General features: G+C 40.7%; 2 protein-coding genes and 1 long non-coding RNA gene across 8 annotated transcripts; 2 read left to right on the top strand and 1 right to left on the bottom strand.

The window, feature by feature from the left end:
• Window positions 1-66304: 66304 nt before the first annotated feature.
• On the top strand, window positions 66305-67570 carry dio3a (iodothyronine deiodinase 3a). Its single transcript, XM_069915232.1, has one exon. The coding sequence runs from the start codon at window positions 66368-66370 to the stop codon at window positions 67139-67141; it is 774 nt and encodes a 257-aa protein (XP_069771333.1). The 5' UTR covers window positions 66305-66367; the 3' UTR covers window positions 67142-67570.
• A 55432-nt stretch (window positions 67571-123002) lies between these two features.
• Window positions 123003-287054, top strand: ppp2r5ca (protein phosphatase 2, regulatory subunit B', gamma a). Of its 6 annotated transcripts, XM_069916427.1 has the most exons (19): window positions 123004-123121; window positions 123466-123525; window positions 146093-146255; window positions 201917-202116; window positions 208803-208913; window positions 223252-223344; window positions 224915-225045; window positions 230897-230956; window positions 233981-234031; window positions 247652-247760; window positions 252900-252953; window positions 256239-256409; window positions 256607-256734; window positions 257731-257832; window positions 259008-259080; window positions 260728-260793; window positions 277323-277439; window positions 282149-282189; window positions 284072-284159. In XM_069916427.1, the coding sequence occupies exons 1-18, from the start codon at window positions 123095-123097 to the stop codon at window positions 282152-282154; spliced, it is 1722 nt and encodes a 573-aa protein (XP_069772528.1). In that variant the 5' UTR covers window positions 123004-123094; the 3' UTR covers window positions 282155-282189; window positions 284072-284159. The 6 variants fall into 6 exon arrangements, with proteins under 6 accessions (XP_069772529.1, XP_069772528.1, XP_069772526.1 ...); XM_069916428.1 differs by lacking the exons at window positions 282149-282189; window positions 284072-284159 and adding an exon at window positions 272660-272794 and having other exon boundaries at window positions 123003-123121; window positions 277323-277410; XM_069916425.1 differs by lacking the exon at window positions 282149-282189 and having other exon boundaries at window positions 284072-287054.
• On the bottom strand, window positions 162784-169815 carry LOC138753435 (uncharacterized). The gene is made up of 2 exons (XR_011351172.1): window positions 169750-169815; window positions 162784-163779 (listed from the first exon to the last, which is right to left on the bottom strand). It is a non-coding gene; the product is annotated as an uncharacterized lncRNA (long non-coding RNA).
• Window positions 287055-288358: the final 1304 nt, after the last annotated feature.

The following is a 288358-nucleotide window of genomic DNA, read 5'->3' as shown; positions in this document are numbered from 1 at the left end:
AACGAGCCCATGTACAGCAGCTGATGGACTCCGGCACCCTTCACCTCCCAGGTGTTGCATCAGAACAGAGGCTCTAATTTACTAGTCCATTGTCTCACTCCAAATAATTCCTTCTTATTTACTCGGCCTATTAGAAAGCAAAGTTTCCACAAAATCAAATTTATTTTTGCCATCCAGTAATACAATCTTCATCGTTGCTGGATAATGTAACGTAAACTTGTATCCCTTTTCCCAAAGACTTCTCTTGACTTCATTAAACTAAACAGCTGTGTAGTAATATCTGGATAAAAGAAAACCTTCGAACCATGATATTCAAGTGGACTTTCCTTTTATTCTTACTTTTTTGTTGCTAAAGCTAAAATCTTTTCCTTGCCTCGATATTTTGAACACTTATTTACTATAGAGCGATGTTTCTCATTTGATTGTGGTCGTGGTATGAGGCCTCTATGTGTTTTTTCAATTTCAGTCAGACCTTCAAATTGATTTTCCCCTCAGAACCTTGGGGATCCATCCTTGGAGAAACTGAATCATGCTTTTCTTCTCCTTCCTCTAAGCCAACAATATTAATGTTGTTTCACCTATTTAAAATTTTCTATCTTTTATCAATTTTTTCTGAATTTATCTTCCTCTCAACAATTTCTTCCTTAACTTCAGACTCCAAATTTTTCAGATTCTCCTTTACATGTTTAACCTTTTAATAAACCTTCATAATATTCTGATTTTCCTCATCCCTTTGTTCTTATACTTGCATCATGTTTGTTGATAACTGCTTATATTTTTCATTCATATCATTAACCTCAGATCTTAATTTATTTCTTTCCACTTCATTTTGATATAATCCCACATTTCCCATACCATCTCTTGCAATTAATCATCAACGTTCTCTTTATCCTTTTGTATAGCCTTAGTTTTATATTTAACTTTTTTAACATCTTCATAGACTGAAGCAACCTCCCCAAATCTTGCCTGTCCTCGTTAACCATAACCATATAACCATTTACGGAGCGGAACAGGTTCCACAACACTTGCTAATTCACCATTTAAAATCAATCATCTCACTTGAACTTGACACTCTGACCTTGCTTAAAGAATCTGTTTTCTTTGGCCCAATGCCATCTTCACTAGCCAAGAGGTTGATCACACTTGCTGCTGCTCCCAGCAACTCAACTTTCTGATGGGCCTTGTTTATCACTCCAGATCCAGGATTTTTCTGCCTCAAGGGCCCCTCTTCACATCCAGGAACAGCACCTTCATCCACTCCAGCAACAACAATTCCTTTCTTCGAAGGCATTTTTAAAAAGTAAATGAACTATTCTTATAGTCTTCCTTCATATTTTACTCAGTTTATTTCAATTAAATAATCATTTTCTTCTATTTTCCCAGGAGTTTTAGAACCCCACGTCTTGCATCCCCCCCCACATCACATGACTTTTCCCCCTCCACCATCAATTGTGTTTTTAAACTAAAATCCTATAACCACAGGTTTGTGACCAAGATGGCGGCACCTGTACTCAGCAGTGGCCGCAATGTGATGCAGATTCTGGCGAGCAGCGGACCAGTGCAAGATACCAGAAATGGGGAGAACACCTCCATGAGAACGAGAAGCAGAGGAGACAACCTTACAGGATGGTGTGACCCTCAGGGCAATGACCATGGCAGCAGACCAGTGAGAGTTCATCAGCTGAAGGACCCTCACTGGCTGTGGGTAACTTATAGTCAGGGTGCTAGCATGGGCTGCGGTCTGTTGGGGACTGGCTCATGGTATCGGAGCCAGAATTCGAGAGGGTGCTGAAGGCACGGAAGGAGCAGAATCTGGAGCTTGGATTGCCAATGGATCGAACAGGGGTCTTTGTGGCTGCTGAGGCTGCAGGAGCGCTGGAGCTTAATCCACAGACATACAGTGACTCTTTTGCTTCTATTTCTCTTGTACTGTAAGGGACACTGGACAACATTGATTTTTTAATTTAGACATGCGGTAACGGGCCATTTTGGCCTACGAGTCCAAGTTGTGCTAACCACTATCCTTTTTCATTCTAATGGCAATTCTTTGTCTGCCTTATGACAGGCAGAAGGAAATTTTGTGTAACATGACAATAAAGGAATCCAATCTATAAAAATTTATGAGGGGTAGATTGCAGGAACCTTCATATCAGAGGCCAATAAAACTAGAGGACATAGGTTTAAGGTAAGAAATTAGTGTTCTTGTAATGGATTTAGATTTTCTAAATTTATGGGGTTGCTTTATTAATTATTTTCATAATTTATATGATCACTTAGATCTTGTTTTGTGAGTTTGTGGTTTCTTTTAATGGTAGTAAAATTATAAGTACTTACAGATAACTTCAGTAGGAGTATAATTTGTAGAATAGTATATTTACTTTTTAAAAATATTTTTAAATTAGCCATATGTTATAATTGTTTAAGCTTTTACAACTTTTTTCCTCTCTGTTTGACTTCTGATATTGTGTATAATGTATAGTTTTATTTTTCTTATATTATGGCTTTTTCATCTATTACCTTTGATTAATGGCTTTTATTTATGTAGTATTTCTGTAAAATCCAATAAAAATACTGAAAAAGAGATTAGTGATGAAGGGGACCATCTTCATCTGGAGAGTGAAAAGTTCCTGGAAAGCACTGCTTAAGAGAATAGTTGAAATTGAGTCACTAATAATATTTCACAAGTGTCTAGAAGGTCCACTTGAATCACTCCGGTAGAGATGGCTTGAGACGAGTGCTGGAAGATAGAGTTACTATGGTATAATAATAATTGGTTGGTTGGTGAGTTAGAATAAAGGGGCCTCATTCTATTGTGCACAACTAGAGGAGCTGATTTTCCAATTAGTGCTGAGTCCTAAGGATGGGGAGAAAGATGAATTTGAAGGCAATGCAATACAGGCCGATCAACTCAAGGACTGAGCCTACAAAAGCAGAATTTGTATTTATAAGGTAAACAAATTTATTAAGCTTATTATCAATCTTCAACATACAACATTAACACCTTTTCATTCAGACGCCTGTCTGCTTTTTCCTCATACCTTGATGAAAGGTTCAGGCCCAAAATGTTGGTTACCCTTTACTTCCTATAAATGCTGCATGACCAACTAAGCTTCTCAGTATTTTTGTGTATTGTACTACAATTATAGCATCTGCAGACTTTCCTAATTATTAATGTTAACGTGTATCTTTTCTGCCATCGCTTGTTCCAGCAATAAGATAAGATCAGTTCAACTTGTGTTGCAAATGTAATATTCACAAGTACCACTTTCAGAATGATCATGTGTCCATCTGCTCTATGTTGCCACATAATTCAGAGTGAAGTTTTCCAGGAAGTTTGTCTCTCTGGAATAAACTAGAGATCCTGTAATATACGTTATCTTGACACGAATCTTTTATTTAACACAGTGTCATTGTTGATAATTTGGCTTACTGTGATATTTAATATTACACATCACAAAAGCAGATGGTATTTCATCATCTTGGTTGGTTTAGAAATGCCTCCACCAGTCCCACATAACAAAGTCCTCTTGTCATATTTGTATTAGCCAAGGTTACTTATGGACATCCTGATGGCTGGATGGAGAGTGAACTAACATTCAAGAAGAGAACTTGTAGCCAGTCTGCCTCACATCACTGGTAGGGAAACTATTAGAAAATATCAGGTTTGGATTAGGATTTATGCACATTTGGAAAGTCATGGTCAGATTAAAAATATAGTTAGCATGGATTTGTGAGGAGCAGGTCACATCTTGCCTGTTTGATTAAGGTTATTTTTTTGAGGACATGACAAAGATGGCTGGTGAGAGTAGAGCAGTGTATGTTGCAAACATGAACATAAGGCATTTGATTAGGTCGCTTATGGTCGGCTGATTCAGAAGGTGCAGATGCATGAGTTTAATGGTGAGTTGATATTTTGGATACCAAATTGGCTGGCTCATAGAAGACATTGGGTAGTGGTGGAAGGCTATTATTTGGGCTGAAGGCCTGTGACCAGTGATGTTCTGCAGCGAACAGTGTTGGGACCCCTGTTGTTTGTGATATATATAAATGACATGGATAATAAAGAACGTGGGTGGGTTAGTAAGTGTGCATTTTGGTGAAGTTATCAAAGAATAACAACAGCATATAGATCAGTTACAGATATAATAGGCAGTGAAATGGTATTCTGGACAAGTTTTGGAGGTTAAATGCAAGAAAAATGGGCTCTTAAAAAAAATTATATTGATGTACAGAGGGATCTGGGGGTCCAGGTCCATAGTTCATGAAAAGTAGCCACACAATTAGACAGGGTCGTAAAGAAGATGTATGCTTGGTGTCATTGGGCAGAGCATAGAAGTAAGTAAGTCTTGCTGCAGTTCTGAAAAAAAAAACTTTGATTAGGTCACACTTGGAATATTGTGTGCAGTTCTGCCTATCCCATTATAGAAAGGATGTGGACATTTTGGAAAGGGTATAGAAAGGGTTTACCAGAATGTTGCATAATTTAGAGTGTATATGTTATGGGGAGAGGTTGGACATATTTGTTTTTCCCCTTAAGTGCAGGAGGCTGAGGGGAAACCTGATAGAGGTGTATAAAATTATGAGAGGCATTGATGGCTGGACATTAAGAATCTTTTCCTCAGGGCAAAAGCAACATGTGTTTAAGATGAAGGGAAGAAAACAAATATTTTCTACAAAGAGTGGTAGATAATTGGAATGGGCTGCCTGAAGTAGTAGTTGAAGCAGATACTATAGTAGCATTTAAGAGGTTTTCAGATAGATGCATTAATATTGAGGGATATCTATCTGACACAAGAAGACATCATGTTCGGCAAAGGCGGGGAGGGGCAAAGGGCTTGTTTCTGTGCTTTACTGTGTTATGTTCAATTAACAATTAAGTATAATCTGGATTCATAGAAAATAATTTAGAGATAGAAAACTAATGAAATAAAAATCTGGGATTTTTTTTTTAAATTTCTTCTAAAATTTGTATATGATTTCAGGGAAGTACTTCTGCATAAAATATAAGAGGATTTAAAGCCATATTATAAAACACATTGGCTGTTTGAAGAGAAATTACATTAAATAAGAACTATGAGGAATCAAAATTCTGGTACTCCCTAATAGCTCTCTGGAAATAGTTCAAGAAACTCACCACCACTTTTTCAAGAGCAAATGCTTTGATTCTCATTAATATCTATATCTCATGAGTAATGTTTTTGTAAAAATTCTATCCATAAAGAAACATCAGAATACGTAGTACTCATTTTCCTCTTGTCTCTTCTACTTTGCAATTGGAGCATGGGTGATGGATGATCCAACTCTGTCTATTTATGCTATATTTCCCTTTTAAATGGATTTGGTGCAGAAAAATGTCCAAAGCAATTCACAGAGGTGCAACCAGCAAAAAATGTCAAGCCAAAGAAAGTTTGGAGTAGAATTGAAAAGCTTGGGCAAATATGTTGGAAAGGTTGGGGGAAGGTATTCCATACCCTAGAACCAGAGAGATGAAGTTATAACTTCAGTGTTGTGTCTAGAAGTGTGATGAGGTCTGTGATGCATCCTTAAGCAGGGAACAAGGCGATGTCCTCCCTATCTAAGTTTATGTGTGTGTGTGTATGTATATATATTTTGATCAGCCTGTTTTTCAAACGTTATAATAGTTTTGCATATAGCAGTAAGATACTATTTATGTTATGCATTTTAAACTGTGTGTACATGTACCTACTGATGCATAACATAAATAGTATCAAGCGTCCTACATAAACCAAGACATTCTTAAAATATTGTAAGCCCAAATTGTAAGAATCTAGTATTAAGGAGCAATGTAGAATTATTTGCCATGTTAAATTTCATTTAGCCTGGGATTAAAATTTTGTAGAACTAGAAATATGTTTCATTAATTTTCAAGTTTCAGACATCATTTGTAAAGCCAGCATTTTTTTGGCTGATCCTTAAGTTCCCTTAATAAGATGGGTCCCAGCCATTCCTGCCTGTTTGTAGGCTTGTGGAGCAATCCATGCTACAAGCCTACACAGGCAAGATCCCTCCTTTCCTCTGGTACATAGATGATACATTGGGGCTTCCTCAAGTACCCATGATGAGCTTATCATCTTCATCCACTTTGCATCCAAACTCAAACTCACCTGGTCCACTCCAATAACCCTCTCCCCTTCCTGGATCTCTCTGTCTCCATCTTGGGAGACAAGCTTTCTACTGATGATATCACAAACTCTCCAAATCCCACAACTACCTGGACAACACTTCCTCACACCCTGTCCCCTGCAAAGAATCCATCCACTTCTCTCCATTTCCACCACATCTGTTGCCAAGATGAGGTATTCCAGTCCAGGGTTTCTGAAATGTCTGCCTTCTTCCACAAACATGGATTTCCCTCCACCATTATCAACTCAGCCCTCATCTGCATCTCCTCCATTTCCCCCTCATCTGCCCTGGCCCCCTCTGCCTTCAGATGCAACAAATATAAAATCCCCTCATCTTCTCCTACCACCCCATCAGCCGCTGCATCCAACACATCATCTGTCGGAATTTTCAGCACATATCACAGGATCTCACCACCAGACGCATTGTAACACAACTGATTGCACTCAGGGACTTGAGGAGCATAAACACTCTTTCAATAGCTAGCAATCAATGGTCAGTAGTACAATAATCCTCAGGTGGATCTGAGGTAAGGTGGGAAAACTAGAGTTTATATTGGGTTAGGTGAGGGTGGAGCCAAGGGAGGAGCCAGCCATTGTGAATTCCAGTTCACTGGATTCACCCCTTCAGAATAGAACCTGTGGGTGAAAAAGAGACCTTTTTTTTTTAAAATGAATAGTTTACAAATATTTACAAATTAAGTTTGTCAGGGGATCTAGTTATTCTGGTTGTGCACCTCAGTACTGGGGGACTTTGGGCTTCTTAAACTTTTGCACCCCCTGTGGTACAGGGTAACTGGGTCTTGATGGTGGAGTGGATACACCAACTTCCTGAGCAGAGTCATCCAGAACCCTGGGCAGGATACTTGGTGGTTCCTGGCTCATTTGAGGTGTCAGATCCTCAGTTCCAGTAGGTGCCAGGTCTCTGATTGAGACCGTGTGCTCTCTGCCATCAGGGTATGCCATGTTGGCATATGTTGGGTTAGTGTGCAGCAGGTGCACCTTCTCAATCAAGGGGTCTGTCTTACTCCTCCTCATGTGCTTTCTTAACCAAGCTGGGAGGGTGGTCCCGGATGTGGAATTCCTCTGGAACATGAACTCGTGAGGAGTTGCGTTGGTCACAGTGCAAAGAAGCAACCTTGTGGGTAGGACATCTTGCCAGCATGAGTCTGGAAGGCCTTTGGACTGGAGATGCAATTTCATGGCCTTCCATACCAACACATGTTCCTTTTCAACCTGCCCATTCCCTCGGGGGTTGTAGCTAGTCGTCTGCTTGACGCAATACCTCTTATGAGCAGATCCTGGCTTAGCTCTTTACTCATAAATGATAAGCCTTGGTCACTGTGGATATAGCTCGGATACCCGAACAGGGTAAAAATAGAGTGCAAAGCCCTGATGACCATGGTGGTGGTCATGTCTGGGCAGGGGATGATGAACAGAAAACATGAATACTCATTGAGTTATTCAATTGGTGAGGTATTGCCTGATTCAGGATGACCAATGCCAGTGCTTTAGAAACCATGTTGTTCCCCATGTCAATGTCGACTCTCTCCTCTTGACCTATGGGCATACAAGATGGCATCAACCACGAGGCACAGCAAGATGGCCGTGATCCGAAGGTGGCGTTGCCTACAAGGTGCTGCAAGATGCCCATCCTCCGTTTTTATCCGAAGGTGACGTTGGCCATGAGGTGTGGCAAGATTGCTGCTATTGCTTCCCATGATGCTTTACTTTCAGTGGCAGATCTCACCACAAGGAGCAGCAAGATGCTGACAGAGCAGCATGGAGAGGCTGGGGCGGGCACTTCGGGACTCTTGCATGGGTGAACACTGATTCGGGGGTCGCACATGCGGTTGCCCTCTTTGGGTTTCCCTTGGCCCTACAGTCTTTCACCCAGTACCCTCATTTACCGCATCCTGAGCACACAGCATCCTTCACGGGGCATCAGGCGTGGGGGTGCTGTGCCGGACAACAGAAGTAGCATCCCCAGTTGCGTGTGGCTGCAGCACTTGGTGCTGTGGCTGCCATGGTCACCAGTGCCCCACTGACCTGGTCTCTTAAAAGATGCCGCTTTCTCCCATGAGATTGTCAGCTCCTAGCTGGACCTGTTCAAGTGCTTTCGCCAGCTCCAGGGTGCTGGCCAAGACTTTCTTCCCCAACTCTAGCAATTGCTGCCTCATGTACCTCGACATCACTCCTGCCATGAGGGTGTCCCGGATTTGTTCCTCCCCTCTCACCCGGATCGTGACTCGCTCGTAGTGGCATTTCCTAGTCAAGGCCCACAGTTCAAGGACATAATCGTCCAATGACTCACCCAACATTGCCAATGTTGAGAGAGCCAGTGTCTCGCCAGCACGTCATTCTGAGGCCTCATGTAGTGGGCCTTCAAGCCTTCTATGACAGACTTATAAGTTGCACAGTCCCTGATCACAGTGACCCCTTTGGGGCAGACTAAAGAGAAGTGCAGATCTCCGAAGACTATCAGAGTTGAAGGCATCTTGTGTGGCCGTCAGGTAGGATTGGAAGTACTCCAATCAGTAGGTGAATTCCTCCGGGCCCTCTTGGGGACAGAGAGTTGACCTGGAGCATGCCTGGCTTCAACAAGGCTTCCATCCTGCTTCAAAGTTAAGCTATTAAAATTATAATATGACTGATTGCCCTCAGAGAATTGAGGAGTACAAATATGGTTTTAATAGCTTACAATCAATGGCCAGTAAATACAATAATCCTCAGATGAATCTGAGGTAAGGCGAGAAAACCAGGGTTTATATTGGGGTAGGTGAGGGTGGAGCCAAGGGAAGAGCCAGCTATCAGACCAATACACAAACAGTGAATTCTAGTTCACTGCACACATTTTTTTTCTCTCTTCCCTTCTCAGCCTTCCACAGGGACTGCTCCCTCCACGATTCTCTTATGCACTCATCCCTCCCCACCCATCGCACCCCCGGCACCTTCCTCTGTGCCCGCAGGAGGTGCAATACTTGTGCCCACACCATCTCCCTCATCATGGTCCAGGGCCCCAAATAGGCTCTTCACATGAAGCAACACTTCACTTGTGCATCCTGAGGACTACTACATCTGGTGCACCTTTTGTGGCATTCTCTACATCAGAGAGACCAGTTGCAGACTGGGAGATCACTTCATTCAGCACCTCCACTCCATTCAATTCACAACCACAGCAACCTCCCAGTGGCCAACCATTTCAATTCCGGTTCAGACTCCTGTGCTTGCATGTCAGTCCATGACTTTATGTACTGTCCCATCCTGACCATCCGCAGATTTGAGGAACAAGACCTCATTTTCCATCTGGGCACTCTCCAGCCACATGGCAAGAACATTAACTTTACTGCTTTTCATTAAACCTGCTTGTCTTTTCTTTCCCCACCCCACCCCTTTTCCTGTCTTTACAGTTCTTTCAGCCACCTATCCATCCCTCCTCTCCTTCATTGCTGCTGTCCCCTTCCTCCTTTCTCCTGCCTTTGCCAGGCCCTCCCCCCCCCCACCTCACCTATTCTTTTGTTCAGACACTTGCCAGCATTTTCTCATCTTTGATGAAGGGCTCAAGCCCAAAACGTCAGTTATGTATCTTTGCCTTTGCTACATACTGTTTGACCTGCTGAACTTCTCCAGCATTTTGTGTTTTTACTTAAGAAGATCATAGAACATAGAATTATTATAGCACGGTTTAGATCCTTTGGCCCACGATGTTGTGCCAACCAATAGAAACCTGCTCAACAAACTAAACCATCTCTACCTTACTCCCATAACCCTCTATTTTTCTTGTATCCATGTGCCTAAGAGTCTTTTAAACATTGTTATTGTACCAGCCTTCACCACCACCACCCCTGGTAATGCATTCCAAGATCCCACTACTCTGTGTACAAAACTTAACCCTAAACTTTCCTCCCCTCACCATATACAGACTTCCTCTGGTGTTTGCTATTTTGCCCCAGGAAAAGGGTGCTTGGTGTCCTCCCTATCTATGTCTCCCATAATCTTGTAGACCTCTTTTAAGTTACTATTCATCCTTCTTCACTCCAAAGAGTACCAGAGGATTCCTTGAAACAATCAAATTAAAGTGTGTATAGCTTAAAAGAAAATACATGAAGAAAAGTTTTCAAGCTAGTTTGTTTCTAAATCTTCAGCAAAAATTAAAATCCAAAATTAGACTCCAGACTTGTTCATTTCCAGACCCTGAAGACTTGGATGGCAGCAGTTACATTTTATATGCACCTGCCTTCATCAATGGGAGAAGTTCAAAACATTCAAGTTCATAGGAGTCTATATTTTAGAATAACTTTCCAGGAGCCAGAAAAATGAGGCAGCCTTGAGAGGACACACCAACACCATTGCTTTCTTAGGAGTCTGAGGAGATTGGCACATCACTGGATACTCTTATCACATTTCTACAGGTGCACTGTGGAAGGTATGCTGGCTGCTTTCATCCCAGCCTGGTCTGGGAATTCCAGTGCATAGGAATACAGAAGGCTGCAAAAGATGGCAAACATAGCCATGTCCATCACAGACCCTGACCTTCCATCCAGTACAGACTATGAAAAGTACTTTCTGAAGAAAGCTGCCAGCATCTTCCTGGTCACAAACTCTATTCACTGCTATCTTAGGACAAGCCTTACTGAAGCCTGAAAAAAAGCACATCAGAATTCAAGAGCAATTTCTTTCTTACGGCTAACGAACTCTTGAAGCTCCCTTTGGAACATGAATCATAGACTGCTCCGACAGCACAAAAGGACTGTCTGCACTACTACATCAATTTTTATTTGCACTAAAATTACTGTGAATATTTATTAACTATCTATCTTGAGTATTTATTGTCTTTTTTTAATTCAATTAAGTTTACTTTTGTAGGTTTTTTTTTTAAGAAAGTACCTTTAGTTAATTTAGGCATACAGCACCATAACAGGCCATTTTGGCCCATGAACCAGAGCCACGGGGAAAACCCACACAGACACAGGGAGAACATACAAACTCCTTACAGGCAGCGCGGGATTTTAACCCCGGTTCTGATTGCTGGCATTATAAAGGCATTGCACTAACCACTGCACCAAGCAAGACTTTGGTGCATATGAACATTATATAATGTGTATGACAATAAATTCATCAACATTATTGTGATACTTGATTAAATGAGTACTACAATAGAATGAATAGATTTAATATTCATTGGTGAGTTTACTTCACATCTATTGTGGGAGTACTTAAAATCAGTAGCAGTTTAAGTTCCTACTTTTCTCTACCCAACATTTAAAACATCCTTCTATTACCTGCTGAAATATTTTTTCTATTTTCTCCTTCTAGAAATTATTTTAGAAGTTTGGCAGATTTGATTCAAATGTTCGAAAGTCTAACAGATTTGATGTAGGATCTCCCCGGACCGGGTGTCTGAAACAAGGGACACAAAAGGCATTTAACAATGGAAAGAGCACAGGAATATGATGGTGAAATAGTTGATCTCCCATGATTATTTTGTATACTAGAACAGGCTTGAAGAGCTGAATAGCCGATTCCTATTTATTGTCTGTTTCTATTTGTCTTAATACAGTAAAACCCCCTGATATCCAGCACCTATGGGGATTGGTAGATGCTGGATAAGTGTATTTTCCAGTTGCTTGAGATTGTGTGGTTGCATGGATTGGCAAACTAGTGGGGAGGCGCACCAACTTCAAGCATGTATACTTTACCTATTTATTTTCCTCAATATTTTTTGCCATTTGCTTGAATTCAGGATTCCAGGGATTTTACTGTGCATGTTTAAAACATACTGTCTGAAGTTTTTTTTTCCAGCTTTATATCTTCACAAATAACTATCCCATTCAGCTTGGTATTGTTGACAACCTCCAAAAAATTCCATCTGTTCTCTCAACTAAACCTTTCATGTTTATTAGGAATTATTGAGGCCCAAACACTGACCTCTGTAGTATTCTACTCATTACCACCTAACACTCCAAAAAAAGACGCAGTCTGCATCATTGGACAATCAGTTTTGATGATGTAATAAACATATGAAAATGAATAGATAGAAGATTCTACAATGGCTCCAATTGTGAAAGTTTCCTGCTTTCCTCCTCTTTGGCTAACCTAGTTGAGGCCATTTGAAGTCACTGTGGCACTGAAATATGGAATCTGACAGAGGCAGAACTGTTCCTTCAGTTCTTTAATGCACAAACGTGCCTTTGGCTGCTCCTCTATATTCAATCATTTGAGCTACTCTATTGAGAATAAAATCCTTTTTTAACATGTAACTACTAATAGTTATTGCAGCACAAGTGTGTTGGTCATTTAGAGGATTTTCCAGCGAAAGAGTTTAGGAATTGTTGCAACTCCACACACCTACACTAAACTCTACCAAGGCCCCACCAGCACTGAGCAATCAATGAAAATGGAGAATGGCTGCCTGGATGATCAGGAGTTCCTTGTTTATTGGTGTATGGTAATTTTAACATTTGTTGGTATTTAAAGTAGAAAATTGCAATCGTTTCATGCAGAACTGCTGTAGTCTCCTTGTATAAATTTGACCTATAATATTGGAACATTAAAAAAATAAAGAAGATAAGTTGAAGAATGACCTATTAACCAATTTCTAGCATCTGTTTAAACAATTTGACCTATTATTGATTCTGCTATTGCATCTCTTATGGGAAGATTTGTAAAATTATTTCTGTATATCCCAACCCAAATTGTCAAAATGTGCATCTAACCCAGAATTTCTATTTTATTAAATTGTTTCCAATACAACTTCATAAATCATGGAGAATTAGGAAGAAAACAATGCGCGCGCACACACACACACACACACACACACACACACACACACACACACACACACACACACACACACACACACACACACACACACACACACACACACACACACACACACACACACATGGTTATTTACAATACATGACTGAGGACACTTTGACCCATCATAAAGTGACTTAATTTTTCAAAAGGTGTAGTATGGAAAGAAAGTTGAGTACAAAGGGGGCCAGGCCAGAAAAAATGAATAATTTCTCATCAAATTGTATACTCATATTTAACAAAACATTTTCTAGTTGATACAGTACCATAAATTTCAATTTAAGGAAACAAATATTTATCTAAAGAAAATTTGATTATATTGCAATGCCATCCACACATCATAAGGAATGAGAGAGCTTCAGATGCACTAGATTGCAGTTCCATTATTCTAACATAAAGAGCAAGAGAAATCTTTCCAACATAAAAATTGTAAATACTAATGGTTTTGTATTTTCCCTCTGTTTAAGAATACTGAAGTCATTACAAATAGAAAAAATAATTTAAACAATTACTTTGTGTGGTATATTGATTGCCTTCATTTTATGTGATCAATTTTCAGATATTTTTCCCAACCAAACTGAAATAGCTTTGATCACTTGCCATTTAGGTACAGTCATATAACCAGAGGCCATCAAACACCTAAGGAGACCATTCGCCATCTGAGCAACCCTTCAAGGTTACAACAAAGGTATGTGGGGGAACAAAAATATTGCCTCACTTCACTTCTGTGTTTTTTGCCTATCACCTTAATTAATTACACTGGATAATGAAGATTTTTCTTCCTGAACATTTTTGGGTGTATTCTATGGATTTTGAGCTGCTGATCACGAAAATCACCTTTAAAATTTCCTAACATGTACCGTTTTTTAGACATAATCTATTTTTGTGATTTCCTGTTATATTTTAGATCTTCTAGCACATTGCCCACAAAGCAAGCTGTTTTGGTCAGTCCAAGCATGCCTGGGAATGTACTTTGTGCAGATGCTACCCATATGTCTAAAGGGTGGGCATATGCTTCGTCAGGATAGATGCAAATTTTCTTGGCACTACAGAGCACCAAACTACATCCAGCTGATTGACAACCTGCTTCACACATACAAAACCACGAAGTGCAACATGTCATTGAAAACTTATTTTCTTCCTTAACACTTGGGAATTCCTCCCTGCTGATCTTGGTGTAGTCAGTGATGAACATGATGAAAGGTTTCACCAGGACATTGGAAAGTGGCTTTAGGGCAACTGGAAACCATCAATGCTGGCCAATTATTGTTGGATACTGACAGAGGATGCTGAGTTGAAATGAAAATCAGCAAAACATTTTTGGGTCCATTCAACTAACACAATGTCAGCATCATTATGCGATAAAAGTCAATTTACTGTTTCCCCCAACTTCCTACCTGATCTGAAATTATCTTTGTGTTCTGCTTGAAGTTGTCTGTCATAATCCCCAATTTTTTTTTCAGGAAGCAAACCTTTGAGAAAATTTGTTGAATAGTGTTATGTACAGCACAATTTCTTTAAATCCCTTTGGCAATTAAGGAGCCTACTCAGACCATCATGCTTTATAGAGCTGGCTAAGTAGCTGCAGAGTCCATTTCATAATACTGTACACATTTTTTAATTCCTGCTAACCTTTAACGAAGTTCAGAGGTTCAGAAATTATGCAAACTTTGCCAGATTTAAATAATTCCTTTCAAGTTTAATTAAATCATTCTGAATTCTAGATTTCAAAATAAATGCTAAATTTAAACCTGGGCATATATATTCACCATGCATCAGAAGAAGTGATCCAGATTATGTGGTCACCAGATCATTCCTAACTTCAAAGCTGCCCACAATAATTGAATGAACTCTGGAACAATGATATATGGCTTTTAATCTGGTCCCATCTATTAAATTGTGTGCTGTTGAGAAGCAGTAATGTTATCAGGTTGAATAAATCAAACTGGCGGCAAATAAGGAAGAATTTGAAATACATTTTATAGATGAACCTTTATTTTTTTTAAACTGTGAATTATTGTTATCATATTTATAAAATTGGATTTTAGGGGTTGTTCAGCAGTAATTATGATTTAGTTCATCATTACACTTCATTCAACAAAGCTTAATATTTCCATAAATTTTCCAAAGGCAAGTTGAAATTTAAGACAAGACAATATTCTGTACCTACAAGGACTGCAACAATAGTGGTGTATCTAACACCAACTTATATACTTTCATATTTAACTGCCCAAATTTGCCAAAAAGTCTTACGAATGAATGCAAAAATTATCCTAGACCACTAACATGGGACATTACTTATTCATTTCACAAAACAAATAAAAGAAGTTATAATTTTACAGCTATTAGTCAATTTTCAGCATCAAAACCCTGACCAAAATGAATATGAGAAACAGGTCATTGTGACAATTAAATTTCTTTCACCATTTTGTTAGCCTTAAGCAACTCTTTTTTAAAAAAAAAACATTTCCCCTTTTTTGATACCCTTGATGTATTTTTTCAAGAAACACCATATTGAATTTTTTACTGGGAAAGGAAGGAGTTCCAAATTAATGTTTTTCTATCATGGTCTTCTCACCTTTCTGAGTGTCCAGAATTGTGAATGTACATCCATGGCAGCAGGATACACCCTGTACTACCTCAAATTTGTTCTGGTGCTGCTCTTTGGAGATTAACATTTGTAATTCAGCAATTTCTTTTAAAGGACCATTAAAATCAGTTTTATTTCGGGAGCAAAACTGTTGTTCCCCTTCAGCTAATTTATTGGTACTTGCTGCAAAACAGATACAAATCCAAAAATAAGTCTATAACCTGAAAATTTTCTCTCTAAATACATTTACTTTGAAAAAGAAGACAATGGAGTAACCAGTTTTATTAAGTTTAATTGTCACAAAATATCTAGTATATATTGAGAAGTGTTCTTCAGTGAGCAGATTAACAGGTTATCTCTAACAAACACCATGTAAAAAAACACAACTACAGAGTAAAGGATTGCAGTGAAAAGAAAGACCAATTTGCTTCAAGTAATGGAAGCATGATAGAACTGTAATTGGATTCATTCTGGAGCCTGAATCCGTCTTTAAGCCTGTTTGTGTGAGCTTCACATTCTTAAGCCTTCTCCCCATTGGGAGGAGGATGAAGAGAGTGTGTCTGGGGTGTAATATGTTGGCTTTCTTGCTTGGCAGCAGGGAGTGTAGATGGAGTCCATGAAGAGGAGGCAAGTTTGTGTTATGTTCTGAGCTGCATTCACTACCTTCTGTAGTTTCTTCCGATCCTGAGCACAGCAACTCCCTTGTAACACAGATGTATCCAGTAAAAATGCTTTCAGTAGTACACCTGTAGAAGTTGATGATGCCAAACTTCCTTAGTGTTTTAAAAGCAGAGGCATTGTTGCACTTTCTTGACCATCATGTTAACAAGTTTTCCCCACGTCATTTCATTGGAGCTTTCTACTCTTTCAACATCAGCACCATTAATATGAACAGGGATGTGGACTCTGCCCCCTCTCATGAAGTCTACAATCATCACCTTCATCTTATTGACTGTAAAGGAGAGGTTGTTACTATGCCACCTAGACTTTCAATCTTTTGTGAATTCCATCTCGTCATTATTTGATACCTAACCTACTACTAAGGATGATTTTTTTTTAATTATTTTTTATTTTTCACATTGTGAACCAAATCAACCAAAGTATATACAAACATTTCTCATTAAATATACACAGTGGCATTTTCTCCCTTTTTTCCCCCCTACCCTCCCTCCCTTCTACCCATGCCCCTCCAAGACCAATAAATATTCAACATATACAATACAATAAAACCATAAAACAATGTCTTCACACAATGAAAAATAAACAAGAAAAATGCTTCATCTATTTGTTACACACTGAATCAAATCGTTTTGTCTTCTTATCATTTTAGGGGGTGGAGATCCGAGGCAAGCTCTCCCTGTTATGTTCCATGTATGGTTCCCAATTTCATTCAAATAATGTGATTTTATTTTTTAAATTATATGTTATTTTTTCCAATGGAAAACATTTATTCATTTCCATGTACCATTGCTGTATTCTCAGGCTCTCTTCCATTTTCCAAGTTAACATTATACACTTTTTTGCTACTGCTAAGGCTATCATAATGAATCTTTTTTGCGCTTTATCCATTTTGAGGCCTAATTCATTACTTCTTGCGTTACTTAAAAGAAAGATCTCTGGATTTTTTGGTATTTTATTTATTTGTGATTTTATTTAATACCTGATTTAGATCTTCCCAAAACGTATTCACTTTCATACATGCCCAAATTGCATGTATTGTTGTTCCCATTTCCTTCTTACAGCGAAAACATCTATCTGATAATGTTGGATCCCATTCTTTTAATTTTTGAAGAGTGTAACCAATTATACTGTATCATGCATAACCTTGTGTTTATTATATTCTTCATAGTTCCAGAATGTAACTTTTCCCATGCTTCATTTTTTATTTTTATGTTTAAATCCTTTTCCCACTTTTGTTTAGGTTTATAGCTTTTCCTTATCTTGCAGCTTAATGTACATGTTCATTATAAATCTTTTAATTATCATTCTGTCTGTAATCACATATTCAAAGCTGCTTCCTTCTGGTAATCTCAAACAGTTTCCCAATTTATCCCTTAAATAAGCTTTCAGTTGGTGATATGCAAACATTGTTACATGAGTTATTCCATATTTGTACTTCAACTGTTCAAATGTTAATAAATTATTTCCCAAAAAACAATTTTCTATTCTTTTGATTCCTTTTCTCTCCCATTCTCTAAAGGAAAGGTTATCTATTGTAAAAGAAGTTAATGGGTTTTGTGTCAATTACAATTTTGGTATTTGAATTCATTTTTTTGTACAAATGGCTTAAGTTATTATCTAACCTGGTCCCTAGGTATCGGATTACTTGTGCTTGGCATTTAGATGGTGATTCTTTTTAAAATTCTGTATAATCCGTGTTACTCATTGGCATCACTTCACTTTTATTTGCATTTATCTTATACCCCAATATTTATCCATATTCCTTCAATTTCTTATGTAATTCTTTTATTGATATTTCTGGTTCCATTAGGTATACTATGATGTCATCTGCAAATAAACTGATTTTATACTTCTTCTCCTTTATTTTTATCCCTTTTATTTTATTTTCTATTCTTATCAGTTCTGCCAATTGTTCTATTAGTAAGGCAAACAATGAGGGGGATAATGGACATCACTGTCTAGTTGACCTACTTAATTTAAATTGGCTTGATACATATCCATTTACTGTTACCTTTGCCAATGGTCCATTATACAATGCTTTAATCCAATTAATATATTTTTCTGGTAGATTGAACCTCTGTAATACTTTAAATAAATAGTTCCACTCTACTCTTTCAAAGGCTTTTTCTGCATCTAAAGCAACAGCCACTGTTGGTTTCTTATTTCCTTGAACTGCATGAATTAGATTAATAAATTTACAGACATTATCAGCTGTTTGTCTTTTCTTAATATTATCCAGTTTGATCTTGTTTTACTATTTTTGGTATACAATCGGCAAATCTGTTTGCTAATAATTTCGCTATTTTATAATCTGAGTTAAGTAGTGATTATTGGTCTATATGATGCTGGTGTTAATGGATCCTTCCCTGTCTTTGGTATTACTGTAATTATTGTTATCTTACATGAATCTGGCAAGTTTTGTGTTTCTTTTATCTGGTTCATTACTTCCAGGAGAGGAGGAATTAATAACTCTTTAAATGTTTTATAAAATCCTATTGGAAATCCATCCTCTCCTGGTGTTTTATTGTTCGGCAGCTTTCTTAATATATCCTATACTTCCTCTATTTCAAATGGTTTTATCAGTTTGTTTGTTCGTCTTCTTGCAATTTCAACAGTTCAATTTTAGCTAAAAACTCTTCTATTTTATCATCTTTCCCCTCGTTCTCAGTTTGGTATAATTGTTCATAAAATTCCTTAAAGTTTTCATTAATCTCTATTGGGTTATATGTAATTTGTTTGTCCTTTTTCCTTGATGCCAATACAATTCTTTTAGCTTGTTCTGTTTTAAGTTGCCAGGCTAATATTTTATGTGTTTTTTCTCCCAGTTCATAATACTTTTGCTTTGTTTTCATTATGTTCTTCTCCACCTTGTATGTTTGTAATGTTTCATATTTTTTTTGTCTGCCAATTCTCTCTTTTTTGTTATATCATCCCTTTTTACTAGTTCTTTTCTGTACTTACTATCTCCCTTTCCAACTACTCTATTTCCCGATTGTAGTCCTTTTTTACCTTAGTTACATAACTTATTATCTGCTCTCTATTGAAGGCTTTCATTGCGTACCATAATATAAATTTGTCTTTCACTGATTCTGTGTTTAATTCAAAATATGTTTTCATTTGGCTTTCAATAAACTCTCTAAATTCCCGCCTTTTAAGTAGCATGGAGTTTAACCTCCATCTATATGTTCTTGGTGGGATCTCGGCTGCACCATCTCGGCTGCGTATACAGAGCCGTTGTCATACCCACACTCCTGTTCGGCTCCGAATCATGGGTCCTCTACCGGCATCACCTACGGCTCCTAGAACGCTTCCACCAGCGTTGTCTCCGCTCCATCCTCAACATTCATTGGAGCGCTTTTATCCCTAACGTCGAAGTACTTGAGATGGCAGAGATCGACAGCATCGAGTCCACGCTGCTGAAGATCCAGCTGCGCTGGGTGGGTCACGTCTCCAGAATGGAGGACCATCGCCTTCCCAAGATCGTGTTATATGGCGAGCTCTACACTGGCCACCGTGACAGAGGTGCACCAAAGAAAAGGTACAAGGACTGCCTAAAGAAATCTCTTGGTGCCTGCCACATTGACCACCGCCAGTGGGCTGATATCGCCTAAAAACCGTGCATCTTGGCACCTCACAGTTTGGCGGGCAGCAACCTCCTTTGAAGAAGACCACAGAGCCCACCTCACTGACAAAAGGCAAAGGAGGAAAAACCCAACACCCTACCCCAACCAACCAATTTTCCCCTGCAACCGCTGCAACCGTGTCTGCCTGTCCCGCATCGGACTTGTCAGCCACAAACGAGCCTGCAGCTGACGTGGACATTTACCCCCTCTATAAATCTTCGTCCGCGAAGCCAAGCCAAAGAAAAAGAATATGTTCTTGGTGGGATGTCTTCCAGTTCTAGTACTAATAACAGGGGTGAATGAACAGATTCATAGAAGTCTAGCTTTATACTCAGTTTTTCTAACTCTCCCTTGAATATGGGCTGACAACAAAAACATATCAATCCTTGAGTATGTTTTATGCCTACTCGAATAATATGAATATTCCTTCTCTCTTGGGTGTTGCCTCCTCCATATATCCATAAGTTTAATTTCCTGCATTGATTTAACCATAAATTTGGCTACTTTATTCTTTTTGCTTGTCTTTTGTCCAGTTTTATCCAACATTGGATCCAAATTAAGGTTAAAATCCCCTCCTATCAATATATTTCCTTGTGTATCTGCAATTTTCAAAAAAATATCCTACATAAACTTTTGATCCTCCTCATTAGGTGCATATATAATGAGCAAATTCCAAGATTCTGAGTATATCTGACACTTTATCATTACATATCTCCCTGCTGGATCTATTATTTCCTCATCTATTTTGATTGGTACATTTTTGTTAACTAATATGGCTATACCTCTAGCTTTTGAATTATAAGATGCTGCTGTTATATGTCCTACCCAGTCTCTCTTTAATTTATGTTCCACTTCAGTTAGATGTGTTTCCTGCACAATTGCTATATTTATTTTTTTCTTTTTTTTCAGTAAATTTAATAGCCTCTTCCTTTTAATTTGGTTATGTATTCCATTAATGTTTATTGTCATATAATTCAATGTGGCCATCTTATATCTTGTTTACACCTCTTTTCTGCTTCCTCACCACCTCCATCCCCCTTTTTCCCATTTTCATCTCTCAGTTTTCCCTTTTTAAACTAAATATATGACAACACATTTAAAACATAAAATACTCCAACAATTCCCATACCCAATATTACCTTAACCCCAAATACCCCCCCCCCCTCACTGAGTAGCCCCTTATCCCTTGCTGGGCAACCACAACTCCCCTTTCCATTTGGATTGCAATCTTGCTTACAAGCGTCAACTGATTTCGCAGTGACAGTTATTTTCTCGCCCCACAACCCCCCCCAGGAAACACTTTTTTTACACATATAACAAAGCTCTCCATTTTTTCCCTCTTACTTCCTTCCTTCCCCTCTCTTTTCCCTCTTTAATTCTTTACATATACATTGTTTTTACATCTTTATATATACTTTATCATCATTCTTCATTCCTATTACATCTCTTCATCTCTCTTTCTATCCTGCAAACGCTCTGCAAATTCTTGTGCTTCCTCCAGATCTGAGAACAGTCTGTTTTGCTCCCCGGGTATAAATATTTTAAGCATGGCTGGATGTCTTAACATGAATTTATAACATTTTTTCCATAGAATCGATTTTGCTGTATTAAACTCTTTCCTCTTTTTTAAGAGTTCACAACATATGTCTGGGTAAAAGAATATTTTTTGACCTTTGTATCCCAATGGTTTACTATCTTCTCTAACTTTATTCCTTGCCCGTTCCAGTATATTTTCTCTTGTCGTATATCTCAAAAATTTTACTAAGATGGATCTTGGTTTTTGATGTGCCTGTGGTTTCGGAGCTAATGCTCTGTGTGCCCTTTCTATTTCCATTTCTTCCTGCATTTCTGTCATTCCCAGGACCTTCGGGATCCATCCTTTTATAAATTCTTTCTTGTCTGTGCCTTCTTCACCTTCCTTCAGGCCCACTATTTTTATGTTGTTTCGCCTACTTTAATTTTCCAACATATCAATTTTCTGAAATAACAACTCTTGTGTCTCTTTAATTTTTTTGTCACTTTCTTCCAATTTTCCTCTTAAGTCATTTACTTCCATTTCTACAGCTGTTTCTTATTCTTCCACATTTTCTACTCTTTTCCCTATTTCTGTCATGACCCATTCTAAACTTTGCATTTTATCTTCTGTTCTTTTCATTTTTCTTTTAATTGAACTAAATTCTAATGACAACCATTATTTTAATGCTCTCATTTGTTCTTCATAAAAGGCTTTATCTATATTCTGTCCATCTGTTTTACCTTCTATTTCTCTGTAAAGATCTTGGTCTTCTTCTTCCTCTACTTCTGTGTCTGTACCTATGTTTGTGTCTTCTTCTTCTCTTTGTATCTGTGTCTCTTCTGATTTTTCTGATGAGTTGCTTGTATCACTTTATCAGGCCTCTTCTTGCTGGACCTCTTGTTGTTGATCCTCCCCTCCTGGGCTGCTCATCTGACAGGCCTCCTGCTGCTGTTCCTCTTGCCGTTCACCCTGTCAACTTTCTTTCTCACCTGGTACCTCACTCCCTCTCCCACCGCCTTCCTCATCTTCCAGCTGAGAGCCCTCAGCTGAGCCCCCCTCCCATCGGTGTTTCCTTTTACCTTTGATTGTGCACTGCGCACTTTTGCTTGGCTCAGAGAGTCATTTTTGCAGTTCACTGGTGGAGGGGTCGCGACTCACCAACCTCAGAGATCAGACGCTCTTCGCCACCACAGCTCCCTGTTCCTTCAAGCAGGTAAGGCCTTCTTCTTTCTTTTCTGGTGACTTTTCTTCTTTTTTTCCCCTTTGTTTTTACTTTTTCCTTCTTGGGTACCAATTTCTTTCTCTTCTCTGCAACTTTATCTTCTATTTCTTATACTTTATATTTGTTAAGCTTTGTCTTTTCTTGACTTTTTTTTCTTTTTTCTGGAGAGGGCTGGTTTTACCCTACTGGCCACTACTCCATCACGTGACTCCTCGCACTAAGGATGATGTTGATGCAATATTTAGGTGTACAGTTGTTGGAATGCAGGATGCATAGCAGGGATTGAGTACACTTCCTTGACAAGTGCCAGTGTTGTATGTGATCATGGAGGATAAATTGTTATCCATCTTCACTAATTGTAGACTATTAGTCAAGAAGTCCAGGATACATTTTCAGAGTGGATCACTGAGGCCTTCATACTGAAGTTTAGTTATGAGTTTGTTAAGGACTATAGTATTGAAGGCACAGCTGTAATCTATGAACAATAGTCAAATGTGGGAGTCCTTGGCATCCAAGTGTTCCACGACCAAATGGAGAGTTGGGCAGGGTATCTGTTGTGGATCTGTTTAGCCAACAGGAATTTGAAATTGGTAAAGACTGGCTGGTAGGCTAGAGTTGGTGTGAGCCATAACCAGCTTCTCAGATCACTTCACAATGATGGATGTCAAAGTCATCAGTCAGTCAACATATAGGTCTGTTATTATGCTTTAGTACTGGTATGATGGTGGCCTTCTTGAAGAAAGTGCGATCGACATTCATCTGTATTGTTCTGCCTCATTTCCACTGTCAGCCGTCTATGGATTTTCACTGTATAATAAGTATTAAGTGAATGAATGTTAAATTATGTTGAATGTAGACCATTATAGCTGAATTTAAACCATGGTATATTTTATGCTTGATAGAATAAGGGTGTCAGAATTTATTTTATTGTACATTTTATGCAACAAATTGTTCATCCTTATTTTATTTTCGGGATCTAGATATTGCTGGCAAGGTCATTGCTTAATGTCCATAAATAACTGCCCTTGAGAATGTATTGGTGCCAGCTACTCACACACTGTTTTTGGGTAGGGATTTCCATAATTTATACCTAGCAATGATTTTAAAAAAACAGTGATTATAATTACAAATCATAGTGTGAGCATTTTATTTTTCTTTTACTTTGTTCCACATGGAGTCTAGGAGCAAAGCTCCATCTGAAGGAAATTCCCCAGCATTTATGCTGAGTGATCATCTCTCCGAATCAGACCTGCTACCCCACCAATACTGTTGGGTATTCTGTAGCAGTGAATCATAAAACAAAGTGAAATTCTCCCTTTCAATTAGTTTTGTTTAGTTCAAAATGTTTAATAATTTATTTCAGTTCCAGCAACCTGGTTTTGAATTTGCCGCTATCAGTAAGGAGTTTGTAAGTTCTCCCCATGTCTTCACGGGTTTACTTCAGGTGCTCCAGTTTCCTCCCAATTTCAAAATGTACAGGGGTTGTAGGTTAATTAGGTATTTGGGTGGAATGGACTCGTGGGCCAGAAGTCATATTTTTTAAAATATGAATTTTACTTGTTATTAGCTCATTTTAAATGTTAATCATTTTTGTTTTTTAAAATTATTATTAAACTGCTAACATAATTATTAATAGTTTAAATGCCTTTCTAATTCAGAGACATGCAGAGAACTTAAAACCCTCAAGGCATTTACATCTGGAACAATTGGAAATGATTTGTTTTGCCAACTTGCAAGGTGTTCAGGCTTCAAAGCACTGTTGATGAACCCTGATCCTGACACCACTCAGTACTGGCTACTGGTAATTAGGACACCTAGAGCCAGAATGATGGATCTTCCACATCCAGACCATCTAAGTGCAAATGTTTAGTAAGCACTGCATTGAGGATATCTACAAGAGGTGGTGTCTTGAGAAAGCAGCCTCTATCCTCAAAGACCCCTTCCACCCAGGCCATGCCCTCTTCACTCTGCTACCATTGGGGGGAAAAGTACAGGAGCACTCAGCAGCTCAGCGCACCTTCCCCTCTGCCATCAGATTTCTGAATTAATAATGAACATGGACACTTACCTTACTTTATCTTTTTCTTTATCTTGCACTATTTTTATTTATTTTTGTAATGTCTTCTTCTCTCCTTCTTTGGCTTGGCTTCACAGACGAAGATTTATGAAGGGGTAATGTCCACGTCAGCTGCAGGCTCGTTTGTGGCTGACAAGTCCGATGCGGGACAGGCAGACACGGATGCAGCGGTTGCAAGGGAAAATTGGTGGGTTGGGGTTGGATGTTGGGTTTTTCCTCCTTTGTCTTTTGTCAGTGAGGTGGGCTCAATATATTATTTATAAATGAATAAAACCTAGTGGTTATTTAAGGACAGCTAAACCCTATTAAACTTCTTTACGATAACAATTGATATTTCACTTTGAAAATGTTTACACTTCTAAGATGAACAATCAATATTCTGTTTGAAGCAAAATTTGTTTTCAAACTAGAACATGCAATTTTTAAATAATGTTTAATAGAGTTGCCGATAATGTTGTTTGAGCAACGGAGCTGCAATTAGGTTTACAAGTTAAAGATTAAAGAATATTTTTTCAGTCAGGTCAGTGGCATGTTAGCCTCGAGGTAAAAGAAGTACAATAATCAAAAAGTGTCTCCTTCAAAAGCATTGAAATGAGAGCTTGTTATGGAATATTCACTTAATGACTTTTTCCTATTACTTACAAGGAGGGAGGTTAGAGTCACACAAATAAATATCTTATCAGGAAATAAGTATTTCCATTTACAGTTTATAGTGCATTTTGCTCTCTACTAAAATATCCAGAGAATTAGGTTGGTTCATCATGTTATTTAAGTAAAAAGGAACATTCCTATTATCCCAGGTGAGGTAGGCTGAGTATTCCTTTACTTGGATTTCAGCTTTTGAATGTACTTGCACAACCAGTGTTGCTAAAAAAAATTCTAAAAGAATTGACTCACAATTTTGACACTCCTACCTAACTAACAACCACTCAGCAAAGCAATCATGATGTGAATATCCTATAAAAACTCTGGATGAATTATTGTTGTGAGTGAGGAAACAGGTTTGGTAGGTCTCAAAGGCAAGGACTCTGGACAGTTTTTGTAGTGAATGATTTTATTTACAGAAGGCAAATGTGGAAAATGGTAAGAAACAGCACGTGAGCGCGCATACACACACACGCGCAATTTATAGCAGCCATGGGAAAAAGATAGCAGCAGTGAAACAATGTGTACAGTTTCTTAGCAATCATGGTAAAAAAGTCAGGTTGGCACTGAACAACGCATATAGTTTATTAGCGATTATGGGAAAAAGCTGGTAAGTGACTGAACACATTGCAGACAACTAATAATGAATGTGGGAACAAATTGCATAAACTCACAAACAGCCAAGGGAAAAGTCAATACGATGCCTACCACCCCTTGGCTCTGTGCAGGTGCAGGGCTCTATGCTATTTAAGGACAATATCAATGCTCCCAACCCTATTTAGTGCACAGCTCACCAACAGTTTCTCCAGCGCTGTTCCACATTCCTCAACCTGGAGTAAAGCAGAGTGGTCCCTCGAAAATGGCAAAAGAGAGAGAACAAACATCACATGGCACCTTTATAGTGCTGGAGGGTCCAGCCCAGCTCATTCGCAGGGATAATGGCTCGGTGCCAGGATTAATCCAATTACAACAGCTAATGGCCCAAGTACAGGCAAACTGGAGAGTCTAGTACAGGTAATTTTACATGGGACAACAGCAAGATGTTCACTAATGGGTGGGGTGGAATCAAACCTTGATTGGCAACTGGTGTGTCTCTGACTAGGTAGGGGGAAGTCTGTCACATGACACCCATGGCCCTTCCCAATACAATTATTCAATTGCAGATGAATGCCTATACTGTAATGATTGTACCACACTCTTGGCTTCCTTTATTACTGTATTTCAAATGTACTTGCTTGGATGCAAAGGATTTTGGGATATTCTGTGGTCATGAAAGGTGCTATATAAATGCAAGTCTTTCCTCAAGACTTTGGGGGAGAAAAAAAAAATGATGTAAACTGCAATCCTAAAAAAAAAACAAATGCAGTCCATTTATCCCTTGACTTTTATGAGACTTAATAAGGTCATGATTGACCATGTACATTTCTCACTATTTTTGCATCATCCTCCCACCATCTGGTTCCCTTCATGGCCTAAAAATGTATCAATCTTAGCATTAAATATATTCAGTGAGAATGCATTCACAATTAAAATTGAGAAATCCATCTTTTGCATCAATTCCCCTCCTCTCAGTTCTCTAGGCACTTCCTGATCTTTTTATTGCTTAATTCAAGACCCTCCAGCTAGATGAACCAGATTATCAGAATTACCCACCAATCCCTCTCAGACTCTTTCACCTCTCTCATTCAACGTTTCGAAATTTGTCTTATTTTTAAATTTTGATCATGTTTCTGAGAAAGGAATGCTATCGACAACATCCAGGCAAAAACTTACTCCTTTTTGCAGCATTTATGTTTATCCAAATACTCATTGGCATCAGCATAATATTGATCCATCAAACAGCAATGTCTATAGTGCACCAGCCATTAAACTAGAAATCCATATAACCAGCATATTTCCCACTCTATCGTCTCTATTAACCCCTGATTCAATGAAGAGGGCAAGACGGAATACAAAAGCAGCAGCAGGAATACTGTAGAATGAAGAATCAACCTCGTAAAGTTACAGAACAAGACAACTCGAATGCTAAGCAATCCCACGGCCAACAGATCAGACCCAAGGTCTACATTTCTTACACATCCAATTGTGAATGGTGGTGAACAATTAATCAACTCACTGGAAGATCAGGCTCTACAAATATTCCCATTCTAAATAATGGGGAAGCCCACCACATAGTGCAAAAGAAAAAGCTGAATTATTTGAAAGAATCTTGAGTGAGCTGTGCCAAGTAGATAATCTATCTGTCTCCTTCAGTGATTTCCAACATGCCAGATGCCAGTCTTCAGCCAATTCAATTTACTCCACGTGATATCAAGAAATGGCTAAAGGTATTGGACACTGCAAAGAGCATAGGCTCTGAAAGCATTCCAGTAAATAGTACTGAAGACCTGTCTCCAGCACTTGCTACACCCTTGACCAAGTTGTTCCAGACCAGGTATAATACTGGCATCTACCCAACAATGCAGAAAATTGCCCAAGTATGTCCTGTCCACAAGAAGGAGGGAAAATCCAACCCAGAAGTTTATTGCTCTGTTAATCTACTCTTTAAAATAAGCAGTGATGGAAAAGATGATCAATGATGCTATCAAGGGGCACTTGCTTCAGCAACAACCTTCTCACAAAACCTCAGTTTAGGTTCTACAAAAGTTACTCAACTCTTAACCTCTTTACAGCCTTGGTCCAAACATATACAATAAAATTGAATTTTAGAGATGAGGTGAAAGTAACTGCATTGTAATTAAGGCAGAATTGATTGAGTGTAGCATTAAGGAGCCATGACTAAACTGGAGTCAATGGGAATCAGGGAAAAAGCAAATGATACTTAGCACACAGGAAGATGGATGGAAATCTGTCATATCAGCCACAAGACATCCCTGCAGAAGTTCCTTGGGATAATGACCTTCCTTCAATAGGAAGGTCAGAAGTAAGTTTGTTCACTGAAGATTTCACAATGTTCAGCATGACTCCCCACATAATGAAGTAATTCACAACCAAATACAAGTTGCTGGAGGAATTCAGCAGGTCAGACAATATCGATGTTTTGAGATGAGATGTTTTGGATCAGGAATCATGCTTTAAGACCTTGACAATATTCAGACCTGGGCTGATGAACAGAAAGCAACATTTGCACTACACAAGTGCCAAGCAATAAAGGTGCCAAACACAAAAAAATACAACTGTCATCCCCTGACTTTCAATGGTATTAACATCACTGAGTCCCCCACTATCAATATTCTGGGGTTTACCATTGACTAGAATCTGAACTGGAGTAGACATATACATAATGTGCCGACTAGAATAGATCAGAATCTAAGAATCCTACAGCATGTAACTCACCTCCTGGCTCCCCAAAGCCTGTCTACCATCGATACAGTTCAGGTCAGAAATCTAGTAGAATACTCTCCACTTGCCTGGATGAATACAACTATAACTAAGCTTAAGAAGCTCAACACCCTATATGGCATAGGATCAAGGTACTCGGCAACCTCTTGCAAGACTCGTTAGGCAACAGTTTCCAAACCAACAATCTCTACTTTCTAGACAGACAAGGGCAAACTCCACCACCTGGAAATTACCCTCTAAGCACACACCATCCTAACTTGGAAAGGGATCACTGTTTCTTCACTGCTGGTGGGTCAAAATCTTGGCACTCCCTCACTTACAGCATTGTTGATATACCCTCATCTCAAGGATCATCGAAGTTCAAAAAGGCAGCTCGCCACCACCTTCTCATGAGCAACTAAATGCTATTTTCAGCCAACAAAGCCCATATTCTTTGAATGAATAAATTAATATTGTTTGATTTTGTAGCATATTTTAAATTCAATTTTTTTTGTCCAAGATAAACTTTAGGACAAAGGAGATCTAAAATCCCTTGATTATATCAGAATTGGTGCTTGTTGACACCACTCAATTGACACTGGAAATAAGTACAGTATAGACCAGTGTCTAACCCAATGTCTAATTACAACTTTGAGCATTTAATACATTGAAAATTTTTGAAAAATCATAAAATGCATTCAATAGAATAAAAGATTTTTGAATTAAAAATACAATGTGATTCAATCCAGTTTCAATGACTTTTTTTGAAAAGGAAAGAAGAGTAGCCACAGGCTAGTTTTAAAGTACTATAGGATGGAGTCTCCACAATCCACAAGTATTTGCCACCAGACCAAAAAAATTGGGAGCACCATCAGCATCTCTCAATGTTTGAATAGCACAGTTTGTCTTCACTTAATTCCTGTGTAACTTTGGGTCAGATCATTTGGGCATTTAGGCGTTTCTTTGCTGCCGGTTTTTTTTTAAAGTTTCATGTCAATTTGGGCATCAGGTCAGGTCATGTTGTGCCCTTTTTATTGGGCTATTTTTAATTGATGACTTGCCAAAGATTCAAGGTAAGTACTTCATATTACAGTATTGATTTGCAACTTGATTATCCATCAATTTTCCTTACCCACATAGAGAAGGTGGGTTCTTCCATTATGGAGGATATGTGAGGTTCCATCACATCTTTGCAGATAATGTTTTTTTTAAATAAATATTGTTGAATTAGTTTTAATATCTGCATATTTGGCATTGTTGAAAACTGGCTACAATGCACCCATTTGTCAAGTTTCTTATTTACATAGCAATGTAGTTTCTAATGCTACATTGCATGACAGCCTTCCCTTATTTATTTTGGCCCTGAGCTGATGCACTAGGATTTGCATTTTGCTGTGAACTTTCAGGCAAATTACTTTTATATGAATTATTCATTGTTACATAACATGTGGAAAGATGTTTGTACTGTGCTTTATTTACACTGTCATTCTATAATGGCATTCTTTCCAAAAATGTAATATTAAAGATGAAACAATTATACATCCACGAAGATTTTAATGTAATTTGGTTCAACTTTTTAAACACTGTTTACAGTAAATATATTTCATATGGATTCTGGGGAAATGAATTTCATGAAAGGATATAGTCATTATTAGTCCCTATGACCAATAAAACCATATCAACTCATGAATGCCAACATGCACTCACACTGCTCTTCTACCTGGTCTATATTGTCATATCTTAAACTTCATTTGATACAAAGGAGTACTTTCATTCAAGGAAGCTCTTCAACACAGAGCAAAACAGCAAGCCTGACCCGACATGACCATGCCGACCAAATGCCCCAACCATACTAGTCCCACTTGCCTGCATTTGTCCCAAATTCCTCTCAATCTATTCTATCCATGCATCATCTAAATTAGTGGTTCTCAACCTTTTTTGGTCTAAAGCCCACCTGGTATCTGGCCTAATATGCCATGGCTCACTAGTGGCAATGACTGAGCAATATTTTCAAATTAAAGCCCTGGCCCTCTGGTCAAGAACCACTGGAAATGTTTCCTAAACAATGCAACAGTATCTGTCTCAACTACCTTCTCCAGCAGCTTGTTCAATCCATCCACCACCCTTTGTGTAATTAAAAGTTACCAGTTCCCCTCCACCACCACCCTCTTCCGGCTGGCAGAATATCCTCACCCTCAATAACTTCAACATCCCACTTTCTCCAGGTCAAAGGGATAGCTATGGATAACCACATAGGCCCCATCTCTGCCTGCCTTTTTGTTGCCTATGTCAAGGAATCCATGCTACAAGCCTACATAGGCAAGGCCCCTCAACTCTTCCTCCACTACATAGACAACTATTTTGGTGCTGCCTCATGCTCCTATGATGAGCTCATTGACCATCCACTTTGCTGCCAACTTCCACCCTGACCTCAAATTTATTTGGTCCATCTCTAGCCACCCCCTCCCTTTTCTCAATCTCTCTATCTCCATCTGGGAGACAAACTCTTGACAGGCATCTTCTACAAACCCACCAACTCCCACAGCTACATCAACCACATCTCTTAACACCATGTCTCTTGTAAGGATTCCTTTGAATTATTTTCTGAATTCCTCCATCTTCATCGCATCTACTCCCAGGATGAGGTCTTCCATGCCAGATCATCCAAGATGACCTCCTTCTTCAAGTAATGTGGCTTTCCTTCTATCATCATCAACTCGGCACTCTCCCGCATATCCTACATCACTCACACATCTGTCCAGGCCCCCTCCACCCCCACATACAACAAGGACAGGATTTCCCTTGTTCTCACCTACCATCCCACCAGCCTCCACATCCAACATATCCTCCTCCACCATTTCCACCACCAACTACATGATCCTACCACCAGACATATTTTCCCTTCTCCTCCTTCCACAAGGACTACTCCCTCCTCCCTTGTCCACTTCTCCCTCTCCACCAATCATCCACTTGGCACTTACCCGTGACCGCAGGAGATGCTCTGCACTTGCAACCACACCTCCTCCCTCACCATCATTCAGGGCCCCAAACAGTCCTTCCAAGTGAACCAATATTTGTGAATCTGCAGGGGCCATCTACTGAATCCAGTACTCCCATGTGGTCTCCTCTACATCAGAGAGGATGGGAGAAGATTTGGTGATTGCCTTGTTGAGCACTTCAGTTCTATCCGCTATGTGGATCTCCCAGTGGCCACCCATTTCAGATTTCAGATTTATTGTCAGAGTACATTCATAATATCACATACAATCCTGAGATTCCTATTTTCCTAGGGTGCAGCAGAATTATCATTTATTAGTAGTGCAAAAAATAAACTACACAACATAAACATGTAAATGAATGAAAGATCTGTAAACAGACAATGAATGTAAACAAACTGACTGTGCAATACAGAGAGAATGAAGAAAATAAATAAAGTGCACAAGTAAGAGTCATTAAATAAGTCTCTGATTGAGTTTGTTGTTGAGGAGTCTGATGGTGGAGGGATAGCAGCTGTTCCTGAACCTGAATGCACAAGTCTTGTGGCATCAAACCTCCTTCCAGCACCGAGAACAGAGCGTGTGCTGGGTGGTGTGGGTCTTTGATGTTTGCTGCTGCCCTCTGACAGCAGTATTCCCTGTAGATATACTCATTAGTGGGGATGGCCTGGGCTATGTCCATAACCTTTTGGAGGGCTTTATCTTCAGGGGTATTGGTGTTCCCATACCAGACAATGATGCAGCCTGTCAGCACACTTTTCACTGCACCTCTGTAGAAATCTGTAGGTTTTTAGTGTCATACCAAACCTCCACAAACTCCTGAGGAAGTAAAGGTGCTGACGTGCTTTCTTCACGATGCCAATAGTGCGATTGGTCCTGGAAAGATCTTCCAAGATAGTGACTCCCAAGAACTTAAATTTGCTCACCCTCTCCACCACTGATCCCCCAATGATCACTGGATTTTATACCTCTGACTTTTCATTTTTTAAGTCAATAATTAGCTCCTTAGTTTTAGTGACTTTGAGTGCAAGGTTGTGTAACTGCCCCATTCAGCCAAGTTTTTAATCTCTATCCTGTATCCTGACTCATCCTCTTCCTTTATACAACCCACTACCGTGGTATAATTTCAATTCCCTATCCCTTTCCCTTGCTGACATTTCTGTCCATGGTCTCATGAACTGCCAGACTGAATTGAAGGAACAACACCTCATCTTCTGTCTGGGCACACCCCAACCAGATAGCACTAACCTTGATTTTTCTGGTTTCCATTAACCTCCCAAACCTACTTCTTCCTCCTCTTGCCTTTCCCCCAGCTCCATCTGCTCTCTCTCTCTCTCTCTCTCTCTTTCTTTCCTTTTCTCTGTCTCCTTTCACAGAGCCAAAATCAATTCTCACCTCTCCTCTTATCACATCCAATTAACACCTTTTGTTAGTCTGGACTCCTCCCCCTCCCATTCTTCAGTCTTTATTCTGATACTTCCCTGTTCTTTGCTTATACCTTGAAGAAGGGCTTAGACCCAAAAGGTCGGTAATATATCTTTACCTCCTATGGATCCTGAAAAACTGGCTGAGTTCCTCCATCATTTCTGTATGTCTTTAAATAAAAGTTACCCCTCAGCTTCCTATTAAATATCTTCTCCCACTTTGAACCTTTGTCCTCTGATTCTCGATTCCTCTCTTCCGGGCAATAGACTTTGTGCATTCATCTGAGCTATTCCCCTCATGATTTTATACACCTCGATATGATCACTCTTCATTGTCCTCTGCTCTAAGGAATTAAACCCTAGTCAGCTCAACCTCTCCCTGCAGCTCAGACCTGTGTAACCTGGCAACATCCTTGTAAATCTCTGCACCCTCTACAGCTTGACATCTTTCTTTGTAGCATGATGACCAAAAATGAATACAATACTTCTAATGTGGCCTCACCAACATCTTATATAACTGCAATTTCTATACTCAATACTCTGAATGATGAAGATCAATATGCCAGAAGCCTTTTGGCCTCCTTATTTAGCTATGATGCCACTTTTAAGCTATGCTCCTAGATCCATCTGTACTACCTCACTCCCCAGATCACCGTGATTCACTGTGTATGTCCTACCCATGTTAGACTTCCCAAAATGCAACACCATACATTTATTGGCATTAAATTCCATCAACCATACTTCTGCCCACCTGCCCAACCGATCAAGAACCTGCTGCAATCTTTGGCAACCGTCTTCACTCTTTCCAACACCAGGCACTTTTGTGTCATCTGCAATTTTTTTTATCATACCATGTACATTTTCATCTGAATCATTAATGCATATGACAAACAAAAATAGGCCAAGCCCCATACACCGAGGCACACCACTGGTCACAGACCTTTAGTCCTTTCACCATCACCCTCTGTGTTCTTCTATGAGCCCATTTTCTATCCATTCAGATATCTCTCCTTGGATCCCAAGCAATCTAACCTCCCAGAGCAACTTATAGTGCAGCGCCTTATCGAATGCATCATTGAAATTCATGTACATATCTATGGCTCTGCCCTCTGCTCCAGGAAGCAGACACAATTTCGGTGTTAGGTGAACACAAGGGGAGATGGTTAGGTCAATAGGATTAATAGAAACTCACTGAACCATGACAAACAAGATGGAGCAATTGGGCAGAATGAGCTGTTTCCATAATGTATGTTTGATATGGTTCCATGATGGAATAAATTAAACAATGCCATTTGGTTACCCCTGAATAGCCTGCATTTAATTTCCTATTTATCTTTGAGAAGATGGTAAGCTACCTTTCACAGACTTGCATTCTGTGTGGTTAATGTACTTGGGTGTTGTTGAGTAGCGAAGTAATGATGAAGGAACAATGTTTCTAAATCGTGCTGGAGAGTGACATGGAAGGGATCCTGCAGATGGCAGTATTCCCCCGTTCCTAGTGCTTTCATCCTTAGAGGTGATGGTGGTCAGGGCCTTGGGAGATGTTATTAATAAAATATTTGCAAGGACTAAAGAACATTTTATTAATGACAATCATTGAAGCCATGGTGTGTCATGATTCAAAAGGCGAATAATATGCTGGAAGAAATGCAAATTAAATGGCCCACTTTGCATGGAAAGTTGAATTTCTTGACTATTGTTAGAATTTCATGTGTCGATTCCACCATACTTTTATATTAAGCCTTGTAAATGACTTTAAAGGTTTGGGGAGTGGTAAGGTGGGTCTTGTTTCCATAGTGTTTATGTGTCAGGTTCTATTGAGTTTCTAGTCAGTGATGACTAGATCCAGTATGTTGATCATAAAAGATTCAATAACGATTTTGTTGATTGTAAAGTTATTGTTACATTTCGGTTGTGGTCAATCCTTGGCACTTACATGGGACGAATGTTGCTTCCTAAAAGCTGGTTCAGGTCTTGCTGAATCCTGTCACAAACTAATTATCTGATGAGTTCCAAATGGCTTTGTCAACTGGACAATCATTAGTGAGCAAGCCCATTTTTAACAAGATTCAGGGAAGTTCATTGATGAATCAGTTAAAGTTAGATAGACCTAACAAATGAAATTTCAGAGCGTTATTCCCAGAGCTAAATTCATTGATTCCAATCACTACAATTACCTTGTTAACACTAGATATGAATCAACAAGTGGAGTTTCACCCTTGGATTCTGGTCTTACAGGGAACTATTGACTATCCTAATGTCACTGTCATTTTCAGCTCATTTGTACTTGTTAGCATCATTTGGCTTAATGGGGTATCCAAATTCAATGGACCTGCAACATTTAAAGAGTAGGATATTGGTGAGAATATTCAGGATAGCACCGCCAAAAGCAACAAAATAAACCTAATCTGAATGGCCCTGTCAATGCACTTCAGATTATTTAGGGTCCACAACAGATTAAAGTTGTCACAAGACCTCATAACATTTCAGTGAAGTCAACAAGACTTCAAGAGCACCATCCTTGAAACCACAAGGTAACATTTAGAAGGTACAAAGGTCTGTGCAGGTGTAACTTAGTGGGCTTTTATTGCTACTTTGAGATTATTAATATATTGATCTTGTGCCTTTTTGTTGACAATAAATTATCACTTTTGAAGATATGATAAACTGGATATACTGAGAAGTCTATTTCCAACCTATCTAGATTTTGCTTCAAGCACTCCTATCCTTTGCCTATTATATCTCTTGTTCTCAAATGTGATTTGTGATTTGAAATTGGTGTGAATTACTAAGGAGAAAAATACTTCATTCCGAAACAAAGCAAAAAATAGAGGCTGTCTCCTTGCTAAGTGAAGTAATGCGAGTTCAGAAACATAGGCAAGTTTTCTTTTGATGAAAATCAAAAGGATCTAGTGGTTCGGGAAGATCCAGAAACTCAATAGAAAAAGCCGCTCATTTGTTTAATTGTCTTTGGTCATTATCAAATCATTAAATTCCCTGGCTTTGCAAAGAGCACTTGGAATTTTCCAATGCCGGTATGAGATTTGAATTGAAAGACAATAACATTAACCCTATAATGAGTTAATGTTTTAAATTCTCTGGTCACCTTCTCTGTCATTGCAAATGATCGATCTCGAAACTGCTCTGTGAAACAGTAAATGCAGTTCCACCCCCCACCCCCCACCCCCCACCCCCGAGGTGCAGCCCCTAGCATAGCTCCAGACACTCAGAGAAAAATAATAAGCCTTTATTATGGTATCTGTAAGAATATTTGATCTTCAAAGGTATTGCTTTCTTTCAAGACTTCTTATTCAGCCACTTGATTCTTCCATCAAATCAACTCAAGATAATGGTATTTCCATGGAAACTCCATTATACTGCCTGCAAAGTTTTATGCCAATTCATCTTGGCTGATATTCTTTCCTAGGTGTTTGAGTTAAAGATTTTAGACAAAAGAGGAAAATAAATCTTCATAAGACGTAGTTCATTCCTATTGAAAAGTTGCTTTTTTGTCGCTGTAAAAATCTAAATGTCATTTATTAGAACAACGGAGTTTAGGTTGGAGCTGGTCTAATTTAGGATAGCTAACTTTATTCTCTCGTAATCCTTTATGTAGTTGTTTGCACTTCATTTTGGTGAGTCTCTTCAACTTTTTATACCGAGAAATTAGAATGTAATTTATTTGCATCAGAAATGCAGCAAATAATGCTGTTGTACATCGTCCAACTTCAGTTTATACCATCCCTCTTTCCGCATATAAATGTCACTTGCAGTGCATCCAAAAACATTAAGCAGAGTGCATGGTTCCCATTTGTGGATTACTGGCAGGGCTGGGACTACCATTAGGCCAGCTGCCTAGGGCACAGACCTCAGAGGGGCACTGTTGAAGAGAGATTCCAGTAGCTCTGGCACCCCTGCATCATGAATGACATAGTTCTGACTAATGCGCTATAACCACGTGCATTAGTCTGGTAAGGTGGAAGGAGGAAGTGGTACAGTGCACATTGAACGTCACATTGGGTATTCCACCCACCCTCAGCCTGGCCTAGGACCCAAAATAGTCTGGCACCTGCCCTGATTACTGGGATCTCCTTTGGGGAAGGTATTACCTGTACAAAAGAACAGATTGCAGTCCTTTTATCAATAAGATGAAAAACCAGCTTGGATTCAAATAGAAATGAATAAAATTGGTGAAATATTCCAGAATTAATTTTGTATAAATGGAATAGTGAGTCGTTTAAAGGAACTAAAGATTTTTCTGTATTGAAACATATTTTAAACATATGGAAATAGAATTTATATTGAGAGAGGAATTAAAAATTATCAATGACCAAACATGCTGTTAAAACAAAATCAACTTCTTCCTTTTATTTTGAGTAATTCTTTATTTGATCATTGGTAAAGTGAAGATTTACAGAGAATAAAAGATTGTTTCTTAGGATCTTTTTTCTTAACTTTTGATCAATTAAAAGATAAATACAATATACAAAATAATACAATTTTTGCATATTATCGATTAAAAATGTATTTGAAAAAGAGACTGGGAGCAGATTTGAGACTCCCTAAACAGAGTCAATTTGAAGATATAACAACAGATACATTTGTTGTTAAGAAATTTATTACTAATATGTATATAAAATTACAAGAGACTATAAAGAAAAAAGATTTATATAAATCAAAAATCCAATGTGAGAAAGATTTAAATATACAAATTCAGGAGGAGATTTGGTCAAAATTATGTTATGGAAGTGTTACAAATACAGTAAATGTTAGATATCAAATGGTTCAATATAATTTTCTTCATCAATACTCACATGTTAAATGGACTTAATCCTAATTATTCAATTAAGTGTTTTTGATGTGCTCCGCCCCCATCAACCCATATATAACCCAGGTTTCACGCCTCAACCCTGAGCCATACGGAAGACCATTGTAAGACCCTACCCTTTGTTATAACCTAATAAAAGCATGTGTTCTCCCTCCAGTTGTGAGAGTTTTTATTCATGCCACAATTTTATTAGATTATAACAAGAAGATGGAAGTGCTGTGACCCTGTCTCCAGATGCTGCTGAGGAGTTTGCTTACTGGCTGGACAACTTCCAGGCTACTTGAATGCGACTGAGGACATGTTCGACTCGGATGAATTCAAGAGGTCGGCCCTAGTTTCCAGGTTAGGAACTAAAGGGTATGCAGTCATTCGGGACTGTGCCATCTATGGTGCTGCCATTGAGACTTTGAAGGCTCAGTACCTGAAGTCACAAAATGAAGTCCTAGCAAGGCATCGACTCGTGCTATGTTGGCATCGGCCTGGATGGACCATTGACGACTATCTGACTGACCTGTGGACTCTTGCCAAGAAGTCCCAGTATGAAATGGCTACTGGCCATCTTCATGAGGAAAAGCAGATCCAGGACAATCTAGTCACAGGGGTCCACTTGAGATACATGAGGTAGCGACTACTCGAGTCAGGTAAGAAAGATTTGGCCAGCTACGCAGAATTGGCCAAGTCCCTTGAACAAGACCGACAACCTTGAAGTCAACGACAGCACTCTCCCCAGCGAACCTTTCCCAGGACCGCTCTTGGGAGTGCTTCTTCTGCGGAAGAAGCCAGCATCCTTGCTCTTGATGCCCAGCTAAGGACTCTGTCTGTTCCAGCTGCGGTAAGAGGGGGCACTGGGTGAGGGTCTGCTGTGCAAAGGTAACCCCTGGGAAATCCACAGCCTGCACAGCTTGTAGCGTGAATAAATGCTCTCATGACTGGAAGGAGAACATACACTTTTATTAGCTTATAACTGAGGGTAAAGTCTCACAGTGGCCTTCAGAAGGGCTCGGGGGGTTTTGGGTAGATGGGTGGAGAGACGGAGCCAGCCTTCAGAATAACACTCCACCAGGGAAACTCAGTTCACTGCATTCACCCCTTCCTGGAGAATTTAGGGTCTGTGGATGATTCAGAAAAAAAATTCAAAAAATATACAGTTATTTACAAATTTAAGCGGTCTCGGGGTCTGGAGATCCTGGAGGAGTGCCTAAGCACGGGAGGGCTTGAGCTCCTTGGGTCTCCAGGTCCCCTTCTGGGGGGGGAGTGGCATGTGGGGTCTCTGGCTCTAATAGTGCAGGGGGATGGACTTTCCTCCTGAACCGGATTCCCTGAGGCCTTAACTGGGAGTGGTGAGAATGAGCTCTGCAGCTCGTAGGGCAATTGAGGCAATGAACCCGCTGTTCCAGCAGGTGCCAGGTCCCTGATGGAGATGGTGTCCTCCCTGCCATCCGGATACTCCACATATGCATATGTGTGATTGGCATGGAGCAGTTTCACCCTTTCCACTGGGGGTCACGTACTTCTTGAGAATGTCCAGACCAGGAATGGTGAGCCAGGTTGGGAGTATAGTTCACGATGCTGACTTTCTCTCAAAATTGAATGGGAGCTCGTGAAGAGTAGCATTGATCACTGTACATAGTAGTGACCAGATGGAATGGAGTGTCATAGGAAGAACTTTCTGCCAGCATGAGTCTGGAAGGCCTCTTAACTTGAGGGCCAATTTGACAGCCTTCCAGACAGTGGCATTTTCCTTTTCAACCTGCCTATTTCCCCCTGGGAGTTGTAGCTAGCAGTTCTTCTGGATGTGATGCCCCTTGCCTGAAGGTACTGACGTAGCTCTTCGCTCATAAAAGATGAGCCCCGGTCGCTATATATATAGCCAGAATACCCAAACAGGGCAAAAATGGAATCTAGGGCCTTTATGACTAATAAAGTGAACGTGTCTGGACATGGAATGACGAACGGGAAGCAGAAGTACTCATCAATTATATAGAGGAAGAAAGTGTTCCTGTTCATGGAGGGGAGAGGTCCCTTAAAATCGACACCAAGCCGTTTGAAGGGCCCGCATGACTTGATCAGGTGCGCCTTTGCAGGGCGGTAGAAGTGTGGCTTTCACTCTGCGCAGATCTGGCAAGTCCTGGTCATTTCCCTAACATCTTCCATGGAGAAGGGCAGATTGCACACCTTGACAAAATGAGTCATGCAGGTAACCCCTGAATGGCAGCGACTGCAGTTGGCTGATGTGTGCAGAGGCACAGTTTCCTCTGGATAAGGCATCTGGAGGGTCATTAAGGGCTCTTAGCCGATAGGCAATATCATAATTGTAGGTGGAGAGCTTGATCCTCCACCTAGCAATTTTATCATTTTTTATTTTTTCCCCTCTTGTCATTATTAAACATAAATGCGACTGAATGATGGTCAGTGAGGAGCGTAAATTTCCTACCAGCCATGTAGTGCCTCCAGTGCCTTATGGCTTCTACAATGGCTTGAGCCTCCATTTCCACAGAGGGGTTTTGGAGCTCGTGGCCTTGCAACGTCCGAGGGGGGGAAAAATGCAACTGGCCTGCCCACCTATTTGAGGGTAGCGGCCAGGTCTGCATCCGAAGCATCGCTTTCCACCTGGAAAGGTACATTCTTGTCCACCGCGTGCATGGAGACTTTAGCAATGTGAGTTTGGAGGTAGTTAAAAGCATTTGGGCTTTGGCCGAGAGGGGGAACAAAGTGGCTTTTAATACCTTATCAGCGTATTGAGGGATCCACTGTGCATATTATGAGGAAAAACCCCAGGCACCTCCTCAAAGCCTTTGTGGTCCTGGGCACAGGGAGCTCTAACAGGGGGCACATCCTATCAGGGTCGTGACCACTGATCCCATTCTCCACTACATAGCCAAGGACAGCCAGACATTTAGTCCTGAACACACACTTGCTAGAGTTATAAGTGAGGTTCAGGGCTTTCGCTATGTGGAGAAAACTCTGAAGCTTGTCGCCATGGTCCTCCAGGGTATGGCTACAGAGGGTGACGTTATCAAGGTCAGTGAAGGTAGCCTTCAACCCATACTCATCAACCATTATGTCCATCTGCCTCTGGAAGATAGAAGCCTCGTTAGTAATACCGTAAGGGACCCTCCGGAATTGATAGGGATTGACCATTAGCCTCAAATGCTGTATATGGACAGTCCTCGGAATGGATTGGAAGCTGGTGATAAGCAGCTTTCAAGTCAGTAGTCGAATAGACCCGATACTGCGCAATATCATTCACCATGTCCACATTTCAAAGGAAGGATTATGTTGCAGGAGTGTGAAGCAATTGATAGTTTGGCTATAGTCAATTACTAGCCTGGACTGGTTTTCCCCTTTTACCACCACCACTTGGGCGCTCTCCACAGGCTGGTGCTAGGTTCGATAATAGTAGAGAGGAGGGGGGTCAATATTCGATGTGGAGAGTCTGCACGTGGGTTCTGATTTTAGGGGCCCTCTGTTCTGAATCGTTATGGGGGAGGGGACCAGAATACTCCAAGGTCACACTTTTAAGGTGACACGAAAGTCCAGACCCAACAGCACCAGAGCGCACAATTCACTAAGTACAAACAGGCAGATCTTCCCAAACAACAAATGTACTATACAATGTTCTTGAATACACGTAGAGTGCGAATGAGATGCAAGGAATATATGATAATTGGAAGGATACATCTTTAGGTTGTACAGTCCATGAGTCTACGAAGCTTTCAGTTGAGCCTGTGTTGATTAGGCATTTAATGAAGTGTCCATTTACCTTCGCAGTCACTACAGAGTTGCTGAGCTGGTGAGGTCTGTTCTGATCTAAAATCATCGAGGCTAAGACTCTGGAGACTCTATACTCCTCACTCGAGTGGCCCCCAACATCCTGGGTTGCCTGCTAGTAGGATGGCGTCAACCTCATAGTGCAGCAAGATGGCTGCCCTCCTTCCTCTGACAATGATGGCAGCGAGTTTGAATTTGAGTCGTGGCAAGATGGCTGCTGAGCTTTTTCACATAATTTCCTCACTGCTATCCTCCTTCAGCGTGTAGCACAGCAAATGGGTTCAGGCGAATTCAGGGCAGTTGGCTTGGGGCTGGAATCTGATCCAAGAGCACAGCAAATCCTCACCCAATGTCCTTTTTTGCCACAGCTGGAGCAATCTGAGTCTTTAGCTGGGCAACGAGATCAGGGGTGCTGGCTCTTGCCGCAGAAAAAGCACTCCCTAGCACGGGGAGCGGCAGCCGTTAGGGCTGGGGTAAGCAGGAGCAGTCGGCCCTTGTAAGGGGTCACCTGGGTGAGCGAGCTCGCTAGCTTCAAGGTCGTTGTTGTCGAGCTTGGCATGTTCCAATGACTTGGTCAATTCAACGTGGCTAGCCAAATCCTTCTTACCCGACTCGAGCAGTACTGTTTCATGTACCTCGAGTGGACCTCTCGAATACGCCCCATAGCTATTTCGTATCTGCACTCCTGGCAAGTGTCCACATATCCAGCAGTCAATCATCGATGGTCTTTTCTGGTTGTTGGCAACATAGTGTGTGTTGGTGCCTTGCTAGGACCTCATTTTATGTCTTCAGATTACCTAGCCTTCAATGCTTCGATGTAGTGCAGTCCCTGATGACTCCATACCCTTTCGTTCCTACTCTTGAAACGAGTGCGAACCTCCTCAGTTTATCAGTGTGGAAGATGACTCTGGTCACGATCAGGTAGGCCTAAAAGCAATCTAACAGTACGTGAACTCCTCAGCTGCGTTGAGGGTCAGAGGGCAAACCTGGCTTAAGTAGCACTTCCATCTTCTACGGAATAAGCAAATAAAATTGTAGCATGAATAAAAGCTTTCATGACTGGAAGGAGAACATATACTTTTATTAGCTTATAACTGAGGGTAGGATCTTACAGTGGTCTTCAGAAAAGCTCAGGTTTTAGGCAGGAAACTAGGTTATATATGGGTAGATGGGGCAGAGCCTGGTGTTGAAGCCAGCCATTAGTATAACACACCACCAGTGAATCTCAGTTCACTGCACAACTCCCGATTCCAACTCCAGCTCCAAGCAATCACCCTCAGCCCCGAACTTGCCAGAACCTACCTACCACACTACTTGCCGACGGAGAGTGGCACTTGGAAAATGGCGTGAAAAGTCTCGGTGGCCATCTTGCCGTGATTCAAATTTACCACCATCATTGTCAAAGGAGGATGAAGGGCCACAAGGTTGACATCATCTTGCCTGGGTTACTCAGGCAAAGAGGACTATGGAGTCTCTGGGGTCCTAGCATCGATGATTCTGGACCAAGAGAGACCACTGCAACTCTGGTGACTGTCAAGATAAATGGACACTGAACTAGATGCTTAATTGACACTGGCTCTACAGAAAGTTTCATAGACTCTCAGATTGTTTGGGAATACAAACTTAAACTGTATCCTACTAATTACTGTATATTTTTAGCACCTCATTTGCACTCTACTCTTATTCAAGAACATTGTACTGTACATTTGTCTTTTGAAGGGGGGGAATTTGGTAAACTTCGGTTGTATGTGCTTAATGATTTTTGTGCTCTTGTGCTGTTGGGTCTTGACTTCTTGTGTCACCTTAAAAGTGTGACCTTTGACTATTCTGGTCCCTTCCCTCCCATAACGGATAGGAACGGAGAGCCATTAAAACCGGAGCCCACATGCAACCTCTCCACACTTACATCGACCCCACCCCCGCCACCTCTCTTCCCAAATCTGTCTCCGGATTGCAAGCCGATTGCTACAAAGTGCAGGCGGAACAGAGCTGCTGATAGAGAGTTCATAAAATCAGAGACTCAACGCCTGCTCAACAAGAAAATCATTGAACCTAGTACTAGCCCATGGAGAGTGCCAGTGGTGGTAGTAAAAGGGGAAAATAAGTCCAGGGTAGTAATCAACTATAGCCAAACAATTAATTGTTTCACACTCCTGGATGCATACCCGCTTCCTCAAATTTCAGACATGCTGAATGATATTTCACAGTATTGGGTCTCTTTGACCATCAACCTGAAGGCTGCCTATCATCAACTGCCAATCCATTCCGAGGACCGTCCCTATACTGCATTTGAGACAAATGGCTGTCTCTATCAAATCCGAAGGGTCTCTTTCGGTATTACCAATGGGGTTTATATCTTCCAGAGGCAGATGGACAGAATGGTGGACAAGTACAGGTTGAAGGGTACCTTCCCTTATCTTGATAATGTGGCCATACCCTGGAGGATCATAATGCCAATCTTAAGAGCTTTCTCCACACAGCAAAAGCCCTGAACCTCACTTATAACCAGGAAGTGTGTGTTCAGGACTAAATGACTGGCTATCCTTGGCTACGTGGTGGAGAATGGTATTATTGGCCCCGACCCTGATAGGATGCACCCCCTGTTAGAGCTCCCTATTCCATGAAAGCTTTGAGGAGATGCCTGGGGTTTTTCACATATTACGCCCAGTGGATCCCTCAATAAGGTTCATCCCCCTCTTCAAATCCACTACTTTTCCCCTCTCGATTGAAGCTTTTACCTACATCTGAAGCCACATTGCTAAAGCCAGCATGCATGCAGTGGACGAGAATGTACCTTTCCAAATGGAAAGTAATGCTTCAGACGTGGCTCTGGCCACGACCCTTAACCAGGCGAGCAGGCCAGTTGCATTTTTCTCTCAAACCCTGCAAGGCCATGTGCTCTGGAATCCCTCTGTGGAGAAACAAGCTCAAGACATTGTAGAGACCATCAGGCACTGGAGGCGCTATCTGGCTGATAGGAAATTTACGCTCCTCACTGACCAGCGCTCTGTTGCATTCATGTTCAATAACATCAAGAGGAGCAAAATTTAAATTGACAAAATTGCTAGGTGGAGGATCGAACTTTCCACCTACAATTATGATATTTCCTTAATGAGCCTCCAGGTGCTTTATCCAGAGGAAGCTGTGCCTCAGTACACACCAGCCAACTCCAGTCTCTACATAATGAGCTCTGCCATTCAGGGGTTACCCTCATGGCTCACTTTGACAAGGCATGCAATTTGCCCTACTCAATGGAAGATATCAAGGAAATGACCCGGTCCTGCCAGGTCTGTGCGGAGTGCAAGCCACACTTCTACTACCCCACTAAGGCACACCTGATTAAGTTATCCCAGCCCTTTAAATGGCTCAGTGTCAATATTAAGGGATCTCTCCCCTCCACAAATGGGAATACATTTTTTCTCTCCATCATTGATGAGTACTTCCACTTCCCGTTCTCTATCCCATGTCCAGACACCTCCACCTAATCAGTAATCAAGGCCCTAGATTCTGTTTTCACCCTCTTCAGGTATCCCGGCTATATACATAGCGGCTAGGGCTCATCATTTATGAGCAAAGAGTTATGTCAGTGCCTGCTGGTAAGGGGCATCACATCCAGCAGGACTACTAGCTACAATCCCCGGGTGAACAGACAGGTCGAAAAAGAAAATGCCACAGTCCGGAAAGCTGTCAATTTGGCCATCAAGTCGAGAGGCCTCCCAGACTTGCACTAGCAGGATATCCTACCTATGGCACTCCACGCCATCCAGTCGCTACTCTGTACAGCCACCTTTGCAACTCCTCTTGAGCTTTTATTCAATTTTGAAAGAAGTTCGGCATCGGTTGGGAACTACACACCCAAGTCCAGTCATTCTAAGAAAGCACATGAGGAGAAGCAAGATGGATGCCCTGGTGGAGAGAGTGAGACTATTCCATGACTACTACGTGGAGTACCCTGATGGCAGGGAAGATACCTGGCACCTACTGGAACAGAGAGTCCATTGCCTCAGGTAACCCACAAGTTCCAAAACTCTTTTTCACCACCTCCAATCAGGGCCTCAGGAGATACGGTTCAGGAGGAAGAATCATCCCCCTCCATCATAGAACCAGTGAACCTACTGCCCACTGTACCTCCCCTAGGAGGGGACCAGGAGACCCAAGGAGCCCAAGGCCTACCAGTACTGAGGTGCTCCTCCAGGATCCCGAGCCTCCGGATTGTTCAAATCTGTAAATAACTGCATATATTTTGATTTCTTTTTCTTGCTGAATCTGTGTTCTCTGTCTTCATCCGCAGACCCTAATTCTGCAAGAAGGGGTGAATGCAGTGAACTGAAATTCATTGGTGATGGCTGACTCCTCCCCCCCCTTGTCTACTCATATATAACCTAAGTTTCCCGCCTAAACCCCGAGCCTTACTGAAGACCATTGTAAGACCCTACCCTTTGTTATAAGCTAATAAAAGCACGTGTTCTCCCTCCGTTGTGAGAGCTTTTATTCGTGCCACAGATGGATGACCACAAATTGAAGGCCACTTTTCCCTGTTTGGATAATGTCACCATCTGCAGTCGAATCCAGAAGGAGCATGATGCCAACCTCAATAGATTCCTCGCCACTTTTAAAGCACTGAATTTGACATTCAATCAGGAAAAGTGTGTCTTCAACACTACTAAATTGGCGATATTAGGGTATGAGGTGGAGGAGGGTGTCATTGCCCTGGACCCTGAATAGATGCGCCCACTACTGGAACTCCAGGTGCCACAGACCCTTAAGGCATTAAAGCGTTGTTTGGGATTTTTCTCATACTATGCACAGAGGGTACCCAATTACACAAACAAAGCCCAACCATTAGTAAAGGCAGTCACCTTCCCTACCTCCGCAGAGGCCCAGAGAGCATTTGAGCGCATCAAACGAGAGATTGCCAAGGCAACAATGCAGGCCATTGATGAATCTATTTCTTTCCAGGTGGAAAGTGATGCCTTGGATGTAGCACTGGTTGCCACACTAAACCAAGCAGGCAGGCCCGTGGCATTTTTCTTCCAGATGCTGCAAGGTCCAAAACTCCAAAATGTGTCCATAGTAAAGGAAGCCCAGGCCATAATGGAAGCTGTGTACCATTGGAGACACTATCTAGCTGGTAGATCCTTCACGCTGCTAACAAACCAATAATAAACAGCGGGGGAAGATCAAAAATGATAAGATCTTGAGGTGGCACATTGAATTGTCCACCTACAACTACCAGATCTCATACCGGCCCAGGAAGCTCAACGAGCCACCCGATGCCCTATCCTGGGGAACATGCACCAGTGTGCAAATGGACAGATTGCAGGCCTTTCGTGAGACCTTCTGCCACCCCAGGGTTACCAGGAAATACCATCTAGTGAAGGCCCTCATCCTTCCTTATACAGCTGAGGAGGTCAGGGAGCTGACTCGGAACTGCTCAGTCTGCGTGGAGTGCAAACCATACTTCTACTGGCCAGACAGGGTTCAACTGATTAAAACCACCCAACCCTTTGAACGTCTAAGTATGAACTTCAAGGGCACCCTACCATCCACGAATTGCAATGCCTACTTCCTGACAGTAGTGGATGAGTTCTCGCGATACCCTTTCACCATTCCGTGTCCAGACATGACCACACTCATGGTCAAAGCCCTATAGAACCTCTTCACCTTGTTTGGATACCCTACTTTCATTCACAGTCCCAGGGGCCCCTCCCACACTGTCTGTAAGGGGCTTGTATGTTCTCCCCATGTCTGTGTGGGTTTCTTCTGGGTGCTCTGGTTTCCTCCCACCCTTAAAAATGATTAAAAGAACCTAGAAGTGCTAGATTTCTATTGGATTCTGTATCTTCTTCCTGAAGGTTGCAGCGAAAAGAGGTTCTGACCAAGTTTAGGAGGTTCCTTTATTATGTTGGCTGCCTTCTTGACACATCACCTTACATAGATGTCTTCAATGAATTGAAGATCAGAGCCTGGCTATGTTCGCTTCCTTCTGCGGCCTTCTATGTCTGGGCCCTCAAACCAGGCCATGATGCAACCAAGGTAAAACATAAAAGTCTGAAGACACCATGGTTGAAGTAAAAGCACGAAGTTGGAGAAACTCAGTAGGTCAAACAGTTTGACCTGTTGATTTTCTCCAGCATTGTGTTTTTACATGATGCAACCAGTATACTTTCCACAGTGCACCTGTACAAGTTTGATAGAGTATTTGATAACATGCCAAATCTCTTCAGACTTCTTAGAAAATAAGGTACGAGTGTGTTTTCTTTGTGGTAGCCTCGATGTCATGCATCCAGAAGAGGTCCATCGATATGTGGACTCCCAGGAAGTTAAAGGAACTGTCCCTCTCTACCTCCATCTCATCAATGTGTGTGGTTACTCAGCCTCCCCTTCCTAAAATCCTTGGTCTTGTTGATGTTGAGAGCAAGATTGCTGTTCTGGTGAATTAATAAGTGGAAACAAAGTAATGGCAGAAATGCTAAATCAATATTTTGCATGAAAGAAACTGCTAATATTTGGGTGGCACGGTAAGGCATGCAATGCCTTTACAGCACCAGAGATCAGGACTAGACCAGGGTTTAAAACCTGCACTATCTGTGAGGGGTTTGTGCATTCTCCCCTTGTCTGCATGGGTTTTCTCCAGGGGCTCTGGTTTCCTCCCACCATTCAAAAAACACACTGGGCTCTAGGTTAATGGGGAATAATTTGAGTGCACAGACCTGTGGGCTGAAATAGTCTGTTACCATGCTGTATGTCTAAATTATTTTTTTTTAATCCCTAATGAAACGGATTAACTAATTTCAAATCATGGGAAATTGTCAGAAACCCAATAACGAGATAAAGTATAATATAAACTCATGGGGCTATAGGGAGCAAATTCTGAGTTACAACAGCCCGCATCAAAGGTTTGAAATGAGATAATGAACTCATTGTTTGAAATTTTTCAAAACTTGCTTACTTCCAGGAGGACAGCCAGTGTGACTCCCCTATTCTAAAAGGAAGACACAAGGTAGGGAACTTAAGACCTGTCGGTTTATATCTACTGCTGGTAAGATGCAATGGTCAACTCATTTAGAAAAACATTTGGTTGGCATAATCAAACCTCATCAACTTTGCTTTTATAAATCATATTTGAATTTGCTTGAATTTTTTTGAGGATGTGAGAAGGAAAGGTGATAGAGGGGAACCAGTAGATAAAGTTTATTTAGATTTTTAAAAAGCATTTTGACCAGATGACACAAAGGAGGCTGCTTTATAATTTAAGAATCCAAGATATTAGAGGAAGTATGCAGCATATTTACTTCATAAAAAACAAAATGTGGTCATTCACTTCACTTCAGTCAAAGTAATTAAAAGGATTGTTATCAGAATGGGGAGAGACTGCAAGTAAAGGAAGTTCAGATGGATCAACATCTTTGAGACTTCATTATCAATAGCGTTAATGAAACAACATATGCCACATGGTGGCAACTAAGCCTCAGGCAAAACAAGACCACATCCACAGATATCTTAAGAATATTCTTTCAGTGTTTCCAAACGTCTGTGCTGTTTTGCATATCACCTTACCACATCTTGATACAAATTCATAACAAGTAACTTAAGTAAATAAATTAAAACTTTAATATTAATTAAAATCATTTTATTTTAAATCAAACCACTTCCCTTCAGAGTCCAAGACAGTAAGGGGCAACAGCAAGAACAAAAATTAGTAGAGAAAGGGCTAAGAGGTAATAGGATACAGGACAGATGAAGGTGGAAGAAATGAAGTGAGGAGACAGGTAGAGGAGACAACTACTGTGGGTGAGGGGGTGGTGGGTGAAAAGTGAGTACTGGAATGGGCAAGGAAAATGGAAACAGGTAAAGGATAGATGGAAACTAACCAGATAAGGGTGGTGGTGACCTAAAAATTCTTTTTTAAATATTGTTCAGGCTATTGGGTTGTAGGCTATCCAAGTGGAATATGATACACTGTTCTTCATATGGGCATTTGGCCTCATCTGGCAGTGGATAAAAAGGTCAGAAGACACACAGGAGAATCAATGTGGGAATGGAAGGAGGAATTAAAGTGGCTCGCAAATGGGAGTTCCAGCATGCCTACTGATACACAAACTGCTGCTAGTTGGCAGTTCTCTATGGACCAATTGTCTAACTGTCACCATAATGCAGACAAGTTTTCTCTTTTACCAAACATTTCCTTGAGAAATTCCAGCAATTTGCTTCCAATTTTTATGATCGTGATGGTTTTTCTCATTCAATAGCGAAGCAGTGATATTTGGAGATAATTAATTTGTACCATAATTCTTCATTCTGAAATAATTGTGGCCATTTCAGTCTATCTAAGGCCTGTCACTTAACATTCAAGCATCTTCTTGGTTTCTTGTATCATTCCATATATGCAAGTGCTTAATAGGCACCTTAGGTGCCTTCTTCTTTGGTTCATTATTAAGTGTAAGCCTTACCAATTTTATCTTTTATTCTTATCTCATGATAAAAATATAGTAACAGAGAACAGGACAAGATCAGACAAGGATATTGTGAATTTATGAAAGGCAAATCATGCTTCAAAAATTCACTGAATTTTTTTAAAGTATGTAACTAGCAGAATAGATGAGGAGGAATCAGTAGATGTGGTGCATATGGACGCTCAGAAAACTTTTGCTAAGATCCTATATAAGAAAATTGAAGAACACAGGATATCGGTTCAAGTATTGACATTGATAAAGGACAGGCTGGTGAACAGGCCACAGCAGGAGCATTAGATGTAGTAAATGGCCCTTAAAGATTCACAGGTGAAGTGATGCTTCACTTGAAAGAATTATTGCCGCACAATGTCCCAGTCAGCTGGACTTTGCCACACCACCTATCCTTCATGGAAGTTTTTCTCGACAAGCCCCAGTGACCACAAGACCATCAGGCAGTGATCAGCATGGAATGTCCTGCAGAAACTGAGAGATGAGGACTCAATGGACTCGGTAGGGTGGTTCCCAAAGCAGATCGTCCAGGTGGTGGAATGCCTCATCACCAGTGCTCACAAACATCCACCAGGACTTGGGCCATCTGGCGATGAGAGGAGCCTTTCCAGTAAGATACTTACTCTACAAACAGAACATTACCCACAATGCACTTTGCCCCCAAGATGACTGTGGTGCAGTGGAAACCGTTGCTCATCCCTCTACAGAATGCAGATTCACTTAGAGTGTGTGAATAAAAATGCAAGAGTCTATGTCACAGTTTATCCCCTGAAGGAACGTGACAGAGGACTCTCTGATTTATGAGCTTCTGCCAGGGACACACACAGAGTTGGATTTCCAGAACTGCTGGAAGAACATCAACTCAGTGAACTTTGGACTGCCCAAAACCTGTTGGTCTTTCAGTACATGGAGATGTTGGTGCTGGAATACTGCCAATTGGCACATTCCAAACTGCAGATGAGTGACACACTGAGGTTTGGCGCAGCCAGCGCGAGGGAACTGTGGGAAAGGATCACAGTCTAGAGTCCTTCTATTACAAGGCACTGAGGAGCTTCCCCTCCATCTCAGCCCCTCAACAGAAGGGGAGTAATGACATGGTGCCATTGTGATGGTAATGGTGTAAATATAAATGAATGTAACAATGTACAATGATAGGAATGTATGGATACGAAACCAAGGTTGGAAGAGACTTTGAACAGTTTTATTTTTGTAAATAATTTATTGTGAATAAGGTTTGGGGCCATGAATAGTGATAGGTTGGGGAGTTTGGTTGCAGGTGTAGCATTTTTTTGGTCACAGGAGCAGGTGCCAGGGGACAATTAATTGGAAAGGATGAAAGGACAAGGGAATTGAGGAGAGTGTGATCGCAAAGGAAAGTTGAAAGGGGAAGATATGGCTGGTGATGGTATCCTGTTATAAGTGATGGAAATTGTTGAGCATATTTTAGAGGCGCTATGGTGGCACTACAACTCCCAGAATGCATCGAACCGGCCATGTGACGTTAGTGCACGATGATGTCAGTGTGTGTCAAGCGTGTGATTCTGCCTTTTAAAAGGTTGCGTGGGTTATTACGAGTAAATCTGTTTGATTCACTCTAAAAATGCCTTGTATGATTATTTCAACGTGTCCACTGTGATTCCAGTGGCCACAATATGATGTTGGATGAGGAGGCAAGTAGGTTGGTAGGTGAGGATGAGGGAAGGCCTCTCCCAGTTATATCAGATGGGGGTAGGAATGGACCAAATACAGATGTGCAGAAGATGGAAAGGATTCCAGATTCCCGAGAAGTCCACCTCTTTCAGTACACAGTCCCCTCTACTGCCATCAAAACAGTCCAATGCATCATTTCTTTAAGATAAGCCAAGTAATTAGAGGCTGGTGAGCATTACATCAGTGTTGAGAAATTATTGGAGGCCAGATATGTGAATTTTCTGGTTGTCTGAAACATACCCTTTTTTTATATTTTATTTAAAGTTTTCAACCATGCAATTATACAATTCATATAAACAATGCTTAAACAAATTTAAGATACAGTGATTACATGGTATTTAAACCCACCCCTCCTCCACTATATAGAATATATAGTATGGTAAATATATAATTAACTAAAAATATACACAAAAGGAAACCCAAAATAGAAAAATAGAGTATGGCTCTGGATTGCATAGAGAGTTAGCTTGCACGGTAGAATCTCACAGTGTTTATATGTATGTAACTTTAAGGAAAGAAGATTAATACAGGACTTAGGAGGCCGGAAATATATTTTTACATATTTATTCCTAACCTTTGCATATAGATGCTCCAAATCTGCACAAAAAGTGAATATTTATTTCTTAAATTATAAGTAATTTTCTCTGAGGGAATACAACTTTGTATCTACGAATAGGTTCATTCCATACCTAAATTCATATCTGATTTCCAAGTCACTGTGATATACTTTCTTGTCACTGCTAGAGCAATTTTAACAAATTTAACTTGATAAATTAGTAAATTTAATTTAGGTGTCGATCATTCAATAGATCTGAATTTTGTGGAAAAACAATACCACTAATTTGTCCCAAAAACTTTCCCAAATAATTCTATCCTTAGAACATGACCAGGTAAAGTGTTTAAAAAAAAAGTACCTATTTCATCACCACATCTAAAACATTGAACTGATAGATCCAGTTTCATTTTATTCAATTTTGAGGTGCTAAATACAATTGATGAAAGTAATTATATTGAACTAAACTATATCTAAAATTTATGATATTAGTCATATAATCATGGCAAAGTTCTGCCCTTCTTTTCTCATCTATCACAATATTCAAATCAACTTCCCATTTCTGATTTGATTTATGAATTCCCTTTTTATTGGTACCTGTTTGTCATAAGAGGTACATTACAGAAATAAATTTCTAACAGGCTGGTAAAAGCGTAGTTAAACCTAACTTTCCCCACAAATATCCTCTCAACTGTTAATAGCAGAAAAAGTGTATTTCGTGAAATTTCATACTTGTTTCTTAATTGTTGAAATGACATCAGTTGACCTTATTCAAAACAATCCTTTACGGTTTTAATTCTTTTATGAAACCAGGTATTCATAAATTGATTATCTTTAGTAAAAGGTATAAGATTGTTTTGAAATAAAGGAATTTTAGGTGAAATACTACCTTTTGGCCAAATTTCATTATTCAACTTGTTCTAAATATTAATCAAATGTTTAAGCAAAGGTGCTTCCCTCCCACCAGTTATTAATTTTGAGTCCCTTTTATAAATAAATTCTATTTTAACCCATGCCAGTTTTCTTGATTCCCTCAAAGAGAGAAGTAAGAAATCTCAATTGAGCCACCTGGTAATAATTCTTGAAATTGAGGAGTTGCAAACTTCCCAATTCATATTTATACATTAATTTTTCTATGGATACCCTTGACATCTTTCCAAATAAATTTTCTAATGTATTAATTCTTGAAAAAATTTGTGGTAACAATATTGGCAAAGTTTGAAAAAGATATTGTATCCACATAAAAATATTCAGCTTAATACAATTTACTCTGCCTCCTAATGTCATTTTTGGCAAGGTGACCCACTTTTTAAAAATCCTCTTCAACTTTTTTAAGCAAATAATTCAATTTGTACAAACTATTTAAATTATCATCTATCCATATTCCCAAATATTTAACTGTCTCTTTTGGCCATTTAAATTGAGTACTCCTTCGACAGAGTATAATCACCTTGAGAAAGAAGCATGACTTCACTTTTATCCCAATTAACCTTGTAACCTGAGATTTTGCCATATTCTTCCAAGTTTAAATGCAGTGCCTAACTAAATCACCTGCATTAAGAATAAACAGTTTAAAAGATAAAAGGCAGTGCAAATTGTAAAGTAATTTGGGAAAAAAATCAATATTGTAGTCTTTAATTATGTAAAGTTCACTTCAATCAGATAATTCCTTTAACTTACAAAATTTAAATTTAAATTCAAATCCTGGTCTCTGGTGCTGAAACATCATTGCACTAACCTGCCTGGCTAATTAACACCACCCCCCCCCCCCCCATCTCCAAGTTTACAGATAAAGCCTCACTAATAAAGGTAAAGACTCTTACAAGGCAGGGATAGGGAAACCCTTTGGTTGACTCACCCCAGCGCGAGTAAAATCAGCCGGCTCTTCAACCTGGGCACCACCATTTTATTCAAACATAACTTTATTACAACTTTTTCAAACAATTACTGCGAACAGGACACTCTGCTGACTGAGTGCTTGCTCCCATCTTCACCAAGGGGTTGTGTGTTGCTTCAGAGATCATTTACTTTTAAATTTTAAACTTTTATTTAAATTTTTATTTATTCTTATTTATTTCAATTTTTGCCGGTTGCTTGGGGTTGTTGGCTGCTTGAATCCTGATACAGAGGATTTTACTGTACCAGCAAAACTTATGACCAAAGTAAAGTGTCTGGCAGCCCATTTGTCCCTCAGCATCTGGAGCCTCTATTTCCTCATCAGTAGACCCTCATCAGTGCTTTAGTCCTTATGCTACTTCATGTGGACTCATGACTATGTACCAAGTTTGGCTCCAATACTACATACAAATTTTCTGATGACACCACCATTGTTGGCCAAATTACTGGAAATGATTATCAGAATGCAGAATGGAAATCGAGAATCTGGTGGGGTGGTGCCAGAACAACAGTCTTCTCATTGTCACCAAGACCAAGGAGCATGTTTTTGTTTTAGGCAGGGCAGACTAAGGGGCCACACAACTGTCTGCATTGATGGGACAGAGGTGGAGAGGGTTAGAATCCTATTTCAGAAGCATGCTCCTAGAGCCAGCACTTCAAAACGTCCATGAAGAAGGTACACCTACTTTCTCAGGAGTCTGAGTAGATTTGGTATATCATCCAATACTCTATCGGACTTCTGCAGATTCACTGTGGAAAGTATACTGACAGGTTGTATCACAGCCTGATTTGGGAATTTGAGTCCACAGGAATGCAAAAGGTACAGACCATAAGACATAGGAATAGAAATAGGCCAATCAGCCAGCCCACTGAGTCCACCCCACCATTTCATCATGGCTGATTTACTATCCTCTCCAAGCCCATTCTCTTGCCTTCTCCCCTTAATCCTTGATTCCCTTCCTAATCAAGAACCTTTTGTCTTAAATATACCCAATGACTTGTCCACAGCAGTCTGCAGCAAAAAATTCCGTAGATTAACCATCCATTTGGTAAAGAAATTCCTCTTCATCTCTGTTCTAACGAATGGTTTTTGTATTCTGAGGCTGTGCCCTCTGGTCCCAGACTCTCCCACCAGAGGAAACATCCTCTCAACATCCATTCTATCCAGGACTTTCAGTACTTGAAAGGTTTCAATTAAATTCCCCCTCATTCTTCTAAATTCCAGTGAGTATAGTCCCTGAGCTATCAAACACTCCTCATATGATAATCTCTTCATTCTGAGGATCATTTGCAAACCTACGCTGGATTCTCTTGAATGACAGCGTTCCTTCTTAGCCAAAACTGCTCACAATGCCCAAGTGCGATCTGACCAACATTATAAAGCCTCAACATTACATCCCTGCTTTTATATTCTATCTCTCTGGAAATAAATCCTAGCACTGCATTTGCCTTCTTTACCATTGACTTTACTTTCATGACAAATCCCAAATCCCTCTGCATCTCTAATTTCTGAATTTGTTGCTCATTTAGCAAATAGAAGACACCTTAATTCCTTCCTCCAAAGTGTATGATCAATCTCCAAACATAAAACCTTCTGTAGATTCGATGCTTCCTCAACACTACCTGCCCCTCCTCCTATTTTTGCATCATCCACAAACTTGACCACAAAGCCATCAATTTTATGATCCAAATCATTAACAAATATCATGATAAGAAACAGTTCCAGCACTGAGCCTGACGAACACAGCAGTCATTCAGAAAAGCCTCCTTTTATTCCCACTCTCTGCCTTCTGCCAGTTAGACAGTCTTCTATCCATGCTAATAACTTTCCTGTAATACAATGGACTCTTATCTTGCTTAACAACCTCAAGGAAACAAATATAGGATGTGATATGAGTGAAGTAAGAGGAGGCAGAACCTTCCAGATCAAACACAAAAAAGAGCTAGAAAAAACAATGAAAAAAAGTTAAACGTTTCCTAGGTGTGTGGGAAGACACTAGGAAGAAAAAAATTACTAAAAATAAACAAGGTAGCGACAAAAAATGGCAAAGATTCAATTCCAAAGTCAGGGGTCTGAATCGAGGTGCCTCATGAAGAAGAAAATGGTGGGCCCACCTTAAGGCCCATGGAAGAAGAGCCCATATGACCAATGGAGCCCACCCAGAAAGAGAGCCAAGATCTGGGTGAGATATCTGGCGGTAGGAGCACCAGGAAATAGCACAAAGAGAGGGAAAGCCTTGGAAGAGAGGCCAGGAAATACGGGGGGAAGATACACACCCAAAACGATCCAGCATCAGGTCCAGAGATGTGACGAGCAGTAGTGACAGCTGCGATGACAGTGAGCGGGAGGAAGACTTCGAAGGAGATGGAGATGGAGGTGGCAGCAGAAGTAATGGCGGATGCCATGAGGCCAGGGGACCCAATGATGAAGACTTGGAGTCCTCCCTGAGAGACGTGTTGGAGGCCCTAGGACATATGGAGGGCAGGTCATTTCAGGCTGTGGAGAGGAGAGCCCAGGACATGGCCCAGAAATTAAACACTATGCATGGGACTCTCTCAGGTTTAAGAGGGGGAATCACAGATGTGGAAGATAGAGTGGGGGCCGGTGAAGACAGATTAAGTGGGGAGGGGTGGTTAAGGGAAAGAGAGCAAGTCTGGAAAGCTAGATGCCCTGGAGAATTACAGTTGCAGGAACAATATTAAAGTTGTGGGGCTGAGGGAAGAAACTCAGTGGACTTTTTCCAGCATTGGATCCCCGAAGTACTAGGGAAGGATATACTGGGGAAAATGTAGAGGTGGAGAGGGCAAGTAGGACACCCCTCCCAAAGCCTGACCCTGGACAGAAATCCTGTTCAGTTTAAATAAAACTGGTACATTACTAAGATAGGGGGAAGATTTTAGGGACAGCAGCAACCAGAGTGAGAAAAAGAGGGGGGCCCATGGAAATGGGGAGGGGGGGGGCAAGATATTCTTCTACCCTGATATTAGTGTAATGCTTTTAAATGGAGAAAAAAAGTTTGAGCCAGTTAAAAAACTAGTAAAACAAAAAGGGTACGAGTGTGTCCTGAGGTACCCTGCCACCATGAAAATTGTATTACCGGGGTGGGGGTGGGGGGAAGAAATTTCTTATTAGAGCTAAGTAAGGCACAACAGTTTACTAGAGAACTGCCAGCACTTGAGGGAGATAAGAAAAGGAAAGATAGAAGCAAACCTGGGGACTAACCCAAGATATTGTAAATACTTATGGTAAACTGTTAAATATTTGGGTGCAAATGTAGTTTTTTTAATATAAAAGAATGATATGTGAAACAGGAATGGGAGAAGGGATCTGGGAGAACTCTGGGGTGAGGGAAGGGAGGAAAGTGGAAATTATAGTTGCAGATCACAGGGGATGAGTAATGGAGGGATATCGCTGTGGCAGAAAAGAAGTGGCCACTAGGCGGTGAAGCAGGAGGAGGGAAAGGATAAGGAAATGTGATGAGGAGTTGGGGATGGGGATAATGTTACAGGCTATTGTTGTTGTTTTTCCCTTTTTTTCTTTTCTGGTTGGATATTTTTTCTCTTATTTGTCTTTTTTGGTTCAGTTGCTTAATTTTTCCAGAGTTTGTCATGGGCCCGGTGAGCGGGAGCCATGGGCTGAAGAAACAAGGTGGATGGATGGTGAACTTGGGTCTGTGAGGGTACAGTGGGGACACTGATCTAGGAGTCCCAGGAGCAATGGCTAAGAGAATAAATGTGTTAGCTTCAGTGATAATGGTTTGAACAGAAAAGTTAAGAGGAAGAGAGTCTTGGCACGTTAGAAAAATGAGGATAGATCTGGCCTTTCTCAAAGAAACATTTTTGATGGAGTGGGAGCACCCAAAGCTAAAGAGGGGATGGGTGGGTCAAGTAGTAGCCTCCTCATTTGGCTCAAAGGCAAGGGGGGGTAGCAATTCTGATAGGGAAAAATGTTCCAGTGAGAGTGCAGCATGTGGCCACAGATAAAGCAGGGAGATTTGTAATGGAACACTGTCAGATATATTCAGAACCCTGGACCTTAGTGAATATTTACACCATCAACTTTGATGATGAAAAATTTATACAAGATACCTTCTTAAAATTGGCAGAGGGAAGGGAGAATATTTTGGCTTGGGGGGGACTTTAACTTTTGTCTGGACCCTATTTTCGATAAATCGACTAAGAAAATAACTAAAACAAAAGCAGCAACGGCTACCATTGGCTGTTTGAAGGAGCTGAATCTGATAGACATGTGGAGGCAAAAGCATCCTCAGAAGAGGGACTATTCCTTCTATTCAACAACATGATTCCTACTCTAGGAAAGATTTTTTTACTGGCTTCGGTCCATATAGAGGGTAGAATCATGGAGGCTGAATATACAGCGAGACTCCTCTCATTCCATTCACCCCTATTATTAACAACAGAAATGCCAGACAAGCACAATGTGGTTTACAGGTGGCATCTTAATGCATTGCTGTTAAAGAAGCTAGAGTTTTGTAGTTTTGTAACAGTGCAGATAGATATGTTCTACGAAATCAACTGTGCCTCTACTCCAGATAAATTTCTCTATAGGATATTCTCAAGGCCTACTTGAGAGGTCAGATAATTATGTACACTAAAATATGAGGGAAGTCGATGAATTAGAACAGGAAATTACTTACCAAGGAAAAAGACCCAAAAATCAGGTTCAGAAGACCATTACAGGGCTCTAACAAACAAACAATTAAGTACAAAATGTTAACATATGTAAAGTATGGAAAAGGCCATAATGTGGTTAAAACAAAAATACTATGAATTGGGGGAGATAGCCTATAACATCCTCTCTTGGCAGCTGAGGACAAAACAGGCCTCGAGGATGATCAATGCAATACAAACTAGGTGTGGCAGGATCTCATATAAACCAAAAGAGATTAACGAGATCTTCAAGGAATTTTTTGAAGGTCTATGTAAATCAGAACTTGCGGGCGGGTCTGATAAAACTAGTGAGTTCCTGTCTAAATTAGAGCTGCCAAGTTTAGACCCAGAAGAAAAACAAGTCTCCGGGAACAATGGGTTTCCACCTGAGTTCTATAAAGACTTTAAAGATTTACTGATGCCCTTTTACATGGAGGTGGTGGACCAGGCAATGGAGACTCAAACCTTCCCAGAATCTTTTTTGACAGCATTCATTACAACAGTACTTAAAAAAGACAAGAATCTGCTAATGCCATCTTCTAAGAGACCCATTTCTCTGTTAAACACAGATTACAAAATATTGGCCAAAGCCCTGGAAAAGCTAATAAATAAGGACCAAGCAGGCTTTGTGCAGAAGAGACAGCCAGCTGATAACATTGGTAGACTGTTGAGTGTCATGCATTTGGCACAAAATAGAGATGAGAGGGGCTTAGCTGTAGCCCTGGATGCAGAGAAGGCATTTGACAGGTTAAAGTGGGATCTTTTGTTTAAAGTGCTGGGAAAACTGGGACTAGGACCAACTTTTATAAATTTGATAAGGGTGCTTTATCATGCGCCCAAGGCTAAAATTGTGACCAATAGACAAATTTCCCCAACCTTCACACTGACAAGATCAAGTATCTCCAGCTCTGTTTGTACTAGCCATGGAGCCATTAGCCAAGGATCCAGACATTGAAGCTTTCAGAACAGGCCAGGAAGAGAATAAAATCAATTTGTTTCATGATGATGTTCTGATATATCTGACAGACCCGGAAAATTTGTTGCCCAAGCTGCGCTCCACTCTAGAGGACTATGAGGAGATCTCTGGGTATCAGATCAAATGGGTTAAATGAAAAATCATGCCACTTACGAAGGGGGAATTACAGTCAATGTCAAGAAAATAGTCAATTAAAGTAACTGCAAAATGGGATCAAATATCTCAGAGTTAGATAATAATGAGTAATTTACACAAGCTAAATTACACCCCCCCCCCCCAATCTTGCTTGGAAAAATTAAGGAGGAATTAAATAGATGGATGTCTCTGCCCATTACATTATTGGGCAGGGTTAAATATATTAAGATAGCTGTGTTTCCATTGCCCTGGGGATTCTTCAAAAATTTACTTTCAGGAGTGAGGAGATCCCTATAGAATGGAAAGGTAAGCCAGGGTCTCTATGGAAAAATTGACCTGGGATTATAGTCTGGGCAGATTAAAAAATATGATTGGGCCATCTAGACATGATACATCACCTCTCTCTTCAAGGGGGAAGGTTACCATCTTGGGCACAAATCGACCTGCACGAAATAGGTGAGCAGGTAGCAGAGAACTTTATTTATAAATTAGATGCTAAATTTCTATCAGAAAAGAAAGGCAGCCCCATATTAAAACAAATAATTCTTATTTGGAGCAAAATTAACCAATATGTAGGAACCAAAGTGGGGCTATCTCCAAAAACATCTGTCTCCAAATAGATTAATACCATTGACAATGGGTAACAAGATCCTGGACACCTGGCATCGTAATGGTGTCAGGTGCGTTAGAGGACTGTTACAAGCAGGGACGGCTAATGTCATTTGAACAACTTAGGAATAAGTACAATTTATCAAATAAGATGTTTTACTGCTACCTTCAGATAAGATCTTTTCTACAGGACAAATTGGGTCCATTATTGGCCCTACCAGCATGCAGTGACAATAGAGGCCAAGATTCAAAGGGGGAGCAAGCGGAAGTTCATTTTGGCAATGTAATTCTTGCTCCAAATGGAAGGCCCTAAACCAGGCCTGGAGAAGTCGAGGCAGAGATGGGAGTTGGACTTGGGAATAACGATTGGTGAACGGTGCTGGTCCAATCTATGTCGAATCAGCATGACAGCAGTCATCAATGCTCAGTACAGACTGGTGCAATACAATTTCTTGCACCAGCTGTACCTGATGCTGCAAAAATTGAACAGATCTAAACCTGAATTATCAAATCAATGTTTTAGATGTAGCATTGCAACAAGAACTTTTGTGCATGCAACCTGGACATGTGCCACGGTGAGACCTTTTTGGGTGAAACTGGGCCAAGCCCTGGAAAAAAATCGTAGGCAAAGAATTCCCACAGGACCCAGAGCTGTTCCTATTGAGAAACATAATGGATGTAAAACTTACAAAGAAGCTGTCCAAATTTCAAATTAAATTTGTCATGATTGCGTTGGCAATGGCCAGGAATTGCATAGCAGTTGCTTGGAAGTCCGACTCCTATTTGAATATTGAATGTGAGAACACAGAAGTGCAGAGCTGTGTTCCCCTGGAGAAAATTACCTAGAACCTAAGGAAACAATATGGTACTTTTTTGAAGGTCTGGCAGCCCTACTTGAACTACTGTGCCTCATTGCCCTATCCTGTCCTCCCATTTCACTCCTCCATTGGTGAGGGAGTGGAGGAGTTCCATCCTATTCTTGCCAGGGAAAGCTATGGAAAAAGGAAGGCAGCCTATGTGCTGGCTGCTGTGATGTGACAAACCCATTAATCCCCAAATAGAAGTTTCACACCTTTGTTGTGAGTGTTTTGGTCATTGTGTGTAGGTATAATTAGTTTGGTGTTAATGTTCAATGTCAGGGAGAAGATTTAAAAAAAAGAGACACTCATGCTTCATGAGAAACTGTAAGGAATTAACAAACATGAAATGTAATTAATGTGGCTATCGTTGATAAAGATATTGATGATATTGACAATTGTTGGAATTGATGTGGAAAAACCATAAATGAAATATTAAAAAAAGGTAACAAATATAGCAAGGTCCATCGCAGGCTGCAACCTCCCATCCACTGAATGCATCTATTTGAGGTGCTGCGTCAACAAGGCAGCCTGCATTATAGAATACACTCATCACCCTGGTCAGAACCTCTTCTTGTTTCTCCATTCAAGCAGAAGAGTTCCAACAGACAGCAAGCTCTTCAACCTTCCCTTGTTACACTAAGCAGGGGCTGCAGGGAAACCACAAAAGGACTGTCTGCACTATTGCTGATACTTCTTGCACTGTGAATATTTATTAACTATTTTTGAGTGCACAATTGTGTTTTTTTTGTTTGTAGTTTTTTTTAACAAAGTACCTAAGTACCTATTCATGTAAGAATGTAAGAATTTTGGTGGATATATGCAGGCATATATGTACAATGTATTTGATAATAAACTCATTGTCATTAGTGATCTTCAAATGACTACTGAAAAAACCACAGATGATGGAAATCTGAAATAAAAACAAAATGCTGAAAATACTCAGCAGGTCAGATTTCATCTGTTGGAAGAGAAATAGAGTTCATGTTTCAGGTCAGAACTGGTTTCTTTTCCCAGAGATGCAACCTGTATTTCCAGAATAGATGGCTATTGCTCTACTAAAATCATGATTTGCAGTATGCACATGGCCCTTAATCAATTTATAACTTTTCTTTAAAAATTTATTTTCATGAAAAGGTGACTCAGTTAGTGCAACAGTGTTACAACACCAGCGATTGGGACCGGGGTCAAAATGGCCTGTTACCGTGCTGTATGTCTGTGTATCTAGTTTGTATTTATAAAGGGAGGCAGTTAGTGTTGTGGTTAGCCCAAAACTATTATAGTACCAGGGACCCATATTCAAATCTGGTGCTTTCTGTAAGGAGTTTGTCTGTTCTTCCTGTGACCCTGTGGGTTTCCTCCAGGTGTTCAGGTTCCCTCCTACCCTCCAAAAATACACAGGATTTGTAGGTTAATTGGTGTATTTGGGTGGCACAGGTTTGTGGGCCTAAAAGGCCCATTACCATGCTGTATTTCTAAATTTTAAAAATTAAAATGATCATATTTGTTAATTTATTAATTTTACTTAATTACTAACTCTTTATATACCCAATATTTCATCTGGGCACCCCACTAAGGGAATCAGGTGAGGTGATTATTTCCCTCAAGTTATGAACTTGTTAGAAAGTATAAAAGGGAAAACTATTATTTGGATAGAAAGAAAATTCAAAATTTAGAGGTGCAAAGGGACTTCAGAGTCCTCGTGCAGGATACGCTAAAGGTTAACCTTCAGGTTGAGTCGGTAATGAAGAAGGCGAATCCAATATTGGCATTTATACAAGAGCAAGGATGTGATGTTAAAGCTTTGTAAGGCACTAGTGAGGCCTCATTTGGAGTACAAGGTACAGTTTTGGGCCCCATATTTAAGAAATTATGTACGTACTGGCATTGGTGAGGGTTCGGAAAAGATTCACAAGAATGATTCCTGGAATGAAGGGATTAACATATGAACGATGTTTGATATCTCTTGGAGTCCAGAAGAATGAGGAAGAACCTCACAGAAGCATTTTGAAAATTGAGTAGATGTGGCAAAGTTGTTTCTCATGGTAGGGGAATGTAGAACAAGAGGGCACAACATCAGGATTGAAGGTCACCCATTTAAAACAGAGATTTGGAGGAACTTCTTTAGCCAGAGAGTGATGAACCTCTGGAATTTGTTACCATAGATGTCTGTGGAGGCCAAGTCAATGGGTGTATTTAAGGCAAAGATTGATAGGTATCTGAATAGTCAGGATATCAAAGGTGATGGGGAGAAGGCAGGGGAGTGGGACTGAGAGGGAGAATAGATCAAAGTTCAAATTTATTGTCAGAGTACATAAATAACATTACATTCAACACTGAGAAACTTTATACTGCGGGTCAGGCAGAAATTTTTTTTTACTTATCAGCAATGGAAAAAAACTGTAGTCAAGAAAAGATACGTAAGCGAAAGAGAGAAACGTAAACAAAGAAAGAAATGTAAACAAGCTGTGCAGTACAGAAAAATAATAATCAGTCATGAATAATGTGCAAAGAGTCCTTAAAGGAGTCTGATTGATTTTGTTGTTTGAGAATCTGGTGGTGGAGGAATAGCAACTGGTGGTACAAGTCGGGCACCTATTCAATATTCCTTTATTGCCACATAATATTACACAAAATTGCATTGTCCCTGCTGTAAGGCAGACAAAGAATTGCTATTAGTGTAGTCCCTTACAGTAACAGCAAAAGAGAGTCCTTTCAGAGTCACTGAGTGCTGTGAATTCACCTCCAGCGAATAGTCTTATTTTCATCAAAAAGCACTTTAGTTAGATATTAACTTTTGTATTTAATACATTGATGAATCCATATTATGTATAGCTATTTTTTAAAATCTTCCTTATAGGTTAATTTTAACCACATCTCTTAAAGAGTCAACATTTATTGAAGACAAATTGTTCTGACAAAGCTTATAAATAGTTTCAGAGAATGTTAATGACCCTGGTTCCTCTAATCTGTGATATATACCACACTGACATCTATTGTACAGTGGTTGATGGGGTTGAGACCAATGTATTGGCATCATGAGAGATTAGACAAAAGGACATAAAAGAGAAAGTAAGCATAAATAGTTATTTCTCAGGTTGACAGATTTTACCAATTGGAAGGTGTTTCCGCTCCGTAAATGGTTATATGGATGCCACAAGCATCAGATCTGAGCCTTCTTTAACTACTATGATCTCAAATTAATGACTTAAATGTGAAAATAGGATGTGATGTGCCAAGTACGATGACAATGCAATCCCAGTTGGATAATAAACTGTCCAGAGCTTCTCACAGAGTTAACTCTTTGGGCAAGGAAGTATCAGGCAGAACATCATACAGGAATAGTAAGCAATCCAGAAGGTAAGTGACAGACTCACCTATTTAATGATGTCCAAAGTAAGGCTCTTTGCTCCACTACTGAATTTATTTGGATTAATACTTGGGAATAGTGTGATCTTTTAGCCTGCAGGTCTTAAAAAGAATATTAGCCTTGGAGGTGATGTGGTTAGATTGATTTCTGGGATAATTATATTGTCCACTCAGAAAAGATTGAGTATCAATGACTTTAACTCATGGGAACTTAGAAGAGGTAATCTCATTGTAGCATATAGGGTTGGATTATCCTAATGGAGCCCACCACCCAGTCTCCTTTTCTTGGTGCTGGGCTGTTCACCCCAATCTCCAATCCTCCAGATTAGAGGATTTCATTATCAGAGCATCTGAAGGCCATTTTTGTTGCAGGTTATGCTTTCTCGAAAGTCCTATTCCATATTTCATTTGGAATCCAGCGACAATATATAGCGATATAGTGCTGGTGTTACTTTATATGTAAAGAAATGTTCATTTGTTCGATACCAGCCAGCCAACAGCTCCCCCTAAAGTTGACTTAGTTCAGTACAGAAACCAAATATCAAATCGACTCAAGTTACCGAAACAGAATAACGAGTAACAATTCAATCTTCATGTACGTGTTATCATTTCGGGAATAACCTTGCGGGCAGGAGTATGAACTATTCACGTCTATTTCGCACGTTCGCTGTTCAATAATACGAACAGCTAAATGCAATTGCAAATATCCATGTGAATGCTCCAGTCCAAAATGTAAAATTATGAAAAAAAACCCACCGCAATTAAATCGCGATACATTTTAATTAATGTCAACATTGTTAAACAGCCACTAATTTTTAGTGTCTTGTTCGTGCCTCAATGTGGGGAACTTTGTTTTTAACGTTGAGCATTTAAGAGGACGACATCAAACGAACACCACAAGCATTTTATTCACTTATCTTTGTGTATGAACTATAACGTTGACTGAAGAGTTACACGGGATTTGTCGTTCAAAATATCGTTTCAGCTCAAACTTTGTAAACAGCCTCTACTTTTGAAATATTTGCATTCTCTGCGTTTGAAAGGCTGCGTGAGATCGAATATTAGTTTACTTGGTGGAACAGCCTTTCTTTGCAGCGTTATTAGATTTGCTTGCGTTTACGTCCAATTTCGTACCTATTTTAAGGGGCTTCCGGATCATTGTATGAATGTTTTTTGCTTTCTCCTTAACTGTCTAAGAAGAAGGGGGCAATTGCAGTTCCTCAAGTAGTTCTTGAAGCTGCCATTACCTCTTGGTCCTCTACTCTCTAGCCGTTCATCCTCCTCTTCTCCTTCCCTCCTCATCCCCGAGGTACTCGCTAGGTGCTGAGTAATCCCGGGGGGGGGGGGCGGACCCACATGGAGGCGGGGGCTGCCTTCATTCAACACGGGTGTTTTTAAAAGAGGGCGAGCCGCGGCTATTCAATCAGAGCTGCCAGGAAACACTGTTGGGAGAAAGCAAGGACTAGTCAAACCATGAACGTCCTGAAAGAGGTGGTGGCTGCCTTCATCCTCTTGCCCCGGTTTTGGGTGACCGCCCTCATGCTGTGGCTTCTCGATGTCCTGTGCATTCGAAGATGGCTATTATCCAGGGCACAGCGCGGAGGAAATGCTGACGACCCTCCTCTTTGCGTCTCGGACACCAACCGAATGTTTACTCGCGAATCCCTCAAAGCGATCTGGTACGGCCAGAAACTGGACTTCTTCAAATCCGCTCACGTGGGTTCGCCCGCGCCAAACCCCGAGGTGGTGGAACTCCGGGAGCAGAAGAGGGTTCGGCTGCTCGATTACAGTCGGGATGCGAGACCCCTCGTTCTCAACTTTGGGAGCTGCACCTGACCCCCCTTCATGGCGCGCCTCAGGGCGTTCCAACGGGTCGTCACCCAGCACGCAGACATTGCGGACTTTCTCCTGGTCTACATTGAGGAAGCCCACCCTACAGACGGCTGGGTCAGCACTGATGCCCCTTATGATGTCCCGAAGCACCGGTGCCTGGAAGACCGACTGAAGGCGGCAAGTCTGATTAAAGAGGAAAGTCCCGGCTGCCTCGTCGTGGCTGACAGCATGGACAATTCTGCCAATGCTGCCTACGGAGCTTACTTTGAAAGGCTCTATGTCCTCCTGAATCGCAAAGTTGTGTACCAGGGCGGGAGGGGGCCAGAGGGTTATAAGATCTCGGAACTTAAATTGTGGCTCGACCAGTACAGAAAACAGAGCTGTGGTTCTAGCACTGTCGCGATTGAAGTATAAGTAAATTAATACATTGAACTCTTACAAAGACTTAATATATTTTGAGCATGACTCGCCCTCTGTTCTGCATGCTGAAGGGTTTATTGCTGAGCAAACTCATGAAATCCACAGCGACTTGCAAAGTACGGTTAATGTGACTTAATGCTCCGATAACGTTTAATACGTGTGTGTAAATATAATTAAATACTGTATATTTTGTCGAGGTTTTTTTTACAGTTGTATGCCTTGCTTGAAAAGTGTCTCGAATTAAAATTGGAATCAGTAGATGTTCTTAGCACTTTTTTGTGAAAGCCGGTTTTGAAAGGCTTTTTGCTTGGAAACCGCGCCTGATGTGACAAGTGCTCGGGATATGGCGCGCAAAGTTTGAGACCACTCTACAATGCGGCTGTTGAGAGAAATGTGTTCTGTTAATAAATGATTTTTATTATATTTTGTAATAAATATTTTTTTCCTTACATGCGCCAATTTGACAAAGTGATTTAAGTTGATTGCATTGTTCTTTTTAGGTACTGACATCTGAAAGTAGTCGCACTTTTCCCAGGTCAGCTTGTTACTTCTTGAGTGTTTATATGGCCGAGGTAACGTTAGTGTATGCGCCAAACACAAGCCAAAGTAACAACTCACCCATTCAACCTGTTGCACAGCTCACACCTTGATGGTTAAATGCAGTGAGGAGAATATTTCAGAAGCTCAGAAATCGGGAAATTCACAAGATTGAAATGAATAGTGTGGCGGTCATTATCATAACGCGACTGCATGGTACCCCAATTTGTTCAGGAATTCCTTTCTTTTCATTTCCATCATTCACCTCAGACTTCAATTTATCAAAATAATAGTTTGAAATAATTAGAGATGTTGTTAGAATCTAAGCCGCAAGTGTGAAGTGAATCGGCAAATGAGAATTCGTTTTAGAAAATGGGGAGAATATAAAATGATTCACGATATTAACCTCACCTAACTGGAAGTTGCGTCTTTATCAGTCCATTAAGATCGAAGGCTTATATCCACTCTTGTGCTGTACCTTTAAACGATTATGAATTTCTGGTATTCTCTGCCAAAAGAACTGTGGAAATTATATCAATAGAAGTGTTCAGAATGGAGATCGATATTATTTTTGAAAGATTGGGCAATGAGGATTTCGCAGAGGTGGAGCTAGGTGAAAAAAAAATGTGATCATATTAAAAGATAGGTTTGAGGGAGTAAAATCGTCTACTCCTGCTTTGTTTTCTTGTTTCTGAGGTGGGCATTGTTGGAACAGTAGATTCTTCCACAGGTGAGGCAGGTTGGGTTAATAGGTGGCTGCATTGTGGTGCACTCCTTCAACTGCACTTAGAGAGCCTTTGTTCTCCCAATATTTGACTGAGATTCTTCACACTATCTTCAAGGTTCCTTCGCCACCGGAGCAGCTTAGGGTGGGGGTGGGGGTGGGGGAGGGAGGGGAACAGGAATGCAGATCACTGAGATGCTTCATTTTAGGGGAAAGAAGGCTTGAACATATCCTTGAACCAGTTTATCTCTTCCCATAACAGAACTCACACAGAATGTGTTTCAAAAGTCTGATGACAGCTATGTAGGTTATGTTCCCTACCCATTGCAGCCAAATGAATTTAACTAAGGTTTCATTATTGTTGCAAAATGAACTGAGAGAATCCACCAAAATTGGATTGGTTAACCATGCAGTGAATTAGAGGATTTGGCAGAGATTGTACTGATATTTTGTAAGTGCCTTGAGATGCCTGCTACAAATGGCCTTGTCTCAGAAACAGGGATCCTGGTGTAATCTGCCAGGTCTGGGGTCTTGCACTTCAAATACTCTTTTCAAACATCCAATGACCACATTGACTCATTGAAGCTGGAAGGGGAAATACTGGTAATCTGCATTTTTAGGGTCTCATTGTGAACTTTTATTGCAGAAGAATAGAGTGGTGCAGAAGAGGCAAACCAAAAGAGGACCTTGGTCATGTATGCCCATCCTCTTATATGTTTCGGTGAAAGAGGCAACATTGTCTTGGAGCTCAGCTTCTGAAGGTGCGCAGATAAAGCATAGGTTTGCATACTATATCTTGAAGATTGATTAATCATTGTTCTGAAGTGTGGTCAGCACAAACTGAACTATTATTTCCAATTCTATAGGAAGTTTGTTGGAGACAAGATGTGAATCACATAGACTTAGATGTGAGGACTTAGACTTAGAGCATTGCAGCACAGTACAGGCCCTTCGGTCCATGATGTTTTGCCAATCTCTAAACCTACTAAAAAATGAAACTTTCCCTACCCTTCCCTCATAATTTTCTTTCATTCATGTGCCTATCTGAAAATTTTTCAAATATCCCTATTGTACCAGTCTCTGCCACCATCACTGGCAATGCATTCCAAGCCCCCACTACAATCAGTGTAATAAACTTAACCTTAAACTTTCCTCACCTCATTTTGTACAGATGTCTTCTGCTGTTAGTTAGCCTCATCCTGGGGAAAAGGTGCTAGCTGTTCAGCCCATCTATGATTCTCATAATCTTGTGGACCTCCGTTAAGTTATCTCTCATCCTTCTTCATTCCAAAGAGAAAAGCCCCAGCTCTGCTAACCTTGCCACATAAGAAGACAATCCAGGCAACATCACGGTAAATCTCTGCACCTTCTCCAAAGCTTCCACATCCTTATTGTAATGAGGTGACCAGAATTGAACACAATATTCGAAGTGTGGTCTAACCAGGGTTTCCAACATTACCTCTCGACTCTTGACCTGACTGAATAATGAAGGCCAGTATACCGTAATACTTCTTAACTACTCTATCAACCTCATGCCAACCTTGAGAGAGCTATGGATTTGGACTCAAATTCCCTCTGTTATTCCACACTGTTAAGAATCCTGCCATTAACCATGTACTCTGCCTTCAAGTATGATTCTCCAAATTGCATCACTTCACACTTATCTGGATTCTATCTGCTGCTTTTTTGCCCAACTCTGCATCCTGCCTACATCTTGTTGTAACATGGAACAACCTTCTACACTTTCCATAAGACCTCCAACCTTCATGTCATCTGCATAATTACTGGCCCATCTTCATCTACATCCAGGTAATTTATAAAAATCACATAGAGCAGGAGTCCCAGAACAAATGCCTGCTGAACTCCACTAGTCACTGTCTTCCAAGCAGAATACATTCCATCCATTACTACTCTGCTTTCTGCAGGCATTTCAATTCTGAATCCAATGCTTCATGACCTTCTGAATGGGTATATTATGGGGGCCTTGTCAAATATCTTTCTAAAATCCATATGCACCACATCTAACACCCTACCTTCATCAACTTCTTTTGTTAGTTCCTCAAAAAAATTCAATAAGGTTCATGAGGCATGGCCTGCCTCTCACAAAGCCTTGCTGAGAAAACAAATTTGACGAAATGCTCTTAAATCCTGTCCCTAAGAATTCTCTCCAATTGTTTTCCCAAAATTGATATAAGACTCACTGGTCTTTAGAGCCATAGAACATTACAGCATAGAACTAAGTGCCTTTGGCCCTTCTAGTCTGTGCCAAACCATTTTTCTGCCTAGTCCCACTGACCTGCACCCAGTCTATAGCCCTCCATACCTCTCCCATCCACATACCTGTTGAAATTCTTCTTAAATGTTAAAATTGAACCCATAGAATATGCATGTCTAAAGTTAAATTGTCTCATTTTTATTCAGATATAAATTCTCTATGTGACAAATATAAAATGGGTGATGCCTCTTTGGTTCGCATGTTCTGGACTTGCCCTAGCTTAGAAAAATTTTGGAAAGATGTTTTTTAAACATTATCAGTGATACTCAAGTTCAAATTAGAACCTTGCCCTTTGATTGCTCTATTTGGATCATTTCAAGATGATGTTTTACTGACTTCAATTCAAAAACAAATTTTATCTTTTGCTTCATTGATAGCTAGACATACAATTTTACACAAACACAATGGTTAATGATATTATGTCTGAAATGCCATCAAAGATTCAAATAGTAACTTGCAAAAGACATGGGGCCTATTTATGGAGTATTATTGTAATCTTAAGAATTAGGATTGTTCTGAAACTTTGGTGCTGTGCTGTCCATTTCCAAGTTGTTGTCACTTGATTCTTTCATGTCAACTTTTAACCTTGCTTAGTGGTAGGAGTTCTGAATTTTTTTTAATTGTTATTTTTTTCTTTTGGGTTTTTTTGTGTTGTTAAATTTTATTTCTTTAATATGATTGTGCTCTGGATTTTTTTATCAAAAGAAAAGTTTTTTTTAATAATTCTTTTTTTCTTCTTTTGAATCTGTAATGGATTATAAATATTTGGGAGAATTTTGGTAAGATTAGTGGGTTACATTTAAAACAGGTTTTATTTGAAAGACTGAAGAATTCATATTCAATAACATTGCAGGTCATCTGGAGAATGCGATACACATTTCACAAGTAGGTGCTAATTGAACTGACGTCATAAAATGAAAGGCCATTGTTTTGGAGGAGACAAACTGGCTACAAGTACCTTTCTGCAAAGTGCTCACAGAAAGGTCACTCCTGGGTTTTGTTGATCTAAGACAACAGTTTGACCAAGGAGAAGAACTCCTGTTGTTTGCTGAGGAAGGTGGGGGTTTGCAAGTGAGAGAGTCACATGGGCTTTTTGGCAGTTGGCAGTTGAAGAGAGACAGAGAGAGACAAGTTAACAAGCTCTCCCAGCTAGTGTGGGTGACACTAAAGGAGCTGAACAGTGCAAGCCAGGAAGAGCTGGTTGGAACTGATGAAAAGTTCCAAAGCAGTGGATAGATGGAAGTGCTATCTGTCTGATGTTTTTCTTGGGATAAGAGGAATAGAAAGGAATTCTGTGGTAGCTTCAAGAAAGAAGTTACCATCTGGAAAACCCTGATGGGGCAAGTTTCATCAGCGAGTCATTGAGGTGACTAATGATGGTACCTCAGTTGTAGAAATCCTGAAACAACAAATCTCTCTCTGTAAACCCTACAAGAACCTTCCTGAGCAGTAAACATTTACCTTTCAAGCACCAAAGCCTGGTGAACTTTATACATGTTAAATTCTGTGCACAGTGTAAGAATTGCCTGCATCCAGAAAACTTGGAAGAAGAAGTGAGATTGAACTCTGAACCAAAGAACTTTTCTTAAATTTACACACACATTATATATATGTGCACTTACAATTAGAAGGGGGTTCATTTGAGTTAGTTAAGTAGAGATAAGTTAAAGTATGATTCTGTTTTCATGTTTAAAGCTGATTAAAAATAACTTTTGTTTTAAGAACCGCTTGTCTTGGTGAATGTCTATTGCTGCTGGGATTTGGGGTCCTTTGGGCTCATAACAAATCTTATAGCATTATACTGTTTAATTGTTTAGAAATGTAAACATCAATAAGAATTTTTTTTTCAAATTATTTATTGAAAAATTATTGGTAAACAGACAAAATACACTTCACAACAAAATTTATAAATATATATGAAAATAAAGAAAAAAATAAGGGAACCTCCCCCCACCCCTTCTGCCAACTCTCTTAAGGAGAGCCAATATATATGAAAAAACTTTAAAAAAAGAATAAAATAAATCAAAGTACCTCTAAATGCATATATTCCAAATATAATGACCACTTATTAACAAAAACAAATATTACCATGCAAAACATAAGTAATTTTATCTATAACAATACAAGCTTTCATTTCATTATGCCATTGCATTATACTAATCACTGTCTTATCCTTCCAGGTACTTACTATACATTTTCAAGCTATGGACAACGCTAAATATACAAATGCAATTTGAAATTTATCCAACCCAAATCCCTTTAAAGGAATCACATAACCCAGTAAAAAATGCAGATGGATCTAATGGTAACTTAATCTTTTTCCAGTTTTTCCAAAATTGACTTCATTTCTTCCCAAAATGGTTGTACATACATACAAGATCAAACAGCATGTCAAAAGTTCCAACACACGTACCACATCTAAAACAGGAATCTGAATTACTAAAGCAATATTTTTTCAATTTCTCAGGAGTTAAATATAACTGATGCAAAAAATTATAATTAACCATTCCATATCATGCATTTGTCAATCTAGGTAACACTATCATGACACGTATCCACCCAGTAATCTTCAGGAAAAACAAAAGTTAAATCATTTTCCCATTTAAACTTAGATTTCTCCCATTCCGACTTGTCCATATTATCTTGTAATACTTGATACATAACAGAAATATAACCCTTTTTAGGCATAGAAGAAATCAAAGTCTCAAACTCTGACAATCTCTTACCTTATAACCATATAACCATTTACGGAGCGGAAACAGGCCGTGTTGGCCTTTCGAGTCCGCACCAGTTAACTGATTTTGTGCGCCCTCTTCGGGCATTGGTCCCGGTAGATCTTCATTCAATAACGATGGACGAATTCAATGCAGGTGGAATCAGTCGTAGAAATCTTTGTGAAACGTGCAGTTCAATACTTCATAGCTACTCTTCTTATAACACCAGCTCTCCAGTCCTGGCAACATTTTTGTGAATTTTTCTGCACCCTCGCTAAGTTAATCACATCTTTCCTTTATAGTGACCAGAATTGCACCCAATATTTCCAGATAGTCATATCACTGCCTTGTAAAACAGGAGACTACAACTGATGGAATCTGAAGCCAATCTGTCCTGCCCCCTCCAACTGGAGGAACAACACTTCATCTTCCAACTGGGTACCCTCCAAACAGAATAGCATGAACAGTGACGTATCTGGCTTTCGTTAACCCTCCCTCACCCATCTCCCCCCCACCCACCTTCTTCCCGTGTCGCCCTCCCCCAATTAACACTTTTTATTGGCCTGGACTCCTTCCCCAGCAGAACTGTCTCCATACATTTTTGACCAGTGACCAAAGTTGATAATAAGCAAATAAAGAAGTTTCAGCAATATCAAAACACTCTTTCAATTGAGTAAAAGAAAGAAATTGACCTTCTACAAAACAATCCTACAATATTTTATACCCTTAAAATCCCAATTCTTTAAATGACTATTAAACAATGAAAAAGGAATAAGCTGATTATTATATAATGGTGTTAAAATAGATAATTTACCTTTTGATCCTATAGTCTTATTCTTTTTTTGTCCATAACATCAATAAATGTTTTCATATCAGCACATGATACTCCCGTAATAAATCTATATTCCACCAAAATATAAATTGATGTACTGCAGTTTCAGAAATACATGTCATCTCAACTTTAGCCCAACTTGGAGATTGATCCAAATCTATCAAACCACTAATAAATTTAAGTTGGGCTGCTTCATAATAATTCTGAAAATGAGGTAATTGCAATCTACCTAATGCGTACTTCCAAGTAAGCTTATTTACCTTTCCATAAAAATTCCCTAGTAACTTTATTTAAATCCTGGAAAAAGTTCCTTGTAAGAAACGGCATTGATTGAAACAAATATTGAATACATGGAAAAATATTCATTTTAATACAATTAACACGACAAATTAAAGTTAACAAAAGGTCTTTCCACTTAATTAAGTCTGCTTTGATCTTTTTCAACAATGCAACATAATTTAATTTATATAACAATTGATACTCGGTATACATAGTTATTCCTAAATATTTAATTTTATCTGTCCATTTCAAATTAATAACATTTTTATAAACTGAATAATCTCCTTCACCTACTGGTAAAATTTCATTTATATCCCAATTAACTTTATACCCAGATAATAATCCATACTGTAATAAACATTCCCGTAAATGCGGCAAAGATTGTTTCAGGTTTGTTAAGTATATCAGAACATCATCTGCAAATAAATTAATCTTATACTCTTCACCCAAAATTCTCATCCCTTGTATCTGCTCATTTTGCCATATTAATTGAGCTAACGGTTCAATGACCAACGCAAATAGGGCTGGTGACAATGGAAAACCCTGTTGAGTAGAACGCGTTAATTTAAATGACAACGAATCTGTCCATTTGTCACCACCCTAGCAGTCGGGTTTGTATATAAACCTTTAACCCAGCCAATAAAAAAAGGCCAAATTTAAACTTTTCCAAGACCTTAAATAAAAAATTCCATTCAACCCTATCAAAAGCTTTTTCCGCATCAAGTTGGGCTGCCAGCGGTATGCATTGGTCAAACTAATTAGTCAAAGAATATTATCTGAAGCATGTCTATTTTTAATAAAACCTGTTTGATCTACATGTATTAATTTAAGTAAATAGTTAGCAAGCTGATTTGCTAACAATTTAGCTATTATTTTATAGTCCACATTCAATAAAGAAATAGGTCTATACGAAGACACCTTTAATGGATCTCTATCTTTCTTTGGAATTACAGTAATTAAAGCACTAGAACAAGATTCTGGTAACTCATAATGTTCAGTCACTTGTTGTAATACCTCCCCAAACACCGAAGATAAATCTTCATAAAAAACTTTATAAAATTCCACCGAAAACCCGTCATCTCCTGGTGACTTATCATTAGGCATTTCCATCATAGCGGTCTTAATTTCTAGATCTGTTAATGGAGCTTCCAAATCTATAATATCCTCTTCATCTAATGCTGGTAATTTTAATGTAGATAAAAAAGAGTCAATAGATCCATTATCCTGTTTCCCCTCAGAAGTATATATTTTTTTATAAAATGAATAAAACTGTTCATTGATTTCCTGAGGTTTATAGGTAACTGTTGAATTCTTTTTTAACAGCATTAATAACCCTTGAAGTCTGCTCCTTCTTTAATTGCCATGCAAGTACTTTATGTGCCTTCTCACCCCACTCATAATATCGTTATTTGGTTTGATTAATTAAACATTCAAATCGATAAGTCGGTAACGTATTATATCACAATTTCAATCTAGTCAAAGCTATCTTCTGATCTTCTGTTACTCCCTTCTGAAATTCCTTCTCCAATTCATCAATCTGCTTTTCTAATTTAATACTTTCAGCCATATATCCTTTCTTAACTTTAGTAGTGTAACTAATTATTTGTCCTCTTAAATAAGCCTTTAATGCATTCCATACTACAAATCTACTTTGAACAGAGTTAACATTTCCCATTAAGAAAAAATCATTCTGTTTCTTATCAAAAGCAACAAACTCAGGTTTTTTCAACAACATTGTATTAAACCTCCATCTATAAGATGGATGTTACACTTCCGAACTTTCATAAGAAAAAAATAATAAAGAATGATCAGATATTATTCTACTTTTATAATCTGCCTGCAATACCTTTCCTTGTAAATGTGCCGATATTAAAAAATAATCTATTCTAGAAAAGGAATCATGCCTAGAAAAATAAAAGGAAAAATCTTCTTTATAAGATTCATCCTTCTCCAAATATCTACCAAATTTAAGTCTTTCATTAAAACCCCACTTTGTATCACCATCTTTGATTTTCTGATACATTTTGGGGATTTATCCTTTAATGGATCCGAAACACAATTAAAATCTCCCCAACTAAAATATTTTCATTAGCTTGACTTAATAACAAAAAAAGCATCTGAAATAAAACATTCCAGACTCCCACCACTCTGTATGAAGAAGTTCCCCCTTATATTCCCCTAAACAATTCCCCTTTCACTCTTAATCCATGTCCTCTGGTTTGTATCTCTCCTACCCTCAGAAGAAAAAGCCTACCTGTATTTAATCTGCCTGTCCCCCTCATAATTTTAAATCCATCTATCAAATCTCCCCTCATTCTTCTACAATCCAGGGAGTAAAGTCCTTACCTGTTTAACCTTTCCTTGTAATTCAATTCCTGCAGTCCAGGCAACATCCTGTTTTCTCTGCACTCTCTCTATCTTATTGATATCTTTCCTGTAATTAAGTGACCAAAACTGCACATAATACTCCAAATTTGGCCTCACCCAAGTCTTATACAACTTTACCATAACATCCCATCTACTTTGCTCAATACTTTGATTTATGAAGGCCAATATGCCAAAAATTCTCTTTCCAACCCTATCTACCTATGATGCCACTTTCAGGAAATTTTGTGCATCTGTTTTCCCAGATCAAACCCGGTTCTACTGCACTCCTCAGAACTCTACCATTTACAGTGTATTTCCTTTCTTGGTTGTCCTTCCAAAATGCAACATCTGCATTAAATTCCCATGATGCTCCCTATTATGTTCTTTAAACAAGTGGACCGCATATGCTATTCTCCAATCCTCTGGCACCTCCCCCTTCTAGCTCTCCTAAATCCTTTTTTAAGTTCCTTCCTGGTTATCTATAATTCTCATGAGCCCTTCCTGTCTTTTGCTTCCTGAACCTAATGTATGTTTTCTTCTTCCTCTTAACTAGGTGCCTTGCCAGTTTTGTCAACCATGGTTCCCTTATCCTCCCATTATTTCTTTATCTTAGTGGGACAAACCTATCCGGAACCCCGTGTAAGTGGCCCCTAAGCATCCTCCATCTTTCTTTTGAGCTTTTCTCTGAGAACATCTGTTCCCAATTTATTCTCCCACCGTAATTAGACTTTCCACAATTAAACACTTTACCATTTTGTCTGCTCCTGTCCTTGTCCATTGCTATGCTTAAGGTCAGGGAGTTGTGGTCACTTTTGCCAAAATGCTCCCCAACCAGGAGGTCTGTCACTTGATCAGGTTCATTGCCCGGTACTGGATCCAGTATGACCTCTCCTTGAGTCAGCTTGAGAATATACTGTCATGAATCCTTGGACACACCGGACAAATTCTGCACTGTCCAACCCTCTTGCAGTAAGGAGGTGCCAGTCAATATTTGGCAAATTGAAATCTCCCATAACAACAACCCTGTTATTTCTGCACCATTCCAAAATCTACAGTTATCTGCTTCTCAGTGTCCTGAGGGCTAGTTAAGAGCCTATAGAGTACTCCCAATATAGTGATCGCACCCTTCATGTTTCTGACATCCACCCACACTGACTCAGTAGACAATCATCATCATCTGATCCTCCAGTTGTGATATTATTCATGATTAGTATTCCACCCTCACTCTTTTACCTGCAATCCTTTCCCTTTTAAAACATCTATATCCTGGTGCATGCATAAGCTAATCATGTCCTTGTGTCAGCCAAGTCTCTAACAACCACAATATTCTACATGCTGATCTATGCTCTCAGCACATCTCCCTTATTTCTAATACCCCTTACATTTCTAATCCTTCAACTGACTACATTTATGCTCCTTCTGCTGCCTGTCCTTCCTTAGAAACTCACTACATATTGCATCAACCTTTACACCATCTACTCTATTCTCTGTCCTCTCCTTCTGGTTCCCATCCCCCTACCAAACTACTTTAAACCTTTCCCATCAACTCTAGCAAACACGCCTGCCAGGATTTTGGTTTCCCTTTCTGTTCAGGTTCAACCCGTCCATTTTGTACAGATCATACCCTCTCCAGAATAGATCCCAATGATCCATGAAACTGAACCCCTGCCTCCTGCACTGACTCTTCAGCCACGCACTCATTTGCCAATACTTCCTATTCCTGCCCTCACATGGTACACATGGCAGTCCAGAGATGACCACCTTTGAGGTTCTGCTTTTTAGTTTCCTTCCTAACTCCCTATATTCCCTCTTCAGCACCTCATTCCTTTTTCTGTATATGTCATTATCAATATGCACCCTCCCACTTCAGAATGCTGTGGACTCGATCTGAGATGTCCCTGACCCTGGCACCTGGGAGGCAACTTACAATCTGGGAGCCTCAATCTTGTTTACAGAACCCCCTAACTGTTCTTATATCAAATTCCCAATCGCTATAGATCTCCTTTTCTCCCGCCTTCCCTTCTGAGCCAAAAGGCTAGTTTCTGCCAGAGACATAACCACTACGACTTGCCCATGGTAGATTGTCCCCCTCTACAGAATCCAAAACAATATACTTATTGTTAAGTGGAATGGCAACAGCTGCCATCTCCACTACCTACTCTAGGCTACTATGAAAAGATCTTGCTTGACCTTACCTGTTCCTGAAGCTCCTCCTCAACCTCTGCTCACTGAAGCTTCTCATACCAAAGTCATAAACTCACCACTGGCCATTCTCACTCTGGCTACTCCAACAATGGCCAATCTACTTGAGCTTCCCTTCTTATTTGCTGCTGGTTCTCTCTGTATCACAGACTCAACCCATTCACAACGTTTTTGCTCGGCTTCAATTTAAACTCCTTTGAAACAAAGAAAATATGTTGGCCTTTTTCCACAGTAATCCACTGAGAATATTTCTCAGAGTTGGACATTTCTTTTTTAAAATATGTTGGTAATTATACCATTTCTCAGGCCCACTGGAATACACTCCCCTTCTAGATATGTGCAAAGAGGTTATGGATGTGATTGAAGCTGTTCACCTTGGTTCTTTAGGATTTCATTAGGTTTACAGTCTGCATTCAAGGTTTTGTTGATATGTTGGGCTTTAACTACTTGTTGGTCAGAAGTGGCAGCAAGGTTGGCTTAAAAAGCTGCCATGAGATGAAGTCAAGTGTACTCATACAAAGTACAGAATCAAAGTTGAGGAGTTCTTCAAGATGTTCCTCACAGTGGGCATTTCTATCTCTAATGAATTCAGCCCCATTCCTCAAGGTTGTGGCCTTGGGTTATTGGGGCCATAGATGAGTTTTACAATGTTGAAGAACTGACACATGTCAGTGGGTTGCTGAATTTTCTACGCTCTCCCAACCCAATAGGTCCATGATTTACTGCTTCTTCTACCTTCAAATGCCTATAACCAATTCACAGCACAAGCTATAGTCAAGGTAATAGTTAAACGTCTAAAGAGAGATTGTGATGACTGTCGCTGACTCTGAATAGTATATTTTCAACAACATTGTCAATTGCCATACGGAGATCATTGCAGGAACAACTCGATAAATGTGGTTATTTTTGACATTATTTCCTCATAATAGAAAGTACTTACAATGTTGAAGACCATAATAAATAGAGCGAACGAAAATGATGATAAAATTGACTGTTCTTGATAAAGAGTCCTGACCAAAATGCTTTCTGCACAGTTCACTCTATGGCTGCAGCCTAACTGCTGAGCCCCTCCAGCTTCTCATTAATAGCTCAAGATTCCAGTATCTGTAGTTTTTGTGTTTTCAAATTGATGGTTCTTATTGTCATGTCACAATTTTCAGACAGGTATTGATATTTTCATTGCACTGCACATTTCTTTTTCTTTATAAATTATTTTTATTGGTTTTAATAAAGAATTTATACAAACAAAACAGGTAAAATTCAATAAGATGGTACGGACAGTTACATAAACTAAATAAAATATTCTGTATATCACTAACATACATCAATTGTAAATCATATCCATAATTCATATTCTAAATAGCATATACTTTTTTGGAAAAAAACTAATAATATAAAAAAGAGGAAAGGAGAAAACCCCTTAGCTAACCACATTGCCGAAAGCTATATATTAAAATAAAAATGAAGGTTAATACAATGAAAGTTTATTGTCATATCCACAAATACAATGTACACATGTACCAAAGTTCTTACTTGCTGCAACCACAGAGATCATTGCAATTCATTGCTAACCTACCCCAGACATTATGCCCTCTACCTATGGCCCTAAATCCCCAATCTTACAAAAAAATGTTTTCTCTTTATAAACACCCTCCCATGACCAAGCCTCCACAACTTTATGACTCTATGATTTTATGATCGACAGGCTCACTGCCCTCTGCCAAAAGGAGGTCCCACACATATCAGTTTTAAAGGAATGCCTCCTAATCTTGTTGTTATGTCCACTTATTTGAGATTCTCTCAATAGTGAAAGCATTTTGATAAGTGCTCTGACATACCTTTTAAGGAATTTTTTTTAATGATGAGGTGAATCACATGAACTCTAATGTTCTTTATATATTTAATGATTTTCCCATGTTAACAAGGGATATTGAATGACATGGATGGACATAAATGTTTATAATGTTTCTGACAATGCTGGTTTTCTATTTCCTGCACTGGAGAAAGTGGACTTTGGTTACCTCCAATAGACTATGTCATGTGACAAACTGTTATGACTTGTTTTCTGCTGGAAAGTCAATTCAAGGCATGGTTGAACATGCACAATTTAGAATCAGTACAAACATGAGTCAGAATCACGCTTCAGACTATATCACTGGTATTTCATCTCATTTCTTCAGTAGCAGAAAATGGACATTAATGGACAGGATTATGTTCCTGCAGTTCAAAGTTAATTTAGTTTCTTATTTATTGTCAGGACTTCCAAGTTACAATGAAAAACCTATTTTTGCATGCTATTTAGGCAAACAAGAAAATCCTGAATTCTTACATTACAGCACAGAAAGCAGGCTCTTTGGCCCTTCTAGTCTGTGTCAAACTATTATTATGCCTGGTCTGACTGACCTCCCCCAGTCCATAGCCTTCCATAACCCTCTCATCCATGTACCTGTCCACATTTTTCTTAAATATAATTCACCACTTCAGTTGGCAGCTCACTCTCACTACTCTCTTGTGAAGAACTTCCTCACAATGTTCCTTTTAAACTTTTCCCCTTTTACCCTTAACCCATGCCCTCCGATTTGTACCTCATCTCAGTGGAAAAAGCCTAATTGCATTGACTCTATCTACACCCTCACAGTTTTACATATCTCTATCAAATCTCCCCTCATTCTTTTATGTTCTAGGAATAGTCCTAACCTATTTAAACTTTCCCTGTAACTCATTTCCTGAAGTCCTGGCAACATTCTAGTAAAGCATCTCTGCATTCTTTCAATCTTATTGATATCTTTCCTGCTCAGGAGAGAATATGAACTTTTGTGTTTGATTTGAGTGGAGGAAATTGCTTACCTCTAATCATTGGTCTCCAATTTGACAATAATGGGAAAATATTGCAATCAACTGGGCTGTGAAATTGTAATGGAATACAGTCCTGTTCCTTCTGGTGATTTATGATGGCTCCATGATTGACAGTTTAGAGCTCTAAAAACCTTCTAAATCTATCCCATGGTAGTGGCAAATAAACTGACAATGGGTATCCTCTATATCAGGGGTGTCAAACTCAAATTCACGGAGGGCCAAAATTAAAAACTTGGACTAAGTCGAGGGCCGAACTAAATATTTATTGAAAATTTTCAACAACATCTGCATGTTTTCTCTTCTTTCAACATATGTAATGTTAAACTTTTTCTTATTAAAAGAAATGTTTAATAATAGTTTTGGATAAACTCTTTCCAGAAGCATTAACAAATGAGAAATAAAATATTCAATAAATAATATTTCTCTATAGAGGATTTGCCAAATGTTGCTAGTGTGCTGTCGAATAGTAAAATCTGAGGGCTATTGAGAATGTGGGAGAATAACATGATTCCTGAAACAATCAAATGGGTGACTGATTGTGGGCATGAACTCTAGCAGGGTTATTTGCCATGCCCTTTTTCCATTGGTACAGATATCCTTTGATTTACACACTTTTCAAGTTTTATGCCTAATGAGCTTGTATCCAGGTGCAGGACCATTTTTAACCAGGAATATATTTATCACTGTGACATGAAACTATTGGAAGATCGTTTTATCCTGAGATTAAAGTTCATAATCCTTACTCAGGCCTGTGTGCGGGAGGGTGGTGTTTGCGGGCGATCGGGTTGGACAACGACAGTGCGAGGGCATCGGCTCTCACTGCAGGGCGGCATCTCGGCGGATCAGCGGCCCCGTCACCGTGAGTCGCAGGTCGGCCTGCGGCAGGGAGGGGGAGTGGGCAACGGTCCTGGCGAGGTCAGGCCCGAGGCCTCCGGTTCCGGGCACTGGAAAGTCGCCTTGGCTTCCCCTGACACCGGCCAGGCCCCAAAACCAGAGTCCACGGTGAGACCCTGCAACGTAAACAGAGGAGGTGGGGGCGATTAGCGGGCTGACGCCAATGCATTCTGGGATTTGTTGTATTACTGTGCATGCGCTATATTGGCGCGGCGGCCAGCGGGCCACCTCTAATACATTTTTGAAATGATCTTGCGGGCCAAATATAATTATATCGCGGGCCAAATTTGGCCCGCGGGCCAGAGTTTGACATGTGAGCCCTATATCATCGGAACTCTGTAATTAGTAAGGGATTGCTTAAGGTGGGATGTGAGTGGGAAGGAAAGGGTGAGAATCACTGCTCTAGACCCAATTGTTACTGAAATATTTTGCTTGAGAAAAATTGTCATTGGCCCATTTCCTTTAGCGTTCTGAAACCATGCACAAGACGAGTCAATGAGGGATGATTAAAGCAGTGGTCTTCAAACTTTTTCTTCCCACCCACAGACCACCTTAAGCAATCCCTTACTAATCACAGAGCACCAATGGCACAGGGACGCGAGTGGAAAGAAAAAGGTTGAGAACTGTTGTATTGTGGTAACTCCACATCTGATTAGGTTAATTGTTAGGCAAGTGGTCAGAGAAGGACCCCCCCACCCAAGAAAGGCTTAAATCACAGGAACAAAATAAGCTTCCGTCTCACTGCTCCCAATCTTACACACAGTCCTGATGTGGAATGTGGGGTCGCAGCTCCACGTTCACCCGAGTTCAGGTGCTGTCTGTGTGGAGTTTGTACGCTCTCCCCTTGTCTTGGACCAACAGGTCGGTCGCCTGACGAAGGCACCCGAACCCCCCGTTGAAACGCCAGCGTCCGGGGCGGTGGAGGAATTGGCTGAGAAGAGCGCGTTGCTCCCACCACCCTCCCATGGTTGGAGAGGGATTAAACTGCGATCTCACGGCGCCGGGCTCGTCTCCAACAAAAGGAGCGGGAGGCAGGGTCCGCCGCGCACGGAGCGAGGGGAAAAGCATCGCCAACGAGACGTTCGGTCCGGCGTCGCCGCTGAAGCGCAGACCCAGCGAGGATGGTCCCCAACTCCAGCCGCGTCTGTGTGTCCGGGAGCCGGGCGGGCTGAGTGCGGCGCTCCGATCCCCGGGATTCGGGACTCTGAGATCCCTCCACACCTCCGGCGTCTTCATTTTCACCTTCAATGTGCATGTGTTCTACTGGCGCGGCGGCCAGCGGGCCAACTCTAATATATATTTAATATGATCTTGCGGGCCAAATATAATTATATCCCGTGGGCCAGAGTATATGAAGCCAGGTGTTCAAGGACTATATAGTGATCATTCATACATTCTTCATTCATTGACAGAACATCTGCAACAGGATGAGGTCAAGGGAGTTTATCCTTTGCATTGGTTTTCTCAACACCTGCCAAAGATCTGGGCTGGCAGCTTAGATATAGAAATAGAATCATGAAATTATAGAAAATGCACAACACAGTAGAAGCCTATTCAATTGATCACATCTGTAGTGGTCAGCAAGAAAGGCCTTCAAAGCTGGTAGCAGGATCTGGACCAGCTGGAAAAATGGGTTGCGAAATGGCAGATGGAATTTAATATGGACCAAGTGTGAGGTGATGAAGTTTGGGAAGATTAACAATGGTAGGACTTTCATGGTAAACAGCACAGTACTGAGAAGTGCAGGAGAACAAAGAGATCTGAGAATACAGATACATAAATCCGTAAAAGCCACGTCACAGATAAATAGGATCATAAAGAAAGCTTTTGGCATAAAACAAAGTAATGAGTATACGAGATAGGATGTTATAGTGACATTGGTGAGGCCAAATTTGGAGAATTGTATGCAGTTTTGGTCACCTAACACAGGAAAGATATCAATAAAATAAAAAGTGGGCAGAGAAGATTTACTAGGATGTTGCTGGGACTTGAGGAACTGAGTTACAGACAAAAATTAAACAGGTTAGGACTTTATTCCCTGGAGTGTAAAAGAATGAAGGGAAATTTGATAGAGGTATATAAAATTATGAGAGGTATAGATAGAGTAAATGCAAGCAGCTTTTTTCCACTGAGGTTAGGTGAGATAGAACTAGAAGGCATGGGTTAAGAGTAAAAAGTACATTTAGGGAGAATTTCTTCACATAGAGTAGTGAGAGTGTGGAATGAGTTGTCAGCTGGTCAATATGGACTCAATTTCAACATTTAAGAAAAATTTGGAAAGGTACATGGATGGGAGGGGTATGGAGGGCTATGGTCCAGGTGCAAGCAATGGGACGTGGCTGAATAATAGTTTTCCACATAGGGCTGAATGGCCTATTTCTGTGCTGTAGTGTTCTATGGTTCTATGTCAATCAAAGAGCAGATGCCCATCCTATTCCAACTATCAGCACTAGGTCCATAGCCTTGTAGATCACAGTTTTTCAAGTAAACTTCCTGGCACTGTTTAAATATTATGAGAGCTTCTATACCTTGAACTCTTTCAACAAGTGAATTCTAGACTGCTTCCATCACCTGGGTGAAAAAAAAGTTTCCTCAACTTCCCACCAATCCTGTCAATTATTTCAAATTTTACCCTGTAGTTTTTGGCTCTTTTGCCAAAGGAAATAGGTTTTTCCTATTTACTCTATTTTGTCTTCCATAATTTTGTACTATCAAGTCTCCCCTCATCCTCCTATGTTTCAAAGAAAATAATCCTAACTTATCCAATATGTCCTCACAGCTATAATTTTCTTGTACTGTCAGTATGTTCATGGGTCTTCTCTGTAACTTCAATGCAATCATACCTTTCTTGCTTAATGAAGTGTCCAGAACTCAAGATGTGGCCTGATAACTCGTCTTCTATATAATTCAACACAACCTCCCTGTCTTGTATTAAAGAAAACCACCCTCTGTGGTTTCTTAATCACTCTTTTGAGCTGTCTTAATATTTTTAAGTGTCAAAGGATAGCACTCCAATGGCTTTATGTTCCTCCATAGCATATGATATCCCCGCACTTACTGTGTATTATTTAAAAAATCATATTGAACCATTGCAGTTGTGATTCATTGAACAAGGCTGTGTGATATCTCTGCTTTGCAGTAGATTAAGGCTACTATAATCATAGTAAAAAATGTCAAGGCTATAGTTTGAAAAACTTCCTTAATAAAGCATTAGATTTAAATAAAATATTCAAAAAAAATAAGGCATTAGATATCATGTTATTCATCTAATTTTAGAACAACCTTTGTTCAGAACCTTCAGTAGATGCTCTGTTAGTCCATAAGATCTCGAAAAGCTGTGACAAGGATTATAGAGAGAGTGTAACATGTGACAGAGCCAGAATACTTTGTGATGACTGGACAAGCCATTCAGTTGGAGCTTATGAACTATGAAAGATAAAGTGTTGTTATCAAAGTGGATAAGCAGTAGGAGACAATTATTGTTATGACTGAATGCAAAGTTTTGATTGTAATTTGCCTTTCAGGTGGATTGTTATCCACTCTGTCAATAATAAATACTCTATCAGTATTTATTGCATTCAGCAGATCTTCAAAAATTGCTCCATGCCAGTGTTTTTCGCAATCAGCATTCTTATGTAAATAAAGCTGAAAGATGAATACGCATTTTCCAGAAGTTAAATAATAAACAAAGCTACTAACTTATTGCACCAAATAAAACATACTGAGAAGACAATTAATATCTAAAAAGAAACACAAAATTAGAAGCCTTTTTTTGTCAGTTACGAGCTACAGTTCAAACAGTCAATGCAAAATAATGTTCATGAGTAATTCCGTTCAAGTAATATAGTTCAATAATATCGATAACAGAGTGTTAATTATATTATTAAATTATGAGACAAGTTGTTATAATTGAAATAAATAAATCTGAATATTGAGCAGGGTGCATCAGCTACTAAAAAGCTAAGATTCTCAAACTGCCAACAGGAACAGCTGATGCCACTAAACCTAGAAGTTGTCCTTCCTCCTGACGACATTCACTCTTGAATAGTGTATGCTAAATTTCTCAGAAAGACATATAACCTGCTTGTCTGCATTTCTATTACAGTCCTGTGAACTTGTGAAACTGGAATTAAATCCACGGAAATGATGTTCAGCAATTTTGCTCTTATTTTTAAGGGTAACATGTGACTCAGTCATTTTCAAATTGAAAATAATATAGATGTATTCAATATTTGAAGGGGAATTAGCCATTAATTCTTTGGGGGCTGGCTGATCTTTGGTCCTTGTATCTAATTGGCTGCCTACATACATTTTGTTATACCTTGATGAAGAGCTCAAGCCCAAATTGTTGGTTATGTATCTTTATCCATGTTGTAGAAAGTACACTGTTTGACCTGCTGAGTTTCTCCAGCGTTGTGTTTTTACTTCAGCTGTGTTGTCTGCAGAATTTCGTGTTTTACTTCCAACTTTTACAACACCCTTCTAACCACAGTCCCCTCTCCACTAGCTCAAAATACCACTGAAAAAAAATGAATAGTGAAAGGCAATAAAAAATGTCATTCTAAAGTATTTTACACCCAATGAAGCACTTTGAATTATAATCACTCGAGGAAACCCCACCTGAGAGAGTTTCAAATGTTTCATTTTAACATCTCAATCTAAAGACATTGCATCTCATGATTTTCCCCACTCAATGCTGCATTGGAAAATTAGATGTTTTTTTTTAACTCAAATGTCTGGACTGATACTTGAACTCCAAACAGAGTAAAACAAAGAAGAATTGAGCTGATCCACTCATCACTGTGAAATAGAATTCGCCATCCTTGTATCATTTGGACAATTGGCATCATTATTGCCTTCACAGCTACATCTGCATCATATTCCTATAATTTGGTTGCATAACATATACAGTAGTCTGCTTATAGTTACCAGCAACTTTTGCTATTTTTCCTCTCTGTGTCACTAACCTATCCTGCAGACCATTTGAGGTAGATTAGACTCACTGCACATATTCAGAGTGCTTTAATGAATCTATGCACTAAAAGCTACATATCCTTCTGAGTAAAGACGACACCTAAAGTAAATGGGAGAACTTCTATCCTGGGCCTAAGTTGAGTGGGCAAACAGAGGGCTCCTTCAGAACAATAGGTATGATGGGGAAAGGTTGAAGCAGGAAGGAGTTTTTTCCTGTTTCCTTTTTTTTTTGGTTCTTTTTATCTGTCCTCAAGGTGGAACTCCACAGGGTTTAGAAGACTGCTGTTTCCTTGTCATCTCAGATGAGTAAAAATTGTTGATTGTTCCTTTCTTCTACTTGCATTTCCTGCTGTAGCAACAACTGCTCTGAAGTTGAAAACAATCAAGGAGACATTGCTTTCAACACTGTCATGTGCTTCCTTTTCAACAAGCTCACTCCCTTGGGTAGAATGAGGGCCTGGGAAGTGTTTTTCAGACTATGACATGCATATTATCTGAGTAGCAAGTGGAACATTGGAAAGGACCGCAGAGAACATAGGTGGCCAGAAGACAAACTCAATGCATGCTTTGGATGAGAATAGAGAGTAAGATTAGAGTCCGTCCCATGAAGGCAAGAATGCTGAAAGTGGACTGTTTTGGTTTGAAACAAGTTAAAGCCTCAACTTTGAACTTTTACTTCTACTTCCACTTCTGAAATGTATTGTTCTACAAACTAAATATAAGAAAAGATATAAAATTTACATGGTTTATGTTGATTTAACAAACTATATCAAGGATACTGGGCATGTAAGAGCCAAATTGTGTGTACTCATCTTGTCCTATAGTCCATAGGCTGGGTGCAGCCATCTTGATTCCTAAGCACATGCACGAGTCTTTGGTTGGCGCATGCACGGTGGGTTCGCGTATTGGAGTTCGGTTAGCACATGTGTGAGAGTTAAGGGCACAAATTCAATATTGTTAGGGTGCTTATTCTCATGCATACACCAACTGAACTCCAATATGCGAACCCACCGAGCATGTCATTACCAAACACTCACACATGTGCATAGGAACCAAGATGGCTGTGCCTAGCTTGCGGACCCTGGGATGCTGACTAACAAGATAAGTCCGTAATTCTGACATACATCCGGTCATCCAGAACAGAACTCGGACAAATGACAGGGAATAGTTTATGGTTAGGATTAGGGTAGTATGAGGTTCAAGACCCTGCTGGGTGTTGGTTGAAAATCATTCAGCCTTCAGCAGTGAGAAGAAATTGTGAGCAGGGTGATGGGGATCTTTTATGATGTTGTTTGTCTTCTTGAGGTAGCAACAATCATTAATGTCTTCGATGGACAGAAGTTCAATAGAGTGTTTGCTGGCATGCCAAATCTTCTCAGACTTTTTAGAAAGAAAGGGTATTGGGGTGTCTTCTTCACGGTTATCTGATTTAATGACTGCTGAATAGGCTCTTTGATATCTAGACATCAGGAACTTGAAGGTACTAATCCTCTCTACCACCATCCTATCAATAAAGACAGATGCATGGTTACTCGGCCCCTTCTTTGTAAGGTCCATAATTAACTCCTTGGTCTTGCTGGCATTCAAAGCAAGATTGTTGCTGTGGCACCACACAATTAGCTTCTCAATGTCCATCCAATATTCTATGCTACAACATAATTAGAATGAAAATTTATTGTCATAAACAAGTCGCAAAATTCGTTGTTTTGTGACAGCATCATAGTGCAAACATTCATATAAACCACCTTATAAAAATAAATAAAAATAGTGCACGATAAGTCAAAGTAAGGCAGTGTCTTTGGTTCATTGATCATTCTGGCAGTGGGGAAAAAGCTGTCCTTGAGCTGCTGAGTGCTCGTCTTTAGGCTCCTGTACCTTTTTTCCAGATGATAGTGAAATGAAGGCAGCATGGCCTGGGTGGAGGGGGTCCTTTAGGATGGAGGCTGCTTTTTTAAGACACCGCCTCTTGTAGATGTCCATGATGGAGTGAAGTCTGGTGCCTGTAATGTCACAGACTGACTTAACAACCCTCTGGACTTTTTTCTTGTCCAGAGCGTTGGCACCTCCATACCAAACAGTGATGCAACCAGCCAGAATGCTCTCCATGGTACACCTGTAGAAGTTTTCAAGAGTCTTCAGTGACATACCGAATCTCCTCAAACACCTCACAAAGTATAGCCATTGGCGATCTTTCTTCGTGATTGCATTAATATGGAGGCTCCAGGACAGATCCTCAGAGGTGTTGACACCCAGAAATTTTAAATTCTTGACTTTCTCCACTACTGAGTTCTCAATGAGGACTGGATCGTGATCTCCTGACTTCCTCCTGAAGTCTATAATTATCTTGGTTTTGCTAACATTGAGTACAAGGTTGTTGGTGTGATACCACTCAACAAGCTGATCTAAAATGGAAAATGTCACTATATATATAAATTTATGTATGTAAAGCATATAGTTTTGAATTATTGTGACTTAAAAAAAAAACAAGCTGATCTATCTCCCTCTTGTATGCTTCCTCATTGCCATTTGTGATTCTACCGATAGCTGTGGTGTCATTGGCAAACTTGTAGATAGCATTGGAATTGTGCCTGGCCACACAGTCATGGATGTATAGTGAGTAAAGCAGGGGGATGAGCACTCATTCTTAAGGTGCACCTATGTTAATAGTAAATGAGGAGACATTGTTTCCAATTCATACTGCCAGTCGTCTTCCACTGAGGAAGTCAAGAATCCAGTTGCAGAGGAGGGTGTAGAGTCCCAGGGTTTGGAGCTTCTTGACCAGCACTGAGGGAATAATGTTGAAGCCCGAAGTGTAGTCGATGAAGAACAGCCATATGAGTTGCTGTTTTCAAGGTGATCCAGACCTGAGTGGAGAGCCAGTGATATTGCCTCTTCTGTGGGCCAATTGTGACGATAAGCGAATTGTAGAGAGTCCTAGTTTTGCTTAGGTACGTGTTAATTCTGGCCATGAACAATCTGAAAGCATTTCATCACAGTAAATGTTAGTGCTTCTGGATGATCGTTGTTGAGGCAGCTCACACTACTCTTCTTAGGCACAGGGATCATTGATGCAGCAATGTGAGTTTGTGAGGTTGAAAATGTCAGTGAACACTCCGGAAAGTTGGTTGGCACAGATTTTCAGTTCTCTGCCAGGTACGTCGTCAGGACCTGATGACGTTCACCCTTTTGAATGATGTTCTGACATTGGCCTCAGACACAGATATCACAGGGTCCTCAGCCTTTGAGGGATTCTCATAGATATTGTTGAGTTCTCCTTCTCAAAGTGGGCATAGAAGGCATTCAGCTTATTGGGTTAGTGAAGCATCACAGCCATCTGTTTTTCAGTATTTTAAAAGTGCCCTCACTATGTATGCAGTAATGGTCTGCACTCCCTGCCATAGCTGACATGTATCAGAGGTGTTGTCAGCAAATTTATAAATTGTTTTAGAGCCAACTTGGTTATGCAATTGTCACCGTGGAGAGGGAGGAAGAAGGGGGATAAGCATGCAGCTTTGAGGTGCCCCTCTATTGATGGTCAGTGAGGAGGAGGTGATGTTGCTAATCCACACTTTTTGGGGCCTGCTGATAAGAAAATCGAGAATTCAGTTGCAAAGGAATGAACAGTTTCCCAGATTTCTGAGTTTTTTTAGTTTGCCGGAACGATGGTACATAAATGCCGAGCTGTAATCATTGAACAACAGCCTGTCATCGGCATTCTTGTGGTCCAGGTGAATAATTCAGAGTTGAGGACTAGCAAAATCCTGCCTGCTGTTGACTTGTGATGAATTGAAGTGAGGTCCAGGTCCTTCCTGAGTCACAAGTTGATTAACTCCTTAAACAACATGTCAAAGAACTTGTACCACCAGCTGAGAGTCATTGAGACAGGTCACTTTGCTCCCTGCATTGAAGCAGGTCACCTTGAGGAAATAGATTTATTTATGGATATAGATACCAAAACCAACAACATAGCAAATTATGCTGTTTATCAGCCTATCTAAAAGAGCATAATCATAGTTATTAGAAATATAAATTAAATATTCTTTCTTTCTTCATTGTAACTCTAATATATTACCAGAGGAAATTTCCTCACAGTAGAACCTAAATGTAGATTATATCTGTTTGCACAATTGTGGGTGTCTAACTGCAGAGTGGGAGTGTAAAAGGCAGGGAAGTGATTCCCTGTTCAAGCTCTATATCAGTGTGCTATCGAAGGACATCAACTAAAATCAGTATTTAATAGGGTAGGAGAAATAAATATGTATTTTTGATAAATAGCAGATTCATTTTCTAATTTCTCAGACAAGGAACTTACTAAGAAAATGTGACATTTATGAGTAATGTGATTCTCTTCCCCTTTTACATGAAAATATTCACTGATTATGTTTTTCAGTATTTTAAAAGTGCCTATGAATAATATCTCCACCTACTGCTGCTCGAGACTCATTATAACTGACTCATTCTTTTTCTCCATTTTTATTTAATTATTCTCTCTCAAATTTTTCCATTTTCAATTTACAAAGTCTTAGAGAAATATAAGTGTAAATGTTAAATAAAGAAAATTAAGGGTTGTTCAAATGTCATTAATTATCCTTGTTCACAACAACCCTCGATACACTTGATCCCTTGACAGTGCCAAGTGTCCAGGATTTTATTTCCTAATGTCATAGGTATTAACTAATTTAAATATACAAGGGTGTTTTTGAAGATAACCCTACTTTTTGACCTATTCATTTATTAATTTGTTGCCATATCTAAATTATGTGTTTCAGAATGGAGTTATCTTCTCACCCTCCCTCAAAAAATGATGCTATAAATTTTGATTGGGCAGCCAAATAATATTTTTTTAAATTGGTTCATTGTAGTCCACCCAATATAAACATATAACCATTTACAGCACAGAAACAGGCCAGTTCACCCTTTCTAGTCCATGCTGAACAATTTCTCCCACCTAGAACCCACTGGCTTGCATTCAGCCCATAACTCTCCATACCTCTCCCATCCATATACCTATCCAACTTTTCCTTGAATATTAACATTGATCTCACTTCTACCACCTCTGCCGGAAGTTCATTCCACAACCCACCATCCTCTGCTTGAAGAAATTCCCCCTCATGTTTCCCCTAAACTTTTCCCCTTTTACTCTCAATCCATGACCCCTTATTTGAATTTCCCCCACTCTCAATGGAAAAAGCCTATCCACATTGACCCTATCTGTCCCTCTTATAATTTTGAACACCTCTATCAAATCACCCCTCAATTGTCTACGCTCAAGGGAATAAAGTCTCAGCCTGCTCAACCTTTCCCTGTAACTCAAACCCCGGCAACATTCTCATAAACCTTCTCTGCATTCTGTATTCTGATTATATCCTATTTGTAATTCGGCGACCAAAACTGCACACAGTATTCCAAATTTGGCCTCACCAATGCCTTATACAACTTCAACATAACATCCCAACTCTTGTATTCAATACTCTGATTTATGAAAGCCAACATAGCAAATACCTTCTTCACCACCCTATGGGTGGTGCTTCAACTTTCAGGGAATTATGTACCATGATTCCTAAATCCATTTGTTCCATTGCATTCTTCACTTGTCTACCATTTAATGCATATGACCTATTTTGATTAGTCCTACCAAAATGTAACCCCTCACATTTATCAGTATTAAACTCCATCTGCCATCTTCCAGCCCACTCTTCTAACTGTCCTATATTACCCTGTAAGCTTTCATAATTTTCTTCACTGTCCACAACACTGCCAGGTTTTGTATCATCTGCAAATTTACTAATCCAATTTGCCACCCTATCATCTAGATTGTTAATATATATGACAAACAGCAGTGTACTCAGTGCCGATCCCTGAGGCACTCACTGACCTCCAATTCGACAAATAATTTTCTAGCACTACTCTCTGGCATCTCCCATCCACCATTGTTGAGTCCATTTCACTACTTCATCATTAATACCTAAGGCTTCCACCTTCCGTACCAAGCTGTTATGGGGAACCTTGTCAAAAGCATTACTAAAGTCCCAATAGACAGCATCCATAGTCTTCCCTTCATCAACGTTTTTAGTAACCTCCTCGAAAAACTAAGATTTGTTAAACATGATCTGTCCTGTACAAAACCGTGCTGACTACTGCAAATCAATTCCTTTCCTTACAAATACAAATAGTTGTATACACTATCTTTAAGAACATCGAAGTACTCGAGATGGCAGAGGTCGACAGCATCGAATCCACGCTGCTGAAGCTCCAACTGCACTGGGTAGGTCACGTCTCCAGAATGGAGGACCATCGCCTTCCCAAGATCGTGTTATATGGCGAGCTCTCCACTGACCACCGTGACAGAGGTGCACCAAAGAAGAGGTACAAGGACTGCCTAAAGAAATCTCTTGGTGCCTGCCACATTGACCACTGCCAGTGGGCTGATATCACCTCAAACCATGCATCTTGGCACCTCACAGTTTGGCGGGCAGCAACCTCCTTTGAAGAAGACCGCAGAGCCCATCTCACTGACAAAAGACAAAGGAGGAAAAACCCAACACCCAACCCCAACCATCCAATTTTCCCTTGCAACCGCTGCAACCGTGTCTGCCTGTCCCGCATCGGACTTGTCAGTCACAAACGAGCCTGCAGCTGACGTGGACATTACCCCTCCAAATCTTCGTCTGAGAAGCCAAGCCAAAGAAGGAAAGAATTAATTTACCCACCACTGACATCAGACTTACAGGCTTATAATTACCAGGTTTACTTTTAGATCCTTTTTTGAACAGCGGAACAACATTAGCCACCCTCCAGTCCTCTGGCACTTACCCCATGGACAGTGACATTTTAAATATTTCTGTCAATGCTCCCACTATTTGTACACTAACCTCCCTCAGGGTCCTAAGAAATATTTTGTCAGAACCTGGAGATCTATCCACCTTGACTATTTTTTAATATAGCCAACATTACCTCTTCATTAATCCTTATATTATCCATGTCCTCCCTACCATATTTCTTCATTTCATCTGGCTCAATATTCTTTTTCTTAGTGAATACTGAAGACAGAAAAATCATTTAAAATTTCTCGCATCTCCTCTGACTTCTCACGGAGCCCACCCCCTTGATCTACAAGGGACCTAATTTTATCCCTCACTATTCTTTTACTTTTAATGTACCTATAAAATCCCTTTGGATTTACTTTTACTTTGCCTGCCAAATAAGCTTCATATTTCCTTTTAACCTTTCTAATTTCTTTCTTAAGATTTTTTTATGCTCCTTATATTCCTCAAGCAATTGACCTTATCCAACTTCAACATAACATCCCAACTCTTGTATTCAATACTCTGATTTATGAAAGCCAGGTTCCTGGCTGTTATATAAACCTGCTGTTATATAATATACCTATTGTATACATCCCTCTTCCTTTGAACCAAGTTCCCAATATCTTTTGAAAACCAAGGCTCCCTATAGTTTCTAGCCTTTCCTTTAATCCTCACAGGACATACAAACTTTATGTTCTCAAAATTTCTCCTTTGAATATCTTCCATTTATCTGCTACATCCTTCCCTGAAAATATCTTATCCCAATCCACACCCTCCAAATCTTTTCTCATCCCTTTGAAATTTGCTTTCTTCCAATCAAGAATTTCAACCTTTGGCCCATCTCTTTTCTTTTCCATTACTAAACTAAGCTAGTAGTATTGTGATCACTAGACCCAAAGTGTTCCGCAACACAAACCTCTGTCACCTGACCTATCTCATTCCCTAATAGGAGATCCAATACTGCCCCCTCTCAAGTCAGTTCTTCTACATACTGATTAAGAAAACTTTCCTGAACACATTTAACAAACTCTAACCCATCCAGCCCTCTTACTGTATGGGCGTACCAGTTAATGTGCAGGAACTTGAAATCTCTCATAACTACCACCTGTGTTTAATACACAATGAATAATTCCAAGTAAGTTTTTCCATGGAGACTCTTGGCATCTTAGAATTCCATATAAATTGCCTGACATACTTGTTAAATGCTTTAAAAAAAACTTGTTGGTATCAGAATGGGCAAGGATTAAAAGAAATATCGCAGTCTTGGCATCACTTTCATCTTAATACAACTGATTCTGCTCATCTATGTAAATCTTCCTCAATCTTTCCAAGCAAGGGGAGTTAATTCAATTTGTATAAATTCCACAGGTTATTTTCTACCATTATCCCTAAATATGTAATACACTCTCGTAGCCAATTAAATTTACAGTACAACTCTGATTGCCTAAAATCGGATTTTGGAGAATTTATTTTGGAGCTGAACTGACCGGGGACCTCGGGCTCCAGGCAGCAGCAGCAGTGGACCTCGGGCTCCCAGGCAGGAGCGAGATCCTCAGACTCCTGGCACGAGCAGGGCCTCAGTGGGGAGGTGTTGATGATTGGTGGCGGCCAGCAGTTTTTATTTTGTTGAGAATTAAACATTATTTTAATGCTTAAAATACCTTACCTTGTTGTTTGTTGTTGTTACAAGTTACAAGTGATTTGCTATTGCTACTGGGCTGTTTTTTAAAAAAATGACTGGCTCTCCGAAAAAGCCATTTATCCAAAATGGGCCCGGTCCCAACCATTTTGTATAATCGGAGTTGTATTTTACTTCCTTGTTACAGTTGTCTACAATCTCCTTTCTTTAGGAGCATAATTTGGCTTTTATCAAAATTTAATTTATACCCAGAAACCTTACCATAATTTTCCAAGGTATCTTGCATCTTAGCCAGAGATTCGATTGGATTTGTCAAATATATTTATATATTGTCAGCAAATAAATTTATCTATGTTCTTTTCTGTTCTCTCTGAACCCTCTTATGTTTGGATTCCATCAAACAAATTCTGCTCGTGGTTCTATTGCTAAAATAAATAGAGCTGGAGATAATGGACGGCCTTGACTACTTGACTTACTGAGAGGGAAAACTTGAGACATTTGATCATTGGTGACAATCTTAGTTTGAAGTTTACAATAAAGTGTTTCATTTGACATTTGAACAGTTAAAAATAGATATGATTGGTCAAACAGAACCTTCTTCTGCTATCTTCAATTACGATTTTTGTAAGAGATAGTTGAGTATAGTCAAGGCCTTGCCCAATGTGTAGTGACGTGGAGGCTCTTCTTCGCAAGTGGATCACAAGTAAATTTTTATCCCAGATGTATCTGCTAATGCACAGCAACAGCCTGAAACTGGGCTTTCATAAATTGAGGGATAGATGGGAGATGGTCTTAGGGAAAAGGATTCAAGAACAATATTGGTCAAAATTGTGCTCTGATAACATGACATCATTTATTAATGTCAGATATAAATTGGTACAATGCAATTTTATGTACCAATTATACCTTACACCACAAAAGTTACACAGTTTAAAATCTGAAGTTCTGGACTGTGCTTTAGGGGTGATATAAAGGTTGGAACATTTATACATTCAACCTGGTTAAGCTTAAAAGTAAGAACTTTTTGGTATGACTTGGTAGAAATGTTGACAAAAATTATAGAAGTGGATTTTCCATTGGAACCAGAACTGTATATATTGAGCAATCTTACAGATATTGACACAAAACTATCAAAATATTAAATACAGTTGGCACTAGTGGTAGCCAGGAGACGTCTAGCTGTTAGATGGAAGTCCGACTCCCCCCTTCTTATTACTCGCTGGAATATGGAAATGCAAAGTTCTGCCCCCCCGGAAAAGATAACGTAACCTTAGAAAGAAATATGATGTGTTTGTTAAAATATGGCAACCTTATTTGAACCATACTGGCTTAAGGATATAATTAACTTCCCCATTAATATAGTTTGGTTAATAGCATTGAATTCCTGAAGATCAAGATATGGACAATTGTCTTTTGGGTTTTTTTATGTTAGAAGAGGAAGGGTGAGATTCTGGCAATCAAGGTTTAAGGTTCAAGGTTTGAGTTACAGGGAAAGGTTGTGCAGACTAGGGCTTTTTTCTCTGGAGCATAGAAGATTGAGGGGGGACTTGATAGAGGAGTTTAAGATTTTAAAAGGGACAGACAGAGTAAATGTGGATAGGCTTTTTCAATTAAGAGTGGGGGAGATTCAAACTAGAGGGCATGGTTTAAGATTGAAGGGGGAAAATTATAAGGGGATCATGAGGGGAAATTTCTTTACGCAAAGGGTGGTAGGGATGTGGAATGAGTTTCCGGCAGACGTGGTTGAGGCGGGATCATTGGTTACATTTAAGGATAGACTGGATAGTTACATGGAGAGGAGAGGACTGGAGGGGTATGGACTGGGTGCTGGTCAGTGGGACTAGGAGGGTGGGAATTTGTTACGGCATGGACTAGTAGGGCCGAACTGGCCTGTTCTGTGCTGTAAGTGGTTATATGGTTATATAGACTTCAAATCGGCATATCACCAAACTCTGATTCACCCAGAAGACCAGCCATACTTGGCATTTGAGATTAACAGCCGACTCTATCACTTCCTATAGGTCCCATTCGGCCTCATGAATGGGGTGTCGGTGTTCCAAAGGGAGATGGATTTAAAATACTATTTTATATGATGTATATAATAATGTTCTATATGAGTCTTGGAAAAATTAAAATAAAATATTCAAAAAAAAAGAAAATTAATGGATTTGAGAGAAAACATTCAAGTTCAAGTTTTTTGTCACATTATAGCTGACACTGTGAGGGGTTATATTGCAAGCAAGTGAATTTTAACATACAGTTAAATAGGGAAATCTGCAGATGCTGGGTTTGCAGTGCAATACACAAAGGTGCTGGCAAAACTCAGCTGGTCACACAGCAACAATAGAAAGTAAAGGGTAACTAACATATCATCCCTGAGCTCTTCATCAAGGTATGGCCAAAAAGCAGACAGGCACCCGAATAAAAAGATGAGGAGAGAGGGGAGAAGAGGAAGGAGGAAGGGACAGGGGGAAGAGCACAGGCTAATAGATAAGAGGTCACAGGTGGAAACAGGTGAAAAATTGTTGAGGTGATGGGAAGGGGATAGCTGTCTGAATGGAGAGGGGAGGAGTTTGGGAGCTGGAGGGAAGGAGAATGATAGGGAAAAAGAGTGACTTGGGAGAGGGGTTTAATGGAAACAGGAAAAATTTCCATTAATGCCTTCTGGTTGGAATGCCTTAATGGAATATTAGGTATTGTTTGTCCAATTTTACAGGTAGCTTCAATTTGGCAGTTTTTGAGGCTGTGGAGAAACATGTCAGTGTGGGAATGGTGTGCAGAATTAAAATGGTTGGCCATTTGTTCTCCACTGCAATGGTTATTACATCAGAGAGCGAAGATGATCAACAAAACAAAGTCTTGATCCAGTCTCTCTGATGAAGAGGAGGTGACAATGGGAGCACTGGATATCTGCAGAGAATCTGCAAGTCATTTACTGCATCTAGTATTCCTCTGAAATACAATTACTTGTTTTCTTACCATCTTATAATTATGCAATCTTACATTTTTCACCTCTCTGCATCTTCTCTGTGCTATTCATAAGTTTATTATTTGTAGTTTGTTTCTTCCTATTACTTCAAATAATGAGTGTATCCCACATCCTTTACTCTCTCATCTTCTTTTAATAATTGGGACTTTCAATCTAGCTTTATGCAATTCCTTTTTCCTGATATTTATTTTTTCTTTTATTTTAGTGTAAGGCACTCATCTTTTCGTCTTTCTTTTCTTAATTTTAAAATATCTTTTTTTTTCTCATTAAGGTTAACACTCTATATAAAGTGTTAGTCAACCTCTTCTGAATTCAGTACAAAAATGGACACTCTTTCAAGTATAACTATATTTACAGATATTAAAATATCTTACTACAAACACTATCAATCTAATATAGTGATAAATATAATCAACATGAATGTTATATTTAATTCATCAAAAATATATTTATTTTTAATCAATTATGTGAACATTAGTGTTCAACAAAAGGAGTCAATAAATGCAATACACAATCTATCCACTAAATGGCACTGCTTATGCAGTAAAACATATCCAAACCCAAACTTTCTTGTCAGTGAGATCTTTAGCTTCACTCACTTAAAAACTTCCAGTAAACTTTTGGAGAGCACACAGTTTTTTCCAGGTTTTCTCAAATTCAAGAGAAAAATTTAAATTGCTGCTTTTGGGAAGGAAACAGGTTTGGTGAATTTTATATTTATTTCTCAAACTTCAGTTTAAGTCTCGCTGAATCTGATTGTCTTTCTTTAGTCTATAATCATGGAGCTGTAAAACATGAAGGTAAGCTGTACAATTCTTCTGGCAATCTTTTATCCTTACCTTCCTCAAATCCTCTTGCTATTTTCTAATTTCTCTCAACAGCTGATCATGTAACAGAACACAAAGGACAGTGCTTTCATATTTTTCCTATATCAGGAAAGAGAGCAAGATATGTCCAATGAACCATTTCCTGTTTAATAGACAGTGGGAATAGCAGCGAGGGCAGGGACATGCTCTGCTAGCAGAATGTGGATAGGGAAGCCAACAGTGTCCCTGATGACTTTGTCTGTGAGAGGTGCATCAAACTGCAGCTCCTTACTGTGATGGAATTGTGTTATTAATCTTTAGTTATTATATATATCTCTTAGTAAAGGGATTTTGTAGGTGGACAGGGACACAGACATCACTGATCCTTACACACAGAAATCATTTTGAAAGTCAAAATGACTGCTATTCCATTGTTGGCTAAAGCTGTGTAAACAGCCATAAAAACTGAAGTGATTCTTCATTGTCATCTGTTCAAACCAGCAAATTCTTGATTCAATGATCTATGCAGACAGGCCAAAGTCCTTTGCTTGTGATTCATACTTTTGAAATGGATTGAAGAAACTTCAAAGACAGCAGTGAGGTCATGTCATGTGATCTTGACACTCCAGAAAAGGTGCATTTTAATCTTTTTTTTTCTTTGGCTTGGCTTCGCGGACGAAGATTTATGGAGGGGGTAAAAAGTCCACGTCAGCTGCAGGCTCGTTTGTGGCTGACCAGTCCGATGCGGGACAGGCAGACACGATTGCAGCGGTTGCAAGGGAAAATTGGTTGGTTGGGGTTGGGTGTTGGGTTTTTCCTCCTTTGCCTTTTGTCAGTGAGGTGGGCTCTGCGGTCTTCTTCAAAGGAGGCTGCTGCCCGCCAAACTGTGAGGCGCCAAGATGCACGGTTTGAGGCGTTATCAGCCCACTGGCGGTGGTCAATGTGGCAGGCACCAAGAGATTTCTTTAGGCAGTCCTTGTACCTTTTCTTTGGTGCACCTCTGTCACAGTGGCCAGTGGAGAGCTCGCCATATAATACGATCTTGGGAAGGCGATGGTCCTCCATTCTGGAGACGTGACCCATCCAGCGCAGCTGGATCTTCAGCAGCGTGGACTCGATGCTGTCGACCTCTGCCATCTCGAGTACCTCGACGTTAGGGGTGTGAGCGCTCCAATGGATGTTGAGGATGGAGCGGAGACAACGCTGGTGGAAGCGTTCTAGGAGCCGTAGGTGGTGCCGGTAGAGGACCCATGATTCGGAGCCGAACAGGAGTGTGGGTATGACAACGGCTCTGTATACGCTTATCTTTGTGAGGTTTTTCAGTTGGTTGTTTTTCCAGACTCTTTTGTGTAGTCTTCCAAAGGCGCTATTTGCCTTGGCGAGTCTGTTGTCTATCTCATTGTCGATCCTTGCATCTGATGAAATGGTGCAGCCGAGATAGGTAAACTGGTTGACCGTTTTGAGTTTTGTGTGCCCGATGGAGATGTGGGGGGGCTGGTAGTCATGAAAACTGAGGTCCTCCATCAGCCAGCTCCCCACCATGCATTTTAATATTGCACCAAGAAACATCAGAGGTCAGAAATGCAGTAGCCTCCAGTCAGAGAGGAACTGTTCATGTTGTATTCTCTTAATCAAGAGTGATACACAAAATCAGTGGTAAGGAAAGGTCGCTCACTTCAGTTGTCCCTTTGAAAAAAGGACAATTTCAGTGTGACCATTTTCACATGGCCACTTCATGTAACCCTTGCTGGGGTTTGTAAAATCATCATGGAAGAAAATATAAGTTCTTAAACCTCCATGCAAGAGAGGTAAATCATTCATATGAAGAAACAATTCTCTGAAAACAACTCTATAAGAATTTTGTGAATTTTGAGAAATCTGAGGCCTCGCACCTACTCCATAATTACTTTTGAACAACAATTTAAAGAATCAGAGTTTCAACACAAAATTGGCTGAAATTTAAAAATTGATTATTTTTACAATCGTACCTACGTTGTTATGGTTTTGGGACCTGCCACACACACACACACATATATACATTTGCACATAGTGGGGTTAAGTTTAGAGTTAAGTAAGATTTTATATTATTAATAATTATTAATAAAAAATATTGCTTTGAAGATACCATTGTCTTGTTGAATTAATATTGCTGCTGGTCTAGGTTGTAACACTTACAAACAATGTTAAGGAAATGGAGATGGAGTTGGATGAACCCCAGTTCATTCAAGACACTGAGAGAGTGATAGGCAGGAGTTATAGAGGTGCTATCACACCTAGCAGGCAGGAGGAAGGTAGCTGGATAACAGGTAGGTGAGGGAAAGGGAACAGACAAGAAGTGGAGGGTATCCCTCTGGCTATTCCCCTCAGTGACAAGTAAACCCCTTTGGACATTGCCAAGGGGGATGACCTATCTGGGCAAGGCAGCAGCCAGACCATTAGCTCTGTGATTGTTTCTGACCCTCAGTAGGGTGTTGTCAGGTAGAGCAGAGGGAACTCAGTAGTCAAGGAAACAGATATGAGATTTTGCAGCCACAAGAGACTCCAAGATAGAGTGCAGCCTCCCAGGGTTCTTTGGTCCGGGATGTTTCTGAGCAGGTGTAGAAAATTCTTAAAGGAATGGGTGAGCACCCAGTGGTACATATTGATAACAATGGGAATGGCAGAGGTGGGATCGAGGCTCCTGCAAAGTAAGTGTAGGGAGTTAGTGTGGTGATATGTAATTACACCACAAGGTCACCAGGGGTCATCCTGGTGACCTTGTATATAAAGCAGTCCAGAGCTACAGTCAGTCTAGCCTTCCAGGTTTGTCTTGCAGAGAGACAAGACCTCTTAGTGTACATATTAGTTTATTAAAGCTGTCTTATACTCTCACTGCTGTTGTGGTAATTGTCAGTACAGTTAGGACAAAGGCTGAAGAGCAGGACCTCCAAAGTGATAATTTCTGGATTACTCCCGATATGAGCAAGGGAATGTCAGAACAGAAAGTACAGACGAATGAGTGGCTGAAGAGATGGTGCAGAGGACAGGATTTCTTGGATCATTGGATCCTTTTTCTGAGGAAGGGATGACCTGTGCAGGTAGGACAGGTTGGAAGTGGAGTGGAACCAATAGCCTGGCAGGAAAGTTTGCTAATACTGTGGGGGGGAGGGGGGGGTGATAGTACAGATTCTATCACCAATGTATATATGTACAGATTGTAGTGTAGGATGACTGTGATTGGCTGAGAGCACAGCCACACCTACTGGCAGGTCTTAAAGGATTGCTCCTAGCCAGACCAGGTCATTCTGGACTGGTCAACCTACATGTGATATGCTCCAGTCTTTTAGTTAATAAAAGCCTTGGTTTGGATCAAGAAGTCTTTGGTTCTTTCGACGCGCTCTACAATTTTGTTAACTAAAAAGGTTTTGAAGGTATTGAGCGTATGCTACAGCTGGAACGCCTCGACATCGACCCATAGTCAGCTACAGCCTCGAATGACTTTAAGCACTGGCTAAGATGCTTCGAAACATACTTACAGCTCTCTGACCTGCTGTGATAGAGGACAGCCGTCGACTACTAATATTGATGACTATGGTGTCCCCGAGAGTCTACTAGAGCATCCAGGACGCGACCACTTACACCGCAGCCATGAAGGTGCAGAAAGGGCTCTACGAACATCCAGTGAACAGGGTCTATGCTCGGTACAAACTTGCAACAAGGAGGCAACAGCCCGGTGAGTCCTGTAGAGCTTATATTCAGGCACTAAGGGCAATGGCCAGGGACTGTGCCTGCACAGACAGAACTGCTGCAGAGACCACAGACGATCTCATTCAGGATGCCTATGTGGCCGGGCTTCAATCGAATGAGGTGAGGCAGTGCCTGCTAGAGCACAGGGGAGAAAACCTAGAGGACGTGATCCGGATCGCAGAGACAATGGAGGCTGCGGTCTTAAATATGGACGTGAACTCTCGGGGCTGGACCCCACACTCTAATGTGAGTAGGATGCCCTCCCTCTACCCTACTACCCCCCCGGCACACCAACGGCCTGTCGGCTGCTGCTACGCCATCCGATGCATCCCCAAAGTGTTATTTCTGTGGGAGGAACAAGAACAGCAGGTCCCAGTGCCCGACGAGAAAAGCCAGGTGTCAGAAGTGCCTTAAAAACGGCCACTTTGCTGTAGTCTGTCACTCCAAAATGGCCACCATCAAACACAGTGCCTCGTGTGAAGCCCAATTGCCACCCTCCCATTCAAATATTTCTTCCTCTGAGATCTCGTCCAATGAGAGCGAGGGCTCTGCCGCGCAGCAGCACCTGACATCACAGGACAAGACGCTGAGCGCAGAAGGTACAATCCACCCTCGCCGCAATGACATTCACCCTCCCTCACAAAGCAACGTCTGACCAGGCCCCAGCCCCGACCTCAATGGCCACCGCCACTGTCGCTGCCAACCGAGGACCCGCTGCTGCCATCACCGCTAAGCCCGACACCGCCACCACCACCACCGCTGCCGACCAGGGACCCGCCGCCGCTGCCAACCAGGGACATGCCACACCCACCGCCACTACCGACTGGGGACCCACCACCACCAACGCAGCAGACCAGGTTCCCGCAGCTGCGACAGCCACTACCGACCCGGTAGTCACCAACGCTGCCGAGCGGGGACACACTGCCGCTACCGAACCGGTAACCACCGCCAACGTCCACCCGACTGACCGCCCCACCACTGACAACAAGCAGCGACCCCCAACACTTAACGTTCGCTGGCCGACACCCCCAGCAGGCTGCAGGCAGCAACACCAACTCCTCGACGCTGTCTCTTCAGGCCCAACTGTTTGTGTGACGTCATCATGCACACATTGCGTGATGTCAACACACAGGTCTCCTCTGTCCCCATTACAAGTCTCTCCATCAGTAACCCTAGACCAGGACTTTCCCCATCCCCTCACAAAAGCAATGGAACTGATTAAAGTGCATGGACACTATACCAATTGCTTATTTGACTCGGGGTCAACTGACAGTTTTATCTGCCCAGACCTTGCCCACCGTTGCAGACTGGCTATTCTCCCCACTGCCCAGAGGATTTCATTGGCGACCAGATTGCACTCAGCTGGGGTAAAGGTGTATTGTGTGGCGACCCTGAAAGTCCAGGGCATCTCGTTCACAGACTTCAAACTATTAGTCCTTCCCCAATTGTGCGCCCCTGCTCTGCTGGGACTGAATTTTCAGTGCCAGTTTCAAACTGTTTCCCTGCACTTTGGGGGGGCTTCACACTCCACTCTCTATCTATAACCACTCCACCCCAGAAACCTCCTGCCAGCGGCAGCCCGAGCCACCCGCCCCCGCATCCCGGGGCCTCACCTGTAGCCTCTCCACCCTCCGAGTTGCTCCGCCAGCGCTCATCGCAAACCTCACCCCTGGCTGGAAGCCTGTGGCCACCAAAAGCCGGCAATATAGTTATGAACACAGGAAATTTATCACAAGCGAGGTGCGCAGACTGCTGGATGAGGGCATTATCGAACCTAGCTCGAGTCCATGGAGGGCCCAGGTGGTGGTTGTTAAAAATGGGGAGAAGCCGCGGATGGTAGTTGACTACAGCCAGACAATCAACCGCTTTACGTTTCTGGATGCGTACCCACTTCCACCGATCACGGATGTGGTGAATCAGATCACCCAATACTGCATATTTTCCACCATTGACTTAAGTTCGGCCTATCATCAGCTCCTGATCTGCCGAGAAGACCGACCTTTCACGGCCTTCGAAGCAAATGGGCGGCTGTATCAATTCCTCAGGGTACCCTTTGGGGTCACAAATGGTGTCGCGGTCTTCCAGCGGGAAATGGACCGGATGGTGGACCAGAACGGGCTGACTGCTACTTTCCCATATCTGGACAATGTCACCATCTGTGGCCATGACACGGAGGATCATGATGCCAACCTTGAGAAATTTTTTCAGACTGCAATTCGGCTGCACTTGACCTACAATTTCGACAAGTGTGTCTTCCGGACCACTCGGCTCGCAATTCTAGGCATGGTGGTGGAGTATGGGGTGGTCATGCCAGACCCTGACTGCATGCGTCCCCTCATGGACTTGCCCTCCCCCCCCCCCCCCCCCCCACACCCAGAAGGCACTCAAATGCTGCCTGGGCTTTTTCTCCTACTTATGCCCAATGGGTTCCACACTATGCCGAAAAAGCACGGCCACTCATCAAGACCACCTCCTTACCTCTGTCAACCGAAGCCAGAGTGGCCTTCGACCGCATCAAATCGGACATCGCTGCTGCAACGCTGCACACCATCGACGAGTCCATCCCGTTCCAAGTCGAGAGCGATGCATCTGACTTTGCACTGGCAGCCACTTTGAACCAGGCCAGCCGGCCGGTGGTCTTATTCTCCAGAACCCTCCAGGGTCCTGAGAGCTGACACTCCTCTGTCGAGAAGGAGGCCCAGGCCATAATCGAAGCAGTATGTCGTTGGAGACACTACCTCACTGGCAGGCGCTTTACACTGCTGACCAACCAACGCGTGGTCTCCTTCATGTTTAGCAATACCCAGCGAGGTAAGATCAGAATGACAAAATCGCCAGGTGGAGAATCGAGCTCTCCATCTTTAATTATGACATACTGCATCAGCCTGATGCGGTCTCCAGGGGGACTTGTGCCAACATACAAATGGACAGGCTGCAGAGACTCCACGAGGAGCTCTGTCATCCAGGGGTCACTAGGTTCGCGCACTTTGTCAAGTCTCGCAACCTGCCCTACACGGTCGAGGAGATTCGCTCCGACCCAAGCCTGCCCAGTGTGCGCTGAATGCAAGCCCCACTTCTTCCATCTGGAGAACACCCAGATCATCAAAGCCACCCGCCCCTTTGAGCATCTCAGCGTGGACTTCAAGGGGCCCCTACCATCGACCAACCATAATACCTACATCCTTATGGCCATCGACGAGTACTCCTGCTTCCCGTTTGCTGTACCCTGCTTGGACATGACTGCCTCCTCAGTCATAGAGACCCTGCACAGCATCTTCGCCATCTTCGGGTACCCTAGTTACATGGACAGTGACAGGGGGTCCTCGTTTATGAGCGCAGAGCTGCAGCAGTACCTTCTGGAGCATGGTATCGCTTCAAGCAGGACCACCAGCTATAACCCACACAGTTATGGGCAAGTTGAAAGAGAGAATGCCACCGTCTGGAAAGCGGTTACGCTTGCCCTCCGGTCCAAAGGTCTCCCCACCTCTCAGTGGCAGGACGTGCTCACTGGTGCCCTACACTCCATCCGCTCCCTCCTATGCACCGCGACCAAAACCACCCCCCATGAAAGGATGTTCTCTTTTCCGAGGAAATCCGAATCAGAAACAACCACACTGGCATGGCTCACAGTTCCCGGGCCGGTCCACCTACAACGCCACGTCCAGTACTCAAAGAATGACCCCCTTGGTTGACCGAGTGACTCTACTCCATGCGAACCCACATTATGCCTACATTGAGTACCCAGACGGGTGGGAGGACATAGTCTCGGAAAGGGACCTAGCCCAAGCCGGATCAGGTGCAGCAGTACCTACCTTTAACCCAACCTCCCCCATTTTCCTTCTCTCCCAGATCATGTACTTGAACAGAGGGACCAGTACCACCCCACCAGCTCAGGCCAGACTGTCAACAACGCCATTGGGGAATTGAGCGAAGCAGTGGCCGCACCTTACGAGCCTGCCGGCAACACGACTCCAGCGACCACAATCCCGGCACCACGGCAGTCACGCCAGATGGTCAGGCCTCCTGACCGGTACAGCCCCTAACCTCCACTGGGCCCTTTCTCTCTTTTCTATTCTTTTTTTTTACAGCCCTCCATCCACCCCGGGGTTAGTTCTCAAAGGGGTGAATGTGATAGTAAGATTCTATCACTATTGTGTATATGTACAGATTATAGTGTAGGATGACTGTGATTGGCTGAGAGCATAGCCACACCTTCTGGCAGATCTTAAAGGATTGCTCCTAGCCAGACCAGGTCATTCTGGACTGGTCAACCTACATGTGATATGCTCCAGTCTTTTAGTTAATAAACGCCTTGGTTTGGATTAACAAGTCTTTGGTTCTTTCAATGCGCTCTACAGGGGGACGACCAAAGTGAAGAGGCAGAGGAGGAGACTGTTGACACACAATCAGAGACAGATGGTAGGGAGTTTATGTGGAAGGACAGGGAGATAGGGCAAAATTGCAACAATTGGGATGCATTGCAAAGCAACAGGGGCAGAGTCATAAAAGGTAACAAATACAGGACTAAAGGTTTTGTATTTAAATGCATGCAGCATAAGAAATAAAATGGATGAGCTTGTGATATGTCCAAGAAAACACAGTGTATCAAAACACTAGGCAGGTAAGCATAGGGGGGTGGCCTGTCTCTGTTGGTAAGGAATAACATTAAATCATTAGAAAGAGGTGACATGGGTTCAGAAGATATAGAATCATTGTGGGTTAGGTTATGAAATGACAAGGGTAAAAAGACTCTTTTGGCAGTTATATACAGATTTCCAACAATAGCCGGGATGTGGACAAGAAATTACAACAGCAAATAGAAAAGGTGTGTCAGAAGGGCAATGTTATGGTAGTCATGAGGGATTTTAACATGCAAATAGATTGGGAAAACTAGGTTGGGACTGGACTCAAGAGAGAGAATTTGTAGAATGCCTATAAGATGGCTTTTTACAGCATCATGTTGATGGGCCAATTGGGAGATTGGATGTACTAGATTGGATGTAATGTACCAGAGGTGATTAGAGTGCTTTGAGTAACGAACTATTAGGGAACAGTGATCACAATGTGATTAAGTTCAATTTGAGATTGGAGAAACTAAAGTAAGAAGTGTTGGTATTTCAGAGGAGTAAAGGGAATTACAGTGGCATGAGAGAGTAACTGGCCAAAGTGGGTTGGAAAAGGGCTCTAGTAGGGAAGACATCAGAACAGCAAGAAATGAAGAAGGTGCAGTATAAATATGTGGTGGTACACCACCAGCCTACTGCAGGGGGAAACATCGGTACCTGCAGGAGTGTAAGGGGACAGGACAACACCTGGCCGGCTGTCAATCAGTTGGCCTGAATGGATCAAGCCCCACCCAGTCGGGTATCAATCACCCTCCAGGATATAAGCCTGCGCTAGACTCCCGAAGCCTCACTCAGAGTTTCTGCAGCTACAGCCAGCCTAGCTCTGTGGAAGTCTTTGTGGATTAAAGTCTTTACCTTGTTTGTGTCTGATTCTGGCTAACAGTGCACCACAAAATACCTACTGAAAAATGAGGAAATACATGGAAAAATATCACAATCGTGGCTGACAAGGGAAATCAAAGCCAACGTAAAAGCAAAAATGAGGGCATACAAGGAAGCCAAAATTAGTGGGAAGATGGAGGATTGGGAAGTTTTTAAAAACACAGAAGGTAACTAAAGTATTTTCTACAAGGAGGGAAAAGATGAAGGCTAGCAACTTTGTATGATATACACTATTGGGAAAAAATATATTGTTTATACAAAAAGCTTCTTTAAGTGATGCGAGAGTACATTTCAGCAGAACTGGAGAAGAGATTTGTAAAGGAAATTTACTTTTTTAAAACTTGTATCCAGACATATTGGAAAATGGCATCAAAACAATCTGTTTTGTACCACATATTTGTGAACGTCAGGAAAATATAAAATTTGAATGGCTTTTGTACATCTAGAAATATATTGGTAATCCAAACTACACTGCAGGTGTTCTAATATCAGAGTTGGTCATTCTACTGTAAAATCCTTTCAAATTCAGTGCTTTTTTGTGCACATTAAGTCATTAGATTATCAAATTTTACCTGGAGTCGATTGAAATCTATTTTAACATTTAAGAAGAATTTGGACAGGTACATGAATAGGAGAGGTATGGAAGACTATGGTCTGGGTGCAAGTCAGTGGGACTAGGCAAAAAAAAATGGTTTGGCACAGGCTAGAAGGGCCGAAGTGGCCTGTTTCTATGCTGTAAGGTTTTCTGGTTCTATATAAAGAGTAAAAGAGAGATGAAAGTAGATATAGAACTACTAAAAAATGGAGCTAAAGAAATAACAGTGGGAGATAAGGAGATGGCAGAGAAACTAAATGAGTATTTTGGATCATTCTTCACTGTGGAAAACATTAGCAGATGGTGAAAGGTATCAGGGAAGGGAAGTGAGTGCTATTACTATTTCAAAGGAGAAGGTGCCCAGAAAGCTGAATGGTCTAAGGGTGAATAAGTTTCCTGGACCTGATGGATTTCACTCTTGGGTTCTGAAAGTAGTTGTATAGATTGTGGAGGTATTGATATTGATCTTTCAGGAATCAATAGATTCTGGTATGGGCCTGGAGGACTGAAAAATCACATATGTCATCCCACTCTTCAAGAAGGGAGGGAGGCAGTAGAAAGGAAATTGTCAATGGTTGGGAAGATATTGGAGTTGATTCTCAAGGATGATGTTACGGAGTGCACATGGCAAGATAGGCCAAAGCCCAGCATGGTTTCCTTAGGGCAAAATCTTGCTTGACAAACCTATTGGAATTCTTTGGAGAAGCAACAAGTAAGCTAGATAAATGAGATGCAGTGTATTTGGATTTTCAGAAGGCCTTTGACAAGGGGCTGCACATGAAGCTACTTTACAAGAAAAATACTAGCGTGATAGAGCTTTGGCTGATTGGTGAGAAGCAGAGAGTTAGAATACTGGGATCACATCTGGTTGGCTGCCCGTTGCTGGTGGCGTTGGGGTCAGTGTTGGGCCCACCTCTTTTTGTGTTGAATATTAATAATTTAGATTACATAGAAACATAGAAACATAGAAGATAGGAGCAGGAGTAGGTCTTTCAACCCTTCGAGCCTGCTCCGCCATTCAACGAGATCATGGCTGATCTTAAAGTTCAGTACCCCGTCCCCGCCTTCTCTCCGTAACCTTTAATACCCTTATACTGAAGAAATATATCTAATTCCCTCTTAAATATATTTAATGAACCTGCCTCTACTGCCCTCTGTGGCAATGAATTCCACAGATTCACCACCCTCTGGGTAAAGAAATTCCTCCTCATCTCGGTCCTAAACGGTTTGCCTATTATCCTCAAACCATGGCCCCGGGTTCTGGATTTTCCCATCATTGGAAACATCCCATCTGCATCCATTCTGTCCAGTCCTGCCAGAATTTTATATGTCCCTATGAGATCCCCTCTCAATCTTCTAAAATTCAGGGAGTACAATCCCAATTTGCGCAATCTTTCCTCGTAAGTCATTCCTGCCATTCCAGGTCTCAGCCTGGTGAATCGCCTCTGCACTCCCTCCATTGCAAGAACATCCTTCCTTAAATAAGGTGACCAAAACTGCACACAATACTCCAGGTGGGGTCTCACCAAGGCCCTGTACAGCTGCAGTAAGGTATCCTTATTCCTATACTCAAACCCTCTTGATATGAAGGCCAACATACCATTTGCCTATTTAACCGCCTGCTGTACCTGCATGCTCGCCTTCAAAAACTGATGTACAAGTACCCCTAGGTCTCTCTGCACTTCCCCATCTCTTAATCTATTGCCATTCAAATAGTAATCTGCCCTCCGGTTTTTATTACCAAAGTGGATAACCTCACATTTATCCACATTGTAGTGCATTTGCCATGTATCTACCCAGTCCTTCAATTTATCCAAATCACACTGGAGCTTCCTGACCCCCTCTTCTGTGCACACATCCCCTCCTAGCTTAGTGTCATCTGCAAATTTGGAGATATTACATCCAATCCCCTCATCCAGATCATTAATGTAAATTGTGAACAGCTGGGGTCCCAGTACAGATCCCTGTGGTACCCCACTGGTCACCGCCTGCCACTCAGAAAACGAGCCATTTATCCCAACTCTCTGTCTTCTACCTGCCAGCCAGTTCTCAATCCACATCAATACTTTGCCCCCAATCCCATGAGCCTTGATTTTGGAAGCCAGTCATTTATGCGGGACTTTATCGAAGGCCTTTTGGAAGTCCAGGTACACCACATCCACTGGCTCTCCCCCATCTATTTTACCTGTCACCATCTCAAAGAATTCCAATAGATTTGTCAAGCACGATTTACCTTTTGTAAATCCATGTTGACTCTGTCCGATCCCTTTTCTGCTAGTCATATGCTCCGCTATTACATCCTTAATAATGGATTCCATCATTTTGCCCACTACTGATGTAAGGCTCACTGGCTGATAATTCCCCACTCTTTCTCTACCCACCTTTTTAAATAGTGGGGTAACATTAGCTACCCTCCAATCCATGGGTACTGATCCTGAGTCTATCGAGTTCTGGAAAATAATTCTTAAAGCTTCTGCTATCTGAATGGCCACTTCTTTGAGTACCCTAGGATGTAGATTATCAGGCCCTTGGGATTTATCTGCCTTCAATCCCATCAATTTCCCCAAGACCATGTCCTTAGAGATACTGATTTCTTTCAGTTCCTCCCTTGCATTAGTCTCTATGTTTCCCAACATCCTTGGGAGGTAATTTGTATCCTCTCTTGTAATGGATGTCTTTGTTACCAATGGGCTTTGTTACCAAGTTTGCAAATGACATACAGGTATATGGAGGAGCAGGTAGTGTTGTGGAAACAGTAAGGCTGCAGAAGGACAGATTAAGAGAATGGACAGAGAAGTGTCATACAATGTCAGAAAGTGTATGATCATGCACTTTCGTAGAAAAATGTAAATGGACAGACTCATTTCTAAATAAGGAGAAAATTGAAAATACCCAAATTCAAAGGGACCTCGGAGTCCTCATGCAGGATTGTTGAATTGGTGGAGAAAAAGACAAATGCAATTCTGACATTCATTTCAAGAGGAAAAGAATACAAGAGCAAGGATGTGATGTTGAGGCTTTATAAGGCTCTGGTGAGACTTCACGGAGTATTGTGAGTAGTTTTGGTCTCCTCATTTTAGAAAGGATGTGCTGAAGTTAGAGAGGGTTCAGTGGAGATCCACAAGGATGATTCCAGGAATGAAAAGATTTTCATATGAGCTCTTGGCCTGTGCTTTTTAGAATTTTGAAGAACATGGGAAGATCTCATTGAAACATTTTGAATGTTGAAAGGCATAGACAGAGTAGATGTAGAAAGATTGTTTCCAATGATGGGAGAATCTTAGATGAGGGTACAACTTAAGTATTGAAATGCATTGCTTAGAACAGAGATCCAGAGGAATTTCTTTAGCTAGAGGGTGGTAAATCTGTGGAATTTGTTGCCACAGGTGCTAGTGGAGGCCAGGTGATTGGGTGTATGTAAGGCAGAGATTGATAGGTTCTTGATTAGCTGGGGCATCAAAGGTTATTAGAAGGCTGGGCAGTGGGGCTGAGTGGGAAAATGGATTAGCACATGATTAAATGGCAGGCCAGACTCAATGGGCTGAATAGCCTTTTTCTGCTGCTCCTGTATGTCTTAAGGCAAATATCCTCACAATCCAGCCACCTGTTATCTAAAGCTTTTTTTTTATTTCCAAATCTCTCTGATTCTTTTGTAAACAACTTAAGTGTGAGCCCTTTCAATACTTTCTCACCAGCCACAACAAAACAATTTAACTAAATAAACCTTGATAATCTAGTCATAGAGTTTTACAGCATGGAAATAGCCCCATAGTCCCAGCTGATCCATACCAAACAAAGTGCCCTGCTTCTTAATTTTAAAAAAATTTAGAATAAAGCACAAGCCACTTTGGCTCACAAGTCCGTGCAACCCAATTTACACCCAATTAATCTACACCAGGTACATTTTTTGGATGTTGTTTTCTTCATATATCAACTATCTTCATATCATGCATTGAGTTCAATGTAAATTTAGCTGCTTTATTTTTCATAATAGTCTTCCCAGTTTTATCTATTCATGGGTCAAGGTTAAAATTAAAATCGCCCCCTAATAAAATGTATCCCTGTTATCTGCTATCTTTAAAAAAATGTCCTCCATAAATTCCTGGTCATCTTCATTAGGTGCATAAATGTTCAACAAATTCCAAGATTCTGAATAAATCTGATACATCATCATAATGTATCTACCTACCGGGTCTGTTATTACTTTCTTTATCTTAATTGGCAGATTCTTATTAACTAATATAGCAACTCTCCTGGCTTTTGAATTGTACGATGATGCCACTACATGACCTACTCAGTCTCTTCAGTTTGCGATGTTCTAACTCAGTTAAATGTGTTTCTTGTACAAATGCTATGACTATTTTCTCCTTTTTAAGTAGTCAGTGACTTTTTTCTCTTAATTTGATTGTTGTGAATTCAATTAATATTAATTAGCCATATTGTTCAATGTATTCATCTTACCCATCCATTTTCACCTCTCTCCCACATCTTCAACCTTTCCATCTCCCTTCTTCCAAAATCACTCTTTAGATTGTTCTCACTCTTTACGTGATGACACAACTAGTAAGAAAATAACAAAAACCATAAGAAAACCAAAGAATACTATTAAAGAAAACAACATAAAATCTTCCTTTACTGAGTTGCCCTTGCCACCTCGCAAGACAACTATGTGGGTTGCAATGTATACTGCAATGTCAACAGATTTTGCAGTATAAAAATCCTCCCCTCCTCCCCAGCCCCCCCCCCAGAGAATCACTATATTTTATTCTTAAAAATATAACAAAACATTTTTTTAAACTTTTTTTTCTTAAATGTCTGTAATCAAACTTAACATTCCAACTTATTTATATACATTATCTTAACAGTCCTTTTATTATTTTCTTTACTCCTCTTCTTGTTGCTTATTTGGTAATTGGTCTGCAAAGTGATGAGCTTCTTCTGGATCTGAAAACAGTTTTTTTGCCCACTAGGGATGAATATCTTCAGCACTGTTGGATGTCGTAACACAAAGTTATAACCTTTTTTCCATAGAACAGTTTTTGTTAAACTCCTTTCACTTCTTATATCTGGATTTTAAAATTTTTTTCCCATTGTGCTCAAAATGGTTCCTTATTTTCTTTCACTCTTTTCATTGCCAGTTCCAATATTTTCTCTCTTGTTGTATATCGTAGTAGTTTTATTGGTATGGATCACGGTTTCTGATGTGGCTGCGGATTTGGCATCAATGCTCTGTGGGCTCTGTCAATTTCTATTTCTTCTTGGCGTTCTTCCACTCCCAAGATCTGTGGGATCCATCTTTTTATAAATCCTTTTATATCTGCCCCTTCTTCACTTCTTTCAGGCCCACTATTTTTATATTATTATGTCTGCTGAAATTCTCTAAAATGTCCATTTTTGGGGATAATAAGTCATGTGTCTTCTTAATCTCCTTATTGCTATCGTCCAATTTTTCTCCTAACTCATTCACCTCCATTTCCAAGATTATCTCTCTGTCTTCCACTTTATCACTTCGCTTTCTCATTTCTGCAATAGGATTTTCTCCATTCTTTGCAAGCTCATACCAAGACACAAGAGCAACTTGTCCGTGAACTACTCTTTGCAGACAATGCCGCTTTAGTTGCCCATTCAGAGCCAGCTCTTCAGCGCTTGACGTCCTGTTTTGCGGAAACTGCCAAAATGTTTGGCCTGGAAGTCAGCCTGAAGAAAACTGAGGTCCTCCATCAGCCAGCTCCCCACCATGACTACCAGCCCCCCCATATCTCCATCGGGCACACAAAACTCAAAACAGTCAACCAGTTTACCTATCTCGGCTGCACCATTTCATCGGATGCAAGGATCGACAACGAGATAGACAACAGACTCACCAAGGCAAATAGCGTCTTTGGAAGATTACACAAAAGAGTCTGGAAAAACAACCAACTGAAAAACTTCACAAAGATTAGCGTATACAGAGCCGTTGTCATACCCACACTCCTGTTCGGCTCCGAATCATGGGTCCTCTACCGGCATCACCTACGGCTCCTAGAATGCTTCCACCAGTGTTGTCTCCACTCCATCCTCAACATTCATTGGAGCGACTTCATCACCAACATCGAAGTACTCGAGCTGGCAGAAGACGACAGCATCGAATCCATGCTGCTGAAGACCAACTGCGCTGGGTGGGTCACGTTCCAGAATGGAGGACCATCGCTTTCCCAAAATAGTGTTCTATGGTGAGCTCTCCACTGGCCACCGAGACAGAGGTGCTCCAAAGAAGAGGTACAAGGACTGCTTAAAGAAATCTCTTGGTGCCTGCCACATTGACCACCACCAGTGGGCTGATATCGCCTCCAACCATGCATCTTGGCGCCTCACAGTTTGGCGGGCAGCAACCTCCTTTGAAGAAGACCGCAGAGCCCACCTCACTGACAAAAGACAAAGGAGGAAAAACCCAACACCCAACCCCAACCAACCAATTTTCCCTTGCAACCACTGCAATCGTGCCTGCCTGTCCCACATCGGACTTGTCAGCTACAAACGAGCCTGCAGCTGACGTGGACATTACCCCTCCATAAATCTTCGTCCGTGAAGCCAAGCCAAAGAAAGAAGAAAAGAAAGAAACTCAGCCATTATTGTTTCTATTAGAATCTTTATTTGACTATCAAAGTATTCCTTATCTACCATCTGTGTCTGTTTTTTGCCTTGTATTTTTTCTTGTATGTCTTTATCTTCCTCGATCTTCTTTCTCTTGCTCCAATTCTTGCTGTCGGCATCCGTTCCCTTTGGTGTCTCCTCGTGCATGCGCGCTGGCATTTATATTTCCAGCTCCGCAAGCCAACATTCCAGACCTCCCCAGGGGACGTTGCCACAGAGTTGCCCACTTACCAGCTTCACAGCTCAGGCCATCCTCTTTAGGAGAGAGCTCCTTGCTCACAGACTCTGGTAAGGCCTTCCTCTTTTTTTCCCGGTAATTTCTTCATCTCTTCTTTGGTTGTAGTTGTTATCTTTGGAGTCATCCTCAAGTTCTTCTTATACTTTTTATCTTGGAACATTTTTATGTTTTACTTCTCTGCCTTGTTTATCTCCCTTTTTTTCATCTTTCTCTGTGGAGGACTACTCCATCACGTGACCACCTCCGTCAACAAGTGTATTCCATTAGAAAAAAATTACCTACAATCTAAAAGACAAATATGCTTTATTTGAACAAGTTTGGGAACCATGCATAGAGTATATTAGAAACTGCCAATTTCAGACCTCCATCTCTTGAAGTGATAAGATACAAGTACGAAAATAATTAAAGATGAAATATTGGATGACACAATTTCTATTTCTTCTCTTTTGTGTTCTTCTATCATTTATTTATTTCTTCTCCCTTATTTCTTTCATTTCTTGCTTTAAGTTATAGGGGGTGGAGAGTGTGGGGGGAAGTGGGGGAAAATGAAAATGTCACTGTATATTTTAATGCTGAATATTAGTATATATTGTTACTAACATGGTTCTTGGTGAAGTACTAAATAAAAAATTATATAAAAAACTTATATCTTACCCCATAAAAATTAAATAGATTGGTCGGATCTTTCAGAACAATGTTTTAGATGTAGCCAAGAGATTGTTACTTTTTTTTTACATTCTTCATGGTCATGTCCAAAATTGAGACCCTTTTGGATAGAGTTAGGAACTTTATGGGAACAAGGTACAGGAGTTAAAAACACCATAGTCTCCAGATGCCGTCCACAAGCTGCTCTAGCACTCCCCTAATTGTCGGTGCTTGATGCATCGACAGTTAGGGCAGTTGGGACATCTGTTCTTGGGTGTACGAGCATGGTGGCATTGGCTAGACCCTCCTTAGGCTGTTGGAAAGCTCTGTGGCTTCATCGCTCCATGCAAGTCTTTCTTCATTGCTGCCATCATGGTGAATAATAGGCACATAATGCTAGCGGCCGCTGGGATGAAAGGGTTGCAAAATTCAACCATCCCCATAAATTCCTGCAGACCTTTAACCGTGGTAGGCCTGAACTGGCTGATGGCCTCCACTTTCTTTGGTAGGGGTGTTGCACTGTCCTTGGTGATCCTATGGCCCAGGAAGTCGATGGCCTCCAACCTGAACTGGCAATTGGCAGTTGATGGTGAGGCTGAACTTGCTGAGGAGGGTGTATAGCTGGAGTAAGTGGGAAATGTGCTCCTGGCAATCTCTGCTTGTGATGAAGATGTCATTCAGATAGATGAACAGGAATTCCATGTCCCTGCTGACTGCATCCATGAGGCGCTGGAATGTTTGTGCTGCATTCTTAAGGTCAAACAGCATCCGCAGGAATTCAAAGAGGCCAAAAGGGGTACTTAGGGCTATCTTCTGGATGTCATTGGGGTGTATGGTGATCGGGTGGTATCCACGCACCAGGTGACCTTGGAGAAGATGAGAGGTCCATGTAGGTGGGTGGCAAAATCCTGGATGTGGGGAACAGGGTAGTGGTCTGGCATCACTCAGGCATCTGTAGTCCTCACATGGTCTCCAGCCACTGGTGGCCTTTGAGACCATGTGTAATGGTGAGGTCTAGGGGCTATTGGATCTGTGTACGATGCCCATTTCCTCCATGCAAAAAAAATTCTTTTTTTGCCAGTTGCAGTTTATCTGGTGACAGCCATCAGGCACGTCCATGGAGGGGTGGTCCTTGGGGGTTACGCTCCCATACTTCGGCATGGTAAAGGTGAATTGTGGCCCGAGGATGGACAGGAACCCAGCCAGAATGCGGCTGTATTCATTGGTGGAAGACACAATCGAGGCAAGTTGAGGGCCTGGCATTCCAGCCTCTCCGAGTGGGAATGTTTGGAAAATCTTGGCATGAGGTCAACCAGCAGGCTATGTGCCCTCAAGAAATCTGCCCCCAGGAGTGGTTTTCTCACTAAGGCGAGTGTGAAAACATAGTTGAATGTCTTGCTTCTTAATTGAACCATTACCTGTCGCTTTCCAAAAGTTCTTATAGAGCTGTTGTTGGCAGCTTGCAGGGTGGGGCTGATATGTCTTGTACGGGTTTCAAGTGCCATTGGCAGAATGACACTGATTTCTGTGCCTGTGTCAACGAGAAATCTGTGGCCAGGGATTTCATCACAAGTAGGCTATCTGGTTGGCCAGCCACCGAAGCCATCAGTGGCGGCAGGCCGTGGCATTTCCTGGAAACGAGCAGGGTTGTTGACATTTGCAGGCATCTGCTCCCCACCTTTGATGGTAGTGACACCATTTACTGTCTGTTCCCTCAGGGTGGCTGAAATCTGCATCAGCCAGCAGCAGCTGAATGTCACCGGGCAGCTGCTCTAGAAAAGCCTATTCTAACATGAGGTAGGTTTGTGTCCTTCTGCCAGCATGAGCATCTAGTCCATGAGGGAAGATGGCATTCTCTCCCCCAGGCCATCCAGGTGCATGAGCTTGGCTGCTCTCTCATGTCTAGAGAGCCCATACGTGCTGATGAGTAACGCTTTCAGTGTATTGTATTTACCTTCCTTTGGTGGGGCCTGGATGAGGTCGTCTACCCTGGTTGCAGTCTCCGGGTCCAAGGAGTTGACCATGTGGTAATACTTGGAAGTGTCAGAAGTGATTTGTTTAATCTGGAACTGTGCCTCCACTTGTCCAAACCATGTGCAGGGTTGTAGTGTCCAGAAGGTGGGCTGTTTCAACACAACGATGCTTACTACTGTAGCTTCCATGTTGAGTAGTCCAAAAAAAAATGTTTGGACTTGTCAGGGTCACCATTGCACCAATGTAGCGAGTGTGTTAACCGAGTGAAAGAACGAGGCCAGCAGTCGGTGGGCTCATTGAAACCCATGAGATTTATTTTGACTAGGGTGCTGCCACTTTGAAGGCATCCAAAGCTCTCCCCTTCCTGCTGGAAACTACATCATCGTGACGTAAGCGAGGTATCTGTGTGTATGCGGGCCCCGAGCTTCTACTGGAAAAGAAGGCCGTGTGATGCCATCTTTGATGTGGCTGCTCCGATGGTGCGCATGTAACACATGGAGCTGGTTCGTCTGGCTATAAAATATGCGCGTCGCCACAGGGTAACCTTTTGGGACAGGTTATCATGACAAATAATCTAAATGTGAAACATTGACTGATCATTTCTATCCATGGGCATGGGCTATCCCACTGAGTTTCTCCAACATCTCATTGCTTGTGCTAGAATCTGTCCTCCAGCTCATCTGACATCCACACTTTCAATACGCACTCACTGTGATCTGCTGAATAGAGAGAATTTAAAAAGACAACGTTGAGCATGACGTGGCTTATGGACGAGTAAGTTCTTACAGTATGGCAGTCTGGTAGTCCGCAAATCAACTTAAAACATGTTAAAGTGAGAGAGAAGCAAGACCCCCTGTGTCCCCTTGAAACAAAAGTATAAAATCCTGACAACACTCAACAGGTCAGGTGGCATCTGTGGAAAGAGAAATAAAATAAAAAATTCAGGTAAAAGACCTTTTGTCAGAATTGGACAGAGAAAGAAAATTAGATTTGTTTCACAGGGGGTGGGAGAAAGTTATAGATAGGTGAAAATGGATGGATGGAAAAGGGAATATCTGTGTTATGGTGATGGTTTGGGAATAAGTTGCAGAGATCCTTCAGTCAAATGAGTTTATGGGACAATTAAAAGGCAAAAGGTAGTTACAAACAAAGAAGTGTAATGTGTGCCATTTTGGCAAGACATCACAGAAAAATTAACCAGAATAACAGGAGTGGCCTTCACGGGCAACCTGGGGCTATATCTACTTAGTAATTTAATGGAAATAAACAACAAATTGAATGAATATCAAATCTCATTTATAAAATAGCACTGGCAGTAGTAAAAAAAATGTATTGTGATTATTTGGAATGATTCCTCTCTACTTATAGTATGATGGACTGAGGATATGAACACCTATGGAAAAAAAAATCACATACAACTTAAAGAATAAATATGACAATTTTGTAAAGATATGACAGCCATATGGGGGCCCAAATACAGTAATAAAAAAGACTATAAATATTACTATTATACATATCCAAATGTGATTTCCCCAATTGTATTCCACATATTTAAAAAATGTGAGCTATGACAGTGTGCAGATCTGTATGTATGGAAAGGGGGAGGAAGGGACTGTTTTGTTTTTGTTGTTTATTGTTGATTGTAAGAAAAAGTTTAATATATTGTGATATTGAAGATATAGTCCATCATACTATAAGTAGAGAGGAATCATTCCAAATGTATATTTTTGAAAAAAAATCAAAAATAAAATATTCCAAAAAAAGTGTAATGTGTTGCAAATAGCTTGTCAGACTGTGCTAATTGAGAGATAAGAATTAAGCTTGTGTCACATATGGATGCAGCAGAAATGACCAATGCTGTAGCATTGTAAGTCACCTGAATATTAAAAAAAAAACAGAGGATACTGGAAACCTGATATATGTTACCATAAATTGGAATAGTTGATATTCAGCCTGAAGGCTTCAGTATGCATAGATGGAAGAAATTGGCTCTCCCACTTCCCTCATTCAAGTTTATTGTCACAAGATACAATGATTGAGGTTGTTTTGAGAACTGACCATTCAACATCTCATGCATAGTACAAGTAAGGCACAGAACAAAAGTGCAGAGATACAGAGAGAGGTTAATTGGTCAGGAACAAAGGCAACATAACTACTATTTGGGGTTTCAATCAGAAGTCAGATAATGACAGGAAAGAAACTGCTTGAACCTGCTGGTCTTCTTCTTATACATGTGAATGTTCTTTCAGACAGGAGGGGGATGGGGAAAGTGAGGCAGGGTCTAAAATATAACATATAACAATTACAGCACGGAAACAGGCCATTAGGCCCTTCTAGACCGCACCGAACCAAACACCCCTTTCTAGTCCCACCTCCCTGCACAATGCCCATAACCCTCCATCTTCTTCTCATCCATAGACCTGTCCAACCAAGTTAAATCCCTAATCTTATGCTTCCAATTTTTCCCTATTGACTGTTCATCCTTCCTCACAATCTTGCTACACAGTGTGTCTTCTGGCCTATTCGCTATCCTCTCATTATGGTTCCTCACCCCCTAATTTGAACTATCCCCAACACATCTAACAAACCTGTCCACAGCATATTGGTCCCCTTCCCGTTCAGGTGCAGCCTGACCTTTTTGTGGGAGTTATAGATCGAGCCAATGGAGGGGAGCTGTGCAAGTGTGGTTTTGAGCCAAATTTTTCACATCCCTCTGCAGTTGCTTGCAGCCTTGGCAGAACAGTTCTATTCCCACCAGGTGATGCACGCTGATGGGATGCTTTCAATGAACCTGTAGCTGTTAAGGGATGCTAGTGACGTGCCAAATTTCCTGAGCCTTTTGAAGAAGGGAAGGCGCGAGAGCGCTTTCTTGGCCAATGTATCAGCGTGGGTGGACCAGGATGAGTCATTGAAGATGTAGACCCCTTGCTACTTCAAGCTGACGACTATCTCCACCTCAGCACTGTTGATGCTCGTCGAGGAGTGAGCCCCCCCCCTCCCCCTCTACTGTAAGTGGTATGCAATCCCATACGGTAATCAAGCCCCACTTGATTGTGGGATCACCGCAGCTCATTTCGGTTCTGTTTGAGAATCCTGGACCTGGACCATTGCAAGACTTTCTGACCCTGCCCGCACCCCCCCCCCCAAGAAATTCGGTCACCTTATCGGAAATATTCTCTCCATTCCTTCCCAACGCAATCTCTGCAGCTTAAAAGAACTCGTGGGTGTTTCTCTCTCTCTCTGACACAAGGTCTGAGACCAGAAACATCATTCACATCCAGCAGACCATTTTCTATTTGGGTTTAGGTTTTCATTTTTAAGTCTCCTGGCATGTGCAGCTTGAAATGTTTCGATCGTCCCAAGTCGCGCTCTTGATCGCCCGTGTCCATCAGGAGAGGAATGGCTCGGAATCTCGGCTCCTCAGGATATTCTTCCACAGTCGACAATGTTTTCATTTGATTGGATTTTCGGAAACGAACGGATTTTCCGTGATTTCGGCAACACGGTGCAGTTGGGTTTTGTTATTTAAAGAAACAAGCTCACATACTTTCTTAAAACAGAAACTGCACCGAATGAGGGAACCCGGCTCCAGATCGGGGGTGGGGGGGGCGTGGCGTTGGATCACGTGCAGTGGAGCAGCCAATGGGTCACGAGCTGGCGCCGCCGTGCGAACGGCCGGGAGTCGGAAGCTACGGCTTCCGATCGAGCGCGAGGTGGCGGCGGTCCCCGCTCGAGATGCCGAATAAAACCAAGAAGGAGAAGGTTAGGAGAGGCGAGTGGGAGTTGGGGGTCGGACGGACGGCACTTGGGGCGGAGGAGCGGAGTCCGTTTGACCGTGGCTTTGGCTGGACAGCGAGGGACGGGCTGGGGTGGCGGCGGCTGCGCCCTCCCGCCCCGGGACGCTGTGCCGACGGGCCTCAGCCTGGGCCGCTGGATGTGGATGTGACAGGCTCCCGGAGGGGCTGCGGGATGTGTGGTGGAATCTGGGGGGGTGGAGGGGGGGGGGTCAAGGGCCGGTAACCTGATCCGTCGGCCGCGGTGTGATTGCTCGGCCTCGTCGTCCCTGAACTCCGGGTTCATTGGGTTCCTTTCTGAATCTTTCACAGGAACCGACTAAAAGCGGGAAAAGTGGCACAAAGGACGGCCTGGAAAATGCCGAACATGAGGTAAGGGTGAAATGCCAACAAGCGGCGGACCTCGCACCTCTGGAGCGGCGGCGGGCGAGTGTGGCTTGGGCTTTCAAGGAAAATCCTGGAGGAATTCGGCCGGTCTGTGGGAATACCGGCCCGCAGGGCTTTAAGGGGAGCTCAGCCTTGCACGGCTGCGGGGCTTGCGCTCCCGAGTTGGCTCCTTGCTGTAATCCCAATGTTGTTACCTTAATCCTCCGTTTACAGTTTCATTTGGGCCAGTAACGCACTCTAGAAGAACATTTGAAACGGTGTAGAAGTAGAATTTTCTTCTCCTCGTCAGTTGTAGGTATTATCTTCATTGGAATGGCAATGACTTGGAATCTGATCCGCTGAAAGCCGTTTGACACGCGTCCTCCGTGTCAGTGAGCAGGCAACCACACAACAGCCTTCTGTTTGCAAGTTCCTTTGCTATTCCATTAATTGTTTGTGTTGGTCTGTGACTTAAAGAGAGCCCCCAGGATCTTTAATGTTGGTGGACTTGCACAAATGATGTCCCGTCCCCCGCCCCTCATTGAAGTCGGTCTTGGCTTAGTCACGGGAGAGGATTCTGAGGGACAGGGTCTACTTCCCATTTGGGAAGATCCAAGATTTTTTTTATTGGCCTGTCATAAAACAAAATGTAATGTTACACAGAATTTCTGTTTGTTTGCCTTGGGGCAGACGAATCACCATTAGTGAGGCAGAGATAGTCCAATTGGCTCCATGAGTGAAAAAAATGTCTCATAAATTTGATTGAGTTTTTTAGTGACTAAGAAGGTTGTTGAGGAAGGGTAGTAGATGTTGTCTATATGGACTTTAGCAAGACCTTTGACAACCTTCTGCATGGTAGGCTGGTCTGGAAGGTCAGTTCACATGGGATCCAGTGTGAGCTGGCTAATTGGATACAAAATTAGCTTGATGATTGGAAACAGGGTGATAGTGGAGGATTGTTATTTAAACTGGAGGCTTGTGACCAGTGATGTGCCAGAGGGATCAGTGCTGTGTCCACTGTTTGTCATCTATATTCAACATAAGAGAATATAGTTAGTAAGTTTGAGTGGTATCAAAATTGATATAATGGTCAGTGAGGAAGATCATTTTGGATTACAACAGGAACAAGGTGAACTGGGAGAGTGGGCCATGGAATACAGATGGAATTTAATTCTGGCAAGAATGAGTTGTTACACTTCAGTAGGTTAAATTAGGACAGGACCAACGTGATGAATGATAGGGCCCCGGTGGGTGTTGTCGAACAAAGATTTGGGGGTATAGCTACAAAGTTTCATGAAATTGTCTATGTAGGTACACAAGGTATTTGACATGTTTGCCTTCATTGGTCAGGGCATTGAGTGCAAGAGTATGGATGTTATGTTACAACTGTACAGGACGTGGATGAGACGGGATTGGTAGTGTGAGTTCTGGCACCCAGGTACAGGAAAGGCATCATTAAGCTCAAAGGGTGCAGAAAAGATTCAGGAGCACACTGATGGAGCTGATAAGCTTGATATATAAGGCAAGGATGTATAGGCTAGGACTTTCTCCCTGGATAGTGGAATTTAAAGCTAGAGGCCATATATTTAAGGTGAGAGGGAAAAGATTTAAAGGGGACATGAGGAAGACTTCCTTCACACAGGGTAGTTGGTATGCAGAACAAGCTGGCAGAAGCAGGGACAATTACAACATTCAAAAGACATTTTGATAGGTACTTGGATAAGAAAGGTATAATGATGTGGGCTGAATGCGGGCAAAGAGGACTAGTTAGGTTGGCGTGGATGAGTTTGGCTGAAGTGTCTGATTTTATAAACACTCCATTTCAAAACTTATTTCTAAAGAGTAGAGGAATAAATCTGGAAATGCTTAATGGATCAAGGTGCAACAGGAAAATAGTGATTTGACAGAGAAACAGTTGTAACATTTTGGACTGATGCCCTTCTACTAGAATTTTGAAAATGATTTAAATACTGTCTGAATATTTCGTCTTCCTTTCCTTTACCTTAATGAGAGAAAATGAGATCACTGATTTTGACCTATGTAATTATTAAATGCATATAGATTATTCTAATCTTTCCAGAATATAAGAGGTAACCAGTTTAGGATGTACTATTTAAGGAAGAGGAAAGCATGCAGAAGAAGAATGTTTTTACTGTCCAAGACATTTTAGAGCTCAAGTTCTGATGGAACTCAATTATTATAGCAAGTGGACAGCATTGCATTGCACATTGTGGGTGGAGCAAAATCACTGGTCTCACAATACCCTGCTTTCTTTCTTTGGCTTGGCTTCGCGGACGAAGATTTATGGAGGTGTATGTCCACGTCTGCTGCAGGCTCGTTGGTGACTGGCAAGTCCGATGGGGGACAGGCAGGCGCGGTTGCAAGAGAAAATTGGTTGGTTGGGGTTGGGTGTTGGGTTTTTCATCTTTTGTCAGTGAGGTGAGCTCTGCGGTCTTCTTCAAAGGAGGTTGCTGCCCGCCGAACTGTGAGGCGCCAAGATGCATGGTTGGAGGCGATATCAGCCCACTGGCAGTGGTCAATGTGGCAGGCACCAAGAGATTTCTTTAAGCAGTACTTGAACCTCTTCTTTGGTCACCTCTGTCTCGGTGGCCAGTGGAGAGCTCACCATAGAACACGATTTTGGGAAGGCGATGGTCCTCCATTCTGGAACGTGACCCACCCAGCACAGTTGGATTCGATGCTGTCAGCTTCTGCCAGCTCGAGTACTTCAATGTTGGTGATGAAGTCATTCCAATGAATGTTGAGGATGGAGCGGAGACCGTGCAGATGGAAGCGTTCTAGGAGCCGTAGGTGATGCCGGTAGAGGACCCATTATTCGGATCTGAACAGGAGCGTGGATATGACAACGGCTCTGTACACGCTGATCTTTGTGTGTTTCTTCAGGTGGTTGTTTTTCCAGACTCTTGTGTAGTCTTCCAAAGGCGCTATTTGACTTGCCGAGTCTGTTGTTGATCCTTGCATCAGATGAAATGGTGCAGCCGAGGTAGGTAAACTGGTTGATCGTTTTGAGTTCTGTGTGCCCGATGGAGATGTGGGGGGGCTGGCTGATGGAGGACCTCAGGCTGACTTCCAGGCCAAACATTTTGGCAGTTTCCGCAAAGCAGGACGTCATGCGCTGGAGAGCTGGCTCTGAATGGGCAACTAAAGCGGCATCGTCTGCAAAGAGTAGTTCACGGACAAGTTGCTCGTGTGTCTTGGTGTGAGCTTGCAGGCGCCTCAGATTGAAGAGACTGCCATCCGTGCGGTACCGGATGTAAACAGCGTCTTCATTGTTGAGGTCTTTCATGGCTTGTTTCAGCATCATGCTGAAGAAGATAGTAAAGATGGTTGGTGTGAGGACGCAGCCTTGCTTCACGCCGTTATCAATGGAGAAGGGCTCGGAGAGCTCATTGCTGTATCTGACCCGACCTTGTTGGTTTTCGTGCAGTTGGATAACCATGTTGAGGAACTTGGGGGGAGGGGGGATCCGAGGCGCTCTAGTATTTGCCAAAGCCCTTTCCTGCTAATGGTGTCAAAGGCTTTGGTGAGGTCAACAAAGGTGATGGAGAGTCCTTTGTTTTGTTCTCTGCACTTTTCTTGGAGCTGTCTGAGGGCAAAGACCATGTCAGTAGTTCCTCTGTTTGCGCGAAAGCCGCACTGTGATTCTGGGAGAACATTTTCGGCGACACTAGGTATTCTATTTAGGAGAATCCTAGCGAAGATTTTGCTTGCATTGGAGAGCAGCGTGATTCCCCTGTAGATTGAGCAGTCTGATTTCTCGCCTTTGATTTTGTACAGGGTGATGATGATGGCATCACGAAGGTCCTGAGGCAGCTTTCCTTGGTCCCAGCAGAGCATGAAAAACTTGCAATTTGGTATGCAGAGCTTTGCCGCCAGCCTTCCAGACCTCTGGGTGGGATTCCATCCATACCTGCTGTTTTGCCATTTTTCAGTTGTTCAATTGCCTTATGTCTCTTCCCAGGTAAAGACCTCATCCAGCTCTAGACTCAAGGGTTGTTGAGGGAGCTGGAGCAGGGTGGATTCTTGGACTGAGCGGTTGGCACTGAAAAGGGATTGGAAGTGTTCTGACCATCAATTGAGGATGGATATCTTGTCGCTGAGGAGGACTTCGCCATCTGAGCTGCACAGAGGGCTTTGGACTTGGGGTGAGGGGCTGTACAACGCCTTTAGTGTCTCATAAAAACCCCTGAAGTCGCCAATGTCGGCGCTAAGCTGGGTTCGTTTGGTGAGGCTGGTCCACCACTCATTTTGAATCTCCCGGAGTTTGCGCTGAAGATGGTTGCATGCGAGACGGAAGGCTCGTTCTTTCTCTGGCCAGGAAGGCTTTGCAAGTTGCTTCTTTGCCAGCAGCTCCTGGATTTCCTGGTTGTTTTCGTCAAACCAGTCCTTGTTTTTCCTGGAGGAGAAGCCCAGTACCTCTTCAGTGGATTGCAGTATGGCTGTTTTCAGCTGATCCCAGAGGGTTTCAGGAGACGTGTCCCTGAGGCAGTTTGCATCCTCGAGCTTTGCTTGGATGTTTGCTTGCAAGTTTCCTCTCACTACGTCTGATTGCAAGTTTCCAACATTGAACCTCTTTCTGGGGGCTCCACTATTCTTGAACTTTGGCTTGAAGTGAAGGTTGAGCTTGCAGTGAACAAGCCGGTGGTCAGTATGGTATTCCGCGCTGGGCATGACCCTGGTGTGGAGCTCATCTCGTTTGTCTCTTCCTCACACCAGAACATAGTCCAGGAGGTGCCAGTGTTTGGATCAGGGATGCATCCAAGTAGTCTTCAGGCTGTCTCTCTGCTGGAAAAGGGTGTTAGTAATGACAAGCTGCTGTTCTGCGCAGAGTTCCAACAGGAGGCGCCCGTTGTCATTGCACTTGCCGTGCTTGCCAAGGATTCCTGGCCAGGTTTCTGAGTCTTTGCTGACGCGGATGTTGAAGTCGCCAAGGATGACAACCTTGTCAGCTGTAGGGGTGCGTTGGATGAGATTGCGCAGATCAGTGTAGAACTTGTCCTTTTCTGCTGGTTCTGCCTGAAGGGTTGGAGCATAGACACTGATGAGAGTGATGTATCACTTGTTTTGAAGGAGGAGTCGCATGGACATGATCCAGTCAGAGTGGCCTGTCGGGAGGTTTTAGAGTTTGGAGGCAATGGAGTTCTTGACCATGAAGCCAACACCAGATAGGTGTCGTTCAGCCTGAGGCTTGCCAGACCAGTAGAGTGTGTAGCCCCCACCGTGTTCTTGGAGGCTGCCTCCATCTGCAAGGTGGACTTCGCTGAGAGCGGCTATGTCGAGTCTGAGGAGTTCATGTGCAATGAGGGCAGACTGACGTTCAGGTCGGTGGCTGTCAGCCTTGTCTAGCATGGTTCTGATGTTCCAGCATGCTAGCTTGAGTTTGTGTGCATCTTTTGAGGGGGAGGACGTGGACCTGTCCTCGGGCCTGCGCAAAGGAGCTTTTTGGTGGAGTGCAGTGTGCGTAGTACTGGCCGCACCCTTTACACCCATGGTTCGTGTGCCATGGCCAAGCAAGCTGGGACGTGGTAGCGAGGTCCTTGGATCGTAGGTTTTATATCGGAGTGACCTTCTCCTATGCAGGTTGCTTGACCAGGCTGAAGAGGTCTGCTTTAACCTACTGTAAATACCAGGATTACCTGTGTGGCACCCAGTTATGTTTCTGTTAGTAATGATTTTGATACTGATCTTCCAGGAATTGATGATGGAGGAATAGGTAAAATTGTTGAACAGTGGGTAGATTCACCATGTGGAGGGTCATTGGGTGTTTCTATTTATTGTTTTATTTATGTATTGATGTCATTTGCAGCTCCACCATAAATTGCTCATCTTTATTCCTTTGGATAAGTCCTACCTGGTTTTAATTTGCCCAAATGAAGCATCTCACACTTCTCAGAGTTGAACTGCATTTGTCATTCCTGAGCCCAGTTCTTTACTTGATCTAGATCACATTGCAAATTTAGGTAACCTTCACTGCCCAATGTAGCACAAACTTTTGAGGCATCAGCAAACTTGATCATCTTGGCACAAACATCCTTGTCCACATCATTTGTGCATATTAACTAGGTCAGTTTGGAGGGAGATAAGGACATGGGAAGGGGGGCACAGAAGTACTGCATGACTGCTTTGAAGCCATGGATTGGACTTGTTTCAGGTGGCCACCAACAACGGTCATGTAAATGTAGAGGAGTACGTGAGCTCAGTGACTGGCTACATAAGCAAGTGTATGGAAGATGTCACTGAGGTTGCTTCACAACCAGGCTAACCAGGAACCATCATTGGATGCAAAAGTCTGGTCTCTTCTCAGAGCTTGTGATGCTGCCTTCAGGACAGGGTGTTGGACAGCACTAAGATCAACTAGGGCTAAACTCTACCATGTAATCCGGAGGGCAAAGTGGGTGTGGGGTGGGTAAGCACAGAAAATCCCATGACAGCTGTGGGACACCAGTGACACGAGGTGCATGTTGCAAGGGATCAAGACTGTAATGGATCATAAGTCAACCTTGCGAGTTAAGGACAATGATGCTTCAATTCTGGGCACACTGAACATCTGTGCACAGTTTGATGAGAACTACAGGATGATACTAAAGAACAGGTCCCCTAAATAGCTGTGACTGAGGAGAACCCTATCCAAGGTGAACTCACAAGGCTGCAGGACCAGACAACCTACCTGGTCAGGTATTGAAGGACTGTGCAAACCAATTGATGGAGGTCTCCACGGACATCTTCCAACACCTCACTGCAGCAATCCATTGTTCCCACAGGGTTCAAGACAGTCACCGTCATCCTGGTAGCCAAGAGGGTGACAATAACAGGGCTCAATGACATCTGCCCTTTGGCACTGACCTGCCCCCACTATGAAATGCTTTGAGCATCTGTTGATGGAACACATCAAAGCACACTTCACAGAGGAGATGGACGCATTTCAGTTCACCTATAAATGAAACTTCCGCAGACGATGTCACTTCACTCTGTCCTGACCCACCTGGAGAACAATGCCCTATATGCTAGGAAGCTGTTCATCAACCAGCTCAGCATTTAAAACTATCATTCTCCAGAGGCTGGTGGAGAAGCTGTCCTTTCTAGGACTCAACACCCCTCTGAAACTGAATCCTGGACTTCCTAAAACAGACCTTAGTTTGTTTGGGTTGGTATAGGAGAATGTAGAGTACCATCACACGGAGCAATGGCACACCTCAGGGCTGTGTGCTCAGCCTGCTCCTGTTCATGCTATTGACCCATAACTGCATTGCTAGATTCAGTTCCAACACTCATCAAGTTTGTAGATGATACAACAGTAGTTGGCGTCATCACCAACAATGATGAGTCGCACTACAGAGAAGAGGTAAAAAATCTTGTGAAATGGTGCGAGAGTAACAAACTGAGTCTCAATGTGGACAAGATGATCATGAACTTCAGGACAAGGAACGACCACCCTCCACTACACATCAACAATTCTGTATTAGAGAGAGTGGAGAGCACAAAGTTTCTTGAAATGCATTTAACTAGTGACCTATCATGGACACCTAACATTTTCTCACTGGTCAGGAAGCCACAACAGCTACTGTACTTCCTGAGAAGACTGTTGAGGGCAAGGCAAAAGGCCACCATTATGCTAATCTGGTATAGGAATTCTATCCTTTTTTTGGTTTATTTTGGTATGTTGAATTGGATTTTAACAATTTTTCTCTTTTTTGAATGTTCCAAATTGTGGATAAAGGGATAATATTGTTCAGTATGTTATAATGTTGTATTATGTATTGCAATATATGGCTGTTTCTGTTTTTATTATTCAATTCTGTCTTCTGTTCTCCTCTTGTATTGTTTATTTATAAAAAGAAAGAAACGAGTTCTCTCCAGAGTGTCCTAGCTGGCTGCATCACAGTGTGATACAGTTGCTGCAGAGAAATGGATCTGAGGTCAATCCACAGGACCTTAAGAGTGCCAGAGAGGATCACTGGAGCCTCCCTCTCTTTCCCATCCCATTGACATGATCTACTGGGATTGTTGTCTGGAGAGGGCGCGCAAAATCATTGAGGGCTCCTTCAGCTGCTCCTGTTGGGAAAGAGATACAGGGTATCAGTCAGCACCACCAGACTGAGGAACAGCTTCTTCCCATGGACAGTGGGAATAGTGAATGACCAAAGGAACTGCTCACACTAACTATCTGAGACTTTTGTTCATGAAGTATTGATGAAATATTTGTATTGTTTGTCTGTATGTGAGTTATGTCTGGTTGCATGTCTCAGTTGTGTACCAAGGGCCAGAGTACCCTGTTTTGTCAGGTTGTACTTGTACAATGAGATGACAATAAACTTTTTTGAATACTTAAAATTTTCAATTACAATATAAATACCCCCTTCCCCCCCCCCCACCCTCCTTCCCCCTATAGACCCCAAAGTAGGAAAAAAATGGAGATTAAAACCATTAAACAAAATTATACATCAAGTTACTATGGATCGAATCCCACCATCACAGCAGGCACCAGGGAATTCAACATTTTAACCCCATATAATCCAAATAAGGGCTCCACATTTTAGAAAAATAGACAATTGTCTTGTCAACTATAAGTTATTTACAAGGACTGCCTAAAGAAATCTCTTGGTGCCTGCCACATTGACCACCGCTGATATCGCCTCAAACCGTACATCTTGGCACCTCACAGTTCGGCGGGTAGCAACCTCCTTTGAAGAAGACCGCAGAACCCACCTCACTGACAAAAGACAAAGGAGGAAAAACCCAACACCCAATCCCAACCAACCAATTTTCCCCTGCAACCTCTGCAACCGTGTCTGCCTGTCCCGCATCGGACTTGTCAGCCACAAACGAGCCTGCAGCTGACGTGGACATTTACCCCCTCCATAAATCTTTGTCCGCGAAGCCAAGCCAAAGAAGACATGACCAAGCCATCTCTGTAATCCTAAGTCAATCTAATCTTTCCAAGTAATGGCTCTACGTTTCCGTGCTACAGCCATTGCTAATCTTAAAAACTCAATCTGATACTTAGTCAACCTCAAAACTAAACTCAACTTTTTAACATTACCGAATGAAAACAATGCAAGATCGATAGTTATTTGAATCTTTAACACCTCTAAAAATTCCTTAAGTCGTTTCCAGAAAACATTAACTTTATCACAAAACCAAGTCAAATTTATAAACATGCCTAAATCTTTAGAACATCAAAAACATAAATCTGAAGAAATCAAATTGAATCTCTTTAACTTCTGAGGAGTTAAATATAATTGATGTTTTATTTTTAAAAAATGATAATAAACTTGATATTACAAAATGCAAGGGTCCTAGTACAAACTCCTGAGGCAATTTTCCAGGTCACAGTCCTCAATTTAAAAAAAAAATAATCTTCTACGATCACTTGCTGACTCCTGTCACTAAGCCAATGCTTTTTATCCAATTGGCTTGCTTGCTTCCCATCCCATTTGCCCTAACCTTCCATACTAAACTACCATGTGGGTCCTTATTAAATGTTGTAATAAATCTACATAAAATATATCAATGGCCTTAGCCTCATCTACTCTTTATCATCTCTTTAAAAATTATATTAAGTTCATGAGATTCAATTTCCCTTGCACAAATCCGTGCATGCTCTCCTTTAGCTTTTCCCTGGGCATCCGAATGTCTTTTCAAACTTTGTCCTTTTCTCAGTGTAGTGCAAATAAAAGCTCTCACAGCTGGAGAACAAAAGCTTTTATTAGCTTATAACTATGGGTAAGTTTTACAGTAGTCTTTGGAAGGGTTCTGCGTTTAGGCAGGAAACTAGGGTTATATGTGAGCAGATAGGGGTGGAGGCAGCCATCAGCACAACACATTACGAGTGAATCCCAGTTCACTATATTCACCTCTTCCTGTAGAATTTAGGGTTTGTGAATGAAGACCGAGAACATGGGTTCAGAATAAAAGTTTAAAAATATAGTTATTTACAGATTTAAGTGGTCCGGGGGGGTCTGGTGGATTGCCTTAGCACCTGGAGGCCTTGGGTCTCCTGGTCCCCTTGTGAGGGAGGTGAGATGGGCTGGGTCTCCTGCTCAATGGTGGAGAGGGGATGCAATTTCCTCCTGAACCGGATCCTCTCGAGGCGCTGACTGGGGTTGGCGAGAATGAGCACCATGGCTCGCAGGGCACTTGAGGCAACAGACCCTCTTCCAGCAAGTGCCCCTGACAGGTCCTTGCCATCTGAGAACACCACATAGGCGTACGTGGGATTGGTGTGGAGCAATTTCACCCTTTCCACCAGCGGGCTGGTCTTGCTTCTCACATGCTTCCTGAGAAGGACTGGACCAAGAGTGATGAGCTAGGTTGGGAGTGTAGTTCCAGATGCCGACTTTTTTTCGAAATTGAGTAGGAGCTCGTAAGGAGTAGTGCTGATCATGGTATATATGGTATATAGTAGCGAACAGATGAAATGGAGTGTCATAGGGAGGACTTCCTGCCAGTATGAGTCTGGAAGGCCTTTTAACTTCAGGGCCAGTTTGACAGCCTTCCAGACCATGGGATTTTCCTGTTCAACCTGCCTGTTCCCTTGGAATTTGTAACTTGTAGTCCTGCTGGATGCGATGCCCCTACCCAACAGGCACTGACGTAGCTTGTCACTCATAAAGACTGAGTCCCGGTCACTATGAATATAGCTGAGAAACTCAAACAGGGCAAAAATGGAATCTTTATGACTAATGAAGTGGACTTGTCTGGACATGGAATGGTGAATGGGAAGTGGGAGTACTCATCAATGATAGAGAGGAAGAAAGTGTTCCCGTTTGTGGAGGGACGAGGTCCCTGAAAATTGACACTGAGCCATTCGAAGGGCCTGGATGACTTGATTAGGTGCACCTTTGCGGGGCGGTAGAAGTGTGGCTTTCACTTTGCACAGACTTGGCAAGATCTGGTCATTTCCCTGACATCTTCCATGAAGTAGGCCATGCGGGTAACCCATGGATGGCAGACCTCATTATGCAGATATCGCAGTTGGTCGGTGTGTGCAGAGGCATAGCATCCGCTGGATAAGGCATCTGGAGGGTAATTAAGAGCTCCTGGCCAATAGGCAATGTCATAATTGTAGGTGAAGAGCTCAATCCTCCACCGAGCAAACTTGTCACTTTTGATTTTGCCCCTCTTGACATTATTAAACATGAATGCGACTGAGCGTTGGTCAGTGAGGAGTGTAAATTTTCTATGAGCCAGGTAGTGTCTCCAGAGCCTCATGGCTTCTGCAATGGCTCGAGCCTTCTTTTCCACCGATGGATTCCGGAGCCTGTGGCCTTGTAATGTCCAAGAAAAAAATACAACTGGCCTGCCCAGCTGGTTAAGGGTAGCAGCCAGGGCTATATCCGAAGCGCTTTCCACTTGAAAAGATACATTCTCTTCCACCGCATGGACGGTGGCTTTCGCAATGTGATTCCAGAGGTAGTTAAAAGCCATTTGGGCTTCAGCTGAGAGGGGGAAATTAGTGGCTTTTAAGAGAGGGTGAACCTTATCAGCTTATTGAGGGATGCACTGAGCGTAATATGAGAAAAACCCCAGGCATCTCCTCAAAGCCTTTGTGGTCCTGGGAACAGGGACCTCTAACAGGGGGTGCATCCTATTCTTCACCATGTAGCTAAGGATAGCCAGACGTTTAGTCTTGAACACCCACTTGTCAGTTATAAGTGAGGTTTAAGCCTTTCACCACCTAGAGAACACTCTGGAGGTTAGTGTCATGTCTTCCAAGGTGTAGTCACAGATTGTGACATTATTAAGGTAGCCTTCAACCCATACTCATCCACCATTCTGGCCATCTGCCTCTGGAAGATACAAACCCATTAGTGATACCAAAAGGGACCCTCTGGAATTGATAGAGATGACCGTTAGCCTCAAATGCCGTATGTGGACGGTCCTCTGAATGGATTGGCAACTGGTGATGAGCAGCTTTTAGGTCGATGATCAAATAGACCAGATACTGCGCAATATCATTCACCATGTCTGAAATTTGAGGGAGGGGGTATGCATCCAGGAGTGTGTACTGATTAATAGTTTGGCTATAGTCAATTACTAGCCTGGACTTGTTTTCCCCTTTTACCACTATCACTTGTGCTCTCCATGGGCTGGTGCTAGGTTAGATGATACCTTCGTCAATCAGACGTTGTGTCTCAGACTTTATGAAATCTTGGTAGCAATAGGTTTGCAGTCTGAGGAAGATTCGGGAAGAGAGGTGGGGGGGGGTCGATATTCAGTGTAGAGAGGGTGCATGTGGATTCTGATTTTAGGGGCCCTCCGTTCCAAACCATTATGGGGGGAGGGGACCAGAATACTCCAAGGTCACGCTTTTAAGGTGACACAGGAAGTCCAGGCCCAACAACACCAGAGCACACAATTCATCAAGTATATATAGGCGAAATTTACAAAATTCCCCCCTTCAAATGACAGATGTACTTTACAATGTTGTTAAATACGTGTAGAATGAGAATGGGACGCAAGGAATATGCGGTAATAGGAAGGATATATCTTTAAGTTGTATCCTTCCACAGTCTGTGAGTTATGAAGCTTTCAGTTGAGCCTGTGTCGATGAAGAATTTAGTGGAATGTCCATTTACCTTCACAGTCACTATGGAGTGGCTGAGCTGGAGAGGTCCGTACTGATCTAGGACTATCGAGTTTAGGACCCTGCAGACTCCATACTCCTCACTCGAGTTGTCCTCACCTTCCAGGGTTGACTTGTGTAGATAAGATGGGGTCGACCTCGTGGTGCAGCAAGATGGCCACCTTCCTTTCTCCTCTGAAGATGGTGCCAAGTTTGAATTTGGGTCATGGCAAGATGGCGCCATTTTCTCACTGCCACCCTCTGTCGGCATGTAGCGCAGCAAGTGGACTTTGGTGAATTCAGGGCAGACGACTTGGGACTAGAATTGGATCTGGGAGCAGTGCAGACCGCAGACTTCCCCTCACATGGCAAACCCTTGCTCAATGTCCTTCCTTGCCACAGCTGGAACAGACTGAAGACGGGCAGCAAGATCGGGTATGCAGGCTCTTGCCCCAGAAAAAGCACCCCCTCGCATGGGAAGCAGCAGCCGTTAGGGTGGGGGAGGCAGGAGCAGCTGGTCCTTAGAAGGAGTCACCTGGGTGAGTGAGCTCGCTGGCTTCGAGGCTGTCCTCGACCTTGGCCTGTTCCAACTATTCGGCCAGTTTAACATGGCTAGCCAGGTCCTTCTTTCCCAACTCTAGCAGTTGCTGCCTCATGTACCTTAAGCAGACCCCGTGACTAGAGCGTCCTCATGAATGCAGCCTGTAGCTGCTTCGTACCTGCACTTCTTGGCAAGTGTCCACAGATCCAGCAGGTAGTTATCGATGGTCTCTCCTTGCTGTTGGCAACGTAGAGTGAGTTGGTGCCTCACTAGGACCTCGTTTTGCAACTTCAGGTATCTAACCTTCAACACCTCAATAGCAGCATCATATGTAGTGCAGTCCCTGATGACTGCATACCCTTTTGTTCCTACCCTCGAAACGTGTGTGGATGCCCTGAGTTCATTGATGTGGAGGATGTCTCTGGTTGCATTCAGGTAGGCCTGGAAGCAGTCCAGCCAGTATGTGAACTCAGCCACATTGGGGGACAGAGGGTCTATTAGCAGCATACCAGGCTTGAGTAGTGCTCCTATTGTTTTGGGATTGTTAATAAAATAGTAGTGCGAACAAAAGCTCTCACAACTATAGGGAGAACAAGCACTTTTATTAGCTTATAACTATGGGTAGAGTATTACAGTCGTCTTTGGAAGGGTTCTGGGTTTAGGCAGGAAACCAGAATTATATGTGAGCAGATGGGGGCGGAGCCAGGCATCAGCAGTATACACTATCAGTGAATCCCAGTTCACTGCTCTCAGTTACTATTCAATATAACTGTACAAGTTAAAAGGCTTAATTTTCAAGTGCAAAAGGAGATTTCTAATAGTAAGACTATTAAAGGTAATATTTGATTCTAAATCAAAGTGTCACTGGTACCATTCTCCCCACATTTGGGTGATCATTAGTTTATGCTTCTATCTAAGACAGTTCATATTTATTGTCAGAGTACTTGCATGACATCACATACAACTCTGAGCTTTTTTCTTGTGGGCCAGGCAGAATTTCTACATGTCGGTCGTGCAAAAAACTGTACTCCAGAAAAGATGCATGTACAAATGAGAGAAATGTAAACAAATAACGTAAGCAAACTGCAATACAAGGGGAAAAAAATCAGTGATTATTAAATGTGCAAAGTAAGAGCCATTGACTGAGTCTGAGTTTATTACTTAGGTGTATGGTAGTAGAGGGGTAGCAACTGTTCCTGCACCTCTACCTCTTTCTTGATGGGAGCAGCGAAAACTGAGTGTGTTCTCAGTGGTGTAGGTGCTTGATGATTGTTGCTGCTTTTCAATGGCAGGGTACCATGTAGATTTTCTTGATGGTGGGGGGAGAGTTGCCTGTGTCCACTAGCTTTTGCAGGGGTTTCACCTCAGAGGTATTGGTGCCCTGATACTGGACTATGATGCAGCCGGTCAGCACACTTTCCACTGCACACCTGTAGAAGATTGCTAAGGTTTTTGAAGTCATACCAAACCTCCACAAACTCCTGAGAAAGAGGAGGTGCTCATGTGCTTTCTTCGTGATGACATTCATGTGTTGGGTCCAGAAATCCCTCTGAGATTTTGACTCCCAGGAATTTAAATTTTCTCAGTCTCTCCACTTCTAATCCTCCAATGATCACTGAATTTTACATCTCTGGTTTTCCATTCCTAAAGTCCACAATCAGCCCCTTGGTTTTGGTGACATTAATTGCAAGCTTCTTGTTGGTGCTCCATTCAGCCATGTTTTCAATCTCCCTCCTGTATCTGACTGTTTGCTCCTTTTTATACAATCCACTATCATGGTATTGTCAGCAAATAAGTGAGTAGAACAGGGGCTAAGAATGCAGCTTGTCTGGTACTGATGGAGATTGTGGAGGAGTTGGTACCAATTCTCACTGATTGTGATCTGGAGGTAAATAAATCCAGGATCCAATTACACAGCGGGGTATTGAGACCCAGATCTTGGAGTTTGCTGATCAATTTTGAGGGGATGATGGTGTTCAACAATGAACTGTCATTGAGAAAGAGAACCCTCATGTGTGCCTTTTTGCTATCCAGGTGTTCCAGGGCTTTGTGTAGAGGTAGTTAGATCGCATCTGCTATAGACCTGTTGCTGTGGTAGGCAAATTGGAACATATCCATGTTGCTGCTCAGACAGGAGCTGATGTTCTTCAACATCAGCCTCTCAAAACACTTCATCACTGTGGATGTGAATACACTGTTCGATAGTCATTTAGGCAGATTACCACACTCTTCTTGGGCACCAGTACGATTGAGGCCTGTGAAACAGGTGGGAACCACGCCCTTTTGGAGTGAGATGTTGAAGATATCCGTGAATATATTGGCAAGGTCGTCAGCACAGGTTTACAGTACTCAGCCAGTACTCCATCTGGACTTGATGCTTTCCTTGGATTCGCTCTCCTGAAGGCAGCCTGCATAACATCCTTGGTTACTGATTGTAGACGCTCATCAGGGAACGTGAGAGTGCACAGTGGTTCTTCCTTGTCAAATTGAGTGTAGAAGGCATTGAGTTCATCTGGGAGTGATGCTTTGCTGTCTCCTACTGCACTGGATTTGGTTCTGTGGCAGATTCTGTCATTTAGGCCTTGCTACAGCTGTTAGGTATCCTTCGTTATTTCCATTCTCAATATTTACTTGGAGATAAAGCAGACTACTTTAATTGAACAGCAGTTCAGGCAGAATCTATGGATAGGAAAACAATATTTCAATAAGAGCAAAATAAGTTTAATAGTAAATGGATGTAAGATGCTGGGTGTGGTAATAAAATAAAATCACTTTGGATAAGATTACCTTCTGCCATCATTTTAAAGGAGCGGGTTCTTGTGCTGTTGTAAATACAAGTACTGCCATTACATTATCTATCCATTTATCCTATTCACTTTGTGCAGATTGGCGGCCTTGTTTACTCTATCATCAATCCTATAGGTTTACTTATTTGTTGGTGACCTGAGGACAAACACTTGACAAGAATTGCAAATAGTTTTAGATGAAACTTTGTTAATAGAAGTACTGAGTAATTTTCTAATGGCTTTATATTAATCTGTCTATTTTATTTTGTGGCTTAAACAGATCAGCAACATAGCATAACTTCTAAGTAGAGTAACAATTTGAGAATTATTTTGCCCATTGAAGGTAAATTCCTCAATTGCATCACATGTAGCTAACACATTTAAGATCATGCATTTGGCAATAGTTCAGCTTGAGTTTTGCATGTGTTTATGGTTCCTTCTGCATAAAAACAGTTTTTGGAAATCATTTCGAAGCACAGAAAATTCTGGAAGCCAAATCACTTTTCTGCATGTTTCCTCAGTGTTAAATTGTATTGCTTGAGATTAATAGATTCCAGGAAGGTGGAAGGGGTGGGGGCAGGGAGAAGTGGATGGAGACAGGAAAAAGACTAGTAGTTATGGTGTTGAGTTGTAAATATTTGAAGATACAGTATCAATAAATCTATCTTTGAAACTGAAGGCTTTATTTTTAAACCTTTCAGTTGAAGCTGGTAATTGGAACAGGAACTGTGTCAGATATTTTGTCTTCGCTCCAAGTACATCTATTTGACAGCTCAAATTTTTTAAATCAAGACCCTTTTGGTGATAATTTACTTTAATCCAGGCAACCTATATGCATTCACACAAGCTGTCCACAGTTGGTGCTTGTCACAATTGTAACTGATGGATTTTCTGGGTTTTTTTTCAAATGTGTACCCCTTTAAGGACTAAGAACGCAAATGGTATTTTGACATATGGGACTTGGTTGCTTAAATACTATGCTTATCCAAGAAATTGCAAACAAATTTAATTTGCGGATCTAATTAGAAATTTTTGTTGCAGTTTAGAATATTGAGCATATGATTTTATATTTATCAGAAGCATGGTCATGTTGCAAGTTATTGATGTTGAATCATTAACAGATGGTGTCATCATCATCTTGATACTGGAACTTTTTTTCTGGTTGAATTTGACAATTTCAAAAGTACCAATTTTATTTTTGAGTACACTAATAGTATATTCTATAACTGATATTATTGCACTGGATCTCACCTGCCACCCTTCCAGGTCTGTGTGGCCCAGATGCAAAGGATTGATTTCAAATCTTATGGTGAAGTCTCAGTGCCAACTTGACTTTTTGCACAAAACTAAAGTATTTGGGGGTGCTGAAAATCTGAAATTAACATAAATGTTGGCAATTTAATCTGATGTGCATATATTTGTATTTTGAATATCAATTATCAAAATTATTCTGATGAAAGTTCATCAACTTGAAATGTTAGTACTCTTCTCACCATTGATGATGGTCCTGTTTTGAATGTTTTTTTTTCGTCTTGGTTGAATTCTTATCTTGGACAATCACAACTCTAAAGGCTTTAGGATATAATCTGGGTAGGTCTCTTAATACGTTGGAAGAGTGAAATGTTGTCGTGAGGTACTATCTTTTCATTGATTCTTAGAGCTCCATCTTGCCCCGCTTGGTAATTTAAAAGACCCCATACATTACTCAAAGAGATGCAAGGAAATCCTGGTGTTATGAACAGCTTTTATCCTTTAACTAATACTTTGAACAAATGCCTTGGGCTTTTTGGAATTTTGTGTGCAAATTGCCTTTCAATATAGCAGTTGCAACACACCTGTAGACTGAAGTAATGCTTTATAAATGCAAGTTACTTTTCTCTTTGCACTATTTTTATTTTTAATTGGCCAACATAGGTAGTTGGTGTTGCATTGTGTTTTATGACCCATTTCTCTGTTTACTGCTAGAAAATAAGAACGTCACCATACAGTATTAGGGATGGGCTTTTTGTTTTGTAGTTGAAAACCTGGAGGATGATGATAGCTATTATTTGGGTTGAGATCAGTGGAAGATGATCATGAAATTAAATACTGAAAGATTTGTGCAAGGCTAATGATATACAGCTGAGCAAGTCTGCAAAATTCTTCCGCTCTCACCAATTATGCCAGGCAGCTGCAAACAGTGTCATCCTTAATCTTGATTCTTGTGGTGAAGTCTCAGTGGCAACATAGCCTTTTGCTCCAATGCATATTGTCATTGTCATGTCAGGTCTTGATAGGAGGATAAAGAATTTTGTGGTCTAAATGATAAATTATTCTTTAATATTTCTGACATTTTAAAAAATGAAACTGTGAGGATTGTTTAAAGTTTTAAATTACATTAATATATTTTGAAATATTCACCTAAAATAGTCTAAAAATTACATTGCTATTTTGCAGACCAATAGACTCCATTGAAATGAATGGGTTATTTGATCCTGTGCTATCCAATGATCAGAGAGGTGATTCTGTTCTTTGTTTTATTTCTCCTAAATAAAATACAGCGACAGTATATTGTGACATATGCAGCAGGAGCTGTCAGAAAGTCTTCCACATGCAGCAGTCCATGCAAGTTCAGGATCTATTTCAAAATGAATGCCAGAGGTTCCAAAGACCATAGTCAGGAAGGTCTGTTACATTCTGCTTTCCAACGTGGACACCAATGGCACTAGTTATTTTCTCGAGTAATGTCTTTTTGGAGTCTTTCGTTGGACTTTTTAAAGTTTGCTCATGCTTTTTCTTGGTTTAAGATCCAGATTTTGCATGCATGTTTGTAAAATTTTTCCGTGTGGGTATAAAACAAATCTGATATTTGGCCCATTTCAATAGTTGCTTGCTATTTTTCATGATACTCTCTTTATGTTTTGAAGGTATTGCTCTTTTATATAAAAAAATGCTTTTCTCTTGTGTATCATTCATTATTGCTCACCAAAAAAAACTTTATCTTTGCTATATAAAGTACATGGATGACCTACTGAGTTCTCCAACATTGTGTTTTTACAAAATTTCATACTGAATTTCACTTACTTGTGCAATGCAAGCAGTTCTTGTTGATTATTAACTTGTTTCCTGTGTCAAAACCATGTCTCAATCTATTGATGTTTCACAAGGAGAGAATTTTCACTTAAGAGTATTTTCGTAATCTTGGAACTCAAAATCCTAACAGCTTCTGCATTGTGTTTTGTAGCAAAATTATTGTTTTGGTCCATTTGAACATGATCAAAATCCACAAACTGCAATGAGATAATGATCAAAAATTCAGTTTATTTCATTGTAGCAATAAATATCTTGCAGCACAAAGCACTTGTTTTTACATTCGCAGTAGTTGGAATTGTTGCATATGTCACAATATACTGTTGCTGTATTTTATAAAACAGAGAACTTAAACCAAGAAAATAAACAGGAAATGCTATAAAATATGCAGATAATTGGCATTTAAAACATTGTAATGATGGAACTTGACCAACATGATCTACTCAATTTTCTTTAAAAACATTTCAATTAACTTGAATTTTTGAAGTTGACAAAAAAATCTTCACTTGTTTTATTTCACAACATATAACCTGATAAAACTTTTGAACTCTTAATTTGGTTTTTCACACTAATTTGCCTTTCATATATTGCTTGGAGGCATGCGAAATGTCTAGAAAGTGTTTTGTTATTTTTATAGAAATGGGCTGTAATGTTTACGCACATTGCCAAACTTGGAACCCCCTGAAGCTTCTATTTTCCCACATCACTGAAGATGGCATGACTCAACTTATTTGTTGAAATTGCATTGGCAGTGGCAGGAAATGTATTGCAGTTATCTGGAAGTCTGATTCTCTCTTGGAAATAGCCCAATGGAATACTGCAATACATAGTTGTGTTCCCTGGAGAAAATTACTCACAACTTAAGGAATAAATATAACATTTTTGCAGGTATGGAAACCCTACTTACAAAATGTCAGGTTGAATACTTAAATAAGATATAAAACTTATTCTATTTATTTTTCTTTCCTCTATTTTTCTTCCTTTTATTGAAATTTAGATAAAAATAACTGGGCCTTTTCTTTGTTGAATTGGATTTCAGATCTAGATTGCTCCTTCTTTTTTTCTTTTTCTCATCTTTTTTCTTCCCTTTTTCTTGTTTCCTTTTTTTACTTTTTTACTTTTTTCTTCATTAGGGGTTTTGTTTGGGGAGGGGGATCGGAGTCATATTTGGAACGTGTATTAATGATTCAATTTAATTACTTATCTGTGATAATTTGGTATTGTTTGTTGATAAAATCAAAAATAAAATATTCAAAGAAAAGACTCAACTTGTGTGAATGATTACTGTTGTCATGGAGAAACAACATTTCATGTCCTTTGATGGGGAAAAACCATACATTTTAGATTAAATATTTCTAAAACTAAATAAAATTAGGATTGATCAAAACATGCTTCAAACAAAACTAACAAACTACAGTGACTTTATTATCTGTTCTATTTTGTATTGAAACATTTGATAAATTGTGTCCACTCTTTGTATTCCTCTACCTGAGTCCTCGTGGCTTTCTACAAAATTATGAAACAATTTGTCCTCTGGCCCTCTTCTTTCCCGCATCCTACAGCTAGTTTAACAGGAGTGGGAATTTCATCTTGTATATTTCAGATTGACCCCGGTGTTTCTGACATCAGCCACACACCCCACTCACCATATAGATCACACTGTGCACTAATAAATGAACTAAATGCTGAACTATTGTGATTTCATCACAATTAGAATCACATAAAAGTTTTACTGTATTAATGCGCTTCAGTTTATCTACACAGAAGACTGTCATTTGGCTCAGTTTCTTCATCTCCTTGTCAAGGAAATGCAATTTACACAAATATGCAGGATATCCAAGTTTGTTGTTGGTAGTAAATTGAGTGGAAAAGAAAATTGTACAGACTGCAGAGAAATATAGATAGGGTAATTGAGTGGGCAAGGATCTGGCAGATAGAGTACATTTGCTTCTGAAAGAAAATTAGTAGTTTGGACTACTAAATGGTAAAGAATTGTGGCATGCTGTTGTGCAGAGAGACCTGGGCGTGCTTGTACATGAATCACACAAAAGTTAGTTTGTGGGCACAGCAGGTAGTCAAGACACAAATGGGATTTTGGCTTTTATTGTTAGAGATACAGTGAAACCTCGTTAGAACACAATTCGTTAATCCGTGGAATCTCTTTTAGTGCGGGTGTCTGTGGACCCCAAACATAGATTTTAGGATGCCAGACTTAACACTGGCTAACAGCCACAAACTCAAAAATGGACTCATATGCCACATTTACAAGACGTGTATGTTAATAAGTGGAGTTTAAAGGTTGTATTATAGGGTTTGAGTCACAGTATTCTGTTTTACTTGCTTTCTGAATCATGACATATATGCATCTGTTCCGCGACTCAGCGGTAATCCGGTATGAAATCTTGGACCCCAACTACCGCATTCTAATGAGGTTTTATTGTATTTAATTTAAGAGCAGGGAGGTTCTACTGTTAGGTTTGCTGGTGAGAGTGCACATGGAGTATTTGTGCTGTTCTGGTCTTACCTGAGAACTGATATAGTGGCTTTGTGCACTCGGAAATGAAGGGGTTAGCTTGTGAGGAAAGATTGAATAGGCTGGGAATTAATTCACTGGAGTTCAGAAGAATGAAAGGGGGTCGTGTCAACCCAAAACTATGAAAGGAGTTGATAAGATGGAAACAGGGAGGTTATTTCCACTGGCAGGTGAGACTAGAATCAGGTGAAATAGCCTCGAGATTTGGAAACAGATAAGAAGGAACGACTTCTCCCAGTGTTTAAAGTATCTATGGAATTCTCTGCTCTAGGAAGTACAAGAGGCTACCTCATTGAATGAAAGGCATAGAGGGATTTTTGAAGAACAGGAGGTAGAGACATCCTGGAGGTGTTGTATCCTGATGAGGGATAAAACCTAATAATCCAGGGATTATGGCAGATGGAATTAGATGGGGAGGTGGTGGGAAGCAGAAGGAAATAGAAAGGTACTCAGGAAGTGTGGATTATCTGAAATTGGAAAAAATAATGTTTCATACCATTGGGTTCAGTTCTCATTTGGCTTCACACTGGGAGTGGAGGAGGACTGCAAGGTCAGCGTGGGAATGGGAAGAAGAGTTGAAATAGCATATATTGAGAGGTGCAGACAGCGAAGAGTTCTGCAAAATGGTTCCCTTGTCCATGCTTGGTTTTGTTAATGTAGAGAAGGCAACATTGAGTACATCAAATGAGATTTGAGGAGGAGCATGTGAGTCTTTGTCTGACCTGGATATGCTGTTTAGACCCTTGGATGGTGGGGAGGGAGGATGTGTAGGAACAAGTGTTGCACAAAAACCCAATGGAACTATGATATTGTAATAAAAATAATAAATGCTGGAAATACTCAGGTTAGGCAGTATCCAAGGAAAGAGAAACAATTTGTCTTTGATTGATCAATTCTTGAGTATTTCCAGCATTTTCTGTTTTTTATTTCAGATTTCCATGTTATTTTTCCTGCTTTTTAATTGCTATTATATTTTGGTGACAATGAATTGGTCTGTAAAATGTAGAAGTGTGTGCAGACTTTGTGTAATTGAAAATTTCTATTTTTTTTTGTTGCAGAGCTCAAACAAGAGATCCAACAACAGTACTCCTCCTACAACCCAATTAACAAAGATGAAGCTTCCTAGTTCCACAGCAGTAGTGAAAAAAGAAAAGCGACAGAGTTCTTCTAGATTCAATATCAGTAACAACAGGGAACTACAAAAACTATCATCTTTGAAAGGTAATGTTTGTTCAATATTGTTATTCTGCTTAGACAATTTTTAAAAATAAATTGGTGAATCCATTATAACATAAGCATTGTGAAGTCTCGAGAAATGTGTTGCTACGCAAAACTAAAGTATTATGGGTGCTGAAAATCTGAAGTCAACATAAATAATGGCAATTTCATGTCATGTGCATATATGTTAATATTTGTATTTTAAATACCAATTATCAAAATTATACTGATGAAAGTTCATCAACTTGAAATGTTAGTACTCTTTTCACCACTGATGCTGCTCCTGTTTAGAATGTTTTTTTTTTCTGTCTTGGTTGCATTCTCATCTTGGACAATCATAACTCTCAAGGCTTTAGGATATAATCTGGGTAGGTCTCTCAATACATTGGGAGAGTGAAATGTTGTCTTGAGGTAGTATCTTTTCATTGATTCTTAGAGCTCCATCTTGCCTCACCAGCAAATTTAAAAGACCCCATACATTATTCAAAGAGAAGCAAGGAAATCCTGGTGACATGAACAGCTTTTATCCTTCAACTAATACTTTGAACAAATGCGTTGGGCACATTTTTTTGCTGTTTGGAATTTTGTGTGCAAATTTGCCTTTCAATATTGCAACACTGAAGTAATGCTTTATAAATGCAAGTTATTTTTCTCTTTGCATTATTTTTAATTGGCCAACATAGGTAGTTGGTGTTGTATTGTGTTTTGAGAATCTGTTAGCTCTGTTTACTGCTAGAAAATGAGAACATCACCGTACTAGAGATGGGCTTTTTGTTTTGTAGTTGAAGTCCTATATTATTTGGGTGGGTTGAGATCTGTGAAAGATGATCATGAGGTTAAATACTGAGAGATTTGTGCAAGGCAAAGGCTAATGACATGTAGCTGAGCAAGTCTGCAAAATTCTTCCGCTCTCACCAGTTTTGCCAGGCAGCTGCATATGAGTCCAACATACCTAACATTCTGCAGAATAACTTGACCAAAACAAATTTTGGCAAAGAACTAGAATTTTTTAAAAATTATTGCTATTAATTGTTTCTGTGTGCTTTAAAAATGAGTTTGTCATGAGGCTGATGAGTTGGGCTCAGTTATAAATGATGCGACTGGAATAGGTTGCAAATGAAGGTGAGGCAAGGGAGCAAGAATAACTTAAAAAATCAAGATTAATTGCAGTTCTCAATGTGGCACAGAGTTTGGGCCTTGTGGGATGAACCAACTTGCCCGTCGACAGGAAATATTGGTGTACTGAAAGTATTCATTTAAGCACATTCTTCCTACCATATGTTACACATTTTTCTTCTTGCTAATTCTTATTATGCAATTTTCTGTTCTTTTTAATCCAAAAGATTTCTATACTTGTAGAGTTCATTACAAGTCCTGTTAGTTAGCATAAGCTTTCTTCAATGCAAAGTGCCCTAAACAAGAGTTCATCATAAATTTTACTTCAAGGATTTTAACAACTTTATTTCTAAAATTAATTGAATTAGATTGTTATTGGAACTAAAGTCAAATATTAAATTTTTCATGTGTTAAACATTCTTGGAAACAGGACAGACTGCATGCATAAACTTCAAAATCTGAATGAACTTCGTCACCAATCTGAAAAAGCGTATTGTTAAAAATCAGATTGTTAACATTGCAGTTTTTAAATTGAGGATGTAATTTGATAATGCTCTTGAAAATGGGGTTTCATTTACATTATCTTCTGTGCATTTTACGGTGCTTAAGCAATCTCCCCTGAGTCTATCCAGGTCGCCATTTTATGCCCTTCTCTCCATTTGATTTGAACATAAAATATTAGTACTAAGAATTTGTAGATCTTTTTCTTGGTGACTAGAATTTTTTTCTGCCTGCCACTTTTCAGTGTGAAACATTTTGGGTGTAGAAGTTAGATTTTTTTTTCTCTCTCTTCCCCCATCTCTAGTTTTTGACATGTAACTTGCTATTTACTTGGTCACCCTTCGTAATTTTAGCTAAACATTACTAAATAGGCTTGGATTATAAGGATATTGACAATTGCAAAACATAAACATCCCATTATCTGCCATTCATTTGCTGCACCTCAGCATCATTCATTGGGTAATAACCACTAGTCATAATTGGATTATATCATTGCCTTGGGAACCCAGAGTCATGGGCTAATTGCAGCCTAAACACACAGAGTAGGGATATAAAACATTCTTCATAATCTATGATTTATCTAACTATTCCTTGGGTAAATGTATTAGAGAAACTCTTTTCATTCGTCCATTGGCTGGACACATCGATTTATTTAGGAGAACAACAGAATTAATTTTTGTGATTTCCTATCATATTTTGTTTACTAGTATATTGCCCACAAAACAAGCTGTTTTGGTCAGTGCCTGGGTGTGCACTCAGGGCAGATGCTATACAAATGCTGTCAGGCCTGGGCCTGCATAGGATAGAGGCAGACAGACTATAGAAGCAGCTCACATATACAGATGCTGTGCGTTTCATTGATTATACATTGAATGCATGTTGATGCCCATGTTCTTCAGGCAGTAGCTTAATGAATTGTCTTCGGGAAGATTCCATACAGCAGAAATGTCTTGGTAATGTCGCAACAGTTGTGATACATTCTGTTTGTGGTGAGTATACACTTAAGGCACAAAGACACAGCAGGACTACACTTATTAAGAAAGTCAGTGAGCTCTACTTTGGTTGTAAAACTGGTTACCGTGACAAACCCTGCGCTAACATTTGTTGTGCAACATGTGTAGTCAACTTGAGAGCTTGGCTCAGCATCAAATGCTAAATTCAATAAAAGTTTCTAAATTCCTATGTGATGCAGCAAATCTGAAATTATCTTTGTGTTCAGCTTGAAGTTGTCATAATCCCCTTTTTTTTTCAGGAAGCAAACCTTTTGGAAAAAAATTGTTGTTCAGTGTTCATATGTTAAGAAATAGTAAATAATATTCACAGTTGGTCGGCCAATAGTGCAAAAAAGGTGTTTAGTCACTAATGCAGAACATATCTTTAGTGATCTTGCACTGTTATGGTTCACATGATACAGGGAGGTTGAAGAGCTGTTGGAAAGAAACTGTTCTTGAATTTAGAGTGCTGCACTTCAGGCTTCTCTACCTTATTCCTGAAGATATCAGAGAGAAGAAATCATGGGCAAGGTGATTGGGGGGGGGGGGGGGGGGTCCTTTTATGACATTAGTTACTTTCTTGAAGCAGTGCTTTTTATATGTATTTGATGAATGAGGGGTTTGCGCCTGTGGTGCACTTTGCTGTGTCTGCCTCTTTCTGTAGCCTTCTGTTCTTGGGCATTTATGTTTCCAAACCAGTCGGTGATGCAACCAACCAGTATAGTTTCTAAAATATACCTGCAGAAGTTTGATAGAATATTCAATGACCTGCCGAATCTCCTCAAAATCTTGAAAGTTGAGGTTTTGGTTTGGCTTCTTCAAGGTTGCCTCAATGTGCTGGCATCAGGAGAGGTCCTCAGATGTTTAGACATCCAGGAGCTTAAAGGTGCTAACTCACTCCTCTACCTTCCTACCGTGGAGAGCATTCTGGCTGGCTGCAACACTGCCTGGATTGGAGGTGTCAACTCTCAGGACAAGAATAAACTCTAGAGCACACATGTCAAACTCTGGCCCGCGGGCCAAATTTGGCCCGCGATATAATTATATTTGGCCCGCAAGATCATTTCAAAAATGTATTAGAGGTGGCCCACCCTGCAGCGAGAGCCGATGCTATTTTTTGGTCATGTCACCCCCACCATCCTCCCCCTTCATTGCACATCCTTCCCCATTGTAACACGAGAAATTGTAACACGAGAAGTCTGTCGATGTCATCAGCCGGCAAGCCAGTTGGAAGGCTCCCCGCACAACCAGTCACTTCTCCCACCTGTCGAGCGGTGTGGCGGATGGGCGAGTGCCTGTGATTTCCTGTTGGCGCGACGGGCATGGCAGGCTGCGCACAGCCCCCGGGCCGCGCGAGCCCCGCGCGACTGGCACCGGACGGCCCTTCCACAGCGCGAGCGCACTTCTCCCGGTTGCCACGGCCTTCAGCGCTTGCACCCGCGCGGACCCCAGGGATGGTTGGTTCGGCCCTGCACGTGAAGAGAGAGATGGTGGCTGTCCGCAAAGGCTGATCGGCAGCGCGCAGGGCCTGAGTGGGTGGGTAAGCAGGGGTGGGCAGAGGGTGTAGGTGAGGAGTAATGGGCAGGGGAAGTTATGGTGGTGTGAGGGGCAATTAGAGGGAGGGATGAGTAGAAGGAGGGGTGGATAGGGAAGAGGTAAAAGGGGAGGGGCAGGACAAGTAGGGGAGGGGTGATTAGAGGGTGAGAGACGGGTAGAGGGAGGAACAGGTTGAGGGGAGAGGCAGTAGAGGGGCGTGAGGGGTGAATAGAGGTTGGGTAAAGGACTGGTCAGGTAGAGGGATGGTGGGTCGAGGGTGAATAGAGGCCTAGAGCCTGAGGAGTGAGCAGGAAATGCTGAGTCCTGATGCAGGCCAAAATAGACACAGCCTGTGAATGCTGACTACATCTCCACAGGGACCAAATAGGTTTCCCTCAGGTCAAGCAAAGGGTGAACTTGAGCTACCTATTCCTGACCTGAAACATTATCCTCCTAAAGTTATATCCTAAAATTTAACATTACATATGTTGAAAGAAGAGAAAACATGCAGATGTTGTTGAAAATTTTCAATAAATATTTAGTTTGGCCCTCGACTTAGTCCAAGTTTTTAATTTTGGCCCTCCGTGAATTTGAGTTTGACACCCCTGCTCTAGAGGGTTGTTAACTCAGCCTGCGACATCACAGGCACCAGACTTCACTATATGAGGCAGTGTCTTAAAAAAGCAGCTTCTTTCAATGACCCCCACTACCCAGACCTCATTCTGCTACCATCAGGGAAAAGGTACAGGAACCTAAAGATGAGCACTCAGCGGCATAAGGATCTTCCCTGCTACCATCACATTCCTGAATAATCAATGAGCTAAAGAGACTCTTATTTTTTTGTGCACTATTATTGTTGTTATTATTTTATTTTAATTTTTTTACCCATGTTGTAAGATGATTATAATATGTATGTTTGCACTGTGATGCTGCTACATTCTGATTCTGAAGACGTGTAGTCCCTTGGCTTGTCTTTCCTTAAGTACCCAATCAGCACTTTGGTCTTGCAGATATTGAGAGCAAAATTTTTGTTCTTTCACCATACTGTTCATATTCTCAATGTCCATTCTTCAGTCTGACTCATTGTTGCCCATTATTCGACCAGCAACAATGGTGTCCCCAGCAAATTTCTACATGATATTGGAGAAAACTTGGCGATGCAGTCATGAGTATAGAGGGAATAGAACAGAGGACTAAGTATGCAACCTTGCTTGAGCTGTTCTCATGTTGATGGTCAGCGAGGAGGTGGTGATATTGCCAATCCACACTGATTGGACTCCAACAAGATTCTCAACCTTAGGGAACTTCAGCATAGGGAACAGGAGAATTCAAAATCCTTGAGTTCGCTTTTATCAGTTTTGAAGGTATGATAATGTTAAATGCCAAGCTGTGGTTAATGAACAATAGCCTGATGTTGGTATTGTTGTGGTCCATGTAGTCCAAGGCAAAGTTGAGGGCCAGTAAGATGACATCTACTGTTGACTTGTTATGGTGGTGAGCAAAGTAGTGTTTCCAGGTCCATCCTCGGCAGGAGCTGATTTGCTTCATAATTCACCTCTCAAAGCACTTTATCAAGATGGATATAAGGGTTTTTAGCCGATAGTCATTGAGTCCATTCACTTGTGGTCAGTATGATGGATGTCTTTTTGATGTAAATTGGGACCTCAGTCCCTGGGAATGAAAGATTGAAAACGTCTGCAACAATTCCAGCCAGTTGAACCATGTAGGTTTTAAGAACTCTATGAGGTACTGGTCTGACTGAGTACTTTCTGAGGGTTTACCCTTTTGAAGGTTCTTCTTATGTCAGCCTTGGTGATTGGGACCACAGACTTATGATGACAATACATTGTTGTTTCCAAGGGTGCAGTGCTAATTTTTTAGGTGCTGGAGCTCACTAAAAACGGTGACAAGGAGGTACCCCCTGGGGTGCTGGAGCAGTGCTCTGGCAACACTGCACCCCTGGTTGTTTCCTTTCAAAGACAAAGGGGTTGAGTTTGTTCAGAAGTAATGTGTCACAGTCTCTGAGGCTACCTGTCCATTGTCCATCTGAGACTCCAACTTAGGTCGCATGTAGATGATTGCCTTCCAGAGGTTAAGTTAGACTTTTTGTATGACCGAATCTCCCAATTTGCTTGCCTGTAAACTAGTCTAAGCAGTCTGCAGGTCTTTAGCTCATCCACAGCTTCTAGTAAGGATGCATTTGTATAGTCTTGGTAGGGACACACAACAAACATTTTCTGATGATGTCAATAGCAACTGTAGCATATTCATACAAGTCCACTGCTGAGTCCTTGAGCATGGCACAATCAACTAACTCCAGACATTCACAAAGCTGTTCTTCTGCTACCTCAGACTGGACCTGTATTCTTTTCTCTACCAATGCAGTGCTCTTCAGTTTCTTCTATATGCTAGGAGGAGGAGTACAGCTGTGTGATTTGAATTTTTTTTACAAAATTGCAGGCTAGGGATGAAGTAATAGGTCTTATTGATGGTAATACAGCACTGATTAAGAGTTTATGATCCCCTGCTACAAGAAACCTGCTGGAGGTAGTTTGGCAGTACCTTTTTAAGATTGCTTAATCAAGTCTCTCCTATGATGACTGAGAGGGCATTAGGGTATGCTGTATGGTGTTGTTGATCATTGAGTATAGTTCCTCAAGTGATATCTTAATGCTTCCCTGTGGAGGGATATAGACTTCAGGAAGATGGGGGTTGTTTCCCTTGGGAGGTAGAATAGTTGGCATTTCAGTGCTTGATGTTCCAATTGAGGGGAGCAGCAATGTTTCTTTTAATATGTTTGAACAATTGATTCAACTATGGTAATCTAAATATTTTTGTATTCAATTTGTTCATACTCAGACCATGACTCTTCAATATTTTATTTATTTTGAAATGTAGTTTATTGAAATATTTCTGTTCTCATGCTGCTGCAGAACAATGAATTTTGTAACATGTTCACGATAATAAATTATAATTCTAATAAATAATGCACCTCTCTCCATATGGGATTACACCATTGAGTCATGTCCATAATGCATTTCACCTAGTGATTTTGATTCATTAAATTTCACTCAACAATAGTGTCTAGGATTTCATACCTTGTGTAAACCAAGCAACACATGGAATGGTGCATTGTAGGAAAGATGGCTGTCAATTTGTGCACAACCATTTTTTAAAGGAAATGGTAATATTAGTAAATAAGGCTCCAGATGTTTACTGATACTATTGAAAGAAATGAATTTGTAATGGATAAATATTGGGAGAAATTTTGGTAAGATTAGTGGGTTACATACATACACACATTTTAAAACCGATCTTATTTGAAAGACTGAAGAATTCTTATTCAGTGACATTGCAGAAAGAATGGAGAATGCTAAGCACATTCACAAGTAGGTGTTAATTGAAATGATGTAATGAAATGAATGGACTGGAGACGCTGGCTGTTGGAAGCTCTTTTCAAGGGTTTTGACAGAGTGCATGGAAAGGTCACTCCTGGGTTTTGTTTACTTAAGGCAACAGCTTGACCAAGAAACTAACTCTTATTGTTTGCTGGAGAAGGTGGAGGTTTTGTTGCAAGTGAGAGAGTCACATGGGCTTCCTGGCAGTTGGAAGTTGGAGAGAGAGAGTGACAAGTTAACAAGCTCTCCCAGCTAGTGTGTGTGACACTGAAAAGCAGCTGAACGGTCACAGCTGAAACAAGCCGGGAAGAGCTGGTTGGAAACAAAGTTCCAAAGCTGTAGATGGTTGGAAGTGCTATCTGTCTGATGTTTCCCTTGGAATAGGAGGAACAGAGGGGAACTCTGTGGTAGCCTGAAGAATGAGGTTACCACCTGGAAAACCCTGATGGGGCAAATTTCATCAGTGAGATATTGAGGTGACTAATGGTGGTACCTCAGTTGTGGAAATCCTGGAACAACACATCTCTCTCTGCAATCCCTACGAGAACCTTCCTGAGTGGTAAACATTTACCTTTCGAGCACCAAAGCCTGGTGAACTTTATACATGTTAAATTCTGTGCACAGTATAAGAATTGCCTGCATCCAGAGAATTTGGAAGAAGGAGAAGTGAGATTGAACTATGAACCAAAGAACTTTACTTAAATTTACACGCACATCATGCACGTGCGCTTAGAATTAGAAGGGGGTTAATTTGGGTTAGTTAGAGATAAGTTAAAGTTTGATTCTGTTTTCATGTTTAAAGTTGATTAAAAATAACTTTTAAAAACCACTTGTCTTGGTGAATGTCTATTGCTGCTGGGTTTTGGGATCCTTTGGGCTCTTAAGTTACACTATGCATGGATGATTTTTAAGGTAGCGTGGACTGTAAATAATAGCATACCATATTCTAAGAATAAATGATAAAACTGCCTCTTAAAATAGGCCATGTCCTTGCAGTTGGTGCAATTGTATTTATCGGTTTTCCTTTCCACCCTATTCAGCAAGCAAGTCTGGCAAGGTTTTTTAGTTTTGTTAAGAATGCATCCAAAAAACACATTCTGCTCATTGCTTTTTATGCCATTTTCTGCTTTAGAAACAGTAATAGATTAAACATATAAAATACTCACTTGATTAACATAATTCCTGTTTTTACCATTCTGCTCTTTAAGAATATTAAGATGATAACATTTGATAGTGTTAAAACTTCAATAAAATGAGTACAGAGGAAAAAAAACTAAGCAACCTAATATATTTTTACTTGGGTTCAGCAAGACAAATTTAGTACACCAGCAAAAGTATAGTTACACACACTACTGTAGTCATCTGGTTGAGTGCTGCTTCAACAACTAAGAAGTGAGATGCCATGGAGGACATAGCAGTCTAGTTGATAGGCATGCTATCCACAACCTTTCACTCACTCTGCTGCTATAGAAGCAACTTGTGCCATCTGCAGGGTGCATTGTAGCAACTCACCAAGACTCCTGACACATTTTCCAAACTTCCAACCTCTACCAACTAGAAGAAAAAAGGGCAGAAAAAGTATGGGAATTGCCCTCCATGCCACACACCATCTTGATCTGGACATACATTGGCATTCTTTCACCGTTGCTGTGAGGAAGATACTGGAACTTCCTTCCTAATAGCATTGTGGGTATACCTGTTTGATAGGATTGTAGCAGTTCAAGAAGGCAGCTCACCAACACCACCTCAAAGACCATGCTGATCCAACCTGTGAAGCACATAGCCCTTGAAATATTTTTAAAGCCTAATTTTGTTACTGTTTCATTATTTGAATATACTTAAAATTCCTATGGAAAAAAAGTGAATCACTTGGACACATTGTATTTTAAATGTTTGATATTTGAGCCACATCTCAAATTCAACATGGAAGAAAACTTCATTGGCTCATTAACTCATTGATTATTTTATTCCAGTATAGTCCAATTGGTTCTACTGTACCTATATCCTGTTATTTGGCGATGTGACTTAAAGTAGGATGCTTTTTTGCTGCCACAGATGGAAAACAGTATTTTAGTCAATCAAAGGATAGATAGCACACTGATGGTTAATTAATATTACCAAATGAATGTTATAGTTTATCACCATATGTATGCTGAAAGTGCAGGGGTTAAATTGCAAACTAATAATTCAGATAAATAAATCAAAGACCAGAGTTCAAAATCCATCATGACAGATCAGAATTTTAAATTTGTTTAATAATCTGGAGTTCAGAGGGGAATGAACAAACTTTTCTAACTATGATCATTTTTTTTTTAAAGTCATCTGGATCTCATTTTGTGATTGGTGAGAGTGCATATCAGGTGTCTAAATTGGGAGAGCGATCGCATGGACTAGTTAAACAGCCTAATTATAGTCATATTCACAGAATCACACATTACAGATAAGGTGCCAGATTCCTCCACAATTCCTTGGTGTAACTTGCCTCTGCCACAGAACAGATGCAACAAAGGTGGTGACACAGTCGTATGGCAGGAGCAAGTCTGTATCCACTTCAAAACCCTTGAATTCTCATGGTATCCAGTTAGATATGAGCAATGAAATCTCCACTATTATAATCTACCATCCTCTCTCAGATAATGAATTAGTACTCTATTGTGTTGAATAACTCTTGGAAGACCATTGAATGTAGCAAGAGTATATAAGGTACTTGGAGTGGGGAGAAAAACAGGGGCTCCAGCACAGACCAGCAGTGAGATCATCAGACTGGGTGAGGTAAATCTAATTGACCTTATCCTTGCCAGTCTACAAATGGCAGATGCATCTGTCTAGGATAGTATTGATAGAAATGCATACTGCATCATCCTTGTGGAGATAGTCATAATTTCCTCTAACTTGTGTGGCGCTACAAACTTGCTAAATGGGATAGTCTTGGTACAAGCCAAAATTGGGCATCCATGAGGTGCTGTGAACCATTAGCAATAGCAGAAATATAGAATCCCATTATTTCTAACTTCAAGGCTCACCATATTTCATACTCGATCACCTGGCTTGATAGAAATGATAAACCCTGGCTCAATAAATGCAGAAGAGCTTTCTAGGAGCAGAAAAGTGCATTCTGATAAGTCATGAGGTGGCACCCTAATGAAATTCCAGTGATGCCCAGATTAGATTTGTCTAGGACCTCAAAAACTCTTCACACCCCTTGATCAATCTGACTTTCCCATAAAGGCATCATTTGATCAGTCAAGTTTATTATCATCTGCACAAGTACAATCTGACGAAACAGCATTCTCTGGTCCTCAGTGCAAAACAAGTAGACACACAACAAGGCATAACGCATACAGACAAACATTAGCGTGCAATATTTATATACACAGATTAATTAATATTGGTTTGTAAATATGAGAGTCTTGTATGATTAGTGTGAGCAGTTCCTTTGGTCATTCAGCTCATTGCCTGTTGAAAGAAGCTTTTCCTCAGATTGGTGGTGCTGGCTCTGGACCTGTGTGTCTTCCCTGACAGGAGCAGCTATATGTAGGGTGGAAAGGTCCTCAATTGTTTTGCTTGCCCTCTTTAGGCATCTATCCCAGTAGATCATGTTGATGGGGTGGGGGGAAGACTCCAGTGATCCTTTCTGCCGCTCATGTGGTGCTGTAGAATTACCTCTGATCCATTTCTCTGCAGCAAATGTAGAAGGTTGACAATAATGGTGGTCAGTAGTCTTGTCCACTTCTCAGGAAATGCTGGTACTGTTGCGCCTTTCTGACAAGTGAGAAAATGTGTGTCCACAATAGGTCACTAGTTAAGGAACTTGGTGTTCTCTACACTCTCCACTACAGAGGGTGCTCGTTCCTGGTCTTCCTGAAGTCCTCGATCATTTTCACTTGTCCACATTGAGACTCTGGTTGTTATTGTCCCTCCATATCACAAGATTTTCCACCTCTTCTCTGTAGTGTGACTCATCTTTGTTTCTGATGAGACCAACTACTATTGTATCACCTGCAAATTTGATTACTATGTTAGAGCTAGATCTGGCAATGCAGTCATGGATCAGTAACGTGAACAAGAGCAGGCAGAACACATAGCCCTGAGGTACACCAATGTTCCACGTGATGGTGCTCAATGTGGTCTTTCCATGAGGGTCCAAAATTCCATTGCAGAGAAAGGTGTTGAGTCTCAACGAGGACAGCTTCTCCACTACCCTCTGGTGAATTATTGTATTAAACTTCGAGCTGGTCGATTAACAGCAACCTGGCATAGAGGCGTCAGTCTCCAGGTGGGCTAGGATGGAGTGAAGCAACAAGGCAATAGCATAATCTGTGGAACGGTTTCTTCTATAGGCGATGTGAAATGGATCCAACATCTCTGGGTGGTGTGCTTTGATGCCTTTCATCATCAAATGCTTGAAGCATTTCATAATGGTGGAGGTCATTGCCACAGGGCAGTAATCACTGTCACCTGTTATTGTTGCCCTCCTGGGTACTGGGATGATGGTGGCTGTCTTGAACTCTGCAAGAACAATGGACTGCAACATTGTGTTGTTGAAGATGTCTATTAAGACCTCTGTCAATTGGTGTACACAGTCCTTCAATTCCTGACCAGGTATGTGGTCTGGTCCTGCTGACTTGTGTGGATTCACCTCACCTTGGCCAAGGATGTGCAGGGGACCCGTTCATCAGGGGACCTGGAGCTTTCCTTGTTGTCATTGAGTACTTTTCATTATACCATGTATAGATGTTCAGTATGTCCAGAAGGAAGGGATTGTTGACTTTATCTTGCAACGTTGACTTGTGATCTGTTATAGTCTTGAACCCTTGCCATATGCACCTTGATTCGCCAGTGTTGCACAGCTGTGTGTGGATATTCTGTGTGTACTCATGTTTTGCTTTCCATATTGCACAGGAGAGTTCAGCCCTGGCTAATCTTAGTGCCCTTCTATCTCCTGTCCTGAAGGTAGCATCATGAGCTCTGAAGGGCCCAGACCTCCACTTCCAATTGTGCTTCAGGTTAGCCCTGGTTGTGAAGCATTTGATCTCAGTGACGTCCTTAATGCAGTTGCTGATATAGGCAGTCACTAAGTTCCTGTACTCCTAGATGTTTACATGACTGTTGTAGGTGACTGCCTCCCTGAAACAGCTCCAGCCCGTGGTCTCAGCAGTCTTGGAGAGCTGCTGTGCCACTGCCCCCCACCCTCAACCATCCACGTCCTGATATGCATGTGAACTGACCTAGTTTTCACCTTATCTATTTATCAGAAAACAATGTAACAGCCAGTGTCATTACTGTTCACAAAAGAAAGGTTAGAGTTAGAGTTGACCATGGTGGTAGTTGAAGATCAATCATCCTAACTTCTGTCCTTTGCTGCAAGGGTTCTTTTGGGTACTATCCTGGGTCCAAATATTGTCAGCTGCTTCATCGGTGACCTTCCTTCCTTCAAAAGGTCAAATGGGAATATTTGCTGATGATCATGCAATTATTCAATTCCATTAACACCACCTCAAAAAGTGAAGAAATGCATGCTTGCATGCAATGAAACACCCTGGAATGGTCTAAAAAGTAGCATGTAACATTTGCACCACAAAATGCTACTTCCTACATGAGAAAATCCATTGCAATCAGTGGATATAACTTGTCTCACCAGCACAGATAGTGATGTTGTGATGCACAGAAGGAGGGAGTTGCTCTTAAAATGTTAAACATCCATAGAACACTCAGGCATTGGATGATAAGTGGCAAGTACTGTTTGTCCCACAAAATGCAATCTCTGACATGAAACAGTCCAATATCATTGGTACCAGTGATGTTTTCTTATCACCGAGTCCCCCACCATCAATACCAAGGGAGTCTTTATTGTCCAGAAACTCAACTCCACAACCCACAAATAATGTGGCTACAAGAGCAGATCAAAGGCTGGATGTTCTCTCGTCTTGCCTGGATAAGTGTAGTGGCAGTAGCTCAAAAAAACTTCATACCATCCAAGGCAAAGTATTCCTAGTTGATTGGAGCCACATCAACCATACTAAATCCTCCTATGCCAGGCTTTTCTAACAGCACCTCCCAAACCTACAGTTTTGCCACTAAGAGCAAAAGGACAGAAGGATATATGATTACACAAAATGTAGCTTTCCTCCAAGATGCACTCTACTTTGACTTGGAAATGTGTTTGATAATTATTCTTAATTCATATTTCCACGTTAATCTTTCTATAGAAACTCTTGGCATTTTACTTTTTCTTACATATTTATTTAATTCTAGAAAAAACATTTGAGGTAATAATATAGATAAGGTTTGAAAAAGGTATTTTATTCTTGAGAATATATTCATCTTAACAGTTAACTTTCCGACTAATTTTATAGGTAAAATCATGTTTTTTTCAAATCTTTTTGAGTAATGGAAAATAATTAAATTTAAATAATTTAAAAAAATTTATTATCTACATGAATCCATAGACATTTAATCCCATCTTTTGGCCATTTAAATTGAGTACTGCTTTGAGAATAAGTATAATCTCCATTCATAAGGGGCATAATTTCACTTTTGTTCCAATTTATCTTGTAACCAGAAATCTTACCATATTCTTCCAAATTAAAATGTAAATTTTGCAAGGAAGTCTCAGATTTGGTCAAATATATTAGAACATTATCTGCATATAGACTAATTTTATACCCTTCTTGACTAACCCTAAATCCCTTAATTTCCAAATCACTCCTAATTGTCTCTGCTAGTGGTTCTATAGCTAATATAAACAAAGATGTCACTAAGGGACATCAATGTCTACTGGATCTCATCAATTGAAATGGAGCGGATATTTCTCCTTTAGTCACTATTTTCACTTTGGGATCTTTATATAATGCCTTAATCCAATTTATATTTTGACCAAATCCAAATTTATCCTTGAACAAAAAGTTCCACTCCAATTTATCGAACACTTTTTCTACATCTAAAGCCACTGGAATAATTAAATCTTTTCTTCTTTTGTGTTAAGTGTATAATACTAATTAATCTAGCCACATTGTCAGCCAATTGTCTCTTTTTTTACAAAACCTGTTTGATCCATATTTATTAATTTAGATAATTATTTATTCATCCTTTTTGCCAAAATTTTGACAAAAATCTTGTTAATCTGGGTTAATAATGAAATAAGATGAAGGTTTTAAAGGGTCTCTGTCTTTTTATGGTATCACAGTAACTATTGCTGTTGAAAAATATTCTGGGAAATATTCTGGGAGATTGAGTTGTTGATACTTGGTCTAACATTTCCATAAAAATATGAATCAATAAATCTTTAAATTCTTTATAAAATTCAGACGGAAAACCATCTTTTCCCAGAGATTTATTATTTTGTAATTAACTTATTGCCTCTTTCACCTCTATCTGTGTAAAATGGGCATTCAATTCTGTTTGTTCTTCCATACTCATTCTAGGTAAATTTATCTGAGATAAATATCTCCATTTATTTTTCATCTTTTAAAGACTGACCAATATAATTTAGAATAAAAACTCTTAAAAGATACATTTTTTCTTAAGGTTTATAACTAACAAAATTCAAACCATTTTTAATTACATTAATCAGTCTTGAAACTTGTTCCGCTTTTAATTGCCATACAAGTACAAATGTGATCTTTCGCCTAATTTGTAATACTTGTTTAGTTCTTGTAATCGCTATTTTGTTTTGTTTGTAATGTATTAAAGTTTTTTATTAAATAATTGTCTACGTTTATCTTCAGAACTTCTCCTTTTTAACCGAATATTTCTTTTTCTAATTGATCTATCTTTTTCATATATTCCTTCTTAATTTTAGAAATAAAATTTGTAATTTTCCCTCTCAAATATGCTTTTAAAGCATCCCATTACAAACTTATCATTCATAGAGTTCAATTTTTATCACAAAAATTCCCAATGGATCTAATGCTATTTTTACTGGAAGATGTTAGAGGGATTAAACCTAAATTAAAATTGTAAGTAAAATTTGTTCAAATGGTTTTGGTAATAGCTAGAAAGTGTATTGCTATAACTTGGAACTCTGATATTGATTTGGGAATGGATAGATGGCATCCAGAAGTTAGTTGTATTCCACGAGAAAATTACTTATAATTTAAGAGATAAATACTATATATTTTGGAAAATATGGTGCCCATATTTACAAAATTTGGGTATTAGTATTTAATGAATCTCGAACATTCCCTTTCTCTTCTAGTTCTTCATAAGATATCGAAGTGAAATACTCCTGATGAGGTTCTCTTGTCCTGTACTTTTTCTTTTTCTCTTGTGTTTGTAGGGGGTTGGAGGGAGGAAGGGGGGGGGGGAAGGGGTAGTAGGAGGTTTCCTCTATCTTACTTTATTTTCACACACACACACACACACACACACGTGCGTAATGGGATTGAATTTGAAAAATTGTACATTTTTTTGTAGTTTTAAATTTCAAATAAAGTATATAAAAAAGTTTTTGTCACAAAATAACTGAATTTGTCTCCTAATAAAATAACAAAAATCTGTTCTTTTTAATAATGAATTCAATCTCTATCTATAAATTGATTCTCACTATCTGGGATTGTAATTATCATTAATAAAGGAAAATAATCAGACGAAATTCTTTATATTCTGCTTCTAAAATCCTACCTTGTATTTATGCTGAAATTTTAAAAAAATCAATTCTAGAATAAGAATCGTGTCTATTTGAATGAAAAGATTAATCCCTTTCTCTAGGATGAATTCTCTTCCACACATCTCTTAAGTTCAAATCTCTCATTTATATCAATGTAGTCTTGCTACTTTAGCTTGCGTCATTTTTCTAGTAGATCTAGGAATGGATCTAAACAAAATTAAAATCTCCAATTAATTAAAATGTTCTCATGTTCTTCTGCTAAGTTAAGAAATGTTTCTTGTATAAATTTCTCATCATCCATATTTGGTACATACATATTCAGAAGAGTCCATAATTCCGAATATATTTGACAAAGTACCATCACATATCTCCTTGCAGAGTCTGTTACTACATTTTGGATTTTAATTGGGAGATTTTTTTTCATTACAGTTGTATTCCTCTTGCCCTAGAATTAAAAAAAGAGGCTGCTACATACCCAACACAGTCTCTTTTAAATTTCAAATGTTCTCTTTCAATTAAATGAGTTTCTTGCAAAAAAGCTGTCAGCTCCCTTTTTCTTAATATGTTAATACTCTCTTCCTCTTCACTGATCCGTTTAACCCATTAACATTAAAATTTACAAATTTCAGTGTATTACTCATCTTAATAAACCATTACTTCCTCCACCTTGACCTGAGAACCCTCCTCCCTCAACTCCATTATTCAATATCCAATATTCAATATCCAATTCCCCTGGAAATCAGATAGAAAAAATGAAAAACAGATTTATAATTAAAAAAATACATGTTCCCACACTTAAAACTATATTCTTCTTTTCTTTGGCTTGGCTTCGCGGACAAAGATTTATGGAGGGGGTAAATGTCCACGTCAGCTGCAGGCTCGTTTGTGGCTGACAAGTCCGATGCGAGACAGGCAGAGGCGGTTGCAGCGGTTGCAGGGGAAAATTGGTTGGTTGGGGTTGGGTGTTGGGTTTTTCCTCCTTTGCCTTTTGTCAGTGAGGTGGGCTCTGCGGTCTTCTTCAAAGGAGGTTCCTGCCCGCCGAACTGTGAGGCGCCAAGATGCACGGTTTGAGGCGATATCAGCCCACTGGCGGTGGTCAATGTGGCAGGCACCAAGAGATTTCTTTAGGCAGTCCTTGTACCTTTTCTTTGGTGCACCTCTGTCACGGTGGCCAGTGGAGAGCTCGCCATATAACACGATCTTGGGAAGGCGATGGTCCTCCATTCTGGAGACGTGACCCACCCAGCACAGCTGGATCTTCAGCAGCGTGGACTCGATGCTGTTGACCTCTGCCATCTCGAGTACTTGGACGTTAGGGATGAAAGCGCTCCAGTGAATGTTGAGGATGGAGTGGAGACAACGCTGGTGGATGCGTTCTAGGAGCACACACACACACACACAATAAGTGTTGTTTAAATAATACACATTACCTCCCTCTATTTTATGGGCTGTGACCAAGGTCACAAATGCCCATATGAACTAATAGAATTTAGAACCTCAACTCCCCTCCCTATCCCCTTGGTACATTTATCATTTAATCTTTAATCATTTCATTCATACATAAAGAATTTTCAAAAAACAAACAAAAGTAAGTAGGCATTATTTTGAATTGTTCAGTCCTACACAAATACATTTAGTCTATCTAGGACACAGTGGCAACAGCTGATTGTCTAATTCTTCAGTCCACCTGAACTTTTGGAAGATCTTACATAAACTTCTGCTTGTACAAAACTCAAGAATAACATTGTCATCTCCAGGCAAGAAAATCTTCAAGGTTGCAGGGTGATGCAGTACAAATCGATATCCTTTTTCCAAAAGAATATTCTTAACAGGGTTAAATTCTCTTTTTAATAAATCTGCACTTATTAGGGTAAAATAAAATTTTACCCCCTTCATACTCAAATGGGCCTTTCCTTACTCTTGCCCCTTCCACCACCAAGGTCAAAATCTTCTCTCTATCTTGATATTGAAAAAACTTAATTATCATAGAGCGTGGCTTCTGATTTGGAAGTGGTTTTCCTCAATAGGCTCTGTATGCTCTTTCAGTCCCAAAAATTCTTACCTACCAATACTTCCAGGAATCCATTTCCTAAAAAAGCCAATTGGGTCTTTCTCCTCCATTCCTTTAAGACCAACTGTTTTAATATTATTTCTTTTACTGAAAATTTCTTGTGTTTGTAGAGGGTTGGAGGGAGGAAGGGGGGAAGGGGTAGTAGGAGGTTTCTTCTATCTTACTTTATTTTCACACACACACACACACACACACACACACACACACACACACACACACACACACACACACACACACACAAATACTTTCTGCTGGAGCTTTTGATTTTCCTTATTTAAAAAAGTAGTGGTGTCTTCTACTCTTGTCATTCTATCATCAACATTTTGCAATTCTTCCTATATTTTCTTAATTTTCCTATCTAATTTTCACTTCATTTTATTGCATCCAAGACCATTAATTTCCCCTTTCACTTCCCTTTTTATTCCATAAAATTCTCTTAATAGTAAATCAATATTGATTATCTTCTACTTTGTTTGCTTTTACTTTTAAAAGTCTTAGCCTCTTTCAGTATCTCCTCTTTTTGCTGCTGGTCTTCCTCTGCTTCCTCTTTGTTGCTAATCCCTTAAAAGCCTGACTCCTCTTCTTCTGACACAGTCACTGAAGGCCCTGGCTTTTTGCGCATGTGCAGTTCACTTGTGGGTTCTTCCCCCACACCATCTCCTTGTCGCTGCAGGAGAGCAACATTGGCAGATGATCCTTCCACAATCACTCACCCAGAGAGCAGCTCAAACCCTACCTCCCTGCTTCAAACTTGCTGTAGGCCTCCGATCTCTTCTGGTCTTCTCTTTACGTCGGGCACCAGGTAGGGCTGCAGCAGTTTTTTTTCTTAGGAATCATTTTTAAACTGTTGCTTCAGTGTTTAAATGTACTTCAAAAAGTTTAATTAGTTTAAAACATTACTTATTTAGTACTTTGTTATTAGTTTACCCAGAGTATCAGGTTCCTATGTCCTAACACTACAGCATCACGTGATGCCCCCTCCCCACTGAATGTACAAACTTCAGATTGATAGCGCAGGATTCGAACCCTGGTCCCGAATGCTGGTGCTGTAACAGTGTTGCGCTATCTGCGCCGCTAAAAATAATTGATCTCTTTGACTAAAACGTACAGCTTCAAATGCTTTTTATCAAATCTCACCATGGTCCACTATTTTCTAAAGGTTAATACCTTAGCTTTCTGCCTCTAGATCTACAATTACCATAGAACAATTACAGCATGGAAACAGGCCACCTCAGGCCCTCTAGTCTGTGCTGAACCACATTTTCTTGCTTAGTCCCACTGACCTGCACTCAGTCCATAGCCCTCCATACCTTTCCCATCCATGTCCAAATTTCCCTTAAATGTTAAAATCGAGCCCACATGTACCACTTCAGCTGGAAAATTGTTCCACACGCCCACCACTCTGAGTGAAGAAGTTCCACCTCGTGTTCCCCCTAAACTTTTCTCCTTTCACTCTTAACCCATGTCCTCTTGTTTCAATCTCACCGACCCTCAATGGAAAAAGCCTATCTACATTTACTCTGTCTATTCCCTTCATCATTTTAAATATCTATCAAATCACCCCTCATTCTTCTACACTCCAGGGAATAAAGTCCTAACCTGTTTAACTTTTCCCTGAAGTCTGAGCAACATCTTAGTAAATCTTCTCTGCACTCTCTGTCTTATTAATATCCTTCCAGTAGTTAGGTGACCAACACAATTCTCCAAATTTGCCCTCACCAATGTCTTGTACAATTTTAACATAACATCACAACTCCTGTACTCATTGCTTTGATTTATGAAAGCCAATGTGCCAACAGCCCTATCCACCTGTGATTACCACTTTCAGGAAATTATGTGCATCTGTATTCCCAGATCCCTCTGTTCTACCTCACTCCTCAGTGAGGTACGTCTTTTCTTGGTTTGTCCTTCCAAAATGCAACACCTCACACTTGTCTGCATTAAATTCCATGTGCAATTTTTCAACCAGTGCAGATCCCTCTGCAAGCTTTGAAAATCTTCTTCATTGTCCACACCTCCAATCTTAGTGTCATCTGCAAATTTACTAATCGAATTTACTGCATTATCTTCCAGATCATTGATATAGATGACAAACAACAATAGTCCCAGTACCAATCCCTGAAGGCATACCACTAGTCACAGACCTCCAATTTGATATTCAATCAGCCACCACTACTCTCTGGCTTCTCCCGTCCAGCCATTGTCGAATCCCGTTCACTACTCCACTATAAATAGCTTGCGTCTGAACCTTCTTGACTAACCTGGCGTAAGGGACCTTGTCAAAGGTCTTGCTAAAGTCCATGTAGACAACATCCACAGCCTTTCCTTCGTCAACTTTCTTTGTAATCTTGAAAAACTCTAAGATTGGTTAAACACAATTTACCACGCCTAAAGCCACGTTAACTATCCCTAATCAGTCCCTGGCTATCCAAATAATTGTATATCTGATCTCTTGGAATACTGTAGAGCTCGTCGAAAGAACCAAAGACTTGTTGATCCAAACCAAGGCTTTTATTAGCAAAAGACCGGAGCTCTTCACAGGTGGCCGACCAGTCCGGAATGATCCGACCTGGCTTGGGACACAACCCTTTAAGGCCCAGACAATAGGTGTGGCTTAGCTCTCAACCAATCGCTGTAAGCACAGTCTAGATACAGTAACTATATACACTATGTACATTGGTGATAGATCTGTACTATCACAAATACCATCCAATAATTTACCTACTACTGACGGCAGGCTCACCAGCCTATAATTTCCCAGGTTACTTTTGGAGCCTTTTTTTAAACAATGGAACATGAGCTGCCCTCCAATCCTCTAGCACCATAGCCATGGCTAAGGAAATTTTAAATATTTGTGACTAAACCCCTGCGATTTCTACACGAGCCTCCCTCGAGGTCCGAGGGAATATCTTGTCAGGCCCTTGGGATTTATCCACCCTTATTTGCTTTAAGACAGCAAGCACTTCCTGCTCTTTAATCTGTATAGGTTCCATGAATTCGCTGCTTGTTTTCCTTGCTTCACATGACTCTATGCCTGTTTCCTGAGTGAATACTGAGGGGGGAAAAAAACATTTAAGAGCTCCTCCATCTCTTTTGGCTCCAAACAAAGTCAACCACTTTTGCTCTGAATATACTTGTAGAAGCTCAGGATTTTTCTTCACATTGTCTGCCAAAGCAACCTCATGTCTTCTTTTAGCCTTCCTGATTTCATTCTTGAGATTTTTCTTGTATTTTATTCCTCTTCAAGTATCTCATTTTCTCCATGCTACCTATACCTGTTATACACCTCTCTCTTTTTCTGAACCAGGTCCCCAATATCCCTGAAAACCAAGGTTCTATATACCCTCTAACCTTGTCTTTGATCCTAACAGAAACATACAGACTTCGTACTCTCAAAATTTCACCTTTGAAGGTCCTCTACGAAAATATCTTATCCCAATGCATGCATTCTAGATCCTTTCTCATTTCTTCCAATTTAACCCTTCTCCAATTTAGAATCTCCATCCGAGGCCCAGACCTATCCTTCTCCATAATTGACTTGAAACTAATGGCATTATGATCACTGAACTCAAAATGTTCCCCAACATATATTTCTGTCACCATTTCTGTCTCATTCCCTAATAGGAGATCTATGATCTCTATGGTATTACAAGTTAGAATAATCTTTTAAAACATATTTGAATTTGCAATGGGAACAGTGACTCTGAGGGGACTTTCTTGCTTCTCTTTCTCTAACTGTAAGGGGCAGCAAGCAATGCTCATCGCGAATCTTTGTCTGCCTTATAGCAGATTCAAGGCAATTTCGTGTAATACTACATTTCTGCTTAATTACATAACAATAATCTGAGCTAAAGCTGTTTCTAATTTGATCCTGTAGCTTTAAGATAGAGGATAGAAATATTTTTCCGTAGTTTTTGTTTAAATAATTACTACTTAATAACTGTCCAGATCAGTTGCATTATTGTTTATGAGACTAATTCTCCCTTTAACATTCTCAGGCTCGTTCACACTAAATTAGAATCTATTAAATGGTACAAAATACGGAAACTACAGGCAAGTCGAGCACGATCTGTGAAAGAAAAAACAATGACCAGTGACGTAGGCCTGAATTGTTGGTTTCTCTCCGCAGATGTTGCCTGACCTGGTGTTCTAGCATTTTTTTGGTCTGATTTATGTATTAGATTACCAACTTTCACAGTATTTGTCTATGATGTGCTATGTGGTCCATGACGTTAAGAAATGTGGAAAATCTATCTGTTATCATTTAAATCCAATAAAATAAAATTGTGTTTATTAACCATATTAGGTCTTAATTTCACATTTCTGCCAATATTGTTTTAAAAATAAACATAATGACGAAAATTACCCATTGGCGGGGAAGAAAGAAATGAAGAGAATCAATTGTAAATATAGCATTGAAATTCGGAGTGGTCATGATGGTGTCTTTCTCGAAGATGTTGCGATCTGGGGGTCAGACTTCCAATGAAGTTCGCATGTATCTAACAACGCGTTCTAACAACGCGATAGATTTCGGTCAGTTAGCAGGTCATAAAATGCATTTATGTAAGCACTTCGAATGAAAAGGTTGTTTTCTTGTTGATCTTTCGTATTTTCAACGCCAGGTTAAGATTGGGTTTATATTTTTACTTTGGATAAGGTGGGAATTAAAGTAAAAATTGAAAAGCATCTCTTGAAAGCTTTTGCTAACTTTAAACTGTGAAACGTAGAGTTGAACAGTAATCTGATCAATGGACAAATTTAATCGATGGCCAATCAGAAATTCTTTTCTATTTGCAGTTTGCTTGTCATTTTATGTAGTCATTATTACCCAATCAGCTTTCTGCTAGGAGGTGACATCATCAACTAGCCCCCTTCCCTTCGTTGGGTCGCTTCATTTTCCAATTGTGCTAAAATGGAGGTTGCTTTCTAATCCTCAGTAACAGCTTGTTCTGCTGGTATAGGCTAGATGTTGACATGTAACAGAGCTGGGAGCAGGATGGTGGTGGATGCAGCCGGTTCAAATGGGCCTTTCCAGCCCACGGGCCTTCTACACTTTCGAGGTGGGTTGAAATGTGTGCAACAGTGGAATCCTGCGCTTGCTTATCTGTTTTGTGAGGTGAGATCTGTCCACAGAATTCAATGTTTTACTTCTCTTGTTGAGGAGGTTGATTCAAGCTTCTGCCCCGTGAGCGTTTTTGTCGCGTAAAATGAATACATAGCATAAAAGGGCTGCATATGTGCGATCAGTAAAAAGGATTCGGTCCATTCTTCATACCTATCTGCAACCTGAGTTTGTTGCTTCCCACTGTCGCTGTCACGATCCTTGTACCACCACCACCCCCCCCCCCCCCCCCACGCCGGAAAGAACACTGATGTCAAAGGAAGTGAGGTCATTGGCTTTCAAGAGAGATTGAGGGCTGGGTATTAGCCGCGACCTCCTTCTTCGGCGAGGTACTGCAGTTGCTTTGCTTGTGCGTCTCCTGTAGATCTACCTCGATTATTACTTCAAATAAAGTGTGCACGTACTGGAGAACTCGACATGTACTAAATTGATTTGCGTCTTGCTGGATTTTCTTCTTGTTTAAGATGGTATCTATGGGAAGAGTGAAATCTTTCACAAATATTTGGAAGTTAGTTTTAGTATTTATATTCCTTAGCAAAGTTTTAAAGTTTCCTACCTCTTGATTTGGTTTTATTGAAACAAACTTCAAACGTTTCATTGCAGTTGTAAGAACTGTGATGTTTGCTTGATCTAATTTGATGGGTGGGAAAATAGAGACCTAGAGTAAAATATTCTGCTTGCTGGCCTGGATTTAATGTATGGATTTAATTGATTAGCACAAATGACCAACAATTTAACCTAAACAAAAAAAATCAAACAGTGTGTGCAGTTAAACTTCAAATTATAGGAAGGACATGGGTAAAGTGGAGAGGGTGCAGAGAAGATTTACAAGGATGTTGCCTAGCTTAAAATATCTAGAGTACAGAGAAAGATTGAGAGGTTAGGACTTTATTCATTTGAACATATACGGGTGAGAGAGGATTTGATTGAGGTGTTTAAAATTATGAAGGGAATAGATAGACTAGACACAAGTTGACTCTTCCCCCTGAGAGCAGGGGGGGGGGGTTGAAACAAGAGGACACAAGTTGAGGGTAAGGGGGCAAAATTTTAGGAGAAACATTAAAGGATGCTTCTTCACTCAGTGGTGGCTGAATGGAATAATCTTCCGGAGGAAATAGTTGAGGCAGAATCATTTATTTCATTTAAAAGGAGACTGGATATATACATGGATAGGAGGGGGTTGGAGGGTTATGAGCAGAGAATAGGGGGGGGGGGGAGATCTAGAGGAGTTGTTTAAGTGAACTGGCGTGCACTTGAAGGGCCAAGTTGGCCTGTTTCCATGCCATAAACTGTTATATGGATGTTATATTTCTGCAAAAATTAATAAAACTAGAAATTATTTTTCAAATAACAGCATCCTGTGGTTTGATTCTTAACAGCTTGGCACATAGCTTTGCAGAATTTATCACTGTCAAGGATACTTTGAATTAGAGTGTTCATCTATGCAGCAACTATGCTTAGGATGCAACCCTAACATGTCTTTGGAGCAAGTGTTTTGGTATAGTATTGTGTTCAGCTGCAAGTACAAGTTATTTCTCCAGAGTTTTGAGTAATTGAATAGATGGTGGAATAATTTGTAATTCCAGAATACTGCTGATTTGTTGTGTTTTGGAGATGATGAAAATACTGGATTTGTGTTGCCCATTACGTCATTATCTGTTTCTTTGTTCAATGTGGTTTGAATTAAAACAATTGTATAATGACATTTTAACTTGATTAGAGATAAATATTTAAATTATGTTGCAGTTAATAAAAAGAAACTACAATAAATACAAAATCTTGAAAATACTCAGATTAATTTTCATCTGTTGAGACAAGCAGTTAATTTCTCAAGTTCATCAGAATTATAATGACACTCATCTATTCGATAACTTGGTAATTAAACATTCTAAATTTTTATAATAACAATGTTTTATTAATGTTTTAATGTAATGATTCTTCATATTTTAACAGATGAATCCGCTGCAACAATGCAAAAATATTTATAATTCTAATTTACAATCTAATTATTGCTCAGTATTTCAAAGTGTCAATTGAGATGGAGGCAAACAAGCATAATTTTGCTGTTTATTTGATTTTCCATTTTTAAAATTTATTAGGATAGTGAATTAAATACAAAATTGTGAATTTTTTTTAATTTAAAGTTTTTTTTGTGAATATGTTTGTAACTACACCTTAATTTAACATTCCTTCAACTGTGTTTTTTTTTCTTTATTTGGCCAAGCACATTATGGAAAACAATTTTTTTTTAAATTTAGTCATACAACACAGTAACAGGCCATTTTGACCCACAAGTCATGCCTCCCAATTTACACACTATTAATCAAATTCATTAGGAAAGGAAGACATTTGTGATAACTTTTCTTACTGTTAAGCAAATTAGATCATCGAGGATACTACAACAGATTGAGGTCCATCCTCAACAGATTGATGGAAACATGCAATTCCTCTTTTATAGATCATTTAGTTTGAAGCTTTTGCTATATTGTCATTATACAGAATACATATTACAGAATAAGTCATTTGCCACATTCAACCCATCTGGCATTGATGTTCTACTCTTGTCCTTCTTTATCATTTTCTCATCAAACTTTATGAATGAGCTTACTTCACTTTCTGCCTCCTTCCTCATGCTTATTCAGCCATGATATTCTTCACTACAACCAATTCCTGGACACTCAAATTTTAAAAATTTCTTAAATGGACAGTCTCTGGGGTTTTGAGTTTTTGCCTTACCTAAAGTTAGAAATGGCAGTCTATCCCAATCAAACATACTTCCATACTTTAAAGTCCTTTTATTGGTCCTCATATTAGATAAAAGTGCAGAAGATGGAAAGGGTGAGATAGGAAAATAAACAAATCTCCAATGTGAGGCATGTGTTGATCAAAATTACTCCACAGTTTTATGAAGGCAGTTGGAAAAAAAGGTTTGTGTACTTGTATGTCTGGAGTAAAAACAGAAATGCTGGAGGTACTCACCAGATCTCATGGTGTTCATGGTTAAGAAATATTACTGATGTTTTAGCCCTTCCTCAAGGGTAGATTTTTTTTAAAAAATGGGTGTCTGTATTAAAAAGGCTGGTGAAAATGGAAGAATGTGGAAGGAGTAGAAACCAACAGACAAAAGGTATTAATTGAATATGATAAGAGGACAGGAAAGGTGAGAATTGATTGGGGGAGGGGAGTGTTTTTGTCTCTGAAAGGACACAGGGAGGAGAGAGAAAGGAAAGGAGACATAAGGAAAGATGGGGTGGGGTGCTAATGAACAGGAGAAGTTAATACCATCCGGTTGGAGGTGCCCATGCAGTATATGAGGTGTGTTATGTCGCAGACCATCAGCAATAGAAATTCACCAAGAGACTGTTACTGTTTTTCTCTTATATTTTTCTCTTATAAACAATATTTATTAATAACTATTAATAATGTAGCAACTTGTATCAGTATATTAGTTGTGGTTAAGTTAAGCCGTTACAGCTTAGGAACAATTCTGGAAAGTTAATCCAAATTTCAGTCTTAGAATTCCATAGTTGAAATGCAGACTTTTAAACTGATGTACAGAAATAATCACAAAGAAGGTGGGAGAGACTGAGTGAGAATTCTTGTCGTGTTGCTTCCGGAGAAATGTCCTTTCATATGAATAGTTGTTACAACTCCCTTTTCCTTGCATAGGGGAAACAAAACGTGACTTCCATGATATTTCCAAAACCCATGCACTGGTCAATCCTTCAAAATGACCATCATAATGGTCATGATCCAATGCAGGAATTCTCCTGATTCCTTTATCCAGATATGGGTCAATCAAAATGACCATTACAATGGTCACAGTGGTTCAATAATTCCCCTGACAAGGAGAATCAGCCGAATTGTCCATTTCACAGTCACTCCACTTCTGTGGTCATCAGATGGCTGGTGGTGACTAATGAAAAATCTGTTTCTTGGTAGATGATGAGGCCAGAAAGAGAAAAAAAAAGTTCTGATACACAGTGACAAATTAGTTATGAGATTGTTGAATTCTGTATGTCATTGCAAAAGTTGCAATTTTCCTTTGTGGAAATGGGATGTTTGCTGCTCCTCATTGGAATGATGCAGGAGGTAAGACACAGACATCAGGTGTTTTTATGCAGTGCTTTCGCTTCGAGGCCAGCTTCAAACGCAGAAAAATAATGAAGCTTACCTGTTTATCTTTCTTTGGCTTGGCTTCGCGGACGAAGATTTATGGAGGGGGTAAAAGTCCACGTCAGCTGCAGGCTCGTTTGTGGCTGACAAGTCCGATGCGGGACAGGCAGACACGGTTGCAGCGGCTGCAGGGGAAAATTGGTTGGTTGGGGTTGGGTGTTGGGTTTTTCCTCCTTTGCCTTTTGTCAGTGAGGTGGGCTCTGCGGTCTTCTTCAAAGGAGGTTGCTGCCCGCCAAACTGTGAGGCGCCAAGATGCACGGTTTGAGGCGATATCAGCCCACTGGCGGTGGTCAATGTGGCAGGCACCAAGAGATTTCTTTAGGCAGTCCTTGTACCTTTTCTTTGGTGCACCTCTGTCACGGTGGCCAGTGGAGAGCTCGCCATATAACACGATCTTGGGAAGGCGATGGTCCTCCATTCTGGAGACGTGACCCATCCAGCGCAGCTGGATCTTCAGCAGCGTGGACTCGATGCTGTCGACCTCTGCCATCTCGAGTATTTCGACGTTAGGGATGAAAGCGCTCCAATGGATGTTGAGGATGGAGCGGAGACAACGCTGGTGGAAGCGTTCTAGGAGCCGTAGGTGATGCCGGTAGAGGACCCATGATTCGGAGCCGAACAGGAGTGTGGGTATGACAACGGCTCTGTATACGCTTATCTTTGTGAGGTTTTTCAGTTGGTTGTTTTTCCAGACTCTTTTGTGTAGTCTTCCAAAGGCGCTATTTGCCTTGGTGAGTCTGTTGTCTATCTCATTGTCGATCCTTGCATCTGATGAAATGGTGCAGCCGAGATAGGTAAACTGGTTGACCGTTTTGAGTTTTGTGTGCCCGATGGAGATGTGGGGGGGCTGGTAGTCATGGTGGGGAGCTGGCTGATGGAGGACCTCAGTTTTCTTCAGGCTGACTTCCAGGCCAAACATTTTGGCAGTTTCCGCAAAGCAGGACGTCAAGCGCTGAAGAGCTAGCTCTGAATGGGCAACTAAAGCGGCATCGTCTGCAAAGAGTAGTTCACGGACAAGTTTCTCTTGTGTCTTGGTGTGAGCTTGCAGGCGCCTCAGATTGAAGAGACTGCCATCCGTGCGGTACCGGATGTAAACAGCGTCTTCATTGTTTGGGTCTTTCATGGCTTGGTTCAGCATCATGCTGAAGAAGATTGAAAAGAGGGTTGGTGCGAGAACACAGCCTTGCTTCACGCCATTGTTAATGGAGAAGGGTTCAGAGAGCTCATTGCTGTATCTGACCCGACCTTGTTGGTTTTCGTGCAGTTGGATAATCATGTTGAGGAACTTTGGGGGACATCCGATGCGCTCTAGTATTTGCCAAAGCCCTTTCCTGCTCACGGTGTCGAAGGCTTTGGTGAGGTCAACAAAGGTGATGTAGAGTCCTTTGTTTTGTTCTCTGCACTTTTCTTGGAGCTGTCTGAGGGCAAAGACCATGTCAGTAGTTCCTCTGTTTGCGCGAAAGCCGCACTGTGATTCTGGGAGAATATTCTGTTTTTATGCAGAGCGGTGCCTCGGTGCATTGTCCAGAGCTGCTGTAGGTGGGGCGACTGTGGTGCCGCCCATCATAAATACATGGCAGAGCAATGGCAGTCTTCCCTACCCATAATCCCTCACACAGCTGGAACAGCTCTGCATTTCCCAGAACAGTTCCAGCTGTATGGTGGATTATAGGTAGGAAAGACAGCCATTGCTCTGCCATGTATCGAGCTGCTGGTGCTAATGAGTGGCCCAGTGAGGTGCCGGAGGCCTGTGTGGCCGACGGGACTGTCACAGCCTGCTCACTGACGGTTCTGCCAACCCGGCTGCCCCGCCAACCCGGCTGCCCCCTGATTGCCCCTGCCCTGAGGGCGTCACGGAGGGAGAGGAGTGTGTGAGAGGGAGAGAGAAGTGAGATGGGTCACGGGCTGACGGTGTCATCTTGCAGCTGTTCACAGATCATTTAAGTTAAGTTTTCCAATGTGAGGGCGGAGAATCTGTGCTTTTACGTTTGGAATTTTTGCTTTGTTTGAGGGCCTTTCAATCAGAGTGCCTGGTGAGATGAAGGATTCAAGTGATTGGCCAAATGTTCTTCAGTAGTGCTGATGTGATCCAATAAAAATGTAAATTTGTCTATTGCTTTGGGAAACATTAGAAATTTTGTGGCAACATTTTAAGAAGTTGAAATAGATATTATGAAATTTTGTTTTTTTTTTAAAGATGGTATCTGAGATGATGAAAATCTCTTTCTGCCAGAGCTTTCAAAATAGCTACAAGAAAGAGATGTTGTCATACCAAATTAACTATTGTGGAATTCAGTTATCCATAACATAGGTTAATATGACAATTACACATATTAAAGTTCTATATTTAACAAATTAAATGATCATTTTGAATTTTAACTTAATTGATTATGAGAATGATCTACTTTTACCATCCACGCTACCCTTATGTGGTGGGTTAGTGACCATATTGAGAAGACAAAAAGCAATTTTTGTTCAGACTGCAGCAATTTATTTGAGCCGATTATTATGACAACTCTGCATTTAGACGCCTTTCTAAATTTATTTTAATTTGGAATTAACAAAGCAGTCCCTGGAATTTATTATTTATCTGGGATAACATTTACTTAGAAATGCTTTGGAATCTTAATTTTGCTACTTTTTAAAGTTTAACTATAATTAGATGTTAGTCAGTATTGGTATACTGCCTCTGAGGCATAGTTGTGTTTTTTCCAATTCAAGATGCACTATTAGGTGAGTGCTTCAGATAAGCAGGAAAGATGCAAATATAATGTTAAACGCCACTGACCAAATATTTAACTGGATTGTCCATACACCGTGGCTATGGAAATAAAGTGGGGATAAGTGCATATTCAGCATCATCCACAGCAATATAGCATTGGCAGTCATCTACAATTCAACCTTTAGGTTTCTCCACTAGCACAATGTAGGTGCTGTGTTGCCAACTGCATGGTGAGTAGCAGTTTTTTAATAACATCTCCAAAACATGATCTCAGCTTTACAAAATGGACAAAGATAGGAAATCTTGTGCATGGTTTACTGATTTGTGTTTGAATCTGTTTTATGATCCTCTTATAGTGTACTCCATGCTATATGAAATGACTGCACCAAACCATTGACTAGCCTGAATCCATTCTAGGTCTGGTTCACTGATGGGTTCAGTACACTACTTCAAGGATAGGAGATCTAGGGAACTCAACCTACAAGTTCTACTTTAGGCTTGATAATGTATCATTATTCTCCTGATGTTCTTAAATCAGAATTTTGGGCCTCCCTGAACAACAGTTCTTTCATTCCACTGTTGCTGTTTGAGAAAGTGGCTTATTGTACAAATAGTAAAAATAGAAATGGGATATAAATGCTGACTTTGCTGTCCATACTGCATCTGAACTGGATTTTTAAAGAAGTGTGACTTGAAGTTAGCTCATGTTGCAAGCATATTTGTCGCAGAGGTTATTCAATTTTTCAGGGTGTTTCTCCTGTTAGCTGACAGATGATGAATGCTCTGTCTTAAAATGGAGAGTAATTATGAGTGTAGATTGGATGCTGCATAATGGATTTGATAATTTTCTTTGCAGCGTAGTCATCAACTGAAGCAAATAGCCAACAGGCATGTCAATTAATCAGGTTCATGTTCAGGCATGTAGAAAGGGAATTAGGTATTAGATGGAAGAGGGCTTTTAATGTAATATTTGAAGACTCTTGAAAGCAGTTGAGAGCTTATCCAAAGATAGCAAGAAAATTTGGAGAGTGTGCAAAAAAAATCACTTTTCACAAACAAGTTCTTGTCAAATGATGTCTTCATTAGTGCATGATATGATAGGGATGTAAAGAAGGAAGGTTTACTGTGTAGAGACAAAAGGCCCTTTCAGGCAAAGAAAAAGCCCAACTATAAAGGCAGAGGTTCTCCACCCTTACATTGGGAGACTTACCATTTTTTTTTTTAATTTTTTTAAATTTTTCACACTATGAACCATACTGACCAAAATGCACACAAACATTTCCCTCTTGTGGAGACTTACCTTCTTGAATGCGCTGCAGCCAGCTCCAAGGCACTGATTGCAATCCCCCTTGGGCAAGAATAATCGGCAGAGCACTGCAGCCTCACACGAATATACAGACACTGCAAATGGCTAGTTGGGGCAGGCTTATGCTGCCTTCAGCCTGCAACCTATCTCCCCATTCATCCCTCTCCCTTCATGACCTCTCAGGGCAGTAGGAGTCGTCAGGCCGAGGGGGCTGTCATGGGAGGGGGTCACCGATGTGGGCTGTGACAACCCCGCTGGCTGTTTCAGCCTTCAGGTCCGTTCTCTACAGCTCAAAATGCAGCAGAGCAATGGCCTCTTCCCTACGCATAATCCCCCACGCAGCTGAAACTGTTCTGGGAAACACAGAGCAGTTCCAGGTACATGTATTTATGATGGGTGGCGCTATGGCACCAGTCGTCCTGCCTCCATCGGCTCAGGAAAGTGCTACGAGGCACCGCTCAACGTGAGTGAGTCTTTTAGGGCTGCTCCATGAAAGGCAAGTTTTATGTTTTCCATCCGTGCTTGTAGCCAGCCTCCTGGTGGAGGCCTGGTATAAAAGGGCATAAAATGATAGGCACACAGATTATCTGAATAAACCCTGGGGGCAGTATTTGTTTCTTGAGTACAGGGAGAGAGGGAAGATAAGTCACCAACAGAATAAGTGGGGACAAGAGTCGACCATGAGTTTGCACATAAGGCTACTTAACAACAGGAAACATACTAGCATGGGTAGAGCATTGGTTGATTGGCAGGAAGCAGAGAATTGGAATACAGGGATCATATTCTGGTTGGCTGCCAGTTGCTTATATGTTCACGGGCCGATGACAGAGGGGTTAACTGCCATGGGGCAGAGGGGTCGGCACATGATTGATGTTGGGGGGGGACTTACAGCTGGTGAGGGATGGGACAGGGGAGATTTACCACAGATAGTTTGCAAGGGCGGGGATCCCCCTTAAATCACTTGTTTGGCAATTTAACCCCCTGCAGTTTAAAAGATGCTGGAAGCACCTTCGCCCCAGTAATTGCACCTGGGTCCCAGGAGGGCTACCCAGGTGCTGCAGCTTAAAAGAGCCTGTTGAAGCGTTTTGAATATTGAAAGACGTGGACAGAGTAGATGTAGAAAGGTTGCTTCCCATGGTGGAAGAGTTGAGGACAAGAGGGCTCAACTTCAGAATTGAAAGGCTTCTGCTTAGAACAGAGATGAGGAGGAATTACTTTAGCCAGAGGGTGGTAATCTGTTGTCACAGGCACTGTGGAGGCCAGGTCATTGGGTGTATTTCAGGCAGAGATTGATAGGTTCTTGATTAGCAAGATCATCAAAGTTTATGGGGAAAAGGCCAGGCAGTGGGGCTGAGAGGGATAATGGATCAACTCATAATTATATCATTGGACATATTCAATGGGCTGAATAGCCTATTTCTTTGTCTTATTGTCTTGCCTGCTCCACCAGGAACATGGCCAAATTAATCCTGTCCTTGATTCCATTTACTTTCTGATCCCTATATACCATTTATTTTGTCTGATGTCCAATAACCTATTTCAGCTTTAAATATACTCAATGATTTTGCATCCATTGGTCTCTGGTTTTCAAATTCTAAAGATTCAGGGCTCTATATCTCTTTTGATCCTAACTGATTGTTTACTTGACCTATGCTTTTAGTGCCTGATTGTGGCACCAAGCATGAAAACTAGCCTGTCAAGCTGCCCCTATTTTGTTTGTCTCCACACTCTTGTATATCTTGTACTTACTCTTTTAATTCAAATACGATCTCCACAATGTTATCAGAGAAGCCAAATGACAGTACCGTGCCATGTTTGAGTCCCTAGGACCATCATGGACATGTATACTGTCACCAAGTGCAAAGTAAGCCTGAGCAGCACATAACAACACAATCCTTAATGAGTCTAACATGTTCTAGGCTTACTTCGAACAAGGAACGAATGAGTAAGGAGGTGACATCCACATCAACTACATAATGTCATCCCCATGGTCATTGCTGGTCAAGCAGGTGAACCCACCGAATACATATGGTCCAGAGTCCCAGGACATGTACTGAGAGCCTCTGCAGAACAACTGGTGGATGTATTCAGAGACATCTTTAATATCTCCTTATGACTGGCCACAGTCTTCACTCTCAAGAAGGCCACCATATGAGTACCTGAAAAAGAATAATAATGGGCCTAAATGGTGGCATTCATCAGGATGAAGTGCTTTGAGAAGCCAGTCATGACCAACTGCTCACATTACCCCATGTAGTATATAATAGATGGAAGAAGGGCAAAATTGATTAGAAGGTTATAGTAATTGAATGCAACTGTCATTATACTTGAAAATATAAAATGTTTATTCAAAATTATCAAAGGAACTTGGAAACAATACTGAAAACCTGAATTTTTTTAATATAAATTAGAAATACTAAGTTGAATCCAGAAGGACACAATGTTTTTCCGAAGATGACATTAAGTTCATAACATTTCTATTGATCTCTATTTAGTATAGGAGTTAAAGGATGGTAAAAGAGAAATATCGTGCATGAAACTAGAACTTGGGATCACGTGCACAGATGGAATACAGGGAATCCACAAAGTTGCAATGCAGCTGCACTTGGTCTCCCTTTTGTTAAAGAGGCTGAATTTGTAGTTCTCCAAATAAATATATATATATATATATATATATACAGTATCAGGTTTTTACTCTCTTCCTGGCATATCCTACATTTTTTTGCATGGCCAGAGTCCAGAGAATTTTGGTAAGTGACTACCAACGCATTGACTATAACTCCTGCCATTTCCTTCAGTACCCTGGGATGCATCCCATCAGGACCAGAAGATTTGTCCACTTTCAGTCCCATAAGTTTGTTCACCGCTATCTATTTTGCAACAATTATTTTATCAAGGCCCTCACCTCTCTTCACATTCCCTATCTCCACTCTTTGGCATGCTGGACATGTCTTCCACCATGAAGACTGACACAAGATATCTGTTCAGGGCCTAAGCAATTTCCTCATTACTCAATATCAATTTTCCTTTCTCATTTTCCACCCTTAACCACCCTCTTTTTAATATATTTATAAAATTGTTTGCTATCTGTTTTTATATTCTGTGCTCATTGACCTTCATAATCCTTCTTCCCTTTCCTTATTTCCCCTTTAGTTCTCCTTTGCTGCCTTTTAAAGTTTTCCCAATCCTTCAGTTTCCCTCTACTCTTGGCTAATATGTACACATGAGCTTTTAATTTTATACTGTCCTTTATTTCCTTAATTAACCAAGTCTGACTCTTCCCTCTCTTACTACCCTTATTTTTAACAAGAATATATTTTTGTTGTATACTGTGAAAAATCTCTTTGAACATCTTTCACTGTTCCTCAACTGTTCTGTAACTAGCCTGTGCTCCCAATCCACACTGACCAATTCTTCCCTCATTCTGTTGTAGTTTCCCGTTCAAGCAAAGTACACTAATTTAAGATCTAACTTTTGCACTCTCCATCTGTCTGACAAATTCAATGATACTATGATGGCTTTTTCCAAGAGGGTCCCCACTAGATCATTAATTTTGCCTATCCAATTGCACAATACTTGATCCCCTCGCCCGCCCAGCTGGCACTGCCGGTCTCCCCTCGCCTGCCCAGCTGGCACTGCCGGTCTCCCCTCGCCCGCCCAGCTGGCACTGCCGGTCTCCCCTCGCCCGCCCAGCTGGCACTGCCGGTCTCCCCTCGCCCGCCCAGCTGGCACTGCCGGTCTCCCCTCGCCCGCTCAGCTGGCACTGCCGGTCTCCCCTCGCCCGCCCAGCTGGCACTGCCGGTCTCCCCTCGCCCGCCCAGCTGGCACTGCCGGTCTCCCCTCGCCCGCCCAGCTGGCACTGCCGGTCTCCCCTCGCCCGCCCAGCTGGCACTGCCGGTCTCCCCTCCCCCCGCCCTCGCCCGCCCAGCTGGCACTGCCGGTCTCCCCTCCCCCCGCCCTCGCCCGCCCAGCTGGCACTGCCGGTCTCCCCTCCCCCCGCCCTCGCCCGCCCAGCTGGCACTGCCGGTCTCCCCTCGCCCGCCCAGCTGGTACTGCCGGTCTCCCCTCCCCCCGCCCTCGCCCGCCCAGCTGGCACTGCCGGTCTCCCCTTCCCCGCCCAGCTGGCACTGCCGGTCTCCCCTCCCCCGCCCTCGCCCTCCCAGCTGGTACTGCCTATTCTCCCCCCGCCCTCGCCCGCCCAGCTGGCACTGCCGGTCTCCCCCCGCCGTCACCCACCCAGCTGGAACTGCCGGTCTCCACCCGCCCTCGCCCGCACAGCTGGCACTGCTGGTCTCCCCTCGCCCGCCCAGCTGGCACTGCTGGTCTCCCCTCGCCCGCCCAGCTGGCACTGCCGGTCTCCCCCCGCCCTCGCCCACCCAGCTGGAACTGCCGGTCTCCACCCGCCCTCGCCCGCACAGCTGGCACTGCTGGTCTCCCCCCGCCATCGCCCGCCCAGCTGGCACTGCTGGTCTCCCTCGCCCGCCCAGCTGGCACTGCTGGTCTCCCCTCGCCCGCCCAGCTGGCACTGCTGGTCTCCCCTCGCCCGCCCAGCTGGCACTGCCGGTCTCCCCCCGCCCTCGCCCGCCCAGCTTTCACTGCCAGTCTCCCCTTCCCCCGCCCTCGCCCGCCCAGCTGGCACTGCCGGTCTCCCCTCCCCCTGCCCTCGCCCGCCCAGCTGGCACTGCCGGTCTCCCCTTCCCCGCCCAGCTGGCACTGCCAGTCTCCCCTCCCCCGCCCTCGCCCTCCCAGCTGGTACTGCCTATTCTCCCCCCGCCGTCGCCCACCCAGCTGGCACTGCCGGTCTCCTCCCGCCCTCGCCCGCACAGCTGGCACTGCTGGTCTCCCCCCGCCCTCGCCCGCCCAGCTGGCACTGCTGGTCTCCCCCGCCCTCGCCCGCCCAGCTGGCACTGCTGGTCTCCCCTCCCCTCGCCCGCCCAGCTGGCACTGCTGGTCTCCCCTCGCCCGCCCAGCTGGCACTGCCGGTCTCCCCCCGCCCTCGCCCGCCCAGCTTTCACTGCCAGTCTCCCCTTCCCCCGCCCTCGCCCGCCCAGCTGGCACTGCCGGTCTCCCCTCCCCCGCCCTCGCCCTCCCAGCTGGCACTGCCGGTCTCCCCTCGCCCTCCCAGCTGGCACTGCCGGTCTCCCCTCGCACGCCCAGCTGGCACTGCCGCTCCCCTCGCCCGCCCAGCTGGCACTGCCGCTCCCCTCTCCCGCCCAGCTGGCACTGCCGGTCTCCCCTCTCCCGCCCTCGCCCGCCCAGCTGGCACTGCCGGTCTCCCCTCCCCCCGCCCTCGCCCGCCCAGCTGGCACTGCCGGTCTCCCCTCCCCCCGCCCTCGCCCGCCCAGCTGGCACTGCCGGTCTCCCCTCCCCCCGCCCTCGCCCGCCCAGCTGGCACTGCCGGTCTCCCCTCCCCCCGCCCTCGCCCGCCCAGCTGGCACTGCCGGTCTCCCCTCCCCCCGCCCTCGCCCGCCCAGCTGGCACTGCCGGTCTCCCCTCCCCCCGCCCAGCTGGCACTGCCGGTCTCCCCTCCCCCCGCCCTCGCCCGCCCTGCTGGCACTGCCGGACTCCCCTCCCCCCGCCCTCGCCCGCCCAGCTGGCACTGCCGGACTCCTCTCCCCCCGCCCTCGCCCGCCCAGCTGGCACTGCCGGTCTCCCCTCCCCCGCCCTCGCCCGCCCAGCTGGCACTGCCGGTCTCCCCTCCCCCTGCCCTCGCCCGCCCAGCTGGCACTGCCGGTCTCCCCTTCCCCGCCAAGCTGGCACTGCCGGTCTCCCCTCCCCCTGCCCTCGCCCGCCCAGCTGGCACTGCCGGTCTCCCCTTCCCCGCCCAGCTGGCACTGCCGGTCTCCCCTCCCCCGCCCTCGCCCGCCCAGCTGGTACTGCCTATTCTCCCCCCGCCCTCGCCCGCCCAGCTGGCACTGCCGGTCTCCCCCCGCCGTCGCCCACCCAGCTGGCACTGCCGGTCTCCCCCCGCCCTCGCCCGCACAGCTGGCACTGCCGGTCTCCCCCCGCCCTCGCCCACCCAGCTGGCACTTCCGGTCTCCCCCCGCCCTCGCCCGCACAGCTGGCACTGCCGGTCTCCCCCCGCCCTCGCCCGCCCAGCTGGCACTGCTGGTCTCCCCCGCCCTCGCCCGCCCAGCTGGCACTGCTGGTCTCCCCTCCCCTCGCCCGCCCAGCTGGCACTGCTGGTCTCCCCTCCCCTCGCCCGCCCAGCTGGCACTGCTGGTCTCCCCTCGCCCGCCCAGCTTTCACTGCCAGTCTCCCCTTCCCCCGCCCTCGCCCGCCCAGCTGGCACTGCCGGACTCCTCTCCCCCCGCCCTCGCCCGCCCAGCTGGCACTGCCAGTCTCCCCTCCCCCCGCCCTCGCCCGCCCAGCAGTCACTGCCGGTCTCCCCTCACCCGCCTAGCTGTCACTGCCGGTCTCCCCTCCCCTCCGCCCTCGCCCGCCCAGCTGGCACTGCCGGTCTCCCCTCCCCCCACCCTTGCCCGCCCAGCTGGCACTGCCGGACTCCCCTCCCCCCGCCCTCGCCCGCCCGGCTGGCACTGCCGGTCTCCTCTCCCCCGCCCTCGCCCGCCCAGCTGGCACTGCTGGTCTCCCCTCGCCCGCCCAGCTGGCACTTCCGGTCGCCCCTCCCCCGCCCTCGCCCGCCCAGCTGGCACTGCCGGTCTCCCCGCCCTCGCCCGCCCAGCTTGCACTGCCGGTCTCCCCTCCCCCCGCCCTCGCCCGCCCAGCTGGCACTGCCTATTCTCCCCTCCCCCGCCCTCGCCCGCCCAGCTGGCACTGCTGGTCTCCCCTCCCCTCGCCCCCCAGCTGGCACTGCCGGTCTCCCCTCCCCCTGCCCTCGCCCGCCCAGCTGGCACTGCCAGTCTCCCCTCCCCCCGCCATCGCCCGCCCAGCTGGCACTGCCTGTCTCCCCTCCCCCCGCCCTCGCCCGCCCAGCTGTCACTGCCGATCTTTCCTCCCCCTGCCCTCGCCCGCCCAGCAGTCACTGCCGGTCTCCCCTCCCCAGGCCCTTTCCCGCCTGACTCCCATTGTTTTACCACGGCTTCACCCTTGTCATATACACACAACAGTAAATACAGTTTGGATGTACAAAACGAAACAGTTCGGCATCAACCTTATGCATTGCTCTTTTTGCAACTTACTGACAACTAAATCAATTTGTTTGATTGAGAAGTGTTCATGTTCTGTTACTAAAGTCACTGACGTTCACTCCAATCCGAGTTCATATAGAAAGCAACAATACTATCTCTTATTTTTGAGTTAAAAGTAGATGTGATTAGGATCATATTGTAACCGTGTCCTCGATGTTACTGTTTTCAACTTCATTGTGAAAATTTAAAAATCGCTCAATTAAATGGCTTTTAATTCTGGACTGATAGTAAAATTATTCGTGCACATGTGACTCTCTTCTGAATTTCAGCGAGACACGATCCCTTTCAAGGACTTCACATGGCTCAGTGTCCAGGGACGTCTGAACATCGCAGCAGGAGTCGGGCTGGCAGGGGGTGGGGAAGACTGGCAGTGGGAGTTGGGCGGGCAAGGGGTGGGGAGGAAGACTGGCAGCGGCAGCGGGAGAGGGTGCAAAAAAATATTGAGGAGTCTGGCTTCCTTGTCTCAGCAGTTGATGGCTGACGACGTCACCGCGACGTCAGCAGCCCGCCCCCTGGCAGCCTGGGCCACTTTCAGCTGCCACAATCGATAATCCGAGCAGGATAGTTATACCTCTTGGAGAAGGGTTAGAAAGTAACCGTCCTGGCTGGCTTTTCCGGTTTCAGGTGGCCACCCGACAACCGCACAGGAGTATTCTGTGCGGCTTTACAGTCGGGCTTGGCGGCCGCCTGAAAGGGGCTTTAGATTTTGACCTGTCTCTCATTATTGCCTTGATCTCATCCCTAATTAAGAGCACCACCCCACCACCTTTGTTTTCCTGTCTATCTTTTTGTATTACCTGATATCCTTGAATATTTAATTCCCATTCTTGCCCACCATGTTTCTGTGATGGCCACTAAATCATACACCTGGGTACTGATTTGCTCCTCAAATTCACTAACCTTGTTTCTAATATTGCGGGCATTCAGATAAAGTGTCCTTATGCTCATTGTCCTTTTAGAATCTAGTGACCTCTGCATCTTTTGCTTTTGACTTTCCTTTTTCTCTTTCCTAACTCTTGCTTTGATCTCTGTACCACCTTCCTCATTCTTTCTTTGTAGGTTCTCATCCCCCTGCCCCATTAGTTTAAACCTTCCCAAGAGCACTATCAAACAATCTCCCTAGGATATTGATCTTGGCCCTGCCCAGATGTAGACTGTCCAGTTTGTACTCGTCCCATCTGCCCGAGAACTGGTTCCAATGCCCCATAAAACTGAAACCCTCCCTCCTGCACCACTGTTCAAGCCACATTCATTCTAACCATCCTGCTATTTCTACTCTGGCTAGCTCGTGGCAGTGGTAATAATCCAGAGATTATTACTTTTGAGATCCTACTCAATTTATCTCTTAGCTCCCTAGGAGATAAATCTGGATGTGTATGCATGTTTTTGCACCAATGACTGGAGAACACTATTTCATCGGATTATTCTTTTACAATCAGATGATAATGAAATTAATACAACCCTGAGTTTCTTTTTCCTTCGGGCCAGGAAAAGTTTTAACTTATGGGTAGTGTAAACTCTACTCAAGAAAAAGATGCCTATACAAAAGAGAAATGTAAATGAATGGTGGAATACTAATAAATGATGTGCAAATTAAGAGTCCTTAAATAGTTTCTGAGTCTTGATTAGCAGTCTGACAGTGGAGGGGTGGCACCTGTTCCTGAAACTGGTGAAATGAGTTTGGTGGCACCAATGCCTCTTTCCTGATGGCAGTAGCAAGACAGCATGTCCTGGGTGGTGTAGACCAGCAGCAATCCATGTAGATTTTCTTGATGGTGGGAAGAGTTTTGCCTGTAATGTTCTGGGCTGTGTCCACTACCTTTTGCAGTGTTTTCTACTCAGCTATTGGTGCAGCTGGTCATTTTCCACTATACACATCTGTAAAAGTCTGATGTCATACAGAACCTCTGCAGTCTGCTGAGGAAGTAGAGGCACTGATGTGCTTTCTTCGCAATGAGATGGTGACTTCCGGGAATTTAAATTTGCTTACCCTCTCCACTTTTGATTTCCCCCAATGACTACTGAATCATACATTTCCAGTTTTCCCTTCCTAAAGTCTACAACCAGCTCCTTGATTTTGGTGACACTGAGTGAGAGGTTGTTATATATACCTTTCAGCCATTTTCAATCACCCTTTTGTCTGCTGACAGATCGTTCTATTTTCTACAGCCCACTGCAGTGGTATCATCATTAATGGAGTTGTTGTCGTACCAAGCCATTCAGTCATAGGTGTAAAGCAAGTAGACCAAGGGGATAAGTACTCAGCCCTGTAGTAATCTGGCGCTAATGGAGATTGTGGAGGAGATGTTCTTGCCAATCTGCACCGATTCAGAATCAGAATTTATTGTCATGAACACGTCACAAAATTTGTGTTTTGCGGCAGCATTGCAGTGCAAATCTTGCTGTAAATTACATTTCAAAAATAACGTGTATGAAAATAGGAGAAAGTGAGGATGTCTCTGTGGTTTATTGTCCATTCAGAATTCTGATGGCAGAGGGGAAGAGGCTGTCCTTGTGCCACAGGGTGCTCATCTTCATGCTCCTGTATTTCCTTTCTAATGGGAGCTGTGTTGAGAGGATTGTTGAGGATAGAGGCTACTTTCTTAAGACACCACCTCTTGTAGATGTCCTTGACGCAGTGAAGACTGGTGCGCATGATGTTGTTGGCTGAGTTAACAACTCTCTGATGTTTTTATCCTGTCCTGTGCATTGATGCCACCATACCAGACAGAATGCTCTCCACGGTACACCAATAGAGTGTACTTACAAAAGTCTGGTGACATACAAAATCTCCTCAAAATCCTCACTAAGTATAGCCGCTGGTGAATCTTTTTCGTGATTGCATCAAGATGGACGGTCAAGGACAGATCTTCAGAGATGTTGACACCCAGGAATTTGAAGTCCTTGACCCTCTTCACTGTTAACCCTTTGATGGGGACTGATTTGTATTCTGATTTCCTCCTGGTCCACATCAGCTCCTTGTTGTTGTTAATGTTGTTAATGTTAATGCAAAGTTGTGTTTGCAACACCACTCAAATGGCTGATCTCTCTCATTCCTATATGCTTCCTCATTGCCATCTGTGATTCTGCCGACGACTATGTTGTCTTCGACAAATTTGTAGATGGCATTTGAATTGTGCCTCGCGATATTGCCACGAGTGTAGAATAGTGTCTGGAGGTGAGGAAATCAAGGATCCAATTACCCAGTAGGGTATTGAGGCCAAGGTCTTGGAGTTTGCTGACCAATTTTGAGGGGATGACGTTGAATGCCAAACTCTTATCAATAAAGAGCATTTTGATGTATGCACCTTTGCTGTCCAGGTGATCAGGATTTTGTGTAGAGCCAGTGAGATGGCATCTGCTGTAGACCTGTTGTGGTAGGAATATTGGAGGAGATCCATGTTACTGCTCAGACAGGAGCTGCTGTGATTGAGGCCTGTTTGAAACTAGTGGGTACCATGCCCTGCCAGAGTGAGATGTTGAAGATATCCATAAATATATTGGCAAGTTGTTCAGCTCAGGTTTTCATTACTTGGCTGGTGTTCCATCCAGACCGGATGCTTTAATTGGATTCACTTTCCTGAAGATAGCCTGTGTGTCACCTTTGGATCCACTGATGGGAGGCAGACCTGCAGCTGTTCTTCAGGCTCACATGTCCACTTTCTGGCTGTCCTGATCTCTGGAGCCTCTCTTTTTTTGAATATTTTTGATTTTCCAAGTCTCACTAAATCCAAAAATGGTATATTACATTCAGAACCCTCCCTTCCCCCACCCCTCTCCCTTCCCTCCCCTAACCTAATATCACAAGAAAAATATTATTTAAATTAAGCAAACATTAAAAAAAAACAAAAATCTATAGTCACAAACCCTTAAAGGAACCAAATATAAACCAAAAGTACAAAGTAAAATGAAAAAGACACAAAACGAGCACTTTATCTGTGCCATTACCCCTTCATTTATTTCACTATTAGCATGGATTTTTACCTTTCTTCTATTTAGAAGGGGTGTAGCTATATCTGCATACCTATATGTTGTAGATAAGACTGCCATATCCCAATGAATGTGTCATATTTCCTCCTTGAATTGTATGTGATTTTCTCCAGAGGACTACAACTCTGCATTTCTGTATTCTGTCATGTAATATTTAGTTGGGAGTCGGATTTCCATGTGATTGCTATACATTTCTTGGTTACCACCAAGGCAACTTTCACAAACTGAATTTGGTACTTAGACAGTTTAAAACTCACATCCATAATGTTTCCCAAAAGGTACAATTCTGGATCCGTGGAAAATCCACCTTTTTAATTTTTTTCAATTCCTCCCAAAAGGATCTCACCTTTATACCCATCGCATCTGTCCTTGTCTCTTTTTTGGTATGCAAGCAGGGGCACTTAGATGATCTGACTTCCCAAATTGTGGTCTTAAGAAAGAATGATAGACCATCCTTATCTTAGTGTAGCAGTTATCAAATGTACCTCTGGTACAGCTAGTTATGTGCTAGTGATAATTGGACAGGATTTTCTTGAGACAGGCCTGGTTAAAGTCAGTTCATCAGGGTGGGCAATCTCTTGTCTACTGACCAACATCATGTAGCTCCGCAAGTGCCTGTTTATAATCTGCATCAGGAGGAATGTATACTTGGGTGAGAATCACTGATGAAGCTTGAGGTAGATAGAAGGGTCTGCATTTGATAAATATTTGCTCTTGGGCAGTGGAGCAGGAAGTTGCTAAAACCCCAATGTCTGTGTACCAGCCATGCACCAGTTTTTCCCCACTCCCCCTTTTACTGACTTTCCTTTTATGCACAAAATCCTGATGCAGAGTTTCAACCTGAAATGTTAACTAATCCTTTGCTTCCACTGTCGCCTGACCTGCTAAATTACTCTAGCAAGTGGTTTTGCTCTAGATTGCTGCATCGGCAGTCTCTTATTTCTATAGATATTAGTTTTACATGTGAAGTTTGAGTAGTGTAAATATTGAGCATTTTTTGGAAGAGTGATGGTGATTATTGTAGTTAGGGGAGAACTGGTGGTCACATTGTTTAAGTACTTTCAACATATAATAGGTAACACAATAGACACTGGAATCTTCAATGATCAGGAACTCGGCGGGTCAGGCAGCATCCATGGGCAGAAGTGATCAGTCAACATTGGTACCCTTATCAAGACACCAGATAAATGAGTAAAGTTTTCTAAATATTGAATTTTAATATATCCAAGAAATTGTTTTCTCTTATTCTTTATTGCATCGTGAGGTTGAATAGATACCATGCCCTATTTACCCATCGCATCTGTCCTTGTCAACCTACACTGACTGTTAGCTAAGCAATGCAATTTTGATATATCTCTGGTCTGCTCGTCATCTAAATCTCTAGTCCTTGCGATACCTGCGTTACTTCAATTCTGGCTTCTTGATTAATCCAAATTTAATTGCTTTGCCATTGGCATAACTGTATTTGCCTGACAAAGATTTTAAGCTCTTTAATTCCTCCGTGGGACTGACGTGCCAGACAAAGGGAGAAAAAGGCAATAAAAGAGAAACTGATTAGATGGAGGAAGCTGAGTGCTATAGGGTCAGTCTTCTGCCTCAGTCTATCATGTCTCAACCCTGTTTGGTTTGCCAACCCCGTGTGCACCTCCAGTCTCACCCTTCCCATCCTATCCTCTTTACACTGCTTCTTTGCCAATTTTCCTTGGTTCTGATGAAGAGTTTCATCTCAAAATGTTGCCGATTCCTTTTCTCCCATTGATGGTGCTTGACCCACTAAATTCCTCCAGCAGATTGTTTTTGAATGCAGAATGGTTACCTGACAGTAGATACCTTGTTTCCCAGAGCTGAATTTTGTAGTTGTATTGGGAAAGACTGTTCTGTTCAAAAGGAACTTTATTGATGAAAATATATTTTTGTTAACTTTATTGGCTATGTTCAAATTATCCAAATTAGTCTGGAACTATCTTGGAGTGGGGTTTTTTTTTTCCTTTTTTTAAAATTGCAAACAACGTTGATGTAAATTTGAGGAATGGAAACCAATAAATTCTATTCTGCTTTTCAAACTAAAATGATCTACATTAACAATTTGCTAAGATAAAGAAAATTGATATTTTTTCCAATCCTTCTCTCATCCTCTTTTCCCAGTATCACCTCACCATTATCACTTGTGAAGCTGCACTGCAAATTTTCCAAAATACTTAGAAAAACTGTGAAGTTGGGCATTAATCCAAGTGGTCTATGAGCATAAAAAGTTCTGAAAGATAAAAAAAAATCCTCCAGTAAATTGCAGATATAAATTTATTCCTAAGTGTGAAAGTACACCTCACTGCTTCCAAAGGTGATGCTATGAAACAATTTCTGACAGTTTTTATCAAGTTCAAGTTTATTTATCATCATATTGTACAAGTGCAGCCTGATGAAATAGTGTTCTCCAGTCCTCGGTGCAACCCATTGCAAACAAACACACAGTACTTACATACAAATATTCAAATAAATATTGTAAAGTAAATAGTTGAGCATGAAGAATTTGTATGAGCAGTTCATCAGTCATTCAGCAGTCTCACTGCCCATGGGAAGAAGCTGTTTCTTAGTCTGGTTGTTCTGGCTCTGGTACTCCTGTGTCTCTTTCCTGACGGGAGTAGCTGAAAGATGCTGTATGTGGGCTGGTAGCAGACCTCACTGATTTTGCAAGCCCTCTTTAGATCACAATCATGGTAAATCCTATCATTGGGGGAAAGGGAGACCCCAGTGATCCTCTCTGCTGCTCTTATGGCCCTGTGGATTGACCTCCGATCTGATGCAATATAATAACCCTGTCACATTGTAATGCAGCTGATCAGAACTCTCTCGATGAAATTTTTGTAGAAAGTTGATGGGATGGTTGTTGGTACCCTTGCCAGCCTCAGCCTTCTCAGGAAGTGCAGTCATTGTTGGGCCATTCTTATAAGTGAGAAGATGTGTCATGGATATGTCACTTCTTAAATGGACTTCAAGGAACTTGGTGCATTCTATTCTCTCCATGACTGAGCTAGGAATGTGTAGTGGAGGGTGGTTGGCCCTGGTCCTCCTGATTGTGCAATCATTTCATTCGTCTTGTCCACATTGAGACTCAAGTTTTTATTCTCACACTATTTTATATGCTTTTCCACCTCTTCTCGTTGTTGATGAGGTCATCTACACTTGTGTCACCAGCAAATGATGACTGTTGGAGTTGGAGCTGGATCTGGCATTGCATTCATGGGTCAGTACATGAGTGGACGGAGCACACAGACTTCAGGTGCGCCAGTGCTCAATGTGATGGTGCTTGACGTTACGAGCCCAGAGGACCCCAAAACCCAGCAGCAATAGATATTCACCAAGACAAATGGTTACTTAAACAAAAGTTGCTTTTAATTATCTTTAAACATGAAAACAGAAACACACTTGACTAACCTAAGCTCCTTCTAATTCTAAGTGCACGTGTATGTAATGTGTGTGTAAGTTCAGAAAATTTATTTGATTCACAGCCAATCTCACTTATCACTCCTCCAAATTCACTGGTTGTAGGCAATTCTTATACTGTGCACAGAATTTAACATTTATAAAGTTCACCGGGCTTTGGTGCTTGAAAGGTAAATTGTTACCGCTCAGGAAGGTACTTGTCGGTTTTCAGAGAGAGAGATTTGTTGTTCGCTGGACACCCACAACTGATTACTTTTTTAATCAGCCACTTCAGTGTCTTGCCAAAGAAATTTGCCCCCTCAGGTCCTCCAGATAATAACCTATTTTTTTCAGGTCACCACAGAGTTCCTTTTATTTCAAATGAAACATGAGACAGCCAGTCCTCTCCTCTTGCATGAACCACAAGGGCTTTAACCAGGCTGAACTAAGCACTCACAACCCATCTTACAAATGGGGTTTTCCACAAGCTTGCCAGCTTGTCCTGTTTCAGTCCCAGCTCCTGATGCTGACTGCAGAACTCAATTCCCCCCCTCCTCTGAGAAAGAGCCTGTTTTACACTCTTTGCTTGCAAAACCACATGACCCTCCAGACAGTCTGCAGCTCTGACAAGTTTTTTCATCTGTTACCTTTGTGTAAACAATCCATTAGTGAAGTCTCTTGGGCCCTCTCCCAAAGCTTTTGCAAAGGCTCAGCGCCGATATGTCTCGCATTAGCAGAGTTCCAGTATTTTAAATAAGATGTTTTAAAGTGTTTGTATGTGACCTACATTAAAAAGCCTGCCCCAATTTATCTCCCAAAAACATATCTATACACAATACAAACACAACATAATGTGTCACAGTGTTCTGCTGCCTTCCTGGACAGTCCGTGAATCTTTCTGTTAGGAAGTCTAGAATCTAGTTACAGAGAGTTGAGTTGAGTCCAGCTAGGACAGCTTCTCCACAAGCCTCTGGGGTATTATCTGGGGACTCACATACTGTAAAATGGCTGGATGGCTTGGAGTTTGTCAAATGAATTTTGGAAAGTTTTCCAAGTCAACGAGAGAGGATGCAATATTTGATCTATTAGGTAACCAGACAGGTCAGGTGACAGAAGTATATGTGGGCAAACATTTTGGGCCAGTTGACCATAATGTCATTAGTTTCAAGTTAATTTTGGATAAGGGTTGGTCTGGTCCTCAAGTTGAGATTCTAAATTGGTAAAATGCCAATTTTGGGAAATGAGAAAGGATCTTAGAAGAATGGATTGGGATAAGTTGTTTTCTAGCAAGGATGTATTCAATATGTGGAAGGCCTTCGAAGGTGAAATTTTTGAGAGAGCAGAGTTTGCATGTTCCTGTCAGGATTAAAGGCAAAGTTAACAGGCATAGTTAACAGGCTTGGTTTTCAAGGGATATTGGTGATCTGGTTCGGAAGAAGAATGGTGTATAGCAGGTGTAGGCAACAAGGAACAAATGAGGTACTAGAAGGGTATAGCAAATGTTAGAAAATACTGTAGTTACAGACTGTTCTAATACAACTTTGTGCATCAGCTCTACCTCACACCACAAAAAAAAATCCACAAGGCAAAACCAGAGGTGCCAGAAATGTGCTTTGGTTGTGGAGTGATCAACATTTGATCATGCAACATGGTCCTATGCAAAGGTAGCCCCATTGTGGCAAGATTTGGCCGACATAGTAACAAATAATGAAGGTTGTTTTCCTGCCAGTCCCAACGTTGTATCCACTAGGGAATCTCATGGACATAAGCTACAAATTATCCAAATTCAATTCATAGTTATATCTTTGGCCATAACAAAAAAATGCACACTGGAATTCTGATTCCCCTCTTCATATCAGCAAGTGGATTACTGAGATGCATAGCTGTATTCCCATGGAAAAAATTACATATAATCTTAGGAAGCGATGCAGCACCTCTGAAGTACATGGGAGCACGATTGTAGCCACACCATGACAAAAAGACTTCTAGAGATTCACCAATAGATGGATCAAGAAAAGTAGCTATACACGGGGGTGGCTTTACAGCTTCTATGGATACACACTGGAAGCGCCGACACCACATCTAGTCTCCTTTCTTTTCTCCTTATTTTCTTCTTTCTTTCTTGCTATCTCCACTTCTTTCTGGGGGATGGAAATGGGAGGGGGAGAAGCATCATGTATGTGTAGATTGCAGGTAGATATTGATATGCTCTGTAACAGTCTCTCCTGGTCTAATGAAAATCAAAAAGAAAATATTTTAAAAAGAAAATACTTAAAAGAGGAAATCAGGAAGGCAAAAAGACATAAGGTTACTTTGGCAGATAATGTGAAGGTAAAACCGAATGGTTTCTACCAGTACTGTATATTAAGAGTAAAAGGATAGTAAGGGACAAAATTGGTTCCCTAGAAGATCAGAGTGGTCGTATGTATGGCCTAACGAGATGGGGGGAGATCTTAATTTTTTGGCATCACTATTTACTCAGGAAATTGGGATAGTGTATAAGGAAGGAAGGAAAACGAGCAGTAGTGTCATGGAACATATAGAGATTTACAGCAAATAAAGGTAGATAAATCCCTGGGCCTTGCATGATATTCCCTTGGACCTTGAGGGGAGACTAGTGTAGAAATTGCAGGGGCCCTGATACTTGAAATATCCTTAGCCACAGGTGAGGTACCAGAGCATTGAAGGGTAGCTCATGTTGTTCTTTTGTTTAAAAAAAGGCTCCAAAAGTAAACCAGGAAATTACTGGCCAGTGAGCATGACTTCTGTAGTAGGTAAATTATTGGAGTGTGTTCTGAGAGATGGGATATACAAGTATTTGGTCAGCCAAGGGGTGATTAAGGGTGTTCAGCATGGCTTTGTGCGTAGTAGGTCGTATTTAATGAATCTTGTAGAGTTTTTCAAGGAGGTTACCAAGAAAGTAGATGTTGGATATTGATAACATGGACTTTAGTAAGGTCTTTGACAAAGGCAGCATGGTTGGTGTAGCAGTTAGCACAACACCTTTATAGTGTCAGCAATCAGGACAGGACCTTGGTTTGAATCCCGTGTCTGTAAGGAGTTTGCATGTTCTCCATGGATCTGCATGAGTTTTCTCTTGTGGGGGGTGGGGGGGGGAGATCTGGTTTCCTCCTACTCTTCAAAAATGTACCAGGGTGTAGGTTAATGAGGTGTAATTTGGGTCAAATTGGCCTGTTGCAGTGTGTTTGTATAATTTTTTAAAAAGTCCAACAAGGGAGGTTAGTTCACAAGGTATCCATGAAGAGGTTGTAAATTGGATTCAAAATTGACTTAAAGGGAGAAGACAGAGAGTGGTAGTGGATGGTTGCTTCTCAGACTGGATGTCTGTGATTAGTGGTGTGCCTCAGGGATTAGTGTTGGGACCATTATTGTTTGTTGTCAACAGTATGTCAATGATGTGGATTAGGAGAGATAAATATGAGAGGACATGGCTTAAGGGGGAAAGGGAAAAGGTTCAGGGGGAACATTACTTGGAACTTGTTCACTTAGAGTGGTGGGAGTGTGGAATGAGCTGCCATTTGAGGTAAATGCAGACTCATTCTTAACTGTTGAGAATAAATTTGATAGATACATGGATGGGAGAAGTCTATAGGGTTACGGATTAGATGCATGTCAATAGGACTAGTGTAATAATATTTTGGCACAGACTAGAAAAGGCTTGTTTTCTGTGCTGTAGTGTTCTATGGTCATATTGAATGCTGAGCTGAAGGCAATGAAGTGTCATTCTCCAGGTGTGACAGGGTGGAGTGGAGGGACAAGGCTATAGCATCTTCAATAGAATGGTTTTGTCTTTTTGAGCATCTTGCATTCTGTCTTATGAGCTTCCCATGAACATTCCAATGTTGAATGAGCACCTAGGATAATTATGTATCTCATGGTTTTCTAGTTTTTCAGCTTGATTTATAATGTCTATGTAATTATTTTGAAAATTTGAGGAATAATATGTCTGACACATGATGCAAGGTTTTTCCACCATCGTCTAACATGGCTTTTAAAACTTTTCCTTTGATAATTTTGTACATTAATAGTTATAAAGACTGTTATTGAAAAGAGCAATAATTGAATTTTAACATACTTCTGAATTTCAATTTACGTCAGCATCTTTTTATGACATAAATCACAAAATAACTTTCAAAGGAATTTTAGAAAACATTAAAATAAATTATATAGTTGCTTAGAATTTACAATTCATTTGCTGTTAGCTACTTAAAATGGTACATTTTGTATGTATATTTTGTACCCAAGAATATAGTGTTTTGTGACTGTCTTCCATTTCTAATAAATGCATGACATTATGATTTAAGCCTGGACCCAAGGCTGTGTTTGACAACTCAACTTTGTCCTTGAGTAAGACAAACCTTCATCCGGCCATAATAATATTAATAATACACTGTATTCTGCATCTCTCTTTTGAAAGAATATTATTTTTTTATTCTTGTGATTATAGAAGGAACCTATTCCCTCTATTGAGTATACATCAGCTGTCAGGACGATCTCATTTCCCCCCATTTATTTCTTAGGTTTTTTTTGTGGAGGAGTTACTATTATCACCTTTCTCAGTTTCTAACCAGCCTTCTCTGCTATGGTATTCAATTAATCAAACAAATAATTGAAGTTGTAGATATTGTATAAACAGGTAGTGCAAGATGTTGTAAACGACAGAAATTATAGGTTAAATTAGTAGTATTGTGAGCAAGGGAATTTTAGCGTGAAGATGTGAGATCATACACCTAAGAAAGACAAATATTTTGGGAACTCCAAAGAAATATGGATTTCATTACAGAATCTTGCCTTTTATTTGTAACAATGTGAAGTGGTACATCAGTTTTGCTGAGTCTTGGTCCAGCTCCATCTTGAGTAGTTGTTTATGCTCCAGATAGGAAATCTGCTCTATTCTCTGTAGGATTGAGTTTTCAAGCATGTTCTTGGCTTTCGTTCCTCGTTTAGAAAATTGAAAAATTTTCATATCTCAATGTTTAAAATAAAATTTGAGGTGGAGAAAATTGTAGGCATATCAAAAGAGATGCATTGTCAAATTCAGGAGTAAAAACAATTAATTTTTATTAAGTATGAAACAATTGGTTAAATGAGACTTAAATGCAAATAAGCCATGACTTGAATGGTGGAACAAGACCAAAGCTAAATGACCTTTGCCTGTTTTGTGTTCTCAAAATTTTGTGTTAAAAGTTTTTGAAGGAGAAGTTAATTACTCATACTTGCCTATCAGGTTAGATTGCAGATTAAATTAATTTGTAAAATAAATTAACTTGGTAACATGACCTGTAGAAGATTATAATTTCTGACCATTACAAATTTCCTGTTTTATTTTTATTAATAGAAGCATGATTCATTTTCTTGTGTCAACAGGGAATTATTGAATTAAAAGTAAACTTGTTTTTGATGTTTGACCCAGTTTGTGCCTGTATCTTTGAGGGGGAAATGTTTTTGTGGTTATTTCAAATTGCTGTGGTGCTCTGTGCAGCTGAAGAAAGCACAGCCACCACGTTGAGGGTCGTTAACGACTGTTTATTTGAATTTAGCGCGCGCCCCTTTAAGGGTAGCGTTGGCTCGGTCACCACATGCATGGTGACGTCATAATCGCTGCCCGAGGCGCACACTGAGAGGGAGGTTTGAGTCAGGAAGAACCCCTGACAGCGCCATCTTCCCATGGCTGCCCCACCACGTAGCGTTACACGTTGTGCCGGTTCTCCACGAGAGAGTGTGCCGCCACATTGCGTTCATTTCCATTTTCTTCATATTGGGCTGTTCCTAAGGTTTGACGATGATTTGTTTTCACTACAATTCAGAGGCTTGTGTGAGAATCGCAGATGCTACAAGAGGTGGGGCAGGAGGAATCTGACCATGTAGATAGGTGGATAGATTGCGGGTTGCTTCAACTTTTGTTGGGCTTCAACGTGTTCTTAATGAAAACAATAGGCAGCCAGTTTTCTTTTGAATGCAATCCTATATTTTGATTAATCATGGTCCAGGATTTCCACCTACTAGAAGGATTTCTGGAACCCAGTTGGTCATGTATTTCACCAATTGTACTTAGCTGAGCGTTTTACTAATTTTGATGGGTGAATAAAAAAGCTGCATATAAAAAAAAATCTGCTGAGTTTAGAAAATTGTTCCTTATCTCTCGTCTTTGGAGTATGATTTTTTTTAATCATCTAAGGAGTTAAAGTTATAGCGAATGTTGTTAATGAAGAGTAACCTCCTTTTATGTGCAAAAACTCAGTCATTTCAAAGTTTTACTTCTGATATTTAATACTTTAAAATGTTGGTTTTCATTCCAAAGTGTTTTTAACAATACTTAAGAAAATAGTAACAAAAGCAGTTATGCAGCACTAGGTTGCTGGATGTGTTCAAGGTCTGAAAAATATTTACTTTTGCGTGAACATTTTCCATCAGACTAGTTTCTATTTTCTATACTAGTGCAAATGGATAGCTGCAGCTTTTGCTCGTCCTGATTCTTTACAAAATACCTACCTGTGATGAGCATTTATCACCTGCTGGTTACTGTAATTGAGTTTTCTATTCAAAGTAGATCAGTGGTTCCTGTTTTTTTAAAAACATTACTCCTCCATTTCCATTCCCCTTTCCACTGCAAGTTCTCAAATGTGCCACGTTCCACCCCACACCCCCTCCAAACCTGTGCAAGTCTTTACTAGGGTTCCACATTTGAAATCCTTCACACTTTTTTTGTCCACAGTCACAAAATTAATGTAATCTTCATCAAAGTCACAGAAAGCATTATGGCCATGATAAACACTTCTTCCATGTCCTCTCCACTTATATGCAGCTTTTGTCATACTGGTCATATCATGCTCTTGAATAATGCTTCTCCATCCAACTCAGCAAGGTTACACATAACTGTTTGTTCTCTATTCAGACGTAGCTAAAAGATCACTTGCAATGTTTGTACCTTTTTTGTTGCATTGCCTTTTGTTTTCCTCTAATGGTTTATCCTGGCTTGTTATTCATACAAATTTGCCTTTATTATCCTTAAATATATTTGCTTTACTACAGAGAGACCTTCAGTTCTATTTAGCCTCCAGCTCTCTTAAAATGCCTTTTCATATTGGCAACCGCTTAACTGAAATACTGGTAGGGCTGTTCACACTGGAACAAGAAAATCTGGTTCTGTGCGCCCTTTCCCATTACCAACCCTGTATCGTGCAGCTAAGGGGTTAAGGTGGTTTGAGTAGAAAGAAAAAGTTTGAAATGCACTTCTATGGATCAATACTTGCAGCATATTTTCCAACACTTTTATACATTGTGCATGTATGTCCTGTTAAATTGTCTACTTTTCCATGCTCCTTTATACATAGTGCATGTTTTTCCCACACTCTTTTAAACATTGTGCATGTATGTGTTTTATTCCCACTATGATTTTCTCACGCTCTTCTATTGTTGTCATTAATAAAAGTAACGTTTGGACCTGATATTTTCTCAACACAACAATGACCAGTGGGGGGACCGACAGTGTTACAGTCAGCGTTACTCACCATTATCACCCTGATTTCAATCTGGCATACAAGACTGGGGGAATATTTTTAAGCCATTTTTTGGGGGGGGGGGTGCGGGGAATTGGGTCTAATGTACCATCAATTATGGCTTGCTGTGTAAAAAGACTCACTGACCTGGAAAAATGCTGGCTTAGTTTCAGTGTGATCGACCAATGCCGGCATATCGGAGGCTCTTCATAATGGAAAAATCACACAAATGCAGTTTATTTTTTTAAAAAAACACATATTTTGCTCTTTCCATTCCCTGCCTCTTATAAGAACCTCCCACACACCCAAGAACATCATCAGCACTTCACTAATGGGACCTGGTTTCCTGTTCACATTGAGCAACTTGGTGTGCCGATTCAAAATGGATTGGCTTTGATATTTCCTCCCTAGGCAGTAATTCCCAGTAAATTGCTGGTTAATTCCCACTTTCAGGTGCTAGTGTGAAAGGAGTTTTTAGCTTCATCTTTGTCTCCATTATCGTGCTGCTTTTCTATCTACTAGTACATCAGGAGCTGACCTTTTGTCTACCCAACCCATTATTTCTGACTCCACCATCAACTGCTCATTCCTTAGCCACTAACTTCATCCCTTTCCCTGACTGTTGGGAACCATACATTTTGATCTGAGATGAACTTCTGACCATATATTCTGCTATTCTCCTTTTCTTCCCTTCTGCCATCAGATTTCTGAATGGACAATGAACCTATGGGCATTACCTCAATTTTTCTCTTTCTTTGCACTATTTATTTTTAAAATTATAATTACAGTCATTTTTGCACCCTATTCTGCACAATTCTTCTGTTCCAAAACAACAAATTTCATGACACATGTTTATGACAATAATTCTGATTCTCTTACTATAGTCCTTTTCACACTGGTACCTTTTCCGAGTAATTGATGGCTAATCTACCAGTTAAAGGTTCAGTGTGAAAGCTCTGTAATCAGCACGCAAGCATCAAACCTCGGTAGGTTGTGTCATCCCTGGCATCAACTTACGCTTGCATGCCAATTATCACAGTGTGAAAGAGACATGGACTATCCAGGGACAAAGTAATGACATGTTTGTGTTTTTTTTAAAGTAATGACATGTTGATGACGTTTTTGCGTGAGTTCAGGAACATGAAGGTAACAAAAGATTAAAAAGTTAGAAACTTTGCCAAGCTATATAAACCTTGTGATGAGTGTGAAAGGACACAGAGAACTGATTAACATTGGTCCATTGTGAAAGGCAAAAAAGGCTTCCTTAACTGGAAATTCTGCACCTGTAATGCTCAATATTGCTGCCATAAAGCAACAAATTTTGTAAAACTTATTCTTGACAAATTTTGATAAATGAAATGTATTGTAAATGCATTTTATTTTCCCAGGCGAAGCAGCGTTGTTTTGGTTTTGCTGTTGGTAATGTTAAGCATTTTCGAAATCTCATGTTGTCTAAATAATAATCCATTAAATCCACAGACTGGGTTATTTTGCAAAAATTGGACTTTGTGGATGAATTGTCTAACATAATTTTGCTTCGAAAATAACAGCGGCTATATTCCCAAACCTGAGTTCAGAATTTCATCAAAAAATGCCAGAGAAACTCATCAAGTCACGCAGAGTTCTTTATGTAGTAAAGATAAAAATACATAACTAATGTTTTGGGCCAGAGCCCTTCATCAAGGTATGACCAGAAAGCAGACAGACTCTTCGTACCTTGATAAAGGACTGAAATGTTGGTTATGTATCTTTATCTTTGCCACATAATGAATGCTGCATGACTTCCTGAGTTTCTCCAGCATTTTTGTGTAAACTAAAATCACAATGCCTGCAGACTTTCTTGTTTAACTTGAGAATTTCAAATCCCAATTCCCTTGTGAAATCTTAACAGTTGGTTGGAACCATTTTAAGGGCTTGGTGCATTAGCTCTATATTAAGCATTCAGCAAGCATGTTGAAGTGATTGAGATGAAGAAAATTGTATATGGTCGTTTACTTTCCTTAAAGGAACAAATTTGATTTTTTTTTATATATAGATGTCCCTGCAGCTGAACAAGAAAAGCTTTTTATTCAAAAACTCCGTCAGTGCTGTGTCCTTTTTGACTTTATTGCTGATCCACTTAGTGACTTAAAATGGAAGGAGGTGAAACGCGCTGCTTTAAGCGAAATGGTTGAATATATCACACACAACCGCAACGTTATCACAGAGCCTATTTATCCAGAAGTAGTCCATGTGGTAAGTAATCTAGCCATTTCTTTAAGTTATAGATCAAGGATAAATCTGTGATATTGACAGGAACATTGGAGAAGTATTTTGTCTTATGTTCCTGTAAAAAATATATTTTTGGTTTGGCTGGTTAAAGCTAGTTGATCCGTGCTGAATCACGATCAGTTGGATATTTGTAGAAACATGACCCAGGCCAACACTGTAAATATCCACAAATTAATAATGTATTGTGCCAGTTCTTCAATTAAGATTAATCAACCAAATATGAGAGGTTTTACTTGAGAGGAGCTGTTTCCAGAAGTCTTAGCCTTATACTAAATAATGAAAATGGTAAATGAGGAATGATCCTCCAAATATAACAATGTTTATGGTAAGTTACAAGAATAATCTAGTATGTAATCATTTTAAGAACTGGGGACCAATAGTATATTTATTGTACATTCTTCCAGATTAAAGTTAATCTCATTAGCAGATTTAAAAAGGGTGAAATGATAAGCAACTGAAGAAGAATTTGTCAAATAAAGGAGCAAAGGAGGGAGTGAGAACGGATGGTCTGTTTCATGTGGAAGTAAAATATCTTATTACAGGCTTTCAATTTTCTTCTGTTCTAATCCAAGTAAAAAGCCAAATGGCTCCATTTTCTGTGCTATCAGATAGTTTGTACCCATGCCACTGTTATGGAAAACAGATAAAGTTTAAAGTAAGTGTTCAGTCAGACGAAGTGAGAGGAAACTTCCAGGCAAACCTCAAAGCAAAGCTCGACGATGCAACCCGCCTCACGGACCCGTCCCCTGAAACCCTCTGGGATCAGTTGAAGACTACCATACTGCAATCCACTGAAGAGGTACTGGGCTTCTCCTCCAGGAAAAACAAGGACTGGTTTGACGAAAACAGCCAGGAAATCCAGGAGCTGCTGGCAAAGAAGCGAGCTGCCCACCAGGCTCACCTTACAAAGCCGTCCTGTCCAGAGAAGAAACAAGCCTTCCGTCGCGCATGCAGCCATCTTCAGCGCAAACTCCGGGAGATCCAAAATGAGTGGTGGACTAGCCTCGCCAAACGAACCCAGCTCAGCGCGGACATTGGCGACTTCAGGGGTTTCTACGAGGCTCTAAAGGCTGTGTACAGCCCCTCACCCCAAGTCCAAAGCCCACTGCGCAGCTCAGACGGCAAAGTCCTCCTCAGCGACAAGATCTCCATCCTCAACTGATGGTCAGAACACTTCCAATCTCTTTTTAGTGCCAACCGCTCAGTCCAAGATTCCGCCCTGCTCCAGCTCCCTCAACAGCCCCTAAGGCTAGAGCTGGATGAGGTCCTCACCCAGGATGAGACATATAAGGCAATCGAACAACTGAAAAGTGGCAAAGCAGCAGGTATGGATGGAATCCCCCCAGAGGTCTGGAAGGCTGGCGGCAAAACTCTCCATGCCAAACTGCATGAGTTTTTCAAGCTTTGTTGGGACCAAGGAAAACTGCCTCAGGACCTTCGTGATGCCACCATCATCACCCTGTACAAAAACAAAGGCGAGAAATCAGACTGCTCAAACTACAGGGGAATCACGCTGCTCTCCATTGCAGGCAAAATCTTCGCTAGGATTCTACTAAATAGAATAATACCTAGTGTCGCCGAGAATATTCTCCCAGAATCACAGTGCGGCTTTCGCGCAAACAGAGGAACTACTGACATGGTCTTTGCCCTCAGACAGCTCCAAGAAAAGTGCAGAGAACAAAACAAAGGACTCTACATCACCTTTGTTGACCTCACCAAAGCCTTCGACACCGTGAACAGGAAAGGGCTTTGGCAAATACTAGAGCGCATCGGATGTCCCCCAAAGTTCCCCAACATGATTATCCAACTGCACGAAAACCAACAAGGTCGGGTCAGATACAGCAATGAGCTCTCTGAACCCTTCTCCATTAACAATGGCGTGAAGCAAGGCTGTGTTCTCGCACCAACCCTCTTTTCAATCTTCTTCAGCATGATGCTGAACCAAGCCATGAAAGACCCCAACAATGAAGACGCTGTTTACATCCGGTACCGCACGGATGGCAGTCTCTTCAATCTGAGGCGCCTGCAAGCTCACACCAAGACACAAGAGAAACTTGTCCGTGAACTACTCTTTGCAGACGATGCCGCTTTAGTTGCCCATTCAGAGCCAGCTCTTCAGCGCTTGACGTCCTGCTTTGCAGAAACTGCCAAAATGTTTGGCCTGGAAGTCAGCCTGAAGAAAACTGAGGTCCTCCATCAGCCAGCTCCCCACCATGACTACCAGCCCCCCCACATCTCCATCGGGCACACAAAACTCAAAAGGGTCAACCAGTTTACCTATCTCGGCTGCACCATTTCATCAGATGCAAGGATCGACAATGAGATAGACAACAGACTCGCCAAGGCAAATAGCGCCTTTGGAAGACTACACAAAAGAGTCTGGAAAAACAACCAACTGAAAAACCTCACAAAGATAAGCGTATACAGAGCCGTTGTCATACCCACACTCCTGTTCGGCTCCGAATCATGGGTCCTCTACCGGCATCACCTACGGCTCCTAGAACGCTTCCACCAGCGTTGTCTCCGCTCCATCCTCAACATCCACTGGAGCGCTTTCATCCCTAACGTCGAAGTACTCGAGATGGCAGAGGTCGACAGCATCGAGTCCACGCTGCTGAAGATCCAGCTGCGCTGGGTGGGTTACGTCTCCAGAATGGAGGACCATCGCCTTCCCAAGATCGTGTTATATGGCGAGCTCTCCACTGGCCACCGTGACAGAGGTGCACCAAAGAAAAGGTACAAGGACTGCCTAAAGAAATCTCTTGGTGCCTGCCGCATTGACCACCGCCAGTGCATCTTGGCGCCTCACAGTTTGGCGGGCAGCAACCTCCTTTGAAGAAGACCGCAGAGCCCACCTCACTGACAAAAGGCAAAGGAGGAAAAACCCAACCCCAACCAACCAATTTTCCCCTGCAGCCGCTGCAACCGTGTCTGCCTGTCCCGCCTCGGACTTGTCAGCCACAAACGAACCTGCAGCTGACGTGGACTTTTACCCCCTCCATAAATCTTCGTCCGCGAAGCCAAGCCAATGAAAAAGAAGAAGAATCCAAGTAAAAAGCTAAATGGCTCCATTTTCTATGCTATCAGATAGTTTGTACCCATGCCACTGTTATGGAAAACAGATAAAGTTTAAAGTAAGTGATCATTCAGATATTTTTGAATTGTGCTAAATTTCATTGTAAGGTGTAAAAGATGGGAAATTGAAATAAGTGATAACCTTGAGTGATCCATCCAGGCAAATAATCACTTAACCTGAACAGTGAACATTATTCAGTTGGAGGACCTTCGTGTACAACGTGTTTTGCCTCTAGAGATGGTTGAAAGGGAAATAACTAAAACAAGTTGTTTAATTTTCGACTGAAATCTCATGAAAATGTACTGGCCAAAGGATTAATGCCACCCAGGTTGTGAAAGGGCAAAGAAAGCATTCTGGTTCCCCATCAGAAACTTGTAAAACACTCCTGATGGTAGAATCCTGTTGTGAGTGTGAAATGTGACCTTGAGGGTGAAGACTTGTGAAGTGGATGATGAAGGCAATTGGGGTTTCCTATTCAATCCCACAAGGAATGGAATAAGAGAAGAAATTAGGGAAGTGAAATTAATTTAGCATTTTAACAGGCAGGTAATAAAACAAATGACAAATGTTGCCGTGAATGATTAAGAGCTACGCAAGAATGCACCTTTTGGGTTAATTCCAGTATATGAGATTCTGTTTCAAATGGACGCTAAATTATTCTACAGGAAAAATAACAACACACTTAATATTTATTATGCAATTTAGATAATTTTCTATCTATCAAAATGACTTTGAAGTTATTGGTTTCATCTAAAACTTCAAAGAATAATGTTTGATACAATTATTAATAATGCAAAATTATTTTGTTCCCAAACTGCATTAAGAGAGGAAATAAATAGCAATAGTGGACAATCTTTAAACAGCGTGGGAAAGTTGGTAGTGCTATAGCGCACAATTTTGTAAAAGACCGTGGGGTGGAGCAATGGCACACCTGCCTTCGCAGAATGCTGTGCGGCAGAGAAACCTCTCCATGAATGCTTTGTGCATGCAGCTGTGCATACAGCCCTTTTTCAGCTGCACGGCATTCTGGGAGGGAAGATCTGCCATCACTTTTTCCCCATGGTATTTATAAATTGTGTGCGATAGCACTACCAACTTTCCCACGCTGTCCAAATTGCACGCACTAGCATTACCAACTTTCCCATGCTGTATAAATTGTGAACAATTGTGCTACCAAGTTTCCCATGATATCTAAATTGCACACAATAGTGCTACAAATGTTCTCGCGCCGTATAAATTATGCACTATAGAGCTACCAACTTTCCCATGGTCCCTTATAAAGGTTTATAGAGGTCAGCACATCAATAGGGGTTGAAGGGCTCATACTGTGCTGTACGTAAAGTTTAATTATGTTATAATTAGGCATGATTAATTTTGCTCAAATATAAGATCAATGCATTGATCAGGATTTAGGGCATGTCCACCATCACTCGATGTGTCATGATGTCACTGGTAGAAGGTAGAACAGTCTAACCCCAGGGATGGCTCCTTGCAAGTGTGAGAGTGTTTAGTGTCCCAGTTAGGAGTGGTCAAATATGAAAAGTCAAACCCCCCCCCCCATTCCTATCCTAGGATGCTGAACAGCCAATTTAGTGGGATCCAAGTGTGAAAGGATCTGTTCTCTCAAATTCATATGTTATTTTGGATTGCTGAACCAGTAGATCATTTAGATTTTGTCCTGTAAACTTTGTGTATGGCTGTATTGTTTTGAAAAACAATCTATTCAGAATTAAACAAGTTTTTTTTAACTTATTAATTGCTATGCTTATGAAAAATTCTGGTCTTGAGGTATTATAATTTCTATGGGAATTCTTCAGTGTCAGTTCTACTTTAGGAGAGCCCTATGAGTTGTAGCACAACACACTTTCAACAGTCTCCAAGTGAAATTGCAGCTAATATTGTTGTAACTACACAGGTAATCAAGCCCCTTCAGACTCTTACAGACGCACTAAAGATTATAAAGGAATAGTGATAAATCCCAAGAGAGCCGTCAAGTTCAGATCATGTGCCCTTCAGCATTCCTGAGCAATTTATTTCAATTAAAATGATGCCCTTTGCCAGTATGAGATAAGGCCCTTGTGATTCCTTGCCTTACTCTTGGGCAGCAATCAACCAGGCAATTAAACCAAAATCACCTGTTCTCAGAGATGTTTAAATGTGGATATAAATTATGATAAAAAGGACTTGGAGAGGGAAGGAATACACATTTTGGGAGATTGTTAAATATTAATTGCCATCACTACTGATTCCTTTCACACAAAACTCTTGTCATTTGTGACACCAATCTCTTGCTCCTCCATATTGCCAAATCATTGAATTCATTGTGAGATTTTGGCTGGGACTTGGGGAAAGTGACAGGGTGGGGTGAATTGCAAATTTTCTTTAGTGTGCAATTTTGGTTCTAATTTTAAAGCAAAAGGAGATTATAACTTTACTATTTAGTCGTGTCAGTACAGGGTCTCAATACATGGGTCTGAAATAAGAGTTGAATCCAGTTCACGAGGTCCATTTCTGATCAGTCTTCCAACAATTGCTGGTTTGGACGGGGTAGTAAAGAGACCTAGTGTGGGAAGTTTTTAAATGGGAGGCATTAAAAAGAAATTAATGAGTAGAAAACAAAAATAATTCTATAATTCATTTTAATCCAGTTTTAATGATAATTTACTAAAGAATATTAATTTGATCTGAAAATTTTGCTTGTTTTCATAAATGATGAAATGTCCATTGAAATTGATCTTTCAAAGCTTGGATGTTAGTGGACCATGTTAAGAAAATTCTGCACTGCTGTTATTTATTCCAGAAATCTTTTGAATACTCATATACAGTACCTAAAAATTAGTTGATGAACAAATTTATTGGAAAACAGAGTAAAATTTACCAATGTTACCAAACTTGAGGGTATTGTGGACATTTAAGATGATAACGGCTGATCCAGCAGAGCAGAGAGAGGTCAGCAAATAGGGCAGAATAGTAGTTCCTAATATAGTAAGCAGTACGTATTCCAGTGGAAATGGAGAGAAACCATGTAGAATTAGTGATAACACAAGCTGTAATCTGGGGCAAATAATTGTACATACCAGGAAGCAAAGAAGTTAAGATGAATCTTTATCAGGTCACAATTAGAATATTACAGCCAGTTTTGGACAGGCTTCTTGAGAGGTTGCTGAGGAGATTTACCATAAGATTAAAATGGAAATTCGGGAGAAATTTCAGAGGCTTTGGTAGACAAGAAAGAACACTTCTCGTGAGTGAATCTGACAAGGGTAAGAAAGCATTTTGGAGGAGTGAAGGCATGTGAGGAAGACAAGTTTTCTTAGTGAAGTGCAAGACCTGGAACGTGTGTGGAAGTGGAAACAATGATTTCAAAAGGAAATTGATGGTATTTAAAGGAAATGTGCTTCAGGAATACAAGAATAAAGCAGAATAATGGGATTATCATCTTGCCTTTATTTGAGAATAATTTGCAATTGTACAAAAGATATTTTAAACGGTTGTGCATAAAAAATTGAATACAAATTATTAATTTGCATACTTCTAGTGAATGCATATGACTAACTTCATAAATATTTTTCAGTTTGCAGTGAACATGTTTCGAACGTTGCCACCATCATCAAACCCCACAGGGGCAGAGTTTGATCCTGAAGAGGATGAACCAACATTGGAGGCTGCATGGCCTCATCTTCAGGTATTGCATAGTTTTGATATTCTAATAGAGCAGTTTTGTTTTTATTCTGTTTTCTTTTTTATCCTTTTTCTATTTTATTTTTAAATCATTGTATTTTCCATTTAGCATTTCCATTACTTTAAACATTAAGAAAATCTTTACTGTCTTAAAAATTGCATAAATGTCATCGATCAATCATTTTTAAAAATACCATTTTTTTTCTTTTTAAAAAAAAGTTTCTAAATGTTAGATGTGTTTCCTGTTCATTTTGGTGCCAAACATAATAGTATTATGTTCTTGATCCAGGAAATGATGAAATAGCATTGACATTTTGAAAATGTTTCTACTCCTCTTGGTCTTAAATGGCTTAGATTTTTGTGCACCAGCAAAATCCTACTGTCTGTCAACATTTATTAGATTTAACATTTTTTTTTATTTAAATTTCTGGTTTTCTTCTAGCCAAAGCAAAAAATCTCATATCCTTCAATGCTCCATTTGATTCTTTCTCACCACACAACTGCTATGTTCTTTTCGGACTCTTAATGATAAAATTGCTTGGCAACTTGTTGATGCATCATGAGGGAGCATCAATGTAGTTGTCAATGTAGCAGAGGAAAGGTTGAGGAGCCTTGCCTGTGTAGGGTTGTAGCATGGATTGCTCCACAAAACCAACAAAAAGACAGGCATAGCTGGGACACGCAAATACCCATGGCTGCCCCTTTGACTTGGAGAAAGTGGGATGAATCAAAAGGAGAAGTTATTGAGGGTGAAAACAAGTTAGGTAGGCGAGAGTGGTGTTGGGGGAGGAGGTTGAATCTGTTGAGAAAGAAATGAAGGGCTTTCAGATCTTCAGTATGGGGAGGGAGGTTTATAGACTTTGGACATTCATAGTGAAAATGGGGTGGTTGAGTTCAGAGAATTGGAAGTTATTGAAGTGTTGTAGGGTATGTGAGGTATCACAGATGTAAGTAGGGAGGGACTGGATAATGGAGGAAAAAATGGAGTTGAGGTAAGATTATACCAGTTCAGTGGGGCAGGAGCACGTGGAAACAATGGGTCTACTGACACAATTGGGTTTGTGGACCTTGGTAACAATAATTTTTTTTTAAAAAACAGCTTTTTTTTTCTTGTGCTCTCCCTCACATAGCCACCTATGGCCTTTTAACCTGTGCTCCACCCCTTCCTCCACCCCCAACCACACCATTTTATTCGGGTGCTTGATTTTTGCTCCTTGATGAAGAACTGAGGCCCAATTGTGTATCTATCTTTGCTACATAAAGAATGCTGCATGACTTACTGAGTTTTTCCAGCAATTTTTGGGTAAACTACAATCACAGCGTCTGCAGGCTTTTTTGTTTAACATGAACTGAGTGGTGTTGAGTCTTCAGGTGGTGAATTATATAAAAATTATATTTAAAATTTTTGATTTTTCAGTTTTTGTCTCATGCTATTATAGAATTTAAATTTACTGATTTTTTTCTCAATCCTTAAATCCTATTTTTAGAGATTTGCGAGAATCCCAGATGCAGTGTTATTTTCATCACAGCATTATCCTTGAATTGTTTATTACTGAAATGTCCTGAGATTTGCTTCATTTTGTGTGCTATCTAGGCATGTCAAGCCCTATATTTAAGTCCAACAAAATAAAACAAAAGTATGAAATACATTACAGAGAAAAGAGCAGTTAAAATCATGCCACAATGGAGTAGATTAGGTGAGATCAAAAGATCACAATATCTGTCTTCAAGTCAAGGCAAAAAATGTTTAAACGCTCACAAATATGTTCAACTGATCACTGGTTCATTCACCTGGGCTTAGTATTACAATTACCTTTCGTAAGCATGTTTATTTTTTCAAGGTTTATTACCCAATTTATAGACGGTAAAATTATTTAAAGATCAAATTGGATCAATCTTTATTCTTTCTTCTTCTTTCTTTGGCTTGGCTTCGCGGACGAAGATTTATGGAGGGGGTAAATGTCCACGTCAGCTGCAGGCTCGTTTGTGGCTGACAAGTCCGATGCGGGACAGGCAGACACGGTTGCAGCGGTTGCAGAGCAAAATTGGTTGGTTGGGGTTAGGTTTTTCCTCCTTTGCCTTTTGTCAGTGAGGTGAGCTCTGCGGTCTTCTTCAAAGGAGGTTGCTGCCCGCCAAACTGTGAGGCGCCAAGATGCACGGTTTGAGGCGATATCAGCCCACTGGCGGTGGTCAATGTGGCAGGCACCAAGAGATTTCTTTAGGCAGTCCTTGTACCTTTTCTTTGGTGCACTTCTGTCACGGTGGCCAGTGGAGAGCTTGCCATATAACACGATCTTGGGAAGGCGATGGTCCTCCATTCTGCAGACGTGACCCACCCAGTGCAGCTGGATCTTCAGCAGCGTGGACTCGATGCTGTCGACCTCTGCCATCTCGAGTACTTCGACATTAGGGATGAAAGCGCTCCAGTGAATGTTGAGGATGGAGCGGAGACAACGCTGGTGGAAGCGTTCTAGGAGCCGTAGGTGATGCCGGTAGAGGACCCATGATTCGGAGCCGAACAGGAGTGTGAGTATGACAACGGCTCTGTATACGCTTATCTTTGTGAGGTTTTTCAGTTGGTTGTTTTTCCAGACTCTTTTGTGTAGTCTTCCAAAGGCGCTATTTGCCTTGGCGAGTCTGTTGTCTATCTCGTTGTCGATCCTTGCATCTGATGAAATGGTGCAGCCGAGATAGGTAAACTGGTTGACCTTTATTGGATACAATGATATAATGACAAGTAAAGGGGCCAGTCAGCCCCTTAAGCTTGCTCAGCTAAAGATTCTGGCTGATAAACTCTTAGAAATAGTGTTTGAAACAACACATGGAGTGTTTTTGCCCCACTTTTTTTCCTATACCTCTTGAATCCTTGAATGCTTCATCTTGAATATATTTAATGACTCCACCTTCACTGCTTATTGGGTCACAAAACTCCAGAGTCATAACCCACAACATAGAGACTATTTAGGGGAGGATGGGTTCCCATTGAGTTTTATAGACAGTTTAAGGATCTGTTGATGCATCTTATAATAGATGTGCAGTGGAGACTCAAACTCTCCTGGACACTTTTTCAACAGCTATTATTACAGTATTGCTGACAAAAATAGGGACCCATTAAAAACTTCATCATATAGACCTATCTTGTCTTTGAAAGCTGATTATAAGATATTGGCAAAGGCGATAGCCAATAGACTGGGACAATGTTTACATAAATTGATACATACAGATTAGGTGGGATTTGTTAAAGGAAGACACTCTACAAATAGTCTGGGTAAGCTATTTAATACATATGGCTAAATCAAAATTGAATTCCAGTATAACAGACCCCCTTGATGCGGAAAAGGCATCTGACTGCTTAGAATGCCCTTTTTTATTTAAAACATTGGTGAAATTTGAAATAGGTTGAATATTCATAAATTGGATAAAAACTCTATCATAAATTACAAGCCAAAATTATAATTAATTGTCAAATGTCAACGGTTTTCCCTCTGAATAGATTGAGTAGACAGGGGTATCCCCTGTCCCCAGCACTTTTTATCCTTGCAATTGAACTACTGGTGGAGACTATAAAGAGAGATCTGGTTTTTAAAGGCTTAGGAATAATGACTAACAATAACCTACAGAATTTGTACAAATTAAATTATACTTCCCTGTTAGGGAAAATACAGAAGGATTTGCAGAAATGGAAAGTCTTGGCAATTACTTTGGTGGGAAGGGTTAACTGTGTTAAGTGTTGCCAAGATTACAATATCCTTTCTAATTGCTGTCTATTTCTTTGCCGAAAAATTTTAAATCATTAAATAATTGTATTAGGTGCCGAGAATTTCGCTGGAAATTAAGATGGGATCATAAACTAGGAGGACTTAGAAAGTATTATTTGTCAGCACAAGCCAGATTTCTTTTATTTTGTTTAGGAAGGTACCTGCCCCTCCCCATTCAAATAGGATTATACTCAATGAAAGAGGGGACAGCGAAAGATTATATTTATGTGGAGAGTTGTCAATAACAAAAAAAGACAGATAATCCTACATTAATACACACGATTAGAGTATGACAAGAAAATAGTGAGTGTATTGGGGAAAAATAGGGATATCATTAAGAGCACCATTATTAAGAATGTTTTGTTCCCTATGAATATAGGTATTAGAAAAGTAAACTCCTGGTATGACAAAAGAATAAGATGCATTGAAGACTGCTATGCAGTGGGGATTCTTATATCTTTTGATCAACTAAAACTGAAATATGGAGTAGCTAATGGGTCTTCAGTTTTCTCCAGCTAAGATCTTTCCTGAGAGAAAGATAGGGACTACTGTTAGTCCCACCTGAAATTAGTAAAATGGAAGGAACAGTCTGGCTGGGGAATACACCTAAATTCATAACAAAAATGTACTACGCTCTCCAGAGTGAATGTGCAAAACCAGGTTCACAGAGGTCATGGGAGAGATGGGAGTTGGACTTGGGTGTTGTAATACCAGAAAGTTGCTGGTCTGATTGGTGTTTGGATAGTATGACATTAATTATCAGTACAAGATATGGACTGGTTCAGTATAACTTCCTACACCATAGAACCTACATAGATCAAAATCTGAACTATTGGAGATGTGTTTTAGATGTGGGATTGAAATAGGAACATTTTTACATGCGATGTGGTTGTGTATGAAGGTGAGTCCTATTTGGTAGGATATTGCTGAAATATTAACAAGGATAATATTTAAATTTATTTTGTCAAATACCCTTAGCAGTAGCAAAAAAAAATGTATTGCAATTATTTGGAAGTCCAACTCTCCCTTGTTCATAGCACAATGAACTGCGGAGATGAATAGTTGTTTACCTATGGAAAAAAAATTATATACATCTTAAAGAACTAATATGACATAATTATCAAGATATGGCAGCCATATTTGGACCATGTAGGGGCCCAATTACAATAAAAAAAATATAAACAAGGATAATAACAGATGTGGCTATAGTATAAACAAGTGATTTCCCCATATAGATTTTTTTTATGGTTAATATAGGTGTGAGCTCTGGTGTCTGGCTTTATATTTGTGGAATGGGGGAGGGGTTCTATGTATTTTGATTGAAAAGTTTAATATTATTGTAATATTGAAGATTTTATTATGCATATTTATGAAAAATAAAAATAAAATTTTCATAAACTATCACTTTTCCCCTTTTATGTGGTTCTTTTGTGTCCTGACAGTTTGTCATATCTGTAACATTAGCAAATTTGACTATATGGGGGCCTAACCTTTTATCCAGGATCATCAGGACCAGACCCTTGCCTTGTTCGAATCATTTTTGTCCCTTTAAGCAAATGCCTTGCTCCTAGCCCCTTTCATCTGTCTATCAGCCCCCTCCTCACCCCTAGGCTGGCTGAGCGCTTGTTGGGGTGGGAGTGCGGGCTGAGTGGTGGTTCAACGTGCGTTATACAGGACGCTCTCAGCCAGCGCATCAATCAGGTGGAGGTTGGAGGCGATGGGATGGCCCAGGAGCTCGGCAAAAAAGCTGGCCAGCATCAGCTGCTCGAAGCCGGTGGCCAAGCAGTGTGGAAGGCCTGTCATGAGCAGGTCATTATGCCGGTGGAGCCGAGCGCCAGCAGCTTTCAGGCTCTCCACCAGCCTGTTAGGCACATCCTGTCAGTTTTTTTCCCCCACCCCACCTAACTCCCAACGCAGTAGTAAGGGTGCAGTGCTGTCGAGCCCAGAGTTTATGGAGCGCTGCATCGAATCTCGGCAATGGCTCAATGTGGAAGCAATGGCTGTCTTCGTTACCCATAATCCCTCATGCAGCTGGATCCACTTTGCTAGCACCATGTGTAAGGAAGACAGCCATTGCACCTGCATTGAACAAGCAACCTCTTGCTTCTACCACCGGGTGCTGGGGTCGAGAGTCTCCGTTCCACCAAAGGAAAGAAAAGGTGTCCATAGGGATGGGGATGATGGACTGGTGGGGGGGTGTCTCCCTCTGAAAATTGAGAATTTATTACAGGAAATTAAAGTTACTCACCATGAATATTTGAATATAATGTGGAAAACTTTGTACCGAAATTTGAGCTCAAACTGCGTGGTGGTGGGGGGGGTGGGGGGGTCACATTATACATGAGGTTATAATTTTAAAAACATTTTCTGCCAGGTTTAATTATAAGTAAGGTTATCAGCAGCCACCTACATTGACGCCAGCGCGACTTGTTGGGGGGGGGGGACAGGGGCAAAGATGGCAGCGCAAATCAGGCAGGCGGGGGGGGGTAGAGAGACGCCAGCACGACTTGGGCGGGCAAGGAAGGAGAGAGACAACAGTGCGAATCGGGTGGGTGAGGGGAGGGGGGATCGTATTATACACGGGGGTAAAATTTTTCTCCCATTTTCCCCTCAAAATGGGAGGGTCACATTATACACAAATATTTACGGTACGTGTAATGTCATCTACTGAAAAAAGTGCTGGTGTTCAGAATCTCGGACAAAAGGTTAGGCACCTATAGTAGAATGTTTCTTTGTCCAAATTTTTTAATAATTGAGGTGCTATCAACAGTCCTATGGCATCACATTAGTTATGGATTAGCAATCAGGAATTACCTATTTTTTCCTGATCTTTTCGTTTTCTGCTTGTGGCTAACTCCCTCTCCATGCCTTTCGAAATTGATTTGGATTTGTAAATGGGAGGGAAGTAATTTTTTAATAAATCACCTAGAGTTTTTGAGGGCTGTAACTGAAATAGTTGATTAGAAAGACCAGTGGATGTGATGTACTTAGATTTTCAGAAGGCCTTTGATATTGTCACAAATTAAAGATTGGGCTGAAAAATATAACACAGGATTGGGGTAATATACTGGCATTATTGAAAATCAGTTAACAAAGAACAGTGCAATGATCATGTTTTTGGGGTGTCAAGCAGTGGGAGACAGGGTACTACAGGAATCATTTCTTGCACTCCAACTTCTCAATATATTCCAATGATTTGGATTCAAGATTCAGTTTATTATCATGTAATAAAAGTGTCAATTTCCACAAAATTGCTTCTGTCTGCTGTAAGGAAGAGAGATTTGCCATCAGCAGAAATTGCCTGAAGTGTCACTTAGAGTCAGAAAAAGAGAAGCAAAAGCAGGTTCACCCAGAGTCACCAAGTGTCTGTGGATTTGCCCCAGCACGCCTGCAGTCACACCAAGTCCAGTCCAAACCATCAGCAACCCTAGCTCCAGATCCGAACATCTGATCAAATTAGGAACCCTTCAGCACCCTAGGACCCTCTTGCATCCCAGTTCCAATACCTGGTACCCCATCAGCCAGTTTTGAGTCAATCTCCAATTGTCCATAGCCTGGTGCGATTTTGTTGACTGCAGTCTCCCGCAGCCTCCATGGGTTCTTTGCATCGAGTCACCAGCGTTTGCCGCCTATGTGATTCCTTCAGCTAATCTGTCGCTGTGGTCACCATACCGTGGGTCATCTCCCCTGCTTCTCAGATGGCAGTTGGCCTCCCCGCTTTCTGGAGCCCTGCACTGGTCCTCTGATTGCTACTGAACATGGGTGGCTTCATCTTGGGTCTAGATACTGCAGTTGCAGGATTTAAGTGAAAACACTGTCGGCTCCTCTAACGGGCAGTTAAAAAGCCTGTACTGCAGTTGTACTGGCTGCGGGAGCTCTGTCTCTGCTCCCTCCTTGCACTGGGTCTGCACCAGTGGCAGCGCTGCCTTTACAGCAGCACCATTTAAGAGATTAGAATTGTGGATACATTACAAGAATACTAGTAACACAGAAATCAAATGGAGCTATAAAGAGGGCACTGAGTGGCTTTCAACGTGATTTTAGACCAGTTGAGTGAATGGTATAATGTGAATAAATACAAAGTTATCTACTTTCGTAGGAACAAACACAAGCAGGTGTAGCATGAATAAAAGCTCTCACGGCTGGAAGGAGAACATACGCTTTTATTAGCTTATAACTGAGGGTAGAGTCTTACATTGGTCTTCAGACGGGCTAAGGGTTTAGGCAGGAAACCAGAGTTATATTTGGGAGATGGGCGTGGAGCCAGCCGTCAGTATACACGACACCAGTGAATCACAGTTCACCACTTCCAGAATTTAGGGTCTGGATGAAGACAGAGAATTTTGATTCAGAAAAAAAATTGTAAAATATATAGTTATTTACAAATTTATAGATTTAAGTGATTCGGGGGGTCTGGAGATCCTGGTGGAGTGCCTTACCACCGGGGGCCTTGAGTCTCCTGTTCCCCTTGTGAGGGAGAAATGGTGGGCGGGGTCTCTGCCTCTACAATGGAGGATGATGCACTTTCTTCCTGAACTGGGTTCCCTGAGGCTCTGTCTAGGAGTGGTGAGAATTAGATCTGCGGCTCGAAGGGACTTGAGGCAATGGACCCTCTGTTCCGGCAGGTGTCCTCCCTGCCATCCGGGTACTCCACATAGGCATACGTGGGATTGGCGTGGAGCAGTTTCACCCTTTCCTCCAGGGGCTCAGTCTTGCTTCTCCTCACGTGCTTCCTGAGAAGTTCCAGACCAGGAGTGGTGAGTCAGGTTGGGAGTGTAGTTCCTGATGCCGACTTTCTCTCGAAATTTAATAGGAGCTTGTGAGGAGTAACTTTGGTCACGGTACATAGTGGCAACAGGATGGAACGGAGCGCCATAGGAAGAACTTCCTTCCAGCGTGAGTCTGGAAGGACCCTTGACTTGAGGGACGGTTTGACAGCCTTACAGTCCATGACATTTTCCTTTTCAGCCTGCCCGTTCCCTTCAGGAATTGTAGCTAGTAGTCCTTCTGGATGTGATGCCCCTTGCTAGAAGGTACTGACGTAGCTCTTCGCTCATACGAGATGAGCCCCAGTCACTATGTATATAGCCGGGATACCCGAACAGGGCGAAAATGGAATTTAGGGCCTTTGTGAGTGATGATGTGGACCTGTCTGGACATGGGATGGCGAATGGAAAGCAGGAGTACTCATCAGTGATAGAGAGGAAGAAAGTGTTCCTGTTTGTGGAGGGGAGAGGTCCCTTAAAATTGACACTGAGCCGTTCGAAGGGCCTGGATGACCTGATCAGGTGCACCTTTGCGGGGCGGTAGAAGAGCAGCCTGCACACTGCACAGACCTGGCAAGACCTGGTCATTTCCCTGACATCATCCGATGAGTAGGGCAGATTGCGCGCCTTAACAAAATGAGCCATGCGGGTAACCCCTGGATGGTAGAGCTCATTGTGCAGAGACCGCAGTTCACAGGTGTGTGCAGAGGCACAGGATCCTCTGGATAAGGCATCTGGAGGGTCATTAAGGGCTCCTGGGCGATACAGAAAAAAGTTTGACTGGCCTGTCTGCCCCTGGTTGAGGGTAGTGGCCAGGGCCACGTTCGAAGCGTCACTTTCCACCTGGAAAGGTGCATTCTTGTCCACTGCGTGCATGGTGGCTTTCACAATGTGGTTTTGGGGGTAGTTAAAAGCCATTTTTTGGACCGGCCGAGAGGGGAAAAGAAGTGGCTTTTAGAAGAGGTCGAACCTTATCAGCATATTGAAGGATCCACTGGGCATAATATAAGAAAAACTCCAGGCATCTTCTCAAAGCCTTCATGGTCCTGGGTACGGGGAGCTCTAATGGGAGGTGCATCCTATCAGGGTCGAGGCCAATGATCCCATTCTCCACCACATAGCCAAGGATAGCCAGGCATTTAGTCCTGAACACACACTTGCTAGAGTTATAAGTGAGGTTCAGGGCTTTCGCTGCATGAAGAAAACTGAAGATTGGCGTCGTGGTCCTCCAGGTTATCGAGGTAGGAGAAGGTAGCCTCTGGAAGATAGAAATCCTGTTAGTAATACCGAAAGGAACCCTCCAGAATTCATAGAGACGACCGTTAGCATCAAATGCTGTATATGGACAGTCCTCAGAATGGATTGGCATCTGGTGATAAGCAGCTTTCAAGTCAATGGTCGAATAGACCCAATACTGCGCAATATCACTTACCATGTTTGCAATTCGAGGGAGGGGTTCAAAGAGTGCGTTCTGATTAATAGTTTTGCTATAGTCAATCACTAGCCTGGACTTATTTTTCCCCTTTACCACTACCTCTTGCACTCTCCATGGGCTAGTGCTAGATTCGATGATACCTTCATTGAGTAGATGCTGTGTCTCAGTCTCTATGAAGTCTCAATCTGCCGTGCTGTACCTCCTGCTCTTGGTAGCAATAGGTTTGCAATCTGGGGACAGATTTGGGAAGAGAGGTGGTGGGGTCGATATTCAGTGTGGAAAGGCTGTATGTGGATTCTGATTTTAGAGGCCCTCCATTCTGAACTGTTACAGGGGGGAGGGGACCAGAATACTCCAAGGTCATGCTTTTAGGTTGATACAGGAAGTCCAGACCCAACAGCACCAGAGCACACAATTCACAAAGTACAAAATTCCCCCCTCAAATGACAGATGTACTATACAGTGGTCTTGAATACACGTAGAGTGCGAATGAGACGCAAGTAATATATGATCATTGGAAGGATACTCCTTTAGGTAGTATTCCTGTATAGAGTTGCTAAGCTGGTGCGGTCTGTCCTGATCTAGAACCATTGAGGCTAGGACTCTGTAATTCTCACTCGAGTGGCCCCCACCATCCTGGGTTGCCCGCTGGTAAGATGGCGTCGACCTCGTGGAGCGGCAAGATGGCTGTCCTCCTCTGACGATGATGGCACCGAGATTGAATTTGAGTCGTGGCAAGCTGGCCGCTGAGCTTTTTCACGCCATTTGCTCACAGCCACCCTCCTTCAGCATGTAGTGCAGCAAGTGGGTTCTGGCGAATTCGGGGCAGATAGCTTGGGGCTAGAATTGGATCTGGGAGCGGTACAGGCCGTGGACTTCCACAGGCTTCCCCTCACGCAGCAAACCCTCGCCTAATGTCCTTTCTTGTCACAGCTGGAGCAAGCTGAGTCTTTAGCCAGGCAACGAGATCAGGGGTGCTGGCTTTTACCACAGAAAATGCACTCCCTAGTACAAAAGCACTCCCTAGCACGGGAAGTGGTAGCCGTTAGCACTGAGGTAGCAGGAGCAGCTAGTCCTTGGAAGGCGTCACCTGGTTGAGTAAACTCATTAGCTTCAAGGTCATCATTCTCAAGATTGGTCCTAGTTACCCGACTCAAGTAGTCGCTGTCTCATGTACCTCAAGCGAAACCCTGCAACTAGAGTGTCCAAGATCTGTTCTTCGTCAAGAACATAGCCCGTAGCCATTTCGTACCTGCATTTCTTGGCAAGCGTCCACAGATCCAGCGGGTAATCATCGATGGTATCTCCTCCCCGTTGGTGACGCAGAGCGAGTCGGTGCCTCGTTAGGACCTTGTTTTGCGACTTCAGGTACCAAGCCTTCAAAGCCTCGATGGTTGTGTCATATATAGTGCAGTCCCTCCTGAGTTCATCAGTGTTGAAGACACCTCTGGTCGCATTTAGCCTGGAAGTAGTCGAGCCAGTACATGAACTCCTAGCCGTGTCGGGATACAGAGGGTCTATCAGCGGCACCCCTGGCTTGAGCAGCGCTTCCATCTTCTAGGGAATAAGCGAATAAAATTGTAGCATGAATAAAAGCTCTCATGACTGGAAGGAGAACATTCGCTTTTATTAGCTTATAACTGAGGGTATGGTCTTACAGTGGTCTTAAGAAGGGATAAGGGTTTAGGCAGGAAACACACCACCAGTGAATCTCAGTTCATTACAGCATGGTATTACTTAAATGGGATAGAACAAGGAACTGCTGATAGAAGGGACCTGAGTGATTGCATAATGGATGGTTAATAATGCAAATAGTACATTGATTTCATCACAAAAGAATTTGAGCAAGGATCTTTTGCTCCAATTAAACAAGGCTTTAGTGAGACCACATAGGGGGATTCTGCATACTTTTAGTCTTAAAAAATTTACTTGACAGAGTGAGTTCAGTGAAGACTCATCATTACTGACTCCTGTATGATGGGAGAGTTCTAAAAAGAGAAATTGGATGGACTGTGACTATATTCAGTGGACTTGGAGGAAGAATGAAAGTTCATTGAAATGCATCAAATTCTGACTGTATGCAGAGAGGATGATTGATATAGCCTGGTGTGGAATCAAGGGTCACAATCTCAAGAAACAGAATAAGACATGGAGGACTGAGGTGCAATGAAATTTCTTCATTCAGGAGATGGTGACACAGTGGAATTCTTAACCATAAAAGGCTGTGGGGGCATCACTCAATATCTTTAAAGAGATGGCTAGTTTTCTGGAAATGTATCAAAAGAAGTGGGGATAGAACAGGACTAAGATACTGAGATAGGTAATCAGCTACAATCATAATCAAATGGCAGAGTAATTTTGAAGGACAAATTGACCCTGTGGTGCCAAACCTATGCAATGTCTACCCCATCGATGCTTCTCCTTGATTTCTGAATTTTTCTTTTAAATTCCTCCTGTTTCTGCATAGATTTTGTCCGTACTTTGTCTCACTTGTATATCAAGCTGTCATGAGACATGTCATGTATAGAAATTGGTCATTTGGTTTGTTTTCTCATGTGAATGTATTGCGAATTTCTAACTAATGCATCTCCTTTTTGCTGATTCTGTGTATACACCTATGTTGTTATTTTCAAATTGTTAAAAGCAACGTGGCTGAATGCAGGTTACAAGTATTTTAGTTTTAGAGAGACAGCACTGTAAAAGGCCCTTCCAGCCCACAAGCCCCTGCAGCCCAAATTTACAAACCCCGTACATTTTTTTTTGTTGGGTAGGAGGAAACCAGAAACCCATGCGGTCACAGAAAGAACGTACAAACTCCTTAAAAACAGTGCCAGATTTGAACCCGGGTCACGAACTCTAGTAGTGTTGTACTACTAACTGCTATGTTAACCGTGCCATCCAAGTTGCTGGTAATTGGAATTTTTTTTGTAAGTGAAATTTGTTAGTAAATGATACATTTAACAAACTCCTTTCCAGTCAGAAAATAATTGCAAAATATGATTATTCTCCAAATATTATTATTTGTCTTGTATTAGGTGTTGGTTGTTTTTCCACTCAAAACTAAATCCATTTGGAACAGCTTTATTGAAAGTTGGCATGCAGTTACAGATCATACAAACAATTGAGTACCAGTGACCAGTTATAAGAAACTATGGGCCTGTGTAAACTTGGAAAGCAAAATCATTTTGAATACCATCATAACTGAAGTCTGAAGTGCTTTAGAGGTCTAGACAAAAAGCCTATCTCTTTTTCAATGTATTTATTTACATTTCATAATGTATACAGTATAAGGAGAATAGAAATAACACAATAAAAATGGTATATTCAAGTCTACATGGTATAAGTATCATAAATTCCAAAGAGTGAAATGTGACATATTAGAAATAATTCTTCTAACAAAGAAAACAGAGATAAAGAAATTATTAAATATTATATACAAAAAAGCCCAACTTATCTACTAAAAAAAATATAATAAACAAAACAAAAAAAAAAACAACCGAGCTGCCTATCCCGTGGATCTGTCAAATAGTTTAAAGCAGAGCTCTGGTCCACACCTACAGATAATAAAAACGACAAGAATTATATTACATCTGGAAAGGAAGTGTTAATTCATAGAATAACGGCAACTATATCCCCTGAAAATAATAAATGGTGTCCATGTTTCTTCAAATTTAGTAGTTGTGTCTAAAGTATACCTTCTCATTTTTTTTCTAGATTTAAGAAAGACATAACATGAGAAAACCATTGAAATAATGTAGGAGAATCAGTCTTTCCATTTAAGTAAAATGGCTCTTCTAGCTAATAGTGTAGAAAAAGCTATAACTCGGTATGCAGAAGTAGGTAAACAACCTACCTCTGTAATTCCAAAAAGAGCAGTTAAGGGGTTAGGTTGTAATTGAATAACCAGTATCATTCATAAGAGCTTTAAAAATATCTTTCCAAAATTTTTCTAGCATAGGATGTGACCAAAACACAAGTCAATGAAGTCACATCAGTATTGCTTCTATCACAAGTAGAGCTCATATTCAGAAAGATGCAAACTGGTTTATCTTTAAAAAGCCTATCTCCTCATCTTCTAGAACTTTAACTTTCTGGACTAAAAAGTAAAATTATGTTTTTTTTCAAATGTTTTTATTTAAAATCCCTAGGATCCTAATCTCTACAAACCCAAGTGTGCAGACAAAGCAAGAGAGGGATAAAATTGTCAAATAAGTTGCTGTAAAATGCTTATGCATGTCCTTTGAGCTAATCAGCATGTTGTAGCTCAGCTGGAAATGATGCACTTAATGGAGGTTGACCACAAATATTACTTTTTTTTAAAGATCTCTTAAGAATACAGTGATCTTGGTCATCTGTTAAACTATTTTTTTTTTTTCTCCTTAGCTGGTGTATGAGTTTTTCTTGAGGTTTCTGGAGTCTCCTGATTTTCAACCAAATATAGCAAAGAAGTACATTGACCAGAAATTTGTGATGCAGGTAAGAGAAATCACCAGCTACTGATCATTCAGTTTGCTCTGTTTTTGAAAGCATCAAGCTTTTTCATTATAATTTTGTATGCTTGCAATGTAGTAAACAATGGTTACTCAGTTGGCATCTCTTTAATTTTGCGGCATTATAGTTTTGTTAAACAAATTGAACCTTTGCGATCAACATTATTTTTACTAATAACATAACATAACAATTACAGCACGGAAACAGGCCATTAGGCCCTTCTAGTCCGCACCGAACCAAACACCCCTTTCTAGTCCCACCTCCCTGCACAATGTCCATAACCCAATAATTACTTACTAATTAATGTATGATAGTCATTCAAACAAGATAAATGCACCTTTTGTTTCTACATCAGATTCTACAGTAGCCATTGTATCAGTTTGTATCAAGGGGAATGTGATACAAGTTATGAATGATCTTGCAGCCTTCAGTTGTATAATTGCATTAACAAAGGTATCAGGCCACTACACCAATATGCAAATTGGAGAAGTTTACAACTGGTATGAGGCAACGAATATACTACTAGTTAACTAAATCTTCTCCCATTTTTATTGCAATTTTCAAATCTATAAAAGAACTTGCAGTATTTGCCTCTAGCATTAAGTTTCAAAGACAGTTAATTTTACTGCATTTTGAACTCTTATTAATAGATGGCATAATAAATGTTTGTTTTCTGAATAATATTTTAAAAGCCTCAGAGCAGTTCATGCACCACAAATGATTTTTAATTGTAATGCCCTGCTTAGAAAATATGCTGATCTTTTTGAAAATGGTAGATTTGCTGAGCCATGTGGTAGCTACTAGTGCTTTCAAGTTTTAGAATTTTTGGAACCGGTAGCTTGAAGTTTGTTTTAATATTGCAACTGAATATTGGCTAATATTGCAACTGAATATTGGCTCTCATTGCTATAGTGTAGTGTCAGCATTGATTAAAATCATGATCCCAAATTTTCTGATTCAGGTGTGTATCACCATAAATCTTGTAAATTGTTACTTGGTTGTTTATAGGAATACCATAGAGTATTTTTAATGAATGGCTCAGAGAGAAAGAAAGGTTCTTATTGGGGAGTGGGATCAGAAACATTAATTCTGACGTGTTGAATGTTTGCACCATTTTCTGTTTTTGATTGGAACTGTATTTTAACACTTGATCTTCCTTTAGTCATGAAATCTTCGCCTCACATTTAACCATTTTTATATTCATTGTTAAATGAACGAGTATTATACCTTTTTATTTTGGAATCTATTGTACACATCACTGTGCAGCTAGGAAACATTTCTGTAGTTTCCATTCTAATTTGCTAATCTCAGTATTTTTTAAAAAATTGATCAACTTTCTTTTTATTAGGAATATAAATGTGATTCCTACCAAGAGTTTCAAATCCTGTAACCATCTTGGTTACAATACCTTTTAAAATGCATTAAGTTTAATAATTTATAATTATTATGAATGATTTAATTTTAATCTCTACCTGGTAAAAGTTCTAGCTCTTATCTAGCCATGAATGCATATAATATAAAAATGTTCTAAGCACAATTTTTCCCATTTCAACAGCTATTAGAACTGTTTGACAGTGAAGATCCACGTGAAAGAGACTTTTTGAAAACTACCCTTCATCGCATCTATGGAAAATTTTTAGGCCTAAGGGCTTATATCCGAAAACAAATCAATAATATATTTTATAGGTATGTGGTAAACATTTGTATCAGTTCAGATGTGGAATCTAGTACGTAAGATGAGGATGGTTGCCATCACCTGGGCCTGTTAAATTATAAGCTTGAGGGAACAGATTTGGAAATTGGTTATCATGTGGTGACTGACTTTTAACCACCCAGAGTCTTTCCATATTCTGAAAAGCACACCATGATTGCAGTAGAATATTTCCCAGATTGGGTGTTGCACCAACAGCATTTGCATGTTGATTCTACACAGAACAAACCAGACACCTAATTGAACCTAAGAGCATACAAAATAGCAGAAGTAGAATGTTTGGCCTGTCAGGTCTGCTCTGCTGTTCAACAAGATTATGGCTAATCTGGCTGTGGACTCAGCTCCATGTGCCTGTTCTCCATAATCCTTAATTCCCCAACTATGTAGCAATCTATCAGTGTTTTAACTGAATTCTATAAGACAGCATCATCTTCCTTGGGCAGAGAATTCCATGGATTTGCTACTCTCTCTGTGAGAAGTATCCTTATCTGTCTTGAATCCTGCCAGTCTGAATAACTTCCCTGCTTAAACTTGGTGAACCTCTTCTGCACTGTAAAGTTAGTAAGTAAAATCCTGTGACCGTGAGGTCTGCACCCAAGATGGCAGCACCTGTGCTCTGCAGCAGCCATGAGGGGTTGCAGACTGGGGATGCAGCAGAGCAGCCTAGGGCACCAGAAACAGGGAGAAACAACACCTGCTGAGAATATGCAGAGGCAACCCTACAGGAAGGTGATCATGGCAGCAGGTCAGAGGCCGAGGGGTCCAAATAGGCTGCAGGTGACTTGCAGTCAGGGGACCCGCACGTGCTGTGAGCTGCTGGTCACTGGTTCATGGGAACCAGGTGTCGGAATCAGGATTTGAGAGGGTCTGAGGGCAAGAAACGCTCCCAAAGGGGCTTGCACGCTGAAGGCTTCCTGAATAATGTGTCGAAGGTTTGGATCTGGAGATCAGGAGGCTGATTAGTCGAATAGGAGTGTGTGCAGCAGCAGGAGTGCTAGAGGTGAATCCACAAACACTCTGTGCCTCTGTAGGGACTCTTTTTTTGCTTTTCTTTCTCTTGTAAGGGGTGCCAGGCAATACTACTGGTGCTTCTTTGCCTGTCAGTGTTTTATATAGCAAAGATAAAGATACATAACCAATATTATTTCAGCTTTAAGCCCTTCATTAAGGTATGAGCAAAATGGAGGCAGAAGGCAATAGTTAAAGGGTATCATTTATGTGACAATAAAAGGAATCTTGAATCTCCAGGTATGTGGCCTCACCAACTCTGTACATTTGAAGTGGAACCTCCCTGCTTTTAAATTTAATCCTGCTGAAAATGAATTCCAATATTCCATTTGCTGCCTTGATTACCTGCTGCACCTACACACTTTTTTGTGGTTCATGCACAAAGCACACTCCTGTGCATCTCTGCACAACAGCAGGCTTCAATTTTTCACTATTCAAATAATCTGATCTTCTAGTTATTTTCCAAAATGGCTGACCTTTCATTTACAGTCATTATACTCCAGCTACCAGCTCTTATTTGGTCTATACCTCTCTGTAGACTCTGTGTACTCTACACAATTTGATTTTTGATTCATGGTAGTGTCATCAGCAAACTTAGATACCTTTCTTCTAAATCATTCATGCATTCAGTAAAATCCTTATTATCTGGAATTCAAGCAACCAGCAAAAAAAATCACAGAAAAGAAAGAGGCAAAAATACGCAAGTCTAAAATAGTGTTCCTCGCTGTTAGTTTGCCAATCACACAACACACAATCTCAAGCAACCAGAAAATTCAACATCTACCAATCCCCAAAGGTGCCAGTTACCAGGGTTTTACTGTATTGTGAACAGTTGTTGGCCCAGCATCGATCTCTAGGCACCTCACTAACAAATGCCAACTGAGAAATGCCAGTTTACCCCAACTGTCTGCTTTCTGTTGATTAACTAGTCCTCTGTTCATGCCAATGCATTTTCCCCAATTCTGTGCATCCTTATCATGTGCATGTCTTTCCTGAAGCGACTTACCAAATGCCTTCTGGAAATCTGAATATACCACATCCATCTGAGCTGATCTTGTTATATCCTAAAAGTACTCCAGTAAGTTGGTTAAATTGCCCTGCCCATTCCTGAATCCATACTAGATAGAAAAACCATCTCTAGATTTCTGAGTAAAACATGAGGAGTAAAACAAATCCACCCTGCCCCTCCCCCACCATTTGGTTTGGGCACCTGCCTCCATTTTGCTCATACCTTAATGAAGGGCTTAAAGCTGAAATAATATTGATTATGTATCTTTATCTTTGCTATATAAAGTACATTGACCTGCTGAGTTTCTCTAGCATTGTGTATTTATTTCTATCTAGATTTCTTGCTATTTGATAGCTTCAGGCAATTTCTCCAACCAGGGATGTAAGCTATTTGGCCTGAAATTGCCTCCCTTTTGTCTATCCCCTCTTTTAAGCAGTTGAGTTATGTTTGCTGTCTTCACATCTGCCAGGATCTGAGTGGAATTCAGGGAAATATGATAAATTACCCCAAAGGCATCTGCCATAACTTCCACCATTTCATGCTCCTCTCTTTAACATCTGTCCTCGGCACATAACTGAGTCTTTACACTAAAGATTGACACAAAATAGTTGTTTAGAGCTTCGGCCATTTCTACATTGTCCATTGTTAATTTACTCTTCTAGATTTGTAAAGAACATTATTTTTACATATTTTCTGCTTTTATATTCATTATTAATTTATTTTCTATATTTTCTTACTCCTTTATTCATAGTTTTCTGCTGCTTTTTAAAAAAAATCCCAATTTTCTAGTCTCCCGTTATTAGTTACTTTGAATGCATTAGCTTTTAATTTGACTTTTAAATAGCCTTTCTTCAGGCATAACACACTTGATTTTACATTGTCATCCTCTATCTATTAGAAATTCAATCATAAGATGGAGATTTAATACTGCATTATTAAAAAGAGCAGATTTTTGTGATTTTTTAATATGTAATAATATATATTATTTTGGATGAGTTAAAAGCATATATAAGTCAAATAATAAGTTACTCAACTAAAATTAAAAAAGAATATATTAAAGAGACAAATCAATTAGAACAGGACAGGGATAAATTAGAAAAAGATTTACAAATAATAATTCTGAAGGAAAGAAAAAACAATTAATTAATAAAAAAACAAATATAACACTATTCAGACATAGAACTAAAGAACTCCAAAGAACTAAACAGATATTATGAATTAGGAGAAAGAGCTCAAAATCTTAGCATTGCAATTGAAAGCAGAACAGACATCTAGAGTCACTAATGCAGTTAACAAATCTTCAGGGACTTGTTACATATAAAGCACAAGAAATAAATGATGTATTTAGGGAATTTTATTCTGAATTATATCATTCGGAATCAGTACATGATGAAAAATAAGATTGAGGAGTTTTTATCTCAAATTATTTTACCTAGTCTGAATGATAGGGAGCAGAAAGATTTGAATGTAGTATTTAAGGAAAATTAGTGAGGTAATGAGTTCAATGCAAAATAACAAATCGCCAGGAGAAAATGGAATTCAGTTGAATTTTAAGAAATTTAAATATCTTTTAATACCTCAATTTATGGAGGTGTTAAATTATGCTATGAAGATACATTCTCTGCCGGAATCCCTTTTAATTGCAATTATTGCAGTAATTCTGAAAAAAGATAGAGATCCAATGAAACCAGTATCTTATATATCAATTTCAATATTAAATATTGATTATAAAATATTAGCTAATAGATTGGCAAAGTATTTACTGAAATTAATACATATGGATCAAACTGGATTTGTTAAGGGTCCAAAATCTGTAGATAATGTAGCGAGGCTTCTTAGTTTGATACATTTGGTTCACAAAAAGGGGAAACCTGAGTGTGGCAGTGATTTTGGATGCTGAAAGGGCATTTGATCGATTAGAATGGGATTTCCTCTTTAAAGCTTTAGAGAAATGTAAATTGAGTTCATTGTTTATAGATTGGGTTAAAATGCTGTTTTTAAAAAAAAACCTATTGCAAAAGTAGTGATAAATGAACAGATTCAGCATCTTTTGAACTAACAAGATCAAGTAGACAAGGTTGTCTATTGTTACCAGATTTATCTGTTTTAGCAATAGAACCATTATCTGAATTAAGACAGGATTCAAAGATTGTGGGTGTTAAGAAGAATATGAAATAAATTTATTTGCAAATGATGTTTTGATTTATTTAACAGACCCTTTAAATTCTTTGCACAACTTAAAATTAGAATAAAAGAATATGAAGACATATCTGGATATAAAATTAATTGGGAGAAAAATGAAATTAAATCTTTAGTTAATGGAGATTATCAGAAATGTAAGGAAATATTGAATCTAAATGGCCAGATCTTGGAATAAAATATTTAGATATTCACGTGCAATCAGATACTTTGATCATTCTTTCCTTGAGAATCCGTAATAATTGACTCATGTCAAATGTTCCTTCTTTTCATCTTCCACTCGCCAGGACTATAGATTTCATGGTAAAAAGAAATCCTAACATCAGCTCACCAGGATGTTGGCAGCCCTTCCCAAGTCCAGGAAATAATAATAGTTTGCACACCAGATCAAGTTATTCGTGAAGTTGGCTTGACCAGTGTATTCTTAACCTGATTATATGGCTGGACAGTTGATATAATTCTCCGTAACTGAAGCAAAAATTACAGATGTTGAATCCAAAGCAATTGATAAAATGTTATTTTGAAAACTGGCAGTTAGAAGAGAAAAATAAAGATTATTCACCTTTTTTTAATTCTCTACTTTGGTCTCTTAACTTTTTAAAGATTGATAATTTTGGTTAGTGCTCTATTCGCAAACATTTCCTTTGTTCTCTCAACCCCTTCTCCACCTCTGCAATTTAAGGCACAGCTGTTTTTTTTAGATTCTGATGCAAGGTCCTTGATCTGAAACATTGACACTTTCCTAGTGGATGCTGCTTGATCCAGCATACTGTGGTTGTTTATTGTTGAACATTGATTATTTGCAATCTGGCTAAGATTCAACATTATAATTGGGTGGAGGCTTCCTACCCATTTAAGTTTTAAAAAAACAAAGATAAGATAAATTTTCATGGTTATTTTTCTGAAATTCAGAGTTCAATAATTGATGGATTTAATTGATTGGATTATGCTTAACAAGCCCCGTGGGTCATAGCTGCACTAACCTGCTGCACTTTCAGTTTTCTGCAAAGCATAAAAAGCATAGTGGCAATTAAGCTGCAAGCAATGGAAAATATGACTCTGCCCATAGAGTACACTGATGGCTTTTTGTCATTTAATAATTTAAAATCCTTTTCACTACTTCCATATATGTCTCAATATCAGAGATACATGAAAATGGATGAATAAATTGTACATTTATTTATCAAAAGTAAAAATGAATTTAACACAAAACTGCTTTAATTAAAGAAGTATATGAGGGGAAAAATAAGTTTACTTTTTCAAATGCAACTGAACAGAAAGCTTTGGACCTGATGGTAATTCCACAGCAGAAGACAGTCAGATTCTTCTTTATCACATTGCCTTTCCAATTGTCATGCTTTGGTACACCAAAACAAAAGTCTGAAATATGTTGCTGTGCACACTGCGTCTATTGTGCAGAGCAATGTATTCCAGCCCATAGGTTTTGATCATAAATGTATCCCCTCCCGTATTTGAACTTAACCTCATTTACCTTGGATTGCTAGAGGTCCAAAGTACCATCAACACGATTCGGCATTGTTCTGGTTTTGAATTTAGTTGATGGATTTGGATGCCATATGTTTAACAGTTATAAATTTTATTTGTCATAGGTTTATTTATGAAACCGAACATCACAATGGTATAGCAGAACTGTTGGAAATTTTGGGAAGGTGAGTGGTTATTTTTCGAAGTGATTTGGATACATTTTAATCTAAAAGATTTATTTAATGGCTGTTAATTTTATATTTTGCATATCTGTTCTAAAATATTACTATTATGAACAATACATGGAATCAACTATTCTAGTTTAAGCGGAAGATATTAAATAGGTCTGTGGTACATCTAGAGGAAGTGTAACTAGGTTGCAAATGCTGTTTCAGTCACATGTGGTAACACGCTTAAACTTGTATGTGCTTGTGATGAGGCTTATTATTCCAGTGGGTTGTTGCATTAACAAAGATCATATTCTGCATAGATACTTGTACAGATAAGATCTTAAACTGAAATGAACAACTTAATTAAAACTTACATGTAATTGCTTTATATTTAATGCAGAATTATCCAGGATATATGATGCTCATGGTTCTTTCAGAAATTATTAATCCTTTTGTTTTGCATGCTTAATTCAAGTTAATTGTGATTTTTAAACCTGTAAAGTCCTCCATTTCAAGTGAGAATGTATTTTTCAAGCTTCATAAAATAGTTGTAAATAAGACTCCAAGAAGAAAAGTGCTTCTTAAATGTCCATGTATGTTTTAAGTAGAAATAAAATGGGTGCAGCTGGGGCTTTTTTTTTAGGTTTTGAATTTTCATTCTGTTTGCTATTTTGTTTTTTTTATCACTGCCAAAATTGATCAATTTCAGTTGTTTAAAATCAAAGCAGCTTACACTGAAGGAGATTAAATATATTCACAATATTTACTGAGCAATGTTTTGCTTGATTGTGTTCCATTTGTGAGAAGTCCTTCGCGTTCACAAAATGTGCTCGAGACAAAAGTTGAGAACAGAACATTTATTTATATTTACAACATTGCAAGGTTGGGTACTCTCCCCTTACCTCGGGAAAGTACACCGAGGGCGGGAAGCTTCTTTGTTTTTATACATTTTTCAATTCACCTCCCCTTACATTTTTCTTACATTTATCCTTCTTGGATTGGTTTGGCACTTTTCCCTATTCGCCTGACTCTTGACTGACTCTGACTTTCTCCTATCCCGTGCTCACACCTCCTTTCCCCACCCCTTATTAAACAAGCCCTTTGTGTGTACGTGCATATTTCTATATCTGCTTAAATTCCTCTGTTATCTTGTCTACTTTTTCATGTGTCATTTTACACAAAGAACATTTTAACTATTTCCTTGCTTTTTCTACCTTCTATAATTGTTTCTAAGTTCCATTAAAATAGTAACTGTTTCTAAACTCCTACAATAATCAAAAAGTAACTGTTTCTAAACTCCTACAATCCACCCCTTAAAAAGAGCTACGCTTTCAAACCTGTCTAAATAATAAAGGTATCTATCTCCCATAGTTTCAGAAGGTTCTCTGCTGCTTCAGCATAATTCTGTTGTTGCAGAACCATAATGGGGCTGATTTGTTGGACGGCTCGTTTAACTAAACACTGGAGGCAAGGAAGAATACAAGGGATTAAAATTAAGACAAGGAGTATAAAGGCAATGAAGACAAGTGCTGAATGTATCCATGACCAGGAACCACTAAACCATTTAGAAAACCATGAGTCAATGGCAGGGTGCCATGTCTGCACCGGAACATGAGAGAGTTTCCGTATACCTGAAGAGATGTCTTTAACAGCTTGTCCATTATCATCAATTTTAAGGCAACAATTAGAAAGATTCAGCTTGCCACACACACCACCTTCTGCAGCCAATAAATAGTCCAGGGCCGGGCGGTTTTGATAAACTGTTGCTCGTATCTGTTGCTGTTCCTCTGCCAATAAATCTAAAGCAGTAGCTGTCTGGTTAGTAATTATTTCTAGGACAGCCTGCAAACGGATTAAACGATTGAGCATGTAGATCGGAGTTCGGTACCCCCATGAACCATCCTCTGCCCACGTAGCTGGTCCATAGTATGAATTTATGCGTTCAGCGGGCCAGTCATCCCCCCATCTGCCAATCTCAACCGAACGGCGTTGTATGGGGGAATGTAGTCGTGTGGAAATATGTTTATCAGAATCTGGAGGAAGAAGATGGAAGTGTGGTTGTATCATTCCAATACAACAAGTTCCACTCCAGTCGGGTTCAAGGTATGTATAAACCATATTACCACAAATCCAATATAACCCATCAGGTGCATAGCCGGAAGGACTAGAATTTTCCCAGAAGGATCTCAGCGCAGGAATTGCCTGATAAGGGTTGAAACCAGTGAAATTCCAAAACCCAATGTCGGCAAGGTCAGATGTGTCATTAATGGGAACCAGGGGTACACAGGAAACATCTGATCGATTAGAAAGGGACAGGAATCCGGTAGACGGGGCAGGAACCCAATTTCCACTAGTGATATTTTTCCAGTGCCGGCAAGCCAAATCGTCTTTTGGGTGCCTGCCGTGTTCTTTTACCAAGCACTCAAAGCCTTGCGGATGATTTTCCAACTTTCAAAACTCACGGGATCGACCAGAAACGCTAGTAGAAATATTGGAGGCAAGGAGTGTACGATCATCTAATGGCTCACCTCTCCATGGCCAAGTTCCATCCCGGGTTGGTCCGCTACAAATCCAACAGTTGCGAACACCAAGCTCTTGGACTGTAAGTTGATGCAAATCGACCCATAGGTTATCCCCGAGCCTATGTTTGTTGGCTTGTTTTCTTGCCCTTTCGTATAAATCTTTTGGATCCCCTTGTGGCAGAGCAGGCGTATCTTGAGGCCTCTCTGTTGTATTCTGGCACTCCACTTTAGAGAGATCCTGACCAAGGTACCATGATGACCTGGCAAGGGGTTCCCTCTGTTTTCCCAATTGAGCTAAGCATATTGGCCCAATAGGTGAGCAAGATGGAGACATACTCCGTTTAGAGCCCTCCCCTGTACTCCGGTGGACAGTATAGATTTTATTCTCGTTCCTGCACCAGGAACATTCAGGGAACAAACAGTTCAGACTTTCCTGTTGAATTAAGCATCCTGCCTGTGTACCTGACCACTCCTCAAAATACTTAACTTTCCAAACTTCCCCTTTGTCTTTTCCCAGTGCGGTCCCTTCTCCAATAGGACTTCACACAACCAAACTGAGAACAGGGAGGTATGGCAGATTTTTTTACATTCCTTCTCCCCCTTTTTCTTAATACAGTGAGTAAGATTTGGTGACGTAACATTAACCAAGAAACATCCAGTTACAATAACACAAAATAAAAGATACATATTCATCATTTTCTTAGATTCTTCTTCCGCAAAGTCAATTTAAGTCCATCGGTATGTCGTTCAGATTGCCACTCTGAGCCTTTGGAGTCCTTGCAATTTTCAGGGGGAGGACAAAAACGTTTTACTCGTTGTACATGTGTCCAACCTCTCTCTGGTCCGAACAGCAGTGTCTGTAACTAAAAGGACACAATAAGGACCATCCCAGGTTGGCATCAGCTTAACGTCTTTCCAACACTTTATCAGTACCCAGTCACCGGGTTGAATGGTATATGGGGAATTCTAAAGGTGGTGTCTGCGCTAGAATTCCCCTCCTCAAATCAGCCAATGTGGTGGAAAGCTCCTGCAAGTACTTGGATATAAATTGATAATTTGCCTCCGGTATTGGGAGGTCTGCATGTGAGCCCAATTAAGGGAGGCCAAACAGCATTTCATACGGGGAGACGGCAATATCCCAGCGGGGAGCAGTACGAATACGGATCAAAGTATCGATAAGGATCAATACGGATCAAATACGGCAAACTGGGACAAATACCTTGGACAAAAACGCCACTGGTTGCCGGAGCCCCATTCGTTCCTGGGTCAATACCCCCGTAGCTACCCCATCCTTTGCATTAATAAATAATCAAATGGTTTATTCAAATCAGGTAATGCCAACACTGGAGCCTTGGCGAGACAACTCTTTATCCTCTTAAATCCCTCCATTTCTTCCTCTGTCCAAACTGCAAGAGAATTATCTAGGCCAGCTAACTTATCATATAAAAATTTTACCAGACTAGAATAATTTTCTATCCAAATTCGGCAATATCCCACCAAACCAAGGAACTTCCTGAGCTCTCAGGCATCCTTGGGAGGTGGGATCTGCAAAATACCATGTATTCTTTCCGGGCTTATTCGCCTACTTCCCTGACTATTAGATGGCCCAGGTATTTTACCTCTTGCTGCACAAATTGCAATTTCGCCTCACTTACTCTCAACCCCTTTTCTCCCAGAAAGTTTAACATATCCACCGTATATTGTTTAACAGACTCTTGTCCTTCCCCCGTAATCAATAAATCATCCACATATTGAATAAGCTGACAATCCGATCTTTTTGGAGCTTCTTCCAACACTTGTTCTAATACCTGGGCAAAACATTAGGGGACTCTGTGAAGCCTTGCGGAAGAACTGTCCAGGGATACTGGTTCTTTCGTCCAGTATACGGGTTCTCCCATTCAAAGGCAAACATGTCCCTACTGCCCTCATCCAGAGGGCAAGCCCAAAAGGCGTCTTTCAGGTCTATCACACTAAACCATTTACTAATTGGATCTATTTTTCCCATAATAGTATATGGATTAGGTACAACGGGGTATTGGGCCAAAATTACCTTGTTTAACTCTCGTAGGTCTTGTACCAGCCGATAAGTACCATCTGGTTTTCGGACTGGCAATATTGGGGTGTTAAAGGGGGACATACAGGGTTCAAGCAAACCATCCAGTAGTAGTTGATCGATTACGGGTTGCAATCCCTTCCTTCCATCCATAGAAATCGGGTACTGTTTACACCTAACTGTCTGATTGGGATCCTTTAACGTGACCCGAAGTGGGGGAACATCCAACCCCCCTCTATTTCCCTTCTTCGCCCACACTTTGGGGTCAATCAACTCGCGATCTTCTTGTGCCAATGTATAGAACTGGACTCCGATCCCCTTCCCCTGGGCCGAGTCCCAATGCCTAACGAATCCTGAAAATCTCAACCCAATAGGCAAACTCCTGCCTGAGGGACTAGTAGAATGTCTCCCCTTATCACTTTTCTCCCCATTTGTACCCTAAGGCCCCTTAATTCAGGAACCTCAAAGTTAGATCCCCTGACCCCTGAAATAATCACCCTCCCGTTTAAAAACTGTTCCCTTGGGTTTGGTTAAAATACTAGAACGAGCAGCTCCCGAGTCTACCATAAAAATCATATCTTCTTCGTGGGGGTCCTATGCTTAAGTTTACCAATGGTTCTCCATGCCGCACCATGGCACTCTTTACGAGAGAACCCTGACTCCCCTAATCTTCCTCCTCCATCAGGATATAGGATCGTGTGTCCCTGGCCCTCTGAGGGCATTCCCTTTAGAAGTGTCCCTCTCTTTTACAATAGTAACAAACCTTGGGCCCTGTCTGCCATCCTTTGTTGGGACCACCTCTTGGAGCCCCCGCTCGTGGTCGGGGACCCTGTGGTTCGTCCCATCCTTCAAATCCTGGTCCTCCTCTTTCTCTCATTCCCATCCATCTGCCCGGACCATTGGTCGGGCGTCTTTGACTTCCCTGCTGTCCATCTATGACTTCCTTTACTGCCTGCATTAATATCTTCGCCTTTCTTTTCTGCTTATCCTCACTTCTCTGAACGTAAGCTCTCTGGGCTATTTGTAGAAGTTGTTATAATCCCTGTTCATGCCAATTTTCAGTCTTTTGGAGTTTCTTTCTTATGTCTGGGGCTGAGTTTGTAACAAATCCTGTCAAAACTAATTATTTCCTAACTGGTGACTCTATATCCAATCCTCCATATTGTATTGTTGCCCGCAGTCTACTCAAAAAGGCCGAGGGGGTTTCCTCTGGGCCCTGGGAAACCTCGAATGCTTTCTTAAAATTCTGTCCTTTTGGTATTGACTCCCTCACTCCCTTTATCAGGTTCACCCTGTATTCTTCCATCCGGGTGCGACCATCTTCCGTCCCCTTATCCCAGTGTGGATTGACCAGAGGGAATTTGTCCTCTCCAGCAACTGCTCCTGGACCTCCCTGGTGTTCCCAATCCCACACCCTAATTCCAGCTTGTCTAATCATTCCTCTCTCATCTAAAGAAAATAAAGCTTTGAATATAGACATTAACTCGTCCCAGGTGTAAATGTTAGGTCCCAGAAACTGATCTAATTGCTCTGCACAGGCTTGAGGATCTTCAATTAAAGACTTCATTTCCCGTTTAAAATTTCTCACTTCTGTGGTAGTCAAGGGGACATTTTCAAAGCCTATTCCACCCCCTGGACCTCCCAAGGGTACCTCGCGAAGGGGAAACATTTGCGCCTGAGAAGGGTCCGGTCCCCAGGCTCCTGATGGAACTGGATCTTCCTTATGATGTCTGGGACCCAAAGCAAATTTCCCCAGCCTTCTCTTCGTGAAGTTTTTCACACTGCTCTTCTAATAATCCCGAACAGTCTGGGTTATATACCTGGGGGGTAAGAGGCGGCAGAGGACCCTTAGCTTGTAACCGAGTCCTTATCGTGTTTTCTCGTTCATTTTCATTGATGAGTCTCGGAGGGGTTGGAGTGGCAGACATAGGAAGGGGAGATAAAGCGGGCGGGGAGGAGAGGGCAAGGGAGGAGCCGGCTCAGGATATGGTGCAGGTAATACCTGCAAGGGTCCCCAATTTTCAGGAAGAGGAGCCAAAGGCTCCTGTTCCTTAGATTTCGCCGGATCCCTTGTATTCATCACCATCTGGTCAAATTCTACAAACAGCCAGCAGGCAGCATAATCACTACTTTCGGAGTCCTCGGGTCAATGCTCATAAAGCCAGGTATTCAATGCCTGGCATACCCAATCCTCATCCGAACCGTATTTTGGCCAAAATACCAAAGACCCCTTAATTGGACTTTAGGTCATTCATGGCAACAATATTGAATCATTTTCTTTTTGTTTTCCCCGCGGGTTTTCCCCGCACCCCAATTCATCAATTGCCTTCCCAATGGGCTTCCTGGGGGAATTCTATCAATCGGTCCTATTCTCAGACCTTTCTTTTTGCTCCCTCCCCCACCCATGGTGGATAAATCAGTCTTACTCGGCTGTCGAGCTTTCCCAGCACGTCACTCACACGGCTGTCCCGTCCTTTGTTCTCAACGTCTCTTCTCGGATATCACTCGCTACGTCCACTGGCCAGACACTCGATGACCAGGAGTCCGGCTAAATCAGCCAGGGTACACCAACCCCCTTTCAGACAAGCACCAGTCAGTGGAGGGAGTGTGATCCCGGACGAACCCCCAAGTTGTGAGAAGTGCCTTCGCGTTCACAAAATGTGCTCGAGACAAAAGTTGAGAACAAAGAACATTTATTTATATTTACAATATTGCAAGGTTGGGTACTCTCCCCTTACCTCGGGAAAGTACACCGAGGGCGGGAAGCTTCTTTGTTTTTATACATTTTTCAATTCACCTCCCCTTACATTTTTCTTACATTTATCCTTCTTGGATTGGTTTGGCACTTTTCCCTATTCGCCTGACTCTTGACTGACTCCGACTTTCTCCAATCCCGTACTCACACCTCCTTTTCCCACCCCCTATTAAACAAGCCCTTTGTGTGTACGTGCATATTTCTATATCTGCTTATCTTGTCTCTACTTTTTCATGTGTCATTTTACACAAAGAACAAAATAGTAACTGTTTCTAAACTCCTACAATAATCAAAAAGTAACTGTTTCTAAACTCCTACACATTCTTCAGTATTTCATTGTCAATCATTATATCCTCCAGTTTTTTTTGGTTCTCATCATAGAATATAAATGAGATGCTTAAAGTGGATCCTTACTGACTTCAAGGCTTGTAGCTTTTTATTCCTTCTTGTACATGCAAGGGATTGCAAAATAATCTTACACATATTATGAGTTCCCATTTCATTTAGTGTGTGTATCACTTTAAGGGCTAGTACTGGCTGCAACCATTCACAGCTGTGGAGAGACTGGGTGGCAACAACTAGTACAGACAATACCCAAAGTTGATACTCTGGAGGAAGAAAAGAACATTTTTTGCTTTAGCCAGGGACACAGGTGGTGAGAGAGTCATGTGAGTGAAATACTGAAGGAAACCGGATTCATTATTGATCACCAGCCATCTCATGGAACACTGAGGTGGAGTGACTCTGTGAAATGGACAATTGGCTGATTCTCCCTGTCAGGAGAATTACTGAACCACACCATGACCAAAGGAAAGGTCACTTTGACTGTCCTGTACCTGGGTTTTGGAAGCAGGAGAATTGCTGCATCAGATAGTGACCAAAGTAATGATCATTTTGATTGACCCATACCTGGGTTGTGGAAGTAGCACGTTTCGTTTCCCCGATGCAAGGAAAAGGGGAGTCGTGAGAACAGTTCGACTGAAAGGATATTTCTCAGCAAGAATTTTGACAAGAATTCGTGGGTTTTCAGTCAGTCAGTCTCTCCCACTTTTTTAATGAATATTTCTGGGTTCATAGATGAGTCTGGACACAAGTATTTTAATCACAGGTAAATTTAATGAACACACAGCAGACAAATGAGAGAATGTTAAACGATACTCAATTACTATATTACTAAACATCTATATAGACATTCACATGGGCCTAGGTTGGACTCCTTTACCAGTGGCCACCAATACAGCCATGCGTCGACTTGTGTCTGGGTTACTTTCTGGAAGTGGGGACACAAATCGATTTGGGCACAAGTCTATCATTATAGGTGAAATATACTGTACAACATAGGATACCATGACACACATACATATTTACCTAAACTTCTATATTGTACATACACATGCTAAGTTATTATTGTTGATTTCATTGATGCAGCTCCTTTAATAGCCTGGGTAATTTTCGTTCAATTCTTCAAGATTGTGGTTATGGTTGAGTGAGCCATCCCAAGTCACACGCTATAACATTTATAGCGTTACCACTTTCATATTGCTTTATCACTTTTAGCTTCTCTTCCAAATTGATTGCATGCCTTTTTAATTCTGCCGGAGACTTGCTTTGGGAGTGTTTAGGGCCCATGATGCATTGTATATTTTCAGATAAAATTTAGCCAATGAGATCACACGCAAAAAGCCCCTATGGTTACCTTGGATATTACTCGATTGGGCACAAGTTGAGGTATGGCTGTACTCTAAATGCTCACACATGCGTTCACACTCTAGAGACGGACTTTCATGCACACTCCCAGTTCCTTGTACCAACAGGGGTGCAGCTCTCTGCAAGCACTGATCTATCGCAGAACTATGGTTCAGCTTGAGTGTAGTGCAAACCTTACCTGTGACACTTACTGCAATGTTCACAGTAGCGACCTGATGTGGAGCAATGTCCGGGGCTTGGACCATGAGGCAGATAGAATTGCTATGCATTGATGTTGTACTGTATTATAGTTCTTATCTGGGTGCTTAGCCAATAATGACCCTAGATAATTTAAACAAACCAACGCCAAAGTGAGCACTAATGGGTGGCAGGAGTCCAAACTTGATTGACAAGTGATGTGACTTCTGAATAAGTTTCGGACAAGGAAGATACATGACCACCTGCATTCCACAGTATTCCAGACAGGCAGGGAGGCCACGTGTTTCTCCACAATCCACATATAACAGCTATGGAATTTGACAAGTAATCTTTGAAGTAAGGAAAGAAGAGTCAGTGCTATTGACAATGATTCTGCAGTTCGATAATAGAATAGTAACTATAAATTATTTAATTTGATGCCAAAACATTTTGCATCAATAAGAAGTAGAACTTTTCTAAAAAAGCACACGCCCAAAAAAGCATCAATTCTGGTTTATTGTATTCTCAAGAACAGCCATTCAGAGAAAGAAATGAATATTCTGAACTGGATCAGTGTCACCAGAAAAATAAGGAATTTGTAGCTTTCTACATTTAGATCATAGGTGCTCTGTGTTTAGTGAGGGATTGCTTAAGGTGGTATGGGGTGGAAAGAAAAAGGTATTGCTTAAGGTAGTATGTGCGTGGAAAGAAAAAGTTTGAAAACCACTGTTCTGTTCGTACCTAATTGACTCATTAAGTGCATGGTTTCATAACTCTAAAGGAAATTGGCGAATGACAAATTTTCTCAAGCAAAATATTTCAGTAACAATTGGGTCCAGAGCAGTGGTTCTCAACCTAACCTTCCCACTCACATACCACCTGAAGCAATCCCTTACCAATCACAGAGCATTTATGGCATAGGACTTACTTAAAGTGGTATGTGAGTGGAAAGAAAAAGGTTGAGGACCACTGAATTATATGTTCCCAGCAGTAGTAATATCAACTCGTGTTATCACCTTGAATCCTGACCTTTTGCTGTAATGTTAAAGGGAGTAATAGAATTGGAAACCAATGTTACATATTCAGCACAGATTAGAAAATTGAAATTTGGTGTGACATAAATTTAGCCCATGATTTGGATCATTACATTTATGAAGAAAAATCTTATTTCTTTCAAACCAGAACTGTAGGTGGAATTAAATATTTTAAGGCATCTTATTTTTTTTAAAACAGATTTCAAATTTTATCAATATATTTTAAAATTATTAATTAATAACATTTAAATTTTGTGTATGTCTGTCTTGAGTCCTTGTGTCTTTTTTCTATTTCATCTGTTTTCTCTCAGGTGGCAGCCAAACATGATCCCAGCTCCTTGTTTGCTTCCTACAATGTTCCTTTTTTTGTTTTGATATTTTTGCAGGCTAAGTGGAGAAAACAATCAGATTAAAAGGTGTTTCTCCTTTAAATGAATACTACTTGTGATACATTTGCCATAAAAATGCTTGCATTTGTCATATACATTGAATGGTAGACAATTGAGGAGTGCAGAGCAACAAAGGGATTTAGGAGTTATGGTAAATAGTACCCTCAAAGTTGATACTCAGGTAGATAGAGTGGTGAAGGCGGCATTTGGAATGTTGGCCTTCATAAATTGGAGTATTGAATTCAAGAGTTGGGATGTGATGAAATTGTACAAAGCACTGGTGAGGCCAAGTTTGGAATACTGTGTGCAGTTTTGGTCACCGAATTATAGGAAGGATATAAACAAAATAGAGAGAGTGCAGAGAAGGTTCATGAGAATGTTGACAGGATGTCAGGGTTTGAGTTACAGAGAAAGGTTGATGGAGGTGTTCAAGATTTTAAAAGCGACAGAGAGAGTCAACGTGGATAGGCTTTTTCAATTAAGAGTGGGGGATATTCAAACCAGAGGCCATGGTTTGAGATTGAAGGGGGAAAATTATAAGGGGAACATGAGGGGAAATTTCTTCACGCAAAGGGTGGTTGGGATGTGGAATAAGCTTCCGGCTTGTAGGGCCAAACTGGCCTGTTCTGTGCTGTATATGGTTATCATTGTCTCTACTACACCAGTTATCTGGTTCTTGTGATCTGAAGTTCTAAGACTGCTTGGCAGCCTGTAGGTTCTTAATTATGATTTAAGATCTGCAATATAGACCCAATATTATGAAAACGATGTGGTTAATGGTAATGACACATGGATTCTATGAAACACTTGCATATTTTCATTATCTCCCTGACTGTGGCTTGGCTTAGAGGACAAAGATTTATGGAAGGGTATGTCCACGTCTGCTGCAGGCTCGTTGGTGACTGACAAGTCTGATGCGGGACAGGCAGGCACGGTTGCAGCGGTTGCAAGGGAAAATTGGTTGATTGGGTGTTGGGTTTTTCCTCCTTTGTCTTTTGTCAGTGAGGTGGGATCTGCAGTCTTCTTCAAAGGACGTTGCAGCCCGCCGAACAGTGAGGCACCAAGATGCACGGTTGGAGGCGATATCAGCCCACTGGCGGTGGTCAATGTGGCAGGCACCAAGAGATTTCTTTAAGTAGTCCTTGTACCTCTTTTTTGGTGCACCTCTGTCTCGGTGGCTAGTGGAGAGCTCGCCATATAACACGATCTTGAGAAGGCGATGGTCCTCCATTCTGGAGACGTGACCCACCCAGCGCAGTTGGGTCTTCAGCAACGTGGATTCGATGCTTGCGGATTCTGCCAGCTCGAGTACTTCAATGTTGGTGATGAAGTCATTCAATGAATGTTGAGGATGTAGCGGAGACAGCACTGATGGAAGCGTTCTAGGAGCCGTAAGTGATGCCGGTAGAGGACCCATGATTCAGAGCCAAACAGGAGTGTGGATATGACAACGGCTCTGTACACGCTGATCTTTGTGTGTTTCTTCAGTTGATTGTTTTTCCAGACTCTTTTGTGTAGTCTTCCAAAGGTGCTATTTGCCTTGGCGAGTCTGTTGTCTATCTCTTTGTCGATCCTTGCATCAGATGAAATGGTGCAGCTGAGGTAGGTAAACAGGTTGACTGTTTTGAGTTCTGTGTGCCCGATGGAGATGTGGGGGCGCTGGTAGACATGGTGGGGAGCTGGCTGTTGGAGGACCTCAGTTTTCTTCAGGCTGACTTCCAGGCCAAACATATAGGCAGTTTCCGCAAAACGGGACTTCATGCGCTGGAGAGCTGGCTCTGAATGGGCAACTAAAGCGGCATCGTCTGCAAAGAGTAGTTCACGGACAAGTTGCTCTTGTGTCTTGGTGTGAGCTTGCAGGCGCCTCAGATTGAAGAGACTGCCATCCATGCGGTACTGGATGTAAACAGCGTCTTCATTGTTGAGGTCTTTCATGGCTTGTTTCAGCATCATGCTGAAGAAGATAGTAAAGAGGGTTGGTGCGAGGACGGAGCCTTGCTTCACGCCGTTGTCTATAGCCAGCAATTTTATGACATGCTGCCATTTGAAATATTTAAACAACCCTGTTTAATGGAAAATAAAAATGAGAAAATAAGCACAGAAATAAAATCAGAAAATGCTGGAAGGACTCAGATGAGGCATCTGCAAAGAGAAATTAAAATTTCAGGTTGAATATCCTTTATCAGGTTTGAATCTCAAATATTAACTTCATCTTTAAACAGATGCGACCTAATCTGTTGAATGTTTCAAGCATTTTCTAATTTGCAGATTGTTTATTTTTTAAAATATTCTTGATCAGTTAAAGAGTATGGGAAAAACAAAACTTAAGAGTTGCAACAAAGGGGGAGGCAGACCGTAATGGTGTAGGGGAAAGAGGTGGACTTGAATCTCTCCCGGGTGATTAAAATATAAAGCCTGAATTAAAAATTCATTTCAAATTTAAAATATATTATAAAATCCTCTGGAATCTAACTAGAAGCTGTTAGATATGGCAGCTAGAGGAAAGAAAGCAGCAAAAGAGAAGAAAATCGTAAATAATTTTTAAAAATCAAGGAAGAGTGGCTTACCTTACAGTTGGAGCCTGGGCCTCAAGTTCCAAAGCCTCCACAACTAACTCGTGCAATGACGGCTTACTTTCTGCCAAAGTCAGTGCCACTTCCCGTGGATACTGACAAATCAGCCACCTAGAGCTATATTGATTAAATGTCTTCAGTATCAAGATAAAGAGAAAATTTTAAGATTGGCGGTCCAGAAAGCTAGGCAGAACATGGGACCTATGGTTATTGATTCAGATTTAAGTAAAGCAGTGGTAGATAGAAGAAAACTATTCAATCCAGTGAAGGCGATTGTTTGGAAGAAAAGCTATTAGTTTACTTTTAGATATCCATCTATGTTGAAGGTGTTTTTGGTGAATGAACAACTTAGGTTATTTATGGATGAAGTACAAAGGTTTGCAGAATCACTTCCTATTATTAAGGAAGAGCAACAAGAATTGTTGAGTTTAAGTTCTCAACGAGAAATTCAAAAGAGAGGGGCTTAAAGCGGTGAGTGATTTATTATTTCCTAATGTGTAATTAATTAATTTTTCCCAGGGGGGTTAGATGTTCCTCTTTGCTTGCCTGAACCATTATGTGCCTGTATGGTGGAGGGAAATAGTGCTGTATATTTTTATTCAGCGGTTTTTTTGGATGGGAGAAGTGTTTATAGTTTTTTTAAGTAATATCTTTTTAGTTTGGTTATTAATGAATTTTCACTTTTTTAATTTTTCTTTTTAAGGGACAGAGATGTACACAGGAGTCGGTTAGAGTTGATAAATTGACCTGGGAAAACAGGATTTGAAGAGATTTTAATTTGGGATAATGGATGATAAAAATAAATAAATTTTTTTTTTTAGCTTTAATGTTAGTGGCTAAACAGTAAAATTAAATGGAAAATAATATTAAGTTAAATGAAAAAGATGAAGGTTAATATTGCATTTTTACAAGAGACTAATTTGTCAGAAAAAGAACATTCTAAATTAAAAAGGGATCGGGTGGGCCAAGTTATTACTCATCATTTAATTCTAAAACAAGAGTAGCTATATTAGTTCAAAAAAAAATTAGTAAAAAAAATTACTATAAATTGATCCTGTGGGAAGATATGTTTTGATTAATTGTCAGATTTATTCTGAAATGTGGACACTTATTAATATATATGCTTATTAATATATATGCACCAAATGTAGATAATGAAGATTTTATAAAGAATACTTTTTAACTCTTGGCAGAAGCACAGGAAAAGGTTTTAATAGGAAGTGATTTCAATTGTTGTCTTGATTGGATCAATCAACTATATTAAGTTTTATGAAGGAATTAAATTTAGTTGATATTTGGCAAAAGTTGAATCTTGAGAATAGATTTTTTTTATTGGCACACTTACGAGGAAGGATTACTAAAGTTGAGTATAAAGCAAGAATACTTTTTGATCATTCACCACTTTTATTAATATGTTCAACTTTAGAGGAAAAAATATAGATGGAGGTTTTAATACTGCATTATTAAAAAGTGTAGATTTTTGTGATTTTATAAGAAAGCAAATTCAATTTTTAGAAGTCAATTTTAATTCAATAGATAATTATTATTTGGGATGCGTTAAAAGCATATATGAGGTCAAATAATAAGTTACTCGGCTAAAATTAAAAATGGACAAATCAATTAGAACAGGAAATTAGAAAAAGATTTACAATAATTCGGAGTTCATAAATCAAGACATAAATGGGAGGTAGATTTAAATAAGCAAATAGATAAATGTAGATGGATTCAGATATGTAGAGAGAATATGAAAAGTACAATAAATGTGAGATATCATTTAATTCAATATAATTCATCAGATTTATATTTTAGGTGTGGACAAGAAATTTGTAATATTTTTGCATTTGCCTTGGCAGTGTTCCACAATTAAATCTTGTTGGCTTGATTTGGGTGATTTGTTAGAATGAATAACTGGAGTAATATTCCCACAGGATCCAATGTTATTTTCAATAGATGTTGGAAGAATGAAATCTAAATTAAAACTGAATATGTATCAAGTAAAATTTGTTCAAATTGCCTTGGCAATAGCTAGAAAATGTATTGCTATAACTTGGAAGTCGGATACTGATCTTGAAATAGATAGATGGCGTACAGAAGTTTGGAGTTGTATTCTACTTGAGAAAATTACTTAAGTTAAGAGATAAATATCATGAATTTTGTGAAATATATAGAGCCCATATTTACAAACTGTTGGTATCTTGAACATACCCTTTCTCTTATAGGTCTCTATGAATATTTCTATGTTTAAAAGTGAAGTACTCCTTTTGTGGTTTTCTTGTCCTTCTTTTTAAGCTTGGTTGGGGATTTATAGGAGGTTTTTCTTTCTTATGTATTTCTTTACTCTTTTATAAAATACCACATGTATTTTGGATTAAGTTTGAAATATTGTGATATGTTTGCTAAGTGGTTTTATATTAAATAAAATATTTTTAAAAAGAACGATGATGAGTACAGAGACAGAGATTCAAGCTGACAATAATAAGCTGGAGAGACTCAGCTTATGTCGAGAGAAATGGTCAATGTTTCAGGTCGGGACCCTTTACCGGGACTCAAATTCAGACAATTGAACACAAAGATTGTGGGGAAGCAAAGTGATGTGAATAGTTGTGACCTGGAGGTGGAAGTAGTTCCAGCTGCTGAATTATGGTGGGAGTTGGATACATTTTTTTGTAATTTCCAGGAAATGCAAAGGTAGTGGCCTGATTTGGCAATTCATTCACAGAGCCACGTAAGAAATTATGGGTTGAATCAAATCTGACCCCCCTCAATGCTGTATACTTCTATGTAAGCACAACAAAACAGATTTGGAGGACTGTACATCAAAAATGGGAATGGATTCAGATGATGCTGGAAGGAAAACTGGGTCTAAAAGGTGTATTAAAGTGGGTCTAAATGTAACAATGCTGAATATGAAATGTACAGTGTCTTATAGGGACATCAAGAATGTAGCCACATAAACGATTTAAAATGTTGATTTTTAGTCTTTGATTTTCTTTTAATTAAATGTTCTTTTGGTAAAACCATGGGAAAAATGAGTGGCAACAAAGATCAACACAAGCTGGACTTGGATTTGCTAACAGCATCAACTCTGCCACAGAGAATTGTAGTGAATATGTTACAAGTTGTATTTATCAGTATTTTGTCTGAACCTTTCTTCTGCCTATTCTAGTTTTATTTTAAACTATTCAATAGTTCAGAATTGGAGATTGAAAAAGTACACCTCAAATGAGCTCAACAAAGAGATAATTGCTCATATAATATTAAGAACAACTGAAATGACCTTTCATTAGAAAAATGAATGTAGCAGTAATTGAACTGTTGAACAGTATAGCAATAGACATATGAAAAAAATGTTTAATATGTGTGGGGTTTTCAATTCTCTGATATTTTTCATTTTTGTTTGAACAAGCTAATTCTTTAACTGGTTTTGAGAAATGCCTTAGGAGATTGAGTGTTTCATACAGTCAAGTAGTTTCATTAGCTAATATTTTTCTTTATTTCAGTATAATCAATGGATTTGCTTTACCATTAAAAGAAGAGCACAAGGTTTTCCTGTTGAAAGTATTGTTACCACTTCACAAAGTAAAATCTTTGAGTGTCTACCATCCACAGGTAATTTTAGATTTTGATACTTAGCAAAATAAAAAGTCTTTACAAAATTGTGATAGGAATTTGCTACTAAATTATTAATTCCACATAGGACTTGGGGGTTAATCCTAGATTTGTTCATTGTGGTAAATCAGAGTGTTGAATTGTTGGTTCTGTGACATTGCAGTATCCTGTTCTTCCATGAAAATGTGAAGAAGAACCTTTTGATGTTGATTCATCAGCACCTTAATGACTTTAGGAATCATTTTTGTAAGGAAATATCATAGTTGAGTGTAGCTTTTTAATAAACTTAGCAAATGGGTTAAAACTACTTGATTCAAATATCTTGTCCTTTGGTTAACCTTGCTCATGAGAATAGCTCAGTGCCAATTCCAAAAATGCAACTAATTGTCTATTGAACCTACTTATTCTACATCTGGTGATCTTTGTTTTGTGGGATGGCTTTTTGTACATGTGTATTATCTGTGAAGATTTTAGGTAAAACTATTGGGTAATTGCTTAACTATCTTAATTTTCAAACTTACTGATATTTGTTTGAAGTTTGTATTTTTTTATTATTGATATTTTATCTAGCTTTCTCCATTCAGTATTTATCCTCACCATTTATAGATTAGAAACTACATGCACTTGACCTGTGGTTCACTTTTTAATGGATGATGTTCAAACTAGGTCTTGATGTGATCTCTGATTATTTTTTTTTCTGATTCTTTGAAACTTTAAATATGCTTGGATCAAATGAATGGGGAAGGCGACACCCCAAAAGACTTTAGTTTTGCTCACTGAGCAGAACATGTTAAGCAAAAGTTTTGTGAAGTGTGAATCAGCTTCTAAAATCACTGTCATTGCTCCTGTGCTGGGTGCAGAGACCATTTCACTAATCCTTTGCTTTTAGGTTTCAAATGATGAGATCTGGAAATGAATGAGCCTCAAGTGGCTTAATGGGGCCCTGCCTCGAAAATACTCATTTGGGGGCAGATCTTTGGTTTTATTATGTGGAGACATTTTAAAAACTTAATTGATGTAATCAATTAAAAATTAAGAAAAGTTAATTAACTTAACTTTAAAAAACATACCTAATTAGAACATTAAAACACTACAGCGCAGTGCGGGATTTTCAGCCTTTGATGTTGTGCCGACTCGTATATTCTTTTAAAAAAAACTAAACCGTCCCTATTAACCCTCTATTTTCCTTCATCCATGCACCTGTCTAGAAATCTCTTAAATGCCCCTAATGTTTCATCCTCCACCACCATCACTGACAAGACATTCCAGACATCCACAACTCTTTACACACAAACAAAAACACCCTGGTGTCTTCCCTAAACTTCCTTCCTTTCACTCTGTACTCATGTCTTCTGGTGTTTGCTAATCCTGCTCTGGAAAATAGGCACTTGGCTGTCCATTCTATCTAATAATTTTGCAGACCTCTATTAAGCCTCCTTTCACCTTTCTGTGCTCCAAAGAAAAAAGTCCCAGTTTTGCTAACCTTGCCTCATAAAATTTATTTTCCAATCCAGTAACACCCTGGTAAATATCCTCTGAACCCTCTCCATAGCTTCTACATCCTTCCTATAATAAGGTGACCAGAACGGAATACAATACTCTAAGTGTGGTCTCACCAGAGATTTGTAGAGTTGTAACATGACCCCTTGACTCTTGAATTTAGTCACCCTGTTAATGAAGTTCAACATCCTAGGCCTTCTTAACTATCCTTTCAACCTGTGTGGCTACCTTGAGGGATATATGGATTTGGATCCCAAGGTCCCTCTGTACATCCATACTCTTAAGGAATCAACCATTAATCCTGTACTCAGCCTTCCAAAATACATCATCCCATACTTACCCAGATTGAACTCCATCTGCATCTTTTCTGTCCAACTCTTGTATCCTATCTATCTTACGACAACCTTCAGCACCATCCACAACTCCTCCAACCTTCATATTATCTGTAAACTTACTGACCAAACCTTCATCCAGGTCATTTTAAAAAAACACAAAGATCAGGGGTCCCAGAAGAGATTCTTGCGGTACTCCACTAGTCACTCCTGGAGAAATTCTTTCCTTCCACTACTACTCTCTGCTTTCTACCTGCAAACCAAATTTTTATCCACTTGTCCAAGGTTCCGTGTATCCCATGCCTCGAGACTTTCTGAATGAGTCTCTCATGGGGCACCTTGTCAAATGCCTTAATAAAATTCATGTAGACCCCATCTACCACCTTACCCATATCACTTTATTTTGTTACCTTCTTTAAAAACTTAATTAGGCTCGTGAGGCACAATTTTCCCTTCACAAAGCCTTGCTGACTATCCTTGTGTAGACTGTACTTCTCCAAATGTTCAAAGATCCTATCTTTAAAAATCCTAATGCAAGACTCACTGGTCTGTAATTCCAAGGATTCTCCCTATTACCTTTTTAAGCAAGGGGACTACATTTGCCATTCTCCAATCTTCCAACTTCTCCCCTGTGGCCAAAAAGATTATAGCTATTGCCCCAGCTACCTCTTCCCTCACTTCCCACAGCAACCTGGGATATACATCATCGGACCTAGGTGACTTATCAATCTTAATGTTTTCAAGAAGATCCAACACTACTACTTGCTTAATCTCAACACTGTCCAGAACACAAGCCTGTTCTATTCCAACCTCATCTTGATCAAGGTCCTTTTCCTTTGTAAGACTGAAGCAAAGTTTTCATTTAGGGCCTCCCCAATCTCCTCCGCCTCCATGCACATGTTGACTCCTTTATCCTTTAGGACCCCAAGCTTCATTCTCATCATCTTTCTGATCTTCACATATGCATAGAACACCTTGGGATTCTCCTTAATCCTACATGCCAAGGCCTTCTCATGCTCCCTTCAAGATCTTCTAAGCCCTTTCTTGCTACCATATACTTCTCATGAGCCCTTCCTGTATCCTGCTTCATATATATAATATATGCTTCCTTCTTTCTCTTGTCTAGCTGTCTCACCTGTTTCATCAACCATGGTTCCCTTTCCTTGTCCCAGTGAAGCAAACCTATCCTGAACCCAGCACAAGTGGTCCCTAAATTTCCTCCATATTAGTTCTGTGCTTTCTCCCTTAAACTTCTGTTTCCAATTTACTCTTGCTTGATCCTGCCTCATCCCATCGTAATTAGCTTTCCCCAATTAAGCACTTTCCCATTTTGTCTGCTTTTATCTTTTTTCATGGCAATGCTAAAGCTCAGGGAGTTGTACTCATTCTCACCAAAATGCTCCCCCACCAAGAGGACCGCCACCTGACCAGATCGTTACCCCAAATTAAATCCAGTATGGCCTTTCTGCTTGTCGGCTGGTCCACATACTGTGTCAGGAGTCCTCCTTAGATGCACCTGACAAATTCAATCCCATCTATCCCTCTTGCAGTAAGGAGGTGCCAGTCACTATTAAGGTAGTTGAAATCACCCGTAATTACAACCCTGTATTTCCTGCACCAATGCAAAATCTGCCTGTTTATCTGCTCCTTGGTGACCCGAGGGTTATTGCTCCTGTTATGTTTCTGACTTTCACCCACACTGACTCAGTGGATACTCCCTCTACAGTCTCCTCCCTTTCTACAGCCGTATTACTATCCCTGTCCATTAATACTACTTCCCTTCTTCCCCCACCTCACAAGGTGCGAGGGAGTGGAGTTTTTATTATATTTTATTAAAAAGAATTTTAAAAACCTTTGTGTCATAGGCTGAGAATCCCTATTTAAATGAATGGAATTGCCAATCTTATGCCTTATTGTTGGAGAGGTAATTTCCCTGCAATTGTAGCAAGAATGGGCCCCACCTCTGGGCTCCTTTTGGAATCCAGCAAAGAAACATTAATTGACATGAGGTACCATCTGTCACTCAGTAAGTTCAAGATTTTGTGAGTCTGCATAATTACCAGATTTACTTCCATTTGAATGGCTGTATAAAAGCTTCTCATCATGGCCAGGAAGACAGGACTGTACCTGGCTACATTAGCTGAGCAGCTTGTTTCAGATGTTTCATGCACTGTTGCTGGAGGGAAAGAATTCAACAGATTTTTTTTGCTATCTACTGTTATCCCAAATGACCTCATCAACATTAAAACTTGAAAGTTAGCATCATACCGTGCTGATAAAACTGACCAGTGGGTAACCCAGAATATCTGGTGTGCTGCAAAGATTTTACACTGATGGCAATCTCCTGAAATTGTCATTTGAACACCTTAAAATTGCTGAATTTTCTTTACATCCTTTCCTATTTTCAATATTGAAAATATGCAAAGATATTGATGATTTGATTAGTCATTTTTCTGACAAAGTTGATGAAAATATACATTGTTGATTTAGCATTTAAGCTTTTATTATTGCAATGACTTCTCTGGAAGAGAAGCAGAGCTCATTCCCTGGTCTGCATCAATGGTGCTGAGATGGAGATTGTAGACAGCTTTAAGTTCCAAGGGAATAGCATCTTCATGACTTGTTCTGATCCAAATATGTAGATGCAATGGCTAAAAAGCTCATCAGCACCCCTACTCAAAAGCCTGAGGAAACTTGGCATGCCTCAACAATTTCTACAAATATACCATTGAATGCATCCTAACAGGGTGTATCACTATGTGATATAGGAACTGTTCCACTCAAGGTTGGAAGAAACTGCAGATGACTGGGACATTGTGAACACAGTTCAGGATTTTGCACATACCAACCCCCTTTCTCTCCACCCTCCCACCCCCCCCCCACCCCCAACCATCTATAACTCGCGCTGCCCTGGAAAAGTATTCAACATATAAAAGACTTGTCCCATTACTTCCATGCCATCTTCAAGGAAGAAAATTAAAGAATTTAAATTGGATGCCACCAAATTAAATGGTAGTCCTTTCCCACTATTGCCAGTCTGCTGAATAAATCTGAATGGTAAAATTATATTGTCTTTGCTCCATACCAATTGATATCTCTCTGCATTTTTGTACTATGGACAAGATGTCTAACTGTTCTACTTGCAAAACAACATGTCACTATATCTTGGTACATGTGACAATAAACCTGAACTTGATCTTTCAGAATTTGACTTGCACAAGAGCTACTGCAAAGTAAGAAAACTGACTACTAAAGGTCCAAAAGGAATGATTCATTTTGCTTTAACTTGTTTTTGCTCTTTATTTAGTTGGCGTACTGTGTGGTACAGTTCCTTGAAAAAGACAGCACACTTACAGAACCTGTGAGTTGACCTTAATAATGTGATCTAAGTTTACCTTCTGTATGGATATTTGAACCTACTGTGCCATTCATCAAAATCTAACTCAGCACTTTTAGCGCAATACTTGCATCCATTGGTTCTGTAAATGCTCAAGTATCTTGTTTTTTCTACCCTGCAACCCACAGCCATTTTTCACTGCAACCAAAAGAGGTGCATTGCCTTTCCCTATACCTTGTCCTTATTTCCATTCAGAAACCTAAACAGTGAAGTTGTTCATGCATCTCCTCTCTTATCATCTACTACATTTGGTGCACTTGATATAGCCTACTTGACATTCGTGGTGAGACCAAGTGCAGAATAGGTGAGCACTTTGCTGGCTATTTTAATTTCTATTCTCACACTTGTCTATTTGCCTGAGTACTTCTCTTGACAAGATGAGCCCAAATGTATATTTGAAAGACAGAACTTCACGTTTTGCCTATGTGATCTACAACCCAACGGCATCAAAATTGAGTTTCTCCATTTCAAGTAGCCACTCTTGGTCTTGGCCATTTAGGTTCTCGCACACCCTTCTTTTCACCTAGTCTCATTACCCAATTCCTCCCCCCTTCATCATCTGGCCACCACCTACACATCCTGTCCAATCTGGCTATCATTTCTCCCTTGCCAGGTTCCACCTCCTTTTCAGTAACTGACACCACTTTCACCCTCCCTCTCCATCCTGGCTCCATCTGCCTTTTTTTGGTTTTACCCTTTGACTGTTTCTACCTTTGTCTCCTGCCTCTCTCTCTCAACTCCATTCATCCTGCTCCTGTCTGGCTCCATCTGTCCTTCGTCCCTTCTCGGTTCACCTATCACCTACTAAATCTCTCATCTTTAATACTCTTTCCTGAGGCAGGGTTTTGATCTTAAATGTCAACTGTCCATTTCTCTCCATGGTGTGTGATCTGCTGAGTGCCTCCAGCTTTTTTTGCTATAGATTCTAATGTCTGCAATCACTTTATCACCATTCACAGAAGTTATTTGTTCTCAGTTTTGTATGAACATTGTGTTCACAAAACAAGTGCAGAAAATTCTTAAAATTTCCACACCTTCTCGTAATGAGAGTTAAAATGATCACGATTGATATGTATGTGGGTAAAGACAAAAATAGACTGAGGGATGAAGACGGGTAATGAGAGTAAAAATGATCACGATTGATATGTATGCGGGTAAAGAGGTATAAGAGTGAATAGAGACAATGAGCATACATGAATGTATCTGTACTTAGAGGAAAATATAGATAGTATAGACAAGAATTAATAAGGGAAGGTAATGGAATAGAGAGAATAAGGAGGGAATTAAAAGAGTGACCTTTGTGACATATGAAAAGTGAAATCTTTTCTGGGGGAGGCGGGGTGGGGGGAAATAGCGGTCACTGCAAAATCAGTTGACGCTTGCGAGTGGATTCGTAAATCCAAATGGAGAGGGGAGATGTGGTTGTCCGACAAGGGATAAAGGACAACTCAGGAGGTGAAGGGGAGATTGGGGATAAATAAGATAGAAATAGGAGAATAAGGAAAATGTTGGATGTTGTAGGAATGTTGTCTTATAAAGAGTTGAAACTAAGAAAACAGAAATGGAAAAGGAGGAAAGGTAATGATGGAAAAACGGAAAGAGAAGATAAACAAAATATAAAAGGGCTACGCTGAACTATATGTCTTTAAATATTAATGGAATACATAACCAAATTAAAAGGAAGAAACTACCAAATTTAAATGAATAAATGTATTCCATTAGAAAAAATAACATATTGGTTAAGAAATAATATTGAAATATTCGAACAAGTATAGGAGCCTTACATTAAATACAATAGCGAAAACCTACCGGGGACAAACATTACCTAAGTTGATGGAAGGAGAAGGAAAGAAAAGAATGGACTCAGTAGAATTTCTGGTGTAATTTTGTTGAATGACAACATTGTCTGACTGGCTTAATGCAACCTAGATTGTATACCTAAAATGGATGAGAGGGGGGGGTGGGGGGGTGGTTTGGGAGGAAAGGGGGGGGAGAAAAAGTCACTGTATATGTGTGAAAAATAAATAGTATATATCATGGCTAATGTGATTTATGGTGTGAAAAAAAAAGCTCCAAAAAAAAAAATTTCCACACCTTCTCGAAAATAAGTAGACATTTTCACCAGATCTCAATAGTAAAGGTATCTCATACATATTCTAATTGTGAGCCCTGCACTTAGATCCCTGATGAAAGGAAGCATTCTCCTTGCAACTAACCTGTGAAACCATTTAAGAATCTTTTAAGTTTCATTGGACCTCTCAGCCTCTGAATCTTCTAAACTCTAAAGAATATAGTTAGTTTTTATTCAATTTATCATTGTTTACAAATCAATCATCCCTGAACCCTGTCGGCTGAATTTTCAAAGCATCCTCTATGTAACAAGTACTCTTTTAGAAAAGGAAATCAAACATGAACACATTATTCCAGTTGTCATCACAATAAGGCCTGATAGAAGTGCAATAAATTTTCCATAGTCTTGTAATGAAATTATCTAATAATAGCTAGTTATTTTCTGCCTCGCTGCCTTTAGTAACTTGTGTACAAGCACACCTTGGACTCTTTAAGCATCATACACTATCTAATCTCTCATTATTTTAAAAAAATTCTGCATTTAATTTATGTACACCAACATGGATGACTGAATTTTCCACATTATATTCTCTGCCAATTCTTGCACATTCGTATATTAATCTCATTAGACTCTTTACTAATTTCGTATAATCACACTTGGAAACTTTGATGTACTCCACTAGTCCTGGCTTGCCAACCCTTGAATGATAAGAGTCTTCCCACTCTTTGAATTCTGTTCCATGACCAATTTTCAACCATGTTAAATCTCCTTATGCAGGATCTTGTTTAAAATCTCTGTGAATGTCTTATTCCACAGTCTTCAACCTTTGTGGGGAGCCACTCTTTGCCCTTGCATTTTGCATACCTATAAACACTAAACAATGCATTTCAATTGTCAACTTAATGGTCAACCTTTTCAGAAATAATGCATAATACAGTTTTGTTTGGTTATGAATGGTTATAGAAATACTTAATATAGTGGGAGAATTTTTTTTTAATGCTTATAAATTTAAAATGCCACACAATTGCATTTTGAGAAATATGACAAATATGGAACAGGTTATTTTTTTCAATTTACTTGTGAAATCCTTTGCTGCTAGTTCATTCTAAACATATTATCGTGTTTCAGAACTTTCAAAGTCTTGAGCTCTAAAACTGTTTTGATTTTTCTATCCGTAGGTGGTTATGGCATTGCTTAAGTATTGGCCAAAGACACACAGTCCAAAAGAAGTGATGTTCCTTAATGAACTGGAAGAAATTTTGGATGTTATTGAACCGTCAGAATTTGTAAAGGTCATGGAACCATTATTTCGACAGCTGGCAAAATGTGTTTCCAGTCCTCATTTTCAGGTGAGCATCAAGTTGCACAAAAAATCCTTAAATAAAGTTGTTTTTTTTTAAAAGTTGCACAAAAAATTGAGATTATATTTGCAACTTCTTTGGTTTAAATAAAAATTTGTTATATGATTTAGTGAATTACAAAAATTGCAACTGAAAATTGTATAATTTTAGTGTACAGGATTTTCACCTTTTAATCTACGTTGTAGGTAGCAGAACGAGCCCTTTATTATTGGAATAATGAGTATATCATGAGCCTTATCAGTGATAATGCAGCCAAGATCTTGCCAATTATGTTCCCATCCTTGTATCGTAATTCAAAGACTCATTGGAACAAGTAAGTCAATGGTTTTGTGTTATCTTTGGTCTTTCAGAAGTTCATCAAAAAAAAGTACATTGTTTTAAAATAAGGTATTATTTGTGGTTTGACTAATAAAAGCATGAGTATTAAAGTATGCTTCTAATTATTTTCTAACTTTGGCATATAAGTCTTCATATGAAATGTATTTTAGTTACAAAACTAAATTTATTTTCAACTATAAAGTATATTCGATGTTAATAGGAAGTTAAATAATTTTGTTTTACAAAAAAAAGTCAGTGGATAACTGATCCATTTTTTGTTATTTTATACCAGGTGAGTTTGTGATCATTTACAGTTAAGAGAATACATTTAGAATAACAACAAAAAATGTAATTGGGCAGGAAGTAAAATATGTAACTGATCTCTTCCAGCCGTGAGTGATTTAAATTTTCCCTTTCTTGTTCTTAATAATGAAATATGATTTGAGTGTTTAAATTAAGATGTAGGTCAACAAGAAATTACCAGATGCTGGGGTTTTTATGCAGTACACAAACTTATGTGGTGGAGAAACTCAACGGGTCATGCAGTGCCCTAGAAAGCAAAAAACAGTCGACATTTCAGGCCTGAACCCTTCTTCAGCATTGCCAAAAATCAGACAGATGTCCAAATAAAAAGATTAGAGGGCAGTGGTTGAGGAAATAAGGGAGGAACCAGGTCATGCAGTATCCATAGAAAGAACTTTTGTGTACTGTATAAGGATAAATTGGGAAGTGAGTGAGCTTAAACTTTTGTTAAAAGATGTGCAGTTTTGATCACTTGCAAAATTTTAAATTTAGACATGCAGCATGGTTACAGACCCTTTTGGTCCACAAGCCCGTGCCGCCCAATTACACCCAATTGACCAACAACCCCAGTATATTTTGAAGGGTGAGGGAAACCAGAGCATCCAGATAACTGATGTAAACTGATGATTGAAATCATTACATTTCTGTTCTGTGTAACCAGATTCAATTTAAAATGTTATTAATATAGGACTATTCATGGATTAATTTACAATGCACTGAAACTCTTTATGGAAATGAATCAGAAACTCTTTGATGACTGCACTCAACAGTTCAAAGCAGAAAGGCAAAAGTAAGTTCATCAATTTCTGTCTAGTTATCAAACCTGACACTGACATTTCTAGTACTGGCCAAACAGTAATGTTTAGTTGTAAAATATAATTATTTAGTAAATTAGAAACTGGCAGCAGAAATAAAATCTTAACTGATTCACCTTTATTAGTTTAATATGATTATCTCTACTACTGTTCCTTGCACATGGGCTCAGCAGGAATTGAAAAATTTATATTTTTTAATTTTGCAAAGCGTGATAACTATGGCATGTTACCCATTTTTTCCATCTAATTTTTGTTACTTTTAAGAAAGGCACATCATGTACCTTGGGAAAAGTGTTATAAAAGTCATTGAAGCCTGGATGTTGCCTGGTCCCAAAACTTCCTTGCAGCTTTCTGTGTTCTCATATGGAGTGAATAGAATTGGCTGCGATGCTTAACACTTTTCCAGAGAATGTAATCATGACTGGCAATGTCAGTGTTTGTTCATTCTTAACTGCCTCTTGAGCAAAGGTATTTGAGAATATCAATGGTGTGAGCTTGGATCACATGTGGGTCAGAACAGTAGATTTGTTGCCTGTAAAATATTACATGAGATTTTAATTAAATGAAATATTTAATAGTGTTTAACTTATAAATTTATTAAATTACTTGAGTTTTCTATTTGCCATTAGAGAATACGAACTCAAGACTCTAGATCAGTAGTCCATTCAATTTAGTATGTATTTCTATTCTTTTGTATTGGGCACTGCGGACAAAAGCAGCAATTTGCAGTGTTTATTGGGTGAATATAGTTGAAAATCTTTCAGTTCTACCTTTGGATGCTCAGCCATTATTAATAATGGAATGCTTTTGGAATATCCAGCAGCTATTTACTTGTCCGCTCCTTACATATTTGATCCATTTGTTATTATCTTGTAAGTCTGTTTATTGCATTCCATGTCAGATTGGCTCCTAACTTTTAGCTGAGTATTTATCATTAATAGAAAATTGAGAGAATTTTGTTACACTTACAAAGCTAGGATATGCACATGATTGTCCAATTATTTTCAAGCCAACTAGCAATTCTGGGAATAGGTGAAGAAAGTAATTGAAAGTTGTTGCAATTTTAGTATCTTTGATCTTGTTCTAACCAACTATCTGTTCGATAGTTTATTTTGTTTCTTTAAACTTGAATTTTTTTTGTGACATTCAGGGAGAAAGCTAAATTGAAAGAACGTGAAGAGGCTTGGCTCAAAATAGAAAATCTAGCCAAAGCAAATCCACAGGTATGCTTATTGTTGGAATAACTATTGTTCTCTGGACAGTATAATGCTGCATTAAATAAGATAGCAACTTCATACTTTTAATACAGAGCAAATTTGATAATATAGACTAAACTGTAGGGAATCCTTTTGCCTTGTCTCCAAGAATGTACACAAAAATGAAATTAAATGGACGATTCATTTTACAAGGCTTAAATATTGAAGTATTGATGCCTGACTCGCATTTGATTTGAGAGAGGAATATTTTACATGTGTAATTTATAATCTTATAACTGTGATCTTCAATACCAACTCTACATACTGATGTTAAAATTGCATTTCCTGATTTCAAACTTTTGCTTTTATTCAGAGTTTAACCATAAAAACTAGTAGTGTGATATATAATTTGGGGAGAAAGGAGTGACCATTCTTTTCTCCCACTCAGCAGTGTAGTTGTATTAATGTTTGTCCATCTAGTTTTCTTAGAATTTCTGGTGGTTCAAAACTATTCATTTGGGGATGCATAGAAAACTTGTGTCACCCAAGACACTCTTGTGTCTATTGGAAAATCTGTTTCAACTAACCTTGTCTATATTTAGTGCCTGAATTGATTATTTCCTGCTTTACAGTGTCATATAACTTGGTAAATTTAAAAATTAAACATAAAAACAGCGAGAAAGTTAATTAAGTTGCATTTCCACATCAAGAAAATTATTGGGTTTATTGACCTTAGTTATATCAATTTAAAAATGCTGTCTAACATTCTACATTTAGATAAATGGGTAATTTAATATACACTTTTCTCCCAGCAAAAAATATTAATCTCACATTCATGATTAAATTTACAGCCCTTTCTCATGCCAGCTTTTACTTTTTTTTTGTTAGTGTATTCTGTCTAATTTTCTATCCATATTTCCTAAAATGGGAGTTGTGGGAAATGTGCAGAATGCCATGAGAAATTAATTTTGAACCAGTGTTAATGACCCATAAAAAATGGCTTTTTGTAACTGCATACCTTTTTTTTGTTTCTCCCTCCTATGTCTTCCATAATTAAATTATTTACCTGATATAACATTGATTTGCTGAGTCACTGATAATTAAGTGAATTTTCAGCTTTCCCTCTCCAAAATGTAATAGAATGTTGGCTTTCCAAACCCTTTTCTGGTTGTCCTCTCCTTTTCTGTCTTGGTCCACTTATTTGTCTCTGTTCTTCTTTGAATAGTGCAGTTTACTGTACTTGTACAAAATCACAGTAAACTTTATAACTCATTGATGACTGGGTGGCACAGTAGTTTTCTTGTTGTAATTGAGTAATGCAGCCATGACTGTGATTTCCAGCCTCTTACTCCCTCCCACACCCCCCCTCCCCAACAAGAAGCCCAAGTTGGCCATCCATGAATAATCTCAAAACATGGGTTCATGGCACCAGCCAGTGTAGGAGGAAGTTGCTAAATTTGTATTAAATTTCAGTTTTCTTTCTAGAGAATAGAATTACCCATTTGGGAGCCCTTTCATGGTATTGAGATTGAATTCTATTGTTGGGGGGGAAAAAAGGAAAATTTATTGCTTTTTTCCCCCCCCCCATGCTTTTATTTGTCCATAAATATTGATATATGTCAGTCAAAATTGCTTTATTTTAACCAAGCTTCACAAGTGACTTCCTTTTATCAGACACTGGGTTCCTATCGAAATTGGCCATCCTGGGAACTGTCCATGTGCCCTGTCTCCAAAAATCAGGTAGGCAATTATATCAAAATGCACACAGACTTCATTTTTTAATGTCATGTATATTTCATTGCTACCCCTTTAAGCAAGTTAAATGTTTAGTTGTGGGATAAAGAGAGTTCTCAGTAGATCTCATGGCATATGTACAGTCCTGAATGCAGTTTTGGATGAGCTCAAGGAAAATGTTATTTTAAACAAATACACCTTGAACCTAGTGTAATCCAAAATTGATTTGGAGAATTGCAAGTTATAGTTTCATTCCAATACTGTAAAACTTTGCTTTTAGAATGCATTGTAATTGTGAGATTTCAAAATCTGTTAAATGAACATTTTTAATTCAGGAATTTTTGAATGTCTTGGTCCTCACCATTTCAGCTACTTTTAAAAAATCTTCTGTAATCATTACTACATAAAAGATTATCTGTCATCCAATATTCTATGGCTGAAAGTACAAAAGAGATGAATTTTGACTAAAACTGAGATGAACTGCCCTTCCACTGACAATTTTCTAATTTAGGATACATTGAAGGCTTATTTAAGCAACCACATTATTAGATATACTAAAGGGCTAAAAAGGGAATACATGAAGGAAATTAGTAAGATGGAACAAGACATAGCTCAACTGGAAAAAAAACTACCAAAGATCAGGGTCTGAGGAAAAATACAGGGATTTAGTGAATAAAAAACTCAAATACAATGTGTTGCAAACATACAAACAGAAAAGTTGATATTAAGATGGAGGCAACAGTATTATGAGCTGGGGGACAAGACCCATGAGGTTTATTCTAGCTATTGAGCTGCTGGCAGAAACCATTTGGTGGGATCCAGACATAAAGGGGTTCAAGGTGGGCCAGGTGGAACACAAAATCAACTTCTTTGCTGACTATGTGTTATTATATTTGACAGGGGCGGGGGGGTGGGGGTGTCATTGGCCTAACTGAGGGACCACAATGGAGGATTATGGGAAGGACTCAGATACAAGGTTAATCTAGACAAAAGTGAGATCATGCCTTTGACAAAAGGTGATTATAGACCCTACCAACAGGGAAGCCACTTTAAGTGGCCGCAGTAAGGCATTAAATACCTGGGAATAAAAGTGGATAAAGACTTACACATTGTATATCAGCTAAAACTCTGCCCATAATGTTAGTGGGGAGAGTTAATTGTGTAAAAATGAAGATGATACCAAGACTACAATATCTTTTTCAAACGCTGCCCATTTTGTTGCCCCAGTGCTTCTTTAACTTGCTCAATGGATGTCAGAAACTTTCTGTGGAATGGTAAGATGTCTAGAGTCTCCATGGAAAAGTTGATATGGGAATATAAATTGGAGTCTTAAAATTGCCAGATTTTTTAAAATACTACTGGGTATCCCAGGTGAGGTTTATCACCTCATTTTTTGAGGGAGCGGGTCCCCCCCTTCCTGGGCAAAATTGGGATACATGCAATAGGCAAGAAGATGGTAGGAGAATTTATATTCAAATGGGACATCAAATTGATCTAAAAATAACAGATAACTATATAATAAAACATATGTGGCAGACATGGAAAAGAATAAATCTATGGATTGATGGTGGGGATATCTCCTAAAATGCCCTTGACCCAGAACAATTTAATACCTATGACTTTGGGCAATAAGATCCTGGACACCTAGTGCCAGAAGTGAATCAGATGTATCGAGGATTGTTAATATCAAGGGCAGTTCATGTCATCTGAACAGTTGAGGATCAAATATGAGTTATCAAACAGAACATTCTTCTGCTTTCTGCAATTAAGATCTTTCCTAAGGGATAAGCTGGGACCAACAATGACCCTGCCTGACTGTAGTGACATGGAGATTCTAATTCGATAGGGGAATGTATGTAAATTTATATCCAAGTTTATTCCATATTCCAAAGTGAGGGTTCAAAACCAGGCTTACATCGGTCGAGGGAAAGATGGGAGTCGGAGTTGGGCATAACAATTGATGAACAATGGTGAGAAGATTTGTGTCTGAATATAATGGTGCAATATAATGTCTTGCATCATTTGTACCTCACACTGGAAAAATTACAGAGGTCAAAGCCATAAATTTTTGAAATATGTTTTAGATGTGGCATGGAGGTTGGAACCTTTGTCCACTTCTCCTAGCTATGTACAAGGATGAGATCCTTCTGGGAAGACCTTGGGGGCATTCTGAAAAAGATTTCAAAAGTGGATTTTCCACAAGATCCAGAGTTGTACCTTTTGGGGAACATTACGGTATTATAATTTAGTCTGTCCAAACACCAAATTCAATTTGTGACGGTCACCCTGTAAGTAGCCAGGAAGTGGATAGCGGTTATGTCAAAGTCCGACTCCCAGCTAAGCATCGCAATGCAGTGTTGTATTCCCCTGGAGAAAATCACTTACAATTTAAGGAAGAGATATGACACATTCATTGAAGTATGGCAACTTTATCTGAAGTACATAGGTGCACAGATATAATCTACACTCTCTACAGTTGAGGTTGTAGAAAAGAAAGCTGCAAATAATAGTTCAGGCAACATCTCTGGAGACAAAATTTGATTTATACTTATAGTCTTCATCAGCACTAGTAATTTCTGATACAATCAGAAAAGCTCACTATCTGAAGTGGTCAAATTCAATGCCAATTTCTCTAGCTCAGTGGTTTTCAAACTGCCCCTAAAAGAGGGGTTGTTTGAAAACCACTGCTCTAGGTTATAATGTGCAGTCAAAATATAAGATGCTTCTCCCAGAGCTTTGTTGGAACAACGTAGAAGTTCAAAGACACAGGAGTCAAGAGTGTGAGTGCATTAGAAAATTAAAGTGACAGGCAACTGGTCACTGCAGGTCATTCTTGTGAACTGAGCTGAGATGCTTAGCAAAGAGATCACCCAATCTCGGTTTGATTTTTCCATGCAGAGAAGACCATACTGTGATTACTGAATATGGTACACTAAATTACAATTAGGACAAGTGAAACACCTTTTCCTGTTGAAGCAATGATCAGAGGCCAGAAAAGGAGTGTAGCAACTATTTTCCTTTATAATTGCTTGGAGGATATTAGAATGTTGTTATCTATCACTCGTTCAAACAAATCCATACTTAAAGTTGAGTTTTTCAGAGTTTAGTAAACATTGTTATCAGTTGCTATACATTGTTAAAGCTGTTAACATTATTAGTCGGTGCTAAAACTTTGTTAAATGGGGAGTAATTCCCTACCATTTAGAAGAACAAAGAAAACTAAACTAACATGTAATCTAACAAGCAGCAAGACCTTGACTTGAAGATGTTGCCAGGAGACACTCAAAGCATAAGTAAACAACTTCTTGAAAACTGAAAACAGAATTTACTTGCAACCATAAAATACATTTTAACCCTTACAATACTGGCACCTAATTATGTTTAAAAATAATTACCATTACAAAGAAAAAAATTAAAAATAGTACATAGAAGTATATATTGGTTAATTTTTTTTTAAAGTGAAAGTCATTTATCAAAGCTTTCTGCTTCTTGTATAAAAAAAACACATTTTGGTAATTGGTCTGTTCAGAAAGCCAGTTTTAGTCTTAATCTGAACTTGATGTACAAATTCTCTTTTGTCCTGGATGATATCAACAATCTTCACCATCAACTTCTGGATGCTGAATGATCCATGATGATCACATCTTTAGCTGTGAAATTGCGCCTGATTTTAAACCATTTCTGTTGTTCCTGAAACAGTGGAAGATATTCTTTCACCTATCTTTTCCAAAACAAATCGGATATAAATTGCACCTGTTTCCACCTGTGGTGTGCATACATCTTCCTTCTTAAACTGCCCCGGTGGAAATAAACTTCTGACAAAAGCGGATCATATCCATTTCAGCATTAATCAATTCTTTAAACGTGAGATTCAAGAAAAGGGAGGTCTCAAGATCTCCTGTCTCTTTTTGTGATAGATCTTTTTGATGGGTGTTATCCAATTGAAATTGAGCAGGAACATTGCTTTTTTGTTTGTTCTGTCTGCTATGATTCAGAAACCATCTTTTAAATCTGAGCATCCATGCTGTTGCCTTTCTCAAACAATTCCAGGATGACAAGTAATGGATTAGGCAGGTAACTGAATCCATTTTTTCAGACTTTATCTGAACAACATTTGCAGTCTTACTCCTGATTTCAGGGTCCTCTGGTATTTTTTTTTTAATCAGGATTTTGAGGCCATTCATTTTGAGGCTGTAGAAGAAATCGAGGCTCTGACACCCACATTTCATTCTTCAGAAAAAACACTCAATTTTCAAACCTCAGGAAGCCAGATCGGCAGTATTGTTAATTGTGTTGACATAACTCCACTGAATTGGACATGAAAGTCCGTAACCCTTATGGTTTTATTTTTGATGTATTTGAGCACAGAAGTGCTTTCAGTCCAAAATATGGAGTCTGTTAGTTTCATCTACAACTCTCTTTTCAACATTGTGTCCATTTTGCTCACCATGGTGGCAGCCATCAACTCTATTCGTGGGATAGTGACTGGTTTCAAAGGAGCTACTCTGGCCTTTCCCATTGCAAATCCACAATGTATCTGATCCTTGTTATCATGCAGTAACAGGAAATTAACAGTTCTGTAAATGTCATCACGTGCATCAGCAAAATTATGCAACTGAGTAGATGTCACAGTTCCAAAATTTGTGGGTTTGAAGCATCCGTTTAATCCAGCTTACAAAGATTCTGAATCCAACAAGTCCATTCTTGAACTATGGATTCTGGTATCTTATCATCCCAACCAATCTTTTTCAGGATCTTCTTGCAGTCAGGATAACTGGTGCCAATATTCCTAGAGGATCACATATCAAACTGACAGTTGATAGAATCCCCCTTGTGAGAGGCCGGTCCTTCAAAATGATTTTGAACTTAAAAACATCACACTGAACACACCATTGTACACCCAGCACAATCTCATCAGGAAGGTGGTCATGATTTAAGTCCAAATTCTTTATTTCTTTTGCCCTCTCTCTTTCAGTCAATACCTGGAAACTGTTATGTGTCCATTTGGTAAGTAGAAAGCCTGCTTTGAAACCGATCTCTTTTTAACTCATGATGAAGAGCTACTGCTTCTGTTACTGTAGCTGCAGGAGTGAGATAGTCATCCACAGAGAAGTTATTCCTGATGGTGCTTATAGCTTGAGAGCTAAATTTGCACAACTTGGTGATGAATTCACTCCAAATAGATGTCCTGTCATTCTGTATTCTACTCTATTATGACCGTAGTCTCCATCAGGCCACCAAAGGTCTTTTTTTGTTACTTTCATCTGACGGAACATTGTTTCAACGACTAGTTGGAACTAGTTAAGACTCCTATCAATGTACCGATCATATCAGGACCCCGTAAGATTTGAGAATTTAAGGAAACTCCTCGAAAGGTTGCTCCACAATCAAACACCACACAAAGTTTTTTCTTCTGTGGATGCAAAACCCCATGGTGTGGTAAGTACAATTTTTTTGCCATCACCAGTTTCCAAGATATCATCTTATTTTTTCTCTGCATAACCTTTTAATATCATGTCAGACATGCATTTGGTGTCGTCTGAATGAAAGGAAGAATCTTTCTCTTTAAATTCAGTTGTTCGACAATACTTCTATTATCAATATAGCGACTATCTTCCATTATAGTTGCCTGAGGAACCTGGATTTTCTTGTTTATGATTCATTCATCAAAAAAGATCCATAACAAAATTGACTAGTTTTCCGATGTTCATTAGACCTTGTATGGGTTATTAATCACAATTTTGATATACAAATAAATGATGCTTAAAAGATACTTAATACGATACTTAACAGAGTTAAGTTCCAAGACCCTCCATCTTCCCAGAACAAGGAGAAATTCAAAACTGACCATCTTATCTCAAAAAAACAGAGAGAGCTAGTTATCTTGAAGCAAGATGTTACTAGACAACGACAGGATTAATGACAACATTCACTGGCAATAATATATTTTCAAGACAATTAAGTAATTTTAACCCTTACAATCAGGCATGCATATTTCCCTTTTCTTTAAAAGGTAATCCAAAACAATAATGATCATTAACTAGTTTGGCAGTTTTTGTCACTGATTCCAAGAATAGCTGGTATTCCTTTGAAGGTTCTTGTGGTCATCCCTGGGACACTCAGGGAAGTCATTCTTGAACTGCTGCTCCCACAGCCTATCAAGCTTAACAATGGATATCCTGCTGACACTTGTAGCTGACTGATTTTGAACCTCTTCTTCCTCCCTAATGGTCCATTAATCATCCAACCTTGTATAGTTTTGACAGAGTAATGTCCATCTTCCACACTAGTTGTTCCAGAGCTTTTAATACATCTGAACCAATCAGCAACTCAATCTCCAGAGTTGATTTCGCATAAACAAACATTTTTTTCAAATATGTTCATGGTTCAATGTTGTTTTGATGTGGGATGTTTCCTTTATGCACAGGCACAGTTTTCTGAGTGTATACGCCTGTAAGCTCACAAAAATCATTACTATCCAGTCTAGCAATCAGAGTATGAGGTATCATTCATTTGATGAAGGCCTCAAGCCCGAAACGTTGGTTATGTATTTTGTGATTTATTTGTAACATTTTGGGATGCTTTTGGCTGCATGTCGCAGCAGAATCGCATTTTGCTGATATGTCCTTCACACAGACAGCCAAAACATATTTGATTTTTCTTCAAAAAAAAGTTTTTCGTACTATGCATCTTCTTTTCCATCTGTGCTTGTCATTACAGAACAAACCTTTCTTCACAACAGGCAAACTTTTATTTCCCTTAATTTCTTTATCTGCCACTGCCAGGGAGGTGGCAAATGTACTTTTTAAAAAAATTTGGTTTAGGGTAATTTCTTTACTTACTGTTTGAGTGCCTTTGATACTTCCATTCACTGGATCTGTGACAATGTCCACTTGCCCTTCAATCAACTCCACCAAATCCTTAAAAGTAGCTGTTTCATCACAAACTGAACTTCTCCATAGTTCTTTCATCCGGTAGGATCATTTATTTAAAATGATTAGCGTGATGTTTTAACATCCTCTCAGAAAGAGGGCGTAAGGTTGTAAAGCCTTCATGTCATCCGGTCTTATTGACAACCACGAAAGAGCCTTCTGTACATAAGCTGTAGCAATTTTATGATTGTTGCCAAAATGCTTTTTTAGTAAAAACTTTGCCTTTTTGAATCCTTTGTTCTGGGCCATATGATGGCAACTCTTTACAAGATCTTGTGGTTGTCCACTCATGAACTCCTCCATATAATATAGACAATCCTCTTGAGTTTTGGCTCTTAGTTTCAATACCACATTCAAAGTTTTTTATAAACACTTGGAATTGAAGTGAGCCACTATCAAAAATGGAATCTTTCTCTTGGGCTGAGAAGAGAGAGACTGTAACTGCATTAATGGTGCAGTATTTCATCTTGCCTTCTCATGCCTGGGCATAAGTTACTTTGTTCACCCAGATTTCTATTACCTGTCGGGAGCAGGTAGTATACTGCTTCATAAAGTGGCATTAGGCTCATCTCTCTGTCCACTGGGGTCATTATTTGGGTTTGAGATTTGGAACCACTGTACCTTAACCTGCTAGTTCGGGACCATGCAAGTCTAGTAAACATAACACTGGCCCTTCTTTGGTATTAAGTATTTCCTTTTTCTGTTGTCCTCCCTCAAAACATGACTCCAAACCAATAGATGCTTTAGGTAATTTATTTTGAGCACCAAATACTTCAGAGCCATCTTGTGCCCTCAACCTGGCCTGATTAACAGCATTTATTTTTGTCCAGTTCCAGTTGCTCCTTTTGCCTTTTGAGCTGCACCTCCTCCCTTCTTAGCTGCTCCTCCTCCAACTCATTTTCCACCCACAGCTGCTCCTCCTCGCTCCGAGGCTGCTCCCGTCCCAGCTCCTCGCTCCGAGGCTGCTCCCGTCCCAGCTCCTCGCTCCGAGGCTGCTCCCGTCCCAGCTCCTCGCTCCGAGGCTGCTCCCGTCCCAGCTCCTCGCTCCGAGGCTGCTCCCGTCCCAGCTCCTCGCTCCGAGGCTGCTCCCGTCCCAGCTCCTCGCTCCGAGGCTGCTCCCGTCCCAGCTCCTCGCTCCGAGGCTGCTCCCGTCCCAGCTCCTCGCTCCGAGGCTGCTCCCGTCCCAGCTCCTCGCTCCGAGGCTGCTCCCGTCCCAGCTCCTCGCTCCGAGGCTGCTCCCGTCCCAGCTCCTCGCTCCGAGGCTGCTCCCGTCCCAGCTCCTCGCTCCGAGGCTGCTCCCGTCCCAGCTCCTCGCTCCGAGACTGCTCCCGTCCCAGCTCCTCGCTCCGAGGCTGCTCCCGTCCCAGCTCCTCGCTCCGAGGCTGCTCCCGTCCCAGCTCCTCGCTCCGAGGCTGCTCCCGTCTCAGCTCCTCGCTCCGAGGCTGCTCCCGTCCCAGCTCCTCGCTCCGAGGCTGCTCCCGTTCCAGCTCCTCGCTGTGCATGGACTAATTCTTCTTCTTTGGCTGGGCTTCGCGGACGAAGATTTATGGAGGGGGTAAAAGTCCATGTCAGCTGCAGGCTCGTTTGTGGCTGACAAGTCCGATGCGGGACAGGCAGACACGGTTGCAGCGGCTGCAGGGGAAAATTGGTGGGTTGGGTGTTGGGTTTTTCCTCCTTTGCCTTTTGTCAGTGAGGTGGGCTCTGCGGTCTTCTTCAAAGGAGGTTGCTGCCCGCCAAACTGTGAGGCGCCAAGATGCACAGTTTGAGGCGATATCAGCCAACTGGCGGTGGTCAATGTGGCAGGCACCAAGAGATTTCTTTAGGCAGTCCTTGTACCTTTTCTTTGGTGCACCTCTGTCACGGTGGCCAGTGGAGAGCTCGCCATATAACACGATCTTGGGAAGGCGATGGTCCTCCATTCTGGAGACGTGACCCACCCAGCGCAGCTGGTTCTTCAGCAGTGTGGACTCGATGCTGTCGACCTCTGCCATCTCGAGTACTTCGACGTTAGGGATGAAAGCGCTCCAATGGATGTTGAGGATGGAGCGGAGACAACGCTGGTGGAAGCGTTCTAGGAGCCGTAGGTGATGCCGGTAGAGGACCCATGATTCGGAGCTGAACAGGAGTGTGGGTATGACAACGGCTCTGTATACGCTTATCTTTGTGAGGTTTTTCAGTTGCTTGTTTTTCCAGACTCTTTTGTGTAGTCTTCCAAAGGCGCTATTTGCCTTGGCGAGTCTGTTGTCTATCTCATTGTCGATCCTTGCATCTGATGAAATGGTGCAGCCGAGATAGGTAAACTGGTTGACCGTTTTGAGTTTTGTGTGCCTGATGGAGATGTGGGGGGGCTGGTAGTCATGGTGGGGAGCTGGCTGATGGAGGACCTCAGTTTTCTTCAGGCTGACTTCCAGGCCAAACATTTTGGCAGTTTCCGCAAAGCAGGACGTCAAGCGCTGAAGAGCTGGCTCTGAATGGGCAACTAAAGCGGCATCGTCTGCAAAGAGTAGTTCACGGACAAGTTTCTCTTGTGTCTTGGTGTGAGCTTGCAGGCGCCTCAGATTGAAGAGACTGCCATCCGTGCGGTACTGGATGTAAACAGCGTCTTCATTGTTGGGGTCTTTCATGGCTTGGTTCAGCATCATGCTGAAGAAGATTGAAAAGAGGGTTGGTGTGAGAACACAGCCTTGCTTCACGCCATTGTTAATGGAGAAGGGTTCAGAGAGCTCATTGCTGTATCTGACCCGACCTTGTTGCTCCCGTCCCAGCTCCTCGCTGTGCATGGACTAATTAATGTTTTGATAAAATGAGAGACCTGCAAATAAATTTTCCATTGAAGAATTTTTCTATACTGAAATATTCTATTTGCAAGTACACGTTTTGTACTTTAAATCTTCGTCCAACTTTAATAAATATATTAATATTAATACAAAGAATATATTTAAGAATGCCATGTAGTTATCCTCATGTCCCTTATCACTAGAAGGGCCATATTAATGAGATGGAAAGATACTGTCCCTCCCACTTACACTCAGTGGTTGTCTGATATGATGGAATGATTGCCTTTGGAGGAAAAAATTACTGAAATTAATCTTTGTTTCTTTATGGGGTTACTTTCTTAATTATTTTCAAAATTTGTAAGATTAATTCATTTCTTATTTTTGACCCTATTGTTTACCTTTTTTTATTAGTAGTGGACTGTTTGTATAAAGCCAGTAGCCTCCGAAGGGAGGGGATTGATAATTAGCATAGTGGTATTTTTCATTTTTCTAAACTTTTTCAATGTAACATAGGTTTCAAAATTATTTTTATTACTACATAAGATTTGTTAATATTTTATTGTCATGTACCTATGTAACATTTATTTGATGAAACCAATAAAAATATTGAAAAAGAAGAATGCTACATTCTTCATCCATTCAAGTTAACAGGAGCAATGCAACACAAAGCAGAACCTTTTTGGATACTGCTACACATCTCCAACAGCTCTGCTTTTGTTTCTGTATATACTTAAAACCATTGCTGTAATTGTTTCCTGTGTTACATAGATCTGTTTTAGTTGCTGGATAACATTTAGAGGCCTAGATTATTGATGAAGAGACTCTGGATCCAATCCTTCCCTGCCAACTAAAGAATTTGAATTCAATATCAAATTAATCTAAAATTAAAAGTTATCGGCATCAATGAAATGAGTCCATTTATTGTCAAAAATCCAGCATCTTTACTGATACTCTTCAGTGTACCTGGGCTTTTATGTTTATGACACTGCTCTCAACTACCACCACCAAGTTGTATATCCTGACTTGGAAATCTCAAGCAGCGTGATGTTTACTAAAATATGGCTGCAGCTATTACTCTGTGGGCAGTTAGAATTAGACATAAATGCTAACATCATCAGCAAAAATGTATAAAGGGAAGAAATTAGATTACACTGTTGAAGGTAACTTCCTGACGCTTGCACGTTACTTATTGTCCTGTGCATGAATGCTCTGAGTATTGCCACACATATCAATGGACTGCTCCATTTGCTTAAGTGTTGTAAATGGAATGGATCACATGCAGCCATTACCAAACACAACTACTTTTGATTGGAAGGAAGGTCTTTGGAGTAGCTTCGGATTGTTAGGCCTAGAATACTGTGCTCTTAGTGATTTCCTGAAATTTTGATTGTTTTCCAAAAATCATTACTGTTGCAAGATAGGATCAAACATAGAAATGTTTTATCTTTGTATCTATTGACTTCACTTTTACCAAGTCCCTTTGATACCAGGCTTACTAAGTTGTGGCTTGATGTTGCATTAAATTAAGTAGTATCTGCAAAATTCAGCCCTATTCCAAACATAAAACTGTGCTATGGTCCAGAGCAAATAGTCTCGGTGAAAACGCAAACTGAATTTCATTGAGCTGTGTTTTGGTGATGCTATCCAACTACGACACTTTAATGTTGCCAGAATTATATCACTTTAGCTAAAGTAAACATGAACGACTGACACTTAGTAAAATTCTAACTTAGATGTTTTTTTGAAATCAAGAACACCAAATAGTTCCTAAAGTGCAAATAATATCATTCTCATTTTTTTTGAAAAGGTTCACCTGGTAGTATGCAGCAAAATGGCATAGAAAAGCTGTAACAATGAACCCAAAAGAAAGTTGGAGGAACTGCTTCATGTTTCTTGTTCTTGGATAGTAGACGTTGGTGGCAATCAGCATTTATTTTTTATCATTAATTGTCCTTAGCAGGCCAGTTCTGAGGACAGTTAAGAATTGAATTTGTTACTGTGCATCTCGTTTTTGTGTATAGGTCTGACCAGGGAAGAATACCATGTTTTCTCACAAGGACATTTATGAATTGGGTGGGTCTTTACAGTACCAAACAACTTTCTGGATGTTATGCTAGCTGTATCATTCCAGATAATATTTTAAACTAAATTTTGTATTCTTAGGTGCTGGAAGCCTCGGGTGGTGGACCAGTAGTACAGTTATTGTTAAACACACAGAATCCAGATGCTGGAATCTTGAGCAAACAATGAGCTTCTGGAGGAACTCAGTGGGTCAGACAGCACCTATGAGTAGAAATGGTCAGTTAACGATTCGGGTTGGAACCCTTTATTAAGACAGTCAATAAAGCTGGATATAATGTTGAATATAAAAGTGACCATAATAAAGGAGAACCTGAAAAATGTAATCTGTTTTTATGCACTTTATAATTTTACTTCCATAATAAAATTGGAATATGAAGCTCGATGAATGGTGTGATTACGTCAGCTGAGGTTAATTCACACAACTTGCTTTGCCTAAATCGTACTTTGTGTCTGAACTGTCACAGTATTTAAAAAAGAATAAGCAAGCCAAGTATTATTATCCAAACCATGAGTTCCTCCAGCAGTTCAGGCAGTATCCATGGGCAGAAATGGCCAATCAGATGTTTGTGCTGGGGCTCTTTATTGAGACCAAGGGAAAAGGGGGTACTTTTACATATATGAAGCAAGAATAAAGCTGCAGAGAGGCCAAGAGATGATAAGATGTTGGACAGTGGAGGGAAAGGTAGAGAAATGCATGAGGGAAAGAACATTGGGGGTGAGGAGGGGAGAAGTAGAGAAAAATAAGAACAGTGGAAGGTAGAGGTTGAACCAGATAGAGGTGTACACTACCTAAACAAAAAATTTAATGGTGTTCCTGCTGTTAGGTTTAAAGAGGAATATGATGTTCATCAAATTTACATTTGGTCTCACCCTGACAATGGATGAGGCCAAGGTCAGACTTTTCCGAGTAGAAATGGCAAAGAGAATTGAAATAGTTTGCTACGGGAAATTCAAATTTAGGCCCACAGACAGTGTAGGACCAAACTGGGTGGACAAGTTTTGAACTTCCTGCAAATATATAAAGAAATGCAAAAGTGGGTGGAAGCATGAGTGGAGAGGGAAGTGCAGACCAGGGAGGCTCTGAGAGACTGATCCAACCAAAAAGCAGATAAGGGTGGGGGAGGGGGGGATGGGGATGAGTTGGCTGTTGGGGAGATTTCACTGAAGTTGGGGGAAGTGTTGAATTCTCACCTACCTTCAGGACACCACTCACAGCCTCCACCTCTTTGAAGATTTCCAACTTGTCTTCATCAAGGATGTGTAATTCCTTTACACATTCATTCCCCATCAGAAAGGCCTTTGGGACATCTGCTTTAATGTATGCAAAGCTATTCAGTCCCTATCTCCTGACACTCCACTTGATGAGCTTGTCCTTGTCTAAGCAACTTCAATTCCTATGATTTTCTCGAGATCATGAGTAGACACATGCATGTGCCTCAGCAATGCCTGTCTGTTAGTTATGTGGAACCATTTCTGTTCCAATCCTACTCTGGTACCGCTCCCTACTCATTCTTCACTGCATCAGTAACTGAATTGATGAATCTCTTGTACTTGTGCAGAACTTGACAATTTCATTAACTTCATCACTAACTTTTACACTGCCCTTAAATTGATCTGAATTTCTGACCTCTCTATCCCCTTCCTGAACCTCTCTGTTCCCATTTCAGGAGACACACTATTCACAGATGTCTATTAAAAACCCACCAGCTCCCATAGCTAACTGAATTATATCTTGTCTCTTAAAAGAACACTTTTTTTCTCCAAATTCCTCGGCCTCTGCTGCATCCAAGACACTCAATGTCCTCATTCTTTAATAAATGTGGATTTTTCCTCCCTATCACTATCATTTTTTTAAAAAAAAGCCCATACTTGCATCTCCTCCACTCCTCATACTTCTGCCCTCATTCCAGCTCCACCCAGACAGCATAAGAACAGAGTCCTTTTGTTCCTTAATATCCACCCCACCAGCCTCCACATCTGATTTATCCTCTGACACTTCCAACTTTAGTGTAATCCAGTCGCATCTTCCCCTCCTCACCCCTTTCTGTTCTTTTGCCTGGATCAGTCGAAGACATCCTGGTCCACGCTTCATGATCCACTATGTTCGCAGAAAGTGCAAAACTTGTCCGTACAACTCCCCTTCATCCAGGGCCACAACAGACCTTCCAGATAAGGCAGAGCTTTATACCTGCGCATTGTCCAATCACATCTACTGCATTTGGTGTGGCCACCTCAACATCAGTGAGGTCAGACATGGATTGGGTGACCACACCTCCCCTCTTAATTTTTGGACAAAGCTCAAGCTTCATGTAGATAATCATTTTAACTCCCTTCACTGTTCCCACATTGATGTGTCAGGATGATGAAAAATTTAAAATATAAGAACAGCACTTCAAATTCCTCCTGGACAGCTTTGAGTCTAATACTATCAACATCGAGTTTTTTAATTTTAGATAAAACACCACTCCTTTTTGCTTCCTCTGTTTTCACCTCTTTACCTCCTATTCTTAATTTTCTATCTTCCTCTCCCGATCTCTAATAGTCTCCATCTTCCTGTCTCTCCACCTCTCCCACCTTCTTTCCAGTACTATATCACCTCTGAACCCCTCCAGAGCTACTTTTCCCCTTCATATGTAATATAACTCCAATTGTATTCTCAACAAAGGGTTCCAACCTGAAATACTGACTCATCGTTTCTGCCCATGGATGCTCCCTGACATGCTGAGTTCCTCCTGCAGCTCACTGCTTGCTCAGAATTCCAGCACTTACAGTTTTTATTTCTCTCCTGTTATTGTTACTGATAGAATTACCACAGAAAATAAAATTTTTTTCTTCAATTTGTGCAACTTTAACTTGACATACTGGCAGTTCGAAATAATAAACTTTTACATCACTTTGGAATACACTTTTTGGTTGTTGTCAATAAATTAAATTGCATTTTTCTAATAAAACATGTTTTGAACTAATTTTTTCTTTGACGTATACCCATACTAATTTTGAGAGTTTAGATCTTGTGTGCTCCATAGATTCTTTGGAGAGCTGAGAGCAGATAATTTGTATCCTAATCTCTTTTCATTCACGTCACTTCTCGTTTCTTATAGGTTTGCATAATTATCCTGCAGGAGTATTAGCCTTTTTTTGGGATTAAATTTACACATGTTGAATAGCTATAGTCCAAATGTCAAGTTCAGGTTGTACCAGTACAACCTGATGAAGCAGTATTCTCCGGTCCATGTTACAGAACAGTACAAATACGTGTTAAGACATGCACATACAGATAAAGGATACATACACACAGTACAAATGTACATATATTAAAATAAATATTATTAATAAATAGTAGAGTCATGGAGAGTTGTTTTAACAGTCATTCAGCAGTCTCACTGCCCGTGGGAGGAAAGCTGTTCCTCAGCCTGGTGGTTCTGGCTCTGATACTCAAGTATCTTTTTCCTGACGGCAGTAGCTGGAAGATGCTACATGCAGGGTGGTAGGGGTCCTCCCTGATTTTGCCCTCTTTAAATAATAATTCTAGTAGATCACATCAGTGGGAATGAGAGACCCCAGTGATCCTCTCTGCCACTCCTTCTGTGGGTTCATCCTGAACAGGATTCATCTCAGCTCAGCCATGGCTTGCAAGGGGCCTGTTCTTCAGGGGAAGATGGTGTTTTCTTTGGTGTCAGCCTGTTATTCTCATCGAACCATGCATAGAAGATATTCAGTCTGTTCAGAAGGAAAGCATTGTTTTTATTGACTCAAAGTTTGTTTTGTGATCTGTTATTTTGATACCTTATCACTTGCATCTCGTGTCACTGGATGCAACTGACTATGGTTTATCTGTGTGTACCCATGCTTTGACTTCTGGATTGCATGGGAGAGTTCAGCTATTCTTAGTGCCAACTTGTTTCCAGTCCTAATGAGAATATTGATGACAAACAATAATGTTTTTTCCACATTGGTCGTGACAGCTGAGGTTCATTTTGCCCTTGCCATGCAATGACAAGGGTAAATTAATGAAGTTTGAAAGTTTATTTATCATATTATACCCTTGTGCAATGCAAAGATTCTTTTTTGAGCAGACTTAACAGGTTAACTAACCATATTCAACAGTTGTGTAAAGTGCACAATTTACCGAGTATAAAATGGTAATGAAAAGAAAGATCAAATAGTTCCAAGCATAGGCAACATAACAGCACTGTTGTAGGGCTGCTTCTATAGCCTGATAGCTGCAGGGAAGAAACTTGGTGTTCACTTTCACAGTTTAAACCTTTTCTCCAATTTGAGAATGGAGAAGAGAGTGTGTATGAGCCATGATACATTGTTCAGTATGCTGACTGCCATCTCTTGGCAACAGGAGATGTAGATAGTCCATAGAGATTAAGACATTAAGATATGGTGGTTAGAAACTGGGAATTTTGGCAAATTGTTTCCCAATTTGCTGAGCTAAAATTGGCCATCCTAGGTTTCTGAACAGTTAGACTCATTTCAGTTCTATCCTAAGTCAATAATCCAGTCGACCCAGGTTCAGATTTTATCTCCCTTTTCTCATTGCTTTCCTGAAAGTTGTATTACATCACTTCAAAAACTTTCATGTGATAGTAATGAATACTTGATCTTCTAGAACATGCATATTTTAACATATAACATGGTATTTTAATTTGTAAAGTAATGTTGAGCTTTTACCTGCATGTTTCATGAAGTAAAAATTGAAATTATTTGTATGTGAAACTGAAATTCTCTCTTGCAGTATCAGATTTTAATCGATTCTAGTGGAGTAAATAATCCAGTCGCAATGGAAACAGATGGACCTTTGATAGAAGATATCCAGATCATTCGAAAGGCAGTAGAAGATCAAGCAACTCAGGTATAAAATGGCCTTTACTCCCATTTTGTTTCTTTATACAAAAACGTGAAATGGCATTCTGTACTTGAAAAACTGTTACAGATTGTATTTCAGTCTAAGATGACTTGATATATATGATTAGTAACTTTTTTGTTAGAGCTCTACAGCTTAGGAAGTTCAAATTTATAGTCATAGTACATTCATGCATCACATACAATCCTAAGATTCTTTTCCCTGTGGGCTAGACAGAATTTCTAGTTACTGGTATCTGTGAACTCTACTCAAGAAGAAAAAAATGGAAGGAAAGAAAAAAAGAAATATAAAAGAAACTGCAGATACAGAAATATAAATGTTCAGTCAAAGCATCACTCCCAGATGCGTTCAATGTCTGCTATGCCAAATTTGATCACCAGAACAAGGAAGAACCACTGCATGCCCTCACCCCTGATGATCCTTTTATGTCAGTATCCAAGGATGACATATGGGCTGCCTTCAGGAGACAGAATCCAAGGAAAGCCAGGAGTACCTGACCCAAGTACTGAAAACCTATGCTGACCAACTGACCAATCTTTCAGGATATTTTCAACATCTCACTCTGACAGGGCATGGTACACACCTGTGTTTCAAACAGGCCTCAATTGTATCAGTGCCTAACAGTAACCTGCCTAAATGACTACTGACCAGTGGCCTTCACATTCACAGCGATGAAGTGTTTGGAGAAGCTGTTATTGAAGCATATCAGCTCATGTCTGAGTGCTGACATGGATCCATTCCAATTTGCCTACCACAGCAACAGGTCAACAGTAGACACCATTTCACTGGCTCTACACAAGAACCTGGAACACTTGGACAGTAAAGATGCATACATCAGGGTGCTCTTTATTTACTGCAGTTTGGCATTCAACACCATCTTCCCCTCAAAACTGATCTGCAAAATCCAAGACCTGGGCCTCAGTTCCCCACTGTATCAGTGCAGATTGGCAAGAACATCTACAATCTCCAATAGCACTGGAACACCACAGGGATGCTAGGCCCTTGCTCTACCCACTTTACACCTAAGACTGGCTCAGTATGACAACACCATTTACAAATTTGCTAACAATACCACATGGTTGTTCTTGATGATAGGGAGAGTTTAGCCTGTAATGTACTAGGCTGTGACCTCTACCGTTTGAAGATATGTTTGCTCAGAAGGAGCTGTTGGTGCCCCCATACAGGTCTGTGATGGAGCCGGACAGCACACTTTCTACTACACATCTGTAGAAGTTTGCTGAGGTTTCCGATGACATGCTGAACCTCCACAAACTCCTGATAAAGTTGAGGCACTAACGTGCTTTCTTCGTGATCCCATTAATATGATGGGTCCAGGACAGGTTCTCCAAGATAAGTGACCCCGCCCACCAGGAACTTAAAGTTGCTCACCCTCTCCACCTCGAATTCCATGAGTGACGTGCGTTCATACACCTCTGGATTTACTTTCCTAAAGTCTACAATCAGCTCCTAGGTCTTTGTGACATGGAGTGAGAAGTTGTTATTAACCAAGTTTTCAAACACCCTCCTGTATGCTGACTCATCGCCCCCATTTATATGGCCCACCACTGTGGAATCATCAACAAATTTGTATATGGTTTTGTTGTACAAGCTGTGCAGTCATAAGTGTAAAGCGAGTGGAATGGTGGGCTAAGTATACAGCATGCCCTTTGGCATATTTATTCCATGATAATCAAGATTCCTAATTGAGCTGGTCCTATTACCCAGGATTTGGCCAATATCCCTCTAAACCTTTCCTATCTAAGTATATTTTTAAATGCCAAAATTGGACCTGTCTCTGGCTTCTTCTGGCAGTTTTTGACATATATGAATGACTGTGTGTGTTTAAAAAATAAAAAAAATACTAATAATAAATTTGGCCTTTGATCCTTTTTAAATACAGTAAAACTCCCTAGTATCCAGCATTTATGGGGATTGGTGGATGCCAGATAAGTGTATTTTCCAGTTGCTTGAGACCTACTCTTACAATTCTTAACTAAATCAGCTGCATTAAGAATAAACAGTTTAAAAGACAAAAATACTATATTGTACTTGGACTGAACAAACTTCACTTGCATGAATATATAAACTTAAAGCATTTTACTTTATTTTTCATCACCTTTGAAAACATTTAACCTCCACTGCTTCTGCAGGTTCCTCCCCCTCCACAGAGTCACCCAAAAGACAAACAATAACATTATTGATAATTCCCCCCATCCCCTCCCCACTCAAGTTTACAGATTAAAACCTCTGACCGGGACAACTTACTAAGCAGAGAAAAGGAGAAAATCACCCCAATGGCAACTGGCATTGCTGTTTCACTCAACTTTATTCAAATAGCTGAGCAAGGCACTCCACTGGCTGAATATTTTCTCCCATCTTCACCAAAGGGTTGTGTATTACTGCAGAGAACAATTAATTTTGCAATTTAAATCAAGTATTTTTTTACCAGTTTTATTTTAATTTTTTTAATGACATCCCTCTTATAGAACATAATACTCCAAATATGTCTCACCAATGTCTTGTACAGTTGAAATATGATGTCCAATGCTTATACTCAATGCCCTTACAGATAAGGCAAGCAACCCAAACAATGGCTTTCACCACCCTGTTAACTTGTGTCACCACTTTCAGTGAACTGTGTACTTTTGGATCTCTCTGTTCTTCAACACTTTAGGGTCTTAACATTTATTGTGCAAGTCCTTCCCTGGTTGAATTGCCAAAATGAAACCCCTTGTACTTGTCAATTTAAATGCTATCTGCCTTTCTTTGGTTAATTCCTCATTTGACCTAGATCCTATTGTAAACTTAGACAACCTTACTGTCGACTATATCAGCAATTCTGGTATAATTCACAATTTTTCTAATCATGTTGCATTGTCATCCAAAGTGAACTGCAACAGATTTGTGCTAATATTAAGCTTTAAAGTTAAAATTTGTCATAAAATGTATATTTCTTAGTAAAGTTAGTTTGTGGGTGTGGATTCAGGGTCACCTAGAGACACACAGTTGCACTCAGAAAGAGAAGCCATTTTCAGAGTCAAAGCATCTGGGGAAATAGAGCCATAAGTTGGTGTGGTTTCTGAATTGAAACTCGAGAACAATGGATGTTTGCTCAAAAGCATTTGAGTGTACACACAGCATTTGGCTGGCAGCTATTCAAACAAGCAGGATTTTTAATTCAATGATCAGCAGATTATCCGGAATCATATCCACTTATAAGTGGATAAAGATGCATTTAGATGTGAATTAACTTCGGAAGTAACTTCAAAAGGCCATCTGGCATGATTCATTCTTTTGGAGAAATGAAACAGAAATGATGTCATGTGATGAGAATTTTGGTAGAAAGATATTAGTGGAACCAGAGGCAATTTGGGCAGAAAGAAGTTGACCATCTGTGGAAGACAGGATTGAAGATATAGTAACCAGAAAACACGCTATTTAAAAAAAAACTCCTGGTCAAAGGAGAACACTAAGTGGCTTTGAGGAAGACCACTTCTGACTGTCTCTTTAAGATAAAGTGGGCACTTCAACCATGTCCTTTTTCATATGGGCACTTCATTTAACCCTTGTTTGGGCTTGTGAAATGATTGTGGAAGAAAATTGCCACTTTGCTATCTCTTTGGATAGAAGACAGATTCTTCATGTGGAATACAGATTCCAAAATTTCCATATAAGAGAGAGAAAATCACTCATATGAAGAAACATTGCTTTGAACACAACTCTACAAGAAATTTGTGAGTTTTAAAGTGATGTTTCAAAATACTTCATTATGGCTTTTGAGCAACAATTTAAAGAAATCTGATGCCTCAGTTACTCCATAATTGCTTTTGAACAGCAGTAAAGACTTTGAGTTTCAACACAAAAAGCTTTCTAAGACTAAACTTTAAAATCATCTCTTCAGAATCAGAATCAAACTGTAATTGTTTGGGTTGTAACACATGCACATACGGCACATTGTGGGATTAAGTTTTGAGTTGAGAAGTGTTGTTATTAATAATCAATAATACAAATTATTTTTGAAAAATCATTGTCTTGGTTGTTACCATTGCTGCTGGTCTTGTACATAACAGAACAAAAGTGGACCAGGTGCAATCCCTGTAGTACACCATTGGTCACACATCTCCAAACAGATAAACAACCTCTATTGTGCTCCCCTCTGACTTCTATCAAGTCAATTTTTAATCCAGTTATCTAGCTCACCCAGATCCTTGTGAGCTAATCTTCCAGGCCTGCATTCCATGTAAAATCTTATTAAAGGCAGCAACGTAAGTGCACTGCACTGTGCCCACCTTCACTAACCCAATATGGTTAAATGGCGGCACGCTACCTTAGTACCCAAGAGTTATCCTGTTACTTGCAGTGGGCTGCATCCAACATTGCAGGAAGCATATCTGGTCCTGCCTCTGTAATATCATGATGGCTTTTATGACAGTTCAGTTCTGTTGTTTTGAAGTTTCTGATAAACCAAGATATTTTCAATAGGCTTTAATTATTTTCTTAAAAAATTGAAACTTTAAAGTCAAAATATAAAAATCAGAAGTGAAATCAAGTTGAGTAATTACTTTTATTCAGGGTCAGCAAGCCCCCATTCAAATTAAACTAGTTTATATTATTTGTGCCAGGTATGAGCATGGATGAAAATGCTTTTGACTATTTGATGCAGCTGACCTAGCTGATTTCTTTGTTTCAATTCCCAGCCATAGAAGATATCATTCACATTTCCTTGTGCTAACCATAGGCAAGTATTTTCCAGCCCACTTCTCCACATTTAATCAACCAATTTACTGCATAGGAAATTCACATCATGTCTATTGATTATACATTATGATTTTCTTTTTTTTTAGCAAGATTATGAACTATTGATTAAATTTTGATGCCATATGCCAGTGAAGTTTCTGCCTAGCAATCATACTGCATGACTGAAGACTTTTTAATATTTTATTTTGATTTTCATAGACTTGTAAGATTCAAACATTCATGTAACATACAGAGTCTGTATTTATTCTCCCCCACCCTTGTACAACTGAAAATACAGTCAATTAAATTACATCATTATAAATTCCAGTGGGGTCAAAGACCCCTAAGAAAACCTAGGAAAAAAAACAATCTGAGAAAGACTGAGTAACAAAGGATAAGAAATTTAAAAGAACTTAAATTAAAATAATTTAATAGAATTTTTTAAAACTCTAAACGAAACTGAGAAAACGTTGCCTGCGCCATGTCCCACCTCCTTCATCACATTCATTTCCCTGTTGGGACAATTGATACAGTACCCCTATTTTGAAGTAGGGGGAGTTTAATCAATCTCTGTGCCAATATATTTCAAGCAAGGTCACCACACCTTAACAAATGTGTCATGTTTCTTCCTTAGATTGTATGTGATTTTCCCCAGGGGAATGCAACTCTGCAGTTCCATATTCCATCGTGTGATATTTAGTTGGGAGTTGGACTTCCATGAAACCACTATACATTTCCTGGCTACAGCCAAGCCGACCTTAACAAATGAAATTTGGTATTTGAACGTTCTAAAACTCACATCCCCATGTCTCCCAGAAGGTACACTTTTGGATTCTGTGGAAAATCCACTTTGGTAATATTTTTTAATGTGCCCCAGGTCTTCCCAGAAAGATCTTACCTTTGTACATAGACAGGTGGAGTGGACAAAAGTTCCAACCTCCACACCACACCTAAAGCACATTTTTGAAATTTCAGGCTTTGATTTGTTAATTTTTGTGGTGTGAGGTATAACTGGTGCAAGAAATTGTATTGCACCATCTGTATCTGGCATACAGTCACGCTGTCCAGACACAGGTCTTGCTACCACTATTCATTGATTGTTATGCCCAAGTCTGATTCCAATCTCTCTTTCTCGACCTGAGTAAGCTCTGCTTTGGGCCTTCACTTTGGAATATGCAATAAATCTTGGAGATAAATTTACACATATTCATTAGAATCACCACATTGGTACATCTAGGTAGGGTCATAGGTGGTCCCAATTTTTCCCTTATGAAAGATTTTATTTGCAGATAGCAGAAGAATGTTCTATTAGACAAATCATTTTTGTTCTTCAACTGCTCAAATGATATAATCTGCCTTTGCTTGTAACAATCCTCGATACATCTGATCCCTTTCTGACACCAGGTGTCCAGGATCTTGTTACCCAGAGTCAAGGGTATTAAGTTATTCTGGGTCAAAGATGTTTTTGGAAACAACCCCACCTTCAATCCATTGATTTGTGTGACTGAAGTCTTGATCAATTTCAGTGGATTACTGTCTGCCTCAGTCATGGTATTGAAATGAATGAAGAATTAATTACAATTTCCAGTTCAAATAGAGGGTGCTGAAGCAGATGCTGGATCTTCTTCCTGACAGGAATCAGCATCATCACTCTAAAATGGAAAACAAAAAAATCTTTGACAAAGAAACAGATTTTTAGGCAACATTTTAAAATAAATGATACAATTTTTAAAAATTTGAATATAGGTTTCAATTACAGGTACAGTATTTTCTTCAATTAAACCTTTTTAATAGTGATTGCAAATATTTTTTAAAAATTATTATTTATGACTAATTAGCATTTTAAATTCATCATTCTTACCACTAACATTCATTTTCCACAGGTGCAGAAAGACCTTCGAAAGGATCGTCCACTTGTGCGTCGCAAGTCTGAATTGCCTCAGGATATCTTCACCGTAAAGGCCTTGGAGTCTCATCGCCGGGCTGAAGAGATAATATCTGCTCATGATGGGCATTAGGTCACTTCAACAGAAAAATATTGTTTTTAAAAAAACTATTCTCTGAACTCTGTCTGTTATAGAGGCTATTATTGCTTTGTGCCATACCAATCAGCTATACATTGAGTCAGTGCTTTCTTGAGTTTGGTTTGTAAGCAATAATTTTACCATTATGAAGTCAAGCCTTGGTAGTTCAAACAATGGTAAATAGAGTATAGTGTTTTTGACAAAAAATGGAATTAAATCTTCAAGTTGTCATGCTCCAGAAGTGAATTTAAAAATTGTGGTTTCTATTTTTTAGTTGAAGTCTTTGAAAATAAATAGAATATAGTCTAAATTTATTCCTGAGAAGTCACAGGTTGAAATTTTAGTACATAAAGTCACATTTTTGTATAATGGCAATGTTTAAGCTTGTTTACTTCGTCCAAAATATAATGTAAACTTGAACATTAGTTTCTGAGCTCATTCATCTGACCATTTTAAAGTAGGAATATTCTGTTTTAAATGAGGTTTATTATTGTATGAAAAGAATGTTTTTTGGGGCTAACAGAAAAGATTGCCATGATTTTTTTCTCCATACAGTAGTGATATGATTTTTTCAAATGCCATGGAGTTTTGTTTGTAAATTTTAAATCCGAAATTGTTCCCTCATCTAAAATAACTGCAATTAATTGATGATGAATTGGTTTGGGTTTAATCTTTTTTATTCAAGGGCTTGGCCATCTCATAATTTAGAATTCTTTTCTCCATGTATATTATGCAAGATAAAAGCTACAAGTTCTAATCAATCTTCAGTAGTACTAAAATCAGCTGTGGCAAGTATTCTCAGGGTTTGCTGTTACCTTAATCCATTCCTTTCCCCTATTAATGTTTTCAGATGTAGCTTTTCTGGTTGTTTTGTAATCTGAATGATCAGATTGCTGGTATACTTTCACTTGCTCTGTCTCTAAAGTAAAAATTTTAAGATGCCTTGTGAAAAAACAGACCTAGAAAATTGTCAGACTTCTAACTTGACGTGCACTAGATTTTGGATATTAAAATGTCTCACACTGTTCTAATTTAATGTGTACTAGTTAGAAATCCTCTTAGTACATAATGTGCTTGGCATGTGGCAGGTATTGGATATCTGTTTAAGATGTGTGAAGTAATTGATTATGGCTAAGTAACCAGAAGCTAGTCAGATTAAAACCAAAAAAATGTTTTGTGCATATTCGCTAAATAGTTTGATTAGTCTTGTATAGCTTCAGCACTAACTTCGACATTTGGTTTGTAATGCAAATTATAAGAATGGTAAGAATATCTGCAAACACCACACAGTTAAAATGTTCGTGTGTTCCTGGGTGTTTACATTTATTTTTTTAAAGATTTTTTTCAGATCAAGTAAATAATTGAAGGGATATTCAGGGCTATAAATTTGAGGTTTTCTGAATTTATAATTGCGTGAGATAAATCTTCAAATTCAAAAAGCACTTCCTGTTTAACTTGAAAAGTGAATGTTTAAAGATCGCCCTATTTAAGCATGTAAATGTTAAGTGTACATTTACCAATAGTGAAATCTCTTTCCAGTATATATTTTAATATATAGTATCTTGCAAGCTGCTGCAGTGCTATATTTATTTCCATTGTTTGAACTTCCATCTAACTTAGACTAGTAGTTTCTCATATTCATTGGTTTTTGGGTGTTCAATACATCTGTGTGAGGTGTTGCAGAAAGATTGTAATTTTATTTTGGCCACTAGAGTGTATATTGTTTGTATACAGTTTGAAATATACTCCTGTCTTCAGCAGTTTTCTTATTTTAAGTATTGCTAAAGTTTGACACTCACCAAATTGCAAGTCAATTTCAATTGCATTTATTCTGTTAGTATAATTGACAACATTTTTATCTTCATTGGAAATTTACATTGCATCAAAGGGGCTAGTCCTCATTTTCCAGCCTGCAGTGGATGACGACTGCATAGGTTTTGAGTGGATAAAAAAAATAGTAGTTAGTACCTGTTACTGTGCAAAATATTTTTAAAAATCTTGATTCATTATAAAGGAGGAACATCTTTTTCCCTTCATGTCAAATTAAAAGGCTATTTGGTCAAGGAGATGTGGACTTAGGATGACTCAGATGATTTTATGGGGGTGGGGGGGGGAATAATTCTGTAGACCAACCAGAATGGAATGGATTTCCCACAACTAGCATGAGCAGTATTATATTGGGTTAGAGAAATTATAAATATTTAAAGATGAGTGATTCCATGCTTGTTCTGTTGACTTTTTCTTTAAAGACAGATTAATAATTGGCATCTTTTAAGTTTTGTGTTTGTTTAAAACCCTAAAGCCTATACAAGAGGAATGTCAAGTAACATGACAAGTGACCTTTAGTGTGATACCTATATAAATGGCTTCATTTTAATATTGTACATATGTTGTACTTTGTTTTAAGTAGTGTAATATCTTAAAGTAGATTTCATATTTTGTACAAAATGGTCCCATGTACAGAATAAAAAGTTTCTAACAACAACAAAAGTTGGTAAGTCACAACGATGATTTTCTTTTAGAAAATATTTGCAATGGTGACATTCAAAATAATGAAATGTCAAAAATTTAAGCTTATTCAAAGTTGATTTTTTTTTTGTACATTAAGCATTTCTCTGTGCACTTTTATCCAGACTGAAATTTTAAATTTGTACAGCTTTGTAATGAGAATAGAAATAATAATAATTTTGCATTTTCTGCCTGTGAACTACAGTGACCAAAGTTCAATCAAATGGCTTCGTTACTGCTTTATTAAGCAACATAATCATGAATTTGTCATCCCATTAACCCGTTGCAAAACAATTTCTTCAATTATTTGATAAAAGTAATTTTTATCTTCCCACCATAGCCTTTTGTTTGGATTTGTCTACAAGTAGAATTTAATTCTTTCCAAGTGTAAGGTATCACATTTTGGCAAGCTAAACTGGGGGAGATTTGCACAGTGATCAGTAAACCCTGGAAAGTGTTGTGAGACTGATACCATGGTAGTATATGTACATAATTCCTAAAAATAGTGACACAGATAGATGGTGTGGTGAACAAAGATGTCATTAAATTGGAACGGTTGCAGAAAAGATTCACAAGGGTGCTACCAAGAATGAAGGGTTTGCATTGGAAGGAGAGAGTGGAATAGGCTGGAACTTTGTTCCCTGGAATGTAGGAGGGTGAGAGATGTATAAAATCATGAGGGGCCTAGAATGGCCATTGTCTTTTTCCCAGTGTAGGGGAATCAATTTATGGTGATGGGAAAGATGTAATTGTGATTTGAGGGGCAACTTTTTTCACACAAAAAAATGTGAAGGAATGTGAAAATTAAAATTTAACATGATCCAAAAATTAGTTGCAATTGATTTAGTAAGATGATAGACTTCAGAGATGTGGACGAGCTGATGGAATGAGCAGATAGATGACAGATAAAGCTTAATGTAATACTTAGTATTTCTCTGCATTGTGTTGGGAAAGTAATATAAACTAGAAGAGAATGAAAAATGGATATATGTAGCGGCAGCTACACTGCCACTGAAAGAACACACAACCAGGCGGGTTGAGCTCAGTGAGCAGAACTGATTTATTGCAGGCTGCTAGGCTGGACTTATACTGGGGGGGTGCTGACGTCACCCGGGCGTCATGTGGTCCCCCAGCGCGGGCTTCTGAGCCCTGTGCTGAGAAGAAGGGGAAACCCCTGACGGCGCCATTTTGGCCAGCTGCCCCGCCGGGTGGTTTACAAGCGGGGCCAGTTCACCTGCCTAGTGGTGTGCCGCCACATAAGAATAAAGACTTGGAGAGCTTGTTGAAAATGGTTAAGAAAGTGATTTTAAAAATACTTTGATCCTTTGCAAATAAAGGCATGGAATACAACAGTAAGGAAGTTATAATGTAACTATTAATTAGTGGATTGTGATCAGTGTTGGCTGCCACACTTGAGGAAAGGGGACCAATGACATAGATAGAAGTGGGGATGAGGTACTGAAGAAAGAATACAGAGATAGGAAAGAAGTTAAGAAGCAGGACCTCAAGAGTAGTAATCTCGAGATTGCTGCCTGTGCCGCGCTCTAGAGAGGGTAGGAATAGGAAGATGTGGCGGATGAATGCGTGGCTAAAGAGTTGGTGCAGAGGCCAGGGGTTCACATTTGTGGATTATTGGGA

Source organism: Narcine bancroftii, chromosome 2 (assembly GCF_036971445.1).
Source record: "Narcine bancroftii isolate sNarBan1 chromosome 2, sNarBan1.hap1, whole genome shotgun sequence".
In the NCBI taxonomy this organism is placed as follows: domain Eukaryota; kingdom Metazoa; phylum Chordata; class Chondrichthyes; order Torpediniformes; family Narcinidae; genus Narcine; species Narcine bancroftii.
This window is presented reverse-complemented; position numbering and strand designations above follow the sequence as displayed.

Coding starts and splice junctions, on each gene's coding strand:
- ppp2r5ca (XM_069916425.1), top strand. CDS start 123,095: ATGCCGAATAAAACCAAGAAGGAGAAG. Junction 123,526..146,092: donor TGGAAAATGCCGAACATGAG/GTAAGGGTGAAA, acceptor TTTTTGTTGCAG/AGCTCAAACAAGAGATCCAA. Junction 247,761..252,899: donor TGAGTGTCTACCATCCACAG/GTAATTTTAGAT, acceptor CTCTTTATTTAG/TTGGCGTACTGTGTGGTACA.